Source organism: Vipera berus (assembly GCF_964194415.1).
Source record: "Vipera berus genome assembly, chromosome: 7".
Lineage (NCBI taxonomy): Eukaryota > Metazoa > Chordata > Lepidosauria > Squamata > Viperidae > Vipera > Vipera berus.
In genome coordinates this window covers 54,232,467-54,471,801 of record NC_138209.1, presented here as the reverse complement: position 1 = coordinate 54,471,801, position 239,335 = coordinate 54,232,467, and the positions used below count along the sequence as shown (strand labels likewise).

The window sequence follows — 239,335 nt, the reverse complement described above, 5'->3', positions numbered from 1 at the left end:
ATGGCACGGAGGAAAAAAAAATACCTTTGTATCTAGTAGTTTTGGTGTCCTGAGAGAGAAGTTGAAATAGATTATGTCCAGGATGTGAGGGATCCTTAGATATTTTCTCAGCCCTCTTTCTGGTTCGTGGAGAATCCTCAATGGAAGACAGGCTGTTTGCAATTGCTTTTTCTCCAGTCCTAACTATCTGTTGAAATCTGTATCTGTCCTGTTTGGTTGCTGTGCCAAACCAGACAGTTATTGGGGTACATACATACAGTTATTTGGGTTAATAGGATTCTGGTTTATAGTACTGTTAGCGCAACCCTCATAATCAAGACTGTGAAGCTTGTGTTAAGTCCAAATAAGCATAAGATCACACTAAAGCTATGGTATTTTTATTAGCTGTTTTTATTCTATTGTAATTGACTTGTACATAATTGTTCCTTTAAGGCAGGGCTTTTCAACCTTTTCACCAATTGTACCACTTTTAGGATATGGCAACATCCGAGTACTTAGCAAGGTGTCAAAAACTTGATGACCAAAAAAAAAAGGGAAAAAGTGATGAAGTACAGGTAGTCCTTGACTTACAACAGTTCGCTTAGTGACTGTTTGAAGTTACAATGGCACTGAAAAAAGTGCCCTCCAAGCCACAGACGAGCAAGACACCTGCCTGCCGCCTGCCCAGCAGCACTCTTCCTCCTGTCCAAGGTTTTCCTTGTTGTGAGCATTTCTGTTGAGGATTGACAGCAGGGGTGTGTGGGGGGGGGGTGTTTGGTTTTTATTTTCCCCCTCTGCTGGATGGTTGCAGCAGGTTTTGGTCACTTCACATGACCCTGGGACACTGTGACCATCATAAATATGAATCAGTTGCCAAGCATCTGAATGTAAATCACAAGAGTCTGAAGATGCTGCAACATTCCAGCTGATTGGTGCTTCTTCTGGGCTCAGAAGTGTCAGGATTAGTGCCGAGGTCCAGCTGGAGCCTGGTGCTGATCCTGGCGCTTCCACTGATCCCTGACAGCCCTGCAGCTCCAGCCATCTCTCGCTCAGGCTTGTGCGGTGCTGCCACCGGTTCAGCTCATTCCCCTCCCCCACTACCACTTTTCTAGGATGTCGCATACCACCTGCCAGGTGCCAATGTACCACAGATGGTACCTGTACCACTGGTTGAAAAGCCCTGTTTTGGGGATATTAAAAAAGGCAGAATATTATATTTCCCCAAAGGAATAATGGAGAAAAATCTTAGGCAGAAACCAGCCCCCAGTCTCCTTCCCCCAAACAGGTCAGCCTTTAGAAATTCAGATTTGGGGCCACCAATTCATAAGCAAAATGCCTTCAGCCACACCCTGAGAGAAACAGGACATGACCTTTAGGACATAATAGAATTAGCCTGTTATATATTGGGCTTGCTTGTTAACACCACATGGTAACGGCTGGTAGGTTGCGAGAGCAGGGAGCTAGCTAACGGCTCCCAGCATCTCAGACAACCCATCTCCAGCGCTGCTATTGGTTGCCCCTAGGCAGCAATAGGTTGCTTCAAACCTATTGGCCGCTGCCAAGGGGCCAAGGTATAAATTGCTGCAGCTGCAGCCCTGTTCTCTAGTTCAGATCCTGCAAGAAATAAACCATGTTCTTTGCTGAACTCACTCGCCTCGTCTTCATTCCTGCGCAATGAACTCAGTACACAACATAGCCCACCACCATTAGAATACCAAAGGGCACACTCAAGCTCAGGTCAAAGTACATTGCACAGGAACAACCTCAAATACAAAGCCCAAGAAGGTATAAAAACCCACCCACTCCCAGCTCCGTTTTGTCAGCCACCCCAGAAACATGCTGTGTCACTGAACTTTCTGGCAACTAAATAAACAAGAACCTTCTTCCAAAGCCTCCATTTTATTTATTCCTGGCTTGGACTGGACCTGATTATTTTTCTTTTTACAGTGCCTTTTGCAGGATACAATACTATTGTATACCATGTGTGCATCATACCGTATAACTACATTATATCATATCCCCATCATATTACTAGACCCTGGATGGGACTGCCAAAAGTGATAACATATGGATTTAAATTTCTGATATTTATTGTCAGTTACATGTAATTCTGTTATGATTTTTTTAAGTACTTGATGTTTTATTTTCTTATTTTTTTAAGCTATGGTTGGTTAAAAAAATTATTTATCTATTTATATTTTCTTAAATCACTTGAATAGCATGCTGGACCTAATATGAAATCTTTTTTTTATTATTAAAGAGTTTTACAGATACATTTTAAACATAAAAACCCATTCCCCCTCCCTCTCCCTCCCCCCCGACTTCCCAGAGCAAATACAGGGTATTAACCCTAACAATCTTAAACTATAATATGCAAACTAACTATAATAACACTTTTAGTCCTATCGCACTTTAACTCTCCTTAAAAATAACTAAATAATAACAAATCTTCTAAATCTCATACTCATTCAAATGCTAAATGAAACTTTTTGGTCCCATATTTATTCTGGATATAATCAATCCATCTTCTCCATTCCCAAATATATCTTTGTTGCGAATGGTCTTTCAAATATGCTGAGATTTTCGCCATTTCTGCCAGGTTCGAAACTTTTAAAGTCCATTCTTTTATAGTAGGCAAATCCTCCTTCTTCCAATATTGCGCAACCAAAAGTCTTGCTGCTGTTATTAAATTCAGCATCAATCTAGTTTCTATAGCAGTAGAGTCAATAGTAATACCCAGCAAAAATAATTGTGGAGAAAATTTTATCTTTTTCTTAAATATCTTCTGCATATTCCACCAAATTTTAATCCAAAAAGCTTTTACTTTTTTACAAGTCCACCATATATGATAATACGTTGCTTCATCACAACCACACCTCCAGCATTTAGGCTGATAATTTGAATATATAGATGCCAATTTCTTAGGATCTAAATGCCATCTATAAAACATCTTATAAAAATTCTCTCTTAAATTTTGTGCCTGTGTAAATTTTACATTTCTGACCCATATTGTTTCCCAAGTATCCATCATTATTGGTTCTTGAATATTCTGGGCCCATTTTATCATACAATCTTTAACAAGTTCCGTTTCTGAATCTAATTCTATCAATGCATTATATATCCTTCTTATATGTGCAGGACTTTGATCTCTAATTTGTTTAACCAAATTTTCATCTACTATAGAAATACCAATTTTCTGATCTTGTTTCCATCTAGCTTGTAACTGCCCATACTGAAACCAGGTTTGTACTATCTTTTCTTCTTTTAAAATATTAAATGGCTTTAATTGCCAGACATTTCTTTCCAATCTAAGAATTTCTTTATATGTACTCACATCATGCTTAAATCCCACATTTACATTTTCTATCGCATGTTTAGGTATTGCCCAAATTGGAATTTTAAAGTTCAACTTATAACGATATTTTTTCCACACTCGCAACAGGGCATATCTTAATATATGTGTCTTAAAAACATTATCCACTTTTTTGTCATACAATAAATAAGCATGCCAACAATATTTTATTTTTATTTATTTTATTAAACTTATATAACAAATCATATCCTTCAATATTCAATAATCTCTCTTGTGTTGAATTGAACCAGTTACTAATTGACGCTAATACCACAGCTTAATAGTATAATTTAAGATTGTGCATTTTAAGACCACCTCTTTCATGTGCATCTTGCATTACCTTAAGTTTAACTCTCGGTCTTTTCCCTGCCCAAATAAATTTATTAATACCTCTCTGCCATTCCTCCAAATTTGAATCTTTTTTAAGTATAGGTATCATTTGAAACAAAAATAAAAAATTTGGCAAAACATTCATTTTCACTGCTGCAATTCTTCCCAATAAAGACAATTGTAATTTTTTCCAACTATCTAACTCTTTTTCTATTTTCAACCATAACAGTTCATAATTATTTTTATATAATTTCACATTTGAAGCTGAAAGATATACCCCCAAATATTTAGTCTTTTTAACTATTTCAAATATTGTTAATTTTTCTAGAACAACCTTTTGTTCCATAGTCATATTTTTAGACAATATTTTAGTTTTTTGCATATTTATCTTAAATCCAGAAACTTTTCCATATAACAATATTATCTCCATCAGATCTACAACCGAGTAAGTCGGTTGACTTAATGTAATAACCAAGTCATCTGCAAATGCTCTCAATCTATAATCTTGATCTTTTATTTTAATTCCCTTAATTTTATTTGAGTCACGTATCTTAATCAATAATATTTCCAATGTTAAAACAAACAACAAAGGTGACAACGGACACCCCTGTCTTGTACCCTTTTCAATATTATATGCTTCTGTCAAACTGCCATTGATTATTATTTGAGCTGTTTGCTTCTAATATATCGCCCCCAAACTCCATTTTCTCCAGTACCTTAAATAAAAATTGCCAATCCAATTGATCAAAAGCTTTTTCCACATCCAAAAAAATCAGCGCTGCAGAGACCTGGTTATTTCTTTCCAAAAATTCCAATAAATCTACAATATGTCTCACATTATTCTTCATTTGTCTACCACTTATAAATCCTGTTTGGTCACTATGAATCATTTGCCGCATTACTTTCATTAATCTATTTGCTAAAAGTTTTGCAAATATCTTGTACTCAGTATTTAGGAGCGATATTGGCCTATAATTTTTGGTTTGGGTAAGATCTTGATCTTCCTTCGGAATCAGCTATATAAAAGCTGTTTTCCACGATGGAGGCACTTCTCCTCCAGATTGGATTGTTCTAAATAATTCTTTTAAAGGTTACACAATTTCTAGCTGTAAATCTTTATAATAAATGGCAGTCAAGCCATCTGTTCCTGGTGCTTTCCCCACCTTTAATTGTTTAATTGCTAAAATAATTTCTTCAGCATTTATCAATGGATTCATCCCTTCCCTTTGCTCTTGAATTTTATCCCTAGCATATAACTTAGAATAGAATTCAACAAAAGCCCTTTTAATAGGATTTTGCTGAAACACCTCATTTCCCTTATATTCTATTTTATCTATGTTACGTGACCTTTGTTTTTTCCTTAACAAATAAGCTAGCCACCTACCCAGCTTATTAGCATTACAAAAAGTATTATGTTTAACATACCGTAGGTTGGTTGCCACTTGATCTGCCATCAACATATTAAACTGACCTCTTAACAAAGTAATTGCTTCTTTCATCCTTTTGTCATATGGATTCAAAATTAGAGCCTTCTCTTTCCTCTTAATTTCCTCCTCTAACTCTTTACGCTTATATTCCAATTTATGCCTATGTTTATTATTCAAATATATTAACACTCCTCTCATATAAGCTTTACTTGCATCCCAAACCATTTCAATAGAGGTACCCTTATGCATGTTTATATTAAAAAATTCTTTCATCTGTTTTTTACATTCATCCACATTTTCTTGATATCTAAACAAATTTTCATTCAATCTCCAAGACCTTTTATCTCCACGCTCTTTATCCAATTCCAACCATACTGGACTATGATCTGATAGTATTCTTGGACATATCTTAATCTTCTTAATCCTGGGAAAAAATCATTAGTAGTTAATACAAAATCAATCCTGGAAAAAGATTGATGTCTATCAGAAAAAAAGGTAAAATCTTTTTCCTCTAAATTTCTTTCTCTCCAAACATCTCTCAATTCCAAGTCATCTTTCATCTCAAAAAAAGATTTAGGCAATTTAGCATGATTTGAAAAGGCCTTTTTTGTCTTTCTGTGTGTCCAGGACTCCATTCCAGTCTCCCATCAAAATACACGATTTATAATCCCATTGAATTATCTTACTATGTAAAAGTTTATAAAATTCTCCTTGCTGTTGATTAGGTGCATATAATCCAACTGAAAGTATTTTCTTGCCTTCTATTAAAAGTTCAATTATAACATATCTTCCTTGTTTATCAGTTTCAATTAAGTTAGCTGTTAAATTCTTCTTCACATACATAACTACTTCATTTTTATTATCTGAAGCAGACGCGCTGAACTGTGTACCCAATCTAGAGTTTATCAAATATTTTTGATCTGATGCACAAATATGTGTTTCCTGTAAACAAATAACATCATTTTTAAATTGTTTCAAATACTGAAATACTTTCTTTTTCTTTTGCGGGGAGTTTAATCCATTAACATTCCAGGTTAGAAACTTTGTCGCCATCTTTTGCGACCTGAAGCTTTCGGAGCGCATCTTGCAAAACCACCTGCACCTGCCTCTTCGGTCTCGCTCCTCCCACTGCTTCACTATAGGTAGATTCTTGAGATATGATTGTAGCTTTCTGTTGTTCTTGTTCTTGTCTCATTCGTCTGATTGCAGCCTGTGTCACTCTTTGTTCCTTAACCTCTTCTGACGATGTCTGGGGCTGCTCAACTTCTAAAATTTGCTGGGATTCTTTAACCATCTACGAAACAACTTCTTCATCTCCTTGTGTAGTCTCCATTTGAGTCTGATGCACTCCATCTTCCTTCCTTCTGTTGTGACTCAGGGCCAGCCTGTGGGTCCGGCAGCCGGCTCAGATGTCTCGGATGACTCAGATGAGGGGGAGGAGGAGTGTGTGGAAGACGAACCGGCTGATGATGGCTTGGAGGCTTCGCAGAGCCCCCAGCCGGGGCCCTCTTCTCAGCTGCGTGAGCCCGATAGTGCGGAGGATGATGACCCACAGCTGGCCCTGTTCAAGGACGCCCGACGCAGGAGGCAGTCGAGCAGGACCAAACAGAGAAAGGCTGTGGGACTCCTCGGGAGGAGGCACAGGGAGGCCACGCCCTGAACTCTAAATAAAAGGAGTGTTTGGGGAAGGGCTGGTTGCTGAAAGCAACCCTTCCGTTTGAGGATTCAAGTTCCAGTGTTTTTGTTTCTTGTTCTGTTATTTGAGTAATAAATCTTGGCAGACGCTTTCCAGCCTTAGACGCTCTCCAGTCTCTACTGTTTGAACAGGGGTTTGCCTTATTGCAAGGCCGGTAGCAGGCTGGTTCAGAACACCTTCCTTTAAATTCTGGAGATGGCGGAGGACCTGCCTTCAATACATTAGAATAAAAATCTCGTGCCTTCAAAACTGTATTAAGATGATATATCGTGCCAGCATAATTCACCACCAAGCCTGCTGGTATCTCCCATCTAAACTGAAGCTGCCGTTTCTTTAATTCATCTGCCAAAAAAGCAATTTTTTTTTCTTTTCCTTAAAATTCTTGGTGGAATCTCTTTCAAAATTAAAACTTCTTGCTCAGCCACTTTAAATCTATTATTGTAAAAAGCTTGAATAATCACATTTCTAATCGATCTTTTTGTAAAGTAGACCACCACATCTCTAGGTAATTTTCTTTGTCTGGCAATCCAAGAATTGACACGAAATATTTTGTCTATATCCCCCATAATATCTTCCACTTGACACTCCAAGATTGGTTCGAGAGCTTGTGCCAATAACTCTTTCAAATTTTCCTTTGGGTCCTCTTTCAATCCTCTAATCCTCAAAGCAAACTCCATATCTCTATATTGTATCATAACTACATCATCATCAATCTTTTCTATCTTATTTTCAGCTTCCAACATTTTAGCATCCAATCTCAAATTATTTTGATTCACCTCTTCCACTCGCTCATCCAGACGCTCAATACAAACTGCAAGCCCCTGAAATGCAGTCAAAATGCATTTCAGTATTCTTATTTCAGTATTCTTCTCCTCAATAAGTTCAGCTATTTGCTGAGATTTTATTTTTAAAGCATCTTGTAAATCTTTTAATGTTAATGCAGGTGTGGGTACCACAGGAGGAGGCATCAAAGCCTGTAATGAAGAATGCTGAACTGGTAAAACACCAGCACTTTTAGTAACAGAAGCTTTAGTTGATTTAGAAGCCATTTTAACACCCAGTTAATTTTCGTTACACACTTTCACTTTCCACCCTGCTTGCAACTGTGTTATTTCCCTGTGAAATGTCCAATTCTTTAAAATCACTTATTAGATCAGTTCCAAATATTTATAAGGGGTGATTGTAAAAAAAGGCACAATTTCTTTCTTCTCAATCTTCTCAACCTTTGCCCAGGTTTGCCTGGTGCGCCAGTTGCAACCCTATCTGGACCGGGATGCCTTGCGTACAGTCACTCATGCGTTCGTGACCTCTCGTTTAGACTACTGCAATGCTCTGTACATGGGGCTGCCCTTGAGGACCACTCGGAGGCTTCAACTGGTGCAGAATGCGGCTGCGCGAGTTGTGTTGGGGGTCTCCCGATAATCCCATGTAACACCTCTACTCCGCGAGCTGCATTGGCTTCCAGTTGCCCTCCGGGTGAGATTCAAGGTGCTGGTGATGACCTATAAAGCTCTAAATGGCATGGGTCCGGATTACTTACGGGAGCACCTGCTGCCGGCATCAACTTCCCTTTGTCCAGTGTGCTCCCACAGAGAGGGCCTCCTCAGGGTGCCGTCGGTCAGAGAGTGTCGGCTGGTGGCCCCCAGGGGGAGGGCGTTCTCTGTGGGCACGCCAGACCTTTGGAATCATTTACCGGTTGAGCTCCGGACGGCTCCTGACCTTCGCTCCTTCTGCCGTGACCTGAAAACTCACCTATTTGAACAAGCCAGCCTGGTCTGATGGGTTTGGGGTATTTTAATTGTAATTTTAATTAACTTTTACTGCAATTGGGCTATTCTATTTAATTCTTATCTTAATTTTTGTATATTGTATTTTTATTGCATTTTATTGCCCTGTACACCGCCCTGAGTTTTTCGGGAGAAGGGCGGTATAGAAATTAAATAAATAAATAAATAAATAAATAAATAAATAAATAAATAAATAAATAAATAAATAAATAAATAATATTTCTCCTGTCCTTTTATTCTTCCCGTTGTCGCTAACAATTCACTCCTGCGTCATCTTACTTTTCTTCCAAAGTAAACCGGAGTTAAAGTTCAAATACTTGCTGTTTCAATATTCTCCTGCACAGCTCTGCCTGCATCCAAGTAATCCAAAGTTAAATGTTGATTGCAGGGATGGTTGCAGCATCCTGCTCTGCTTGAAAGCCTTGGAGCAGAGACTTCCGGTAGCACTGCTGTGCCGAATGGCGGCGTTTTGAAGCCGCCTGATCCTGGGAAGCGTCAAAGCGCTCGGAGGCAGCGAAAATCAGCTGTCCCGCGGCGCTGGAGCTTCTCCCTCGGGAGAAGAGGGAGAGGCGAGCCTGCCTGGGTAGAGGTAGAGCTCCCCTGTGATTCTCCCAAGTAGTTTGGGGGATAACAGGGTGAGCCCCCTCGGAGCCCAGGCTTTCTCTGCTCTCAGGACGTTTTTGCTCCAAAAGGAGTGGAACCAGATGCGACAACTGCACCTGCTGCTTAGATGGGACTGTGAGTATTTTGTTCTTTGAGAAGCAGGCAGAGCAAAGCAGGAAGATCTGAATTTTCAAGTTGGATTTTAACTTTAACTCAGTTTCATTATCTTCTCCAAGTTTCAAGTTTGAAATGGAGTAAAAATGGCGCTGGAATGTTTCCTGTGTGAAGTGACTGCGTTGGAAAATTGTTATATTTTGCTACAAAGCAAGAGATACAACAAGGGAATGATTGGCAACTTAAATCATTAGAGGAGTTAAGACAAGAAAACATAAGTTACTCTTGGTTTCAATATACCCAATTGAAAGCTAGGTGGAAGTCAGATCAAAAGGTTGGCATCGCAATTACAGATCAAAATTTAGTAAAACAAATTAGAGATTTAAATTGTGCACATATAAAGAGGATATATAATGCTTTAATTGAATTGGATTCGGAAACGGAACTGGTTAAAGACTGTATGATAAAGTGGGCACAAAATATTCAGGAACCAATTTTGTTGGACACCTGGGAGATAATTTGGGTCAGAAATGTTAAATTTACTCAGGCTCAAAACTTAAGAGAAAATTTTTATAAAATGTTTTATAGATGGCATCTGGATCCCAAGAAGTTGTCCAACATGTATCCTAATTTACAGTCTAAATGTTGGAGATGTAGTTTAGAAGCTACCCATTTTCACATGTGGTGGACTTGTAGAAATATAAAAGCTTTTTGGATCAAAATTTGGTGGAACATTCAAAAGATTTTTAAGAGAAAGATAAAGTTTTCTCCGCAATTGTTTTTATTGGGTATTGTTGTAGATTGTGATGTTAAAGAAACTAATTTGATGTTGAATATGATAACAGCAGCACGGTTACTGGTGGGACAATATTGGAAGAAGGATAGTTTGCCTACTATAGAAGAATGGGTGTTTAAAGTTTCGAATCTTGCAGAAATGTCTAAGATTTCTGCTTATTTGAAAGATCATTCACAGGAAAGATATATTTCAGTTTGGAGGAGATGGATAAATTATATTCAGAACAAATATGGGACTAAAAAGTTCCATTTAGCTTATGAGTAGATTTTAGTGGGATATTGTTATTGGTACTTTGTTTGTAGTTATGTTAAAGGGGAGTTAAAGCACATTATGAATTTGGTTAATTGTATATTATGCATAATTTTTATTTAGAATATGATTATTGTAACTATAATCCTGTATTTAGCTCTGGGAAGTGGGGGGGAAGTGGGCGGGTTTGGGGTGGGGGGGATTTGGGGATATATTGTAAAACTTTGTTTTTGTAAAACTTTTTAATAAAAAAAAGAAAGCCTTGGAGCAGAGGAGTCCCCGAGTCCAGAGCAAATTCAGGCTACGGGGGGGCTTTCACCCTTCAACCCACAGAATTTTAACTCTGGGGGTCTAGGGGAGCTCTACCCCTACCTGAACGCTCACCCTCCCCTCTTCTCCCGAGGAGAGGGTTTCCGAACCGCAAAACAGCTGATCGTCACTGTTTTGGTGGTTCAAACGGAAAGCAACAGGGCTGACGGCCAAAATGGCCGCCATCAACGGAGTCTTGCCACCCGGAAGTCAACCTAATTTGAAATCTTAATTGCTGTGAGAAAGTTAAAGAATAAATGGCAAAGCCTTGTAGTAAAATCTAAAAAGTAGTCAAATTAGAATTGAGAAACTCTTAAGATGCTATTATAGTCATTTTTCAAATAATATTTTGTAGAGATATTGCATGATTAGTATTTCTTTTAAAATAAGTTTGCAGTAGATGGTGATATCAAAGGTTTTGAATGAACTACATGATATTGGCACAATGATTGTATCATAAAGGGAGTAATCATACATCATTTTGTCCTGCTATGCTGATATATAGGGAAAACAGAATTAAAGCAAGTTTAGCCTTCACTTTCAATGGTTTGATAATATGATAAGGCCTTATATGAACAGTGCTGCCATTGCAGAATATCAGAGTTCAGTTTGTACTTCATTCTTAATCCAGCAGAGACTGGGAACATCATGGGAGCAATTCAGTCAGTCCATGGGAGCATAGTGCCATGTGCCATTGACTGCAAGAGCAATATTTATGAACAGCAGAAGGAGCCATGGGTAGCCTCTTATCTTGCCAGTTGACAATTCATGCTGAGATGTAGAATGATTACAAAAACTTCCAACACTGTTTATTTATCAGCTCTCCATGCTGTCTTTATTTTTCATGCATTAGAGAGACATTTTTGTTTTACTTAACCATCTATGAATAGAAAATATGTAACAGTGCCAAGTTCACTGCAGGAAATCTTTTATTTGGCTGCTGCCAAATTTTGGAGTTGCTATGACCAGGGAGGGGTCTGTATTGTTTGTTCCTTTACATGATTGTTCATTTTTCTTGTCCCCATGTTATGATTTTGGAATACCTCCCTTCAACCAGAGAATAATCAATATATTCCCATCCAATTTGTATTTTATATCTATCAAATGTCTAGCTTATGTTAGAATTATCTGGAACTTTGGAGAAAGGAATGTATCTACTGTGGATTGTGCAATCTGCTCTAGACGGGGCAGCCGCAGACTGGATGGTGAACCTGCATGATTTCAACGCCCCAGAGCTCCACAACTTCAACCACTTCATGTCCTCTCTCTTTTTTAAAAAAAAGATTTTTTTTATTTTTATTTTTTCCAACTTTCCCCCATACATATCAACAAATATCCCATAATACATACATACATGTAAATTTTGGTGTTCCTTGTCCATTTCCCCTTTCACTGTATCCACACTCTCCCTTCCCTCTTCTCTACCTTCTTTCTCCCTTCTCTCTCTTTCCTACTTCCCTCTTCTTCCTCTCCTCTCCTCTTTCCTTCACCACTCCCCTCCCATTTCTCCCCACTTCTCCTCCTCTTTCCCTCCAACCTTCCTACTTCCTTCCCCACTCCTCTACTCTCTTCCCTCTTTCCTCTCCTTTCTTCCCTCTCATCCCTTTTCAGATACAATTCAGGGGTAATGTCCGAGCAATTCCTCTCCCTAGATTTTCAATATCTATATTAGATATAATAACATTAATTTTCTATTACATTAATACTTCTATAATTCTGACCTTCCCGTTATATACTTCTTTAAATATTTATACTATCTCCGGTTATCCAATACTGTGTCTCCTGGGTCTCCCTCCTTATCTCCTCCTTTTTCTTCCATCTAAATTACTGTTAGCTATCTTTTAGGCATATTCTCTTTTTCACCCAATCATAAAAATTTCCCCAGATTTCATAATACTCTGACTCTATCTTATCTTTAATTATCATTGTTAATCTATTCATTTCTGTACATTCTAACATTTTCCCAATCACCTCTCCTTCTGGTGGGGGGGCTTTCAGTGCTTTCCAATTTTGTGCACATACAATCCTAGCTGCAGTGGTTATATGAATAATCAAATATGTTTTCTCTTTACTATATTTCTCTGATAAAATACCCAACAGGAATACTTCTGGTTCTATACGTTGTTGTATCATCTTTTCTATCCATGTTCTAATTATATTCCAATAAGTATGTATGTATGTATGTATGTATGTATGTATTTATTTATTTATTTATTTATTTATTTATTTATTTATTTATTTATTTATTTATTTATTTATTTATTTATTAAATATTGGGGCTTATATGCCGCCCTATTTCCCGAAGGACTCAGGGCGGCTAACAACAATAAAACACAATAATAGAAATGTTTAAAAAAAGATTAAACTAAAAAGCCCCAGTGATAAAATATTAAAAACATTTTTTTTTTAAAAAAAAAACCTATCGTCAGTCCAGGTCAGCCTGATGGAAAAGAAATGTTTTGAGGTCGCAACGAAAGGACCGGAGATCCAGGGCCATCTGGAGCTCAAGGGGAAGCTGATTCCACAGGGCAGATGCTCCCACTGAGAAGGCCCTCCCACTGGGGGTCACCAGCTGACATTGTCTAGCTGACGGCACCCTGAGGAGGCCCTCCCTGTGTGAGCGCACCGGGCGATGGGAAGTCATTCCTGGCAGCAGACGGTCCTGCAAATATCATGGGCCTAAGCCATGTAGGGCTTTATAGGTAAGAACCAGCACCTGTTGTGATTCAGGGTCAGCCTGTGGGTTCGGCAGTTGGGTCGGACGACTCAGAGGAGGAGGAGGGGGGTGTTGAAGAGCTTGCTGAGGGGATTGGACAGCTTGATGAGAGCCCTCAGCCAGGCCCCTCTCATCTGGTCACGACGCAGACCCAGCTGTGTGAGCCTGACAGCGTGGATGAAGATGACCCACAGCTGGCCCTGTTCAAGGACGCCCGACGCAGGAGGCAGTCAATCAGGAGTAAACAGAGGAAGGCAATGGGGCTCCTCGGAAGGAGGCAGAGAGAAGCCATGCCCTGAACTGTATTTAAGGGGGAATGCGTGGGAAGGCTGGTTTGCTGAAGGCAACCGCTTGAAAAGCTCCTGTTTCTTGGTTTGTGTCTTGTTCTATTTGTTTTTGTAGCAATAAATTTGGCAGGCGTAATTCCAGCCTCTTGCCTTCTTGTAAAAGGGGTTGTCCCTGCCTTTTCTGCAGGGCCGGTAGCAGGCTGGTACAGAACATTTTGCCTTCAGCCTCCCACCCCTTACTAATATTATGGAGCAGCTACATGCTGAGAATGCCCAGCTCACCCAGCAACTCACTTTGCTGGCAGCTCAGGTGGCTCAACTGCAAGCTCAGGTCCACGCTGCACCCCCACCATCACCCCCACCCAGGAGAAAATGCCAAGTTGCAATGCCGGATAAATTTACTGGCAATCCAGAACTGTTTCCTGCTTTCCTGGGACAATGCCAGCTCTTTATCAGCGTGAGAGCAGCTGATTTCCCCACTGACCGGGATAAGGTGGGGTTTGTGTTAAGCCTTCTTTCGGGTGATGCAGCTCGTTGGGGCACGCCTCTGCTGGCTCAACCTAGTCCATTGTTGGACAACTTTGTGGGGTTTTGTGATCATATGCGTCTGATGTATGAGGACCCTATAAAGACACAGACTGCTACTCATCGCCTGAAAGCTCTGAGGCAGGGTCAACAGGGCTATATCAACGGTTTTCGGCTGCTTAGCCAGGATTCCGCCTGGAATGAGGCTGCGCTTGTGGATGCCTTCCAGGATGGATTGTCGGAGGAGATGTTGGATGAGCTGGCCCGTGTGGATATTCCCTCAGACCTGAATGGGCTGATCCATCTCTGCCTGCGGATCGATGCTCAGTTGCAGCAGAGAAGGAGTCGCCGTGCCACCCCACAGACCCCTGCAGCCCCTGTTGTGTGTGAGCCCCCAGTTCAAAGGGAGGAGCCAATGGAGCTGGGTGCCGCCAGGTCTCGTCTATCGGTGACTGAAATGAACAGATGACGATCGGAGGGGTTGTGTTTTTACTGCGGGGACCCTGGACATTTGGCTGCTTTTTGCCCAAAGAAGCGACAGCGGGCATCAGTGACCGAGTCTGCCCCAAGAAAGTCCCCTACTTTTCTGTCGGGAAATGCCCCGAGCCCGATCTAGACGGTGTGATAGATCGGGAGTCCCACAACAACACTGAGCGACGTCTTTCCGATGCTGCCTGTGGACCTCCACGGCATCTGATATTGGAGGCACGTCTGATCCTTCCTGGCAAGCCAGAGGGGATTCCAGTCCATGCCTTAATTGACTCTGGGGCCACCACAAATTTTATGGACTCAGCATTTGTGGCCAAATGGGCTGTTCCCCAGTGCCCGGTGGATCCGCCCATGTTAGTGGAGACTATTGATGGTTGAGTGCTCCTGTCTGGGCCAATTACGGCCGCCACGCAACCATTATGTATGGCCATCAGTTCCCATGTGGAGGCCATCCAGTTCTATATCACCTCAGATCTGCATTTCCCCGTGGTCTTGGGACTGGCGTGGCTCCGGGCGCATGACCCACAGATCTATTGGTCACAGAACTTGGTCACCTTCCCAAGCTTACAGTGCGTGGACCACTCCCGCCATATCTGTGCCGGCCAGGTGGAGGGTTCCCCAGGGGTTTCCTTGCCTCCCGAACTGTCTGACTTTGCTGATGTGTTCAGTGAGACAGAGGCGGATCAAATACCCCCGCACAGGCCCTATGACTGCCCCATTGATTTAGTCCCTGATGCGCCTCTCCCAGTGGGCCGTTTGTACTCCATGTCGGACCCCGAGTTGGCTGCATTGCGGGACTTTCTGGAGAAGAATTTGGCTTGCGGTTTCATCTGACCCTCGTCCTCGCCAGTGTCTGCACCCGTGCTCTTCGTCAAAAAGAAGTCGGGCGAATTGTGGCTTTGCTGCGATTATAGGAAACTCAATGCCATCACGGTGCGCAATCGTTACCCGCTGCCCCTCATCCCCGAACTCTTGGACCAACTCCGGGAGGCTAAGATCTTCACGAAACTGGACCTGCGTGGAGCTTACAACCTCGTCAGGGTTCGGCCGGGTGATGAGTGGAAGACGGCATTTGGTACTCGCTATGGACATTTTGAGTATACTTTGATGCCGTTTGGCCTGACCAACGCCCCCGCTGTGTTTCAGCATTTCATGAACGACATTTTCCGGGATTTGTTGGATCAGTTTGTCGTGATCTACTTGGATGACATCCTGATCTACTCCTCGTCGCATGAGGTGCACCGTCAGCATCTCCATCAGGTCCTGCAGCGACTTCGAGAACATCGGCTGTTTGCCAAGTTGGAGAAGTGCCAGTTCTACCGGGTGACCATCGATTTCCTGGGTCACCGCATTTCTCCTGAGGGCATCGCCATGGAGCCGAGTAAGGTTGAGTCTTTGCAGAGTTGGCAACCCCCGCGTCGCGTGAAGGATGTTCAGCGACTTCTTGGGTTCGCCAACTATTACCGAACTTTCATCCCTGGGTTTGCTGCCTTGACAGCCCCCCTCACCCGGCTCCTGCAGAAGAAGACTCGGTTCCAGTGGAACGCTCCAGAACAACGGGCTTTCCAGACTTTGAAGGAAGCCTTCATGAAGGAGCCCATCTTGAAGCATCCTGACCCGCAACGGCCATTTGTCGTGGAGGCGGACACCTCCGACATTGCCATTGGGGCGGTGTTACTCCAGGCAACGATGCCCAGCAGTACCCTCTTCCCTTGCGCGTACCATTCACGAAAACTGAACCCTTCGGAGTGCAATTATACAATCTGGGAGAAGGAGCTGCTGGCCATCAAAGTGGCGTTCGAGGCCTGGAGGCATCATCTGGAGGGAGCGCGGCATCAAATCGAGGTCCGGATGGACCATAAGAATTTGGAAAGCCTGCAGACCGCTCAGAATTTGAACCAACGCCAGATCCGGTGGTCTCTCTTCTTTGCGAGGTTCGACTTCCGAGTTCGGTACATACCTAGCGAGCACAATCAAAGAGCGGATGCTCTGTCCAGGAAGCCTGAATATTCCCGAGTGGAAGACAAGCTTCTGCCCAGGACAGTGATCCCCGTCGAGTCTTTTGCTGCGGTGCGGGAGCCGGTTGATATACGGGCTCGGATCCGGGAGGCACAGCAGCAGGAGGTGTGGGTGGCTCAGCGGAAGGAGGAGGTGGGGCCAGATTCTCCTTGGATGGTAACGGATGGACTCTTGTATTATCGTGACCGGCTCTACGTTCTGGGAGGGCCACTCAGGAGACTCATCCTCAGCCAGTGTCACGATAACCCGGCGGCGGGGCATTTTGGCCTGTTCAAGACCCTGAACCTGGTCTCCTGTACCTTCTGGTGGCCCCGAGTCCAACACGACGTCCAGTCCTATGTTACCTCCTGCATCCCATGCAGGCAGGCCAAGTCAGCGACAGGGGCCCCGCCTAGATTAGTGCAGCCTTTGCCAACACCCAAAAGACCCTGGGGGGCTGTGTCCATGGACATTCTGACGGAGTTACCCCCATCCTCTGGTTTTACGACAGTGTATGTGGTGGTGGACATGCTGACCAAGATGGCGCACTTCATCCCCTGTCGCGGCTTACCTTCAGCCCGCGCCACTAGTCGTATGTTCATTCAGCAGGTGTTTCGGCTGCACGGCCTCCCTGATAGAGTCGTCTCTGATAGGGGGGCCCAGTTTACAGCCCGCTTCTGGCAGGAGTTGATGCATGCGTTGGATATCAAGATTTGCCTCTCGTCCGCGCATCATCCTCAAACTGACGGGGGAACCGAGAAGGTCATCGGTATCCTGGAACAATATCTGCGCTGCTATGTTAATCTGCAGCAAAAAAAATGGGGGGACTATCTGGCCATAGCTGAGTTTGCATTTAACAATTCGCAGCACACCTCCACAGAGATGACACTGTTCTTGGCCAATGTGGGATATCACCCCTGGTTTTTCCCCCTTTCTCCCGTGGACTCACTGGAGCCATCAGCAAATGACTTCATGGCAGAGTTACAGGCGATCCATCAATTGGTGCGACATCAGTTAGAGAAGGCCAAGGCCGATTACAAAAGGTTTGCTGATCGGTCAAGACGGGATACGCCTTTACTATCGGTGGGAGATCGGGTCTGGTTGTCCACCAGGAACCTACCGTCAACACGGCCGGTGAGAAAGTTAGATCACCGATATTTAGGACCGTTCCCAGTCGAGGCTGTCATCAATCCGGTCGCCTATCGCTTAACTCTGCCACGTTCCCTGCGCGTGCACCCAGTCTTTCATCGGTCTCTGTTGGTCCCCGAGCAACCGGCCTGTCCACTCCGCCGAGTGGAACCTCCCCCATCAGGACCACGTGATGGAAGCGGCACCCCCAAGTACAAGGTTGCCAGCATCAGTTTAGTTTAGTTTATTAATATTTCTATACCGCCCTTCTCCCGAAGGACTCAGGGCGGTGAACAGGGCAAGAATAAAATGCAGAATTACAAATATTAAAAAAAGATTAAATAGTTGCCCACTAAAAAACAATCGATACAATACAATTAAAAACCCCAATAATACAGCAATAAAAACCCCACCAATCCCCCATCAGGCCAGGCCGGCTTGTTCGAATAAAAATGTTTTTAGATCGCGGCGAAAGGAGCGAAGATCGGGCGCCATCCGGAGCTCTACCGGTAACTGATTCCATAGTTCTGGGGCGCCCACAGAGAAGGATCTCCCCCTGGGGGCCACCAATCGACATTCTCTGATCGGTGGCACCCTGAGGAGTCCCTCTCTGTGGGAACGCACAGGGCGCAGGGAGCTTGATGCCGGCAGCAGGTGTTCCCTGAGGTACTCCGGACCCCTGCCATGTAGGGCTTTAAACACCATTACTAGTACCTTGAATCTCACCCGGAAGATAACTGGTAACCAATGCAGCTCACGGAGCAGAGGTGTGACATGGGAGTATCGGGAGACTCCCAACACAACTCTCGCGGCTACATTCTGTACCAGTTGGAGCCTCCGGGTGGTCCTCAAGGGCAGCCCCATGTAGAGAGCGTTGCAGTAATCCAGACGAGAGGTCACGAGCGCGTGAGTGACCGTGCATAAGTCATCCCGGCATAGATAGGGCCGCAACTGGCGCACCAGGCGAACCTGGGCGAAAGCCCCCCTAGTCACAGCCACTATATGATCTTCCAAGGTAAGCCATGAATCTAGGAGGACTCCCAAGTTGCGAGCCCTATGTACGGGGGGTAATAGTTCACCCCCCCATGGAGAGAGATGGAATATCCAAATTGGCCCGGGATGAAGGTATGCAAAGCCACTCGGTTTTGTCGGGGTTGAGTTGAAGTCTGTTCCTCCCCATCCAGACCCAAACCGCCTCCAGGCAATGGGACATCACGTTGAGGGCATCACTGGGGTGGTTTGGGGTCAAAAGAAAAAGCTGGGTATCATCAGCGTACTGATGATACCCAACTCCAAAGCCACGAATGATCTCACCCAGCGGTTTCATATAGATGTTGAACAGGAGAGGCGAGAGGACCGACCCCTGAGGAACTCCACAAACGAGAGACCTCGCGGTCGACCTCTGCCCTCCTGCCAACACCGACTGCGAATGTCCCTGGAGATAGGAGGAGAACCACTGTAAAACCGTGCCTCCCACTCCCAGTCCCCTGAGACGCCGCAGCAAGATACCATGGTCGATGGTATCGAAAGCCGCTGAGAGGTCTAATAGGACTAGAACAGAGGAATGGCCCTGTCCCGAGCCCTCCAGAGATCATTCACCAGCGCGACCAATGCCGTCTCCGTGCTGTACTCGGGCCTGAAACCCGATTGGTACGGGTCTAGATAATCCGCTTCATCCAGGACCAGAGGGAGCTGATGCGCCACCACACTCTCAACAACCTTCGCAAGAAAGCTAAGGTTGGAGACCGGACGAAAGTTGTTCAACACAGCTGGGTCCAAGGCAGGCTTCTTGAGGAGAGGCCTCACCACCGCCTCTTTCAAGACGGCGGGGAAGTTACCCTCACTCAAAGAAGCCGATATAACTGCCTGGAACCAGCTACGTGTCCTCTCCCGGGCTGCATAAACCAGCCAGGAAGGGCACGGGTCCAATAAACATGTGGTGGAGCTCAGCCTCCCCATGATCCTGTCCACTTCCTCCAGAGTCACAGAATCAAACTCCTCCCAGGTGATATCGACAAGACCGCCCGTGTCCTGATCGTCAGACTCTGCCCAGTCAGAGTCCAGACCGGTCCGAATCCGAGCGATTTTATCCGACAGATGTTGGTTAAACTCCTCGGCACGACCCTGCAAGGGTTCCTCCCTCACCTCTTGATTAAGGAGGGAGCGAGTTACCCTAAACAGGGCGGCCGGGCAGTTATCTGCGCACGCGATAAGGGTAGCAAAGTGATTAGACCTCGCCACCCTTATCGCAGCGAGATAAGACCTGATATAGGCTCTTAGTCGCAATCGGTTGGATTTGGATCGGCTGGATCTCCAACCGCTCTCTAGGCCCCGTCTCTGACGCTTCATCTCCCGGAGCTCCGCGGAAAACCATGGAGCTCGACGGGATCTGCACCGGGTCAGGGGCCGCAAGGGTACAACTCGGTCAAGAACCTCAGTGGCTGCCCTTTCCCAGGCTTCCACTAAGGCATCTGCCGAGCTGTGAGCGAAGGAGGCAGGTGGGGACCCCAGCGCTGCCTGGAACCTCTCGGGATCCATCAAGCGTTTGGGGCGGTACCATCTAATTGGTTCCACACACCCACGGCGGGGGGTGGCAAAACGGAAGACCAACCGCAGGAGATGATGATCGGTCCATGACAGGGGCATAACAATTGGGGAGCCCCCACCAAGATCATCTAACCACCGTCCAGATAAGAAAATCAGGTCAAGGGTGTGGCCTCCCACATGAGTCGGTCCCAAAATTACTTGCGTCAGGTCCATGGCTGTCATGGAAGCCATGAACTCCCGAGCTAACTCAGATGATCCTCCCAGAGATGGTAGATTGAAGTCCCCCAAAACTATAAGTTTCGGGAACTCAATCACTAACCCAGAGAGTTCATCGAGAAGCTCAGGCAGGGCTGCTGCTGCGTGACTAGGCGAAAGGTACACCAGCAGCAAGCCCAGCTGCGCACCAGGGCCGCATATCAAGAAGAGAGACTCACACCCGACTATCTGGGGAACGGTGGCCTCCCGCGGACACAAGGTCTCCCTCATAACAACAGCCACACCCCACACCCCCACCCCCTTTCAGGGACTCCCGTTGGCTGAAAGGTTGTTTCCAGTACCTGATTTAATGGAAAGGTTATGGACCAGAGGACTTCACCTGGGAAGACGCGACCGCCGTTCATGCCCCTGCGTTGGTGACCGCTTTTCATGAACAATTTCCATCCTGACCGCATCCGGATCGGCAGACCCGGGGGAAGGGCCCTGCGGTACGGGATAGTGTTGTGATTCAGGGTCAGCCTGTGGGTTCGGCAGTTGGGTCGGATGACTCAGAGGAGGAGGAGGAGGACGGGGGTGTTGAAGAGCTTGCTGAGGGGATTGGACAGCTTGATGAGAGCCCTCAGCCAGGCCCTTCTCATCTGGTCACGACGCAGACCCAGCTGTGTGAGCCTGACAGCGTGGATGAAGATGACCCACAGCTGGCCCTGTTCAAGGACGCCCGACGCAGGAGGCAGTCAATCAGGAGTAAACAGAGGAAGGCAATGGGGCTCCTCGGAAGGAGGCAGAGAGAAGCCACGCCCTGAACTGTATTTAAGGGGGAATGCATGGGAGGGCTGGTTTGCTGAAGGCAACCGCTTGAAAAGCTCCTGTTTCTTGGTTCGTGTCTTGTTCTATTTGTTTTTGTAGCAATAAATTTGGCAGGCGTAATTCCAGCCTCTTGCCTTCTTGTAAAAGGGGTTGTCCCTGCCTTTTCTGCAGGGCCGGTAGCAGGCTGGTACAGAACAGCACCTTAAATCTCACCCGGAGGGCAACCGGTAACCAATGCAGCTCACACAGGAGGGGTGTAATATGGGAGTATCAGGATACTCCCATCACAACCCGCATGGCCGCATTGTGTACCAGCTGGAGCCTCCGGGTGGTCTTCAAGGGCAGCCCCATGTAGAAAGCATTGTAGCAATCTATACGGGAGGTAACGAGCGCATGAGTGACTGTACATAGAGCATCTCGGTCCAGATAGGGGCACAACTGGCGTACCAGGTGAACCTGGGCAGAAGCCCCCCTGGCCACAACTCCTATATGATCTTCAAAACTGAGTCGTGTATCCAGGAGGACGCCTAAGTTGTGCGCCCTATCATCGGGAGGCAACACCTCTCCTCCCATAACCAAAGATGGAACTTGGACTAAACGAAATGCCGGTACGTAGAGCCACTCAGTCTTGGCTGGGTTGAGCTGGAGCCTGTTCTTCCCCATCCAGATTCGTATCGCTTCCAGGCAGCGGGACATCACGTTGAGGGCATCACTGGGTTGGTTCGGGGTGGAGATGAAAAGCTGGGTATCATCAGCATATTGATGATACCTCACCCCGAAACCACAGATGATCTCACCCAGTGGCTTTATATAGATGTTGAACAGGAGGGGAGAGAGGACCGATCCCTGCGGTACCCCACAACTAAGGGGCCTTGGGGTTGACCTCTGCCCTCCTGCCAACACCATCTGCGAACGGCCCAAGAGGTAGGAGGAGAACCACCATAAAACAGTGCCTCCCACTCCCAACACCCCAAGACGTTGCAGCAAGATACCATGGTCGATGGTATCAAAAGCCGCTGAGAGATCTAATAGGACCAGGACAGAGGAATAACCCCTATCCCAGGCCCGTCAGAGATCATCCACCAGCGCGACCAATGCTTTCTCCGTGCTGTACCTGGGCCTGAAACCAGATTGGTACGGATCCAGATAATCAGTTTCCTCCAGGACCAAAGGGAGCTGCTGTGCCACCACGGTCTCAACAACCTTCGCAATAAAGCGAAGGTTGGAGACAGGACGAAAGCTATTTAAAATAGCTGGATCCAAGGCAGGTTTCTTGAGGAGGGGCCTCACCACCGCCTCCTTCAAGGCATCAGGGAAGGACCCCTCACTCAAGGAAGCATTAATAACTGCCAGGAGCCAGCCTCGTGTAACCTCCTGAGCCGCATAAACCAGCCAGGAGGGACACAGGTCCAACAAACACGTGGCAGCACTTAATCTCCCCATGATCCTGTCCACTTTTAGCTTCTACACACGTCTACCACATATGATAAAAAGAGCCTGGTATTTGATGACATTTCCAACATTTCATAGATCTGCCCTTAAACATTTTAGCTAGTCTTTCTGGAGACATGTGCCATCTATAAAACATTTTGTACATATTTTCTTTATACACTGTTGGCATTGTCAGTTTATAGTTTCTTTCCCATAATTCTTTCCCTTCATGCCAGTGTTGTAAAGTCCCCTCTTTCTGTAATTCTTTCTCAAGTGTCTTATATTCTTCCTCCAGTTTTTCCCTATTTTGTCTTTTCTATTTATTCTTTTTCCCCAAATAAGTCATAGCAAGTCCTTTCATCTACGCTTTTGCCGTGTCTCAGACATTTTGGAGTGAGGTATCTTCTTTTTTGTTTTACTTGAAAAAGAAAGTCATTTCTTTTTCCATATATTGCTGAAAGTCTTTTTTATTCAATACAATTTGGTTTAATGTCCATTTTTTTGTCCTTTGCATATAATTGTGACTGGGTTGTGATCCGCCCATGTGCTTGTTTGTATGGTTATATTTTGTGTATTTATAAATAAGTCTGTTGACATCCATATCATATCTATTCTCGACCAGGACAGGTGTCTGTTAGAGTAGAAAGTATATTGCTTCTTTTCCAGATATTTTTCTCTCCAAACATCTAATATATTTAATTCATCCACCATATTATGAAAAGATTTTGGAAGTGTTCTCCTTGGGGTCTTTTTTTTGTCGTATTATAATCCAGCTCAGCCTTTAAAATAGCATTAATATCTCCAGTCATACATATAATTTCATATTCTAATTCTATTATTTTCTGGTGTAATTTTGAATAGAAATTTTCTTGGTTTTCATTTGGAGCATAAATCGCTACCAATAATGATTTTTTACAATTCATTATTACTTCCACCATTAAAATTTGTCCTTCTTCATCTGAATATATCAATGTAGTTTGTATTGCTTTCTGGATATATAATGCCACACCTCTTTTACTCTGATCCACAAGTGAAGTGTATAATTCTCCCAATTTTGGATATTCTAATAGATTTTTATGTTGTTTCTAATATGAACTTCTTGCAAACAAATTATGTTCATTTTTAATTTCCCCAGTTTATTTAGTGTTCTTTTCCTTTTTATGGCGAAATTGAAATTGCTTTTATCTCTTCTACCATGATTATTTGTTTAAAGTTTTAACTGATCTCATCATTCTCATCTCTCTTTGCTCTTTTGCCTCTTTTGTTCTTGTCCCTTCTCAACACCCTTTCCTCCTGTTCTTTGCTATACTCACTCCGTTGCTTCTCTGTCTCATCTCCCTGATGCCTGATTTCTCTTTCCCCTCTCAGCCTTTCTTCTTCTTGCTGCCCAAAGTAGCGGTCATAGAAAAGTACTGCTTTCTCTAATGTGTCCAAGTCTATGTCTCTGTTCTTGCCAATTTACCATTACTCCTTCTGGTATTAACCATCTAAAATTTATGCCTTTTTTAATTAAGCATTTCATCAAAAATCGATACTCCTTTCTCAAATCTCTCACTCTTCTTGGGATCTGTTTTAATATCACTATCTCTTTTCCTGTGTTTTATTGTAGCATTTCTCAGCTTCTATAATATATCTGCCCTTAATGTTTTTTTAGTAAATCTTATATGAACCTCTCTGGGGAGATTATTTCTCATTGCATATCTAGTATGTATTCTAAATATCTTGTCTATATCATTGATTATCTTTTCCTTGCTTTCCTTCAATGCTTCTGCTAATATTTCCACCATTACATCTGCTATGTTCTCTCCCTTTTCTTTTTCAACATTTTCAAGTCTTAAGTAATAATCAGCTCTATCCATCTCTAAAGAACTAATCATTTTTTCCTGATTCCTGTCTGTTGATGTAAGTCAGTTATCCATCTCCTCTAGTCTCTTATCTGTTGATTCAATTTTTTCTTCCACTTGCTGCAGTCTTTGTTCATTTTTCTCCATCAGTTCTTTGACCTCTTTTAGTTCTTCTTCTAGTTTACCTATCCCTTCCTTGAAGTCTGTGTGTAGTGCCTGTATCATGTTTTTCAATTCCATGTTGGATTTATCTTGCTGTGCTGTAGTGTCCAGTGTTTTCTGTGCCACAGGACTCTGTGATATCAGGGCAGCTGTTGCTAAGTGTGCTGTAGTCTTCTTCATCTTCTCCAGTGATTTTTAATCCAAGTATCAATGAGATATTATAATCCAAATTTAATTTAATTTAATTTAATAACATTTATATACCGCCCTTCTCCCTGAGGACTCAGGGCGGTTCACAGGGCAGAATAAAATACCAAATACAAACATTAAAAAGAGATTAAACAGTAGCCCTAGTTAAAACAATAGGAGTACAATTCTAAAAACCCCAAGATAAAAATAAGAGACTAAAGATAAAACAACCCCACCGATCCCCATCAGGCTAGGCCAGCTTGTACAAACAAAAACGTCTTGAGATCGCGACGAAAGGAGCGAAGATCGGGCGCCATCCGGAGCTCTACCGGTAGCTGATTCCACAGCTCCGGAGCGCCCACAGAGAAGGATCTCCCCCTGGGGGCCACCAATCGACATTCTCTGATCGGTGGCACCCTGAGGAGGCCCTCTCTGTGGGAACGCACAGGGCGCAGGGAGCTTGATGCCGGCAGCAGATGTTCCCTAAGGTACTCCGGCCCCGTGCCATGGAGGGCTTTAAACACCGTTACCAGTACCTTGAATCTCACCCGGAAGACAACTGGCAACCAATGCAGCTCACGGAGCAGAGGTGTAACGTGGGAGTATCGGGAGACTCCCAACACAACTCTCGCGGCTGCATTCTGTACCAGTTGGAGCTTCCGGGTGGTCCTCAAGGGCAGCCCCATGTAGAGAGCGTTGCAGTAGTCCAGACGAGAGGACACGAGCGCATGAGTGACCGTGCACAAATCATCCCGGCTAAGATAGGGCCGCAGCTGGCGCACCAGGCGAACCTGGGCGAAGGCCCCCCTAGTCACAGCTCCTATATGGTCTTCCAAGGTGAGCCGTGAATCTAGGAGGACTCCCAAGTTGCGCACCCTATCTACGGGGGGTAATAGTTCACCCCCCATAGCCAGAGGTGGAATGTCCGAATAGACCCGGGATGAAGGTATGCAAAGCCACTCAGTCTTGTCGGGGTTGAGTTGAAGTCTGTTCCTCCCCATCCAGACCCGAACCGCCTCCAGGCAACGGGACATCACGTTGAGGGCATCACTGGGGTGGTTTGGGGTCGAAAAGAAAAGTTGGGTATCATCAGCGTACTGATGATACCCAACTCCAAAGCCACGAATGATCTCACCCAGCGGTTTCATGTAGATGTTGAACAGGAGAGGCGAGAGGACTGACCCCTGAGGAACTCCACAAATGAGAGACCTCGCGGTCGACCTCTGCCCCCCTGCCAACACCGACTGCGAACGTCCCTGGAGATAGGAGGAGAACCACTGTAAAACTGTGCCTCCCACTCCCAGTCCCCTGAGACGCCGCAGCAAGATACCATGGTCGATGGTATCGAAAGCCGCCGAGAGGTCTAATAGGACTAGAACAGAGGAATGCCCCCTGTCCCGAGCCCTCCAGAGATCATTCACCAGCGCGACCAATGCCGTCTCCGTGCTGTGCCCGGGCCTGAAACCCGATTGGTACGGGTCTAGATAATCCGCTTCATCCAGGCCCAGAGGGAGCTGATGCGCCACCACACTCTCAACAACCTTCGCAAGAAAGCGAAGGTTGGAGACAGGACGAAAGTTGTTCAATACAGCTGGGTCCAAGGCAGGCTTCTTGAGGAGGGGCCTCACCACCGCCTCCTTCAAGACGGCGGGGAAGATACCCTCACTCAGAGAAGCCGATATAACTGCCTGGAACCAGCTGCGTGTCCTCTCCCGGGCTGCATAGACCAGCCAGGAAGGGCACGGGTCCAATAAACATGTGGTGGTGCTCAGCCTCCCCATGATCCTGTCCACTTCCTCCGGAGTCACAGAATCAAACTCCTCCCAGGTGATATCGACAAGACCGCCCGTGTCCTGATCGTCAGACTCTGCCCAGTCAGAGTCCAGACCGGTCCGAATCCGAGCGATTTTGTCCGACAGATGTTGGTTAAACTCCTCGGCACGACCCTGCAAGGGATCCTCCCTCACCTCCTGATTTAGGAGGGAGCGAGTCACCCTAAACAGGGCGGCCGGGCGATTATCTGCGGACGCGATAAGGGTGGCGAAGTGGTTAGACCTCGCCTCCCTTATCGCAGCGAGATAAGACCTAATGTAGGCTCTTAGTCGCAATCGGTCGGATTCGGATCGGCTGGACCTCCAACCGCTCTCTAGGCCCCGTCTCCGACGCTTCATCTCCCGGAGCTCCGCAGAGAACCATGGAGCTCGACGGGATCTGCACCGGGTCAGGGGCCGCAGGGGTACAACTCGGTCAAGAGCCTCAGTGGCCGTCCTTTCCCAGGCTTCCACTAAGGCATCTGCCGAGCTGTGAGCAAGGGAGGCAGGTGGGGACCCCAGCGCCGCCTGGAACCTCTGGGGATCCATTAAGCGTCTGGGGCGGTACCATTTAATTGGTTCCAAACACCCACGGCGGGGGGTGGCAAAACGGAAGACCAGCCGCAGGAGATGATGATCGGTCCATGACAGGGGCATAATAATTGGAGAGCCCCCACCAAGATCATCTAACCACCGTCCAGACAAGAAAACTAAGTCAAGGGTGTGGCCTCCCTCATGAGTCGGTCCCAAAATTACTTGCGTCAGGTCCATGGCCGTCATGGAAGCCATGAACTCCCGAGCCAACTCAGATGATCCTCCCAGCGATGGTAGGTTGAAGTCCCCCAAACTATAAGTTTCGGGAACTCAACCACCAGCCCAGAGAGGACATCGAGCAGCTCAGGCAGGGCTGCTGCTGCGTGACTAGGCGAAAGGTACACCAGCAGCAAGCCCAACTGCGCACCAGGGCCGCATCTCAAAAAGAGAGACTCACACCCGACTATCTGGGGAACGGTGGCCTCCCGTGGACACAAGGTCTCCCTCATAACAACAGCCACTCCCCCACCCCTACCCTGAGCCCGAGGCCGGTGCAGCACCCGGAAACCTGGTGGGCAAAGATCAACCAGAGGAATGCCGCCCTCTGGGCCCAACCAAGTTTCCGTGATGCAAGCCAGGTCCGCCTGCTCACCCTCGACCAAGTCACGGACGAGAGGAGCCTTGTTAGCGACCGACCTGGCATTCAAGTACACCAGCCGGAGCTCAGGAGGCTGCACGTCCTCACTCCCGGGACCTCGGGGCGGAACCAGAGGGTCGGAGTGCCTCACCGCTTGTAAGCAGCGGAGAGGCCTTCCCTGAGACCGATACGGCCCTCTGTTCCTACATCTGCTGCCATTCCCTATCGTCGTGGGGATGGATAGTCCCACGACTGGCCCTGGAGCCCCAGAAGCAGCCGACCCCCGCTCCTCCCCCCCGCGATCCGCCTCAGCACTAGCCTGAACAGAGGTAGTTGGACTGCCCCCCTCGTCCAAACAACCAAGAAAAGAACCCTCCCTCCTCCCTAACCCCCCAAAAAATTTTGACAAAAAGCAAACCAAGGACCTCTTATTAGGTTTACGTCGGAGGCCCATAACCGTGCCCAGCCATCTCTCAGGATCCCAATAAATGGGCCCTTCCTCGAGATTGTACTCGGCTGGAAAGGCGGGCCGCCTCCAGGAAGGGGGAGCACCCCTGAGGGCGAGCAAGTCCGTAGAGGAGTACCTAAGACAAGGCATAAGAGCAGTCCAGATATAGGCAGTCCATGGTCAATTAATTTAAGGAGGGACCAAACAGAGAGCAAATAGGTGTCCCGAGCTTCCACCCAGCCACTGCCACTCAGCTGGGTGCCACCCCAGGACAGGCCAACCACCGTCCTCTCACGACAGTTGGAGAGCCTATTCCTGGGGGAATGGTCCGAAACATCCATCCTGGGTACAGCATGTCCCCTAGAGCTCTCACCTCTAGGGGCAGCAGATGTAAGTTCAAGCCACCCTCTCACTGTGGCTAGTACCCAGGGAACTCTGAATCCTTTGGGGACGATATGTGAATGGCAATAAACAACAGTCCGAAGGCAGGGATGAGATAGTATATTACACCATCAAAGTCTGCACTACTAAATGGCCAAATCCTCCGCTGCTCTGCTCTTCGAGAAGATTGATCATGGCCAGTTCTGCAGTCATTGTGCTCCAAAAAAGGAAAGAAAAAGAAAAAAAGAAAAATGTCCCACATCAAAATTTCAAAGGCAGGAAAAAAGGAGAACAAAGGAAAGAGGGGGAAAAAGGAAAAGGAAAACGCCAAATATACTTATGTCTGGATAAGAAAAAAAAATCCATACAGGTTACATTTCTTTATTTCAGGCTCTTCGTGCCTTAATCAAAAAAAAAAAAGAGGAAATCAAAAATAAAGCCTCCAAAGTAAAAACAATCCACCATTCACCAAACCAAAAAACAGACTCTGTAATAGATGTCTAACCTCTTATCAGTAAGTCCAACAGATGTTGTTCAAGGTCACTTATTCTCCTTTATTTATTTAGTAAGCCTACCAAGTCTACTAACACCCACGTGCCTCTAGGTGGCACTGCAGCTTCTAAAGTACTCCCAGCTGAGATACGAGAAGAAAAAGATGCAAAGCAAGAAAAAAGAGGCAAGTCACGTAAAATACCTCCAGCAGTCATTTACTCTAAAAATCAGTTCCATCAATCCAATTATTTTCAGCAGGCTTTTCAAATTCCACACTGTTTTTACCTTGATTTATTGCCTTCTTTTGCCTTCCACTGTTTTCTGCCACTACAGTTCCGGAAGAGGAGCAGCTTAAAAGCCTGCTCCCCCCCCCCTTTCTCCATGGCTTCAAATTCTTCTTATTTCTCCCCTCTGCAATTTCCAGCATTTAAAAAAGAAAGTTTTTCCCTTCTACGATCTCTTAGTCGTCTCACCCAGGCAATCCTCCAATTTTACTTTCTAATTCTTCCAAGTGGCCGCCTGGCTTGTGACGGCTCGCAATGGCCATCTGACAGCTGTTGGTCCTGGAAGCTTCTGTCGGTTCTCCAGGAGGTTGTGATCCCTCCTGTGCTGCCAAACTGTGCTTCCCTTCTTTACCGTCCCTACAGGACGGCTCTGGTCTATCTGAAACCCAGACAGACCCTCCCAAACAGCTGAAAAGTGACAATCCTTCAGGAGCCCCCAAAGGATGTGTCATCCCACTGCGGCACTGCCCTTGCCCCCCAACACACACTTCATGTCCTCTCTGAGACGCCCAGTAGCCGAATACAGACAAGAATTTCGGGCCATTGCCAACAAGCTGAACTGGCCGGAAGACATCCTCCTTAGCCATTTCAAAGACAGTCTAAATTACAACCTGTATGATGCTTGCCAGTGTAGAGGAGACCCATGCTGACTTGACAAAGGGTATGTCCTAGCAGAGGAAGCAGAGATCGATCTACTGATGAGACACTGCTGAGGAAAACCGTGAGGCCGCTCGCCTCCTGAGCCATTGGGCAAAGCAGCAAAAACATCAGCCATGGCCAAGGAATCAACAGGCTGTTTCAAATGCAGGAGAGAGGGGGCATCGCGTCTTAGAGTGCCGTTAAATGAATGAATGAACCTTTATTGTCAAAGTACAACCATGTATACATTGAGATTGGCTGAGCCTCCCTTTGTGCCCCCACCCCCAACTTACAGTGACACAAACCCTCCATCTTATTACACCCCGTGAGCTAATTGCACAATGCACCGGCCTCGCAAGTCAATTATGCATAAAGTTTATATTATTAAATTTATATTATATTATATTAAATTATTTCCCATTCAAAAGCCTAACAGCCCATGGATAAAAGCTGTTCTTCAGTCTGTTAGTATGGCTGGCTATACTCCTATATCTCCTACCCGATGGTAGGAGAGTAAAGAGATATCGTCCAGGGTGTGAGTCATCCCTGAGAATTTTCCTCACTCTTCCAAGACAGCGAGCCCTGGCGATACCATCCAGTGGTGTCAGGGGACAGCCCACAATGTCTTGTGCTGTGCTCACCACCCTCTGTAATACTTTCCTATCCGCGGCTGTCAGACCAGCATACCAAACCACAATACCATACGAGAGGATGCTCTCTACAGTAGACCGGTAAAAGAGGGTTATAAGCCGTTGTTCTACCCTGTTCTTCCGCAAGACCCTGAGAAAGTGAAGTCTCTGTTGGGCCTTTCTGGCCTCCTGGGTTGTATTAACTTTCCAGGCCAGATCTTCGCAGAGGTAGATGTCTCTCCATGCAACCCAGACCAATCACCGGCCAGAAAATCAGGGAAGTCACCAGCCAAGCCACGAGAACCCACCATGAGGGCAACAGAGGTTGTAGAGTTCCTGTCTGCCACACGTGGGCAGGGAACTCCAGCTTACACCCCAGGGATGGTGGATACCTTGGACGACAACTCAGAAGGTGAACCCCTGGTAAGTGGACCCATCACAACCATCCTCAACACAGTGACTATATTAGCCCCCTCCATGCTCGAAGCTGTCAAAGTAAAAGCCTTAATAGACTCCGGCTGTACCCGCTGCCCTATTAGCCCGACACTAGTGGGAAACCTGGGCATCCTGATGAGGAGGCTGAGACAGCCAATTTCATTCAGCCAGTTAGATGGGTCCATAGCAGGGGGAGTGCCAGCTACCCTAGCCACTTTACCAATCCATCTATCCCTGGGGGACCATGAAGAAGACATAATATTTGTAGTGACCCCAGGCATGGAATGCCCAATGATGCTGGGGTTCGAGTGGCTAAAGAGATGGAACCCCTGAGTAAATTGGAGGATGGCAGAGTTCAATTTCCTGGAGGGGGATCATGTGAACTTAACACCCCAAAGGGCCCCACCAATCCTAGGAGTGGAAAAAGCATCAGTGGGAGAAGAGAAGGGGTTACCAGAAATACTGGAAGAATACTGAGACCTTGCTGAAGTCTTCATCGAAGAATGGGCAGATGAGCTCCCTCCTCACTGACCCACGGACTGTGCTATAGAAATCAAACCCAGGGCAAAACTGCAGACTGTACTTCATGAGCACTAAAGAGACAGAGAAGATGGAAAGATTCATAAATAAAAATCTAGAAAGGGGATTTATCAAACCTGCCAAACCCAAAGTGGCCGCCCCGGTCCACTTTAGGGAGAAGAAGGACAGCACTTTGCGTTTGTGCATGGATTACCATGCCCTGAATGCAATCAGTGAAAGTAACCTGTATCCCCTACTCCTCATGAAGGACATGTTATCCCATCTATTGAAAGGAAGGATTTTTACCAAAGTAGACCTAAGAAAAGGGTACTGCCATGTTAGGATCAAGGAAAGGGACAAATGGAAGACCGTATTTAATTGTCCAATGGGATGCTACCAATTCAAAGTTTTGCCGAGCGCATATAAAGAGAATTTATAATGCTTTAATAGAATTGGACTCGGAAACGGAATTGGTAAAGGATTGTATGGTAAAGTGGGCTCAAAATATTCAAGAACCAATCCCATTGGATGTGTAGGAGGTAATTTGGGTTAGAAATGTAAAATTTACTCAAGCCCAAAATTTAAGAGAAAATTTTTATAAAATGTTTTATAGATGGCATTTGGATCCTAAAAGGTTGTCTTGTATGTATTCTAATTTACAGCCCAAATGTTGGAGATGTGGTAGTTTGGATGCTACTTATTTTCATATTTGGTGGACCTGTAGAAATATAAAAGCTTTTTGGATTAAAATTTGGTGGAACTTTCAAAAGATTTTTAGGAGAAAGATAAAGTTTACTTCACAATTATTTTTATTGGGTGTTATCACAGATTGTGATACTAAAGAAATTAATTTGATGTTGAATTTGATAACAGCTGCGAGGTTATTGGTAGGGCAATATTGGAAGAAGGACTGTCTGCCTACTATAGAGGAGTGGACACTTAAAGTGTCAAATTTAGCAGAAATGGCTAAGATTTCTGCTTACTTGAAGGATTATTCACAAGAAAGATACATTTCGGTCTGGAGAAGATGGATAGATTATATTCAGAAAAAATATGGGACTAAAAAGTTCCATTTAGCTTATGAGTAAATTTTAGATGGTTATAATTTTTTTAAACACAAACCGCTATCTGAACGCACTCTCACACCACCACCCAGCACAGATCAACTCCGTAGCCAAGACACTCATCTCCAGAACAAAACAACTAGCTGACGAACAACACCTAAAAACCGAACTACACACTCACACTAATGTACTAACAGCCAATGGATTCCAAAGAAACATGATTACCAACTTAATCCGAAGAGAGACACCCACAAAAACCCAAGACAGAGAACAAGAAAATGGCTCAGGTCTAAGGCTGGCAGCTGAGACCAGCCCATCCACTCAAAACACACACACACACACACACACACACACACACACATATATATATATATATGTTAAAGTGTATTATGTATTTGGTTATTTATATAGTTGATTAATGTTAGTTAGATTATGATTATTATATATTTGTAACCCTGTAACCACCTTTGGGAAGTGGGGGAGGGGGAGGGGGTTTGGAGGGGGTTGGGGATGGGATAATATTGTAACTTTTATAAAACTTTTCAATTAAAAAAAAAGTTTTGCCATTCGGACTACAAGGGCCCCCCACGGTATTTATGCAATTAATCAATGAAGTGCTAAGGGAGCACTTATTTAAGGGGGCCCTGGTTTATTTAGATGACATCCTTATCTTCACCAAGTCCAAAGAGGAGCATTTCAACCTAGTCAGAGCGGTTTTAAAAAAACTGAGAGCTGCCCATCTATATGCCAAGTTATCAAAATGCGAATTCCACCAGGAAAGAATAGATTACCTGGCTTATCACATATCCCCACAGGGCATTGAAATGGACCCCGAAAAGGTCAGGGCAGTACTAGAATGGGCACCACTCTGCACAAGAAAGCAATTACAAAGTTTCCTAGGTTTTGCAAACTTCTACCACCAATTCATCCCTTTGTTCGCCCAAATAGCCCTGCCCCTCACAAACTTGTTAAAAATGAAGGGGGGGGGGCTCAGTGAAACCCAGCCAGCCACTGAAATGGACAATGCAATGCCAAGCAGCATTTGAGAGGTTAAAGAGACTTTTTTCTGCCGAACCCATACTGAGGCACCCAGACCCAGATATACCCTTCGTAATACAGGCAGAACCAAGCGATGTGGTGGTGGGGACTGTATTATTACAAGAAAATAATGATGGGGCACTGCAACCATGTGCGTATATGTCCAGGAAACTCACTGAGACAGAACAACACTGGACTGTGTGGGAGAAGAAAGTGTACGCTGTGTGGTGGTTGTTAGTTACATGGCGCCATTTCCTTGAAGGGAATAAAAACCCCTTTCAGGTCTGGATGGACCACTAAAAACACCCAGAAAGCTCACTCCTAAGCAAGCCCGCTGGTCCTAGCTCTTTCACCAATTCCATTTCATGCTCAAACACTTGCCAGGGGGAAAGAACTTCCTGGCAGATGCACTGTCTTACATGCCCCGATATAACAGCACACGAGCCACCAATTCTAAACCACTCGTGCCCGAACCACAACTGGCAGCACCAGTAACCACCAGAGTTCGAGCCAAAATAAAGCCGCAGCTAAGTAGCCAAACCGGAATCGAATTCCGGAAAACTTTAGAAACAGATTAATGGTTCCAGAAAAATAGTCACATGTGCATGATCAAGGATGGGCTGCCATGGGTAGGGGAGAGGTTATATATACCAGCCAACCAAAGGGTCAATTTCATGCAGCTGTGCCATGATACAAAATTAGCAGGGCATTTTGGATTTATAAAAACTTTACGTTTAATTAAAAGGCAATTTTGGTGGCCATCCATAAAAAAGGACCTAGAAAGTTACATGGCCAGCTGCCCAACTTGTGCAGCTGCCAAGAGGTTGCAAGGCAAATCGCCCAGACTGCTACAACCAATGGCAAATCCCTCAGCCCCATGGAAGGAAATATCTATGGATTTTATAGTGGAATTACCAGAAAGCAACGGAAACACTGTCATCTGGGTGGTTATGGACCTGTTCCAAAAACAAGTACATTTTATCCCTTGCCAAAAGATCCCCACAGCAAAAACTTTAGCGAAACTATTTGTGCAGCACATCTACAGACAGCATGGGGCACCCCAACGCATCATATCAGGGGAGTGCAATTTACATCAGAATTCTGGAAAGAATTTTTATCCCTCTTAGGGACCACTCAGGGACTGTCATCTAGACATCATCCTCAATGTAACGGTCAGATGGAACATTCAAACTCAGTACTCGAACACTACTTAAGATGCTTTATTACTTTCCAGCAAACGAACTGGACAGACTACTCCCTTTTGCAGAAGTTGCTTACAATAATGCAGTCCACTCTAGCACAGGCTACACTTCTTTCAAGTAGCCACCAGTCTATGCCAGAAGTAACCCTATGCCAGAACCCTATGCCAGAACTAACCCCAAAAAACCCGGCAATCCCATTGCTGAAAGAATTACAATTACAAAACACCTGGCCAGGGTTTGGAAAGCCCTGGATGAAGCTAGACAAGCATACAAAGCACAAGTGGATAAAAGGAGAGTCGAACCTAAACCATTCATTGTGGGAGAAATGGTATTTTTGTCTACAAAATACCTAAAATCCCTCCAGCCCTGTAAAAAACTTGGTCCAAAATACATAGGACCTTTTCCAATTAAAAGAATCATAAACCCAGTAACAGTAGAATTAGAACTACCCAAAACCCTCAAGCAAATACACCCAATTTTTTCGCTGCAGCTTGCTGAAAAGAGAACTAACAGGAATTTCTTATTTAAAGGAACCAATGAAGAAACACAACTGAAAGCATACACGCAATAATATATATAAACCATTATATAATATACTTAATTCAAGTGAAATTATTATTCAAAATCACTACAGTAGATAAATGCTTTTTTGGCAAAAAAAACACCTATGTCTGTACAATAGATATTTTCCCTAGACCCACTTGCTATGTTATAATCTTTTCAATGCTATCTGAGCACCTTTTCATTTATCTCAGTACTTTAGAAATTGTGTAAAATTACTTTAATTTTTTTGTCATATGTTAATTTTTTTCATTATTTTGGCATCTAGGAGATAGGTTTAGCTTGCATGATTTTACAAGTTCCTTTGTGCATGATATTGACAAGTAACAAACTCTTTAAAAAGGCTCTAATCAGAGTTTAGAAACAATCTTTCTTCACTGTACTATGGAGATTCATCATTAATGTTGGAACCTGACTGGATAATTTTTATACTTTGGATTTCTTTTTTGCTTAATGTTTAAGTTTAATCATTTGCCTGAAAAGTTGTATTTACAGCTTCATTTACTTCTCTGGGAAACAAGCCATTGCTACTGCTACTTGAAGGATGTATTTCCCACAAGCTTTTAAATGCTTTCCAATTCCAGAATGGGGTATTATACATCATTAACCTCAGGTGTTCATTCACAAGCTAATCAAATTCATTATCCAACATCACCAAGGGTTCCTTTGATCTATTTCAGAACTCAGGTCGCTATGCTAGAAAAGGAATCTTACAATAACTAACTGGCTCTTATTCCTCAACTAATTTTCAAAGCATTTTTCTCTCTTTGATTTCTCTAGATGCAATGGGGTTATAACCAACACACCAGATGCACTTTTTCATTGAGAAGCTGGCTTGGAAACAGCTGTCCATTACATAGCAGTCTTGATTTTAACCTAACAAAATCACCCTAAAAGATTTCTATCAATATTGTCTAAATCTTGCATGAACAATGTCGAAAGCTTCATGGATTTGTTCCTCAGAAAGGTTTAATTTATTTAAAATATTTTATAAGGAGCGTATGAATTTGCAAGACGCTAGGTATATTGATTTCTGCTGGATCCTGGGTAGAATTTTTCTCTTTTTTTCTTGAAACTGAGGCAATGTAACATTAGGTTTTAGAAACTGAACTTTGATCAAGTCATTAGAATTATTAGAAGCCTAGGCTTCTGGTTTTCTGCAGTAGCGCAGCAGGCGAAGGATCGAGGAGTTCCACAACCGATGGCCGATTTTTTCCTGTTAGGGGACCCTAAATGGGCCTAAAGTCACCCCAGAGAGGCGACAAAGAAGGAGGGGAGCCCTGCTGACTGCAGAGAGACGTAGATTTATCTGGTAGTTCAGGGAAAGCCCTCCAGAAACTAGCAGAAGAAAGGCTAGCTTCACTCCAGAATCTAGCCCAAGCTACAAGCAGCTGAAGCCAAAAAGCACTACTTTAAGTTTGATGTTTGGAACTGGATAAGAATATTGATTCTCTCTCTTCTACTTGATAATTGATTTCTTTAAAAAAAAACCAAGAAGCAAAAATACTCCAAAAGTGAGAAGGAGCGGGACCCTTGCCCCACCCTCCCACAGAAGGAAGTGGCAAATTAAACTTTTATGTGGGACAGAAATATATTGAAATGAAATTAATATAAGACTTAAATCTGGATAAGTTTGAAATTGGTGGAATTTGTTAATATTTTCTTTTCAAAACATTACTGATGAAAACAAAAGAAAGTAATTGCTTGTTTTGAAAACTGAAAAACAAACTGGTGCTGATATCTAGTGGTAGATGAAAATATACAACTGTAGTTGCTCTAATACAGGAATTGGCAGTAAGCCCAGAAAAAGATAACTTGTTTTTGTGACCTTCTAAACAGAGAACAGCTTTAACAAAGAAAAGAAAACATTTTGGGCTACCTACAAGGTGAGAACTATAAACCTTAGGGGAAAAAACTGACCCTCCTGTATTATTAATACTTATTGAACTGTGACTCTAAAGCTGTTTGCAGAGAAAGGAAAGCTTTGATTTTTGGCTATCAAGGAACATCAGAGAGCTGCAGAAAGAACAAGAAAAAAATACTTTAGAGGGATTTCTGGTTTTGCACATTAGTGCAGCAGTCAAAAGATTGCAGGGCTCTGCACTCTACAGCTGATTTCTGCTTGCCAGAGGACCCTAAATGGGCCTGAAGTTGCCCCGAAAAGGAAACATAAAAGGGGGAAAAGTGCCACCGATTGCAGAGAGACAGCAGTTGATCCGATAGGTTTGGGAAAAGCCCTCCAGAAACTGGCAGGAGAAGAGGCTAGCTTAACTTCCAAGTCTAGCTCAAGCTAAAAGCAACTGAAGTCCAAAAGTACTACTTCAAGCTGACTGTAAACAACATGTTTGGAACTGGGTAAGAATTAGTTATTTTCTCTCTTCTACTTGGAAATTGATTTCCTAGGGGGAGGGAAGAAAAACCCCAAGAAGCAAAAAAGTGTTGTGATTCAGCGTCAGCCTATGGTTCCGGCAGCTGGGTCGGATGATTCTGAAGAGGAGGAGGAGGGGTTTGGAGAGCCTTTGGTGTCAGAGGGAGGTTCTGATGCACTGCAGCACTCTCAGCCTGGCCCCTCCCATCATGTTCCTCCTCAGACTCAGCCGTGTGAGCACGAGGGATTGGAAGAAGACGATCCACAGCTGGCTCTGTTCAGGGACGCTAGGAGCAGGAGGCAATCTAGCAGAGCAGAACAGAGGAAGGCAATGAGGCAACTCAGGAGAAGGCAATGAGAAACCACGCCTTGGGACTGCTGATAAAAGGGGAAGGTGTGGGAGGTGCTGGTTGCTGAAGGCAACTGTTTGAAGACCTTCTGCTAGAGTCCTGGTCTGTTATTCTTGTTAACTCTCGTTTGAACTTTTGGTTTAACTCTTGAACTTTTCATTTAACTTTTATTTGAACTCTTTGTAAATAAACTTGGTTGGGTTTTTTTCCAGCCTGTTGACTATAAAAAGGGGTTGTCCCTGTCATTCAAACAGGGCTGGTTGTACAGCTCACCCAGCAACTCACTTTGTTGGCAGCACAGGTGGCTCAATTACAAGCACAGGTCCATGCTGCACCCCCACCATCACCCCCACCCAGGAGAAAATGCCAAGTTCTGATGCCGGATAAATTTAATGAAATTCCAGATATGTTTCCTGCTTTCCAGGGACAATGCCAGCTATTTATCAGCGTGAGAGCAGCTGATTTCCCCACTGACCGGGATAAGGTGGGGTTTGTGTTAAGCCTTCTCTCTGGTGATGCAGCTCATTGGGGCACACCTCTGCTGGCCCAACCTAGTCCATTGTTGGACAACTTTGTGGGGTTTTGTAATCATATGCGTCTGATGTATGAGGACCCCATAAAGACACAGACTGCTACCCAATGCCTGAAAGCTCTGAGGCAAGGTCAACGCCCTACAGGGCTATATCAGTGATTTTCAGCTGTTTAGCCAGGATTCAGCCTGGAATGAGGCTGCGCTCTTGGACGCTTTCTAGGATGGATTGTCAGAGATGTTGGATGAGCTGCCCCATGTTGATATTCCCTCAGACCTTAATGGGCTGATCCATCTTTGTCTGCTGATTGACGTTCAGCTGCAGCAGCGAAGGAGTCACTGTGTCACCCCAGAGACCCCTGCAACCCCTGTTTTGTGTGAGACCCCGGTTCAAAGGGAGGAGCCAATGGAGCTAGGTGCTGCCAGGCCTCGTCTATCAGTGGCAGAAATGAACAGGGGACGTTCGGGGGGGTTGTGTTTTTACTGTGGGGACCCTGGGCATTTGACTGCCTTCTGCCCAAAGAAGCGACAACGGGCATCAGTGACTGAGTCTGCCCCGAGAAAGCCCCCTACTCCTCTGTCGGGAAACACCCCAAGCCCGATCTAAAAGGTGTGTTAGGTCGGGCATCCCACAACACTGAGTGATGTCTTTCTGATGCTACCTGTGGACCTCCATGGCATCTGATATTGGAGGCATGTCTGTTCCTCCCCGGCAAGCCAAGGGGATTCCAGTCCACGCCTTAATTGACTCTGGGGCCACCACAAATTTTATGGACTCAGCATTTGTGGCCAAATGGGTTGTTCCCCAGTGCCTGGTGGAACTGCCCATGTTAGTGGAGACTATCAATGGTCGAGTGCTCCTGTCTGGGCCTATTAAAGCTGCCACGCAACCGTTACGTATGGCCATCAGTTCCCATGAGGAGGCCATAAAGTTCTATATCACCTCAGATCTGCATTTCCCCATGGTCTTGGGACTGGCGTGGCTCCAGGCGCATGACCCACAGATCTATTGGTCACAGAACTTAGTCACCTTCCCAAGCTTGCAGTGCATGGACCACGCCTGCCATATTTGTGCCGGCCAGGTGGAGGGTTCCGCAGGGGTTTCCTTGCCTTCCAAACTGACTGAATTTGCTGATGTGTTCAGTGAGATGGAGGTGTATCAATTACCCCTGCACAGGCCCTATGACTGCCCCATTGATTTAGTCCCTGACACACCTCTCCCAGTGGGGCATTTGTACTCCATGTCGGACCACAAGTTGGCTGCATTGCGGGACTTTCTGGAGAAGAATTTGGCTCGGGGTTTCATCCAGCCCTTGTCTTTGCCAGTGTCTGCACCTGTGCTCTTCGTCAAAAAGAAGTTTGGCAAATTGCAGCTTTGCTGCGATTATAGAAAATTAAACGCAATCATGGTGCGCAATTGTTACCCGCTGCCCCTCATCCCCGAACTCTTGGGCCAACTCTGGGAGGCTAAGATCTTCATGAAACTGGACCTGTGTGGAGCTTACAACCTTGTCAGAGTTCGGTCGGGTGATGAGTGGAAGACGGTGTTTGGTACTTGATACGGACACTTTGAATACAAAGTGATGCCGTTTGGCCTAACCAACACCCCCGCCACGTTCCAGTATTTCATGAACGATATTTTCTGGGATTTGTTAAATCAGTTTGTCATGATCTACTTGGACAACATCCTGATCTGCTCCCCGTCATGAGAGGTGCACCATCAACATCTCCGTCAGGTCCTGCAGCGACTCTGAGAACATCGGCTGTATGCCAAATTGGAGAAGTGCCAGTTCTACCGGGTGACCATCAATTTTCTGGGTCACTGCATTTCTCCTGAGGGCATCGCCATGGAGCCGAGTAAGGTCGAGTCTTTGCAGAGTTGGCAACCCCCACGTCATGTGAAGGACGTTCAGCAACTTCTTGGGTTCGCCAACTATTATCGAGCTTTCATCCCTGGGTTTGCTGCCCTGACAGCCCCCCTCACTCGGTTCCTGCAGAAGAAGACTCAGTTTCAATGGGATGCTCCAGAACAACGGGCTTTCCAGGCTTTGAAGGAAGCCTTCATGAAGGAGCCCATCTTGAAGCATCCTGACCCGCAACAGCCATTTGTCGTGGAGGCGGACACCTCTGACATTGCCATTCGGGTGGTATTACTCCAGGCAATGATGCCCAGCGGTACCCTCTTCCCTTGCGGTACCCTCTTTCCCTCACGGAAACTGAATCCGTCGGAGCACAACTATACCATCTGGGAGAAGGAGCTGCTGGCCATCAAAGTGGCATTCGAGGCCTGGAGGCATCATCTGGAGGGTGTGCAGCATCAAATCGAGGTCCAAACAGACCATAAAAATTTGGAAAGTCTACAGACTGCTCGGAAATTGAACCGTCAGATTTGGTGGTCTCTTTTATTTGCAAGGTTCAATTTCCGAGTCAAGTACATACCCAGAGGTTGCAATCAAAGAGCGGATGCTCTGTCCAGGAAGCCTGAATATTCCCGAATGGAAGATAAGCTTCTGCCCAGGACAGTGCTTCCCAATGAGTCTTTTGCTGCAGTGCGGGAGCCGATAGATATAGGGGCTCGGATCTGGGAGGCACAGCAGCAGGATGTGTGGGTGGCTCAGTGGAAGGAGGAGGTGGGGGCAGATTCTCCTTGGATGGTCACGGATGGACATTTGTATTATGGTGACCGGCTCTACATTCGAGAAGGGCCACTCAGGGGACTCATTCTCAGCCAGTGTCACGATAACCCGGCGGCGGGGCATTTTGGCCTGTTCAAGACCCTGAACATGGTCTTCCGTACCTTCTGGTGGCCCCAAGGCCAACATGACATCCAAGCCTACATCACTTCCTGTATCCAAATGTAGGCAGACCAAGTCAGCGACAGGGGCCCCGCCTGGATTACTGCAGCCCTTGCCGACACGTAAAAGACCCTGGGGGGCTGTGTCCATGGACTTCCTGATGGATGTACCCCTGTCTTCTGGTTTTACGATGGTGTTTGTGGTGGTGGACATGCTGACCAAGATGGCACATTTCATCCCATGTCGTGGTTTACCATCAACCTGCGCCACTAGTCGTATGTTCATTCAGCAGGTGTTTCGGCTCCACGGCCTCCCTGATAGAGTCGTATCTGATAGAGGGGCCCAGTTTACAGCCCGTTTCTGGCAGGAGTTGATGCATGAGTTGGATGTTAAGATTTGCCTCTCGTGTGCACATCATCCTCAAACTGACGGGGGGACAGAGAAGGTCATCAGTATTCTAGAGCAATATCTGCACTGCTATGTTAATCAGCAGCAAAAGAATTGGGTGGACTATCTGGCCATAGCTGAGTTTGCATTCAACAACTCACAGCACACGTCCACACAGATGACACTGTTCTTGGCCAATGTGGTATATCACTGCCGGTTTTTCCCCCTTTCCCCATTAGACTCACCAGAACCAGCAGCGAATGACTACATGGCAGAGTTACAGGCGATCCATCGATTGGTGCGGCGACAGTTAGAGAAGGCCAAGGCCGATTACAAAAGATTTGCTGATTGGTTGAGGTAGGATACACCTCCACTATCGGTGGGAGATCGGGTCTGGCTGTCCATCAGGAACCTACCGTCAACCCAGCCAGCTAAGAAGTTAGACCACCAATATTTAGGACCGTTCTCAATTGAGGCATGTGCCCTGCATGTGCCTCTGGTCTTTCATTGGTCTCTGTTGGTCCCCAAGCAACCGGCGTGTCCACTCTGCCAAGCAGAACCTCCCCCACTGGAACATCGTGACAAAGACAGCGCCCCTGAGTACGAGATTGCCAGCATCAGGTACTCCCGTTGGCTGAAAAGTCATTTCCAGTACCTGGTCGAATGGAAAGGCTACGGACCAGAGGAGTTCACCTGGGAAGATGCAACCACCATTCATGCTCCTGCTTTGGTGTCTGCCTTCCATGAACAATTTCCATCCCAACCGCATCCGGATTGGCAGACCCAGGGGAAGGGCCCTGCGGTGCAGGATAGTGTTGTGATTCAGTGTCAGCCTATGGTTCCGGCAGCTGGGTCGGATGATTCTGAAGAGGAGGAGGGGGGTTGGAGAGCCTTTGGTGTCAGAGGGAGGTTCTGATGCACTGCAGCACTCTCAGCCTAGCCCCTCCCATCATGTTCCTCCTCAGACTCAGCCGTATGAGCACGAGGGATTGGAAGAAGACGATCCACAGCTGGCTCTGTTCAGGGACGCTAGGAGCAGGAGGCAATCTAGCAGAGCAGAACAGAGGAAGGCAATGAGGCAACTCAGGAGAAGGCAATGAGAAGCCACGCCTTGGGACTGCTGATAAAAGGGGAAGGTGTGGGAGGTGCTGGTTGCTGAAGGCAACCGTTTGAAGATCTTCTGCTAGAGTCCTGTTCTGTTATTCTTGTTAATAACGGGGGGGGCGGCTGGGGGCGCCGCCGTCCCTTTCTTACCTCTGATGCCTGGAAGAGAGCGGGACCCGCCAGCGCAGCTGCCCGTCTCGCTCAGGCATGCACCGCGGCTGGCCGGGGCTTCCGCCGGGGGCACATCCGGGCGCGGGGAGCGAGGGAGGGGGCCGGCACGACGCCCCGTGAGCTTGGCAGCCCTTGGCCAGAGCTGCGGCTGAGCCTGGAGCCACACCAGCCCGCACCTGCTGCCCCGGGAGAGCTCGGCTCGCTCCTCTGACCCCCCTCCCGCCACCACTGCCCCCTCAGCCACGTGCGCCGGGCCGCCACCGCGGGGGCCGCTCTAGCGCGGAGAGGGGGAGGCCGGTCCACGTTCGGCCCGCCAGCCCCGGGAGAGCCCCACGCGAGCGCCTTGCCAGCCGCTGAACTCTGGCTTTTGAGCAGGAGCGACCTTGCCCTGCTTGCCCTTGCCCGGCGCCGGGAGCAGCCGCCGCCGACTGCCCCACTTTTTGCAAGCCCCGCTACGCCGCCGCCACCTGCCGCGGGGTGAGGGAGTCGGGGCCGCACCGGCGGGCGCTTCTCTGGCAGTGGGGCATGCTGGTGCCCTGCACTGCGCTCCGTCAGCGGGGGCCGCCCTGGGAAAGGTGGAAGTGCAGCTGTGGTCTGGGATGGCTCCGAGCCCTGTCTGGCCGGCTTTGTGCCTCCGTCCCCCAAGAGTAGCTGGTTGTGAGTTGCTGCTTCCCCGAGTGCGCCTCAGCCCCGGATCCCCCCCGCGGGACTCCAGCCGCGCGAAGGGCGCTTCGGCGCGTCTTCCATCCCTCCCGAGTGCGAGCGCGCCCCCCCCAGATGTTGCGCCCGGTGCGGCCTGCACCCCCCACGATACGCCACTGCCCGGAGGTGAGGGGAGGGAGCGGAGGAGTCGCCGGGATGCAGCCCGGGGCCCACGTGGAAACAACGCTTGACTGACACACACACACACACACACACACACACACGAGGAGGGAAACAAGCTTGACTGAGGAGGGAAACAACGCTTGACTGCCACACACACACACACACACACACACAAGGAGGTAAACAAGCTTGACTGAGGAGGGAAACAAGCCCCTCCCCCCCCCACACACACACACGAGGAGGGAAACAAGCTTGACTGAGGAGGGAAACAAGGCTTGACTGCCCCCCCACACACACACACCCACGAGGAGGGAAACAACGCTTGACTGCCTCCTCCCTAGCAGACCTCCCCATTCCTGTTAGAAATGGAACCCAGTACTTCTAATCCTGCACCAAAACAAAGACGCAGGTCATACGAAGCTGCTTTCAAACTAAAGGTTGTGTCAAGAGCAGAAAAAAGCAATAACAGTATTGCAAGTAGGGAATTTGGTGTTGATGAAAAACAAGTGAGGGAGTGGCGGAAAATGAAAGCTGAGTTGGAAAAGATTCCAAAGGCAAAAAAAGCTCAACGTGGTTTAACAACTCCATATGTGGCTCTAGAGACTGAATTGCATAAATGGGTTATGGAGTGTCGTCAAAATGGTTACTGCGTAACACGCATGGGAATTCACTTACGTGCCCTTCAAATGGCTAAAGATGACAAATTAAAAGTACCAGGCATTGAAAATTTTGTTGCGTCAGCAGGATGGTGTACTGGCTTCATGAATAGGTATGGCCTATGTTTGCGGCAAAGAACAAAGATTTCACAGAAGTTGCCAAAAGACCTTGATGAAAAAGTGATGTCATTCCATTCATTCATCATAAAACAAAGAAAGATCCATAACTATGACCTGGGAGATATTGGGAATATGGATGAAACACCTATGACCTTTGATCTTCCAAGCAACAGAACCGTGGCAAGTTTGGGAGACAAAACTGTTTTACTCAGAACCACAGGTAATGAGAAAAACCATTTTACAGTTGTTCTGTCATGTTTGGCTAATGGAACTAAGCTGTGGCCTGTCATTATTTTTAAAAGAAAGACCTTGCCTAAAAAGGTCAAATTCCCACCACGAATTACAGTGCGCCCACATGTTAAAGGCTGGATGGATGAAGATGGAACAAAAAAGTGGCTGGAAGAAGTTTGGAATGGACGACCAGGAGCAGCCTTAAAGAAAAAACCATCATTGCTAGTTTGGGATATGTTCAGAGCCCACACATCTGATGACATAAAAACATTGGCAAAGTCTTCTCAAGTTACTTTAGCCGTTATTCCAGGTGGGCTTACATCTGTATTACAGCCCTTAGATGTGTGTTTAAATAAACCTTTCAAAGACCGTGTGCGAAAGATGTGGTGCGAATGGATGTCATCTGGTCAAGCCCGACTAACAAAAGGTGGAAATATGATGAAGCCTGACATAGAACTGATAGCAAAGTGGGTTCGTGATGCATGGGAAGAGATTCCAGAGGACATGGTGAAGCACGCCTTCAGGAAATGTGGCATAAGTAATGCTATGGATGGCAGTGAAGACACTGCTTTGTATGAGGACAACAACTGTGATAGTGATGACAGCGAACTCTGTGACAATGTATATGATGATAACCTCACACCAGCTACAGCTGAAGCTCTGTTTGCAGATACAGATGAGGAGGAGGAATCCAGTTTTGAAGGATTTTGATGCTTGTGTTTTAGCTTGGTTGCTTATTGAGTTAAGGTTTTTGTACATTTAAAGTTATTGTTAATACTTTAATGTTATATATTGTTTTTGTTGAATATACTGATAATATATTGTTTTTGTTGAATATACTGATAATATATTGTTTTTGTTGACCCTCTTTTCCACATGCCTCAATTAAAGCAATTTTATTGTTATCTACCTGTATTTTTATTTTTGAAATTTACCGTGAGCTGCTGCATTTCCCAGCCTCGGCTTATACTCGAGTCACCAACTTTTTCCAATTTTGGGGGGTAAAATTAGGGGTCTCGGCTTATATTCGAGTCGGCTTATACTCAAGTATATACGGTAAGTTTTGTAGACAAGAGAATTATTCTTTATTGAAATAGGGAATTGTGGGTTACCCAAAAATTAAGCTTTCTTTTGTATACTATAGGCTATTGTAGAATATTCTATTGCAATTAGATAAAATTTAAAAACAGGATAGTGATATGTATTAGTGAAAATATATTTTGAATTTTATTAATTGACTAGGTTACAACTTCTTGTTGTTAGCTGCAAAGTCATGTCCGATCCATCGCGACCCTATGGACAATGTTCCTCCAGGCCTTCCTGTCCTCTACCATCTTCTGGAGTCCATTTAAGCTCAAGCCTACTGCTTCAGTGACTCCATCCAAGCACCTCATTCTCTGTCATCCCCTTCTTTTCTTGCCCTCAATCTTTCCCACCATTAGGCTCTTCTCCAGTGAGTCCTTCCTTCTCATTAGGTGTCCAAAGTATTTGAGTTTTAGCTTCAGGATCTGGCCTTCTAAAGAGCAGTCAGGGTTGATCTCCTCTAGGACTGACTGGTTTGATCACCTTGCAGTCCAAGGGACTCGCAGGAGTCTTCTCCAGCACCATAGTTCAAAGGCCTCAATTCTTTGGTGCTCGGCCTTTCTTACGGTCCAACTTTCACTGCCATACATTGCAACTGGGAAGACCATAGCCTTGACTATACGCACTTTTGTTGACAGGGTGATGTCTCTGCTTTTTAGTGTGCTGTCTAGATTTGTCATGGCTTTCCTCCCCAGGAGCAAGTGTCTTTTAATTTCTTGGCTACAGTCTCCATCTGCAGTGATCTTGGAGCCCAGGAAAATAAAATCTGTCACTACCTCCATTTCTTCCCCATCTGTTTGCCAGGAATTGAGAGGGCCGGATGCCATGATCTTGGTTTTCTTAATGTTAAGTTTCAACCCAGGTTTTGCACTCTCCTTCTTCACCCGCAACTAGAGGCTCTTTAGTTCTTCTTCACTTTCTGCCATTAGAGTTGTATCGTCTGCATATCTTAGGTTGTTGATATTTCTTCCGGCAATCTTAATTCCAACTTTTGATTCATCTAGCCCTGCCTTTCTCATGATGTGCTCTGCATATAAGTTAAATAGGCAGGGCGACAGTATACAGCCTTGCCGGACTCCTTTCCCAATTTTGAACCAATCAGTGCTTCTGTGTACAGGTCTCACTGTTGCTTCTTGGCCCACATATAGGTTTTGCAAGAGACAAATAGGATGGTCTGGTACGCCCATCTCTTTAAGAACTTGCCACAGTTTGTTATGATCCACACAATCAAAGGCTTTAGCATAGTCAATGAAGCAGAAGTAGATGTTTTTCTGGAACTCTCTAGCTTTCTCCATGATCCAGCGTATGTTGGCAATTTGATCTCTAGTTCCTCTGCCTCTTCGAAATCCTGCCTGTACTTCTGGTAGTTCTCAATCCACATACTGCTGGAGTCTAGCTTGGAGGATTTTAAGCCTAACTTTACTAGCATGAGAAATGAGTGCAATAGTGCGATAGTATGAACATTCTTTGGCACTGCCTTTCTTTGGAATTGGAATGTAAACTGATCTTTTCCAATCCTGTGGCCACTGTTGAGTTTTCCAAATTTGCTGGCAAATTGAGCGTAGCACTTTTACTGCATCATCTTTTAAGATTTTGAATAGCTCAGCTGGAATACTGTCACCTCCACTAGCTTTGTTGTTGCTCAGCTTTCCTAAGGCCCACTTCACTTCACATTCTAGGATGTTTGGCTCGAGGTCAGTGACCACCTCATTGTGATTATCAGGGACGTTAAGCTCATTCTTGTATAGTTCTTCTGTGTAATTTTGCCACCTCTTCTTAATCTCTTCTGCCTCTGTTAGGTCCCTGCCATTTTGGTCCTTTATTATGCCTATTTTTGCATGAAACGTTCCCTTCATCTCTCCAATTTTCTTGAAAAGATCTCTGGTCCTTCCTATTCTATTGTTTTCTTCTATTTCTTTGCACTGTTCATTTAAGAAGGCATTCTTATCTCTTCTAGCTATTCTCTGGAATTCTGCACTCAACTGGGCATATCTTTCTTCTTATCCCTTGCCTTTCGCTTCCCTCCTTTCCTCAGCTATTTGCAAAGCTTCCTCAGACAGCCATTTTGCTTTCTTGCATTTCTTTTTCTTTGGGATGGTTTTGGTTGCTACCTGTTATACAATGTTGCAAACCTCTGTCCATAGTTCTTCAGGCACTCTGTCTATCAAATCTAATTCCTTAAATCTATTTGTCACCTCTACTATATATTCAACAGGGATATGATTTAATTCATACCTGAGTGGCCTAGTGCTTTTCCCTACTTTCTTCAGTTTAAGCCTAAACTTTGCAATGAGAAGCTCATGGTCTGAGCCACAGTCAGCTCCTGGTCTTGTTTTCACTGACTGTATAGAGCTTCTCCATCTTTGGCTGCAGAGCACATAGTCAATCTGATTTCTGTGTTGACCGTCTCGTGATGTCCATGTGTAGAGCTGTCTCTTGGGTTGCTGGAAAAGAGTGTTTGCTATGACCATCGTATTCTCTTGACAAAATTCTATCAGCCTGTGCCCTGCTTCATTTTGTACTCCAAGGCCAAACTTGCCTGTTATTCCACTTATCTTTTGGCTTCCTACTTTAGCATTCCAATCCCCCATGATGATAAGGACATCATTTTTTGGTGTTAGTTCTATAAGGTGCTGTAGGGCTTCATAGAACCGGTCAATTTCATCCTCTTCAGCACTGGTGGTTGGGGCATAAACTTGGACTACTGTAATATTGAATGGTTTGCCTTGGATTCAAACTGAGATCATTCTGTCATTTTGAGGATTGTATCCCAGTATTGCTTTTCCTACTCTTTTATTGACTATGAAGGCTACTCCATTTCTTCTGAGGGATTCTTGCCCGCAGTAGTATACCTGATGGTCATCTGAATTAAATTCACCCATTCCTGCCCATTTTAGTTTGCTGATACCTAAGATGTCTATGTTCAGTCTTGTCATCTCTTGTTTGACCACGTCCAGCTTTCCTTGATTCATGGATCTTACATTCCAGGTTCCTATGGAGAAAAAATCTTTATTTCTTTTTTTTTATTGAAACGTTTTATAAAAGTTACAATATTATCCCATCCCAACCCACTCATAAACCCCACTTCCCAAAGCTGATTACAGGGTTACAAATATGTAATAATCATAATCTAACTAACATTAACCAACTATATAAATAACCAAATACATAATGCACTTTAACCCGCCTATAACATAATTAAAAACAATCTAAAAGTATCCAAATTATACTAATACAATAATAATACCGTATAATTAAAACTAATAATAAAAAAGAAAAAAGAAGAATTTCCAATATAATAAATTATAGCAATCTAAAATTTACTCATAAGCTAAATGGAACATTTTAGTCCCATATTTTTTCTGAATATAATCTATCCATCTTCTCCAAACCGAAATGTATCTTTCTTGTGAATTATCCTTCAAATAAGCAGAAATCTTAGCCATTTCTGCTAAATTTGACACTTTAAGCGTCCATTCCTCTATAGTAGGCAGGCAATCCTTCTTCCAATATTGCCCTACCAATAACCTCGCAGCTGTTATCAAATTCAACATCAAGTTAATTTCTTTAGTATCACAATCTGTAATAACACCCAATAAAAATAATTGTGGGGTAAACTTTATATTTCTCTTAAAAATCTTTTTGATGTTCCACCAAATTTTAATCCAAAAAGCTTTTATATTTCTACAAGTCCACCAAATATGAAAATAAGTAGCGTCCAAACTACCACATCTCCAACATTTGGGCTGTAAATTGGAATACATACAAGACAGCTTTTTAGGATCCAAATGCCATCTATAAAACATTTTATAAAAATTTTCTCTTAAATTTTGGGCTTGAGTAAATTTTACATTTCTAACCCAAATTACCTCCCATACATCCAATGGGATTGATTCTTGAATATTTTGAGCCCACTTTATCATGTAGTCTTTCACTAATTACATTTCTGAATCCAATTCTATTAAAGCATTATAAATTCTCTTTATATGTGCTCAAGTTTAATCTTTAATCTGTTTTACCAAATTTTCATCCATCAGTGTCAAACCAACCTTCTGATCTAACTTCCACCTAGCTTGCATTTGAGTATACTGGAACCAAGACTACAATATTTTCTTGTTTTAACTCAGCTAACGACCTTAATTGCCAATCATTCTCTACCAATTTAAGTAATTGCTTATAAGAAATCATATCCAAGTTCACACCCATAGATACACCCTCTATTGCGTGTCCAGGAATCCCCCAAATTGGTATTTTATAATTCAACTTATAATAATACTTTTTCCAAACACACAATAAAGCACTTCTTAAAATATGAGATTTAAAAGCCTTATCAACTTTTTTATCATAAATCAAATATGCATGCCACCCATATAATAAGTCCCATCCCTCAAGATGAAGTATACTTTTATTTGTTAAATTAAGCCTAACCAGTGTTAAAACCACCGCATCATAATATAATTTCAAATTAGGCACCTTAAGTCCTCCTCTTTCCCGGGCATCTTGTAAAATCTTAAGTTTAACTCTCGGTTTCTTCCCCACCCAAATAAATTTATTAATACCCTTCTGCCAATCATCCAAATTAGCATCCTTTTTCAAAATAGGTATCATTTGAAACAAAAAGAGAAACTTTGTTAAAACATTCATTTTAACAGCTGTAATTTTCCCCAAGAAAGATAATTGTAATTTTTAGCAATTATTTAAATCCTTTTGTACTTTTAACCATAGGTAAAGGTAAAGGTAAAGGTTCCCCCGCACATGCGTGCTAGTCGTTTCCGACTCTAGGGGCCGGTGCTCATCTCCGTTTCAAAGCCGAAGAGCCAGCGCTTGTCCAAGGACATCTCCGTGGTCATGTGGCCGGCATGACTAGACGCCAAAGGCGCACGGAACGCTGTTACCTTCCCACCGTAGTGGTCCCTATTTTTCTACTTGCATTTTTACGTGCTTTCGAACTGCTAGGTTGGCAGAAGCTGGGGCGAGTAACAGGCGCTCACTCTGTTACGCGGCACTCGGGATTCGACCCGCCAAACTGCCGACCTTCCGATCAACAAGCTCAGCGTCCTAACCCACTGAGCCACCGCGTCCCCTATCTTTTAACCATAACATCTCATAATTATTCTTATATAATTTCACATTAGAAGCTGTAATATATACTCCCAAATATTTAACCTTTTTCACTATTTCATAACCTGTCAATTTTACTAACATTTCCTTTTCATTCATGGTCATATTTTTAGATAATATTTTAGTCTTATTATTATTTACCTTAAAACCAGAAACTTTCCCATATTGAATTATAATTTCCATCAAATCTATAACCGATTGAATCGGTTGAGATAATGTAACAACCAAGTCATCCGCAAATGCTCGTAACCTATAATCATTCTGCTTTATTTTTATTCCCTTTATTTTAGTTGATTCCCGAAGTTTAATAAATAAAATCTCCAATGTTAAAACAAACAGTAATGGTGACAGGGGACACCCCTGTATTGTACCTTTTTCAATTTTAAATGCATCTGTTAGTCCCCCATTAATTATAATTTGCGCCAATTGTTGTTGATATATAGCCTTTAGATTGCAAAAATTTATCCCCAAAATTCATCTTATCTACAACTTTCAATAGAAATTGCCAATTCAACTGATCAAAAGCTTTTTCAGCATCCAAAAATATCAATGCCGCAGGGACTTGGTTGTTCTTATCCAAATACTCAAGTTATCTATTTGTCTTACATTATATTTCATATATCTTCCAGTTATAAATCCAGACTGATCAGTATGAACCATTTGTTTCAAGACTTGCATTAATCTATTTGCCAATATTTTTGCAAAAATCTTATAGTCTGTGTTTAAAAGCGATATAGGTCTTTAATTCTTAGGCTGAGTAAGGTCTTGATCCTCCTTTGGGATCAATGATATAAAAGCCCTTCTCCAGGATGGAGGCACTTCCCCTCCAGCCTGGATATTATTAAATAATTCCTTTAAAGGTTCTACCATCTCTGCAAGTAAGGTTTTATAATAAATTGCTATTAATCCATCTGTACCAGGAGCCTTACCCACTTTTAACTGTTTAATTGCTAATATAATTTCCTCAGAAGTAATTAAATGATTCATCCCTTCCCATTGTTCATATGAAAGCATAGGAATATGCGCTTCCTGTAAATATTTATCTATATCTAAAGCTTGTATATTCTCACTAGCATATAACTTTACATAAAAATCCAAAAAACCCTTTTTAATCAAATTTTGTTGGTATGTTTCTTTACCCTTATATTCCATTTTCTCTATAGTACATAACTTCTGTTTTTTCCTTAATTGATAAGCTAGCCACCTACCAGGCTTATTTGCATTACAAAAAGTATTATGTTTCGCATATCGCAAATTAGTTGCAACCTGATCCGCCATTAACATATTAAATTGCTCTTTCAACAAATTTATTGAAATCCTTAGTCTCTTGTCTGATGGATTCAAAATAAAAGCTTTCTCGACTTCCGGTGGCTGCGCGGCGCCGGAGACAGCCTTCCCGGGCTGCCCGCGGCTCAGCTGAGTAATTTTCACCCGAAACAGCGCCGATCAGCTGTTCGGGTGAATTTGAAGCCCCCTCCTCGGGAGAAGAGGAGGGGGTGAGGCCCCAGGTAGGGGTCGAGTTCTCCGGGGCCGCCTGAGCTTGCAGCTTGGGCGGCTGAAGGATTGAACTCCCCCGTAGCCTGGGTCGCTCCCAGCTGGTCAGCGTCTCTGCTCCGGATTTCTTGGAGCAGAGCCAGGCGTTTGCGACCACCCCTGCCTGAAGGAAGGACTATGGAATAAAAGGAGCAGGCAGAGCGGTACAAGAGGAAAAGGTGAAGAGGATTATTATATTTTACTCTCGAGCTTGATGGACTTTTTAAATTTAAAGTGAAAGTGTGTCACAAGTGAAAGTAAAAGATGGCGGCTAAACCTCCCCCAAAAACTCTTCGGAGTGGTGGAACTTCTCCGGTGCAACAATCATCTTTGCAGGCGTTGCATCCTCCTGATGTATTGACACCGAAGCATTTACAAGATGCTCTTGAAAAACATGCCCAGGTAATTTTGGAATCAATGGGTGATAAATTTGCACAGATGGAGGAGAAATTGGAGAAATTGGAGGAGAGAATGGAAGAGAGGATGGAACAGAAGTTCAGTGTGATGAAGGTAGACATTTTGTCTTCAGTGCATAAAGTGGCTGAATGTGTGGAAGATCTGGATGAAAAAGTGGAAGATTTGACTCAAAAGAATGCCATATTAGAAGCAAAAGTATTGGAGAATGAAGATTTAAGAGACAAAATGGACAGAGAATTGAGTCTTGCTCAATATTACCAGATGCAGTTTGCTGTTAGAATCAGAGGCTTAAAAGAGAATATTAAGGAAGATCTAAAGCAGCTGATTTCTGAGGCTCTGGAAGTGGTATTGAATCAGCCAGCATCTGAAATAAAGGGAGGCATGGATAAAGTGTTTCGTGTGAATTCATGGATTGCTAGACAGAGAAAGCTGCCTAGAGATGTGGTGGTTTATTTTGCAAAGAGGGAAATTAGAGATGAAGTTATACAAGCTGCCTATGATTCTAAAGTTGTGATTGCTGATCAAGAAGTTTTGGTTCTAAAAGAAATCCCTCCAAAGATTTTAAGGAGGAGGAAGGATTTTACATTTCTTGTGCAAGAGCTCAAGCAACGAGATATAAGGTTCAGATGGGAGATTCCAGTTGGGTTGATGGTGATGCATGAAGGTAAAAGGTACCGTCTGGTTACTGTGATGCAGGCGCGTGATTTTTACAATAACGTTTTAAAAGCAACCTCATTATCACTTCTGGAAGCTGCAAAGGGATCTGGAGAAGGAGAACATCAAAAGGCTGAAGATGGACAGACAGAGGAGAACGGTGCTGGAGGAGATCAAGCTACAACTTCTTTGGATGATCCTAGAGAGCAGAGGGTGACGCGTGCTGCTTTAAAACGATCAAAAAAGCAAAAGAACAAGATCAGCAGAAGTCTATGGAACTTCCACAACGTACTTACAGCCAAGCAGTGGGAGGAGCACGGCCTAAAGAAGATAGTCCTATCAAAGCAGTGCTCCAAGAGCTTTGGGATGATATGCATGGCAACTAAATTTTTAACTTGGAACGTTAATGGACTAAATTCACCACAGAAGAGGAAGAAAGTTTTTCAATATTTAAAACAATTCAAGATAGATGTTATATGTTTGCAAGAAACGCATATTAGGGTTGTGGATCAAAAGTATTTATCGAACTCAAGGCTGGGTACGCAATTTGTTGCTTCTGCAATGAATAAGAAAAATGGAGTGGTTGTTTATGTTAAAAGTGCTTTAACAGCAGACTTAATTGAAGCAGATAAGCATGGAAGATACGTTATGATAGAGCTGCTGCTAGAAGGTAAAAAGACGCTTTTAGTTGGATTATATGCTCCTAATCAACAACAAGCTGACTTTTTTAGTTTACTTCATACAAAGCTTACCCAGTTGGATTATAAATCTTTTATTTTTATGGGGGATTGGAATGGTGTTTTGGATGTACAGATGGACAAGGCTGGAGCTTTTAAGCGTGTCCCAAGTCATGCTAGACTGCCTAAATCTTTTTTTGAAATGAAGGATGACTTGGAACTGCGAGATATTTGGCGCGAGAGACATTTGCAGGAAAAGGATTATACTTTTTTTTCTGACAGACATCAATCTTTTTCTAGAATTGATTTTATTTTGTTGACTAATGATTTTTTTTAAGGACTAAGAAGGTGAAGATTTGTGCAAGAACTATTTCTGATCACAGCCCAGTTTGGCTAGAGATTGATAAGGAGAATAGAGATAGGCGCTCGTGGTGCGTAAATGAGAATTTGTTTAGAAATCAGAGAAATGTGGAAGAATGCAAACAGCGGATGAAGGATTTTTTTGAAATTAATATGAATAAGGGCACCTCTATGGACATGGTTTGGGATGCTAGTAAGGCCTATATGAGAGGGGTGTTGATATATATGAATAATAAACATAGACGTGCTGTGGAAGCTAGGAGGAAAGAACTGGAGAATGAAATAAAGGAAAAAGAAAAGGCTTTGATTTTGAATTCAGAGGATGTGAAGATTAAGGAGGCTATTAAATTGTTAAGAGGACAATTTGATAAATTAATGGCTGACCAAGTGGCAACCAATTTGCGGTTTGCCAGGCATAATACCTTTTGCAACGCCAACAAACCAGGTAGATGGTTAGCTTATAGATTGAGGAAAAAGCAAAGGGCTTCTAATATAGACAAAATTGAGCATAAAGGAAGGGTTGTGTTTCAACAGGACCTTATTAAGGATGCTTTTGTGGATTTTTATTCTAAATTATATGCTAAGGAGAAGATTAATGAAAAAGACATTGATATATATTTGGAGAATGCTAGCATCCCGGTTCTTACGCAAGTACAAAAAGAGGGGATTAATCAATTAATTACAGAAGAAGAAATTTTTACAGCAATTAAGGAATTGAAGATGGATAAAGCACCAGGTACGGATGGTTTGTCTGCGGCTTATTATAAAAATTTACAATTAGAGATGATGACACCGTTAAAGGAACTGTTCCAGACAATCCAGAGGGGGGGAAAGGTGCCACCGTCTTGGAGAACAGCTTTTATTTCCTTGATTCCGAAGGAAGACCAAGATGCTACTCAAGTTAAAAATTATAGACCGATATCGCTTTTAAATACAGATTACAAGATATTTGCTAAGGTGTTGGCTAATAGACTGATGAGGGTTCTGCAACAGGTGATTCATGGGGACCAAACGGGGTTTATTAGTGGTAGGCAAATGAAAAATAATGTGAGGCATATAGTTGATGTGTTAGAGTTTTTGGAAAGGAACAACCAGATCCCTGCGGCGTTAATCTTTCTAGATGCTGAAAAAGCTTTTGATCAATTGAATTGGCAATTTTTGATGAGAGTTTTAGACAAAATGGATTTTGGGGAAAATTTTTTACAACCGATTAGGGCATTATATCAAAAACAAGCTGCCCGAATTATAGTTAATAATAGTCTGACAGAAGCATGTAATATTGAGAAGGGCACAAGGCAAGGGTGTCCGTTATCGCCCTTGTTATTTGTATTAACATTAGAGATATTATTGGTTAAAATACGGAATTCGGAAAAAATTAAGGGTATACAAATTAGAGATCAGGATTATAGATTGAGAGCATTCGCAGATGATCTGGTTGTTACAATGACCCAGCCAGAGAACTCTGTTGTGGACCTGATGGAGATAATAACACAATACGGGAAGGTTTCTGGATTTAAAGTTAATATACAGAAAACCAAAATTCTGGCTAAAAATATGACAGTTTCGCAAAAGGCTCTCTTAGAAGGATTAACTGGATTTGAGATTGTTAAAAGGGTAAAATATTTGGGGGTGCTTTTGTCACCCTCTAATACAAAGTTATATAAAAATAATTATGAAAAACTGTGGGGGAAAATTCAAAAAGAATTGGAGAGTTGGGAAAAATTGCAATTGTCCTTGTTGGGACGGATCGCAGCAGTGAAAATGAATGTCCTGCCTAAATTTCTATTTTTATTTCAAATGATACCGATTCTTAAGAAAGACTCTAATTTGGAGGAATGGCAGCGAGGTATCAATAAATTTGTTTGGGCAGGGAAAAGGCCACGAGTTAAACTTAAGATTATGCAGGATACTCGTGAGAGAGGTGGTCTTAAAATGCCCAATCTTAAACTATATTCTGAAGCTGCTGCATTAGTAGGAATAAGTGATTGGATTAATTTGACACAAGAGAGATTATTAAATCTTGAGGGCCACGATTTGTTGTTTGGCTGGCATGCATATTTGTTGTATGACAAGAAGGTAGACAATGTGTTTAGAGTGCATATTCTAAGACAGGCATTGTTGAGAGTTTGGAAGAAGTATAGACATAAGCTAGATTGTAAAATACCACTGTGGGCAATTCCAAAACACGCAATAGAAAATATACATGCTGGTTTCAAACATGATGTGACTACGTACAAGGAGATTCTGAGCTTGGAAAGAAATGTCTGGAGTTTGAAATCATATAGCCTCTTGCGAGAAGAGAAGGTTGTTCAAAATTGGTTTCAATATACTCAGCTACGGGCCAGGTGGAAAGAAGACCAGAAAATTGGTTTTACAATGACTGATGAAAATTTGATAAAACAAATTAGAAATCAGGGTCCCGCACATATCAAACGGATATATCTTGCATTGATAGAAATTGACTCAGAAACAGAGCTTGTTAAAGATTGTATGATTAAATGGGCCCAAAATATTCAAGAAGTAGTTACAATGGATACGTGGGAAAGGATTTGGGTGAGGAACGTAAAATTTACACAAGCTCAAAATCTAAGAGAGAATTTTTACAAAATGTTTTATAGATGGCATCTAGATCCTAAAAAGCTTGCAAGTATGTATCCGAATTATCAGCCTAAATGTTGGAGGTGCGGTGACGAAGACGCAACATATTTTCACATATGGTGGACTTGTAAAAAGGTTAAGGCTTTTTGGATAAAAGTCTGGTGGAACATGCAGAAGATTTTTAAACAGAGGATAAAGTTTTGTCCGCAACTTTTTTTGTTGGGAATAATAACAGATGCTACAGTTGTGGACACTAAGTTGATGTTGAATTTAATTACGGCAGCAAGACTCTTAATAGGTCAGTATTGGAAGAAGGAGGAACTGCCGACTATAGGAGAATGGACTTTAAAGGTTTCTGACCTGGCAGAGATGGCAAAGATATCGGCCTATTTGAAAGATCATTCGCAAGAACGTTATATTATGGAGTGGAGAAAATGGATTGAGTATATCCAGAACAAATATGGGACTAAAAAGTTTCATGTAGCATTTGAATAAGTCTTCCCTTCTTTTCTCTTTTTTTTTTCTCTTTTTTATATATTTTATATTAATAGTGTTTGTAGTTATCCTATATGAGCTAGAGAGTGATAGATTTTAGAGTTTACGGTTGTTAGCATATGATTGTTTATGATTTTTGTTTTGTTTTTTATACCTTGTACTTAGCTCTGGGAAGTCGGGGGGGGAGGGGGGGAGGGGTAAGGAGGGAGGGATAGGGGAGGGGTAGGGGGGTTTGTTAAAGATAAAATGTATGATAAAACTTTTCAATAAAAAAATAAAATAAAAGCTTTCTCCTTCAATTTAATCTCTTCTTCCAATTCTTTACGTTTTTGCATCTGCTTACGCCTATGACCATTATTCATATGAATCAAAATCCCCCTCATATAAGCTTTACTAGCATCCCAAACCATTTCAATCGGTGTTCCTTTATGCATGTTCAAAACAAAAAACTCTTTCAAATAATCTTTACATTTCTCTGAAAGTACATCATTTCTAAATAAATTTTCATTTAATCTCCAAGAACTTCTGATCCCATCTTCCCTAAATAGCTCCATCCATACAGGACTATGATCCGACAATGTTCTAGGAAAAATCTTGACATTCTTGACTCTGAAAATAACATCACCAGTAATTAAGAAAAAATCAATTCTGGAAAACGATTGATGCTTGTCTGAGAAAAAAGTAAAATCTCTGTCCACCAAATTTCACTCCCGCCAAATATCTCTTAATTCCAAGTCATCTTTCAAATAAAAAAAACTTTAGGCAATCTAGAATAGTTAGGAGAGTTTTTAGAAGATCCCTTCTTGTCCTTGCTTGAATCCAAAACACCATTCCAATCACCCATCAAAATAACAGATTTATAATCCAATTGAGTTAATTTATCATGTAAAAACTTATAAAACTTTCTTTGCTGTTGATTAGGAGCATATAATCCAATAATAAGAATTTTCTTGCCTTGTAACAATAATTCAATAATAACATATCTTCCCTGTGGATCAGACTCAATTAATGTAGCAGATAAGTCTCTTCTTAGATAAATACCCACCCCACTCTTTTTATCTGGAGCAGATGCTATAAAGTGTAATCCCAACTGGGAATTAAGCAAGTACTTTTGATCTTTTGCACAAATATGAGTTTCTTGTAAACAAATAATATCATTTTTATGTTGCTTCAGGTAGTGAAATACTTTCTTTCTTTTTTGTGGTGAATTTAAGCCATTAACATTCCATGTCAGAAACTTTATCACCAATCTTAGTGACCTGGAGCCTCTGGAACACCGCCTGAAGATCCGCAGTTGGTCTCTTCGGTCGTGCCCTTCCCACCGGCTCCGTAGTAACAGGGCCTTGTATCATAGGCCCAGAATCCATCTTCTGTTTCAATTGCTCCTTTTATTTACGTTTATGCACAGCACGCATCATTCTCTGTTCTTTTGGATCACCCTTTAACAGCAAACTCTGTTCAATAGATTCAGCCAATTGTGCCTCTCCAACAAACTGTGATGTTGCCCCTTCAACTTGTTGTTTATCTTCCAAACTCTCTTCTGTTCTCTTATGTAGTGGAGATGGTGGTGAACCTGCTTTCAGGACATAAGTATAAAAATCTTTTGCCTTTGCAATCGTATTAAGTCTATATCATGTCCCTGCATAGTTTACCACTATTCCAATAGGTATCTCCCATCTGAACGGAATCTGTCGGTTTTTAAGCTCATCAGACAAAAAAACCAAAATCCTTCCTTTTTCTCAACATTTTAGGAGGTATTTCTTTCAAAATTATAATATCTTGACCTGCAATTTGAAATCTCTGTTGATAGAAGGCCTGGATGGTTGCATTTCGAAGTGACCTCTTAGAAAAATAAATCACCACATCTCTAGGTAAATTTTTCTGCCTTGCAATCCAGGAATTGAGCCTGAAAATTTTATCCACTTCCCTCGATAACTCCTTAGGATCCCATCCCAAGATGGGAGCTATAATTTTAATCACCTCCTCTTGTAAATCCTCTCAAGGGTTTTCTTTCAATCCCCTTATTCTCAGAGCAAATTCCATGTCTCTGTATTGTGAAATAATCACCTCATCCTCAGTTTTATCAATTTTATTTTCTACTTTAACAATTCTATTTTCTAGTTTTTCACTATTTTCCACAACCTCATCCACACAATCATCTAAACGTTCGATATGTGCAGCCAGCCCTTGAAGTGCAAGCAAAATGTCTTCTCTCATCTCTCTATTTTTACACTCAAGAAGATCAGCCACCTCTTCCTTTATTTGTTGAGCCGTTTGTTGTGCTTGAAGCTTCAAAGCATCCTGCAGGTCTTTAAGTGTAAATGCTGGTGGTGGAGGAGAGGGTGGAAGGGATCTGGGCTTTGAAGTGGATTGCGTTGCAGGCTGTGTTATGGGAGAGGAAATTAAGCTTTTATAAACAACAGGAATTGCCTGCCATCTTGAAGCCATTTTCCAACTTGCTACAATTCACTTTCTCTTATCACTTTCACTTTCCCTCTGGACTTCAGGATAAAAATTAAAATCCAAAAAAAAGAAAAAGAAAGAAAAAAGAGGAACCTTTTAAAAAAAAATTTAAAGCTCTAAAATCCAATGTGTTGTTTAGACTTTAACAGAATCTTCACACTTTATTCTTTCAAAGAAAAAAAAACATTTCAGCGCCATCTTTTCTCTTTCAAAGTCAAATTTGTGTATGGGGAAGATTAAAGCACCCTGAGTTAAAGTTTTAAATACTTGTAAATTTACTCCTCCTGGTCAGCTCTGTCTGCTTTAAGATCAGTCATAAATCACTATAATCCGCAGATGTGGATGCAGCGTCTGGCTTCGCCCCTGCTTCGGAGCAAAGGTGTCCTGGACTCAGAGAAAGCCTCGGGCTCCGTGGGAGTTCTCACCCTCCAACCCCCAGATATTTCTGGGAGGTCTTGGGGAGCTCTACCACTACCCGAGGAGAGCTCACCTCCCCCTCTTCTCCCGAGGGGGAAGTTTACGAGCCGCAGGACAGCTGATTGTCACCATTCCCGTGGTTCAACGAAGCCTCAGGATGGGCAGCCAAAAAAAAGCTGCCATCAGCGCGGCATAACCCAACAGGATCTTTATTTCACCACCAGACACATCCACAGCTGAGCGTCCTTTCGGCTTTGGCCCAGTCGCTTCATTCTTTCTGGCACTACTAGTACTAGCCCTCTGCTCTTCCCCAGTAGCATATTGGATGCCTTCCGACCTGAGGGGCTCATCTTCCAGCGTCATATCTTTTTTCCTTTTGGTACTGTCCATGGGGTTTTCATCGCAAAGATACTGGAGTGGTTTGCCATTTCCTTCTCCAGTGGATCATGTTTTGTCAGAACTCTCTGCTATGACCTGTCTATCATGGGTGGCCCTGCACGGCATAGCTCATAGCTTTATTGAATTAGGCAAGCCCCTTTGCCACAAGGCAGTAATCCATGAAGGGGAGGTTACAACTAGAAGTGTATTAACTTCACTATTTTGACTACGTGATAACTAAGGGAATCAGAGAGGAAATCCCTGTTGATGTAACCTGAACTATTTACAACTTGTTATTTGTTATTTTGACTACCCAACCACCATATTGCTTCACAAATACATGTATAAGTAAATATTAAAAAATCAATAAAACTTGTATATAAAAAAGGAGGGATGCCTCATCAATCATGGAGATATGGCAGTTGATCCGTTTGATCCAAGGAAAGCCCTCCAAACCAGCAGGGGAAAGACTGGCTGCACTTCTGTGGCCAGCCTCCAGCTAATCACAACTGAAGAAAGAAGCACTAATTAGCAGATTGTAAACAGCGTGTTTGGAACTGAATGAGATTATTGATCCTTTCTTTACTATTTTACAACTGGATATCCTGGAAAAGGGTCCCAAGAAGCTAAAAACTTCCAAGTGTGAGAAGGAAGGGGATTGCAGTCCCACCCATCGAGAGGAACAGAAGCGGCATTTTAATTTTTTGTATGGAGGACAGAAATATTTAACACTCAAGTGGAAGTAATATAAAGCTATAATTTTGACAAATTTGAGAACTGAGAAAATTGTTAAGATTTTCTTTTTGAAAAAATAATGGGGTGAAATATAAGAAATCCACCTTCTATTTTAAGAGTCAGAAAATGGATATTGAATGTCATCTAATGGTGGACTAGAGTTTAACACCACAGCTGCAATGACTGATGCAGACCTGGCAAGAAGCCTAAAAACAGATAACAGCCTACTTTCTTTGTTGTTTGGTGACTTTTAACTCAACAGAAAACAGCTGGCATTAGAGAAAAATATTTTGGCATACTTACTATAGTGCGAGAACCTAATTGTTTTGAAACCTGTTGACCTTCTTGAATTATAAACATATACTGAGCTCTGACTTTTAATCTTAAGAACTGTTTGGAGAGAAAGAAAAATTTGACTTCTGGTTACATTTGTCTGGGGGAGGGTTTTGGATGGCTCTTAGGGTGGTTGAACATTCTGATCACTTAGAACATTCTGGATTGTAAATTTTGGCTGATTGACAATTTTTGGATGCCTGAGCATAAGGACTACTACAAAATATTGCTTTCAGTGGTGGACTTATATCCTGGAACTTATTGGATTATAAAGGCTATATATAAAGACCAGAAGAATCAGATGAGACTTTGTTTTATGGACATTAAGATTGGTGGTATAAGACAAGATTAGTATGCGGGGATCACAACAATTCTAATTGAATAAAATGGATCCTTTATATCTAGCCCAAAATGGTAGGAAAACATACCTAATACTCCCAACTGAAGCCTCCAGCCAGGTTTTCCAAGGATTTGTAGGAGTGACACCTCAAGAAGAAGTAAACATTTTTCAGAAGAAATACATTCTATGTTACAATTAATTCAGGAGACAATTATTTCACATAAAGAAGATGCAAGAAGAAATCATGATGAGATTAAAAACAACTTTGATAATATAAATGAGCAAATCTCTAACTTAAACTCACAACTAGAAAGTTCCCAGAAAAATGACTACAAAGAATGAAAAAAACAAGTCAAAAACAGAAGATGAACCAGAGGAAATTGATCTAAAGATACAAGATATAAAAGAAGGGAAACATAATTTGGCATAGACAAATAAAAATCTGCAAGACTTAGCTATAACAATGGAAATGGAAAAGGCACCTTTTCTTTAAGTTTTCAAAATATACTTGAGGATAAGGAAGATGATTTTAAAAAACAGATTATAAAGCTGTTAGGGGAAATGTAAGAAATTGGGAGACAAAAAATGAAAAGAGAAATTAAGAGAGAAGGAAAATGGGAGTTGTTTAATGAATACAACTGGGCAGAATTCCCCCTCAAAAATACCCCACTTAAATTGTTTTTCCCATTCCAAGTAGTATTCATAAAAACAAAGGAAGAATTTGTTGGCGATTTAATTACTTTGGCCTGGAAAGCTAACTGTAAAAGAAAGCTAGTGTTAGACTCAAAAAACAGAAGATCTGACATACCAGATGGGGTATTATATGAGCCAATATTTGCTTGAATATGGACAAAAGAATAGCTAACACATAGATACAAATAGATTTTTATAATAAGAAAGATATGATTTATAATTAGAATAGCACTCTTTCTTTTGTTATGGGAATAATAAAAATACTAGGATGGCTTGCATAAATGAAACCTTCGGCTACACAAATGTAACTAACTTTGAGAAAATCATAACTGACAAAGATATTTTGAATACTGATGGGAAATAAACTTAAGTAAGAGCTTGAACAGGAGGACATTAATTGCAAATACAAGTTAAATATAAAGTGGTTAGAAAAGAGGTTATAAATTGATACTATTGTTATTTGTATAACACTAGATAAATATGGAGAGGATATGTATATCTAATTTTGTATGTATTAATAGTAGTAAGAATTATATTTGTTTAATGTTGAGAAAATGGAAACATCAGTGGATGAAAAGGGGATAAAAAAAACACTGGATTGTGTAGCATTGAATAGATTTATACCGAAGTTAAGATGCAACATTGAGTAACAAATGTACCCAGACATCATATTTGTTTACTAAGCATTTATGATTTATAATAATAGAAAATCAATAAAACACTTATAAAGGAGAGAGAGAATGACAGAAAGTAGCCATGCCTAATATATATATTTTAGTATATTAGTTACTAGAATTCCATCTATTTATTTTTGTTCAAGCAGAATGAACATCCCTGAGTTGTTTCTATCTATAAATAGGTCTGCACTATTTTACTATATTAATTTCTATGAAGCTTTTCCTAGATCACCTCTTTCTCTCTTTTCTATTCTCTCTGTAGCGTAGTCTCCATCAGTTTTCTACAGCTATACTGAATTATTTTTTTAACTGTTCCCTTCTACTCCTAGAAGTTTTCACTTTTCCACCAGATTTAATTTACTACTCATCTGAAACATTAAAACAGTGATCTATGATGCCAGATCATGTACAGGTAGTCCTCAACTTACAACCACAATCAAGCCCAACATTTCTGTTGTTAAGTGAGACATTTGTTTGGATTCAGCAGGGTAAATACCATTAGCATCAATGCGAAATCCCAGAAATTCAGTTGAAGAAACCCCAAAGTGAAGCATTTACAATTTGGGGTTAGTGTTGCCCCAGGCATTTCCAGGAAATCATGGAATGCACACTTAAAGGCATTCCGGGTGTTTGTCCTTATTTTGATGATGTACTTATTGCTGGAGAATCCACAGAGGTGTTAGCTAGCAGGCTCAGAGCTGTCCTACAGAGGCTGCATGAAGCAGGCCTCAAATTAAAAAAGAGTAAATGTAGTATTGGGGTTTCTTCAACTGAATTTTTGGGATTTCGCATTAATGCTAATGGTATTTACCCTGCTGAATCCAAAGTAAAGGCCATTCAAATGGCACCTAGCCCTAAATCCAAAGGAGAGCTACAAGCATTCTTGGGTCTCCTCAACTTCTACCATGCATTCCTGCCTAACAAGGCCACATTGGCAAAGCCCCTTCACAGGCTATTAGATAAAAAAGCTTCATGGAAATGGACCAGCATTCACAAAAAAAAGTTTCCAAGACCTAAAGGCACTTTTGTCGGTTAAATCTACTCTCACTCACTGTAGGGAGTCTAAACCAGTCTGTTTAGCTTGTGATGCATCTCCTTATGGGGTGGGAGCAGTCTTGAGCTATTTAGAGAAGAATGGAACACAAGTCCCTATTGCATTTTATTCAAGGACACTGTCTTCTGCTGAGCGTAACTACGCTCAAATTGACAAAGAGGCCTTAGCCATTGTAGCAGGAATTAAAAAATTCCATGACTATTTATATGGCAGGGACTTCATGGTCTTCACAGACCACAAACCACTACTGGGACTCTTTACAACAGACAAACACCCCACATACTTTCCCCAAGAATGTTGAGATGGTCTATTTTTCTATCAGCCTACACATTTAAGCTGGTTCACAAACCCGGCAAAGAAATGGGCCATGCTGATGGCCCGAGCAGACTCCCACTGTTATACATGTTATACATGTTATACATGCCAGAAATCAAGGCCTGAAATGCCACATGCTCCAGTTCATAGGTGGGAGGAAACGCACACTCTCTGGTCTAGAATTCACATAGACTTCGCTGGGTCCTTTCAGGGACAGCTCTTTCTCATTGTGGTAGACAGCCACTCTAAATGGCTTGAAGTAATCCCAGTTGCTAACATGACTACTGCTAGGACCATCCAGGTGCTGAGAAAACTCTTTGCCACACATGGGTTGCCAGATGTCTTAGTATCAGACAATGGGGCCCAATTCACTGCTGCTGAATTTCAGGCTTTCCTAAAAGCAAATCTCATCAGACATGCAACATCTGCCGTTTCACCCATCCACTAACGGTCAAGCTGAATGTATGGTAAGGACCACAAAGGAGTCACTAAAACACATAGTAACTGGAGACTGGCATCACAGATTGGCAGATTTTTTTACTTTGCCAGCAATCCACGCCCTGCACTGCTACTGGGAAAAGGCCAGCAGAACTACGTTGGGGGAGACGCCTGATCACAAAACTGGACAGATTTCATCCAGATAGAGTGGCAGCAGAAGCCTCTCAACCAAAACCCCCAAGGGGGCTGCAAGTGGGTGATGGGGTGTGGGCTAGGAACTATGGGCATGGGAATCTGTGGGTTCCTGGAAAAATAACTAAATCATCTGGTCCCCTCTCTTATGAAGTGGGGCTGGAGGGAGGGCCAGTTGTCAGATGCCACATTGATCAACTTAGAAAGCAATTTCCAGAATGGCCACTAAGCGAGGACTGCATCATAAGTCCCTTCCAAGGTCCCCAAACTGGCAACCAAGCCAGCCCTTGCATAGACTCAGAAGACTATCACAGCACAAGCACTGAGGAGTTGGCCGTAGAGGAGGGGGGTCCGGAAGTGCAATGTGGATCCTCTGATGGAGCAAGCCAACCTGATTTCCACAGCCACTGTGCTAACTCTGCTGAAAAAGTTGACTGTGGGGTGGGCCAACCTGGAGAGGCCAGCCAGAGAGCACCAAATTCTTCTGGCTCAAGTGCATCAAAGGACACTGGTCTGCCTGGCCCGGTGGGTAAGCTGGTAAACCAGAAAGTGACTGAACCCCTGAGGCGTTCTACAAGGGCACGCAAGCCTTTTGCTTATTTAGCAGATTACATAGTAAAATAAAGAACTATAATGTTGTATGCACTTGTGTTAAATTGTTGGCTTTAATACTGTACTGAAACAATGATGGAGCTATAATGTTGTTAATTGTCTTATTGTACTGATAATGGGAGCACATTCATACTGGTGTTAAATCTTGTAAGTTGTATTGTTATGCTTATTGTTGCTATGATGTTGTTCGTTCCAAGATGGGAGGGGTGTTATGTATTGGGCTTAAGTGTAACACCACATGGTAAGCTGGAGCTAGCTAACGGCTCCCAGCAACTCAGACACCCCGTCTTCGGTGCTGCTATTGGCTGCCCCTAGGCAGCAATGGGTTGCTTTAAACCAATTGGCTGCTGCCTAGGGGCCAGGCTATAAATTTCTGCAGGCTGCAGCTCAGTTCCTCAGTTCAGATCCTGCAAGCAAATACAGGTGAAACTCGAAAAATTAGAATATCGTACAAAAGTTCATTTATTTCAGTAATGCAACTTAAAAGGGGAAACTAATATATGAGATAGACTCATTACATGCAAAGCAAGATAGTTCAAGCCGTGATTTGTCATAATTGTGATGATTATGGCTTACAGCTCATGAAAACCCCAAATCCACTATCTCAGAAAATTAGAATATTGTGAAAAGGTGCAATATTCTAGGCTCAAAGTGTCCCACTCTAATCAGCTAATTAAGCCATAACACCTTCAAAGGGTTCCTGAGCCTTTCAATGGTCTCTCAGTCTGGTTCAGTAGGAATCACAATCATGGGGAAGACTGCTGACCTGACAGTTGTGCAGAAAACCATCATTGACAACCTCCATAAGGAGGGAAAGCCTCAAAAGGTAATTGCAAAAGAGGTTGGATGTTCCCAAAGTGCTGTATCAAAGCACATTAATAGAAAGTTATGTGGAAGGGAAAAGTGTGGAAGAAAAAAGTGCACAAGCAGCAGGGATGACCGCAGCCTGGAGAGGATTGTCAGGAAAAGGCCATTCAAAAGTGTTGGGGACTTTCACAAGGAGTGGACTGAGGCTGGAGTCAGTGTATCAAGAGCCACCACACAGAGACAGATCCTGGACATGGGCTTCAAATGTCGTATTCCTCTTGTCAAGCCGCTCCTGAACAACAAACAATGTCAGAAGCGTCTTACCTGGGCTAAAGAAAAACAGACTTGGTCTGTTGCTCAGTGGTCCAAAGTCCTCTTTTCTGATGAGAGCAACTTTTGCATCTCATTTGGAAACCAAGGACCCAGAGTCTGGAGGAAGAATGGAGAGGCACACACTGCAAGATGCTTGAAGTCCAGTGTGAAGTTTCCACAGTCCGTGTTGATTTGGGGAGCCATGTCATCTGCTGGTGTTGGTCCACTGTGCTTCATTAAGTCCAGGGTCAACGCAGCCGTCTACCAGGAGATTTTGGAGCACTTTATGCTTCCTTCCACAGACGAGCTTTATGGGGATGCTGACTTCATTTTCCAGCAATGACTGTGGGATTACTGTGCTTGATTGGCCAGCAAACTCGCCTGACCTGAACCCCATATAGAGAATCTATGGGGCATTGCCAAGAGAAAGATGAGAGACATGAGACCGAACAATGCAGAAGAGCTGAAGGCTGCTATTGAAGCATCCTGGTCTTCCATAACACCTCAGCAGTATCACAGGCTGGTAGCTTCCATGCCACACTGCATTGAGGCAGTAATTGCTGCAAAAGGGGCCCAAACCAAGTACTGAGTACATATGCATGCTTATACTTTTCAGAGGTCCGATATTGTTCTATGTACACTCCTTGTTTTATTGATTGCATGTAATATTCTAATTTTCTGAGATTGTGGATTTGGGGTTTTCATGAGCTGTACGCCATAATCATCACAATTATGACAAATCACGGCTTGAACTATCTTGCTTTGCATATAATGAGTCTATCTCATATATTAGTTTTCCCTTTTAAGTTGCATTACTGAAATAAATGAACTTTTGCACGATATTCTAATTTTTCAAGTTTCACCTGTAAACATGACCATTGCTGAACTCACTCACTTCATCTTCATTCCTGAGCAACGAACTCACTACACAACAGACAGCATTGGTTTCCTTCTTAGTATTTCCCATGTTCCTCACTGTTACTGTTTTCTTTAAGGTGATTCATGATAATGAAATAAGGAAATTTAAGAGTGGTTTATAGATCTGTTGCCATTTTCTTAAGGTTTTTGCAACGTTCTGCCTACTCCTAAAATACAGTGGGTCTGGAAGGTATTCATCCCAGAATTTTGAGGAAACATCTAGGTTTGATTGCTGGACTATTAACTGATCTGTTTAACCAATCTCTTCTAAAAGTGAAGTTCCTGAGGACTGACAAAAGCTAATATTATACCCATCCACAACAAGAGAACAAAGGGAAGAAGCTGGAAACTATAAGCCAGTGAGCTTAACATTTGTAGTAATAAAATTAATGGAATCACTGCTGAAAAAAAGGACTAACAAACATTTAAAAGCACACAATTTGATGTCTCAAAGCAGCATGCAGACCAGGTCAAATTGATCTGACTTTTTAATGTCAATTTTTAGAGCTGTGGTGGCATAGTGATTAGAATGCTGTATTGCAGGTTAACTCTACTCACACTGCCAGAAGTATAATTCCTTTGATCCTGACTGGCTCAAGGTTGACTCAGCCTTCCATCCTTCCAAGGTCAGTAAAATGAAGACCCAGATTGTTGGGGGTAATATGCTGACTCTGTAAATTGCTTATAAAGGTAAAGATTCCCCCGCACATGCATGCTAGTCATTTCCAATGCTAGGGGCCGGTGCTCATCTCCGTTTCAAAGCCGAAGAGCCAGCGCTTGTCTGAGGATGTCTCTGTGGTCATGTGGCCGGCATGACTAGACGCCAAAGGCGCATGGAACACTGTTACCTTCCCACCAGAGTGGTCCCTATTTTTCTACTTGCATTTTTACATGCTTTCGAACTGCTAGGTTGGCAGAAGCTGGGATGAGTAACAGGTGCTCACTCTGTTACGTGGCACTCAGGATTTGACCCGCCAAACTGCCGATCTTCTGATCGACAAGCTCAGCATCCTAACCCACTGAGCCACCGCATCCTTTACTGCTTATACAGGGCTGTAAAGCACTGTGAAGTGGTATATATGTCTAAGTGCTATTGCTATTTAACTCTGTCAAAATCTATTGGATGAAGGTGGTGTTTTGGACATAGTTTATCTTGATAGTGCTCCACATAATGAGCTCATAAAGAAGTTTCACAGGCTAGGGCTTAACCATCGGGTGGTTCAGTGGATATGAAGTTGGCTCAGGGATAGATCCCAGTGTGTGATTTTAATAGGGCACTGGGTGAACAGAAACCAATCACAAGCTGTGTACCACAAGGCTGAGTCCTAGGTCCTGTTCTATTCAGTTGCTGATGATATAAAGGTGTGTAACAGGACTGATGTTCTTGTTGGTATTCATAACGGGAAAAACGATTTGGCATTGCTGAAAAATTGGTCAGAAAAGTGGAAAATGTAGTTCAATGTTTCTAAATGTAAGATCATGCACTTGGAGAAAAAGAATCCTCTAGTAGGGTACAGTATTGGGAGTACAGTGTTAGACAGAATAACAAAGAAAAGGATTTAAGTGTGCTTATAGCAAATGATTTCAAAATGAGCAAACTGTTGTGAAGGCAAACAAAATTCTGGGATGCATTACTAGAGGGATCACCAGCAGGACAAAAGAAGTCCCTTTATATATGGCTTTAGTCAAACCCCATTTGGAATATGTGGAATACTCCAATTCTGGAGACCTCATTTAAAACAGATATAAAATTGAGCAAGTTCAGAGATGGGCAAAAAAATGGTGCAAGGTCTGAAGAACAAAACATATCAGGAGAGATTGGAGGAACTGAATAGGTACAGCCTGGATGACAGAAAGAAAAGGGTGGCATGACTGAAACTTTTCAATATATTAAGGATATGAACAAAGTTCTAGAAGGCACTCTTCAATATTAAGCAAAAAACAAGACCACGAGGGCATAACCTCAAACTGACAGGAGGAAGGTTCAAAAGTAATGTGAAAGGTTCAAAAGTAATAAAATACAGGTAGTCAAGTTACAACAGCTCACCTAGTGATGGTTCAAAGTTACGACCCCCCCCTCCAAAAAAAACTAGATCTGGAAGTTACATATGTGGCAGAACCATGGCGGTCATTTGCTCTTTTGACTGACCCCAGAGACACTGCAACATGCCTCCTACTTATTCCCCCCCTCCTACCTTGCTGGGTCTACACAGGCATTGGGTCTGCTTTGCTACTCCACTGCATCCCACATGCTCCTCTCCACCCTGTCACCTATTACTCACTTATCTTTCAAAGATCTCCAGAGCTCCAGAATAGGCTAGGCCACGTGGCAAAAAGTGGTTATTTTTTTCTCAAATACTGGCAAAGCTGTTTTCCTTAGCTCTTGAGTTCTTACACACATTCATTTTTACGCAAAGGATAGAATCATCTATAAGAGCAAGATCTATTGTGTCTCTGCAGGCCTTGTCTGGTCCCAGCCTGGGCATTCTCAGTGCACTGCTGGGAGGCTGGTTCAAATGAACCATTTGGGGGATTGTGGTATGAAGGCGGTGGTGATAGGCAATCAATGTGGATTATTTTTCATGCTGGTTTTGGCTGGAGGAAGGCAGTTGGGCGGCTGGTCAGGGAGGGAGTGGGAGAGCTGAGCTGGAGCAACGGCAACTTTGCTGGGGATGCTCGAACCCCTTGCAGCAAGCCAGGTCAGTACAGCCATTGGGTCTGGGAGTTCCATGCTGCCCCTGCTCACTCACCTCCTATGGTACCTTGATAGCTGGAGCCTGGGATAAGCTCCCTGGCAGCAATGGGTGGGCACCTCCATGGCTACCCGCATCTCTGGGAATCATCTCCCTCAGGGTGATCCTTGCTGCCCTCAGGCACCTCCCTGCACTCCCAATCTCCCCTGGGTGCACCCAATAAGCAAGGGATGCAGAGTGGCTGGTGCCCCATCCATTTCTCCATCTTTCTCTGTGGCAGTGCAATTGGCAAAGTCTGGGCAGGTTTGGCAATCTGGTGGGTAGTGAGGCAGGATCACCCAGCAGAGCATTGAACCTGCCCAGACTTCACCAATTGCACCAATGCAGAAACAGATGGAGAGATGGAGAGCTTGAGGCACTGGCCACCTCAGGAGATTGGGTAGGCAGGGAGGTGCATGTGGGTAGCGAGGGTCACCCCAAGGGAAAGGAGTTGGAGTGCCCACCCATGACCACCAGGGAGTGCACCCCAGGCTCCAGCACCCCAGGCACCACAGGAGGTGAACAAGTGCAGACAGAGGGTGTTTGCGGTGCCAGCCAGGCTGGGATCAGAAGAGGTTTGCAGGCATGTGATAGATCTCATTCTTACAGATGTTTTCGTCCTCTGCGTAAAAACGAGTATGCATAAAAACAAGTGTGTTTAAAACATGAGATCTAAGGAAAACAACTTCACCAATGTCTGAGAGATGAAAGATGGTGATCACTTTTCTGCTACATGACCCAGGCTTTTCTGGAGCTCTGCAATTCTTCGAAAGGTAAGTGAACAACAATAGGGAATTAGTGCAGAGAATAGCCCAAGAAGCTGTAGAGACCCCAAGGGGTTATAAGTGAAGCATGAGAAGTGGGTGGGAGGAGGCCTTGAGTGGCCAACGGTAAGTGGAGTTTTTCCTGCACTAGGACCTCAATAGCCTTTCCCACTTAACGACCAATGCATTCAATTAACAAATGAATTGGGGGAGCAGGGAGGGGGCTTATTAATTTAACGTGATTCACTTAACCTTGTGACTGTAATGGACAGGCTCCATTATGGCCATAACTCCAGGACTACCTGTAGCATTTCTCAGAAAGAGTAATGGAAGTTTGGAACCAACTTCCAGCGGAGGTAGTGAATCAATCATAAGCAACTGAATTTAAACATGCTTGGGATAAATACATGTCTATCAACTGACAAGAATTTAAAAATAAATAAATATATCAATACAATAAATAAAAATTAAAAGTTATTAATTAATTAATTAAAAAGAAAACAAAAGCAAGCAGAAGGAAACTCAAACAGCAGATTCAATGGACTACAGAGTCTGTTAGGTCCTTCCGGAATGCTGCCATAAGAAAGGGAGGGGTAGCACATATGAGTGTGGATTGGGGGCATTCCTGTATTCTAACCTTTGCTGCTGCTTTCACTTCAATGTATTTGCATGGGAATTAAGGAGAGGGAAATACCTTGAGGCCTTCTGGTTTCACAGGTCGCTGGGAAGCTGGCCGGTTATCATCTCTTTGGCCTCATAACATCTTCATGCCTGAGGGACTGAGGCATTGGGGTGGGGCTGAAGAAACGGGATTTTTAGCTTAAAGCTTTGTGTGGGAATTTCAGATTCTGCCTTTTTACTCTGCAATCACTTTCTCTCAGTAAAAGATCTCTTTGAAACAATGTGTTTCCTGAGTGTGCTTTCCTGGGGGAATAGCTGAGGCAGAATCTTTTTCTGCCATCAATTTTCTATATTTCTAGGATCTAGATCATCTGCACATTTCATCACATCTACTGAAAAATAAATTACAGTTGTTTGAATTTTACCTGTGCTAAAGTACAGGAGAATGGAGTTTCTCTAGATCCGGGGATCTGATCAGAGTGAGCTACATATATAAAAAAATGGAACTAAGCCACTTTCTAGAACCCTGGATGTGTACCTCAGTGGAGACTGTGTGTTCTTTATATTCCTCTACTGTTCATCCCCCTAAACTACAATTCCCAAAATACAACACAGTGCATTTAAGTGCTTTGCTAAGAAAATATTTATTAGAAATGAAATTTAACAGATAAAAACATGTAACATTCACTGGACCTCAAATATAAACATTAAAACTTTCCACAGAATTTCTTTAAGAAAGTACTCCAAAATTAGTGTAAAGGTTTTTTGTTCATAAACTCAATTACGTGCAACCCTAAAAACCAACCCAAGTCCACAAACTTTAAAAAGTCACATGACATGAAAACTGCATTTTTAAAAATTGTTGTATCGCGAATAACAAGCCCTTAAAATAAAAGATGATCCATTTTCTTAAAAAGTTATTAGAAATGTATTATACTGTAAGAACACTATCATATTAATTTATATTTCTGATAAACATTATATAATAAAATCTTGAATAGAGGTACCTGTGTCACACAAGTATGCTACCATATAGAGAACATTCTTTGTAGTAGTCTCTCACATATAAATCTACTAATAAATGAAAATAAGATTGGCACATAAGTGTCAAAAGGTGCTGATGAAAGTTGATGCCAGCATTTCCTTATTAAAGTTCATTTCAAATAGTTTGTACATCATATGAATATTCAAGTAAACCAAGCTTTTTATATTCCACAGAATTGTTCAGTGTATCATTTAAGGAATGTTTTCAATATATTAAAATAATAATGAAACCATTTGATATTGGTAGAAACCATTTCAGCTACCAATTATTTTCTTCCCATTTACAATTTTTAAAAAATCATTTGTGTTTTACATGAAAACCATTAGTTAATGATTCAACTAATTTGAATTCTTCACCTTAATACAACAGGCATTTCCTTTAATAAAGTTTCATTCTTGTCGGGAAACAAAGACTTTTAAAACTTGCACTACCTGGTTATTAAAGAAAAGGTATTGAGTTTAAAGTTAGCCACTATTTTGGTAACTGAATTCTTAATCTTGAGCAGTTGCACAATAGGCAGAAATTTACAGGTCAATCTTTCCCAAGGAAAGGGTATCTGTTTCAAGGTAATTGCCTACAGAATTTCTTCCTGTCATATAATTAAAGAAGAGATCTGCCAAAGTAATCCAAATGTTATACAGAAATTAGGTGAGCTAAATGTAACAAGATTGTCACTGTCAAGCAATGGTATGAAGACAATCTAGCGTCCCTTGTGCCAATAATAACAGTAATAATAGCTTGAATATGCAATAATCTCAAAATACTGTAATTGTATTTTCTTGAAGAATCATGTACAGAATAAATTACAGTTCCAAGTCTGCTAAAAGGTCCAATGTAACTATTATAAACTCACTCCCTTCCCAGCAACTAAATACATTTGATTTGACATTTTTTGTTGGATAGAATTCAGTTTGGGAAGGGGTCAAAAGACTTCACAAGAAGTTTTTTTTTATTCTTGCTAATATGCTTCTCTTTCTTAGGACTAACTAGCTTGAAGAGGGAAAGGCAAAGTAATGTCCAGAAATGTTAGCAGATCACTGGAGAGTAAGATATGTCTATTAGTTCACTTCAACATATTCTAGGTTTAAAAAGATTACAATTTCTAAATATTTTACCAGAAAAGAGAGATGTAATACAAGTCTTAAATCATCAGAATACCATCATTCCCCCCACCCCACCCATATTTTAGGTCTTGAATGTGTGAGAAAATATTCCAAGGCCAATGCCCTGGAAGAATGATGTACATTGCCAATGTACATTGTTTAGAAGGAAATAGCTTCTGAGCAGGATATTCAGTAGAGGATAACAAAAAAGTTATATGGCAGCTTTCCTTACTTAGAAAATTTATTTCCAAATTAAGATTGCAAAAATAATAAGAGAGGGGAAACTGAATGTTTGAACATTCTTCAAGGTCTGAAATTAAGTAGAGGATATGCTCCACAAAACTCTTGTGCTTTAAAATATCCATGGCTGGAATTATGCTGAACAGTGAGAATATTCTTTATACAGTAGTATCCAATTACTCACTAGTTTTTGGTCAGTGGCTTTCAAACTAGCAGGTAACTGGTTATTTAACCTCCAGTTCATCATAACAGTACAGTATAATAAACACTATAGTCAGTTATGTGCTGTTTTGTACACCTGTAGGAATGTGATAATGCATGCAAGACACTGACAACTTAAGATATATGAAAATAGCAACAGTTACAAAATTAGCAAAAATGTCACCGTGTTGTTACAGCCTTTACTTTAAAAACACAAGTATATCACTTACCACCACTATTGCTCAAACAAGGTAATTTGTCTCTCAACCATGCAAATCAATTTGAAAAGATAAACAGGCCAACATTTCTTGGCATATTTAGTCAGCGAGAGCAAGCTGAATTTAAATTTTGATCCTATCAATTATTACAATTATTTTCCATTTTTCCAGTTGTTTTGCATTAAATCTATGTTAACACATTTACATTCTGTACATTATGTGCTTAAAACTCTAGCCAAATCTACAAAGGGAAATCTCGACACATATCCAAAAATACTGGACAAACAGATGCTAGTCAAAGCTGATATTCCTCATTTCTGGTATATTTTATGTACAGATGAAGCTCAAAAAATTAGAATATTGTGCAAAATTTCATTTATTTCAGTAATGCAACTTAAAAGGGGAAACTAATATATGAGATAGACTCATTACATGCAAAGCAAAATAGTTCAAGCCGTGATTTGTCATACTTCTGATGATTATGGCATACAGCTCATGAAAACCCCAAATCCACAATCTCAGAAAATTAGAATATTACATGCAATCAATAAAACAAGGAGTGTACATAGAACAATATCGGACCTCTGAAAAGTATAAGCATGCATATGTACTCAGTACTTGGTTTGGGCCCCTTTTGCAGCCTCAAAGTGGCATGGCATGGAAGCTATCAGCCTGTGGCACTGCTGAGGTGTTATAGAAGACCAGGATGCTTCAATAGAAGCCTTCAGCTCTTCTGCATTGTTCGGTCTCATGTCTCTCATCTTTCTCTTGGCAATGCCCCATAGATTCTCTATGGGGTTCAGGCCAGGCGAGTTTGCTGGCCAATCAAGCACAGTAATCCCACGGTCATTGAACCAGGTTTTGGTGCTTTTGACAGTGTGGGCAAATGCCAAGTCCTGCTGGAAAATGAAGTCAGCATCCCCATAAAGCTCGTCTGCGGAAGGAAACATGAAGTGCTCCAAAATCTCCTGGTAGACGGCTGCGTTGACCCTGGACTTAATGAAGCACAGTGGACCAACACCAGCAGATGACATGGCTCCCCAAATCAACACAGACTGTGGAAACTTCACACTGGACTTCAAGCATCTTGCAGTGTGTGCCTCTCCATTCTTCCTCCAGACTCTGGGTCCTTGGTTTCCAAATGAGATGCAAACGTTGCTCTCATCAGAAAAGAGGACTTTGGACCACTGAGCAACAGACCAAGTCTGTTTTTCTTTAGCCCAGGTAAGACGCTTCTGACGTTGTTTGTTGTTCAGGAGCGGCTTGACAAGAGGAATATGACATTTGAAGCCCATGTCCAGGATCCGTCTCTGTGTGGTGGCTCTTGATACACTGACTCCAGCCTCAGTCCACTCCTTGTGAAAGTCCCCAACACTTTTGAATGGCCTTTTCCTGACAATCCTCTCCAGGCTGCGGTCATCCCTGCTGCTTGTGCACCTTTTTCTTCCACACTTTCCCCTTCCACATAACTTTCTATTAATGTGCTTTGATACAGCACTTTGGGAACATCCAACTTCTTTTGCAATTAGCTTTTGAGGCTTTCCCTCCTTATGGAGGTTGTCAATGATGGTTTTCTGCACAACTGTCAGGTCAGCAGTCTTCCCCATGATTGTGATTCCTACTGAACCAGACTGAGAGACCATTTAAAGGCTCAGGAACCTTTTGCAGGTGTTATGGCTTAATTAGCTGATTAGAGTGGGACACTTTGAGCCTAGAATATTGCACCTTTTCACAATATTCTAATTTTCTGAGATTGTGGATTTGGGGTTTTCATGAGCTGTAAGTCATAATCATCACAATTATGACAAATCACGGCTTGAACTATCTTGCTTTGCATGTAATGAGTCTATCTCATATATTAGTTTTCCTTTTTAAGTTGCACGATATTCTAATTTTTTGAGTTTCACCTGTATTCTATTCTCAGTTTGAAAAATGCTAGCAGTGCTGCACAGCTGTTTCATTTCATCAGAAATGTTTCTATCTGTGACATTAAGACTTGTTATTCACAGATAGTTTCTCACCCTAAATAAAAGAAATCCACAATGATTTTACCCCAGTGTGCATGGTTCAATCTGATACTACATCACTATTGTTATAGCCAACATTAACCATTTAAAAAAACGTACTTCACTGTCACAGTTGGAAAAAGGCATCTATCAGACACTATATCTTTTTGTAAGAAAAGAACCCAGCTTCTCCTTATTTTATAAATAACTTGTTAATCATAATCACCAAACTTTAGTTATTAAACAGAATTCAAGTTTAGAAAAGTGAATAAATTAGTTACAGCCTTGTAAACAATGAACTTTTATGGTATGTAAGTATGTATGTATGTATGTACACACACACTTAAATCCTCTGAAGAATAAATCAGACATTACAAGGCACACATTACACCAAGAATTCAAAATGATAAAAAAGCAACTATTTTATTCTTCTTTACTGGCAGAATTATGCTGTAGGATACTGAAAAACAAATATAAATTTGTTTATGCTACAGCCTTCCATGGCTGCAATCTCTCTCTTTGTTCTGTAGTGCTGTGAAAGTTGAAATATTTCAAATTAGATACTCTCCACAAAGCTTCCAGGGAAAAGGCCAGTTTTTCCATTTCGCTGCAATGTGCCTTTGAACCAGCCATCTTCATGTTTTTTATGAACAAAAACAGTATCTCCTTCTTTAAGTTCAAGTTCAGCTTCACTCTGAGGAGGATAGGATACCACAACTCTGTATCTGAAGAATAAGATTTTTAAAAACATTTAGACTTCCACTGTTTAGAAAAAAAGGCAAAAGAATCAGAAAGCTTCTTTGAACTATTTATAATTATAAACAAACTATAAATTCAGAATAATAACAGACAACTTGTGCTTTGCATATCTTTTATTTTGTATATTTTGTTAATTTTATTATTCATTTTTATTTTGTAAATAATTTTTCTCCATATCAGTTTAGATTATTCCAATAGGAATCTGCTGCAAATTCCATCTGGAATTTGGGATAGAAGAAGTAATACTGTGCTGGGACTGATATTTTGCTCTTGAAAGTATGCAGTGTAACCAATCTTTCTTTCTTTAATGAAGGAACTATTCTTCTTTTTATGCCAGCCATTAACACCCCCCCCCACACACACACAATATCCAGTTTCACAGAACAGTGTCAAGCCTCGAAGGATGCCTATGCTGCGTCAGCTATTATTGCTTCTTAGCTTGCCTATGAACTCGGGGGAAAAGGGAGGGAAGAATGGAATTCATACTTCTGATATTGAGAGGCCAGTCCATGAGAACCAAGGACTTTCAAGATTTGTTTACTGAGAACTAAAGACATTCTCTCATAATAATTCTCTGACTTATAATAGGATAATTTGACCTGCACTAATAAGAGGAGGGAGGTTTCTATACTTTTAATATAGCAATTTAGGTGCAAAATAACCAGAGCTTGCTTTCCTTTCATCTGTGCCAAAATGATGTGCTCAATAAAGTTTTGCATTAGAGATTGGATCATCTCAGTTATGCTTACTTTGTTGGGTTTGTCAGTCAGAACCTTGAAAGAATTGGAAGGAACCTTGGAAGTCCTGTAGTCCAAACCTCTGCTCAAGCAGGAAACCTTATACCATCCATTTCAAATGGTTATCCAATCTTTTCTTAAAAACCTCCAATGATGGAGCACTCACAAATTCTGAAAGGCAAGCCATTCCACTACTTAATTGTTCTAACTACCAAGAAACTCCTTATTTCTAGGTTGGTTCTTTCCTTGATTATTTTGACATATTGCTTCTTGTTCTCTCTTCAGGTACTTTGGAGAATAGGTTAACCTCCTCTTGTTTGTAGCAGCCCCTTAGATATTGAAATACTGCTATCATGTCACCACTAGTCCTTGTCATTAAGCATACCCAATTCTTGCAACCATTCTTCATACTGTATGCTTTAGCCTCTAGTCCCCTAATCAACTTTGTTGCTCTTTTCTGCCCTCTTTCCAGAGTCTCAACATATTTTTTATATTTTGGCTACCAAAACTGGATGCAATATTCCAAGTGTGGTCTTACCAAGGCATTATAAAGTGGTACTAACACTTCATGTGATCTTGACTCTATTCCTCTGATAATGCAGCTTAGGATTGTGTTGTCCTTTTTGGCAGCTGCAGTACACTGCTGGCTCAAGATACTTCTCATAGTTACTATTATTGAATCATGTACCACCTATTCTAGACCTTTTTCATTTGGTTTTTCTTGCCTAAATGTGGAACCTTATTTTCTCACCACTGAATTTCATTTTATTAGATAGGGCCTAGCATTCCATTGTCAAGATCCTTCTGTATCTTGACCCTATCTTCTGGAATGTTGACTATTCCTGTCAGCTTGATGTTGTCTGCAATTTTGATGAGTTCTCCTTCTATTCCTTCATCTAAATTGTTTATGAAGATAATGAAGAGTACTGGGCCTACCCTACTGCATACATTCCTCCATGTAGATGCAGTTCCATTAAGGACTAGACTTTGAGTGTGGTTGGTGAGTTTTCATCATTGTTGTACTGGAAACAGTTGCTAAATGAATACTATGTCAGAATCCATTTTTATCTCGTTTCTAACTCCCTCTCTGTGCAAAACCCAAATCTCACCCCCTTACTGGATTCTGCCATTCCCAAGGAGGGAAAGAGAAGACAGGGTTGTTAATTGCCCATCTCTATCCCTTAGATCAGACATGTCAAACACAAGGCCCGGGGGCCGGATGCGGCCTGCGAAGTGGTTTCATGTGGCCCACGAAGCCATCCTGGAAACAGCGAGGGAATGGCCCCCATTGCCTTGGCCCTGGCCCAGAGAACCTCCTTCTGCCAGAGACCCTCAGATCTGTCCCACTCCTGCCCAGGCCCCCATAGGCACCCTTGATCCCAATGATGTAGAGCTGGCCATGCCCATCCAGTAGGCCATACGCACTCTAGCCATGCCCACCCAGTAGGCCACGCCCCCCCTGGCCATACCCACCTGGCCCGAGGGCAACCGCAATGCTGATGTGGCCCTCAATGAAATTGAGTTTGACACCCCTGCCTTAGATGCACTGTTTGTTTATTCAGCCTGCCTTGGAGGCCATCACAAAAGACCAGGAAGAAACCCTCTGAACTACGAAGAACAAAGAAAGAGGGTGGGGGGAATTCTGGTTTGTATCTCCGAATGGAATGTGAAGGGGAGGAAGTAATAATGTTGCAAATGTACTGGTGGTTCTTTTTCCCCACAAGGGGTTTGACACCTGAAACTTGATCGATCCGGGACTGACCAAATGGACTGAAGGGGTTTTTACTCGGCAACACTTTAAAAGTATCGATCTGTGAGACAGTTTTCAGATCCTGTCTATCCTATTCACTGTCATCTATGTTTTAGTAAAAGTTCCTGCTTGGACAAACTTGTCTCCAAGAGTTCTTCTTTCCTAAGATGTGAATTGGTTCTGACAGACTACAGTAATCCTTGAGATACGACCATAATTGAACTTGTCCATTAGGGTTGAAGTTGGGACATTAAATGAATTGCCTCAAGTAACAACCAGTCATCCCTGTTCTCCCCAGCACATTTGTTTTTTATTAAAAAGTTTTACAATACATTTTAAGCATAAACTCCTTCCCTCCCCCTCCCCCCAGCTTCCCCTCCCTCCCCCTCCCCCCAGCTTCCCCTCCCTCCCCCTCGACTTCCCAGAGCTGAATACAGGGTATTGCCTCCAACAAACCCAAGCTAAAATATGCTAACCATCTATAAATACGCTTTAAATCCTATCACACTTTAACTCCACTTAAACATAACTAAATAATAATACATCTTATAATTCTAATACTCATTCATATGCTAAATGAAATTTTTAGTCCCATATTTATTCTGAATATAATCGATCCATCTTCTCCATTCCGAAATATATCTCTGTTACAATTGTTCTTTCAAATATGCTGAAATTTTTGCCATTTCTGCCAAGTTTGAAACTTTTAAAGTCCACTCTTCTATAGTAGGCAGTTCCTCCTTCTTCCAGTATTGCGAAACCAAAAGTCTTGCTGCCGTTATTAAATTCAACATCAATTTGGTTTCTATAACAGTACAATCTGTAATAATACCCAACAGAAATAACTGTGGAGAAAACCTTATCTTTTTCTTAAATATTTTCTGCATATTCCACCAAATTTTAATCCAAAAAGCTTTAACTTTTTTTTACAAGTCCACCATATATGGTAGTACGTTGTATCCTCACAACCACACCTCCAACATTTAGGCTGATAATTTGGATACATACATGCTAATTTTTTAGGATCTAAATGCCATCTATAAAACATTTTATAAAAATTCTCTCTTAAATTTTGTGCCTGAGTAAATTTTACATTTCTGACCCAAATTTTTTCCCAGGTGTCCATTGTTATTGGCTCCTGACTATTCTGGGCCCATTTCATCATACAATCTTTAACAAGTTCCATTTCTGAATCTATTTCTATCAATGCATTATATATCCTTCTTATATGGGCTTGACTTTGATCTCTAATTTGCTTTACCAAATTTTCATCTGTTGTTGAAATGCCAATTTTCTGATCTTCTTTCCATCTAGCTTGTATCTGGCCATAGTGAAACCAAGTTTGTACTATTTTTCCTTCTTTTAAAATATTAAATGGCTTTAATTGCCATACATTCCTTTCCAGTCTAAGAATATCTTTATATGTAATCACATCATGTTTAAATCCCAAACTTATATTTTCTATTGCATGTTTAGGTATTGCCCAAATTGGTATTTTATAATTTAACTTGTATCGATATTTTTTCCAAACTTGCAACAGGGCATACCTTAATATATGTGTCTTAAAAACATTATCCACCTTTTTATCATACAATAAATATGCATGCCAGCCATATAATAAATCACATCCCTCAATATTCAATAATCTTTCTTCTGTTAAGTTAAACCAATTACTAATTGACGATAAAGCCGCAGCCTCATAATATAATTTTAAATTAGGCATTTTAAGACCACCTCTTTCACGTATATCTTGCATTATCTTAAGTTTTACTCTCTGTCTTTTCCCTACCCAAATAAATTTATTAATACCTTTCTGCCATTCCTCCAAATTTGAATCTTTTTTAAGTATAGGTATCATTTGAAACGAGATCAACCCTGACTGCTCTTTAGAAGGCCAGATCCTGAAGCTAAAACTCAAATACTTTGGCCACCTAATGAGAAGGAAGGACTCACTGGAGAAGAGCCTAATGCTGGGAAAGATTGAGGGCAATAGAAGAAGGGGACGACAGAGAATGAGGTGGCTGGATGGAGTCACTGAAGCAGTAGGCGTGAGCCTAGATGGACTCCAGAAGATGATAGAGGACAGGAAGGCCTGGAGGAACATTGTCCATAGGGTCGCGATGGGTCAGACACGACTTCGCAACTAACAACAACAATCATTTGAAACAAAAATAAAAATTTTGGTAAAACATTCGTTTTCACTGCTGCAATTCTTCCCAATAAAGACAATTGTAATCTTCTCCAACTATCTAACTCTTTTTGTATTTTTAACCATAACAATTCATAATTATTTTTATATAATTTCGCATTTGAAGCTGAAAGATATACCCCCAAATATTTAATCTTTTTAACTATTTCAAATCCTGTTAATTTTTCTAGAACTACCTTTTTTCTGTAGTCATATTTTAGACAATATTTTAGTTTTTTGCCTGTTTACCTTAAATCCAGAAACTTGTCCATATTGCAAAATTATTTCCATTAAATCTGTAACCGATTGAATCGGTTGACTTAATGTAATAACCAAGTCATCTGCAAATGCTCTCAATCTATAATCTTGATCTTTAATTTTAACTCCCTTTATTTTATTTGAGTCATGTATCTTAATCAATAATATTTCCAATGTTAAAACAACCATTATTATTTGAGCTGTTTGTTTCTGATATATTGCCCTAATAGGTTGTAAAAACTTATCACCAAACTCCATCTTCTCTAAGACTTTAAATAAAAATTGCCAATTCAATTGATCGAACGCCTTTTCAGCGTCCAAAAAAATCAGCGCTGCAGGGACTTGATTATTTCTTATTCTAATAAGTTTACAATGTCTCACATTATTTTTCATTTGTCTACCACTTATAAATCCTGTTTCATCACTATAAATCATTTGCTGTATAACCTTCATTAATCTATTTACTAAAATCTTTGCAAATTTCTTATAATCAGTATTTAAAAGCGATATAGGTCTGTAATTTTTAGATTGGGTAAGATCTTGATCTTCCTTTGGAATCAATGTTATAAATGCTGTTTTCCACGATGGAGGCACTTCTCCTCCTGATTGAATTGTTCTAAATAATTCTTTTAAAGGTTCCACCAACTCTAATTGTAAGTTTTTATAATAAATGGCTGTCAAGCCATCTGTTCCAGGTGCCTTACCCACTTTTAATTGTTTAATTGCTAAAATAATTTCTTCAGCAGTTATCAGTTGATTCATCCCTTCCCTTTGCTCTTGTGTAAGTATAGGGATATTCACTTCTTGCAAATACCTATCTATATCTAAACCTTGAGTTATCCCTAGCATATAGTTTGGAATAAAATTCAACAAAAGCCTTTTTAATAAGATTTTGCTGAAACACCTCTTTACCCTTATATTCTATCTTATCTATATTACGTGATTTTTGTTTTTCCTTAATAGATAAGCTAACCATCTACCTGGCTTATTAGCATTGTAAAAAGTATTATGTTTGACATATCATAAATTAGTTGCCACTTGATCTGCCATCAACATATCAAACTGCCCTCTTAACAAATTAATTGCTTCTTTCAGCCTCTTATTAGATGAGTTCAAAATAAAAGCCTTCTCTTTCATCTTTATTTCCTCCTCTAATTCTTTACGCTTATATTCCAATCTACGTCTATATTTATTATTCAAATATATTAACACTCCTCCCATATAAGCTTTACTTGCATCCCAAACCATTTCAATGGGTGTACCCTTATGCATATTTATAATAAAAAATTCTTTCATTTGTTTTTTACATTCTTCCACATTTTCTTCATATCTAAATAAATTTTCATTTAACCTCCAAGATCTCCTATCTCCCTTCCCCTTGTCCAATTCCATCCATACTGGGCTGTGATCTGATAAAGTTCTTGGACATATCTTAATCTTCTTAACCCTAGGAAAAAAAATCATTAGTAGTTAATACAAAGGCGATCCTGAAAAAAGATTGATGTCTATCAGAAAAAAAGTAAAATCCCTTTCTTCCACGTTTCGTTCTCTCCAGACATCTCTCAGTTCCAAATCATCTTTCATATCAAAAAAGGATTTAGGCAATCTAGCATGATTTGGAGTACTTTTAAAAGATCCTTTTTTATCTTTCTGTGTGTCCAGCACTCCATTCCAGTCTCCCATTAAAATACATGATTTATAATCCCATTGAATTATTTTATTATGTAGAAGTTTATAAAATTTTCCTTGTTGTTGATTAGGTGCATATAATCCAATTAAAAGTATTTTCTTCCCTTCTATTAAAAGTTCAATTATAATATATCTTCCTTGTTTATCTGCTTCAATTAGGTTAGCTGTTAAAGTCTTCTTCACATAAATAACTACACCATTTTTCTTTTCTGGAGCAGATGCAATAAACTGAATACCCAGTCTGGAATTTATCAAATATTTTTGATCAGATACACGGATATGCATTTCCTGCAAACATATGAGATCATTTTTAAATTGTTTCAAATACTGAAATATTTTCTTTCTCTTTTGGGGTGAATTTAAACCATTAACATTCCATGTTAGAAACTTTATCGCCATCTTTTGCAACTTGAAGCTTTCGGAGCGTATCTTGCAGATCCACAAACATCTGCCTCTTTGGTCTCGCTCCTCCCACTGCTTCACTATTAGATTCTTGAGTTGTAATTGTAGGATAATGTTTCTGTTGCTGTTGTTCCTTTCGTCTGGTTGCAGCCCGTGTCACTCTTTGAGCCTTTGATTCTTCTAATGGGACCAAGGGCTGCACAATTTCCAGAGTTTGCTGTGCTTCTTTTGAAATCAGCGAGGTGGTTTCTTCACCTCGCTGTATACCTTCCAATTGTATCTGTCACACTCCTTCTTCCTTCCCTCTTTTAAATTCTGGGGATGGCGGTGGGTCTGCTTTCAGTATGTTACAATAAAAATCTCGTGCCTTCAGAACTGTATTAAGACGATATCTTGTACCAGCATAATTCACCACTATCTCAGTTGGTATCTCCCATCTAAACTGGATCTGTCATTTTTTTAATTCATCTGTCAGGAAAACGAACTCTTTCCTTTTTCTTAAAATTCTTGGTGGAATTTCTTTCAAAATTAAGACCTCTTGATCAGCCACTTTAAATGTTACTATAAAAGGCTTGAATAATCGCATTTCTGATCATTCTCTTTGTAAAATAGACAACCACATCTCTTGGTAATTTTCTTTCCCTAGCAATCCAGGAGTTAACACGAAATATTTTATCTATTTCCAATATAAAATGAGTGAGATTCAAGGTGCTGGTGATGACCTATAAAGCCCTAAATGGCTTGGGTCCGGGATATCTGAGGGAACACCTCCTGCCCGGCATAAAGTTCCCTTTATCCTGTGCGCTCCCACAGGGAGGGCCTTCTCAGGGTGCTGCCGGCAAAGGATTGCCGGCGGGCAACACCCAGGGGGAGGGCCTTCTCTGTGGGCATGCCTGCCCTTTGGAACCAGTTACCCATAGAGCTCAGGACTGCCCCTGATTTTCGTTCGTTCTGCCGGGACCTGAAGACCTGGCTCTTTGAGCTTTCTGGACAGGACTGAGAATTTTTAATTTTTCATTTATTGTAATTGGGTTTTTAATCAGAGTTATAGGGGTTTTAGATTTTTAATTAAAGATAATTTAATCTATTTTAATTGTTATTAACTTTTTGTATTGTAATGTTGTTTTAATTGCCTTGTGAACCGCCCTGGGTCCTACGGGAGAAGGGCGGTATATAAGTTCAATAAATAAATAAATAAATAAATAAAATCTTCAGCTCGCCAACCCAAAATAGGCGCCACAGCTTTTGCCAATATCTCTCTTTTTTATTGAAAAGTTTTACAGTACATTTTTTTAAAAAGAAAAAACTCCCTCCCTCCACCTCCCCTCCCCCTTACCCTCCCTTACCCTCCCCTCCCCCCCGACTTCCCAGAGCTGAATACAGGGTATAAACTTTACAAACTTAAGCTAAAATATGCTAACGAGCTAAAATAAAACATGAAATTCTATCGCACTTTAACTCCCCTTAAACATAACTATATTACTAACAAATAACATAACTAATAATACATCATATAAAACCAGTACTTATTCAAATGCTAAATGAAACTTTTTAGTCACATATTTGTTCTGAATATATTTGATCCATCTTCTCCATTCCACAATATATCTCTGTTGCGATTGTTCTTTCAAATATGCTGAAATCTTTGCCATTTCCGCCAAGTTAGAAACTTTCAAAGTCCATTCTTCTATAGTAAGCAGTTCCTCCTTCTTCCAATATTGCGCTACTAAAAGTCTTGCTGTCGTAATTAAATTCAACATCAATTTAGTATCTATTACAGTAAAATCTGTAATAATACCCAACAAAAACAACTGTGGAGAGCTTTTGCCAATATCTTTTCCAAATTTTCTTGTGGATTTTCTTTCAAACCTCTTATCCTCAAGGCAAACTCCATGTCTCTATATTGTATCATTACCACCTCCTCATCAATTTTATCCATTTTATTCTCAGCTTCACACATTTTAGCCTCCAATATCAAATTATTTTGCTTAAGTTCTTCCACGCGCTCATCCAGACTCAATACAAACTGTCAGTGCCTGAAATGCCAGCAAAATATCCTCTCATATTTCCTTATTTTTCTCATTAATGAGCTCTGCCATTTACTCAGATATTTGCTCAGATTGAAGTTTTAAAGCATCTTTTAACACTTTTAGTGTTTATGTGGGTGTAGGTGCTGCGGGGGGTGGCATCAATGTCTGAAGTCCAGATTGTTGAACTGGTGATGCCCCTGCACTTTTAGAAATGGTAAATCTAGGTGGTTTGGAAGCCATTTTAACACCCAATTTACTTTCTTTTCTCACTTTCACTTTTCCGCCCAAATTGCAACTTTGTTTTTAACAGAACTTTTTACAGCTTTAAAAATCCACTTTCTGTCTTCCTCCTTGATCTTTTATATTATTTTCCTTATTCTTTTGTTCTTCCCGCTTTCTCCAAAAAAATTATTTCGGCGCCATCTTCCTCCCCTTCTTTTAAATTAAACCAGAGTTAAAGATCATACTACTTCAATACTGTTTCAATATTCTCCTGCTCAGCTCTACCTGCGTCCAAGTAATCCAGAGTACAATATTGAGTGCAGGGATGGTTGCAGCATCCTGCTCTGTTTCAAAACCTTAAAACAGAGGAGTCCCCGAGTCCGGATTTAATTCAGGCTCCGAGGGAGCTCTCACCCTTCGACCCCCAGATTGATAATTCTGGGGGTCTAGGGGAGCTCACCCTCCCCTCTTCTCACGGGGGGAGGATTCCCAAACCGCAAAACAGCTGATTGTCGCTGTTTTCGTGATTCGAACGGAACAACGGGGCTGACGGTCAAAAATGACCGCCATTGACGGAGCCTTGCCACCCGGAAGTCCTCTCCCCAGCACATTTGTTAAATGAATGTAAGCATCATTAAGTAAAGCTCAGGGATGAGGGAGTGTCAACTGTCAAGTTGGCAGATCCAAAAAAAACCCCACAACTCCTGGGACATTATTTTACCAAGAGTATAAACTTTACTTAATAAACCATTTTGGCACAGATGAAGCGAAACCAGCTCTGAGTTTCCCATGTAAAAGCTAGCATAGTTAATCCCACCCATTTCCTATGGGCCACGCACAGTGCATTAGGGCCACCAATCACTTCTGTTCATTTTGTTATGGAAACCAGCAAGCCACGCTAGTCCACCTGTTCGATGTGTCCTTGGGTTAGAGCACTCTCACAGAACAGCAGATGCTCATATACAATTGCTCCCACCCTTGCATTCCATACCCCCTCCTCCCTTTTCTTTGTCAAGCTGCAAGCGAAGTGGAATATAGGTGTCAGAACCTACTTCAACCCACATCTTAAAAAAGCGGAACAGTTTCTTCCAAGCAGGAACTTTTACTAAGAATAAGAGATAGCAGGCATAATAGACAGGATCTGAGGGATTCCCTTACAGACCGATATTTTTAAAGTGTCTGTAAGCAAACCCCACCCCACAGTTCATCTGGGCAGTTCCAAATTGGCCAATTCCCAGGTGTTAAGTCCATCGTGGGAAAGGAAAGATAACATCAATCCGGTTCTGTTTGCAGCACGATCTGTCAACGCATTGGATGTTTTTGCTCTGACAATATAAGATGCAGCCTTTTCATTTAAACTGTTTTGCTTTGAATCAATGAAGCTAGGGGGGGAGAATGCTAATCTGGTTGTTTTAAACAAGATAAGGAATGATGTACTACAGAAAGGAAGTGAAACTTTGCATGTTAAACTAATTGGAGAATGTGATTTATGATGAGCAAATAAGGGAGGGAATTGTGTATGATATCATGTGTTCAGGGAAGGAGAATTCAGATTCTGGCATCCATCCATGAGTGCCGATGCTTCGTTCTCATTATTATAGACCAGGCATGTCAAACTGCCGGCCCCGGGCCAGATGCATTACGAGGAAACCGTGCCCTCCCCATTACCGGCAATGGGGGAAAAGTCATGATACGTCACACGACGTCGCAAGTTTGACATGCCTGTTATAACTTTTTAGAATAAACAATTCTGGAAGTTTCTTTGATCTGTCTTATTAGTCAGAACCATGACATCATGCCAGAATCTATTTTCTTTCAAACAACCTGGGGGTCCTGAGCCCCAGCCGCTGTCTAGCCTTGAGAAGCTGGCAAAGATTCAGGGAAAAATCTTCATCATGGGAAAAGAGAAACTGCTTGGAGACTGTGACCTGGCAGCTACTGACACCTCAGAGGAGGAAGTAATAGACAGCATGCTGTAGGAAGATGAGTTTGTGCAGGTCTCCCAGTTTCAGGGAGATGACAAGCAGTTAGAAGAGCTTATCTGGTCGTCAGGCTGGAACCACTCCAGCGGAGACTCCAGATGCCTCAAGACTGCCCTGCCAAAGACTTCAAAAGCAGAATGTTGTGGCTGATCCTTCTCCATTTTGTAATAATTATAAATAGTCCTTGGTGGAGGCTAAGTTTCAAACAAAAATCAGTAAGAGTCCACCTCCACAAGTCTAAGCCAAATTCATCTCTGGCTGTTTCAGGTTTTTATCTTAATGCCAAGGTCAGTCCAAAATGTAAGCAAGCTTGTTTGTCAATAGTATTCACTAGATATCCCCAGAATTCTTCAAATCCTTTTCAGACATTATCTTTTTATTTATTTCTTTTTTTTTGTCCCCTTTTTTAGACTAATAGGTAGAATAGTCCATTTCTGTAAATATAGGAACTTTGGGCCAAAAGTAGAAAGGCAGTAAGTCCAATAAATCAGTATAATTTAGTAGAAGGCTGTTTCTTTTCTCTCCCAATGTAGACAAAGGCTGCTTTTAAGGAGGGTGGGGAAAAAAATCCCTTCCCTCTCTCCTTGCAGGGGGAAGCAAATTCAAGAAGCTTTTGACAGGGAAAGTAGACAATTAGGAAAACAAGAAGGCAATTCTCACCCAGTTTTCAACTGCTTTCAAGTGCTTTATTGTGCTTTTGGCTTCAGCAGGAAACGGCTAAATGATGGGCCATGAGAGTGGCCGATCCTTTCTTCTTCAGTTCGGAGAGTAGCTCCAAGCCGATGGGAGGGCCGCTGCCCTTCTACCGTCGACTGGAGAGACTTCTCCCCCACTCATCGCCCCTCCAGTGTGACTTTCAACCCCTTTACAGGGGCCCCCCGATGAAGAAATCCAGGCGACACCTCAATCTACAGCAGGGCTTTTCAACCAGTGGTACACGTACCACTGGTGGTACATGATCACCTGGCTGGTGGCACACGGCATCACCTTCCTCCCCCCCACCTCCACCTCCCCCCCCACGCTCTGCTCCTTCCCAGCTCACTTGCTGCCGGAAAGCATGCTGCTTGGCAGCGGCCTGCAGGAACCCTACAGAGGGCCACGCCCTCCCCAGGGACTCATTGTGTAGCAACTGGATTGACTTCTGATTGGCGTTTCTTCGGGAGACACATGGCCGTGAAGGCGCATCAGATTCCCAGGTACTGGTAAGGTGATCGGCCTGCTCCTCCCCCATCACCCACCAGCCCCAGGAGAGCCCCGTGCAAGCGCCTCCCCGGCCACTGAACCCTGCCTTTCGAGCAGGAGCAGCCTTGCCCTGCTTGCCCTTGGCCTCCTCTGCAGGTGCTGCTCCAGCATGGAGAGGGTGAGGCCAGTCCCCGTTCAGCCCGCCAGCCCCTGGAGAGCCCCGCGCGAGCACCTCGCCAGTCGCTGAACCCTGCCTTGCGAGCAAGAGCGGCCTTACCCTGCTTGCCCTTGGCTGCTTCTGTGGGTGCCATTCTAGCACAAAGAGGGCGAGGTCGGTCCCCATTCGGCCCGCCAGCCCTGTGAAAGCCCTGCGCGAGCGCCTCACTGGCCACCAAAACCTGCCTTTCAAGCAGGAGCAGCTGTCAAGCCCCGGGCTCGACAATCTGGGGGGGATCCATGCAGCAACCTGGCTACCTGGCCTGCCAGCTGCTAGTTGCTCCACTGATCAGCTGGGAGGTTGGGACTTTGGATTTGAGCCACCGACAGAGTGCAGTGCAGGGAAGATGCGCCAAAGCTCATCCCGGAGCCTCCCGTTGCTGGAAGCCTGCAGCAGCAGCATAACAGGGCTTGCAAAAAGCAGGGCGGGCGACGGCGGCTGCTCACGGCATCAGCCAAGGGCAAGCAGGGCAAAGCCACTATCAAGTCCCAGGCTTGACAATCAACAGGGTGAGGGGGGGAATCCACGCAGCAACCCAGTTACCTGGCCTGCCAGCCGCTCATTGCTCTGTCGATCAGCTGGAAGGCTGAGACTCCGGATTTGAGTCGCTGACCAGAGGAGAGCACCGCTGACCAGCTGGGAGGCTGGGACTCCAGATCCGATGCCGCCGGCCAGCTGGAAGTCCTGGCGGGCGGCCCCGACGCCGCCGGACAGCCAGGAGTGTCGGCAACCTTCTCTTGTGGCCGCCAGTCAGCTGGGAGCACCGGTGCTTTTGAGCAGGAGCAGCTGTCAAGTCCCGGGCTCCCAGCTGACTGAGAGAGAAGACTGGGGCAGGCACCAGGGCTTGGTCCACTGGAGGAGCCTCGCCATCCCTCTCGAGCCGCGCGGAGGTCCCCAGATGGCAGCATGGGCTTCTCAGGTTGGCAGGTGCCCAGCCAGATGGGCCAGGGCCAGAGCAATGGGGGCCAGTCCCTCGCTGTCTCTGGATGGCCCCGCAGGCCAGATCTGGGCCCATTGCAGGCCGGATCCAGCCTGTGGGCCTTGAGTTTGACATGTCTGGGCTACATCATTCTTTTTTTTTTAAATCCCATTTATATCCCGCCCTTCTCCGAAGACTCAGGGCAGCTTACAATTTAAGCACAAACCAATGTGCTTAGCAATAGCCTTCATTCTATGTATATGCCTGCTTATTAGGGCTTTCGCCCCCCCCCCCCCCGAGTGGCATTATTACAAAGTCATCTTATTGCCCCCAACAATCTGGGTCCTCATTTTACCTACCTCGGAAGGATGGAAGGCTGAGTCAACCTTGAGCCTGGTGGGATGCGAACCTGCACTAATTGCAGGCAGCTGGTGTTACTTAAGGAGGCATTAGCCCACTGCTCCACCAAGGCTTCCACCTCAACAGTTTAGGAATCTACTTTAGAAGTTAACCTGACATGAAAAAGTTATTGGATGTGATCCAAGAATCAAATATGTTTGGCCTTCTGATCACTGTCCAACAATATATCAGAAATAACTCCGTTTTACATAAAATATTAGAAATAAATGAACATTTCAAATGGAAATGAATTCAAGGAGAATACTAATAAAAATTCCTTCCACCATTTAAAAAAATTAGCATTTCTTGATGAAATGTAAGAAAGAACACATTTTTATCCAGGAAAATGACTTACCGTTCATAGATTACAGATCTGGATTCATTTGACACTGGAGCCAATGATGAGCATGGTTGTCTTGGAGGGGGAACTATAGGGATATTAGAATCCAAACAACTTGGTTTGCAGTGAGTACTCTCCTGCACAATTGTAGGTGATTCACTGTCCATGGGGCAAGGGTCTGTTTTTCCCTGACTAGACGTTGATGAAATTTCTGACCCTACAGCACCCTGAAGGGAAAGTTCTGTAGTTTCCAGCTCAACTTCGAGAGTTGGGGATGGTGGTGGTGATGCTCTAAGTTTACGCTTAGTAGATGCTCCTGAAAGTAATTTCAGTAACCCCTTTTTTTCTTTCTAAAAAAGATTTTTTTTCAAAAAGAAAAAGGAAATATGAATGTGGAATTTAACATTTGGCAAACAACTAATCAACATTGTATTTAAAGCCACTGAGGGTATCTTCAATAGTATTGGCAGCATATACATTTAATAAATAAATAAAATACCATAAATTTAAAGTGCCTGGTGTGATTTAAAGTGGTGGTGTGATTCAATGGAACCATTTGTAAATAATTTTTTTTCAAAAAATTAATCTCACTGTACTATAAACTTCATATAATTTACAGACCTACAATCCTTAGGATTATCCTGCAAGGGAAATGAGGTTATAATTTCCACAAAATGTGTTATATTTATTGAATACTTTTATTATTCATTATTTCTAAGGGGATAATTTTTACTTAAATACAGATAGCTTTAGCTTAAGTTGAAACACATACATTAATATTAAAAGTATTACTGTAGAATACTGTAAAATGTAAAAAAAACAAGAAAAAGGTTAAGGAAATGATTAGTCCATTAGTGGAGAAAGTGGCAAGAAGGTAACAAGCAACAGGGAGAAAGCAGAACTACAGGTAATCCCAGAGATATGAGCATTCACTTAATGCTCGTTTGAAGTTACGTGATCAGTGCCCCCTAGTGTTTAGGAGCAAGTCCCCAAATTCCAAATACTGCAGCACCATGGCAGTCATTCGTCCTTATGAAGGACTGCAGAGGCTCTGCAGCATTCACTCTATTCCCCCTGCTCCCCACAACTGCTTCCCCCTCCCTTCATGCTGCATTGCTCATTTACCTTGCAAAATCTGTCTCTTCTCTGTTTCTTTCTCTTTAAGGGAGAGGAGAGTTGGCTTGGAAATGCTTTTGGCGCCAACAATGGAAGCTCCTGGGTGCCGTAATATCACGCGAGTTCAAACACAAATTCTCTGCAAAAGAGATCATGGCTCCTAGAAGTTTCCAGGGGGGGGAGTGTTTGTTCGGTTTGCATGCCTATCAGGCAAAGCATGGAATCAGAGTCGGCCGAGCACAAGAACTAATGCCATCTGTGGCCCGGGTGTGCTGCTCACTAATGTGCGCCGGCCTTAGTTTGAGGCCAGGAATGAAGCCTTCAACTGAGGGGGGAGGCATCGCGGGGTGAGTCCTTTTGCATCTGTGTCCAAGCTTCTGGAGGTGGTGGTGGCAACAGCCCCCTGATTGGCCACAATCTCCCCTCACCAACCAGCCAGCCCGCCCGCCCGCCTGACCTACTCTTTGCCTGACTGGCTGGTGGCACAAATCCTGACAGCTCTTCTCCTTGTCGTCCTCCCCACTCAAGCACCGAGTGTGCTGCTCGCTCGTGTGCACCAGCCTTATTGACAGCAATCCCGCTCTGTACCTCCACATCTTTCCACTCAAATGGAGTGGAGAAAATCAAGCCACTGCCACTCAAACACTTTTATCCAAAGGAGAGCTGAGAGCTGGAAGTTCTGTGTGGAGCGCTTCAGAAATGGAGCGTTCCTTTCCATGCAGTCACACGGTGCTTCAAAATGCAGCAAATCACACTCAGTTTCTGAAGCGTTCCATTGGCAATCACACAGAACTTCCAATCTCTTTCAGCTTTCCTTCAGATAAAAGTGTTTGCATTCCTATAGGGCTGCCTTCAAACTAAGGCGCACGCGAGCAAGCAGTGCATCTGCGGCATGGATGTCATTAGTTCCTGCGCCTGGTTGACTCCAATTCCATGCTTCGCCCCATAGGCATGTAAATGAAGCAAACACTCCCCTACCCCAGAATGGAAGCTTCCAGGGGCCATTATCTCTTTTGCAGAGAATTTGTGTTTGAACTTGCATGACATTACGGCATCCAGGAGCTTCCATTGTCGGCGTGGAAAGATTTCCAAGCCTACTCTCCTCTCCCCCAAAAGGAAAGAAACCATGGCAGAAAGAAGACAGATTTTGCAAGGTAAGTGAGTCTGGCACAGCAGGAAGGGAGAGGAAAGCATGAGGTATCTTAGTAGGTCAGGTGTTCCATCACTAGGCCCCCCCATGGCCTTCTCCACCCTGACATACCTCATGTGTGCTTAACAAGCCATGTGCATCTTAATGAGCAATGAGTGATCTCATTCGAGGTATGAGATTCACTCCCAAGAGTTTTTGAGTTACAAATGGAATGGGCAGGGTCCATTACACACGTAATTTGAGGACTACCTGTAGTTAACTTGTTTTTTGCATCCTTCTTTATACAAAGGGGAAAAACAGTCCAACCTATCAAAAACAGTACCATAAAAAAAATTAGAAGCACAAGTTAAAATAGGCAAGAAAATGGCAAGTGAGCACCTGTCCACCCTAGACAAGTTCAAATCACCAGGACCAGATAGATTACGCCCCAAGGTTCTCAAGGAACTGGCAGATGTGATCTCAGAACCACTGAACTATATCTTTCAAAGATCCTGGAGTACTGGGGAACTACCAGAAGACTGGAAAAGAGCTTATGTAGTTCCCATCTTCAAAAAAGGGGAAAAATGGATCCAGGAAACTACAGACCTATCAGCCTGACCTAAGTACCTGGGAAGATGCTGGAAAAGATAATCAAGCAACAAATCAGTGAACACCTAGGGGCAAACAAAGTCATAACCAAAAGCCAACATCGGTTTATCAAAAACAGATCATGCCAGACAAATCTTATTGCATTATTTGACAAGCTGACAAAATTAGTGGAGCAGAGGAATGCTGTGGATATCATTTACTTGAACTTCAGTAAGGCATTTGATAAACTAGACAATAACCTACTGCTTGATAAGATAGAAAAATGTGGGTCAGACAGCATCACCACCAGATGGATTCGTAGCTGGCTAACCAGCTGTACTTAGTGTGTGGTCCTCAATGGAACTGCATCTACATGGAGGAAAGTGTGTAGTGGGGTGCCCCAGGGGTCTGTTCTGGGCCCAGTGCTCTTCAACATCTTCATCAATGATTTGGATGAGGAAATAGATGGGGAACTCATCAAATCTGCAGATGACACCAAGTTAGCAGGAATAGCCAACATTCCAGAAGATAGGCTTAAGATACAGAAGAATCTTGACAGACTTGAACATTGGGCACTATCTAACAAAATGAAATTCAGTGGTGAAAAAAGTAAGGTTCTACATTTAGGAAAGAAACACCAAATGCACAGGTACAATATAGGTGATACTTTGCTCAGTAGTAGCAACTGTGAGAGGGATCTCAAAGTCCTAGTGGACAATCACTTAAAAATGAGCCAGGAGTGTGCTGCAGCTGCCAAAACAGCCAACACAGTGCTAGGCTGCATTAACAGAGGGATAGAATCAAGATCACTTGAAGTGTTAATACCACTTTATAACACCTTGGTAAGGCCATACTTGGAATATTACATCCAGTTTTGGTCACCACAATGTAAAAAAGATGTTGAGACTCTAGAAAGAGTGCAGAGAAGAGCAACAAAGATGATTAGGGGACTGGAGGCTAAAACATACCGTATTTTCCGGCGTATAAGACGACTTTTTAACCCATGAAAATCACCTCAAAAGTTGGGGGGTCGTCTTATACGCCCAGTCGTCTTATACGCCGGAAAATCAGTGGGTGGCGTCTGGCGGGAGCCGGCAGGGCAGTCCTGCGCACGTGCACACTCCCCGGCTGCTCCTTAGTAGCTGGGGAGTGCGCACGTGTGCAGGACTGCCCTGCCGGCTCCCGCCCGACGCTCTTCCCTCTTGAGGCAGCATCGCTCCCCGGCTCCTAAGGAGTCCTCGGGGATGCTGCCTCAAGAGGGAAGAGCGTCGGACGGGAGCCGGCAGGGAAGTCCTGCACACGCGCGCGCACGCAGGACTTCCCTGCCGCCTCCCGTCCGACGCTCTTCCCTCTTGAGGCAGCTGCTGCCTCAAGAGGGAAGAGCCGGCTCCCGTCCGACGCTCATCCCTCTTGAGGCAGCAGCTGCCTCAAGAGGGAAGAGCGTTGGACGGGAGCCGGCAGGGAAGTCCTGCACACGCGCGCGCACGCAGGACTTCCCTGCCGCATCCCGTCCGACGCTCTTCCCTCTTGCGGCAGCTGCTGCCTCAAGAGGGAAGAACCACCTCCCGTCCGACGCTCTTCCCTCTTGAGGCAGCAGCTGCCTCAAGAGGGAAGAGCGTCGGACGGGAGCCAGCAGGGAAGTCCTGCTCCCGTCCGACGCTGCGCTTCCGCCGGGCGGTGCTGGCCGAGATGAGCCAGCAGGCAGCCGCCGTGAGCGCGACGCTGAGGGGCAGCGGCAGGACGGCCCAGCGCCTGCAGGACGGCCAGCAGCCCCACGCGCAGCAGTAGCCGCCGGCTCAGCAACAGGTCCGAGCGCAGGAGCCGCACCGCCAGGCTGCCCAGGAAAAGCAGCCACACCGAGAGGCTGCACGCCCAGTCCAGCTCCATGAGGGGCAGGGTGGGAAGCCGGCCGGGAAGAGGGACTGGGAGCCCGGGCCGAGCGCACCTCGGCCGACGGTGAGAGGGAAGCGGCACATGAAAAAGAGGCTGCGGGCGGAGCTGCCCCGCCCTGCGCCAAATGGGAGAAGTTCAAGGCCTGGGGGGGGAAGCAGGAGGGGCGCCGGCCGTGGCGGGGTGGCGGCTGCCCTCCGGCGCTGCCTGCCGCCCGGGAAACGCTGCGCCTTGGGGGCCGGCAGAAGCGCGGGAGAAGCGGGAGGGCCGGTGGGGCCAGTCGGGCCTTTGCCTCCTCTGCGACGGACAGGGAGGGCAGGGCATGTAAGTATTTTCCGGCGTATAAGACAAAAAACCTTGAAAAACTTTTTAAAAGTAGGGGGTCGTCTTATATGCCGGGTCGTCTTATACGCCGGAAAATACGGTATAAAGAACGGTTGCTGGAATTGGGTATGTCTAGTTTAATGAAAAGAAGGCTAGGTGTGACATGATAGCAATGTTCCAATATCTCAGGGGCTGCCACAAAGAAGAGGGAGTCAACCTATTTTCCAAAGCACCTGAAGGCAGGACAAGAAGCAACGGATGGAAACTAATCAAGGAGAGAAGCAACCTAGAACTAAGGAGAAACTTCCTGATAGTTAGAACAATTAACCAGTGGAACAACCTGCCTCTAGAAGCGGTGAATGCTCCAACACTGGAAGTTTTTAAGAAGAGACTGGACAGCCATTTGTCTGAAATGGTATAGGGTTTCCTGCCTAAGTGGGGAGTTGGCTAGAAGACCTCCAAGATCCTTCCAACTCTATTATTATAAATGTTAATGGAAAAAATAAAATCCATAATATAGATTAAAAATGAAACAAAAGCCACCAAGGTATGGTAGCTTAAATTAGGGTAATATATAGCAACATCAGAATTGACACTATATATTTACATCACACTTTTAATCAAATTTAAGCAAGAATGGTTCATATATATACAACATATCACATAGCATGGCAAATTCTTGGCTGACAGGACCAAGAATATCCCTTGGCTTCTAAGGGGACCTAAATTTGCTTACACATGGCCCTGTGACCTTTCATTTGGACTACTGCAATTTGCTCTGCATGGGGCTGCCCTTGAAGAAAATTTGGAAGCTTCAACTGGTGCAGAATGTGTCTGCATGGGTAATAAAGAGTGTTGGATATTCGACACATGTAACATCACTGTTTCATGAGCTGCATTGGTTGCCAGTATGTTTCTGGGTGCAATTCAAGTTGTTGGCTCTCACCTTTAAATCCCTATTATCATGGCCCTGTCAGAGCCCAAGTCTAAGAAGGAGGAGGAGGACATGGATCAGGGGTGGTGCAGGGGGCTGGTGTCTCTATGGCTCAGGAGGAATGACCTGAGAATGAGGACCAGGCAGTCCCAGGTCCATTAGGCCTCGGAAAAGTAGGCAGAGAGGAAGAGAGGGCTTGGGCTGATAAAGGAAGGGGAGAGGAGACAGAAAGGGCAGGCAGCAGAAAGCTCTGGAGCTCCGAAGACGAGCAAATGCCTCCCCCACCTGATCCCCAAGTACAAAGAATGGAAAAAAGGCAGAGTCAGCACAGGGTGATCCGACTACTTGGGCACTCCGCCCCTCCTCACAAGTTTTACCTGGAGAGTAACATTTAAGGAGACACCGTGAGGAGGGGCTTTTGCCAGGAACAAGTGTGTCTTCGGATTACACTCTCTCAGCTGTGACTCAGACTGCTTTGCTTCAAAGATTGCTTTTGCCTTGTTTTGAGGACTGTTCTAGGCTTACTGTAGCCCTGAAGATCCTCCCTTCAGACCTGACTTGTCTTGGACCCTGTCTTGTTTTGGCTTTTTGGTTTGAACTGTGACCTTGTTTGTGAACTGTGTTTGTCTTTTGTTTCACTGTGCCCCTTTGAAAAACTCTCTTTGTCTTGGACTTTTTCCTTGTTCTGAGAACTGCCCTTGCTTTCGGTCTGGACTTTTGTTTTGTGAACTTGCTGGGTACTTTATGGCCTGTTGTTTGGGGAACTGAGGGTGAAGCCTGACAGCTCAGTGGAGAGTTATTTGTTTAACCCTTTCCAAGAGCAATAAAGCTTTGGAGGCCTGCCTGGTCTTGCCTGTCTGGGTCATACAGTTGCAAGAAAAAGTATGTGAACCCTTTGGGATTACGTGGAGTTTTGCATGAATTGGCCATAAAATGCACTCTAAACATCATGTAAGTCACAACAATAGAAAAACACAGTCTGCTTAAAATAATACTACACAAACATTAGCTGTTGTCATGTTTTAATTGAACATAAGATGGAAACATTCACAGTGCAGGGTGGAAAAAGTATGTGAACCTTTGGACTTAATAACTGGTTGACCCTCCTTTGGCAGCAATAACCTCAACCAAACGTTTCCTGTAGTTGCAGATCAGACCTGCACAACGATCTGGAGTAATTTTGGACCACTCCTCTGCACAAAACTGATTCAGTGTAGCAATATTCTTGGGATGTCTGGTGTGAATCACTCTCTTAAGGTCATGCCACAGCATTTCAATCGGGTTGAGGTCAGGACTCTGACTGGGCCACTCCAGAAGGCGTATTCTGTTCTGTTGAAGCCATTGTTTTGTTGAATTACTTGTATGCTTTGGGTCATTGTCCTGTTGCATCACCCATCCTCTGCGGAGCTGCAAAATGTCCTGATAAACTCTGGAATTCATTTTCCCATCAATGACAACAATCCGTCCAGGCCCTGAGGCAGCAAAGCAGCCCCAAACCATGATGCTCCCTCCGCCATGTTTTACAGTGGGGATGAGGTTTTGATGTTGTTGTGCTGTGCCTTTTTTTCTCCACACATAGTGTTGTGTGTTTTTCCCAAACAACTCAATTTTGGTTTCATCTGTCCACAGTATATTTTGCCAGTAGTGCTGTGGAACATCCAGGTGCTCTTTTGCAAACTTCAAACGTGCTGCAAATTTTTTTTTGTACAGCAATGGCTTCCTCCGTGGTTTCCTCCCATGTACTCCATTCTTGTTTAGTGTTTTCCTTATTGTAGATGTGTCAACAAAAATGTTAGCATGTGCCAGAGATTTCTGTAGGTCTTTAGCTGACACTCTAGGATTCTTCTTTACCTCATTAAGCATTATGTGCTGTGCTCTTGCAGTCATTTTTACAGGATGACCATGCCTAGGGAGAGTAGCAACAGTGCTAAACTTTCTCCATTTGTAGACAGTCTGTCTTACCGTGGACACATGAACATCAAGGCTTTTGGAGATACTTTTGTAACCCTTTCCAGCTTCATGCAAGTCAACAATTCTTGATCGTAGGTCTTCTGAGAGCTCTTTTCTGCGAGGCATGTTTCACATCAGACAGTGCTTCTTGAGACCAGTAAACCCAAAACAGGTGTGTGTTTTTAAAGGGCAGGACAGCTGTCAGCAACACATCCAATATCATCACACTGATTGGAGTCAAGGTTGGCTCACTCCTGGCTCCAATTAGCTGTTGGAGAAGTCATTAGGCTAGGGGTTCACATACTTTTCCCACCCTGCACTGTGAATGTTTCCATCTTATGTTCAATTAAAACATGACAACAGCTAATGTTTGTGTATTATTATTTTAAGCAGACTGTGTTTTCTATTGTTGTGACTTACATGATGTTTAGAGCGCATTTTATGGCCAATTCATGCAAAACTCCATGTAATCCCAAAGGGTTCACATACTTTTTCTTCCAACTGTAATATCTATATGGCTTGGGGCAGGGTTACCTAAGAGACCGTTTTCTTCTAGTTGTTTCTACCCGTCCAGTTCAGGAAGGTAGGTTGGTCATGCTGTGGATCCTGTCAGTCAAGAATGTTGGTTGGCAGGAGCCGGGAGACATGCATTCTCTGCTATAGCCACTGCCTCTGGAACATTCTCCCTTCAGCTATCAGGATGACCCAACCCTGCTGGCCTTTTGCAAAGCCATGAAGACTTCTCTAAGTGCGTAAAAGGCCCATTTCTCTGGGAATTCCAGGAGAATCAGCATTTCGGAGCCTTCAAACAGACACTTTCTTAATCAATTCCACTGTAAATGGCTTTTTGGATATTAAGTACCTTCAGATGACAAGTTTTATTACATGGGGAAATATTCCTTCAATCCTCAATGAAAGAAGTTATCTGTAAGTTTAAGACTTAAAGAAAAACTTTGCTATTTGGAAATAACAGCATTTAGAACATTAAGCTACTGAGAGGTGTGCTTGACTGGAAATATGATTATGAAATAATTTTTGTAAGTACTTAATATAAATATAAGAATACTTCCTGCGATTTAAAATTCTATTAAAATATACAAAGATGTTGAATTTAAGTGAAAGAAATATTTCCCTCGGAAAATGTTGTAGATGAGGAAAAAAAACATGATAAGAGGAAACCTTGAAAGCTGGCTACTAGACACAACGAGAAAGAACAAAAAATTATAATTAAAGAAGAGCCCCTAATAGAGAATGGAGAAAAGTATTTTAACTCTAGTAGAATTCAAGGATATTTGGCAACAAATGTACTCAGAACTTTCTTTCTAGATTACTATAAAATTGGTTCACAAAAGGAGGATACAACTAGGAATCAGGCTGCTTGGGATATGGATTTAAAATTGACAAGATACAAGAATATTTATAAAGATGTTATACAGGATATCCAACTGAAACTAGTTGAAGTTTTAATGGCTAAAAGGGGCACACAAATAATAAATCAGAAGAATTACTTGGATGGGTGTTTTCTGGACAACTTTCTTATTTTTGATTTACAAACAAGATGTGTTATATCAATGAAGAAATTCCTGAGAAAGGATAAAGGAAGAATGAAAAGAAATCTGACTTTGGGACACTATTTAAAAGAAATAAACATCAAGAAATTTAAAAGTGAAAAGAACTTTTATAAAGTTGGTTTATTCAACCAAGATTAAAATATATATGATTTTTTTTCTAACAGCTTTTATTTGATTTTTCTTGATCAAGACTGTAGGGAAATTATTGCAGGCTGCAGAAGCGCAGCTGAAACAATTGTTTTTCAGTCTCCTGAAACAAGCCATGATAAACCACCTGTTCAGCACAAGGTGAATCAGTTAATTGTTGGCTATTAAGATGCAGCTGACATAACCAAGCCTGGGGACTACCATGGAGGTTCAGAGCCAATGGGAAAGTAGGATTTTTTTTGTTATACACGAGCTCAATCCAATGAGTGTGATTTCCTTGTGAATAAAAGGGAGCTTTGGACATTGCTCTGGGCTCTCATCCCGAGGCAGGAAAGACTCTGTCTTTTTTTCCATGAGAGACCACCACATGTGGTGACCCCGACGTGATTCTTTGAGACCCTCAGACTTATGCCTGGCATAGGCATAGTGCACTTCATCGGATCTTGCAGGACGGGACCGAATATTCAGTAAGTATGGGGAATGATTTTTCAGCGTCACAAACACTCCATGCGAAGGAGTTACGCCAGATCTTAAATAATACGTTTCCTGCTTTTTCTCAAGTAGGTTTAGAAGACATAAAAAACTTACTCAGGGTTATTTCAGCTCAATGTCCCTGGTATCCTGAACAAGGTACTTTAGAAGTTCAGGATTGGAAAAGGATAGGGAAAATTTTACATGAGGAACCAAGAGCCTCAATTAATCATTTACTTCTTTGGGAGAAAATTTTGGAAGCTTTAATAGCACATTCTAATCCTTTGTTCCTTTCACCAGAACTTTCTGCCCCACTACCTCATGTGTTAACTCCAATGCCTCGTTTAGTAACCCCAAAGGCTGCGGAGGAGATTAAGTTAATATCCAAGCCATATACATCATTACCTGAAATTAACAATTTGGAGGGTTCCAAAAAAGTTGATGAAGCAAGTACAAAAAGTTTAAAGTGTCAAGGGGCAGTTGGGGTAGTTAGAGCAGGATTTGATGAAGCCCAAGGGAAAGGGTTATTGTCACCGGAGGAATTAGTAGAAGGTTTGGAGGCTTTTCCTGTAACAGTGGATTTAGATGGTCAAGGAAATAGGCAATATCGTTGGCAGCCATTGCCTTTTTCTATTTTGAGAGAAATTAGGAAAAGTATAACTGAGACAGGATTGCATTCCTCCTTTGTGCAAGGAACCATAGAAGGGATATCTACAGGATATAATATGGTTCCACAAGATTGGAAGGATTTGTGGAGAATGCTTTTAACACCGGCACAGTATGTAGTTTGGGATTCTGAATATCAGCGTAACGCTATTGTAGCTGGAAACAACTCTGGAGGGGCTTACACTCCAGATCAACTTTATGGTTCTGGTCGATTTACCACTGTTTTACAACAAGTAGGAGGAATTCCTGATGCTGCTTATCCTGTAATTGGCCGTTGTGTGATAAGCGTGTATAAAAAAGTACCTCAGTCAGGCAAACCCACTAAGTCTTTTACTAATGTCCGACAGGGGCCAACTGAGCCTTAGGCAGAATTCATTGATAAATTGAAAGAGGCTATTGAGAAACAAATTGATAATGCAGAAGCAGTTCAAGAACTTTTGTTGAAATTGGCTTATGAAGCTGCAAACGCAGACTGTAAAAAAGCTCTAACTAATATAGTGAGTCAACCAACTTATGGAATAGCAGATATGTTAAGAGCATGTTCCTCTGTGGGAACAGGGGTGTGGAATATGAGTGCTTTAGCTAACGCTTTGCAAAAAGGAAAATTTGGTCAACAAATGAGTAATTGTTTCAACTGTGGGAAACCTGGTCATTTTAAGGCACAATGTCGAGCTCCAGGAGGAGGGAATAGTGTTGGAAGCAGACAGGGAAATAATAAATCTGGAGTTCGCCCGAAACAGCCTTGTCCTAGATGCAAGAAGGGATTTCATTGGGCAAAACAATGTAGAAATGTTAAGACTTCGGGAAACTGGGATGCAGGCTAGCAGCTAGCCCAGGAAGTAAAGCTGCTTGTTGCCAAAATGAACAAAGTTATAAGGGCAACACTATTTGTGAAAAATTATCTGTTCAGAACGTTCCCACAGCCACCAAGGGTAGTGCAGATATAATTTGATTAATCAGCAAGATATTAATTTGGATTTTCCTGACGTTGTGACTTGTATGCCAACTCAACTTTGGGGACCATTGCCTAAAGGAACAGTAGGTTTAGTCCTTCCTCGTTCCTCAGCAGCGAAAAAAGGGTTTCACATAATTCCTGGAGTAATTGATTTGGACTATTTAGGACAAATTATGATTCAAATAATGGTGAAAGTTCCTCAATTAGCAAGTAAAGGGGACTCCGTGGCTCAATTAATACTACTTTCTTATGTAACACCTGGGGGAAATTCTGAGCGGATTCGAGGAACTGGAAGGTTTGGCTCTACAGATACTGTGGATCCTCAAATCTTAGCTATTATAAAAAAAATTACAAAAGGAGAAACCTAGGCAAATTTGTTTTATTAATGGGAGGCCTTTTTCTGGAATTTTAGATTCTGGAGCTGATGTGTCAGTCATAGCTTCATCTGACTGGCCCCCGGAGTGGCCAGCCATTTCTGCACCGTCTGTGTGGGGTGTGGGTGGCTCTCAAGCTGTTCGCCAAAGTCAGCGTTGGTTGCAAGTGACAACGGAAAGAGGAAACAGAACAGCCAAATTAAGACCAGTGATTTTGCCAATTCATGTTAATTTGTGGGGAAGAGATTTGTTAGAACAGTTTGATGCAGTTATAAAATTACAAGATTAAAATTAACATCACAAAAACAGCTTTATCACTAGAATGGGACAAAACACAAACAGTATGGGTTGAACAATGGCCTCTTCCAAGGGAAAAATTGGAAGCTCTTCATCACTTAGTAGCAGAGCAATTATCAGCAGGTCATATTGAACCCACAACAAGTCCATTTAACACTCCTATCTTCGTTATAAAAAAGAAATCAGGCAAATGGAGATTGATTCATGATTTAAGAGCGGTGAATGCTTTTATTCAACCAATGGGACCGGTTCAATGTGGAATGCCTAACCCTAATTTGATTCCTTATGACTATCAAATTAGAATAATTGATCTTAAAGACTGCTTCTATACTATTCCTTTGTGTAAAGTAAATAGGAAGTTATTTGCATTTACAGTACCAGTGTTGAATGCAGAGAAACCCACCAGTAGATATCAATGGAAAGTACTACCCCTTAATAGTCCTACCATGTGTCATTTATATGTAAATCAAGCTTTGGAAGGATTTAGAAATGCATTTCCTAAGGCTATTGTTTATCATTACATTTTAGTAGCTTCTCCTATTATAACTACTTCAATGGTTAATAAATTACCGTATATACTTGAGTATAAGCCGACTCGAGTATAAGCCGAGACCCCCAATTTCACCCCCCAAAACTGGAAAAAGTTATTGACTCGAGTATAAGCCGATCCGCCGTTCTGCAAGCCTCCGCCACCGGCGGAGGCTGGATCCGCGCTCTGCAAGCCTCTGCCGCCAGCAGAGGCTCGATCCGCCATTTTGCAAGCCTGAATACACAGGAATACCCTGTGTGGCCGCGGCTCTCGGGGAAGCCCTGGCTGTCCGCTTCCTCGCTCCACGCTGCCATTCGGGGCCCGCGCATTCCCCGGGCAAATCGCGGCGCCCAGCAGGCGAGGAAACACGCCCGCTCCAGTCGCCCCCCCTTCCCTCAGGAGACGCGAAGCAAGTGACCGCCCTGAGCTTACCGAGGACTTGCGCGCGGCCGAGGCTTCGGTGCTTCCAGGATCGCGCGCACCTCTCCCAAGCCACCGCCGTCCGGAGACCTGCCGAAGTTTGGGGAGGTTTGGGGAGGTGCGCGCGCACCTCCCCAAACCTCCCCAAACGTCGGCAGGTCTCCGGACCTCCGCGCCCTGCCTGCCTGCTTCTTTCCGCTGCGGAAACTTCCGCGCCCTGCCTGCCTGCTTCTTTCCGCTGCGGAAACTTCCGCGCCCTGCCTGCCTGCTTCTTTCCGCTGCGGAAACTTCCGCGCCCTGCCTGCCTGCTTCTTTCCGCTGCGGAAAGAAGCAGGCAGGCTGGGCGCGGAGGTCCGGAGACCTGCCGACGTTTGGGGAGGTTTGGGGAGGCGCGCACCTCCCCAAACCTCCCCAAACTTCGGCAGGTCTCCGGACGGCGGTGGCTTGGGAGAGGTGCGCGCGATCCCGGAAGCACCAAAGCCTCGGCCGCGCACAAGTCCTCGGTAAGTTTTTTTGTTGACTGGAGTATAAGCCGAAGTGGAATTTTTCAGCCCAAAAAGTGGGCTGAAAAATTCGGCTTATACTCAAGTATATACGGTAAGTCAATGTTTATTGAGATATGGGTTAGAAGTAGCCCCAGAAAAAATTCAAACTTCTCCACCATTTATAGAATGGATTCATTTGGGCAATTCTCAGCCAAAAACGATCAGTTCAATTAACACTTTATATGCTCAACTTATTGTTAGAGGAAGACATCGCAGTATGCAAATGTTAGGCTTAGATTTGGTGGTAATAGTAGTTCCTCATTCTTTGAAAGACTGGGAAAATAGTCTATCTTTTTCATCTGAATTACAATTAGCACTGGCAGATTTTGTGGGTAAGTATCGATATCGCATTCCAATTGACCCAAGAATATCTTTGTTACAACAAGAGCATTTTTCTTTTCGTTCCTTAATTTCAGTGTGGCCTCTTTCTGATGCTCTTACAGTATTTACTGATGGAGGTAAACAGTGGGTTGCTGTAGCCTGGCAGGAAAAAGGCTAATGGAAAACAAAGATAACCCCTCAACAGAAGTCTGCGCAAAGGGCAGAGTTAGCCGCAGTAATTTTGTCTTTGCAATTATTTAAAGATCAAGCATTTAATTTAATTACTGATAGTTTATATGTTGCTAATGTTATTCAGAATCTTTCTCATGCTTATGTTTCTCCCAGTGTGGAGGACAATTTATTGTCTCTTTTTCTTACACTGCAGCAGTTATTAGCTAGCCGAAGATATTATTTACATGTGTCTCATATTAGAAGTCATCAACCATTTCCTGGATGGCTCTCAGAAGGCAATGTAGTGGCAGATGCGGCTACAGCAGGAGTTACTTTGGTGGCCAAAATTACACCATGGGAGAGTCATTCTTATTTTCATCAAAATGCGAAAGGCTTGTGTAAGCAATTTGGAATCTCTATGTCAGAAGCCACAGCCATCATCAAGCAGTGTACATCCTGTGGTCAAAATGTTTTTGGTCCTTCTATGGGTGTCAATCCCAGAGGATTGAAAGCAAATGAAATTTGGCAAATGGATGTTACTCAATATCCTCCTTTTGCTCCTTGGAAATATTTACATGTTTCTATTGATACGTGTTCTGGGTATATTTTTGTTTCTCCTCAAAGAGGAGAAAAAGTGAAACATGTGATCAATCATTGTATTAGAAGTTTTTCAATAATGGGAAAACCTGTACAAATTAAAGCGGACAATGGACCTGTATATTGCAGTGCGGCTTTTGCAGAATTTTGTGATAAATGGGATATTTTGCATAAATTTGGTATTCCTTACAATTCTCAGGGTCAAGCAATAGTAGAAAGAGCAAATAGGACATTAAAGGAGGCTCTTGACAAACATAAAAACAAAAAAGGAGGAAATGTGACTAATTTACCAGTGTTGCAGGAATGGTTATCTTTAACTTTATTTACTTTAAATCATTTAAATATTTCAAAATTAGATTCAGTTTTGGACTCCACTGCTGTGGACTGACATTTTGGTCAACAGTTAGAGGTGCAAAAGGCTAAAGTTTGCTATAGAACTCCACCTGATCCCATTTGGCATGGTCCTGTGCCTTTGTTAACATGGGGGCGAGGATATGCTGCTGTGCTTGCTCCAACAGGTCCAGTCTGGATTCCAGCCAGGTGTGTAAGACCATATCATGAACCCATGGCATCAAGGGTTATACGATCCTATTCCGGATTTCCGAAAGAATCAAAGGATAACAATCAAAATGCCAAAGGAAATTCCACCTCAGAATGAACAATCTGTATCGCATAAGGAGAAAACTCTTGGAAATGATGTGGAGAAGGAAATTAAAATTGAAATGTTTGTTAATTTTATATGTATAATATTTGGGATTTGTTTGGGTATATTGTGTAATGAAGTCAATGTCTGTTCAGTTCAATTGAAAAAAAAAAAAGAACTGGAGCAAGGAGCCTGAAGAAATAATGTATATGTGTTGCACCTTCAATCTACATAATGAATGAGTTGCCATTTGGTCGTTTAAGAAACAGAAGAAACATGAACTTTGATCAAAGTCCAATTAGCTAAAGGATTGGAATGCAAATGGCAAGAGGACTTATACCACCATCAGAAGTTGCCATGAATTATAGAGATTTGCATATGTTTGAATCATTGGATTGTAGCTATCAAGACTTTAAATTGTTAGAACAAAAAGTTTCAGACATTAGAGATGTTGTATTGTGGAATCACATGGCTTTAGATATTATTTTAGCCGCAAAAAGAGGGGTGTGTGCTTTAATTCATAGTCACTGTTGTGTTTATATTTCTGATTTTCATGTTAATATTGCTCATACAATTGATGTTATGGAAAAGATGGTTAAAGAAAAATTCTTTAGTTTATACTGGCTCTGCAGTGACAAATCCATGGGATTGGTTATGGTCTTGGCTACCTGATTTTGGATGGGTGCGACAAATTGTCCCCATCATAATTGGAGTTATATGTTTGCTGATTGGTTTGTGCTGTTGTATACAATGCTTACCAAACTTATGGTTTATGACCACCCTGGAAAGAGGTGTTATACGCCTACAAACTGTTGAAGTAACTTTAAGATCTGTATAGCAGTTAAACAAAAAAGGAGATGTAGGGAAATTATTGCAGGCTGCAGAAGCGCAGCTGAAACAATTGTTTTTCAGTCTCCTGAAACAAGCCATGATAAACCACCTGTTCAGCACAAGGTGAATCAGCTAATTGTTGGCTATTAAGATGCAGCTGACATAACCAAGCCTGGGGACTACCATGGAGGTTCAGAGCCAATGGGAAAGTAGGATTTTTTTGTTATACACGAGCTCAATCCAATGAGTGTGATTTCCTTGTGAATAAAAGGGAGCTTTGGACATTGCTCTGGGCTCTCATCCCGAGGCAGGAAAGACTCTGTCTTTTTTTCCATGAGAGACCACCACAAAGACTGAATGATGAGGTCTTAAAGGTTTGTTTATAGAAAAGATGTGAATATATACATATTTGTACTTTTAGGAAAAGTGATAAGGTACAGTTTTAAGATTGAAGGAAAGCATTAAATTTGCAAAGGAGTTTCTAAGAAAGATGAAGAGAACATGATAAGAAATTAATTTGTGGTACCTTATTTGATTGGATTAAATTCCAATGTTATTGTTTCTGGTAGCTTTTCATGGAATCTTTTCTGATTGAATGATGAAGCTTTAAAGATTTAAGACATGACAAGTTTATTATTTTTTGTATTTTTAGACAAAATGTTACCGTATAAAGTAAATGACAAGAATATGAACTTGATTCACTTGTTTAAGATTAAAATACATATAGTTATTTTTGATAGCTTTTAGTTGCTTTTTTCTGATTAAGATTGAATGATGAGTTTATTATTTGCTATTATGGGGAGGTTGAGCTCCAACACATGTTTATTGGACCCGTGCCCTTCCTGGCTGGTTTATGCGGCTCGGGAGGGGACATGAGGCTGGTTCCAGGCGGTTATATCTGCCTCTTTGAGTGAGGGCAGTTTCCCCGCCGTCTTGAAGGAGGCGGTGGTGAGACCTCTCCTCAAGAAGCCTGCCTTGGACCCAGCTGTGTTAAATAACTTTCGTCCAGTCTCCAACCTTCGCTTTCTTGCGAAGGTTGTTGAGAGTGTGGTGGCGCATCAGCTCCCTCTGGTCCTGGATGAAGCGGATTATCTAGACCCGTACCAATCGGGTTTCAGGCCCGGGTACAGCACAGAGACGGCATTGGTCGCTCTGGTGAATGATCTCTGGAGGGCCCGGGACAGGGGATATTCCTCTGTCCTAGTCCTATTAGACCTCTCAGCGGCGTTCGATACCATCGACCATAGTATCCTGCTGCGGCGTCTCAGGGGATTGGGAGTGGGAGGCACAGTTTTTCAGTAGTTCTCCTCCTATCTCCTGGGACGTTCGCAGTCGGTGTTGGCAGGGGGGCAGAGGTCGACCTCGAGGCCTCTCGCTTGTGGAGTTCCTCAGGGGTCAGTCCTCTCACCTCTCCTGTTCAACATCTATATGAAACTGCTGGGTGAGATCATCCGTGGTTTTGGAGTTGGGTATCATCAGTACGCTGATGATACCCAGCTTTTTATTTCAACCACAAACCACCCCAGTGATGCCCTCGACGTGATGTCCCATTGCCTGGAAGCGGTTCGGGTCTGGATGGGGAGGAACAGACTTCAACTCAACCCCGACAAGACTGAGTGGCTGTACATACCGGCATCCCGGGATATTCAGAATATTCCATCTCTTTCTATGGGGGGTGAGCTATTACACCCTGTAGATAGGGCTCGCAACTTGGGAGTCCTCCTAGATTCACGGCTTACTTTGGAAGATCACATAGTGGCTGTGACTAGGGGGGCCTTTGCCCAGGTTCGCCTGGTGCGCCAGTTGCGGCCCTATCTAGACCGGGATGCCCTGCGTACGGTCACTCATGCGCTCGTGACCTCTCGTTTAGACTACTGCAACGCTCTCTACATGGGGCTGCCCTTGAGGACCACTCGGAGGCTCCAACTGGTACAGAATGCAGCCGCGAGAGTTGTGTTGGGAGTCTCCCGATACTCCCATGTTACACCTCTGCTCCGTGAGCTGCATTGGCTCCCAGTTGTCTTCCGAGTGTGATTCAAGGTACTGGTAATGGTTTTCAAGGCCCTACATGGCATGGGTCCGGAGTACCTCAGGGATCACCTGTTGCCGGCATCAACTTCCCTCCACCCTGTGCGTTCCCACAGAGAGGGCCTCCTCAGGGTGCCACCGGTCAGAGAATATCGTCTGGTGGCCCCCAGGGGGAGGTCCTTCTCTGTGGGCGCCCCGGATTTATGGAATCGGTTGCCGGTTGAGCTCTGGATGGCGCCCGACCTTCACTCCTTCCGACGTGATCTGAAGACTCACTTGTTTAAACAAGCCGGCCTGGCCTGATGGGGGATGGGTTGGGATTTTATTGTTGTTTTTAATATATCTATTTATTGTTTTAGCTTGGGCATTGTGTTTAATTCTTTTTTAACTTTTGTATCTTTGTATTTTTATATGTTTGCCCTGTTCACCGCCCTGAGTCCTTCGGGAGAAGGGCAGTATACAAATAAAATTATTATTATTATTATTATTATTATTATTATTATTATTATTATTATTATTATTATTATTATTATTATTATTATTATTATTATATACGAGATATATGATGAAGAAATTTTCTTAGATTGAAATGTTAGAGAAAGTAACAAGTTACTAAAATTGTTTGTACATTTCTTGATGAAGAGAGGTCATTTATTTATACATTTTTCCTTTTACATATTTTTCTCTACATTCTTTTCTTTTTTGGGTATTTTTCTTAGTTTGTATTAGTTTTTCTTTCTATTTTTAAACTTCAGTGAAATTATTAAAAACATTATCTTGGACTTTTCTGATTTTCTCAACAGATTTTATATTTGAGTGTCACTTTATTATTGAAAAAGCATTGCTAATGCATTTATCATACATATAGAAGATCTATAATGTTTAAAACACACAACAAAATTAGTGGCATTTATGGAACAAAAATATTTAATATTCACATTTTATTTTTATGGAACAAAAATTTTCCATATTTATGGAACAAAAATGCTATCTGTTAAGACATATATTGCATACAGAAATGGAGAATAATATTAAAGCATGCAATATCTTCTTTGTTTACAACTTGTGGTCAACCACAAAACCCTGCAATATATATTCCAATCATGATCAATCTGCAATACTTTGAAAATAAAATGTGAATATTAAAACAAGCCACTGTGATCTATATGTTTCTCTGATTATTACAAAATTTAACATATTATATTTTATCAAATTTAGAAATCACAACTGATTAGGGAACAGACATCTGATTATTATATAGGTTTAGTAATAATAAATGTTGAATCTGCCACTATGCTATACCAAAAACATGGTTTCAAATGGTAATATTACACCTAATCAAAAATAGTTGAAAATAATAGCAATTACTTTTTCTATCTAAGATTAATAGAGAAGTAATGAACTCTCCTGTGAGAAGATTGAAGGATTCTGCAGAGGACATAAACAGTACCTGCACTGAGCTTGACTCGTAGATGTCCATGGTAAAAATATGGAAGAATTACCATGAGGTAACTTCTCATGGTTTCCCGTTCACACATTAACTAAATTTAGACCTGTTTGAGGTTTCAAGGTCAACACAGAGATCATAAAGAACAAAAATATTATGCCTACCTTTCCATCTCTCTCAGTTTTACTCATAGCAGAAGTACCTCCAGCAGTCAATGTATTCTCTGGGGAAGTTGGAGCTCCTGTATGAACAGTCACAATTTTTCCACTGGAATCTCCATCTACTGGTACAGAAGTGCTAGGAGAGTTTAATGAAGAAGTTGTGCAAGCCAATGGGACATTTGCTTGGTTGATATTTACAGCTGTGATATAAGCAGCAGCATTTGAAAATTGAGGTTGTAGCTGCTGGGAGGTAACAGAATGCTGTGGAATAATTACAGCAGCAGGAATAAGGCATGCTGAATTTTGAGTCTGAATTGGTGTTACAGTGGCTGTCGGTCTTTCTTGGCTATGAATTGCAACTGCAATGACAAGGGGAAATAGTTCAGATAATTAAAAAGAATATATTTTCAGATTGTGACATGTATACCATAGACCACCTAAAAACCTACTACATTATATTAATCATATATTTATATTCCACTCTTCTAAGACAACATACAATATATTTGGAAAAAAACAATGTTACCCTTAAAATATAACCAAGCAAGGTCACCAAGTGAATCTGTACATTATCTCCACAAATACTAGATACAGGTAGTCCTCAACGTACGACACAACTGAGTCCAAAATTCATATTGTTAAGTGAGAAATTTGTTAAGTAGGTTTTGCCCCATTTTGCAACTTTTCTTGCCACATTTGTTAAGTGAATCACTGCAGTTGTTAAATTAGTAATATGGTTGTTACCCGTATTTTCCCGAAAATAAGACTGGGTCTTATATTAATTTTTGCTCCAAAAGACAGATTAGGGCTTACTTACCAGTTAGGTCTTATTTTGGGGGAAATAAGGTACTAAATGCATCTGTCTGGCTGATGATCTGAACTGGGGCTTATTTGGGGGGGGGGTGAGGCTTATATTATGAGTGTCCTTAAAAATCATGTTAGGGCTTATATAATAATAATAATAATAATAATAATAATAATAATAATAATAATAATAATAATAATAATAATAATAATAATAATAATAATAATAATAAGAAGAAGAAGAAGAAGAAGAAGAAGAAGAAGAAGAAGAAGAAGAAGAAGAAGAAGAAGAAGAAGAAGAAGTTGGAAGGGACCTTGGAGGTCATCTAGTCCAACCCCCGGCTAAGGCAGGAAACCCTATACCATTTCAGACAAATGGCTGTCCAGTCTCTTCTTAAAAACTTCCAGTGTTGGAGCATTCACCACTTCTGGAGGCAGGTTGTTCCACTGATTAATTGTTCTAACTGTCAGGAAGTTTCTCCTTAGTTCTAGGTTGCTTCTCTCCTTGACTAGTTTCCATCCATTGCTTCTTGTCCTGCTTTCAGGTGCTTTGGAGAATAGCTTGGCTCCCTCTTCTTTGTGGCAGCCCCTGAGATATTGGAACACTGCTATCATGTCACCCCTTTTTTAGTTGGATCTTATTTGGGGGGAAACACAGTAAGTGAATCTGATTTCCCAATTGACTTTGCTTGTAAGAAATTCACAAAAAAGGATCATATGGCACTGCAACTGCCATAAATGTGAATCATTTGTCAAACATCTGAATGTAAATCACATGACCTTGGAGATGCTACAACGGTCATAAGTGTGAAAAATGGTCATAAGTCACTTTTTTTAGTGTGATTGTAACTTCAAATGGACTACCTATACACTATATTTGCTGCCCCCTTCTACCTATATAAATTTTAAGATTTAATAAGCTGCAAGGCATTCTTCATATGCATATTGCCTATGTCAAGAAACAAACTATTTTACCTGTTCTAACTGCATTGCGAGCTTGATTCATCGTCATTTGGCTGGACATATGCATGATGATCTTGGATTGTGGACTCTTCTGTATGTGTGCAGCAGAGACTACAGCTGTTGGTATTGTATCAGAAGTCACTGTCACACCATTTCCCTGAAGGTTTTGCACTGTTCCTCCAGCAGTGGAAGCACTGACCATGGTCACTACTCGCCCTGTCTGACCAGCAGTAGATACAGGTATTTTTGCTTGGGAGGCACTTGTCATTGGTCTATAAAAATAATGTAAACATTATGCACCTCTTGTTAAATAGATTATTCAGTCCCATTATATATAAATTTTCAAAACATGTAATTTCTGAAATTTGTTAAAGAATAACTTATTGAACATCATACCTTGTAACTGGTGCCACATAATTTCCAGGGAATACACCAATTTTGCTGGTATGCATGGAAGTTCCTTTAAACCAGCCATCCTGACAACGCTCAAACACCAAAAACATTTCACCTTTTCTCAATTCCAGTTCATCTTCTTTTCTAGGAGTGTATGGATAAATAGCAATATACCTGGAAAAGGAATCATTCTTAATGAACTGCAGGATCAGGAACAGAATGTCAAAATACCTGTTTATGTATTTACCATATTTTTCGGACCATAAGACGCACTTTTCCCAAAAAAAAAGTTTGTGTGGGGAAAACGAGGGTGCGTCTTATGGTCTGAAGGTGATCCGTATGGCCAGCCCCAACCTCTGCAAGTGGAAAGCAAGGGAGATTGCCAGGAGCACGAATTGGCACGTGCTGAGAAACGCCGATCTCGCACTCCTGCAATCTCCTTCGCTCGCTTTCAGCTTCCCTTGCTACAAGAGAAAGCAGGCTGAAATGGAGCGAGGGAGATTGCCAGGAACGCGATTTTGCGCTGCTGCAATCTCCCTCGCTCCGTTTCAGCCTGCTTTCTCTTGTAGCAAGGGAAGTTGAAACCGAGCGAGGGAGATTGCAGGAGCGTGAGATCGACCGATTCACGTTCCTGGCAATCTCCCTCGCTCCGTTTCAGCTTGCTTTCTGCAAGATGAAAGCCGGGCCGCAGGGCCGCCTCTGCAGGTACTGCTCTAACGCGGAGAGGGAAGAACAAAGAGGGAGGGAAGGAAAGAAGGAAGGGACAATGGGAGAGGGAGGGAGAGAGAGAGAGAGAGAGAGGGAGAGAGAGAGAGAGAGAGAGAGAAGGAGAAAGAAATAGGGAGGGAGAAAGAGGGAGAGAGAGAGAAGGAGAAAGTAAGGGAGAGAAATAGAGGGAGAGAGAGAAAGAGGGAGAGGGAGAGAAAGAAAGGGAAAGAGAGAGAAGGAGAAAGAAAGAGGGAGGGAAATGGAGAGAGAGAAAGAGGGAGAAATATAGGGAAAGAGAAAAATAGAGAGGGAGAGAAAGAGGGAGAGAGGAAAAAGAAAGGGAGGGAAATGGAGAGAGAGAAAGAGGGAGAAATATAGGGAAAGAGAAAAATAGAGAGGGAGAGAAAGAGGGAGAGAGAGGAAAAAGAAAGGGAGGGAAATGGAGAGAGAGACAGAGGGAGAAATAGAGGGAAAGAGAAAAATAGGGAGAGAAAGAAGGAGAGGGAGAGAAAGGGAGAGAGAGAAAGAGGGAGAGAGAGGAGAGAGAAAGAAAGGGAGGGGGAGAGAGGGAGAGAAAGAGAAGGAGAGAGAGAAATTAAATTAGTAACATGATTGTTAAGTGAATCTTTGCTTGTCAGAAGGTTGCAAAAGGTGATCACATGACCCTGGAACAATGTGACCATCATAAATATGAATCGATTGCCAAGCATCCAAATGTAAATCACATGACTCTGGGGATGCTGCAACAGTCATAAGTGTGAAAAATGGTAATAAGTCACTTTTTTCAGTGCCATCGTAACTTTGAACAGTCACTAAGTGAATCGTAAGTCGAGGACTACCTGTACTTTATCATTTTTTTCCTTTTTTGGGGGGGTCAAGTTTTTGACACCTTGCTGGGTGACTGGTGGTACTCGGACATTGCCTTGTCCTAAAAGTGGTACAATGGATGAAAAGGTTGAAAAGCCCTGTTTTAGTATACCAGTACTATTTGGTTCAGAAAATGTTTTTTCTTGTTTTCCTGCTCTAAAAACTGGGTGTGTCTTATGGTCAGGTGCGTCTTATGGTCCGAAAAATACAGTATTTTAATTTCAAATGTTGCAATTTGCATATTTTATACAACCATTTTTGCTTCAAAATGAAATGTGTTGATTTATTCAGCATGAAAAGTTGCTCTTCTGCATAGTCAGAGATATTTCAATCACATAAATTACTATAATCAACAAGAAATATCTAAAATATTCTTTGATGTTGAACACGATAACAGCAGCACGGTTACTGGTGGGACAATATTGGAAGAAGGATAGTTTGCCCACTATAGAAGAATGGGTGTTTAAAGTTTCGAATCTTGCAGAAATGTCTAAGATTTCTGCTTATTTGAAAGATCATTCACAGGAAAGATATATTTCAGTTTGGAGGAGATGGATAAATTATATTCAGAACAAATATGGGACTAAAAAGTTCCATTTAGCTTATGAGTAGATTTTAGTGGGATATTGTTATTGGTACTTTCTTTGTAGTTATGTTAAAGGGGAGTTAAAGCACATTATGAATTTGGTTAATTGTATATTATGCATAATTTTTATTTAGAATATGATTATTGTAACTATAATCCTGTATTTAGCTCTGGGAAGTGGGGGGGGGAAGTGGGCGGGTTTGGGGTGGGAGGGATTTGGGGATATATTGTAAAATTTTGTTTTTGTAAAACTATTTAATAAAAAAAAGAAATATCTAAAATATTCTGTCCAAAACTGCTTATCACCTCCCAAGGCACTTCCCAAGATTTTATTACGTATTTCAAATGTCCAATAACTAGTGACAGTCAGTAACAACTGTTATACCTTTTTGTAATTGCATATCTCAAAACTTGCCTGAGCAGCTACTTCCTGCTGGTTAACTAAGTTGCAAGCAAAAAGAAGTGCTGTCTTTATTTCAGGACCCATCAAACTACTTTTTTGGGTTTTTTAAAGAGAGGCACTTATGTATGAATGGTCTTAAACAAAACTATTTATTAATGCATGGGCAAGAATGCATGTAGAATAATTTGCAAATTTTGGGTTTGGTAACCAAACCAAAATTTATTACATTAAAAAATCCGCACTTCATTGAAATTTTATATAAGTTTACTAAGAATATGCCGAAATGTTTAGTATCATTTCTAATCCTAACCAGTAAACTGCTGTTGCGTATAATACTATATTTCACAATAGTAGATAGATTTCTTTAACTCTTCTCTTTTTACAGAATACAATTTACAAAACTATGGGAAACTGTTGTTGACTGATTAGATAGGAGCACTTAAGTGACCTTGCCTGAACTTAAAAAGCCAATCTTAAACATTTAAAAAGTTGGAGCTGATTAGTGCTTAGAAAGAGGTCACAACAAAATATGTCTAGGAATTGGGGGAAAATAATGGGAAACCACTCCCATATTTTTATTAAGAAAAGTATACTGAGATATTCATGAAATCACCAATTTAACTTAAAGTGAAGGAAACATAAATGTTATCAGTAATGTCTGAGAATGTAATAAAAATTGCAATATACCAAAAACAAACAAGTGCCTTTTTCCTAATTAAAGGCACCAAATGAGGTCAAACAATTTCAAAATTGTTATAAAAAACTCTTCAACTCATTATTTTGGCATTTTTAATCATCCTTTCCATTAATTGCCAATACGTTTTAGTTTTACTTACACACTTGGTCTTGTCTGTGGTCTCAAATGTAATATTTGCTCGGTCAATGCAGATGTTGACTTCTGAGCTGACCCCAAAGGCAGGCACATAGAATTAGGGGCAATTATTGTAGCAGATAAAACAGGTGGCGGTGGTGGTGGGAGAGGTGGATTAATACTCTAAAAATAAAATATTGTAAAAGTGAAATTACATTTTAGCATCAATATTCAGATACAATATTCACTGCCATGCACAACATGTATACTCCAGAACTCACCTGCACCCAACAATAACCTTATTTTGCCACATCTTGACAGATCATACTTGGACAAAGAGTTACACTGTTTTACTCCAAGAACAACATGTATGTTACTTTGAGACAAATGAACAAATTCAAAAGGCTAGTATGACCCTTAAATATAAAAACTGTCATTGCTCAGATCCAGGACTCAGATTATGAAGATGATTCTGAAGAGGCTGCTCCAGTTGAACCTGTCGAATGCCAGCCTCAGGAGATAACAAGCTAAAAATCACATGAAGCTGATCAGGAAAACAATTCCACAAAAGACCAAAACAATACCTAATTGAGATAGGCTATAACAACATAAACTTGAACTTGTGATTGTGCTGCACTTCCTTCTCTTTCTTATGGTTCTATGAATTAGGGAGATGTTTGCCTTACATAGACATTAATAATAATAATAATAATAATAATAATAATAATAATAATAATAATAACAACAACAACAACAACAACAACAACAACAACAACAATAATAATAATAATAATAATAATAATAATTTGGAAGGGACCTTGGAGGTCATCTAGTCCAACCCCCTGCTAAGGCAGGAAACCCTATACCATTTCAGACAATTGGCTGTCCAGTCTCTTCTTAAAAACTTCCAGTGTTGGAGCATTCACCACTTCTGGAGGCAGGTTGTTCCACTGATTAATTGTTCTGTCAGGAAATTTCTCCTTAGTTCTAGGTTGCTTCTCTCCTTGACTAGTTTCCATCCATTGCTTCTTGTCCTGCTTTCAGGTGCTTTGGAGAATAGCTTGGCTCCCTCTTCTTTGTGGCAGCCCCTGAGATATTGGAACACTGCTATCATGTCATCCCTCACCCTTCTCTTCATTAAACTACACATACCCAATTCCAGCAACCGTTCCCTATATGTTTTAGCCTCCAGTCCCCCAATCATCTTTGTTCCTCTTCTCTGTAGTCTTTCTAGAGTCTCGACATCTTTTTTACATTGTGGTGACCAAAACTGGATGCAGTATTCCAGGTGTGGCCTTACCAGCATTGTAAAGTGGCATTAGTACTTCACGTGATCTTGATTCTATCCCTCTGTTAATGCAGCCTAGCACTGTGTTGGCTTTTTTGGCAGCTGCAGCACACTGCTGGCTCATATTTAAGTGATTGTCCACTAGGACTCCGAGATCCCTCTCACAGTTGCTACTACTGAACAAAGTATCACCTATACTGTACCTGTGCATTTGGTGTTTCTTTCCTAAATGTAGAACCTTACTTTTTTCACCACTGAATTTCATTTTGTTAGATAGAGCCCAGTGTTCGAGTCTGTCCAGATCCTCCTGTATCTTAAGCCTATCTTCTGGAGTATTGGCTATTCCTGCCAGCTTGGTGTCATCTGCAAATTTGATGAGTTCCCCATCTATCCCTTCATCCAAATCGTTGATGAAGATGTTGAAGAGCACTGGGCCCAGAACAGAGCCCTGGGGCACCCCACTACACACTTCCTTCCATGTAGATGCAGTTCCATTGAGGACCACACGCTGAGTACGGCCTGTCAGCCAGCTACGAATCCATCTGGTGGTGATGCTATCTAACCCACATTTTTCTATCTTATCAAGTAGTAGGTTGTTATCTACTTTATCAAATGCCTTACTGAAATCCAAGTAAATTATATCTACAGCATTCCTCTGGTCCACTAGTTTTGTCACTTGGTCAAAGAATGCAATAAGGTTTGTCTGGCACGATCTGTTTTTGACAAACCCATGTTGGCTTTTAGTGATAACTTTGTTCGCATCAAGGTGTTCGCTGATTTGTTGTTTGATTATCTTTTCCAGATTCTTCCCAGGTATTGAGGTCAGGCTGATAGGTCTGTAGTTTCCTGGATCTATTTTTTTTCTCTTTTTTGAAGATGGGAACTACATCAGCTCTCTTCCAGTCCTCTGGTAGTTCCCCAGTGCTCCAGGATCTTTGAAAAATATAGTTCAGTGGTTCTGAGATCACATCTGCCAGTTCCTTGAGAACCTTGGGGTGTAATCCATCTGGTCCTGGTGATTTGAACTCATCTAGACTGGACAGGTGCTCACTTACCATTTTCTTGCCTATCTTAACTTGCGTTTCTATTCTGTTTTTTATGGCACTGGTTTTGGTAGGTTGGACTGTTTTTTCCCTTTGTGTAAAGACAGATGCAAAAAACAAGTTAAATAGTTCTGCTTTCTCCCTGTTGCTTGTCACCTTCTTGCCACTTTCCCCCACTAATGGACCAATCATTTCCTTAACTTTTTTCTTGTTTCTTATATGTTGAAAGAAGCTTTTTTTGTTATTTTTGACTTTGGTCGCAAGCCTTAGTTTGTGAATATTGTCTTGTTTCCCAGGGCTTAAAGAATGCTTCAACCTCCTTTGCCTAGGTAAAGATGCTTGAATATTTATGCCAATGTCATATCTCTTAATTTCTATAAGAAGAGAGTACTTAAAAATCCATGAGGCCAGTCAGAAGCTGAGTGGCATGTGAGAAATACTCCCAGCCAGGTCAATCACACTGCAGTCTCAAGGTAGTATGGTTGGCACTTGAAATCAAATAGAAAAAATATGATAAACATATCATTGCATAATTGAAAGGGAAGAGCTATGATGAAAGGCAGGAACTGAGAAATAGTGTTCAACCAGTGAAAATACAGGAAAAGACCCCATTCAATAGGGCCCTAATGGGGGAGATCTGAATGGGTGAATGTATTGTTATCCCACTGGAATATATAGTGTGAATAGCTGGTCAATAGCTGATCAATTGGGGAAATGGGGTAGAGACACCCAATGCAGTTGGGATGTTGAGGAGCACACATCCACAACTGCAAGCTGAAGAAATTGCAGTGGGAGGCATTGGGCAGACCATTACAGGAAAAAGAGAATTGAAAATCAGTACTATCTTCCTGTTCTGGCCAATCTGGCTATTTCCTGAATTCAGGTGGCTAGATTGCTGAATCCTTTGGCTATAAATATTGTTGCTAATGCTATGTCATATATAATGGTTAGATTTGGTGATAGATGAATGTGCAGGTCTGATCTGCTGCAGAATTTGAGCAGTTCTTTAGCTGACTTAGGAACTCAATACTTAAGAGTGATAGTGACAGAAAACAAAGAGTGAATGTGATTAAACAGATGGTATATCCGCATTTGAGAGTATACGGTAACAATACCAGCAGCAAAACAGAATTTTATTTATTTAAAACATTTGTATGTAGTTGCCCATCTTAAAGCAAATGTTGGGCAGCTTACAATTGAAAAGTAAAAAAATATACTGCAATAAAAAAAACAAAAGAAACAATACAGCCCAAACTAGAAAAAATTGATGCCATTGCTATATTTCCCAGGTGCAATTATATTATCATTATATTCATTATAAGATGAGAATATCATTATATTCTTATCTTTTTCAGATCTCACCCTACCCTGATACTTGGAGGAAGAACGATGTCTAATGTTCTCATGAAGGAGAGGGCTTGTCAGATCTCTGAGGGGAAGATGTTCTACAAAGCAGGACTACAATGGAGAAGTGACACTTCCAACAACCACATGACAGGAATGTTATGGGGAGGGATCTGGAGCATGCCCACACTATCTGCTCTGGTGGGACAGGCAGATGCCCTTGGGGAAAAGTAGTCCTGTAGGTAAAGTAGGGCTTTCGAGATGATAACCAATGACTTGAATTGCACTTGGGAATTAGTGCAGCTCATACAACAAGGTGTGATGTCTCCCTTGGACAACTCCTCTGACTCTTCTTCGGAGGCTGGCTTGAGGGAGGATGAGCTCATTCCTGGCACATCAGGGACTGGGCTAATTAATGACTTAGAATGGCTAGCCAAAAGAGATTTACAGGAAGCTTTGGCTGAAGACAGTTGCAGGGGCAAATAGTCAGTGAAGAGGAGGAGGAGGAGGAGCTGCTTTCTGTGGTAGATCTGAGAGAACGCAGGGCAAAAAAAGAGACAGGAGCAGCGGAGATCTGCCAGATTACTCGAACCCCACCCATCTAGATGGGCTGCACCGGAAAGCTATTTATCACAGCAAGCAGAGAGAGATGGTGCTGGGAATGTGTTTGGTTTATGGCTGTGTATTTCTTGTACTTCCATCTTGACTTTGTGCCTTGGAGACTCTAACCTTTGGATACAAATGGATACTTTCCATTTGTTTTATGGACTATTGGTCATTGCTTGGTGGATTAACCTTGGTCTGGATTTATTTGGGACAGTTCTGAGACTGGGTGAAGGGAATTGCTGGGGAACAGTAAAAAAAACTCTCCAAAACCACAGTTTGTGCATATGTGAGTGAGTGGGTCAGCACAATTTGTCCCCAGTCCCATTTTCCCCAGAAGAAAAGCCTTGTTTTTTGGATGTTATGGAGCAACTACAAGCTGACAACGCCCAGCTCGTCCAGCAAGTAACTCTCCTTTCCAATGAGTTGGCACAACTGCAGCCCCCCGGACCTTAAAGACCCCGCTCTAAGTGCCCAGTTGCTATCCCTGATTAATTTGATGGGAACTCTGCCCAATTCCCAGCTTTTTTGGACAATGTCAGTTGTTCATGAGCCTGAGACCAGATGATTTTCAAACTGACGGGGAGAAAGTGGGTGTTCATCATTAGTCTCTTGACAGGACCAGCAGCCCGGTGGGCGACCCCACTTCTCACGCAGCCCAGTCAGTTGTTGGATGACTGCGCTAGATTTTTGCCTCTAAATGAAGGTCATGTTCAAAGACCCTGTCAAAGTGCAAACAGCTAACCCGCAGCTGTGGGAATTGAAATAGGGGCATCGCCCGGTAGGTGAATACATCTCTGACTTCCAGCTAATCAGTCAAGATTTGAGAAGGAATGAAGAGGCCCTAATGGACCAATTCCAGGAGGGCTTGTCCTCTGAGATTTTGGATGAGTTGGCCTGGACAGACTGCCCTGGTACCCTGCAAGCCTTAATGCACCTGTACTTGTGCATAGATGGTTAATGAGGAGCAATGCATGGTGACATGGGGCAGCTGCCCCAAAACCCAGAGGGTTTCACGAGGACCCTCAACCCACTGAGGAACCCATGCAAGTGGAAGGGGCCCATATGTGCCTCACAGAGGCAGAAAAGAATTGGAGGCACAGAGAAGGCTTGTGCCTGTACTGCAGAGGCCCTGGTCACTTAGCTGCTACATCTCTCACAAAGAAAACTCTGGCGAAGGCAGGAAACTTCCCCCGCCTGACCTAAATGGCTCGCCAGAGCAGGCCAGGTGTTAATGCCAAGGATTATACCGACCCGACACTTGGTAGTGGCCGTGATATTGACTATGACCAGAAGTGAGGAAGTTCTCACACACACCATGGTGGACTCAGGCAACCGCGAACTTCATGGACACCGCTTTTGCCATGAAGTGGAAGCTGCTGCAGCATGAGGTAATCCTACTTATTTTGGTGGAAACCACTGACGGCCAACCACTTTGGTCAGGTCCTGTAGCCACATCTACTGAGCCTCTGCAGATGTGCTTGTGAGAGAAACATCTGTTCATGAAGCACGAGAAATGCCAGTTCCCACAAACCACCATTGTCTTTTTGAGCTACCAGATTTCACCTGAGGGCATCGCCATGGACCCAGAAAAGATCAAGGTCCTGCAGTCTTGGCAGCCTCCACGCTGAGTTTGCGAATTATTATCGGACATTTATTTCCTGGTTCGCTGCGATGACCACTCTTTTGACTCAGTTGCTGTGGTAAGGGGTGTGGTTCACGTGGGGGCTCGTCAAACAGTATGACTTCGAGTTTCTGAAGGTTTTTTCTACAAACCCCATTCTTCACCATCCTGATCCGTTGTGACTGTTCGTGGTGGAGACAGATGCATTGGACATCAGGGTGGAGATGGTGTTGCTACAGGTCCCCTTGAACTCAAAGCAACTCTTCCTTGCACTTACTACTCGTGCAAGCTCAACCCTGAGTGAAACTACATGATCTGAGATATGGAGTTGCTGGCGTTTGAGGTGTGGCGGCACCACTTAGAAGCTGGTTGAGCTTCCTGGCCTTTTGCAGGTGCTCCAGATTCCAATGGTCCATCCATACTTCCATCTGGAGAACCTGCAAAAGGCCAGGAAGCTCAACCAGCGGCAGATCCGATGGTCTCTCCTCTTCACCCACTTTGATTTTCGAGTAACTTATAGTCTAGGAGGCCAGAACCAGAGTGCCTTGTTGCACAAACTGGAGTATGCAAGGGTGAGGATAAGGTGCCGCTCCAGTAAGTGACCCCAGTGGGAAGCTTGGTGGAGATCCAAGAGCCCATCAATCTGAAGAAGCAGATCAGACTGGTGCAGCATCAAAACTCATTTGCCCAGGCCAGAAAAGTAGAGTTAGACTCAGTCAAAGGTCCATCGGGCCCTTGGTTGCACTCGCAGGACTTGTTAAAGTTTCAGGGAAGGATATATGTGCTGGAGGCACCCTTCCGAAGCCTGATCTTGAGCCAGTGTCATGATAACTCTGCAGCAGGGTATTTTGGCATGTTCAAGACTTTGCATCTGATGGCCACAGATTCGCCACGATGTGCAGGCCTATGTCATATCGTGCCTGGAGTGCTGGTAAGCCAAAAATACATCAGGACCCCCACTGCGTCTGTTGCAGCCATTGCCCACACCGGAGAGGCCTTAGAGAAGTGTATCCATGAACTTTATCACAGACCTCCCAAAATCGCAGGGAGCCATGATGGTGTTGGTGGACATGCTCATGCTGTTGGCCCATTTCGTGCCATGTGTGGGGTTGCCTACAATGCAGGAGATGGTGTGGCTGTTTGTGTGTCACATTTTCTGGCTGAGTGCATAGTATCAGACCGAAGCACCCAGTTCATGGCCTGGTTTTGGCAGGTGCACTTGGAACTTCTCCAGGTGCAGGTGTGTCTCTCGTCCTCTCATCATCCACAGACAGACGGAAGCATGGAATGAATGGATGCCATGCTGGAACAGCATTTACATTGCTACATGAATTTTCAACAGGACAACGTGAGGGATCTGCTGGTGCTGGCGGAGTTTGCGTACAACAATGCCCAGCATGCTTCAACATGCTTGTCTCTGTTCTTGGTGACCTATGGGTTTCATCCGCGTTTGTTCCTACTGACCACGGCGGATTCCCATGCCTGCGGCCATGGATTTCCTGCAAGAACTCACCACCATGCACAGAGTTTTGCAGGAATAATTGGAGTAGGCCAAGGAGGACTATAAAAAGTTTGCAGATCGACACCGGTGAGATGTGCTTCCCTTGGTGGTCAGTGACTGTGTCTGGTTCTCCACACGGCACCTACCTATGATAAGACCATCCCGCAAACTTGACTGGGCCTGTTCCCAGTGGAAATGATTATCGATCCAGTGGCGTACTGTCTGACCCTGCCTGCCTGAATCCACATCCACCTGGTATTCCACCCATCCTTGCTTGTGCCTGCTGTGCCAGCCAGCTCTCACCAACCACTGGATTCTCCGTGGGAGCCGGTGTCAATGCAGGGAGAGCCAGAATATGAAGTGGTGTGCATTATGGATTCCCATATTCACTGGGACATCTACAATACTTAGTGGACTGGAAGGGCTATGGCCCTGAGGACATGTGGGAAGATGCTGATGCTATACAATCCCCTCGATTGGTTTATTCATTCCACTGTCGGTATCCACAGAAACCTGGCCTGGAGGGCTCTGGGAAGACAGGACATGCCAGAGGGGGATAGTGTGATGTCTCCTTTGGACAAGTCTTCTGACTCTTCCTCAGAGGCTGGCTCAAGGGAGGATGAGCTCATTCCTGGCATGTCAGGGACTGGATTAATTACTCAGCATGGTGAGCCAAAAGAGATTTACAGGAGGCTTTGGCTGAAAACAGTTTGTGGGGCAAATGGTCAGTGAAGAGGAGGAGGAGGAGCTGCCTTCTGTGGTAGATCCAAGAGCACACAGGGTAAAAAAAAAAAGACAGGAGCAGCGACCTGCCAGATTACTTGGGAGAAAACCCTACCCATCTTGATGGGCTGCATCAGAAATATATTTATACTTTGTACTTCCATCTTGACTTTGGAGACACTGAATATGGGTGTATTTCAGTTTGGCCTGGTGGAGTTAAATCTGGTTGGTGGACTTATTTGTTGGAGCAATTTTCCATTTGTTTTATGGACTACTGGCCATTGCTTGGTGGATTAACCTTGGCCTGGATTTATTTGGGACAGTTCTGAGGCTGGGTGAAGGGAATTGCTGGGGAACAATAATAAACTCTCTAAAACCACACTTTGTGTGTATGTGAGTGAGTGGGTCAGCACACGATATAATATGGCAAACTCAGAATACTGCTCTGTTCTGGACTATCTGTAATGTTTGGATGGTTTTCAAGGTTAGCCCCATGTAAAGTACATTGCTGCTGGATTTTCACTGCCAAATGTTTAACTTTCTTTAAAGTTTACTTGATGCAGAATGCGGATCCTCCCCATTCAGCAAAAGACTGAAAAAAAAGCTCCGGATGAACATTCATGCAATTCTGCTGCTGCTCCTGATTTTCAAAGGTGTGTTTCTGCGGGGTATCTCCCTCCCTTCCTCCCTCCCATGACGGCCCCCCTCCCCAAAGTCATACTTCCAAGCAGATGCCTCATTTCGGTTTCTGAGCAGCAACACCCATAGCTCTCATCTCTCCTGCAAGCTTTTATGATTACAGCCCCTGCACTTTCTGCTGTAAGAAGAACCACCGCCCAGTTCCTCTCTCTTCCCAAAAGCATTTCTTCACTAAACTGCTTTCCAGGTCTGTCACATTTCTCTGCCGCTGCAGGGAAACAAAAGAAATTTGTGGGACTACCGGTAAAAAAAGTTCAAGCAGACCTTCCAAATTCTTGTGAAAAAAAATATCTTGCAAAGTTGGAAGGTCTGACTGAACTTTTTTTTATCATAGTCCCACAAACTTCTTTTGTTTCCCTGCAGCAGTGGAGAAACATGACAGAGCTGGAAAGCAGGTTAGTGAAGAAATGCTTTCGGAAAAGAGAGGAGCTGGGCAGTGGTGCACCAAGCTCTCCAGCTCTGCAGAGAGGTTTTGCATGGAGCCCTTGAGGTTTTGCGTGGAGGAGCAGATCCACTTCCCACAGGGCTGGCCTGGGCTGGACTCAGACATACCGGTACACTCAGCTTCTTAGAAAAATCATACCAGTATCTACATATCCTTAGCTGATCAGGAGGAAAATGTGTCTGCTCTGGATTTTAAGGCAGAAAAGCAAAGTGTCAATGCTGCTAACACCGGATGTTCTTGCTTAACAACATAGGGAGATGTAGCCTTTTTCTTTAACCTATATGTTACTCTTAGAGTTAGAATTAGTGGACGCTGGGGGGGGGAGTAGGGAGAATGTATCTCAAGACTGTTTGTAATAAGAGAAGAATTGGTGGGTTGATGAAAAGAGGGAAAGTTTGCATTTTAAACTAATTGGAGAATGTGATTTATGACATTTAATTAAGGGAGGGAATTATGCTTTGATACGATGTGTTTATGGGAGGAGAATTCAGATCTTGGTTTCCAACATGTACGTGCCGAAGCTATGCTACCCTATTAAAAGATTCTTTAAGGTAAACAATGCCTTGAAGTTCTCTAAAGTACTGCATTTGTCAGGTGCTGAGGCCAACCTTTCGAGAAGCGGATCTGCTCCTACATGCAAAACGTCAAGGGCTTTGCAGAACCATCAGGGAAGGGAAGCTTGGCCTTCCTTGCTCACCTCCAGCTGATGTAGTTTTCCCAGAGCTCAGCATCCTTCCATACAAAGGAGGAACACAGTGCTGGAAGGAAAAGCGGCAGAAAATGGGGCTGCCATTTCTAGAATGGAGAAGGTAAATGCAGAGTGATACAGGGCAGCAAGAAAGTGCTCTTCTGTGCTCTGGATCACTGCGTGGAGCTACCCCCTCCCCGTTCTCTGTTCTCTCTTGTGGCAGTGACAGAGGGCTGGTGGAGGGAGATGGCAGGGGAGGCTTGCACCAGTAGGTCACTGTGCAAACCACAGGAGAGCTGGTGAAGGAGTTTGTGGCTGCCGCCAGGCAGGTAATCTGCAGGTCAAAGTGCGAAGAAAGTCCCTCCAGCGGTGCACAAAGGCAGAGTCTTTCACTATCACTCCACCCTGGCTCCGAAACAGCGAAGGGGGACTGGGTAAGGTGACTGAGCCTACCCTGTCCATCCTCCATAGCATGGCAGTCTGGCTCAGGAGGGGAGTGAAAGGGAAAGTTGCCAAGTGAGGAATGGCCTGGCTAGCGGGGTCCTGAAGCAAGAGGATGTGGGGCACTTTGGGAAGCCCTATCCCCTCACCCACCTCACCTCATTGTGGCGGCAGCAGTGCAATGCACATGTTCCTGCCCCATTCTAGCAGCAACTTGGGACAGAGTGGGTGGATCTTAACTAGGGCTTATTTTGGGGGTAGGTCTTAATTTCAGGGAAACACGGTATGATGGTATCCTTCTGGGCCAACTATGATAATTGGAAGCACCACTTCACAGTAGTTCTGAAACAGGCAATTCTCATCAGTGATTACTGAGGAGGGACACTGAAGAATATTGTACATCTTTATAAAACTACTGGAGGAAGTTATTCAGTTTGAAATGAATATCATTAATGTTCCAGTGATAGTAATATATATTATCACTCAAAGCAGGAAATATTGTGGATGTCCTTATTTGCCATTAGAAACAGATGAATTATTAGATGACATAAAAAAGGTTTAAATGAATTCTAGCCCGATGGACGTGTTGTTCATAGCAGGACAGCCACCTTTACTCCAATTCCAAGGTTAATTCTGGACAGGGTCGCCGTCTCCCTGAAGGAGCAGGTCTATTATTTAGGAGTTATCTTGGATTCCCAGCTCCTGTTCAAGCAGTAGATGATGGTTGATGACAGTGAAGTCAATGTTGTTACCACAGTAACTTGTATCCTTATATGCTACCCAGAGTCACCTTATTAATGAGCGGGGTGGCATATAAAACAAACAAACAGACTATTGTAACACATTCTACATGGAGCTATTTTTGAAGATGGCTTGAAAAGTACAGTTTATATAAAATTCAGCAGGTTATCGCCTAACAGGGATGAAGATATTTAGCAGCATAACACTGATGCTTTATTTGCTTCACTGGCCACCAATAGATTTCCAGGGCTAGTTGGAAATGCTAGCATTAATCTAAAAGGTGAAAAGTATTTTGGCTCTGCTATTATCTTCAACACTGTCTTTTGCAACTGGATTTGACCAAACATGCCCATTCTTTCAGAATGGAATAGCTGAGCATCCTTCACTCATGTTATATTTAAGACTGATAGTACAGCCTTTCTGATATTGTCTATTTTATTATATCATGCTTTATGTATTATTATTTTTTGAGATATTTTTTAAAAATGATTGGGAGGAAATATATTCCTGTTTTATTGTACACAGGATATAGTTAGAGGTAGTCCTCAACTTACGATCACAATTGAGCCCAAAATTTCTGTTGCTAAGCAAATACAGTTAAGTGAATTTTACCACAGTTTATGACCTTTCTTGCCACAGTTGTTAAATGAATCACTGCAGATGTTAAGTTAGTAACAGGGTTGTTAAGTAAATCTGCCTTCCCCTTTGCTTGTCAGAAAGTGGCAAAAGATGACCACATCATCTCATAAATTTGAGTCAGTTGCCAAATGTCTGAATTTTGATCATGTAACCACAGGGATGCTGCAACAGTCACAAGGGTGAAAAGCAGTCATAAACCACTTGTTTCAGTGCCATTGTAACTTTGAATGGTCACTGAATGAACTGTTGTAAGTCAAAGACTATCTGTATTTAAACTGCTAGAATCAATAGATTGCACAGTGTTCCAATTTTTACATTCATACATTCAAATGTAAATCTAAAAATTCCTTCCTGACTTACAGCAGATATGGTGGCTTACTAGTAGCATTCCTTTTCTGGTCTCTTATTGATTCTCCATGGATTTGTATTTAGAGCTGTTTTCTAAGTCAGAAAAAACTTCCCTGGGGAAGGGAAACTTCTGGAAATTAACCCTCATGCTCCCCTGGATGGCTGGACACTCTCATAGAGGAAGAGGAAGAGGAAGAGGAAGAAGGAAGGAAGGAAGGAAGGAAGGAAGGAAGGAAGGAAGGAAAGAAAGAAAGAAAGAAAGAGAAAGAAAGAAAGAAAGAAAGAAAGAAAGAAAGAAAGAAAGAAAGAAAGAAAGAAAGAAAGAAAGAAAGAAAGAAAGAAAGAAAGAAAGAAAGAAAGAAAGAAAGAAAGAAAGAAAGAATTGGGTGAGTCTCTGGCTGGGATGGGGCAACCAAAATGCAAGTTCACCATGGAAGAACTAGCCGTTTAAAAATGGACAATAAAGTCTACCTCTGTGTCTTAGACATTAGCTTTTTGTATTTTACCTTTTGCTTTAAGAGAGGCTGCCTCTGGCTACAGCTCACTTTTTGCTTTTTGTTGAAATGTCATCATTTCTGAAGGTTCGTGACTTTAAGATGGTGAAGAGGGGAGGAGTTGATGTGTCCAAGCCAAAATAAAGAAGCTGGAAAGTACTGTGGAAACTACTTTTGAAACTTCTGGACTTAAATCTTCTAGATTTTATCATCCTTAACTGACTCTGCTGAACTTCTTTGCTTTCAAAACAAAGGCTGTCTAAATGGTGTTTTGATACTGTTGTGAGGAGGAGAAGAAATAGTTTATTATTTTACTTGTTTCTGATTGGATTAGCCGTGTGGGCTGTTAAAGAGGCACAGACTTTTTCTTCTTAATTTATATTGCAATGATGTTGTTTGACCATATGAGGCACCCAAAAGACTGTAGTATTACCAATTCTTATTAACTCCCCAGTTACATAATTTTATATATTAATCTATTGGATTAAAATTTACACTATATTTTACAAATGGCCAATTGGACAGTGGAGAAGAATGGGAGAAGAACATCAGGAGATGCAGAATCTTTAAGATCTTTTTTGGATTAATATATAGCTAAATCACATGAATTAATTCACGCAATGGGAACCAAGCATGAATCAAAACTTGATATACTTTCAAAGAAACTTCATGAAGAGAAACAACACTTGATTAGAGATATTAAACAGTTGAAGGATAGAGTGGATCTTATGGAGCCTAAATTGGATAAGAAAGAGGTCTTGTACCAAGCTGATTTGAATGAGAAGGCACTCATAGAATTACAGCTTAAACAACTCCAATTAAGATTTCGAGCATTCCTGAACAGTCTGGAGAGGATATTAGAGCAAGGATGATTAAAGCTTTAGTCTGGTTAATTAATTGGGAAGAAAACACCCTGGACTTTCAAATAGGCAAAATTTATAGAGTAAATTCCAGATTTGCTACTACAAGAAAATCACGAAGGGACATCTTAGTCCATTTTGTAAGAACTACAAGAGATCGTGTTTTGGATTGCCACTTCAAATCTAAACTGAGAATGGAAAATGTGGATATAATTGTTTTGAAGGAAATTCCTGTCATTTTTGAGAAAATGGAAAGCTTATTCCTTCCTTATTGATATCCTGAAGAAGAGAAAAATTCCCTTCCACTGGGATAAACTTGAAGGAGTTATATTTACTTATCAAGAGCAAAGATTCAGACTGAATTCTATAGAAAAAGCCATGGACTTCTTGATCAAGCATAAACTAATTGTCAGAATCCATTTATATCACATTTCATAATTGTATAGGTAGAACAATGTGCTATTTCTGAGGATTCTGCCATCTCTCCGAGGGGGGGGGAGAGGATGGTTACTAAAGCGATTTTCAAACAACAGGGGATGTCTTAACTGGGGAAGGGAGGGGGACAGACAGGTCTGGATTGTATCTTCATTTACAACTGAAAAGGAAAGCAATAACCATAAAACCAAGGAGAGTTCCCTTTCCCATGGAAGGACCTGACACCTAGCAACTGACGACAGCCTGACCAAATGGATGAGGGGAGGGGCTGAAATGGGAATGGTTTATATAGGATTGAAATGTAACTTTTGTCAGATTCCGTCTTGCATTCCCACAATCGATTCCATCCTAGTAAACATTTTCCTTTTGGACTAAACTGGCATCCAAGAGTTCTTATTTCCTAAGATGTGGATTGAGGTGGGTCCTGACAGTAGACGGAATCTGCTTTAAGAGTCAGCCTGGAAGGGAAAACCTTACCGGGGGACTTTGCAACAAATACAATGTCTGGCGACGAAGCAAGAGAGGAGGGAAGCCCCATGGAGGGGGAGTCTTCCCCCCAAATGGAATCCCAGAGACAATGGGAAGCTGAAGCAGCATATTCCCCCGGGGAAGAAGCGGTGGAGCAGTACGACCGAAAACCCCGGTGGTCGATGGGCGTTGGAAGGAAAAGTGAGTGGGAAAAGGCTTCGGGAGAAACGACCCTGAGGCGTAGTAACCACCAACCGGAATGGAGGCAAGAGATGGAGAGTTCCCTGCACGCCAGCGAGGAGGAGCGGATCCTGGAAAAGGCCATTGATCTGATGAAAGCAACCCTGAGTTCACTGAGGGAGTAGAGAGCTGAAAATCGCAACCGAGGCAGCGCCTGGGGACGCAACTGGAAAGGTAACGGAGGGGATCCAACACCTGAAACCCCGGGGGCATCCAATGGAACAGGAATTGCTGCCTCAGCAGTACCCACCCCCCCAGAACCACAGATGGGGACCAGGATGAGGAGCGATACCGGCCACGGCGCAGACAACGCTCCAGCCAAAGACTCCCGCCCCTGGAAGGCAAATTCAAGGGGGAGCCATCACGACTGGGATTTTTCCTAACCCAAGTCCTCAGCTACATGGAAGAGTACGGACGAGACATCCCCAGTGACAAAACACGCATCCGAATTGTGCAATCTGCCCTGGACGGGACGGCTGCAGACTGGGTGGTGAACTTGCATGACTCCAACGCCCCAGAACTCAACGACTTCAACCGATTCATGTCATCTTTGAGGCGACGGTTCGAGGATCCTTTGGCTGACCGTAAGGCCCGGGAGAGAATCAAAACGGTGAGGCAGGGCAGGCGAGCAGTGGCTGATTATACCCAAGAATTCCGAGCCATTGCCAGCAAGCTGAACTGGCCAGAAGACATCCTCCTTAGCCACTTCAAAGACGGTCTGAACTACGACCTGTATGATGCTTGCCTGCCTCAAGGAGACCCACCCCACCTCGATGACTGGTACATCCTGGCGGAGGAAGTGGAAATAGACCTACTGAAGAGACACCGCAGAGGAAAACCATGGGGCCGCCTGCCACCCGAGCAAACACGCGAGGGGGAAAAACCACCAGCCACAGCCAAAAAATCAACAAGTTGCTTCAACTGCGGGAGAGAGGGCCACCGTGCTGCAGAATGTCGTTCAAAAGCCCCCCCACGAAAACCAGAGGCATCATCCTCCAAGAATCCGGGGAAGCCCCAAGGCAACACAAAAGAATCTTCCATGAAGGGGACAGAGGCTGTAGAGTCCACAATTCCTGCCAGGAACTGGGACTGGACTCCGGCCTGCACCGCAGGGACGGTGGACAACTCGGAAGACAGCTCAGAGGGAGAACCATTGGTAAGTGGACCCCTTCCAGCCATACTTAAGACAGTGACTATATTAGCTTCCCCTATGCCTGAAGCAGCCAAAATAAAAGCTCTGATAGACTCTGGGTGCATCCGCTGCCTTATCAGCCCAACGCTGGTGGAGAGATTGAGCATCCCAGTGAGGAGGCTAAAACAACCAATCTCTTTTAGTCAATTAGATGGGACAATAGCAGGGGGAGGACCAGCCACCCTAGCCACTTTACCAATCCACCTATCACTGGGGCCCCATGAGGAGGACATAACGTTTATAGTGGCCCCAGGCATGGAATGCCCAATGATCCTAGGACTGGAATGGCTGAAGAAATGGAACCCCGGGATAAACTGGAGGACAGCAGAACTCAATTTCCCAAAGGGGGGGCAGAAGAACTTAGACTCCAAAAGCACCCCCCCAACCCAGAGGGAGGAGACAGCAGCAGTGGGGAAAGAGAAGGGATTACCAGAGATACCGGAGGAATACAGGGACCTGGCTGAGGTTTTCAGTGAGGAAAGAGCAGATGAGCTTCCCCCCCACCGCCCCACAGACTGCACCATAGAATTCAAACCTGGGGCAAAACTCCCAAAACCCAGGATGTATGCCATGAGCCCAAGGGAAATGGCAGAAATGGAGAGATTCATAAAGAAAAACTTAGAAAGAGGATTTATTGAGCCTGCCAAACCCAAAGTGGCCGCCCCGGTTCTGTTCAGGGAGAAGAAGGATGGGTCCTTTCGTTTGGTTGTGGACTATAGAAATTTGAACACAATTAGTGAATGTAATCTGTACCCCCTTCCCCTAATGAAGGATATGTTATCCCACCTATCGAAAGGAAAGATTTTTACCAAACTAGACCTGAGGGAAGCATACTACCGTATTAGGATTAAGGAAGGAGACGAATGGAAGACTGCATTCAACTGCCCAATGGGGTGCTATCAATTCAAAGTATTGCCATTCGGACTGCAAGGGGCCCCCGCAGTCTTTATGCAATTAATTAATGACGTGCTGAGAGAGCACCTATATAAGGGGGTCCTGGTTTACCTCGATGACATCCTTATCTTCACAGAAACCAAAGAGGAACATATCAAACTAGTCAGAGCAGTCCTGAAGAAGTTGCGAGCTGCCCACTTATATGCTAAATTATCGAAGTGTGAATTCCATCAGGAAAAAATCGACTACCTGGGATATCGCATATCTCCAGAGGGCATCGAAATGGACCCTGAGAAGGTCAGGGCAGTACTAGAGTGGGCACCCCCCCGCACACGGAAGCAATTGCAAAGTTTCCTGGGGTTTGCAAACTTCTACCGCCAATTCATCCCCGCATTTGGCCAAATAGCCATGCCCCTCACAAATTTATTGAAAACGAAGGGGGGGGTCACCCGTGAAACCCAGCCAGCCTCTGAAATGGTCAATGGAATGTCAAGCAGCATTTGAGAGGCTAAAGAGACTTTTTTCTGCTGAACCTGTCCTAAAACACCCAGATCCCGACAAACCTTTTGTAATACAGGCAGATGCGAGTGATGTAGCGGTAGGAGACGTACTATTACAAGAAAATGATGGGGGGACATTGCAACCATGCGCATACACATCCAGAAAACTCACAGAAACAGAACAACGCTGGCCAATATGGGAAAAAGAGGCATTCTCGTTGAGGTGGGCATTACTAACATGGCGCCAATTTTTAGAAGGAAATAAAATACCTTTCCAGGTCTGGACAGACCACAAAAATTTGGAAGCACTAAAAACGCCCAGGAAGCTCACTCCTAAGCAAGCCCGCTGGTCCCAACATTTTCACCGATTCAATTTCACTCTCAAACACTTACCGGGGGGAAAGAACTTCCTGGCAGATACATTATCCCGCATGCCCCAATATAACAGCACAAGAGTTACTGACTTTAAACCACTTGTACCGGAACAACAACTGGCAGCACCAGTCACCACCAGGGCACAAGAAAAAATGAAGCCGAAGGTAGATAGCCAAACTGGAATAGAATTCAGGAAATCTTTGGAAAGTGATGAATGGTTCCAGAAAAATAAACATGTGTGCACAATTAAAGATGGACTGCCGTGGGTGGGGGAGAAGCTATATATACCTGCCACACAGAGAATCAATTTCATGCAACTGTGCCATGATACAAAATCAGCAGGACACTTTGGCTTTGTAAAAACCTTACACTTAACTAAAAGGCAATTTTGGTGGTCATCTATGAAAAAGGACATAGAAAGCTATGTGGGTAGCTGTCAAATTTGCGCGATGGCCAAAAGACTGCAAGGGAAACCGCCAGGTCTGTTACAACCGGTGGCAAACCCCTCAGCCCCATGGAAAGAAATAGCCATGGATTTTATCGTAGAACTGCCAGAAAGTAATGGAAACACCGTAGTCTGGACTGTCACAGATCTGTTCTCTAAGCAAGTACATTTCATACCTTGCCAAAAAATCCCGACTGCAAAAGCATTAGCAAAACTTTTTGTACAGCATATTTACAGATTGCACGGGGTACCACAACGCATCATATCTGACAGAGGGGTGCAATTTACGTCGGCATTTTGGAAAGAATTTTTATCCCTCTTAGGAACCACCCAAGGACTGTCATCTAGTCACCATCCTCAGACAGACGGAGCTTCTGAAAGACTTAATAATATACTTGAACAATATCTGAGATGCTATATTAATTTTCAGCAGTCCGACTGGACGGACCTACTGCCTTTTGCAGAAGTAGCATATAATAATGCAGTCCACTCAAGCACAGGTTACACTCCTTTTCAAGTAGCTACAGGCCAGAGTTTCAACCCAATACCAGAACTAACCCCAAAAGAACCGATTATCCCTGATCTGAAGGAATGGATTGCTCAATTACAAAATACATGGCCAATCGTTAGGAAAGCGTTGGAAGATGCCAGAAAAGCATACAAGACACAGGCAGACAAAAAAAGAACCGATCCCACACCATTTAGGGTAGGAGAGATGGTATATTTATCCACAAAATACCTGAAATCACTCCAACCCTGTAAAAAACTAGGACCAAAATATATTGGACCCTTTCCAATTTAAAGAATCATAAACCCAGTAACAGTTGAATTAGAACTACCCAAAAATCTTAGACGAATACACCCAACCTTCCACTGCAGTCTATTAAAGAGAGAACAACAATCACCACTACGAGAAAAAATCCCACCACCACCACCCCTCCTCAGAAAATGAGTGGGTTAACAAACTCCATGTTAAAGCACCTAAGTTGCTTAAGAGGTTTCATACAGAATATCCAAACAAACCAGGCTAACATTTATATGTTTTCTTTCCCCACAGATGGACTCATCTTTTTTCTGAAAGGAGAGCCGAATGTCAGAATCCATTTATATCACATTTCATAATTGTATAGGTAGAACAACGTGCTATTTCTGAGGATTCTGCCATCTCTCCGAGGGGGGGGGAGAGGATGGTTACTAAAGCGATTTTCAAACAACAGGGGATGTCTTAACTGGGGAAGGGAGGGGGACAGACAGGTCTGGATTGTATCTTCATTTACAACTGAAAAGGAAAGCAATAACCATAAAACCAAGGAGAGTTCCCTTTCCCATGGAAGGACCTGACACCTAGCAACTGACGACAGCCTGACCAAATGGATGAGGGGAGGGGCTGAAATGGGAATGGTTTATATAGGATTGAAATGTAACTTTTGTCAGATTCCGTCTTGCATTCCCACAATCGATTCCATCCTAGTAAACATTTTCCTTTTGGACTAAACTGGCATCCAAGAGTTCTTATTTCCTAAGATGTGGATTGAGGTGGGTCCTGACACTAATTTTGGACCCAGCTGAAGGAATGGATACAGACAAGCAACTAGAAGTAGATCAACCTCGAAACGTTGATACTGAAGAAGAATTTGTGGCTGACATGTCCATACTGGAACTTACTACTTTATCCAAGGATGGAGATTAAGTTTATAAAATGGAATATTAATGGGACAAATGCCCCATCTAAGCATAAAAAATATTCATTATTTAAGAATGTTGATATAATTTGTCTTCAAGAAACACATATTAAGAAACAAGACAAGAAGTATTTAATAAATAAAAGACTAGGGGAGGAATTTAACCAATTCATGCAGAATTCAAAAAGGGACAAGGCAAGGATGCCCCTTATCTCCCTTGTTGTTTATATTGGTACTGGAAGGCCTTTTATCACTTATGGTGGACATGCGACAAAGCAAAGAAATTTTGGAGTAGGATTCATATCTTAAAACAGAAGGTTCTCAAAGTGAATATAAAGATAAAACCAGAAATATTTCTTTGGGGTTTAATGGAAAAAGACTTGGAAAAAATGTGGAACTTTGATGCTACATATGTTTATGGCAGCAAGATTAATTTGTGCATAAAAATGAAGGACACATTGATTCCCACAACAGATGAATGGCTGCAGAAGTTAATGGAGTTAGCAGAGATGGCTAATTGACTACTTTGCTTAAAGACAAAAATACAACTACTTTTGTTTCTACTTGGAAGCCGTTTCTGGACTTTGTGCTTGGGTTGGAAAAAATGAAATTTTGGTTTTGGGTTTAACAATTAGTTTTATTATTATAGAAATGGCTGGTTTATACTCTTATGTAAAAGTACAGTTGCAAGAAAAGTATGTGAACCCTTTGGGATTACATGGAGGTTTGCATGAATTGGCCATAAAATGCGCTATAAACGTCATGTAAGTCACAACAATAGAAAAACAGTCTGCTTAAAATAATAATACACAAACATTAGCTGTTGTCATGTTTTAATTGAACATAAGATGGAAACATTCACAGTGCAGGGTGGAAAAAGTATGTGAACCCCTAGCCTAATGACTTCTCCAACAGCTAATTGGAGCCAGGAGTGAGCCAACCTTGACTCCAATCAGTGTGATGATATTGGATATGTTGCTGACAGCTGTCCTGCCCTTTAAAAACACACACCTGTTTTGGGTTTACTGGCCTCAAGAAGAATTGTCTGATGTGAACCATGCCTTGCAGAAAAGAGCTCTCAGAAGACCTACGATCAAGAATTGTTGACTTGCATGAAGCTGGAAAGGGTTACAAAAGTATCTCCAAAAGCCTTGATGTTCATGTGTCCACGGTAAGACAGACTGTCTACAAATGGAGAAAGTTTAGCACTGTTGCTACTCTCCCTAGGCATGGTCGTCCTGTAAAAATGACTGCAAGAGCACAGCGCATAATGCTTAATGAGGTAAAGAAGAATCCTAGAGTGTCAGCTAAAGACCTACAGAAATCTCTGGCACATGCTAACATTTTTGTTGACACATCTACAATAAGGAAAACATTAAACAAGAATGGAGTGCATGGGAGGACACCACGGAGGAAGCCATTGCTGTCCAAAAAAAAAAAAATATTGCAGCATGTTTGAAGTTTGCAAAAGAGCACCTGGATGTTCCACAGCACTACTGGCAAAATATACTGTGGACAGATGAAACCAAAATTGAGTTGTTTGGGAAAAACACACAACACTATGTGTGAAGAAAAAAAGGCACAGCACACCAACATCAAAACCTCATCCCCACTGTAAAACATGGCAGAGGGAGCATCATGGTTTGGGGCTGCTTTGCTGCCTCAGGGCCTGGACGGATTGTTGTCATTGATGGGAAAATGAATTCCAGAGTTTATCAGGACATTTTGCAGGAAAACGTACGACCATCTGTCCGCCAACTGAAGCTCCGCAGAGGATGGGTGATGCAACAGACCAATGGCCCAAAGCATACAAGTAAATTCAACAAAACAATGGCTTCAACAGAACAGAATACGCCTTCTGGAGTGGCCCAGTCAGAGTCCTGACCTCAACCCGATTGAAATGCTGTGGCATGACCTTAAGAGAGCGATTCACACCAGACATCTCAAGAATATTGCTACACTGAAACAGTTTTGTGCAGAGGAATGGTCCAAAATTGCTCTAGATCATTGTGCAGGTCTGATCTGCAACTACAGGAAACATTTGGTTGAGGTTATTGCTGCCAAAGGAGGGTCAACCAGTTATTAAGTCCAAAGGTTCACATACTTTTTCCACCCTGCACTGTGAATGTTTCCATCTTATGTTCAATTAAAACATGACAACAGCTAATGTTTGTGTAGTATTATTTTAAGCAGACTGTGTTATTCTATTGTTGTGACTTACATGACGTTTAGAGCGCATTTTATGGCCAATTCATGCAAAACTCCACGTAATCCCAAAGGGTTCACATACTTTTTCTTGCAACTGTAAAAAGTTGAGATTTATGTTATTATGTTATTCTACTATGTTATTATGATTTATGTTATTATGTTATTCTACTACTGCAACACTCTCTACATGGGGCTGCCCTTGAGGACCACTCGGAGGCTTCAGCTGGTGCAGAATGCAGCCGCGTGAGTTGTGATGGGGGTTTCCCGATACTCCCATGTAACACCTCTGCTCCGCGAGCTGTATTGGCTTCCGGTTGCCCTCCGGGTGAGATTCAAGGTGCTGGTGATGACCTATAAAGCCCTAAATGGCTTGGGTCCGGGATATCTGAGGGAACACCTGCTGCCCGCATCAAGCTCCCTTCGTCCTGTGCGCTCCCACAGGGAGGGCCTTCTCAGGGTGCCGCCGGCAAAAGATTGCTGGCGGGTAACACCCAGGGGGAGGGCCTTCTCTGTGGGTGTGCCTGCCCTTTGGAACCATCTGCCTGTAGAGCTCAGAACTGCCCCTGACCTTCGTTCATTCCGCCGGGACCTGAAGACCTGGCTCTTTGAGCTTTCCGGCCAGGACTGAGAATTTTAATTTTAATTTTATTTTAATTGGGTTTTAATTGGAGTTTAACAGGGGTTTTATACTTTATTCAAGGACTAAATTTAATTATTTTAATTGTTCTTAACTTTTGTAATTTGTATTGTTATTTTAAATACCTTGTGAACCGCCCTGAGTCCTACAGGAGAAGGGCCGTATATAAGTCCAATAAACATAAACATAAACATACTACACCAAAGGGAGTCGGAAGTCAACACCTTTTCTTTTATTCCCCTTTTTTCCTCTTTTCCCTTCCCTTTTCCCTCCCCTATCTTTCCTACTATTTTTTTCGTACTTTTGTATCTTACATTATGAATACATAAAGTAAATTTATTTGAAAAGAGTTGGTATAAAAATTCCTTTCATCATTGTATTGTTACGTTTAAATTACAAAGGCTTACTACTGTCTGTAATTAGTTACTATTGTAGTTAGTCCTTGTAATTCAGGATTATTATTAATAATAATTTTTACAAAGTTCTACAATAGAACATGAAATCTTTTTAAAAAGCTAGGTCCTTACTGTGGTCAGTTGTGCTCCACAATTCTTCCATTAAAAAAACCACTCTGAAAGGAGTAATTTTTAGTGTTTCTAAGGGCCGAAATGTGAAGTATTTACTTAAGAAGAAAAAACATCTAACAAGAAAATACATATAGACAGATAAAATAGTAGGCCATCCTACAATGTTCTGAAGAGTAAATGCTTCCTTGAATAGCATCTGATTGAAAGGGAGAATAAATATATATTTTTAATAGAAATTATAAAACAGTTCTCTAATCTGGGACTGTGTTGATAGTGACTTGTATACAATAGGCTTGGGGGCATCTTATCCTCTAATTTGTAACTAAAAACAAAAGCAAAACAGCACAAGGCAGAGCTACAGCAATAGCTAAGAAAGTAATGGAGAAAATTCTGTTGAACAGAGAAAAATATACTTTGAAACTGCTGGCTTGAATCTTGAATCTTTCTATTGACATGATAGCAATGTTCCAATATCTCAGGGGTTGCCATAAAGAAGAGGGACTCAAGCTATTCTCCAAAGCACCTGAAGGCAAGACAAGAAGCAACGGATGGAAACTAACCAAAGATAGAAGCAACCTAAAACTAAGGAGAATTTTCCTGACAGTTAGAACAATTAATCAGTGGAACAACCTGCCTCCAGAAGTTGTGAATGCTCCAACACTGGAAGTTTTTAAGAAAATACTGGACAGCCCTTTTTCTAAAATGGTGTATGGTTTCCTGCCTGAGCAGGGGGTTGGACTAGTTTACTTCCAAGGCCCTTCCATCATCATCATCATCATCATCATCATTATACTTTTATTCATAAAACATGAAACTCAATCAACTGAACACTCAAATTGACTGGCACTAATGGTTGACAAGGGTTGCTGCCAGCATCCTAGGTATCAACCAGGTATCTCCTTAAAATGTAAGATGTTCCGAGTAGTGCAGTTTTTTGTAGCTTTGCTGGAGTTATTGCAGAAAGGTGCAATTTCCTGTTGTATTTTGCAAAGTTTTTGGACATAGTTCCCAGTGCCCCGATGACAATGGGTATCACTGTTACACATTTCATCCATAATCGCACAGTTTCAATGGCCAGGTCACGGTATTTCGTAATTTTTTCCAGTTCTTTTTCTTCGACTTTGGCATCTCCTGGTACAGCGATATCAGTCAACTGTACGCTTCAGTTCTCTATGACTGCGATATCTGGCATGTTGTGTTCCAAATGGTGATTTGTCTGTATTCGGAAGTCCCACAAGATCTTCACCCTCTCATTCTCGACAACGTTTTCCACCTTATGTTCCCACAACCTTTTGGACACAGGCAAGTATTTTTTACACAATGCCCAGTGGATTAGTTTAGCAACTCGGTCACGTCTAGCTTTGTAATCAGTTTGCGCAATTTTGCTGCACTCACATATTAAATGTGAAACAGTTTCAACTTTGTTGTTGCAAAGTCGGCAATTTGGATTGTCAGTAGATTTTTGTATCTTCGCTTCCATGGCATTAGTTTGTAGTGCTTATTCTTGAGCAGCTAATATTAAGTCTTCTGTTTCTTTCTTGATGATTCCCATCTTAAGACATGCCCATTTCAAGTTGTTATCACATTTTCCTTCAATATTTTTTAAAACAAGTTTTATTGGTTTTTTCAGTTAAAATCTACATATTTAGAAAGCATCATGATGACTGGGTAATCAGAGATTCAGTAACAAAGTTTTCAGTACATAATTCAGGTTACATTATCAAAACATCCTTCTCAATTTCCCTTAACATTTCATACAACCAGTTTAAACTAATAAATTTCTAGAAGTAGCATGGTCAGTTGAAAAATTTGTCAATTCAATTGCATTGAGATATATCTATGTCCTGTTATTAAAGTTTACCTAATTTTAATTATATTATTCAAATTTAGCCTTTAACATCCCAAATAATATTCACCACCCAAATTTTCTTTCAATATTTTTCAAATGCTGTCCATGCAAAGCTTTGGTTTTCCATCTATTTAATCTGTCATCCAGCCGTTTTTCCTTATATTCTGCCTTTGTTTCTGTTATTTTTATTATGCTCTCTGTTTTTAAAGCCTGCAACAATTTTTCTGTACTTTGATTTACATAGTTATTCAAACTTCGTTTTTCTTCTTCTACAGTTTGGTGTATTTGCAGTAGCCCTCTGCCCCCTATTCTTTTTGGCAGGTACAACCTGTTGATGTCACTTCGTGGATGTAGAGCGTGGTGCATATTCAAAAGTTTACGTGTTTTCCGGTCTAGGTGTTCCAATTCAGTCCAGTTGATAATTCCAGCTGGGTAGCATATCACTGGGACTTCCCATGTATTAATGGCTTTAATTATATTTCCAGCATTCAGTTTTGATTTTAGTATTTTGCAGACTCTCCTAATGTATTCCTTTTGTGTTAACTCTTTGACTTTTCCATTCAAGATGTTATCTGCTTCCAATATGCCTAAGTATTTGTAACCGTTATCCTTTGCTAGAGCTTTCATAATACTTCCATTTCCCAGTTCTATTCCTTCTATTTTTCCCATTTTTCTTCATTGCATGGATAATATAGCACATTTTCCAAGCCCAAAGTCCATTCTGATGTTGCTGATAAACAGTTGAACTGTGTTGAGTGTGGCTTTTCGCATACAGTTTTAAGTCATCCATGTATATTAGATGATTTATCTTGCCATGCTGGCTTGAGATGTGGCATCCCAGTTGTGTGTTTCGTAATATTATTGTCAATGGAATTAATGCAATGTTGAACAGTAGTGGTGAAAGTGAGTCCTCTTGGAAGATTCCTCATCTGATGTTGATTTCACCAATGTTCTCCCCATTTGCTGTTAGAACTGTTTTCCACTTTTGCATATTTGCTTTCAAAAATGTACAGATGTTTTTGCTGATTCCAAAGTTTTCCAAACATGCATTAATCCAACTGTGGGGTAATGAGTCAAATGCTTTCTTGTAATCAATCCACGCCATATTTAAATTTGTTTTTTGTCATTTTGCATTTTTAAGTACCATTTTGTCAATCTTTTGTACGTCTTGATTTTTTATAATTTCCTTTTTGTTCTGCCAGATACAAATTGTTTTGCATCAGATTGAATACTGAATTTGCCAGTATTCTTGTAAAAAGTTTGAACGTTGTTGGCAGACAAGTAATTGGGCAGTAGTTGCTTGGTTCTGTGCTCTTTTCAGGATCTTTCATTATCAAGTATGTTCGACCAGCTGTTAACCATTCTTCACTTGTGGCATTTTGAAGCATTTCATCAAACTGAGTGGCCATGCGGTGATGGAGGCTGGTGAGGTGTTTCAACCAGTATCCATGCAGCTCGCCCAGGCCAGGTGCACTCCAGTTCTTGACCTTCTTTACTTGTTTTGCAACCATATCAGTGGTTATTACAATATTTTCCATTTTGTTTTGTGTTGTTCGTTTTTGGATATCTTTGATCCAGGATGCAGTTTTATTATGTTCCACTGGGTTTTCCCATAGTTCTTTCTAAAAGTTTAAGGTTTTTTCTTTACATGGTAGAACAGTAGTGTGGACTTTATTTTCATCAAGTGACTGATAGAAGAGGTGCTGGTTTCTTCTGAACTGGACGTTTTCACAATATTGTTTTATTCGTCCATCATATCTCTCAAGTTTCTTTGCTGTTGCTATTACACATTGCTTTAGGTTTTCCATGATTTCCATTATTGTTTTTTCCTCCAAGTATATTTTTGTATAAAATATTTTTCAGCTTTTTGTTCTTGAGTTTTCCTTCTTTCAAGGAGCTGCAGCTGGAGAGACATTGGGGGATCTAGAACCTGTAGCACCAGGGGCATCTGCTGAACCCAGAGCTACCAGCTCAGCAGCACTCACCCCCTGCCGACTCACAGACGGGGATCAGGATGGGGGCAATACCGCCAACAGCGTAGGCACCAATCCAAAGACTCCCGCCTCTGGAAGCGAAATTCAAGGGGGAGCCACCACACTTGGGGTTTTTCCTAACTCAAGTCCTCAGTTATATAGAAGAATACGGACATGACATCCCCAATGACAAAGCCCGCATCTGCATCGTGCAATCCGCCCTGGACGGACCAGCTGCAGACTGGGTGGTGAACCTGCATGACTCCAATGCCCCAGAACTCAATGACTTCAACCGGTTCATGTCATCCTTGAGGAGGCGATTTGAGGACCCTTTGGCTGATTGTAAGGCCTGTGAGAGAATCAAAACAGTGAGGCAGGGCAGACGGCCAGTGGCTGAATATACACAAGAATTCCAGGCCATTGGCAACAAGCTGAACTGGCCATTTCAAAGATGGGCTAAACACAACCTGTATGATGCTTGCCTGCTCAGAGGGCGAAAGCCTGGTAAGTGGATCCATTCCACCCATTCTTAAGACAGTGACTGTCTTAGCTTCCTCCATGCCCAAGCCGTCAAAGTAAAAGCCCTAATAGACTCTGGCTGCACCCGTTGCCTCATTAGCCTGACGCTAGTGGGGAATTTGGGCATTCCGGTGAGGAGACTAAAGCAACCAATCTCCTTTGGCCAGTTAGATGGGTCCATACCTGGGGGGGGGGGTACCAGCTACCTTAGCCACCTTACCAGTTCACCTGTCCCTGAGGATTCATGTAGTGACCCCAGGCATGGAATGCCCAATGATTTTAGGGCTGGAATGGTTAAAGAAATGGAACCCCTGGGTAAATTGGAGGACAGCAGAACTCAACTTCCCAGAGGGAGAGCATACAAACTTAAAACCCCAAAGGACCCCCCCCAAACCCGAGGAGTGGAGACAGCATCAGTGGGGGAAGAGAAGAGGTTACCAGAAATACCGGAAGAATACTTTGCTGAGGTTTTCAGTGAGGAACAAGCAGATGAGCTCCCCCCTGACCGACCCACAGACTGTGCTATAGAATTCAAACCCGAAGCCAAGGCTGTACTCCATGAGCCCTAAAGAGATGGCGGAGATGGAAAGATTCATAAATAAAAACTTAGAAAGGGGATTTATTGAGCCTGCCAAACCCAAAGTGGCCACTCCGGTCATGTTCAGGAAGAAGGATGGCACTATGAGCTTATGTGTGGATTACAGGGCCCTAAACACAATCCCCTACCCTTAATGAAGGATGTGCTATCCCACCTATCGAACGGAAGAATTTTTACCAAACTTTATTCCTTTAGTTTTCACTATTTTTCCTTGTTTGACACATTTGTCCAAGCCAAACTCCATTGCAATATCTTGGCTATATATACGGACAGTGTTCAGCAGCGATTCTATTTCAGATGATGTTTTTCCATACAGCCTCAGATCATCCATGTAAAGGAGGTGGGATAGTCTGGCAGATGTTTTTGATGTTTGATAGCCACGTCCTGAGTTATTCAGTATTGTTGACAGAGGAAACAGTGCAATAACAAATAGTAGTGGTGATAATGAATCTCCTTGAAATATTCCTTTCTTGATATTAACCTCTCCCAGTCTTTCACCATTGACCTGCAACTGTGTCTTCCATTGTGCCATTGATCTGCTTGTTTTTCTTCTATGTTGATTTCGCATCCCAGATATTCAGTTATAACTGCAGCTGTGCTGTACATTAGTTGGTTTGTTTCTTGTAGTGAATTGGTGCTTATACTTGATATTGCAGTATTTGCATCTTTTAATGCTTGTGCTGTTTCTTTGGAACAAGCTTCAATGCAGGCAGCCTTATTCTGGTGTTTTTTGTGCTGTTCTAGATGCTCAGTTATTTTTTGTTTCAATTCTTTTATTTCTTTAGTTAGAGGGCTTTGTTCTTCCTGAGGAAGAGGTGCCTGGTTTCCAAATTAGAACAGTTGTATATCTCTGCTGGATTCCTTCACTGCCAACTCCCCCTGGCTTGCCTCTACATTCTGAATTACTTCTGGCAAGGCTTTGATTTCTTTGCCCTGGGTAAACCTTTGAAGTTCGTCCAATTCTGTTTCTGTGAATTGTGTATATTCGTTTTAGATATTCTCTTCTTATTGGACTTGATCTGTAATAACAGATCATTATTTCTTTGTTTTCAATCACTGTATATTTGTGATAGGTAAACACCTTTTCTTCCAGTAGTTCTGCAGCTGCTGGCCCTGGTTGCTCAGCCAACAGTCCTGTATCCCATTTTTCACCAGATATCCAGGAACTCCAACATCTAGCGTGGATTTTGTTAACCCGGGTGACATCCGAGCCAGTATGGCATTCTGAAATTTACATCTCACCATATTTTTTATGGGAGAGACACTCTTTGTCTGACTCCTCTGATGAGACCTGTCCAGTATAGTTGAACCTCTGGCATAGCTCTCATCTTCCTCAGAGTACACAAGCCCTACAACCACGTCAAGGTAGTGCCTCACTGGGGGTTGTTGTTGGCATAGCATAGCTTTTCACATACTGCACAAAATTCTCACTCAAAGGTCCCAAAGGTGTCTTACCCAAGAAGAAACAAAGCAAAAATCTACATGAATACAAAATATCCATATCCACTATATAGATACCCACCACTGTTGCACATATCTCCCATGATACTAATCTCACTATTTATAGTTTTAGATGAACATCTGGCAAGCTGAAAACTGCATTATACAGCATAATAGGGAGTGGCAGAAATATGAGGCATACTAATTTTTATCTACACATGGGGACTGTCATGATCAAATACTCAGACTCAAATTTTGGAACCCACCATGGAAATTTGGACAGCAATTAGTTAGAGAAGACTTTGATATTGAGACAGCATGGAGCCAGGAATGGGCAGCTTCTAACCAAGATCTGTTTAATTTGGTGTCTGACTGAGTACAATGCCCCTCTGGCTTTGATCTTCCAAGGAAAAACTGGAAAGTGCTCAACTGGATCTGAACCAACCATGCCAGGTACCAATATTGGAAATACAATAGGGCTGGTTGATAATGCTAACTATGACTGTGGGAATGCCCTGCAAATTTTACATCCTATTGTGATGGACTGTCCCCTCGGAAGGTTCCCTGTGTCCCTGCAAGAACTACAAAATCTCAAGGGCACTTCTATCCAATGGCCAAACAATCTAGATATCAGGCCATAGGCTCAGCCACTCTAGTAACTGCTCATGAATAATTTAATTTTATTCATAATTTTGTTCTTAAAATAACTCTCAGTTCTGGTATTTTGCATTTTGATACACATTTTATATACTGCTTTTGTGACTTTCATTCATTAATGCTGCATTCTGTTAGGCCACATGAAATAATAAATAAACAAACAAACATGGAATGCATTTATCTCTAGCTTTAGCTTATTGTGTTATCATAGTCTTCAGTTGTATTTAACATCATTTATATCTTATTTGCAACTTTCACTGAAATATCTCCTGTACTTATGAAAAAGATATAATTAGTAGGGCCACATACTAGTTCAGAAAGTATGCAACTGGACAGTTTAATAACACTCAATTTTATTGTCAGAACTGCCACCTCACGCTTGCGCTTGGCATTTGCTTGATGCCAGTCTGCCATGAACTTTGAGGGTAGGAAGCTGGATGGGAGGGAGGAAGTTCACTACTTGCCGTACCTTCAAGGTCAGATAGCTGGGAACAGCATGCAGCTACATACCAGCTAGCCCACGGTTGAACAGACCATTCCCAAAATAGATCATTGAATATGATTGAGCAACAGGAGACCAGCAGTGGGAAGTGACTGGGGGGGGGCGAGTTAAACTTAGGGATTTTGGTGCGTGAATTTCAGTTCTGGTTTTGCTTTACTGCATTCTGCTTGACCTTTAGTAAACTATACCATTCTCACTAAATGGAGTCAAGGATCATTCTTACTTAAAGGCTTGAGCTGAGGAAGGACTGACATTTATTTTTATTTTAAGTCAATGGCTACCATGGTGAACAAGCCTGATTTTTATCAGCCTAGATTGGCAATAGAAAGTTTTCTGCTCTCCTCCACTGCATGCATATTATGTGATGGTTCTGTCTGCCAGGTCAATAAGAATCAAACTGCCGAACTGCTGGCAGCTAGCAGTCAGCAGAAATAGCCTGCAGTACTGCATTTTTATCACTGTGCCACCATAGCTCATCCATGAGATAGGTTGAAGGCATATGAATTCTCAAATTCCTTGTTTTGGAATGACCAAATATAATTTTGACACTTTATTCCCTCACATTTTGACATGAAAAGTTTGTCCCACTACTCATCATTTGTTTGGTACTCAATGAACAAGCTAGAACTTGTCTGTGTCAGCTACCTTGTGAGTCAATACATTATTCCTTAAGGGAAAAAAACTGTTTAGTACTCATAGTTTTTGGTAGTCATCGTGCCTCCAGGAACCAATTAACTATGAGTACCGCAGTACCACTGTAAGTACAGAAGTTGTACCTTCTAGGGACAGGCAGAAAAGGCTGTAAAGAGCTCCTCCAAAAGTAAAAGCTTTATTTATATTTTAACTTTTTAGCCCTTTTTAACACTGCATTTTAACCTACCTTTCATCCATTTTTAACCTATTTTAACCCATTTTTAACCTATTTTTAAATCTGTTTTAACTCTTGTTTTGACTTTTTAGAATAATCAAAGACTTTTTATCAAGGATATATACTGGAGAGGCTACTATTGTTTTACCTACATTTTTACAACTCTACAAGCCAGGATTACCAAGAATGGGGAAAAGGAGAAAGAGACAGCGTGTTCACTTGGCAGCACAGAGTTTTCCAAGCCACTGAAGCAGCAGAAAATGGAAGATTTCACTGCAAATATACAGTCTGCTCCAGTAAGTAACTCATCTGTATGTGACTCATTGGAATGGGATTTACAAACACCATATAGAACTTTCTGTTTCTGTCACAGAAAATAGCTCCCCTCCTTGAAATTCAGCACCCGCTTTTCCTGCACAGGATAGTAAGGGAGAATGAAACAGATCTCCTATCCAGACAATGTTTGCTCACATGTCAAACCGTAAATTCAATCTATGAACTTTTATCAATTGTCACAAATAAGGTTCACTGCTTGAAAGAGTCTTTTGCAAAGTTTATCATCAGTCAAACAAACATTGCAGAAGGACCCAGGAGGACACATAATGATAGGCATGGGATAGCTAATGCAGAAATGGAAACTAGAATAGGCCCTTCTCTCCCTTCTATAAATGAGAGAGGAAAGAATATCCACAAAGAAAACAACACTCAATCAGATAGTTCTAGAGGTGACCATTATAACCTGTTTACAGACCAACCAGGTTACCTTGCAAATCTATGACAACAGAAGAAATAGAGGATGTTGGAGTGATAGAAAAGGTGTTAGGCAGTCTCTGAGTCACCTGCTCCACTGCGAGTATACTCAGATTGATTTATTACATGAAGAGTGGTAGCCAGCAAGAAGGTAATGTATGAGAATTTTGTTATCCTTCAAGCAGCCCATAATTTCCTCAATGTTTTTTAGAATGAAGCACTTCCTGAGCAGTTTTCAATATTTCCAATACATGTCTTCCGCTCAGGGAACCAGCGCCCACTCCTGGTTCAGTCTCTCCATGAGGGAACTATTGCTTTAAATCCAAGCGGCAACAGACTTCATACTGATAAGTTTGAAGCAGGGGCAGCTGAATCGACATTGAGAAAGCAGAGAAGTGATCCACAAACTGAGTTACCCACAGTCACTGATTCTACTGAGGGTGTGCCAGAAGAAATGTTGATAGGCTTTAACGATGTATTGCCAGAACCTGAACAAGCTAATAATACACAGAGACTGGATGGTTTAAAAGAAGCATTGACAACAACTACTCAATCTAATGCATTAAATAACAATTATTTTAACTATCCTCCAACAAGTGCCCCTATGGAGAACTTGAACTGACTATATGAAGGCCAGTGCAAGAAAAACACTTTAAACATCATGTCATGGAAAGTAGCCGGTGGTATCGATTTAGAGGTCTTAATCACTCTGATCTTCTGAAAGGTAAGGATATTATATTGGTGCAAGAGACTTGGACTGTGGATGATCTCCTGCTTAATGGCTATTATTCATATAAGCTGGAAGCAAGGCCAGGCAGAGGCCCAGGGAGACTGAAAGGAGGGCTGGGTATATTTATTTCTACCAACTTGAGAGCAGACTGCACACTTATTACCCCTTTAAACCATTCAGCTATGGCCCTTCTCCTCAAGTGGAACTCAGTCCTGCTTTTGATAATTAATGTTTATCTCCCTTCTTCACTAAGAAAAGCTGAAACCACTGCTGTATGGCTGCAGTTGGAACACTATGTTAATAAACAACTCATGGAACACCCAAATGCAAGGGTCCTACTAGAGAGAGACTTGAATGCCAGATTGGGACCAGATGATTATACATTATTCATGAAACATCATCAATACCCACCATCGGAGGTCCCTATACAAACCAACAACCCCCTCATACAACTTTCTAAAGACATTAGAGCTAACTATGCTGGCCTCTGTCTTGCCAAGTTGGCAAATAAATTTAACTTCTTCATATCTAACGGCTCATGGCCTGGTGACTATCCTGGTGAGTTTACATTTATGGCAGGGTCCAAAACTAGCACCATTGACTACATCTTAACTCCTATGGACTTAGTACATTATATAGAAAATTTTGAAGTCCTGCCATACCTAGAAAGTGATCATCTACCTCTGTAGATACCCTCCAAGGACCATTTTATCCCTCCAATCTCTACAGCAGGCCTAACAAGATGTTGGATCAAATGGACACAACAACTTGATCAGAAGATAAGGAGAGCCCTAACAAGAGGATAATTTTCAAAAAATCCATGCAGCCTTTATATCAGCCAACCTGACTCAAGACTTATTAGAACTATATAAAAGTTTAGTTTATGAGGATCGCTTCCAGGTGGCTCTCCAGCGTCGCGGACGGTCGGAATCGACTGCCAACCCTTCGTTTCTGTTTAAACCGCTGAGCAGCCAACAATCAGCTGCTTCGTGGTGCGAAAACCCCACTCCTCAGGTGAAGAGGGGAGGGGGAGTTCCCAGGTAGGGGTAGAGCCCCCTTAGAGCCCCAGAGCGTTTGTTCTGGGGCTTGAAGGGTGAGGGCCCCCCCAAAGCCTGGGAGACTCCGGAGCGGAGGACTCTTCTGCTGTTAGCAGAACAAGACGCTGAATCCACTCCTGCCGGATTTGATTGACATCTAGAAACATTGATGCAGCAGAGCAGACAGGAGTTCTATAAACAGCAAGTACAAGGCTTTAACCCTCGAAAAACAATTCTTTTTTCATCCTGCTTACTATTTGGAAAAGAAAGGGAAAATGGCGTCTGAGTGAATAGGGAGGAGAGAGGGGAAGAACTTTTTTTCCTTTTTTATAAGAGGTGAAGGGGTTTTTCTTTTTTCCTCTCTCACCTTTTTTATAGTGAAAGTGTTTGCTGGGAGATTGAGGAGGAATTGGACTTTAAATTTGCTCTGCCTGAATGTACAAGATGTGGTTTTAGTTCTTAAAGGAGAAGAGAAGTGAAAGTGTGAATGGAGAGTTCAGTGCCTTTAAAATGACTTCTAAGCCTCCTAGAATCCCTGTTACTAAAAGTGCAGGGACATCGCCTGTTCAGCAATCTGAACTGCAGTCTTTGACATCATCCCCTGCAGCTTCTCCACCTGTAACGTTAAATGACCTGCAAGATGCCTTAAAAGCGGCTTTAGCCACTCAGTCTGAAAAAATAACTGAAAAAATAACTGAACAGGTGGCTGAGCTTATTGAAGAGAAAAACAAAAAAATGCGGGAGGACATTCTCTTAGCACTTCAGGGGCTGGCAGGATGTATTGAGACTCTGAATGAATGGGTGGAAGAAGTGAAACAAAATAATTTGTTGTTGGAGGCTAAAATGGGTGAAGCTGAATTTAAAATGGACAAAATGGAGGAAGAGGTTCTGATGTTACAGTATAGAGATATGGAGTTTGCCTTAAGGATCAGAGGTTTGAAAGAGAATTCTCAGGAGAACTTACAAGAAATGCTGGTGGATGCTTTGGCACCTATTTTGGGGTTTAAACCCGAAGAATTTTTTGGGGAGATAGATAAAGTTTTCAGAGTTAACTCTTGGATTGCCAGGCAGAGGAAATTGCCAAGAGATGTGGTGGTGTATTTTACGAAGAGGAGGATAAGAAATGAGATTATCCAAATTTTTTATAATAAGAGATTTACAATTGCTGGTCAAGAGGTGTTGATTCTGAAAGAGATTCCCCCAAAAGTTTTGAGAAAAAGGAAAGAATTTGCTTTTTTGGCAGAATAATTGATATCGTCTTAATACAGTTTTGAAGGCATGAGATTTTTATACTAATGTATTGAAAGCAGGTTCACCACCCTCTACAGAAGATAAAGGAGGAAAGGATGAAGGAGTGCAATAGTTACAAGAAAAACAGCAATCTTCAAAAATTGTGCAACCCTTGGCTTTACCAGAAGAAACTTCGCCTCAAAGAATAACACGAGCTGCATCTAGACGTAAGGCACAACAACAACAACAGCAACAGGATCAATGTTTGATGATTACAACTCAAGAATCAAGTGAAGCAGTGGGAGGAGCAAGGCCGAAGAGGCAGATTTCTGAAGATCTTCAGGCGGTGCTCCGAAGGCTTCAAGTCGCAAAGGATGGCGACAAAATTCCTGACCTGGAATGTTAATGGCTTGAATTCACCACGAAAGAGGAAGAAAATATTTCAGTATTTGAAACATTTTAAAAATGATGTTGTATGCTTGCAAGAGACGCATATTCGCATATCTGATTAGAAATATTTGATAAATCTGAGACTGGGTACACAATTTATTGCATCCACTCCAGAGAAGAAAAATGGTGTAGTAATATATGTGAAGAAGGGTTTGATAGCCAAATTAATAGAAGCAGATATACAAGGAAGTTATATTATTATTGAACTTTTGATTCAAGGGAAAAAATACTTTTAATTGGAATATATGCTCCTAACCAACAACAAGAAGAATTTTATAAATTGCTTCATAACAAAATAATTCAATGGGACTACAAGTCTTGTATTTTAATGGGAGACTGGAATGGTGTGATGGACACGCAGAAGGACAAGAAAGGTTTTTTAAAAAATACTCCTAATCATGCTAGATTGCCTAGATCTTTTTTTGATTTGAAAGATGATTTGGAATTGAGAGACATTTGGAGAGAAAGAAACGCGGATGAAAAGGATTTTACTTTTTTTCTGACAGACATCAATCTTTTTCGAGGATTGATTTTATATTGATTACTAATGATTATTTTCTAGGATTAAGAAGATCAAGATATGTCCAAGAACTTTATCGGATCATAGTCCAGTTTGGATGGAATTGGATAAGGATAACGGTGATAGAAGATCATGGAGATTAAATGAAAATTTATTTAGATATGTAGAAAATGTGGAACAATGTAAAAAGCAGATGAAAGAATTTTTTATTATGAATATGCACAAAGGCACCTCTATTGAAATGGTATGGGATGCAAGTAAAGCTTACATGAGAGCTGTCTTGATATATCTGAATAAAAAAAATAGACATAGAATGGAATTTAAGCGTAAAGAAATAGAGCAGGGGTGTCAAACTCAATTTCATTGAGGGCCGCATCAGCATTGTGGTTGCCCTCAGGGGGCCAGGTGGGTATGACCAGGGTGGGCGTGGCCTACTGGGTAGGCATGGCTAGAGTGCGTATGGCCTACTGGGTGGGTGTGGCCAGCTCTACATCGTTCGCATCAAGGTTGCCTATGGGGGCCTGGGCAGCAGTGCGACAGATCTGAGGGTCTCTGGCAGAAGGAGGATTTCTGGGCCAGGGCCAAGGCAGTGGGGGCCGTTCCCTCACTGTTTCCAGGATGGCTTCGCGGGCCACATGAAAACACTTCGTGGGCCGGATCCGGCCCCCGGGCCTTGTGTTTGACATGTCTGAAATAGAGGAAGAAATAAAGAGGAAAGAGAAAGCCTTTACTATGGATCCATCTGATAAGAGGCTAAAAAAATCAATTAATTTGTTAAGAAGTCAGTTTGATATGTTAATGGCGGACCAGGTGGCAACTAATTTAAGATATGCTAAACATCATATTTTTAATAATGCAAATAAACCTGGCAGGTGGTTAGCTTATTTATTAAGGAAAAAACAAAGATCTCATCATATAGATAAGATAGAATATAGGGGTAAAGAAGTATTTCAGCAAAATCTTATTAAAAAGGCCTTTGTTGAATTTTATTCGAAGTTGTATGCAAGGGATAGTCAAGGTGTAGATATAGATAGTTATTTGCAAGGAGTGAAGATCCCGGCGCTCACACAAGAGCAACGGGAAGAGATGAATCAATTGATAACCACTGAAGAAATTATTTTAGCAATTAAACAATTAAAAGTAGGAAAGGCACCTGGGACAGATGGATTGACTGCTACTTATTATAAAAAAATACAATTAGAGATGGTGGAACCTTTAAAAGAATTGTTTAGAATGATTCAATCTGGAGGGGAGGTACCCCCATCATGGAAAACAGCATTTATAACGTTGATTCCAAAGGAAGATCAAGATCCTGCACAAACCAAAAATTATAGACCTATATCGTTGCTAAATACTGATTATAAGATATTTGCAAAAATTTTAGCAGATAGATTGATGAAGGTTATGCAACAAACGATTTATACTGATCAAACAGGATTTATAAGTGGTAGGCAAATGAAAAATAACGTGAGACTCATTGTAAATGTATTAGAATATTTAGAAAGAAATAACCAAGTCCCTGCAGTACTGATTTTTTTGAACGCTGAAAAAGCTTTTGATCAATTGAATTGACAATTTTTATTTAAGGTGTTAGAGAAGATGCAGTTTGGGGATAGGTTTCTACAACCTATTAGGGCTATATATCACAAACAAACAGCTCAAATAATAATTAATGGTAGCTTATCAGAAGCTTGTAAAATTGAAAAGGGTACAAGACAGGAATGTCCATTATCACCATTGTTGTTTGTTTTAACATTGGAAATATTATTGATTAAAATACGTGATTCAAAGAAAATACAGGGAATTAAAATTAAAGATCAAGATTATAGGCTGAGGGCATTTGCAGATGACTTGGTTATTACGTTAAGTCAACCAACTCAATCAGTTTTGGATTTAATGGAAATAATTTTACAATATGGACAAGTTTCTGGATTTAAGGTAAATAGACAAAAAACTAAGATATTGTCTAAAAATATGACTGTAGAACAAAAGGTTGCTTTAGAAAAATTAACGGAATTTGAAATAGTTAAAAAGGTTAAATATTTGGGGGTATATCTTTCAGCTTCAAATACTAAATTATACAAGAATAATTATGATTTTTTATGGTCAAAAATACAAAAAGAGCTTGATAGTTGGAAAAAAATTACAATTGTCTTTATAGGGAAGAATTGCAGCAGTGAAAATGAATGTTTTACCAAAATTTTTATTTTTATTTCAAATGATACCTATACTTAAAAAAGATTCAAATTTAGAGGAATGGCAGAGAGGTATTAATAAATTTATCTGGGCAGGGAAGAGACCGAGAGTTAAATTTAAGATAATACAAGATGTACGTGAAAGAGGTGGTCTCAAAGTGCCCAATCTTAAATTATATTATGAGGCGGCAGCATTATCGTCAATTAGTCATTGGTTTAACACAAAGGAGTCTATTGAATATTGAAGGGTGTGATTTGTTATATGGGTGGCATGCTTATTTATTGTATGATAAAAAAAAGTGGATAAAGTTTTTAAAACACATATATTAAGGTCTGCCTTGTTGAGAGTTTGGAAAAAATATCGATACAAGTTGAATTATAAAATTCCTATTTCGGCAATACCTAAACATGCAATAGAAAATATAAATGTGGGATTTAAACATGATGTGATAACATATAAAGAAATTCTTAGATTGGAAAAGAATGAATGGCAACTGAAGTCTTTTAATATTTTAAAAGAAGAAAAAATAGTACAAACCTGGTTAGAGTATGGGCAGTTACAGGCTAGATGGAAAGATGATCAGAAAATTGGTATTTCAATATCAGATGGGAATTTGGTAAAGCAAATTAGAGATCAAAGTCGAGCGCATATAAGGATATATAATGCATTGATAGAAATTGATTCAGAAGCAGAATTGGTTAAGGATTATATGATAAAATGGGCCCAGAACTTTCAAGAACCAATAATAATGGATACTTGGGAGAAAATATGGGTTAGGAATGTCAAATTCACACAGGCACAAAATTTAAGGGAGAATTTTTACAAAATGTTTTATAGATGGCATTTAGATCCCAAAAAATTAGCATGTATGTATCCAAATTGTCAGCCAAAATGTTGGAGATGTGGTTGTGATGATGCAACGTATTATCATGTATGATGGACTTGTAAACAAGTTAAAGCTTTTTGGATTAAAATTTGGTGGAATATGCAGAAGATTTTTAAGAAAAAGATAAGATTTTTACCACAATTGTTTTTGTTGGGTATTGATTGTACTGCTATAGAAACCAAATTGATGTTGAATTTAATAACAGCTGCAAGACTTTTGGTAGCGCAATACTGGAAGAAGGAGGACCTACCTACTATTGAAGAATGGACTTTGAAAGTTTCGAACTTGGCAGAAATGGCTAAAATCTCGGCATATGTGAAAGATCATTCGCAACAGAGATATATAGTAGAATGGAAAAGATGGATTGATTTTATTCAGAGCAAATATGGGACTACAAAGTATCATTTAGCATTTGAATAGTTATTAGTTATTGTAATTAGAGGCTATATTATTTTTCTTTTCTATGGTTAAGGAGAGTTAAAGTGCGATAGGGTTCAAAGTGTAATTATAGTAATTAGATTATTTTAGAGTAAGATTGTATGATGTAATACCCTGTATTCGGCTCTGGGAAGTTGGGGGGGGTGTTGGGATGGGAGGGATGGGGAGAGGGGTGGGGTGGATGGGGTATATGTTTTAAAAATGTATTTTAAAACTTTTCAATTAAAAAAAGTTTAGTTTATGAGCTACAACCATTATTAGCACATGACCGAAATTTCTCAGTTAAGAGGTCCTGTACTGCCTCCAAACCATGGTTTGATAAGGATTGCATAGAAGCCAAGAAAGCCCTTAACTTGGCATACAAGTACAAAAGCGAGATTGGATATGGAAATAAAACAATTCTTAAACAGTTAAAAAAGGTAAAGGTTCCCCCGCACATGCATGCTAGTCGTTTCCAACTCTAGGGGCCAGTGCTCATCTCTGTTTCAAAGCCGAAGAGCCAGCACTTGTCCAAGGACGTCTGTGGTCATGTGGCCTGCTTGACTAGATGCCAAAGGTGCATGGAATGCTGTTACCTTCCCACCATAGTGGTCCCTATTTTTCTACTTGCATTTTTACGTGCTTTCGAACTGCTAGGTTACTGGGACGAGTAACAGGTGCTCACTCTGTTACGTGGCACTCAGGATTTGACCTGCCAAGCTGCTGATCTTCTGATCGACAAGCTCAGCATCCTAACCCACTGAGCCACCGCATCCCTGCCTTAAACAGTTACTTACACTCAAAAAACAATTCAAGCAACTGATTGCATTCAAGAAGAGACAAGACACAAGTTTTTCTAGACTTCCAGTGGCAACACCGCGCCGATGGTGGCTTTCTTCAGCTGCCTGTTCTGAGGTTTCGTCAGAACCGTGGACACAGTAAAAATCAGCTATCCCGCGGCTTGTAAACCTCCCCCTCGGGAGAAGAAGGGGAGGTGAGCTTTCCTAAGGTAGAGGTAGAGCTCCCCTAGACCCCCAGAAATATCTGGGGGTCGGAGGGTGAGAGCTCCCTTGGAGCCCGAGGCTTTCTCCAAATCCAGGACACCTTTGCTCCGGGTTGATGGGGCGAAGCTAGACGCTGATTATAGCGATCTGTGATTGATTTGAAAGCAGACAGAGCTGATCAGGAGGAGTTAAATTTGCAAGTATTTGGAACTTTAACTCGGGGAGTATTAATTTTCTCCATACCCTAATTTGATTTTGAAAGGGAAAAGATGGCGCTGGAATGTTTTTCTTTTGTTTTTTGAAAGAACAAAGTGTGAAGAAAGAGATATATTTTGTAACAAAGTTTGAGTAACATATTGGATTTTTGTCTATTTGAGAGTTTTTAAAGTTTTTAAAGATTTTTCTGGGACTTTATCTTAAAGTGCAGAGGGAAAGTGAAAGTGATAAGGGAAAGTGAATTTTAACAAGTGAGGAAATGGCTTCAAGATGGCAGGGAATTCCTGTTGTTTCTAAAAGTTCAATTTCCTCTCCTGTAACACAGCCTGCAGTGCAATCCACATCGAAGCCCAAATCTCCTCCACCTTCTCCCCCACCACCTGCATTTACACTTAAGGATTTGCAGGATGCTTTGAAGCTTCAAGCTCAGCAAACAACTCAACAAATAAAGGAGGAGATGGCTGATCTTTTTGAGAGTAAAAATAGAGAGATGAGAGAAGACATATTGCTCTCACTCCAAGGGCTGATCACACACATTGAACGTTTAGATGATTGTGTGGATGAGGTTGTGGAAAACAATGCAAAATTAGAATTGCTACAGTTGAAAATAAAATTGATAGAACGGAAGATGAGGTGACTATCTCACAATACAGAGACATGGAATTTGCCTTGAGAATAAGAGGATTGAAAGAGAACCCACGTGAAGACTTGAAGGAGGAGGTAGCAAAAGATATAGCTCCTGTTTTGGGATGTGATCCTGAGGAATTATCAAGAGAGGTGGATAAAATATTTAGGGTTAGCTCTTGGATTGCAAGGCAGAAAAATTTACCTAGAGATGTGGTGATTTATTTTTCTAAGAGGTCATTCCGAAATGCAATTATCCAGGCCTTTTATCAACAGAGATTTCAAATTGCAGGTCAGGATATTATAATTTTAAAAGAAATACATCCAAAAATTTTGAGAAAGAGAAAAGATTTTGGTTTCCTGTCTGAGGAGCTTAAAAATTGACAGATTCAGTTCAGATGGGAGATACCTATCGGAATGGTGGTGAATTATGTAGGGACACGATATCGACTTAACACGATTTCAAAGGCAAAAGATTTTTATATTCATGTCCTGAAAGCAGGTTCACCACCATCTCCACGACTTAAGAGAAAAGAAGAAAAGTTGGAAGATAAACAGCAAACTGAAGGTGCAATGTCATTCGTTTCTGGAGAGGCATAGCAGGCTGTCTACTGAACAGTTTTTGGTGTTAAAGGATGATCCAAAGGAACAGAGAATGACATGGGCTGCATATAAACGTAAAGAAAAGGAGCAATTGAAACAGAAGATAGATTCTGGTTCTACAATACAAGGTCCTGTTACTATTGAGGCGGTGGGAGGAGTAAGACCGAAGAGACCAACTGAGGATCTTCAGGCATTGTTCTATAGGCTTCAGGTCGCAAAGAATGGCGACAAAGTTCCTGACTTGGAATGTTAATGGCCTGAATTCACCACAAAAAAGAAAGTATTTCATTACCTGAAGCAACATAAAAATGATATTGTTTGCTTACAAGAAATTCATATTTGTGCGAAAGATCAAAGGTATTTGATTAATTCCCAACTGGGATTACATTTTATTGCATCTGCTCCAGATAAAAAGAGTGGTTATCTACTCAAGAAAAGACTTACCAGTTAGATTAATTGAGACTGATATACAAGGAAGATATGTTATTATTGAGCTACTGTTAAAAGGCAAGAAAGTTCTTATTATTGGATTATATGCATCTAATCAACAGCAAAGAAAGTTTTATAAGCTTTTACACGACAAAATAACTCAATTGGATTATAAATCTGTTATTATGATGGGTGATTGGAATGGTGTTTTGGACTCATGTAAGGATAAGAAGGGAACTTTTAAAAATACCCCTAATCATTCCAAATTGCCTAAAGCCATTTTTGATTTGAAAGATGATTTGGAATTAAGAGATATTTGGCGGGTGTGAAATTTGGAGGACAGAGACTTTACTTTCTTTTCAGACAAGCATCAATCGTTTTCCAGAATTGATTTTTTTTAATTACTAATGATCTTTTTTCTAGGGTTAAAAAGGTCAAGATTTTTTCCAGAACACTATCGGATCATAGTCCGGTATGGATGGAATTGTTTAATGAAGATGGGATTAGAAGATCTTGGAGATTGAATGAAAATGTATTTAGATATGATGAGTTTTCGGAGAAATGTAGGGAACATTTGAAAGAATTTTTTGCTTTGAATATGCATAAAGGTACTTCGATTGAAATGGTTTGGGATGCTAGTAAAGCTTATATGAGAGGGGTTTTGATTTATATGCATAATAGACATAGGCGTAAGCAGATGCAAAAACATAAAGAGTTGGAAGAAGAAATTAAGTTGAAAGAGAAAGCCCTTATTTTGAACCCATTAGATAAGAGAGTAAGGGATTCAATAAATTTGCTGAAAGAGCAATTTAATATGTTAATGGCGGATCAGGTTGCAACTAACTTGCGGCATGTGAAACATAATACTTTTTATAATGCAAATAAACCTGGTAGGTGGTTAGCTTATCAATTAAGGAAAAAACAGAAATTATGTACTATAGAGAAAATAGAATATAAGGGTAAAGAGGTTTATCAACAAAATTTGATTAAAAAGGGTTTTTTAGATTTTTATGCAAATTTATATGCTAGTGAGAATATACAAGCTTTAGATATAGATAAGTATTTACAGGAAGCTCATATTCCTACGCTCTCAAATGAGCAACAGGAGGAGATGAATCAATTAATTACTTCAGAGAAAATCATTTCAGCAATTAAACAGTTAAAATTGGGTAAGGCTCCTGGTACAGATGGGTTATCAGCAACTTATTATAAATTATTATTTGCAGAGATGGTAGAACCATTAAAGGAATTATTTAACAATATCCAGGCTGGAGGGGTGGTGCCTCCGTCCTGGAGAAGGGCTTTTATATCGCTGATTCCAAAGGAGGAGCAAGATCCCACCCAACCAAAGAATTATAGACCTATATCGCTTTTAAATATAGATTATAAGATCTTTGCAAAAATATTGGCAAATAGATTAATGCAGGTTTTGAAACAAATGACTCATAGTGATCAGTCTGGATTTATAACTGGAAGACATATGAAATATAATGTAACACAAATTGTAAATTTAATAGAGTATTTGGATAAGAACAACCAAGTCCCTGTGGCACTGATATTTTTAGATGCTGAAAAAGTGTTTGATCAATTGAATTGGCAATTTTTATTGAAAGTTGTTGATAAGATGAATTTTGGGGATAAATTTTTGCAATCTATTAAGGCTATATATCAACAACAATCGGCACAAATTATAATTAATGGGGGATTAACAGATGCATTTAAAATTCAAAAAGGTACAAGACAGGGATGCCCCCTTTCACCATTGTTGTTTGTTTTAACATTGGAGATTTTATTGATTAAAATTCGTGTATCAACTAAAATAAGGGGAATAAAAATAAAGCAGAATGATTATAGTTTAAGAGCATTTGCGGATGACTTGGTTGTTACACTATCTCAACCGACTCAATCGGTTACAGCTTTAATGGAAATTATAACTCAATATGGGAAAGTTTCTGGTTTTAAGATAAATAATTATCTAAAAATATGACTATGAATGAAAAAGAAAAGTTAGTAAAACTAATGGGTTTTGAAATAGTGAAAAAGGTTAAATATTTGGGAGTATATACAGTATTTCAGCTTCAAATGTGAAATTATATAAGAACAACTATGAGATATTATGGCAAAAAGTACAAAAGGAGTTAGATAGTTGGAAAAAATTACAATTATCTCTGTTGGGGAGAATTGCAGCTGTTAAAATGAATGTTCTACCAAAGTTTCTTTTTTTCTTTCAAATGATACCTATATTGAAAAAGGATGCCAATTTGGATGAGTGGCAGAAGGGTATTAATAAATTTATTTGGGCAGGGAAAAGACCGAGAGTTAAATTTAAGATCTTACAAGATGTATGGGAAAGAGGAGGACTTAAAGTGCCTAATTTGAAATTATATTATGATGCGGTTGTTTTATCAGCGGTTAGTGACTGGCTTAATTTAACAAATGAAAGATTACTTTACCTTGAGGGATGGGACTTATTATATGGGTGGCATGCATATTTAGTTTATGAAAAAAAAAGTGGATAAGGCATTTAAATCACACATTTTAAGAAGCGCCTTATTGCACGTATGGATAAAATATTATTATAATTTAAATTATAAAATACCAATTTGGGGGATTCCCGGGCATGCGATAGAGGGTGGGTGTGAGCTTGGATATGATTTCATATAAGGAATTACTTAGATGGATAGGGAATGGTTGGCAATTAAAATCATTAGGTGAGTTAAAAAGAAAATTTCATACAGTCTTGGTTTCAATATACTCAATTGCAAACGAGGTGGAAGATAGATCAGAAAATTGGTATTACATTAACTGATGAAAATTTGGTAAAACAAATTAAAGATCAAAACCGAGCGCATATAAAGAGAATATATAATGCTTTAATAGAATTGGATTCTGAAACAGAATTAGTTAAAGATTGTATGATAAAGTGGGCTCAAAATATTCAAGAACCAATTTCATTGGGAGGTAATTTGGGTTAGAAATGTGAAATTTACCCAGGCTCAAAATTTAAGAGAAAACTTTTATAAAATATTTTATAGATGGCATTTGGGTCCCAAAAAATTGTCCTGCATGTATCCTAATTTACAGCCCAAATGTTGGAGATGTGGTAGTTTGGATGCTACCTATTATCATGTATGGTGGACTTGTAGAAATGTTAAAGCTTTTTGGATTAAAATTTGGTGGAATATTCAAAAGATTTTTAAGAGAAAGATAAAATTTTCTCCACAATTGTTTTTATTGGGTATTGTTATAGATTGTGATACTAAAGAAACAAATTTGATGTTGAATTTGATAACAGCAGCAAGGCTCTTGATAGGTCAATATTGGAAGAAAGATACGGTAGTTTGTCTACTATAGAAGATTGGACACTTAAGGTGTCAAATTTGGCAGAAATGGCTAAGATTTCTGCTTATTTGAAGGATCATTCACAAGAAAGATACATTTCGATCTGGAGAAGATGGATAGATTATATTCAGAACAAATATGGGACTAAAAAGTTTCATCTAGCTTATGAATGAATTATAGAATGATATTAATATTAGTACGTTTTTATGGTATTTTTATTAGTTTTTATTATATTTTATTATTTTTATTATTAGTATTGTTTAATAATATGGATATTATCTTGTTTTTATGTTCTTATTATTATTATGTTTACTTTTATCTTGTTTGTGTTTATGTTAAAGGGGAGTTAAAGTGCGTTAGGAACTTGGTTACATACAGTATATAGTTGGTTAATGTTATTTAGATTTTGATTGTTATTTTTGTAACCCTGTATTCAGTTCTGGGAAGTGGGGGAGGGGGAGGGGGTGGTTTGGGGGTGGGTTTGTATTGTAACTTTTATAAAACTTTTTAATAAAAAAAAGACACAAGGTTTTCCTGGGAACAGCTCATTGTGGCAGCAAAGCAAAAGAACTCCTCCTTATTTTGGTGTCTAATAGCTTGCCACTCTGAAAGAATCTATACCCCATTAGTCTGTCATATATCTCCTATAACCTGGGAACTTCATTTTCGTAGAATGTATGAAAACCCCTCCAGCGAGAGTACAAGGTCTATAATGAAGGATTTACCTGAGTGGCCTCCAGTTTCAGAGTCCGAAATTAAATCCCTCGTTGGCCAACTCAGGATTGGGAAGGCTCCAGGAGCTGACTTCATTTCGGCCAAATTACTAAAGAATAATATGGAGTGATGGATACCCGTCCTGGCAGCGCTATTCACCTATATTGACTCCACTGGCCATGTCCCAGAAGATTGGGGCTTGGCAATTGTGGTCCCAATTTATAAAAAGGGAAAAAGAGACAACCCTGCCAATTACAGACCAATAAGTCTGCTAAATATAATCAGCAAACTCTATGCCAAACACCTTCAAGATAAATTAAAGGAGTGGCTGGATCTTGAGAACCTGATTACCAAAGAACAGGCCAGGTTTAGAGAGAGAAGAGACACCATAGATCAGTGCTTAGTTCTTCCATCATTTGATAGAAAAATATGCAACAGATAGACCTGTATCATTATATGCTGCTTTTATAGATCATAAGGCAGCTTTTGACAGTTACAAGGATTAAGCTATGGGAACAGCTGGAAGCTGCCTCAATTGATCACAGACTCCTCCATTTGTTACGTGCCTTACATACCAAAACATACCTCAAGGTTAGGTGTAATATGCAAGGGTCTCTCTTGAGGTCAGTTGAAACTCAAAAGGGGGTTAAACGGGTGCATTTTGGTTCCCTTGCTCTTCAATTTTTACATAAATGATATGGTAAAATGGTTCAATAATCCAAATTACCACCCCCCAAAAATAGGTGACCAAAGCATTGCTGTGCTGCTCTATGCAAATGACACTGAGATTCTCTCCAGGACTCCAGTTGGCCTTAAAAGAGCCTTGCGAGCCCTTGTCCAGTATTGCAAATATAATAAACTGGACAAATTTTGAGAAAACAAAAACTATGTTTTTTGCAAAAAGGCCAAAATGGTACTCATGGTATTTAAATAGCCACAAAATAGAGCAGGTAACCACCTTTAAGTACCTACGCGTGGTCTTCCATACCACAAAAAGCCCATGGAGAATACGCAGCTGCCTCTGGCCAACGATCAGCAAATGCCATTCTTAATTTTTTTTGCACAAAGGGATGACACTATGTTCCAGCTGCAATTAACCTCTTTCTGCCAAGTTGCTAGTACAGCTTCTCTATGGGACCTTGCTCCGACCCTCAGCTTTGTGTTTTATACCACTGGAAAGAGTTCAATCCAAATTTATCAGAACAATTCTCCAGATGCCACACTGTGTCCCAAACGCACTTCTGTGCCTGGAGACAGGATTGATAAAAGTTGAAGCAAGAATCTGTATAGCTTTCTTAAACATCTGGCTAAGGCTTAATTGCTTTCCGCAAAGCCTTGCTCCATTAATTCTTCAAGATAAATTCTCCTCTTCATGGATCAAGGCAGTCGAGTTCAACTTTGCCAAACTAGGCTTCTTGCCAGCCTCAATTCTCAAACTGGACTACGACCAAGCAAAACAAACCTTGCGTCAAAGGGTAGAGGACATCGAGAGGCAAGCAGACTTAGGTATGGTTCTGCAGTTTCTAGCTCCAGACTCTAATAGATATGTAGTTACACCTGCCAGGTATCTTAGTCAGTTGGAGTCAGTAAACCACCAGAAAGCCTTGTCGCTTACACGGTGCCATGCGTTTCCATTGGCCATCCTGTACGGCAAGTATAAAAAGACACCATTGGCAGAAAGACTCTGCTCCTGTGGCTCAGGAGAGGTGGAGACCATTGGACACATACTCCTTTGATGTTACTTCTATAGAGCTATTCGGAAAAACCATAACCTCCCCATAATTGATAGGTATCCTGGTCGTTCAAGAAAGTATTTATCTCCAGTGGCTGCTTAAGGATGAGCAGGCAGTGATCACGGCACAGGTGGCTAGATTCTGCGCAGCAGCATTGGGGATTCGCCAGAAACATAAACAAACATTTTAGATCTTTTTAATAATCTTTTATAATTAATTTTATTATGTGTTTTAATCCAGCATTAGACTATATTGAAGTTATTTTTATTGTCAGGTTGGTATGATTCAGTTTTTCTAAAAGTAGCTAGTTTTTGTTATACTGTCTGTAAAACTAGGAAGACCTTGGTCACCCATTGATTACATCATTAATTGTAATATATTGCTATGTCCTCTTGTGTTGGTTCTGTTTAGTTTTGTTTTATTTGAATGTTTAATTTATGTGTTGGCCTTTGGCTGTAATAATAATAAATTGGAATTGTACCTTCCAGAATTCAAACAGAAAGTGCCAAGTGAGATAAAATTCCATAAAAGCTATTCTAACATCTGTGAAATGATACTTACACTTACAGCAAAAGCAGCTTGGTAAGTGACTTCAGGTGGAAAGGTAAATGAATGTCCTGTTACTGGACTGCTGGGTGGTGGGGTTACAATTAGTCCTGTGGTACTAAAGTGAACCTATTAACAGCAGATACATTAAACATAATTAATGTCTCATCCAGAAAATCCAATCGTTCCATAAGTGAAAAAGTGAAATACTTTTACAACAAAATATTAGCTTTACATTTAATATAAATTATTTCTAGTCTTAAATTTATATACGTTTCACTTTTAAGTACAAATGTGTAATACAAATGAATGCTATGGTTAATATATTTGAGGTTTCTTTATGAGATTTATTAATATTATTAATAAATAATAACAATGGTCCTTTTATCTTTTTGGTTATTTTTAATGTTTTAATTTTAATGCTTAATTTTTAATACTGTAATTGTTTTATATTGTATTTTATCATATTGTAAGCTGCCCAGAACACTTGATAGTGAGATGGGTGGCATATAAATTAAATGAATAAATGTACTTTTATCATTTTTTTCAAAATGATTTCTTATTTTATGCAACCCTATACAGAATAAATAAACTCTGTGCAATGTTAACTGGAGTTAGCACTTTCAAATAGCATTTTTAGCAAGCTTCAACAAAGTTTGTAAAACTGGGTTGATCATCCCCTTAATGACTGTCATCACTTATGACTATGATGGGCAGGCTTCATTACAGTCATAAGTCAAGGACTATCTGTATCTAAATTCTCCTCTAATTCTCAATTTGTGAAGGGCGAACAATCATTCCAATCTGTTTATATCTGGAAGATTTTAACCACAATTTTTAAAGTAACTAACATTATTTAAATGTTATGTAGTTTAGGAATAAAATTATTTTAAACTTTAGCTAGAAAACATTTAAAAGAAAACATTTAAAAGATAACCTACTTAAAGTGAGGAAAAAAACCTCATGTAAAAAGCAAGAACAGCTGTCTTCAGATAACAATACTTAATAATTCAAGATTATCCTTTAATAAATAAGATCTGATTCCTTTAATACAAATATAAAAATATTTATTTCAATAATTATACCCCATTTATTTTGACAATATTTTAAACTGCAATTTAAAAAGCCATGATACACCTTGATTTCCACTTATAATTACCTGAGAAGGTGCACTGCAAGAAAGACCTGAAAGCTCAGTTATCCGTGCTGCAGCAGTTGGATTACTGGAGCTGATGAGAACAGGAGGGCTTATTTCCATTGAGTGACGATTCTGAGAAGACTGTGAAGCCTTATTGGACATGGTAAGGGAAGTAAAAGAATGGCGTTTTTTGGTGTTCTTCTTCAAATCAGTATACTTTTGAACTGAATTGCAATGGGATATACCAGAGGTGCCTTCTCCAGAATCTACTGTAGATGATTTGTCTAGTTCAATAAGTTGTTTTGCTGTTGAGTTAAACTGCAAGAAAATAACCATAAACATTAACCTTATCATTTGATTAAAAGAAAAATTGTGTTAGTTCCATTGTAATTATATACTGTGCATTAAGTTGTATTTTTGTATCAATCCTGAATGTTTTGAATTCATTACATTTGGCTGCTCTATATATATAAATGTGAGAAGAGAAGAAATAGAATCTTTATTCTCTTCTCCATTCATTGCTTAATAATATTGGGGGAAAAATCTGTGAAGTGAATTACTGCAATCATACCTCTTTGGGATCATAGTTAAAGTAATCTTTATGTTTAATTATATCACAAAGTACAGGCACATATTGCTTGATTTCTTGATAAAATAATAGAAAACAGGATTCAAGCTGGTATGGTGTCTGCTGCCAGCGTCAACTTCCCTCCGCCCTGTGCGTTCCCACAGAGAGGGCCTCCTCAGGGTGCCCCCGGTCAGAGAATGTCGGCTGGTGGCCCCCAGGGGGAGGGCCTTCTCTGTGGGTGCTCCGGCTTTATGGAACCAGCTGCCGGTTGAGCTCCAGATGGCACCGGACCTTCGCTCCTTCCGACGCGGTCTGAAGACCCATTTATTTGAACAAGCTGGCCTGGACTGATGGGGGAAGTTAGGGTTTTTAATTGGGTTTTTATATTGTTACTGTTTTATCTGGGCGATTATTTAATTCTTTTTTTAATTTTTGTATCCTCTATTTATATGTGCCCTGTTCACTGCCCTGAGTCCCTCGGGAGAAGGGCGGTATACAAATTTAATAAATACAAATACAAATACAAATACAAAATACAAATATATACCTCTAATCACTTGGGGTATAGATAGATGCAAAAAAACGTAGAAAATACACAAAAAGACAATTTTATCTGCAATTAAATCTGTTTAAATTATCAGAAATTTACTTATTAAATAGAATTTTAAAGAGATAAATTAACTTCCGGGGAAAAAAATCATACATAAATATATATACAGACCACATAGATAAAGGCAAAGGTTGCGGGTTATCTGTGAACTTCAACCCCTTTAATGCCAGTTATAAACTTAGAGGAAGACTACAGAAAGATATGATATTGAAATCCCTTTAAACAATTGTAAAGTTTTACACTTAGCCTCACAATTGCCCCAGCATTACTCAGGAATTTAAAAGAGCCAAAAGAAACTCCTGAGCCAAGGTTTCATCAAGCAAACAACTTTTATTTTGATCAAAATAGAGTTGGGTGGCCACATCTTTCTTCGTGGCTGGTAGAGAGATGAAGGCAACAACCAGGAAATATGTCTTCCACCTTTTATACCTTTCCAGAACAAAGAGATCTGGTCTTGGTACTAGGAACCAAAAGGTACAGAAAAATAATTCCAAGATGATGACTCATACACAGCTCCACCATAACTCCTTTCCCCCCTCCCTCACCATGCTTTTTTCATGTAAGCAATCACCTGTACCTAAAGCATGAAACATTTGCTTTTATATAACTAATTTCCCAGTATAAAGCACCTACAAAGCTGCTTGCACATAGATATATATATATATATATATATACACATACATACATATATATATACGTATATATATATACATACACATATATATATGTATATATATATATACATACACATACATACTCATACATTACATACATACATATATATATATATATATATATATATATATATATATATATATATATATATATATATATATATATATATATATATATATATATATATATATATATATATATATATATATATATATATATATATATATATAATTACAAAGTATCACTACTAATATCAATATTACTAACATCAACCTTAAGCATAATAAAATCCCTTCACAATTTTTTTCCAAAAGTCAATTTATCACTGTAAAAACCTGAAAACTAGCAGATAAAGAAGCTGGGACAGATTTATGCCAAAACTGCAATATCTTCCTTATCATATAACATACCAAGACTGTTGATTTAAAGCATCAGGCCAGGCAACTGGGATACCTGCACTATTCTCCCTCAAAGAAGTCATGTTAAAAATTAGTATCCTAAATTATTAAGATTAGTTTTTAACTATCAGTATGAAACTATTTGTCTTTCACATCTTTAGCTGATAAAAGTCTTACATTCATTCTCACCCAAACTAGTTTCTTCTTATATGAGTTTACAATCTTTTCTCATTACTTAATATATAACTTGTGAAAATTTCTTAACCAATAAAATGCACTAGCAGCATTTATAAATTAAAATGTAAGACTGTATTCAACATAACATTTTTTCTATTTTTCAAGCTTGTTTTTATTAAACTTGCCTATTAACCATGACTACCTAATTTTTATTAAAATTTATTTCTTTCCAGTACTGTATAATCACATTTAATCACAATCTAAACTGTATTTAGAAATTATTATAATGCAGTGCTCAGTGTAAGATTGGATAATAAACTGCATTAGCCCTTATAATATCTCAAATTTCTTCCTTAAGAGTGCATCTATTATGAACCATTCATTAAAGCAGGAATAATACTGGCCAGGTTACTGTATATATGTATATACGTTGGAACTGAATGTAGGATAATTCTAAGCAGTTTGCTTCCTAGGAAATTTAGCCAACTTCATTAGTATTCAGTATTTATTATGACATGTGATTAAAAGTCTAAAATATTCTGACTACTGAAAATTACTGTGCAAATTTGTCAATATTCAAACATTACTAATAATCAGTTTTACAGTATTGCATTATTTATTTCCTGATAAAGAGGTGAGCACATATCACTGGGATCTGATTTTTTGATAAGCTAAGGGCAATTCAGTAATAATGCCTAGGGTAGTTCAGTGATAGAGCCTGGGCATCTTCAGAGAGATGCTGTTTAAATTTAATACATAAATAATTAAACCATATGAACTTTAGTAGAGGTAGTCAACCTACGATCGTAATGAAGCCTGCTCATACAATTGCAAGTGGTGATAGCCTTTAAGCCAGGGGTTCCCAACCCTCCGGGCATGGCTAGTTAGGTCTTCCACCTCCAGCCATGTGGTGAGTCTACAGTAGTCGGGGGTGGAACAGAAGCTGTCTTGCCCAGTGCAAAGGTCCTCCGGCAGCTTAGCTTCTGTTGTGACTCAGGGCCAGCCTGTGGGTCCGACAGCCGGCTCCGATGTATCGGATGACTCAGATGAGGGGGAGGAGGGAGACGAACCGGCTGATGATGGTTTGGAGGCTTTGCAGAGCCCTCAGCCGGGGACCTCTTCTCAGCTGCGTGAGCCCGATAGTGCGGAGGATGATGACCCACAGCTGGCCCTGTTCAAGGACGCCCGACGCAGGAGGCAGTCGAGCAGGAACAAACAAAGAAAGGCTGTGGGACTCCTCGGGAGGAGGCACAGGGAGACCACGCCCTGAGCTCTCAATAAAAGGAGTGTTTGGGGAGGGGCTGGTTGCTGAAAGCAACCCTTCCGCTTGAGGATTCAAGTTCCTGTGTTTTTGTTTCTTGTTTTGTTAATTGACTAATAAATCTTGGCAGACGCTTTTCAGCCTTGGACGCTCTCCAGTCTCTTCTGTTAGAATAGGGGTTTGCCTTACTACAAGGCCGGAAGAGGGCTGGTTCAGAACAGTTTGCTTTCAGCCTCCCACCCCTTACTACTACGATGGAGCAGCTTCTTGCCGAGAATGCTCAGCTCACCCAGCAACTCACTTTACTGGCAGCTCAGGTGGCTCAACTGCAAGCTCAGGTACATGCTGCACCCCCACCCAGGAGAAAATGTCAGATAGCTATGCCGGATAAATTTGCTGGCAATCCAGAACTGTTTCCTGCCTTCCTGGGACAATGCCAGCTTTTTATCAGCGTGAGAGCAGCTGATTTCCCCACTGACCGAGATAAGGTGGGATTCGTGTTGAGCCTTCTGTCGGGGGATGCAGCTCGTTGGGGCACGCCTCTGCTGGCACAGCCTAGCCCTTTGTTGGATAACTTTGGGGGGTTTTGTGACCATATGCGCCTCATGTACGAGGACCCGATTAAGGCGCAGACTGCCACCCGACGTCTGAAAGCTTTGAGGCAGGGTCAGCGCCCCCTACAGGCCTATATCAGCGATTTCCGGCTGCTTAGCCAGGATTCCGCCTGGAATGAGGCTGCGCTCGTGGATGCCTTCCAGGATGGCTTGTCGGAGGAGATGTTGGATGAGCTGGCCCGCGTGGACATTCCCTCAGACCTGAATGGGCTGATCCATCTTTGTCTGCGGATCGATGCCCGGCTGCAGCAGCGAAAGAGTCGCCGTGCCACCCCACAGACCCCTGCCGCCCCTGTTGTGCGTGAGCCCCCAGTCCAGAGGGAGGAGCCAATGGAGCTGGGTGCCGCCAGGTCCCGTCTCTCGGTGACGGAAATGGACAGACGACGATCGGGGGGGTTGTGTTTTTACTGTGGGGACCCTGGACATTTGGCTGCTTCTTGCCCGAAGAAGCGTCAGCGGGCGTCAGTGACCAAGCCTGCCCCGAGAAAGTCCCCTACTTTGCTGTCGGGAAACGGCCCGAGCCCGATCTAGACGGTGTGATAGATCGGGCGACTCACAACGACCACGCCGAGCGACACCGTTCCGATGGTGCCTGTGAACCTCCACGGCATTTGATTTTGGAGGCACGTCTGATCCTTCCTGGCAAGCCAGAGGGGATTCCGGTCCATGCCTTAATTGACTCTGGGGCTACCACTAACTTTATGGACTCGGCCTTTGTGGCCAAATGGGCTGTTCCCCAGTGTCCGGTGGATCCGCCCATGCTAGTGGAGACTATTGATGGTCGAGTGCTCCTGTCCGGGCCTATTACGGCCGCCACGCAACCAGTGTGTATGGCCATCAGTTCCCATGTGGAGGCCATCCAGTTCTACATCACTTCGGATCTGCACTTCCCCGTGGTCTTGGGACTGGCGTGGCTCCGGGCGCATGATCCACAGATCTATTGGTCTCAGAACTTGGTCACCTTCCCAAGTTTGCAGTGCGTGGACCACACCCGCCATATCTGTGCCGGCCAGGTGGAGGGTTCCTCAGGGGTTTCCTTGCCTCCCGAACTGTCCGACTTTGTTCAGCGAGTCAGAGGCGGACCAATTACCCCCGCACAGGCCCTATGACTGTTCCATTGATCTAGTCCCTGATGCGCCTCTCCCAGTGGGGCGTTTGTACTCCATGTCGGAGCCCGAGTTGGCTGCATTGCGGGACTTCCTGACAAAGAATTTGGCTCGTGGTTTCATCCAGCCCTCGTCCTCGCCAGTGTCTGCGCCCGTGCTCTTCGTCAAAAAGAAGTCGGGCGAGTTACGGCTCTGCTGTGACTACCGGAAACTCAACGCCATCACGGTGCGTAACCGCTACCCTCTGCCCCTCATCCCCGAGCTCTTGGACCGACTCCGGGAGGCTAAGATCTTCACGAAACTGGACCTGCGTGGAGCTTACAACCTCGTCAGGGTTCGGCCGGGTGATGAGTGGAAGACGGCGTTTGGTACTCGCTATGGACATTTCGAGTACACGGTGATGCCGTTTGGCCTGACCAACGCCCCCGCTGTGTTTCAGCATTTAATGAACGACATCTTTCGAGATCTGTTGGACCAGTTTGTCGTGATTTACCTGGACGACATCCTGATTTACTCCCCGTCGCGTGAAGCGCATCATCAGCATCTCCGTCAGGTCCTGCAGCGCCTCCGGAAACATCGGCTGTTTGCCAAGTTGGAGAAGTGCCAGTTCTACCAGGTGACCATCGATTTCTTGGGTCACCGCATTTCTCCTGAGGGCATCGCCATGGAACCGAGTAAAGTTGAGTCGTTGCAGAGTTGGCAACCCCCGCGTCGCGTGAAGGATGTTCAGCGACTTCTTGGATTTGCCAACTACTATCGAACATTCATCCCTGGCTTTGCTGCCTTGACAGCCCCCCTTACCCGGCTCCTGCAGAAGAAGACTCGGTTCCAGTGGAACGCCCCCGAACAACAGGCGTTCCAAGCTTTGAAGGACGCCTTCATGAAGGAGCCCATCTTGAAGCATCCTGACCCGCAACGGCCGTTTGTCGTGGAGGCGGACGCCTCCGACATTGCCATTGGGGCCGTGTTACTCCAGGCAGCGACGCCCAACGGTACCCTTTTCCCTTGCGCGTATCACTCTCGGAAATTGAACCCCTCGGAGCGCAACTATACCATCTGGGAGAAGGAGCTGCTGGCCATCAAGGCGGCGTTCGAGGCTTGGAGGCATCATCTGGAGGGGGCGCGGCATCAAATCGAGGTCCGGACGGACCACAAGAATCTGGAAAGCCTGCAGACCGCTCGGAATTTGAACCAACGCCAGATCCGGTGGTCCCTCTTCTTTGCGAGGTTTGACTTCCGGGTGCGGTACATACCAAGCGGGCACAACCAGAGAGCGGATGCTCTGTCCAGGAAGCCCGAGTACACCCGAGTGGAAGACAAGCTTCCACCCAGGACAGTGATCCCCGTCGAGTCTTTTGCTGCGGTGCGGGAGCCGGTGGATATACGGGCTCGGATCCGGGAGGCGCAGCAGCGGGAGGCGTGGGTGGCTCAGCGGAAGGAAGAGGTGGGGCCAGATTCGCCTTGGTCGGTCACGGATGGACTCCTGTATTATCGTGACCGGCTCTATGTTCTGGGAGGGCCACTCAGGGGACTCGTCCTCAGCCAGTGTCATGATAACCCGGCTGCGGGGCATTTTGGCCTGTTCAAGACTCTGAACCTGGTCTCCCGTACCTTCTGGTGGCCCCGAGTCCGACACGATGTCCAGTCTTATGTCACCTCCTGCGTCCCATGCAGGCAGGCCAAGTCAGCGACAGGGGCCCCGCCTGGTTTACTGCAGCCTTTGCCAACGCCCAAGAGACCCTGGGGGGCTGTGTCCATGGACTTTCTGACGGATCTACCCCCATCCTCCGGCTTCACGACAGTGTTTGTGGTGGTGGACATGTTGACCAAGATGGCGCACTTCATCCCCTGTCGCGGCTTACCGTCAGCTCGCGCCACTAGTCGCATGTTCATCCAACAGGTGTTCCGGCTGCACGGCCTTCCCGATAGGGTCGTCTCCGATAGGGGGGCCCAGTTTACAGCCCGCTTCTGGCAGGAGTTGATGCGGGCGTTGGACATCAAGGTTTGCCTCTCGTCCGCGCATCATCCTCAGACCGACGGGGGTACCGAGAAGGTCATCGGCATCTTAGAGCAGTATCTGCGCTGCTACGTTAACCTGCAGCAGGACAATTGGGTGGACTATTTGGCCATAGCCGAGTTTGCCTTTAACAACTCGCAGCACACCTCCACGCAGATGACACCGTTCTTGGCCAACGTGGGTTATCACCCCAGGTTTTTCCCCCTTTCGCCCGTGGACTCACCGGAGCCGGCAGCGAACGAATTCATGGCGGAGTTACAGGTGATCCATCGGTTGGTGCGACGGCAGCTGGAGAAGGCCAAGGCTGACTACAAGAGGTTCGCCGATCGGTCGAGAAGGGATACGCCTCCATTATCGGTGGGGGATCGGGTCTGGCTGTCCACCAGGAACCTACCATCCACTCGGCCGGCGAGGAAGCTGGACCACTGTTACCTTGGACCGTTCCCAGTCGAGGCCGTCATCAACCCGGTCGCCTATCGTTTAACTCTGCCACGTTCCCTGCGCGTGCACCCCGTCTTCCATCGGTCCTTGTTGGTCCCCGAACAACCGGCTTGTCCACTTCGCCAAGCGGAACCTCCCCCATCAGGACCTCGTGATGGCGACAGCACCCCCGAGTACGAGGTCGCCAGCATCAGGGATTCCCGCTGGCTGAAAGGTCGCTTCCAGTACCTGATCGAGTGGAAAGGGTACGGGCCGGAGGACTTCACATGGGAAGACGCGACCGCCGTTCATGCCCCTGCGTTGGTGACTGCTTTTCACGAACAGTTCCCATCCCGACCGCATCCGGATCGGCAGACCCGGGGGAAGGGCCCTGCGGTGCGGGATAGTGTTGTGACTCAGGGCCAGCCTGTGGGTCCGACAGCCGGCTCCGATGTATCGGATGACTCAGATGAGGGGGAGGAGGGAGACGAACCGGCTGATGATGGTTTGGAGGCTTTGCAGAGCCCTCAGCCGGGGACCTCTTCTCAGCTGCGTGAGCCCGATAGTGCGGAGGATGATGACCCACAGCTGGCCCTGTTCAAGGACGCCCGACGCAGGAGGCAGTCGAGCAGGAACAAACGAAGAAAGGCTGTGGGACTCCTCGGGAGGAGGCACAGGGAGACCACGCCCTGAGCTCTCAATAAAAGGAGTGTTTGGGGAGGGGCTGGTTGCTGAAAGCAACCCTTCCGCTTGAGGATTCAAGTTCCTGTGTTTTTGTTTCTTGTTTTGTTAATTGACTAATAAATCTTGGCAGACGCTTTTCAGCCTTGGACGCTCTCCAGTCTCTTCTGTTAGAATAGGGGTTTGCCTTACTACAAGGCCGGAAGAGGGCTGGTTCAGAACAGCTTCCTCCTCTCTCCCTCTCGGCAGCCCAGCTGGGTTGCGCTCCTTTCATGCAGCTCTCCCAAATTTGCAAGACAAGCACGCACCAGCCCAGCTTGCAACCGGGTTTTCCCCCAAAGCTTTGTTAGAGGGAGACACCTCCCCAAGGTATGTTTGTGTGTGGGGCGGGTGTCTTTTTCTCAAGGTGCAAATAGGGGCAGGGAGAAGCTATCTTTTATCTTAAGCACTGGTCTCCAAGGGAATCCTTATCTGGTTTGCATCTTGTCTAAGAATGCTGGGTTCTAGTGCTGGAGGTTTTTTTTTTTATTTTGATGCTCCAGGATGCCTTGTGTTTTGGAAACATCCTGCCTGCTTTTTGTGGTTTAATTTTGTGAATGGGTGGGTGTGGGTGTGCACACACACATGTTTAAAAAGCTTTCATTGCTTAGAAAACAAGGCTTTGCAAGTTGAGGCAGCTGCATGTTTTGGGTTTCTTTGCAAAGAGGCTTTGTACTAGGCTGAGTTGGTTTGGTCTCGTTTTTTTTTAAGGTTTTTGTTGTGTAGCAGGTTCTTTGGCGCAGGAATGAAGACGAGACAACTGAGTACAGGAAAACTCATGGTTTATTTCTTGCAGAGTCAGAACTGGGGAAATGGCTGCAACTAGCCGCAATATATAGTCTAGCCCCTAGGCGGCAACCAATAGATTTGAAGCAACCATTGCTGCCTAGGGATAGCCAATAGCAGCACAGGAGACTTGTAGTCTGGGTTGCTGGAGAGCCGTTAGCTGCTCCAGCAACCCACGTGGTATTACTAATGAGCCCAGTACATAACACCCCTCCCCTCTTAGATCAGACAATATTAACACAAGTTATTCTTAATGCAATTATCAAGACTCATTATCAAAACAAACTTAAATAATAGTAATAGGAAAAAAACAACCCATATACGTTACAATGTTATTAAACAATGTCTGAATGAATAGGCTTCGTTGACAGCACACAAGACAGTTACATCATAGCACCTGAATGAATATGCCTTCATTGACAGTACGCCAGACAGTTAACATCATATCACTAGTTTCTGTAGTACAGTGGCAAGCTGCAATGCAACAATATTATAGCTCTTTATTTTACAATGTAATCAGCAAGATAAGAAGGAGGCTTGTGTGCCCTTGTGGAATGTCTTGGAGTTCCAATCACTTTGTGGTCTACCAGCTTACCCAGTAGACTGGGTAGACCTGTGCCCCTTGGTGCTCCTGAGTCAAGGGGATTAGATGCTCTCTGGCTAGCCTCTCCAGGTTGGCTCACCCAAGAGTCAGACTGATCAGCAGAGTAGGCACAGCGGTTGCTGAAGTCCAGTTGGCTTGCTCCTTCAGGGGACCCATGTTACATTCCTGGACTCCCACTTCTCCCTCTGGTTCCTCCTCAGTTATGAAGAAAAAGTCCTGAGAGTCCATGTGAGGACTGGCTTGGCCGCAAGTTTGAGGACCTAGGGAGGGACTTATGACGCAGTCCTCACTTACTTTGGTAATTTGACCAGGAACCCACAGATTCCCATGGCCATAGTTCCTGGCCCAAACCCAATTGCCCATTTGCAGCCCCCAGAGGGTTTTGGTCGAGAGGCTTCTGCTGCCACTCTATCTGGATGCAACCTGTCCAGTTTAGTGATCAAACGCCTCCCCCAACGTAGTTCAGCAGGAGTTTTGCCTGTAGCAGTATAGGGCGTAGAATGCTGGCAGAGTAGAAAATCTGCCAATCTGTGATGCCAGTCACCTGTTACAATGCGCTTGAGTGATTCCTTCGTTGTCCTCACCATGCGTTCACCTTGATCATTAGAAGACGGATGAAAAGGTGCAGACGTTGCATGTCTGATGAGATTAGCTCTAAGGAAGGCCTGAAATTCAGCAGCAGTGAATTGGGCCCCATTGTCTGAAACTAAGGCATCTGGCAGCCCATGTGTGGCAAAGAGTTTTCTCAACACCTGGATGGTCCTAGCAGTAGTCATGTTAGGAACTGGAATTACTTCCAGCCATTTGGAGTGGCTATCCACAACTATAAGGAAGAGCTGTCCCTGAAAGGGCCCAGCGAAGTCTATGTGAATCCTAGATCAGAGAGTGTGTGCTTCCTTCCACCTGTGAACTGGAGCCTGTGGCATTTCAGGCCTCAATTGCTGGCATGTATAACAACCATGGACTTGTGCCTCAATGTCCTTATCAAGGCCAGGCCACCAAAGGTAGCTTCTAGCTAAAGCTTTCATCCTGACAATGCCTGGATGGCCTTCATGTAATGACTGTAAAACCCTGTCTCTTAGGGAAGTGGGAATTATGACTCTGTTTCCCCATAATATGCACCCCTTGTGGGCAGATAACTCATGCCTTCTGACAAAATAGTTCTGCTCTTTTTTAATTTGAGGCCTGCTTCGCGAAGCCTCTGCAAAACAGCCCTGAGCCTACTAGCTAGCACTTCTGGGGATTCCCATGCAATAAGAACATCATCAAAATAAGGGCAGATGCCCTGAATACCCTTAAGTGTACGCTCCATGATCCCCTGAAAAATGCCAGGTGCAACACTGACTCCAAACTGTAAGCGTTTAACTTTGAAAGTCCCCCTGTGAATCACGATTGTCTGAGCCACAGCTGTGGCCTCATCAACCGGCAACTGCTGATAGGCCTGTGCTAAATCAAGTTTAGCAAAAATAGTACCCCCTTGCAAGGAGGCTAAAATGTGGTTGACCACTGGGACCGGGTAAGCGTGTTGCTTGAGGGCTTTATTTAGAGTGCATTTATAGTTAGCACAAATGCAAATTTCCCCGTTGGCTTTAAGTGGAGTGACTATAGGAGTTTCCCACTCCCCACCATCAACAGGCTGTAATACCTGTTCTACAAGCTTATCAATTTCGGAATCAATGTTATGTTTTAAGGCAAAGGGGACCCTACGAGGCTTAACCCTGATTGGAACTACATTGGGATCTAACTTAAATGAGATAGGAGGGCCTGTGTATGTTCCTAGGGTTGAATCAAAAACATCTGCATAGTCTTCACATACTGACGCGAGGTCTGCAATTTGTGTCGTTAATACTAGTAATCTGAATACCTGAGGCATCAAACCAATCGAGTCCAATGAGACTTGTTCTCTGGCCCCCTACTACTATGACATCCAGGTGCCCAAAAAAAACCTTAAATTTTACCGTCAAAGTGGCTTCTCCCTTAACTAACTTGAGCATTTTGAAAGTCAGTTAGGATTATGTCTGAGGGCCTTAGTTTGGCCCAGTTGTTACTGCGCCTACACACGAAGTTAAAAGTGTCTTGAGAAATAATGGAGACTGCAGAGCCAGAGTCCAATTCCATCTTACATGGTACTCCTTGAAGCTCTACCAAGAGTCTGAGTTTAGGTTTGAGGGGGCGTCGGGCCCCGGTGCAGCACACGCTTCTGAGGCTTCTGAAAAACCCCACACTAACTGGACTCTGGGCCCCAGTACCTCTCCTAGTCGGTTCTTCCGACTGGTGCTTGGGTGGTCAGTCTCTCTGGCAGGCTCTGCAAACAGCTGCGATGTGGCCTGTCCTTCTGCAAGCTCTGCACGTGGCTGATCGGAATCTGCAATCGGCGTGAAAATGGTTGCCGCTGCACCCTTTACATCTCAGAAACAGAACTGCCTTGTTAGTGTTCTCTCGCTGCTGGCTGTTTCGGTGTTGCGCGTTGGTTTGCTTTTGGAGTCTGTTGATTTCAGGCTCTTCTTCCTCAGAAGATTGTACGGTGCGTTTGGTGTCCTCATGGTGGATCGTTTCTTCCTGCGTTGTCGTTTTGGCAGGCTGTACCATTTGAACTGCGCCCCCGACGGCTTCGTCAGCCATTACTTCATCTTGTGCTTCTGAAAACGTTAAGTTTTGTCCAGCAAAGAGTCTCTGCTGAAGCGTTCGGTCCCATAGGCCGCAGACGAGCCGGTCTCGTAGTCGCTCTTCTAAGTTTGAAAATTTGCAAAGGCGTGCGGCCTGCCTCAGGCCCGCTATGAATTCTGAAGCTGATTCGCCAGGTTGCTGCACTCTCTGGTCAAACTTGAACTGCCAAGCCATTTCAGACATCTTGGGCTGGAAATGTTTGGTTAGCTTCTTTTTGAGGTCTGCGCAGGAGACCGCTTCTATTGGTGTCAGGGCAAATAGGTTCTCAGCCAAATCAAAGGTTGCTGGGCCGCACAGGCAGAGTAGCGTTGCGGCCTTCAATCCTTCTTCTGTGATCTGGTTTGCCCGGAGGTAATTTTCTATCTGTGACAAATAGGTTGGTCACTCCTCTGGGTGCTTCATGTTGAATTCTCGAAGTCTCCCGACCTTCGGCATTCTGTCTTTGCTGGTTCTTGCATTTCTTCCGAATCCTGTTTCCCAGGCTCAGGGAATGAGTCCACTGAGCACGAGGTTGCTAGCGTAGCTTGCTAGCCGACCTTGAGAGAGGGGGGGGAATGCCTTTTCCCTCCAGCGTGCGCTGCCTTTCCCTTGTAGACTTCAGCTCTTTTTAGGGAAGCAGGATCCCACCTTCGTTGACAGTGTTGTGCAGCAGGTTCTTTGGCGCAGGAATGAAGACGAGACAACTGAGTACAGGAAAACTCATGGTTTATTTTGTGCAGAGTCAGAACTGGGGAAATGGCTGCAACTAGCCGCAATATATAGTTTTGCCCCTAGGCGGCAGCCAATAGGTTTGAAGCAACCATTGCCGCGTAGGGATAGCCAATAGCAGCACTGGAGACTTGTAGTCTGGGTTGCTGGAGAGCCATTAGCTGCTCCAGCAACCCACATGGTATTACTAATGAGCCCAGTACATAACAGTTTTCTCAGCACTTCCTCTTGCTACCTCTTCTTCCTCCTCCTCTTCTTTCTCCCTTTCCTCCTCTCCCCCTCCTGGCACCCCAACCAGGCTCATGCTCCTTTCTTCATGCAGCTCTCCAAGTTTGCAAGACAAGGAGGCTCCTACCCAGCTTACAATGGGGGAGGGGAGGGAGAAGCTACGTTTTCCCTTTAACACTGTATCTCCAAGAGAATCACTCTCTCATTTGCACCTTTTTCAAGACTGCTGGGCTTGCGCAGAGCTGAGTTGGTATGCTCTCTCTAATTTTCTCAGCACTTCCTCAACAACATGCTGGATCTTTGGTTTGTTTTGCTGGAAGGCAGAATTAGGATCGTCTCTTCCTTCCCTTCTAAGTCATTCACACCTCTTCCTGCTCTTTGATTGGGGGTTTCTTCTGGAGCAGAAGCAGAGCAATTCTTTCAGTGAAGGTTTCTCTCTGTCTTCTGATTTTCTTCCAGAGCAGAACAATAAAGGCTCTTCCTGTGAAGGCTTTTCCATGCCTTTATTCTAACTTTTCCCTGGAGAAAAAAAAAGCCTCTTCTAGTGAAGCTTTCCCTGTGTGTTTATTCTGATTTTCCTCTGGAGCAAAATCATTTAGTGCCAGGCCTTAAGTCAGAATCCCATACTTATTTTAGTCTCTGTATGGCCTGATCATTATTTCATTTATCACTTCTGTCTGTGACCCTTTTCTGAACTGCACACTTGTCTCAGTCACAGTTTTGGTAAGCCCACACATTAAACCTAGCCAAAATGAGTAAAAAACAAACTTCACTGGAAAGCTTTGAAAAGGGGGAAGACCAAATGATGAGACAGCAGAAGACTCTTAAGACTGCCAATAAAAAGAAATCTACATTTAAAAGAAAATACCAAGTCTTTCTTAAATTACGGGTTCATTGAAACAGGTAATTCACATGCTCCAGACCCACTTTGTATAATATGTGGTGACAGGCTATCCAATGAAGCCATGAAACCTTTATTTATTTATTTATTTAGTAAATTTACAATAAATCTAAGCCCTTGAATCATCGAGAACCCTCCCCTCCCCCTCCTGGTCCATGAAAAAATTGTTTTCCTTGAAACCGGTCCCTGGTGCCAAAAAGTTTGGGGACCTGTTTTAAACAACATCCCGCTCTCCCTGAAGGTTTTTAAAGAATGTGTGGGTCATTAAACAATGCACAGGGTTCTTCAGGGGTGGGAGAGGACCTAGGCAGCCTAGGCTCTTGGGACTCCCTGGGACTCCCAAGGCCTTTATTATTTATTTATTAATTTAATTTGTATACCGCCCTTCTCCCGAAGGACTCAGGGCGGTGAACAGGGCAATACATAATAAAAAACAGGATACAAAAATTAAAAAGTAATTAAACAGCAATGCCCGTAAATAAATTAATACACATTAAAAAGTTAAAACCGACTTATAAAACCCAACCCCATCCCAACAGGCCAGGCTAGCTTGTTCAAAAAGGAAGGTTTTGAGATCGCGCCGGAAGGAGCGAAGGTCGGGGGCCGTCCAGAGCTCAACCGGCAAGCGGTTCCATAGGTCTGGCGCGCCCACAGAGAACGCTCTCCCCCTGGGGGCCACCAATTGACATTCTTTGATCGGAGGCACCCTGAGGAGGCCCTCTCTGTGGGAGCGCACTGGACGGAGGGAAGTTGACGCCGACCGCAGGTGTTGCCGTAGGTAATCCGGACCCATGCCATGTAGGGCTTTGTAAGTCATCACTAACACCTTGAACCTCACCCGGAGGGCAACCGGCAGCCAATGCAGCTCGCGGAGCAAAGGTGTAACATGGGAGTATCGGGAAACCTCCAGCACAACTCGCGCGGCTGCATTCTGCACCAGTTGGAGTCTCCGAGTGGATTTCAAGGGCAGCCCCATGTAGAGAGCATTACAGTAGTTTAGACGAGAAGTCACGAGCGCATGAGTGACTGTACGCAAGGCATCCCGGTCTAGATAGGGTCGCAACTGGCGCACCAGGCGAACCTGGGCAAAGGCCCCCCTAGTCACAGCTCCAATATGCTCTTCTAAAGAGAGCTGTGAATCTAGAAGGACCCCCAAGTTGCGCGCCCTATCTACGGGGGGTAATAGCTCACCCCCCCATGGCCAGAGATGGGATAATCGGAATTTCCTGGGATGCCGGCACGAACAGCCACTCAGTCTTGTCAGGGTTGAGTCGAAGCCTGTTCCTCCCCATCCAGACCTGGACCGCCTCCAGGCAGCGGGACATCACGTCGAGGGCATCTCTGGGGTGGTTTGGGGTCGAAATAAAAAGCTGGGTATCATCAGCATATTGATGATACCCAACTCCAAAACCACGAATGATCTCACCCAGCGGCTTCATGTAGATGTTGAACAGGAGAGGCGAGAGAACCGATCCCTGAGGAACTCCACAAATGAGAGGTCTCAAGGTCGATCTCTGCCCCCCTGCCAACACTGACTGCGAGCATCCCAGAAGGTAGGAGGAGAACCACTGGAGAACTGTGCCTCCCACTCCTAACCCCCTGAGACGTTGCAGCAGGATACCATGGTCGATGGTATCAAAAGCCGCTGAGAGGTCTAAAAGGACTAGGACAGAGGAGCAGCCCCTGTCCCGAGCCCGCCAGAGATCATTCACCAGCGCGACCAATGCCGTCTCCGTGCTGTACCCGGGCCTGAAACCCGATTGGTACGGGTCTAGATAATCAGCTTCATCCAAGAACAAAGGGAGCTGTTGTGCCACCACACTCTCAACAACCTTCGCCAGAAAGCGAAGGTTGGAGACCGGACGAAAGTTGTTTAATATTGCTGGGTCCAAGGCAGGCTTCTTGAGGAGGGGTCTCACCACCGCCTCCTTCAAGGCGGTGGGAAAGCTACCCTCACTCAAAGAGGCAGTAATCACTGCCTGGAGCCAGCCTCGTGTCCCATCCCGGGCCGCATCAGTCAGCCAGGAGGGACACGGGTCCAACAAACACGTGGTGGAGCTCAGCTTCCCCATGATCTTGTCCACTTCTTCAGGAGTCACAGGGTCGAACTCTTCCCAGATTAAATCGACAAGGCTGCCCGTATCCTCATCATCAGACTCTGCCCAGTCAGAGTCCAAACCGGTCCAGATCCGAGCGATTTTGTCCGACAGAAATCGACTAAACTCCTCGGCTCGACCCTTGAAGGGGTCCTCCCTCACCTCCCGATTAAGGAAAGAGCGAGTTACTCTAAACAGGGCGGCCGGGCGATTATCTGCGGACGCGATGAGGGTGGCGAAGTGGTTAGACCTTGCCACCCTCATCGCCGTGAGATAAGTTCTCGTAAACGACCTTAGTCGTAACCGGTCGGATTCGGATCGGCTGGATCTCCAACAGCTCTCTAGGCCCCGTCTCCGACGTTTCATCTCCCGGAGCTCCATGGAGAACCATGGAGCCCATTGGGATCTGCGCCGGGTCAAGGGCCGCATGGGTACAACTTGGTCGAGTGCCTCTGTGGCTGCCCTTTCCCAGGCTTCCACTAGGGCATCGACCGAGCTGTGAGCAGAAGAGGCAGGTGGGGGCCCAAGCGCCGTCTGGAACCGCTCAGGGTCCATCAGGCGCCTAGGACGGAACCATCTTATTGGCTCAGCAACCCCACAACGGGGAGTGGAAAAACGGAAGACCAACCGCAGGAGATGATGATCGGTCCATGACAGGGGTGTAATAGTTGGGGAACCCCCCCCCCGAGATCATCTAACCACCGTCCGGATAGAAAAACCAGATCGAGCGTGTGACCCCCCCATGAGTTGGGCCCTGAATAACCTGCATCAGGTCCATGGCCGTCATGGAAGCCATGAACTCCCGAGCTAACTCAGATGATTCCCCCAGGGATGGTAGGTTGAAGTCACCCAAAACTATAAGTTTGGGGAACTCAACCACCAACCCTGAGAGGATATCGAGAAGCTCAGGCAGGGCTGCTGCTACGCAACTAGGCGAAACGTACACCAGCAGCAAGCCCAACTGAGCTCTAGGGCCACATCTCAGGAGGAGGGACTCACACCCGACTATCTGGACCATGGTGGCCTCCCGCGGACATAAGGTCTTTCTCGCCACTACTGCCACTCCACCGCCCCTACCCTGAGCCCGAGGCTGGTGCAGCACCCGGAAACCTGATGGGCAAAGATCAACCAGGGGGACACCGCCCTCTGGGCCCAACCAGGTCTCCGTAATGCAAGCCAGGTCCGCATGCTCCTCCTCAACCAACTCACAAATAAGAGGAGCCTTATTCGTTACGGACCTGGCATTGAAATACACCAGCCTGAGATCAGGTGGCTGCTCACCCTCACTCCCGGTACCCCGGGCCGGAACCAGGGGGTCAGAGCGCATCACCGCTTGGAGACAGCGGGGACGCGCTCCCAGATGTTGATACGGCCCTCTGTTCATGCACCTGCGGCCATTCCCTACCGTCGTGGGAATAGGCAATCCCACACCCCGCTCTGGGGCCCCGTAGGCACCCAACCCAAGCCCCGTCACGGCGCGATCAATCTCAGGCCTGGTCTGAGTAACGGTTGATGGAACCCCCCCAGTTTCCAACCAAACCTGTGAACCCACCCCCCTCCCTAACCTCACAAAAACCTTTGCTAAAAAGCACACTAGAGGCCTCTTATTAAATTTATGATAGAGGCTCCTGTCCCTGCCCAACCATCTCTCGGGGTCCCAATAATTGGGCCCGTCATCAAGAGGAATGATGGAAACAAAGGCGGGTCGCGCCCAGGAAGGGGGGCACCCCTGAGCGCAAACAAGTCTGTGCTAGAATAGAACAAACGGACCATTTTCCGGGTAGGTCCAGTCAGGCAGTCCCATAGGCAGACCAATCAGGAAGATGTACAAAGGAAGGTCGAAAATGTCCAGTCCACCAGCTCCCTGCCACTGAGCTGGGTACCTTTCAGGTAACTTCCAAAGTAGGTTGGGCACCTCCCTCTCACGGAGGGCTCAAATTCATCTTTCCCACCCCTTGACATACTCTTGCTCTGCTTTCTGCTCCTCGGGATCCCTATAGTGCTTGGGCCTCCTCCCCAACCCGTCACCCATTGTGCAGTTACTTTTTAAGATCACCAGAGCTTTTCTTAGTGCTGTCCAGACTGCTTTAGGGAAGCAAAATAAAGCAATTCATCTCTGGGTCGCATGACAGCCTTCCAGAGGCAGCTGTCATTTCAATGCAACACAAGGAAATGTGGGTATGCTGAAAATGGTGGCCTCTTCCGGGAGGCAGCCACAAAGCTCAGATGCAAGTGGCCTGCCCTCCTTCTCCTTTATAGGCCTTGGTAAGACCACACTTACTAAAACTGCAAGTTTTAATCATCACAATAAAAAAAGATGTTGAGATTCTGGAAAGAATGCCACCTGGTTTTGATCTGCCTCACTCTGTCTGAATGAAATTGAACAGAATTAGGTGTGATACTCTGCCCTGTATCAGTGAGGATGGAAAGATTCTCCTTAACAATTAAACATATTGTGCAAGATTGTCCACGTGTATTTTCTGGTTCCCTAGAAGATCTGCATAAAACAATGCCAAAGGCAATCACCTGGATAGCTGAATTGGATATCCACTTATGATGAGGCCACTGCCTATGCCCATAGAAGCTTTGTACATAATTATATGGATTGCATGTATATGTTTACTTCTCTTCCGTCATGTTCTCATCATATGGTAAATAAATAATAATAAATGATTCAATTTGCTAAAAAAGTGTTGTTTGATTAAAATCTAGAGATTTTCTACTCATCTATGCAGTCCAAGATAAAAGAAATTTAGGATAAAACGTATTTGTGCATGTATTCACATTAATTCAACATTAAAGAAACTTAAGAATCTTTCACCTCAACATATGAAATAGGAAATATTCCAATTCTGTCAGCCAACATTCCTTCAGCCCAATTTTCATCTACTCGACGAATCACAGTAAGAATATCATCCTGGATATAAAAGAAGAAAATGAAAAGGTACGAAAGTTTCCAAGTTCTAATTAAACATTTTATTTTATTTAATTTTCCTGACATTCAGACCATTGAAATTTTTAAAAAGTAAACTTACATATGTTCAGATGAAAATTGTATATTCCTATTATTAAGAATTTGAAAAGCATTCTAGGAGCTAATCAGATGAAATAATTGCTGAGTAACAACTCAACTGCTTTTTTTTTCAGCATTAGAGTACAGTTCTCGACTTCCGGGTGGCTCTTCAGCGACGTGGATGGTCGGGATCGACCGCCAGCCCCCCGATTTTGTTAAAGCTGCACAGCAGCGACAATCAGCTGTTCTGTGGCTTGAAAACCCTTCCCCTCGGGCGAAGAGGGGAAGGGGAGCATTCTGGGTAGGGGTAGAGCTCCCCTAGAGCCCTAGAATATTTATTCTGGGGCTTGAAGGGTGAGAGCTCCCCCGAAGCCCGGAGATACTCCAGATCGGAGGACTTCTCTGCTTTTAAGCAGAGCAAGACGCTGAATCCGCTCCTGCTGGATTTGATTGTTATCTTGAGCAACTGAAGCAGGCAGAGCGGATGCAGGAGCTGTGTAATTAGCAAGTATAAGACTTTAACTCTGGAATCTCAACTTTCTTTCTGTTTTAACGATCGTCTTAAAAGGAAGGGGAAGATGGCACTTGAGTGATTCTTTGTAACAAGAATTGAAAGTGCTTGGCTGGTGAGAGATGAAAGTTAATTGGGTGTTAAAATGGCTTCTAAACCACCCAGAGTTTCTACTTCGAGAAGTGCGGGCGCATCACCAATTCAGCAACAGTCTGTATTACAGACTTTGATGCCATCCCCCGCAGCACCTACACCTGCATTGACATTAAAAGATTTACAAGATGCTTTAAAAAGTCAATCTGAGCAAATATCTAAGCAAATGGCAGAGCTTATTGATGAGAAAAACAAGGAAATATGAGAGGACATTTTATTGGCGTTTCAGGGGCTGGCAGCTTGTATTGAGCGTCTGGATGAACCTGTGGAAGAAGTAAATCAAAATAATTTGAGATTGGAGGCTAAAATGTCTGAAACAGAGAATAAAATGGATAAGATTGACGATGATGTGGTAATGATACAATACAGAGACATGGAGTTTGCCCTGAGGATAAGAGGTTTGAAAGAGGATTCAAAGGAAAATTTGAAGGAGATTTTAGCAGAAGCTCTGGAACCGATTTGGGGTGTCAAGCTGAAGATATTATGGTGGATATAGATAAAATATTTCGTGTCAACTCCTGGATTGCCAGGCAAAGAAAATTACCAAGAGATGTGGTAGTTTATTTCCCAAAGAGATCAATTAGAAATGTGACTGTTAGCGCTTTTTACAATAACAGATTTAAAGTGGCTGGTCAAGAGGTTTTGATTCTGAAAGAAATTCCTCCAAGAATTTTAAGGAAAAGGAAGGGTTTGCTTTTTTGGCAGATGAATTAAAGAGGCAGCTCCAGTTTAGATGGGAGATACCAAATGGATTGGTGGTGACCTATGTAGGTACAAGATATCGTCTTAATACAGTTTTGAAGGCACTAGATTTTTATTGCAATGTACTGAAAGCAGGTTCTTCGCCATCCCCGGAATTTAAAAGAAGGAAGGAAGAAGGAGTGAGACAGGCACAAATGGAAAATATACAGGGAGATGCAGAAATTATTTCATTGATTGCAAAAGAAGCTCAGCAAACTATGGAAATTGCGCAGCCCCAGGGATTGTTAGAAGAATCTAAGACTCAAAGAGTGACACGGGCTGCAGCTAGACGAAAGCAACAAGAACAAGAACAACAGAAATCTATAACTACAACTCAAGAATTTACTTATAGTGAAGCAGTGGGAGGTGCGCGACCAAAGAGGCAGGTGCCTGAGGATCTGCAAGATGCACTCCGAAAGCTTCATGTCGCAAAAGATGGCAACAAAGTCTCTAACTTGGAATGTTAATGGTTTAAATTCACCGCAAAAGAGAAAGAAAATATTTCAGTATTTGAAACAATTTAAAAATGATGTTACATGTTTGCAAGAGACGCATATTCGTGTATCTGATCAAAAATATTTGATAAATTCTAGATTGGGTACTCAGTTTATTGCATCTGCTTCAGAAAAGAATGGAGTAGTTATCTATGTGAAGAAGGATTTATCACATAATTTAATTGAAGCAGATAACCAAGGAAGATATATTATAATTGAACTTTTAATAGAAGGGCAGAAAATACTTTTAATTGGACTATATGCACCTAATCAACAGCAAGGAGAATTTTATAAATTTTTACATAATAAAATAATTCAATGGGATTATAAATTGTGTATTTTGATGGGAGACTGGAATGGAGTGCTGGATACGCAGAAAGATAAAAAAGGACCTTTTAAAAGCACACCAAATCATGCTAGATTGCCTAAATCTTTTTTTGATATGAAAGACGATTTGGAATTGAGAGATGTCTGGAGTGAATGAAACGTGGATGAAAAGGATTTTACTTTTTTTTCTGATAGACATCAATCCTTTTCCAGGATTGATTTTATATTGACTACTAATGATTTTTTTCCCCAGGGTTAAGAAGATTAAGATATGTCCAAGAACTTTATCAGACCATAGCCCAGTATGGATGGAGTTGGACAAGGGAAAGGGAGATAGGAGGTCTTGGAGGTTGAATGAAAATTTGTTTAGATATGAAGAAAATGTGGAAGAATGTAAAAAATATATGAAAGAATTTTTTATAACAAATATGCATAAAGGTACTTCTATTGAAGTGGTTTGGGATGCAAGTAAAGCTTATATGAGAGGAGTGTTAGTACATTTGAATAATAAATATAGGCGTATATTGGAATATAAGCGCAAAGAGCTAGAGGAGAAAATAAAGATGAAAGAGAAGGCTTTTATTTTGAACCCATCTAATAAGAGGGTGAAAGAAGCAATTAATCTGTTAAGAGGGCAGTTTAATATGTTGATGGCAGACCAAGTGGCAACTAATTTACGGTATGCTAAACATAATACATTTTGCAATGCTAATAAGCCAGGTAGGTGGTTAGCTTATCTGTTAAGGAAAAAACAAGTTACGTAATATAGATAAGATAGAATATAAGGGTAAAGAGGTGTTTCAGCAAAATTTTATTAAAAAGGCTTTTGTTGAATTTTATTCTCAATTATATGTTAGGGATGTAACTCAAGGTCTAGATATAGATAGATATTTACAAGGTGTGGATATCCCTGTACTTACACAAGAGCAAAGGGAAGGAATGAATCAATTGATAACTGTTGAAGAAATTATTTTAGCAATTAAACAATTAAAAGTGGGTAAGGCACCTGGAACAGATGGTTTGACATTAATAAATTTGGTATTAATAAATTTGTTTGTGCAGGGAAAAGACCAAGAGTAAAACTTAAGATAATGCAAGATATACGTGAAAGAGGTGGTCTTAAAATGCCCAATTTTAAATTATATTATGAGGCTGCGGTTTTATCATCAATTAGTGATTGGTTTAATTCAACACAAGGAAGATTACTGAATATTGAGGGATGTGATTTATTATATGGTTGGCATGCATATTTGTTGTAAGATAAGAAGGTGGATAATATCTTTAAAACTCATTGTAGGGAAATTATTGCAGGCTGCAGCCATTAGAATAAGCGCAGCTGAAACAATTGTTTTTCAGTCTCCTGAAGATGAGCCATAATGAAACCACCTGTTCAGCACAAGGTCAATCAGTTAATTGTTAGCTATTAAAATGCAGCTGACATAACCAAGCCAGGGGAATATCATGCAGGTTCAGAGCCAATGGGAAGGTAGGATTTTTTGTTGTACACGAGCTCAATCCAATGAGTGAATTTCCTTGTAAATAAAAGGGAGCTTTGGACATTGCTCTGGGCTCTCATCCCGAGGCAGACAAGACTCTGTTTTATTTTCATGAGAGACCACCACACTCGCATATTAAGATATGCTCTGTTGCGAGTTTGGAAAATATACCGATATAAGTTACCGATATAAAATACCAATTTGGGCAATACCTAAACACTCAATAGAAAATATAAGTGTGGGATTTAAACATGATGTGACTACATATAAAGAAATTCTTAGAATGGAAAGGAATGTATGGCAATTAAAGTCGTTTAATATTTTAAAAGAAGAAAAAATAGTTCAGACCTGGTTTCAGTATAGGCAGTTACAAGCTAGATGGAAAGAAGACCAGAAAATTGGCATTTCGACAACTGATGAAAATTTGGTAAAACAAATCAGAGATCAAAGTCAAGCGCATATAAGAAGGATATATAATGCATTGATAGAAATAGATTCAGAAACAAAACTTGTTAAAGATTGTATGATAAAATGGGCCCAGAATTTTCAGGAGCCAATAACAATGGATATTTTGGAAAAAATTTGGGTCAGAAATATAAAATTCACACAGGCACAAAATTTAAGACAGAATTTTTATAAAATGTTTTATAGATGGCATTTAGATCCTAAAAAATTAGCATGTATGTATCCAAATTATCAGCCTAAATGTTGGAGGTGTGGTTGTGATGATGCAACGTATTATCATATATGGTGGACTTGCAAAAAAGTTAAAGCTTTTTGGATTAAAATTTGGTGGAATATGCAGAAAATATTTAAGAAAAAGATAAGGTTTTCTCCACAGTTGGGTATTATTACAGATTGTACTGTTATAGAAACCAAATTGATGTTGAATTTAATAACGGCAGCAAGACTTTTGGTATCTCAATATTGGAAGAAGGAGGATCTGCCTACGATAGAAGAGTGGACTTTAAAAGTTTCAAACCTGGCAGAAATGGCAAAAATCTCAGCATATTTGAAAGAACAATCGCAACAGAGATATATTTTGGAATGGAGAAGATGGATCGATTATATTCAGAATAAATATGGGACTAAAAAGTTTCATTTAGCATATGAATGAGTATTAGTATTATAAGATGTATTATTATTTAGTTATTAGTATTTAGTTATCTAGTTATGTTTAAGGGGAGTTAAAGTGCGATAGAATTTTAAGTGTTTTTTAGTCAGTTAGCTTATTTTAGCTTAAGTTTGTAAAAGTTAATACCCTGTATTCAGCTCCGGGAAGTCGGGGGGGGGGGGTAAGTGGGGGGGAGGGGGAGGGAGGGAGTTTATGTTTTTAAAATGTATTTTAAAACTTTTCAATAAAAAAAGAGTACAGTTCTCAATATATCTCAATTCTATAATATGTTATATATTTTTAGCTGTTATGAGTAGTTACAATACTTAGAAACCAAGCATTCAACGTATATACATGCAATATTCTTAGGGATTAATGAACTAAGAAATGTCCATGATAAAGACACAAAGAAAACTATAAACATAGAACATGGATAAAAATTTTTGGCTTTTAAGACATTGCTAGCTTTCATATCTCAGCATCATTTACCATTGTTTTTAATGAATAGGGCTCCTGAGAGTATTTTGTTTAAATTATATTTGGAAGATCACAAAATAAATTAATCAGAAACCTACCTGGCCCAACACAATATTGATTCTAAAAGACTCATGGTATAACTATGCCTGGACCATGAAAAAATTCTAGGAAGAAAACTAACAGTTTACCTAAACAAAATATACTGTATACAGCAAAGGACATATTGTAAATATTTATTTTCATATTTATATATTTTCACAAAAAATATATCACAAATTCTCATTTATCTTGAATTATCAATATATACAACAGAGTGCTAATCTTGGAAATGGAAGATGAGGTTCAAATACTATTTCTATAAGATAATTTAAATTTATATTTTTAATTTAAAATATGTTAATAATATAACTTTGATTTTCTTTAGAAAAAAAGTTGAAAAATTATAACATTTGACACATGGTAAACTTGTAGGCTAACAAGTATTTCAACACTGCTGAGATTATGAAAACGTAACTATAAATTTTTACCTTTGAAAAGGGTAAACAATCCTTGTCAGCTTCCTTGTCTTTAACTTCAAAGTCATAAAGTGCTTTGCACTGAGGTTGAGGCTGAGGTAATGGTTTAATTATCTGGACAAAATTGGTAGGAAAAAATCCATGGATACCATTGACTTCTCCATGATACCAATTTTCATCAACTTGCCGACGTAATATGATGATGTCACCTTTATTGAATTTAAGATCTCCAGGCTCTTTTCCCTCATAGTTATACAATGCTTTGGCACAAGGTAATTGAGGTACACCCTACAGAAACAAACCAGATAAATTTTAGTTACAAAATGTAAATAACCTACCAACATCAAAATCAATCCATAAGGCTAACCATAGGTGATGTACAGGAAGGTTTAAACTATATTGTAGTAATTATAGTTGTAATTTTCCCAGTGGTGGGATTCAAACATGTGAACAACCAGTTCTCTGTGTGGATGCCGCTTCTGGAAGTCCATTCTGGGCCTGGGCAACAAAAAATTATTTATTTATTTTTATTTTTTATTTTAATTCCATTTATATCCCGCCCTTCTCCGAAGACTCAGGGCGGCTTACAAGCTTAGCAGTAGCCTTCATTCTATGTATATGCCTGCTTATTAGGGCTTTCACACATACCCCCAAGCGGCATTATTACAAAGTCAGCTTATTGCCCCCAACAATCTGGGTCCTCATTTTACCTACCTCGGAAGGATGGAAGGCTGAGTCAACCTTGAGCCTGGTGGGATGCGAACCTGCACTAATTGCAGGCAGCTGGTGTTACTTAAGGAGGCATTAGCCCACTGCTCCACCAAGGCTCTAATTAGCTACTGGTTCTGCTGAAGTGGTGCAAACCAGCTGAATTCCACCACTGATTTTAACTATAAATAGTTGTAATTTACCCACCAACCATTTTTAAAAGAAAAAATATTAATACACAAGCATATTATCTAAACCAATGATTTTTAAACTGGAGGTGATTATGCCCAAAGGGACTAATCTGTGCATATCCTGTGGATATGGAACAATCCTACTGGCAACCCTCAATTTATAACCAAAATTGAAACTGGAATCATGTACATTGTTAACTGATATATCATGTGACTGTTTCAGTCAACAAGCACAATCTCTGAACTCCCACTTGCAGTTAAATGATCTCACAAGTCATTAAGTGAAAACTAAGATAAAGAGTGGAGATTGCCTCAGGAGGGTGGGAAAGTACCTTGGAGGTCTGGTGAAGGCCATCTCTGTTCAGAAGCTGAAAAATTTACGCAGGATTTTCAGCCCCTCAGCAGAAAGACACTCATTTGCAGTCTGTTATGGGCCTCCCAACTATCCTGAGGCACTCTATGTTTCAAGTTTCTGATGTATGGGCTTTTCAAGTGACTCTGAGGCATTGTTTACCTTAAAAGTCCTTTATTTAGCCTAATACACTGGCAAATGCTTGCTTGAAGGAAGCTGGACTCTGAAATCTCCACCCCTTGCACAATATATTAAAACACAATTCTCCACCTTTCTAATTTTGTCATTGATCATATTCTCCAATTAATTTAAAGAATCAGTTTCTCTTCCATTAGAAAACCGCCAAGGTCTTATCTTCTTTGGTTTCAGATGGCCTTGAAGGTACAATCCTCCTCTTCCCCCCTCCCAACCTTAAACTCAATCTCTTAAAGCAATACACAAGTTTAACATATGAAATGGCTACTTCTTCATCTCTTGTCAAGCAATAACATTCGATGTTAGCAGCATTGACATCCGGCCCCACCTTACAAAAAGGACAGATCCTGTAATGCAGGCATGTCCAAAGTGCGGCCCGCGGGCCATTTGCGGCCCGCGGGGCGGTTTCATACGGCCCTCGAACAGCCCTCCCTGCTCTATGTAAATGTGGCCCTCCCATGGCCCTCCTGACGTCACCGCCCAAACCTGGAAGACGAGCGGCGCAGGAGGGGTGGGAGAGGGGAGCGATTTGCCTGCAGTCTTTGTGAAGTAGCAGCTTTAGCCGCAGCTTCGCCGAAAGAAACCGACGGGCCCGCTAAAGCGCTTGGCGACCTTTGAGTGCAGGGAGGTGGGGTGAAGAAACCCGACACCGCCTCTTGTCCGGCTTCTCGGGCTCTCTCTCTCTCGAGGGGGGGGACGATCTCGCTGCGCCTCCCACTCTAAGGACCAGCCGGGCAGAGCCACGCAGGTAAGCCCTCCTCCCTCCCTGGTAAAAAAAAAGAAATGCAGCAAGGAGGTGCCTGGGGCGGACCACCTTTTCCTGGCTGGCCGAACCGCCACGCTCCTCCCCCCGCCCCGGGCTTGGCGCGGTGTCTGCCCCGGTGGCCAGGGAAAAAGGGCCTGCCACACGAGGGAGGGCGGTGAGAGGGCCAGGGAGAAAGGGCCTGCCACACGAGGGAGGGCGGTGAGAGGGCCAGGGAGAAAGGGCCTGTCACATGAGGGAGGGCGGTGAGAGGGCCGCATCCTGACGTCACCGCCCAAACGTGGAGGACGAGTGGCGCAGAGCGGGCACCCCGGGCGAGCTCCACTCGGCAGCAGCGCTGCCCGGCCGGCCGCTCCCTCGGCGCTCTTCCCTCACCGGTCCACGGCCGCCTCGCCCTGAGCGCACGCTCGCTTGCCGCCTCCGCTTCCCGCACCTTTTCCTGGCTGGCCGAACCGCCACGCTCCTCCCCCCGCCCCGGGCTTGGCGCGGCGTCTGTGCCGGTGCAGCGAGGCTGACGATGCGCACCTGGCCTGGCCGAGCGGGAGAAGGGCCTGGCGGGCGGAGTCTCCGAGCTGGCACCAGGCAGACCTCAACGGCCTTCCCGCCCCCGGTGGCCAGGGAAAAAGGGCCTGCCGCGCCCTCGGATTCTCTCTGCGCTGCGAGCACCGCTCGGTTGCCAGGCGGGCTCCGAGTGGCAATTTTCTTGTCCGCTGCACGGAAAGGGCTCGGCTTGAATTCTTCCCGGATGTTTCTGGTTGGTCCCCTCTCAAGTGCTAACCAGGAATGCAGGTGAAGCCCTTGGTATGTGGCAGCCGAGAAAATTGCCTTTCAGAGCCCCTTTGTGCAATGGTTCTTTTGTCAGCCAGAAACAATTGGTTGTGACCATCTACCTGGGCACCCTCTACTCTTCAGCAGCCTCAAGGCCAGGCAAGGGGTGGGCGTGCGGCGCTGGTTCTCTCCTCGGCAGGGGGGAAGGTGAGGCAGCGGCGGGGCAGAATTTGTGAAGTGGTGGAAGTGTGTGAGCTGTTACCAGAGAGTCTGACCTTGTCAAAGCAAATAACACAGTTTCCATCTTCCAAGGTCAAACAGAAAATGGCGACTATAAATAAGAAAAGGAAAGTTGACAGTGAGGGCCGCCGTTTCCAGGAAAGGTGGAAAGTGGAATTTTTTTTCACTGAAATACGGAATCGCTGTGTTTGTCTGATATGTCAAGAGACTGTGGCCGTTTATAAAGAATTCAATATCAAAAGACACTACCAGACAAAACATAGCACATATGACAAACTAACAGGGCGCGACCGCAGTGAAAAGTTGAAGCAACTTGAAGCAGTTTTAATGTCACAACAGCGATTTCTCACAAGAGCCCGTGAGTCAAATGAAAATGCCACAAAGGCAAGCTATGACGTGGCAATGTTAATTGCTAAAAATGGCAAGTCTTTTGCTGAGGGTGATTTTATTAAAGAGTGCGTTATGAAAATGGTTTAAAATATCTGTCCCGAGAAGAAGCAAGAGTTTGCCAACATTTGCCTGGCTCGTAACACTATAACACGGAGAATTGAAGATATTTCATCAGATATTAAGAGACAGTTGACGTCCAAAGGACAGGATTTTGACTTCTTTTCAATAGCCTGTGATGAAAGCACAGACCTATCTGACACAGCTCAGTTGCTGATTTTTTTGAGAGGGGTGGACGATGAAATAAATGTGACTGAAGAGCTACTTGACCTCCAGAGCCTTATGGACCAAACTAGAGGAAAAGATTTATTTGTTGCTGTTAGTTCCGCAATAGATGACATGAAACTGCCCTGGAACAAAATTACTGGATTACTGATGGGGCACCTGCTATGGCTGGTGAACGAAGTGGCTTATCAACCCTAATCTGTAACAAGGTGATTGAAGAAGGAGGCAAAGCTATTAAACTCCATTGTATCATTCATCAACAAGTTCTCTGTGCTAAATATCTCAAATATGATCATGTTATGAAACCGGTTGTAAAGACTATTAATTTTATTCACGCTAAAGCTCTGTACCACCGCCAGTTTAAACAGTTTCTACTGGACATCCAGGCTGAATATGAAGATGTTTTATATCACAACGATGTAAGATGGCTCAGTCAAGGGTCTGCGCTGCAGCGTTTCTACTCTCTCAGAAAGGAAATAAAAGAATTCTTGGAAAACAAAGGGACAACCGATGCGAGAACTATCTGATCCTATTTGGCTGGCTGATTTGGGGTTTCTAGTTGACATAACAAAGCATCTGAATGTACTAAACACGAGTCTTCAGGGAAAAGATGCAGCGGTGAACCAGCTTTATTCACACATCAAGGCCTTTGGAACAAAGCTGCAACTTTTCCAAAGGCATTTGTCACAAACACAGCCCAATACCATACATTTCCCAGCATTGCAGGAAATAATGAACAGTTTTTCACAGGACAATATCAGTGTGCAAATGAGCAGGTATGCAGCAGACATCGCATCTCTGGCTGGAGAGTTTAAACAGCGCTTTCAAGATTTTGCAGCTATTGAAAAGGAGATCAGCCTTTTCTCCTCTCCATTCTCTGTTGACCCCGATGATGCTCCAGATCAGCTGCAGCTTGAGCTCATTGAGCTGCATTGTGACAGTGAGTTACGCAGTCGTCACCAACAGCTCTCTCTTGTGAACTTTTACCGCCAACTGGATAAGGGCAGGTTTCAGGAGATTCGGACATTTGCAAAGAAAATGCTGAGCTTGTTTGGCTCAACATATTTGTGTGAGAAGACATTCTCTGCTATGAACTTTAACAAGAACCATGTGAGGACAAGACTAAGTGACTCTCATCTGCGTGACATTTTGTGCATCAAAACCACTGCCTTTGTACCAGACCGAGCCTATTTGCTGCAGTACAGATCTCAGTTTCACCCTTCACATTAGTGCAGGTAAGTTTTTTTTAAAATTTATTTAAAATACATTGTGAAAACTCAGCTGACAGTTGATGTTAATGTTATAAAATGAAAAGTATGCCATTTGCAATTAACTTGGCATAAAATAATTCATTTGCATTTAATTGCAATTGTTCAAAGAATGTTCAGAAAAATGTTCGGCCCTCCAGCATGTTCACTTCATCCAATCTGGCCCTCTTTGAAAAAAGTTTGGACACCCCTGCTGTAATGTAAACAAAACACAAGTTAGGAACTGATTTTTGGTTTGTTGGGATGTTTCTCATAAAACCTTTTGATAAGTCTATCAGCTTTCATACCAGTAGATTTCACCCAAATGGCTTCAGACAATGGGTATCCCTTCCATTGTACTAGGTACTGCAATTTTCCCTTAAAAATTCTAGAGTCAAGAATACGTTTCACTTCATAATGGGTCTGACCTGCTACCATGAGGGGTCCAGGTGCTTTCTTAGGGGGAGGTCTTAAAGTGGAGGTTCGATAAGGTTTCAGCAAGCTACAATGGAACACCGGGTGAATTTTCCCCAAACGTCTGAGTAGTTTCAATTTTACTGTGACTGGGTTGATGATTTTCACAATGGGGAAAGGCCCCAAGAATTTCAGTCCCAATTTCATATTGGGTAGTTTAAAGCGTAAGTATTTGGTCGACAAATATACCTTGTCCATAACTTGGAATGTTCTTTGGGGAGCTCACTTCTTGTTAGCTTGCTTTTTGTACGTCTCAAAAGTCTTTTTTAAGGCCACCTTTGTATTTTTCCAAACCTCTCACCTAATGATCAAGAGTCGGGGAAGCGGAGGGTAACTGAGGGTATTCTGGTATGGGGTTGAATTCTTTCCCTGTGGCTACACAGAAAGGTGTGTAGCTGGTGCTGCTATGTACTGAATTATTGTAAGCCACCTCTGCGAAAGGGAGGAGGTTGGTCCAGTTTGTTTGTTGGTAAGAGACGTAGCATCTAAGGTATTCTTCCACCATTTTCTTGGCGGATTCTGCGGCTCCATTAGTAGCCGGGTGAAAAGCAGTTGATAGGACTTGAGATGATCCAATAAATTTAAGAAAGTTTCTCCAAAATTTCGCTGTGAACTGCACCCCTGTCTGAAATTATTCACTTAGGTGCGCCATGTAGTCGATAGATATGTTTTAGGAACAAGCAATCAGGTGTTGAGTTAGTCAGCCGTTAGTCAGGCGTTGAGCTGATGGAAGTCCTTTGCAGGTGATAAAGTGAGCCTGTTTTGAAAATAGGTCTATCACAGTCCAAATAACAGTACTTCCTCTACTGTCGGGTAAGTCTACTATAAAGTCCATAGCTATTTCTTCCCATGGTTGAGAAGGTTCAGCCACCGGTTGCAGTAACCCAGGGGTCTTTCCTGGGATTCTTTTCATGGTGGCACATACAGTACAGCTCTTGACATAGTTTTCTACGTCTCGTTTTAGTCCTGGCCACCAAAATTGCTGGCGAGTGAGATGCAGAGTTTTTAGATATCCAAAATGTCCAGCCTGTTTGACATCATGGCTATGTTTGAGGGCATTAAGACGAAGAGCTTCAGGCAAGTATAATTTTCCCCCTTGTAAGCCTCACCATCCCTGCATGTTAGGGATGTCTGATTGTATTTAAACCATTGATCAGTGAGGAATTCTCGCTTTATTTTCTTTACCCCATGTTCATCAGGATTAGGGGTCCTGCGAGGTGTGAGTTGGGCCGCAGTTTGTGGACCGGGGATAATTGCCTCATGAACCTCTTCATGTTTGCTTTTGTACTGTGGCAATCGGGAGAGCACATAAGCTAGGAAGTTTTTCCTTCCTGGTATGTACTTAAGAGTAAAGTTAAAACAGTTGAAGTACTGTGCCCATCATACTTGTTTTGGGGACAATTTGCGGGGAGTTTTCAGTGCCTCTAAATTTTTGTGATCTGTCCATACTTTGAAAAGGCACCTTGCTCCCTTCTAAGTAGTGCCGGCAGTTTAATAGCCCCCACCTAATAGCAAAGGCCTCCTTCTCCCACTGCGTCGCTGGCGTCTGCCTAAATTACAAAGGGGTCCCCTGGGCAGGGGTGCTTTAGAACCAATTCAGCTGCAAATAGTCTTTTTAAATTCTCAAAAGCTTTCTGACAACTCATAGTCCATGCTAGTGGTTGGCCAGGTTGCAGTTTTACCCCTCCCTTGCCCATTTTGAGTAGTTCTGTAAGAGGTAGAGCAATCTCAGCAAAAGAGGGAATAAATTGGCGGTAGAAGTTGGCAAACACTAGGAAGTTCTGGAGCTGTTTGCGGGTCTTTGGGGGCTGCCATTCAATTATAGCTTTCAATTTGGCTGGGTCCATTTTGATACCCTCATTGGAAATTCTATAGCCAAAATAATCTAATCGAGTTTGGTGAAATTCACATTTCGACAAATTGACATAAAGTTTGGCATTCAATAGTTTCTTTAACACTTCTCTGACCACTTTTATGTGGTTAGTCATATTCGTGCTGCATATCAGGATGTCATCAAGGTATACTGCATAAATACGGCTGGGGCCCCCTGCTGTCCAAATGGCATGACTTTGAATTGGTAGCTCCCCAAGGGGCAGTTGAAGGCTGTCTTCCACTCATCCCCCTCCTTTATTCTTACTCGGTAATATGCTTCTCTCAGGTCTAACTTGGTGGAGACGCTCCCCTTTACCAGGTTGGGTTAGCAAGTCTTTCAGGATGGGGAGAGGGTATTTATTTCCCACACTCACAGCATTCAGGCCTTTATAGTCCACGCAGACACATAGAGGCCCATCTTTTTTTACTTTGAACAACACAGGGGCTCCCACAGTAGACTTGGCCCGTTCGATGAATCCCCTCACTAGGTTTGTATCCACATATCGCTGCATATCCTCCATTTCAAGGGGCGACATAGCGTACATTGTTGGTCGGGGGGAGTTTGGCCCCTGGTAACAGTTCAATGGAACAATCATTGGGACGGTGAGGAGGCAAGGTATCGCATTCTTTCTCACTAAATGCCTCCGCTAGGTCCTGGTACTCGCTGGGGATGAGCGGGTCGCCAGGTGGCCATAAGGCAGCCATGTGCGCTTGCTCATTGGGTGGGCTAAAATCCCCTGTAACATCTGTTGAATCAATGTGGAGATTGGGCCCTTGGGTAATCTCACAGTTCTCATTCCTTTTTCCCACCAGATCAATGGCTTCCATTTGTCTAGCCAGGCTAGTCCTAGGATCGCAGTCTCAGACACCTTTGGCGCTACCAGAAAGTGAATAAACTCCCAATGCTCGCCTATTTACAGGCGTAAGGGTTCCGTTAATTGCATGACTAAAGTCCCTCCCATTAGGGAGCCATCGGCTTGCTTGAACCTCACAGGTTTGGAGAGTGGCTTGGCCCATATGCCCAGTCTCAAGACACATGGCAGGCTAATGATGCATCGGGAGCAGCCGGTATCGAGTAGCACTTTCAGGTCTACTTGTGCCCCTGACTTAGGGATTATGGGTTTAGCAGGCAATAAAAAGGGTAGGATGTGTCGACTCACTTGGGTCTAATTTTGTTTTATCCTTAGAATTTACAGGCTGGTGTCCGTAGTCAGGGTGATCCGAAAGGGCTCCTGGAACAAAGAGCTCCTGGCTACCACTGGTGAGGTCCACTACTGGAGGGACTTTAGGGTCCAAGATGGAACCCTTACCCTTTGGTTGGAGGATGAGCTGGTGCCCAGTCTCTGAAACGGGAGCAAAAACCATTGCAGGTCCCTGGAATGTAGTCTGGCCCATGGGACTATTCCCATGCAGGAAACCAACTTCCCTAACAGTTGGGAAAGAACAGCCAGGGTGACTACATGCTCCCTCTGGACCTGAAGGACCAGGGCTCTGATGCTGTCCTGACATTCCTGAGATAAATAGGCCCTGCACAGTTAGGTGTCTATGACCGCACCCAAATGAAGAAGGTGGGTTGAGGGAACTGTCTGGCTCTTTTGCAAGTTCACCAAGAACCCATGGTCCTGGAGACTCTTGATAGACAAAGCCAGGTCCGATTAAGCCACCTGGACCGATAGGGACTAGATGAGAATGTCGTCCAGCTAGCACTGGATGCATATGGGGTCGGACCTCAAATGCACGGTCAGCACCGCCAATATCTTGGTAAACTCTCTTGGGGCTGATGAAAGGCTGAATGGTAAGGCTCTGTACTGGTAATGGTGAGTCTTGTAGCAAAACCTGAGGAACCTCCGGTGGGCGGGAAGGATGGGAATGTGAAGGTATGCTTCCGTGAGGTCGATGGACGTCAGGAAGTCTCCCCTCCTGATGCTGGCCAAGATAGACTGTAGTGTTTGCATCTTAAACTTTTTGTATGCGAGATGAGCGTTCAGCCCCTTTAGATCAAGTATTGCCCTCCATCCTCCAGACATCTTTGGAACAATGAAGAGGATGGAATAGAACCCCCTTCCTAGCTGTCCATCCGGGACTGGTTCTATGGCCCTTATTTCTAAGGGGTGCTGAATAGCCTCTGACATGAGAGCCTTCCTGACCGCATTTTTTGACAGCGGACAAGGAATGAAGCGCTCCGGGGGGACGGACATGAATTCTAGGGACAGGCCGCTCCTGATAGTGTCTCTGGTCCCTGGTCAGTCGAATTGACAGTCAGACCTGGGAGGGAAGGAGCGGGAGGGCTGAGCAAACTCCGATCCTGATCCTGACTGGAAAAATTGTCTGCAGGCATATGGGGTAGGCCGTCTATCTGCCAGTCTAAGATGAGACATCACCTTACGCTTGTCCTTGTTTCCCACCAAATAAGGTGTCAAGGCCTCCCCAAAAAGCTGACCACCATGGTATGGGGCAGCCACCAAGCACCACCTGGATTTAACATCCACTCGCCAGTGTTTGAGCCACAGGAGCCTGCAAGCAGTAACATTGGAGGCTATGGCCCTAGAAGAGAACTTGGCATGTAAAGACGTGTCCATGTACTCCGAAGCAGCCACTAACTTGGCTAAGTCCTGGTGCATTCGGACTTCCTCTGGGGGTACTCTGGCCTGAAGTTGGCGGAACCAGAGAAGGGAGGTTCTGGCAAAGAAAAAGGTGGATGTGGCCGCCCTCACCACCCATGCTGAGGCCTGGTGGGTCCTTCGGAAGGAAAGTTCAGATTTCCTGTCCTCTGCCTTCAAGTCTCAGCCATATCAACAGACACCGTGGAGGAGGAAAAGATTGAAGTCAGAGGTTCATCCACAGAAGGAACCTCTAGCACTTCCGACAAGGCTGGGTCAACATTAAAGAGCTTCTTGTTCATCCCCCCTGGAGAGGGAAAAGTGCCAGGTGTTCCCCATTGCTTCTGCACCATGTTGAGGAAGGAGAGGGGGACAGGGGATGTGACGCTCAGTGACCACATGCTCTGAAAATACCAGCCTTGTGTCTTGGCTGGTGGATGGACCAGGATGGGGAATCTGGTCAGGACCAATCTTAGCAGTAGCGCTGGTCTTATGAAGCAGAGATTTAAAAAGCGCCGGATTGAATAGACCAACAAAGAGAGGAGGGTCTGGAGTAAGATCCTCATCCTCAGATAGAGCGGCATTTCCATCGGGTCGTACTCCTCAGAAAAAGATACTCCACTGTGAGGAGACAAGGCGGGAGAAATAGGGTCAGAATATTCTGGTGCTCCCAACTGGGGAAGATAAGGCGGGGTCATTGAGGCCACCGATTTGGATGCATACCTTTGTTGACGTTGTAAGGCCAATCCCTGGGTGACCACCTGGAAGATCAGAGCCAGAAAATGCTCTGGCGACCACACTCCCTGCACCTCTGAGGGCCGAAGACCAGCTGCTGTGGGTGTAAAGGTGGCCTTGGGCCTGTACTGCATTGCTCTGGGGACTGGAGGCGTCAGTCAGATACCTGGTCCCTGGGTAAAGGTATCTCCTCCTGCTCAGCCCTGGGAAAATAAGGTTGTTCATCATCATCCCCCTCCGGAGACCAGATCCTTTGGGAAGACGAGGGAAGAGAAGCAACCTGTGGCCCAAATACAGATTCCTCTGCCAGAGGAGAAGAGACCTGTTCAGCACCCATCGTGCCCTGTTTTTGGGCCTTGGCAAACTGTCTTTCTAAGTCCTGGTGCCTCCTGCTGGCCTTTCTCTGCCACCTTGGGAGACCTTTTGCCAGAAATGGCCTTGGCTTTGGCCTTGAGCTTCCCAGCAGCCTCCAGGTTGGAGGACTTATGCTTTGATTGTGCAGGAGTGTTGGGGGCACCGTGTGAAGCCTGAGGTGTGGTGTTGTCTGCCATCACAATTGGGAGACATCTCAGTGGAATGCTGAGTACAGAGAAGCAGAGTACTGATCTGAGGCTGTGTGCCACTTCCAGGGATCAATAAGTACTCTATGGCAATGGTGGCTGCAGGACCAACTTAATGGACAACTGGCACACCTGCAAAGCTCCTGATGGCTTTAAGACTAGTTGAAGCACCTTTGGAGCACAGGCCAAGTCTACTGTGGCGGCAAGATCATCTTGGTGATAACGGCCAGCTCACTAGCCCTAGTTGGTGGCAGCAAGGCCAAGAATGGCACAGTCAGCACACTTCGTTGGAATGAACAATGAGAACTGCTAGGTTGAGGCCTAGAACTACAGTTGAAGCCTCCTGTGCTTAACCATTCACTTCTGAAAAGTTGTGGAGTCAAGACAAACAATGAATGGGCCTGATGTTGTTGAGTCAGCATAAAACTGATGACCACAAAAAAATTGAACTGCAAGCAGAAGGAATCTAAACTTAGAGCCCTCTGCAATGATTAAGAAAGAGGAAGCCTAAAAAGGGGCCCTGCACCTGTCCAGAGCCTCAGAGGCCAGCTTCCCTTGGATTGACAAAACAAACTGCAATTCTGTAGTTTGGGGGTGCTTGAAATCCACCCCCTCCCCCTCCTGAGCTGGCAAAGACAAACCAAGCCAAAAGCTTTCCGGGAAAAAAAGAGACGATAGTGACGCCCAAAATGGCGGCCGCTACTAAAAGTGATCACAGGAGGGAATCTGTTCCTTCCCCTCCAGACCAGATAGAAGGCAAGCAAATATTAAGTTCTTCGCGTTCCTCTGCTACTTCAGGCATGCTTAAAAACAGGCAACGGAGAATTTCCAAGTGAAAGCCTCCCCACGGACTTGCAAAATTCAAAACGGAATTCAAAATGGCAGCCGCAATAAGTGTGCCGTGAAAACGAAAGTCGGAGAAGTCAGAAGAGGCTGCAGCTTAGTTAGAGCTTGCAGCTAGAAAAAAGTGAACTTTTTCACGTGCCCCTGAAATTTCAGGCACTCTGAAACAGGCAGCTGAACTGAGAAAAACCTCCCCACAAACCAACAATAAACAGCAAGGCATTCAAAATGGTGGCCGCCAGGAGACTTTTGGAAGGCTACAGCTCAGAGCTTGCAGCTGGAAAGGGGAAGAAGTTAGATCAGACATGTCAAACACAAGGCCCGGGGGCTGGATCCGCCCTGCAAAGTGGTTTCATGTGGCCTGCAAACCCATCCTGGAAACAGTGAGGGAACGGCTCCTGCTGCCTTGGCCCTGGCTCAGGCCGGCCGGGAGCCAATGTACAATTTCGTGGTGGTCATCTATGCTGAAACGCATTCAATCTTAGCTCCACAAGGCCATCTGAAAACAGCAAGGGACCGGTCCATGCCATGTCGGCACTGCCCCCTGGGCGCACGCTGTGGAGGTATAACCCTTTGTGAGGAATGAAGAAATGCACCATCGCCTGGAAGTGGGCAGCACATGGCCCTGCCTACTTCAGGCAGGCTAGGGGCTGGGCAGCATTGTGCTTCTCTTCAGATTCGTGCCACCTGGCTCAGTCTCTCGGCACTGTGAGGAGAGTGCCCCACTGCCTGCCAAAACCAGACAGGCTGGGGGCTGGGCAGCATTGCGCAGGTAACATCGACACTCATGCTGCTCATGGCATCCCGTCCCCCAGAGCCCACCAAGCCGGATATGTGAAGTAGGCAAGGGCCATGTGCTGGTGCATTTCTTCATTCCTCATGAAGGATAACACTTCCCCAGCTGTGTTTCTTGCCTGTTTTTCTCCCTCATCTCAAATATTTTTCCACCACTCTTAGGAAGGAAGGAAGGAAGGAAGGAAGGAAGGAAGGAAGGAAGGAAGGAAGGAAGGAAGGAAGGAGAGGGAGGGTCTGAGGGAAGTCCTGCCTTAGTCCTTCTCTGCTGCCCTTTCACCATCCCCTTGCCCCCTCCTCCTGGCCCATCCTGGGGGGGTCTCCCATCCTATTGCTAAGGAAGCTTTGGATACAAAGCCAGGTCTCCTCACATGGAGAGGGAGTGGGCCTCCCTCTTGACTTTGCCCTCATACCCCTCATGAGCAATCTGGCTAAGGGGAGCAAGCACAGCAGCAGCAGTGCAGCTGGGCGCCCCCTTGGGGAAGTGGGGCTGGGCTTAGTGCCGCGGGTGCTTGAGAGCTAGGCTGGGCATTTGACCACCGCGCCATCGTCCAGCTCCCCCCCGCATGGCCTAAGAGGAACAGTGAGGCTCCTCCAATGGACCATGTCTTGGCACTTGCCCCAGTCCCATCTCCTTCTGACAGAGACCCTCAGATCTGTCCCACTCCTGCCCAGGCCCCCATAGGTACCCTTGACGTGAAAGAAGTAGAGCTGGCCATGCTCACCCAGTAGGCCACATGAATGAATGAACCTTTATTGTCAAAGTACAACCATGTATACATTGAGATTGGCTGAGCCTCCCTTTGTGCCCCCACCCCCCCAGCTTACAGTGACACAAACCCTCCATCTTATTACACCATGTGAACTAATTGCACAACACACCGGCCTCGCAAGTCAATTATGCATAAAATTTATAAAAATTATTTCCTGTTCAAAAGCCTAACAGCCCATGGATAAAAGCTGTTTTTCAGCCTGTTGGTGCAGCTGGCTATACCTCTATATCTCCTACCTGATAGTAGGAGAGTGAAGAGATACCGTCCAGGGTGTAAGTGATCCCTGAGAATTTTTCTCACTCTTCCAAGGCAGCAAGCCCTGGAGATGTCATCCAGTGGTGTCAGGGGACAGCCCACAATGTCTTGTGCTGTGCTCACCACCCTCTGTAATGCCTTCCTATCCGCGGCTGTCAGACCAGCATACCAAACCACAATACCATACAAGAGGATGCTCTCTATAGTAGACCGGTAAAAGAGGGTCATAAGCCATTGTTCTACCCTGTTCTTCTGCAAGACCCTGAGAAAGTGAAGCCTCTGTTGGGCCTTTCTGGCCACTTGGGTTGTATTAACTTTCCAGGTCAGATCTTCACAGAGGTAGACTCCCAGAAATTTAAAGGAGGAAACTCTCTCCACACAATCCTCCCTGATGTAAAGTGGGGCAGGTTCCTCCTTTTTTCCTCCGGAAGTCTAGCACCATCTCTTTTGTCTTGCCGATGTTCAGGTGCAAGTTGTTGTTACAACACCATATGGATAGTTTTTGTACCTCCGCCCAGTATGCTGTCTCATCCCCACCTGTAATAAGACCCACCATGGTCGTACCATCTGCGAACTTAATTAATCGCAGTAGATGGGTCGGATGATACACAGTCATATGTGTACAAAGAGTACAGGTAGGGGCTAAGCACGCAGCCCTGTAGCGAGCCAGTGCAAAGCTTCAGGGACGTGGACAAAGCAGACCTGACCCTCACTCTTTGTAACTGGTCCCTAAGAAAGTCTTGAATCTAATCGCAGATAGACTGGGAGAATTTCAAGTCAGTCAGCTTCTCGATGAGAATGCTCAGCAAAATGGTGTTGAAAGCCGAGCTACAATCAGCAAAAAGCATCCTGACATAACTTCCAGGTTTCTCCAGATGACTTGAGTGTAAAGCAGTAGCTATAGCATCGTCTGTTGACCTATTCCCCCTATAGGCAAATTGATGTTTATCAAAATCCAGTGGGAGGCATGTCCTGAGATGTTGGAGAACCAATCTTTCGAAGCATTTCATGACTACAGACGTTAATGCAACAGGGCTGTAGTCATTCAGGCACTCAACTGCAGTTTTCTTGGGGACTAGGACAATGGTAGCTGCTTTCAAGCACGATGGTACACATGCCGTTTGCAAGGAGATGTTAAAAATCCTTGTCAGGACCCCTGCTAATTGGTTGGCACAATTCCTAACCACTATCCCCAGCACCCCATCTGGGCCTGTGGCTTTGCTGGGATTCACAGCCTTCAATACAGTTCTCACTTGGTCTTCAGATAGGGTGAGTTGCTGAAAATCAGAAGGCCAGACAGCAGAGGCTACGGGGTCTGGTCTTTTTACCTCATAGTGAGCGAAGAAGATATTCAGCTCCTCAGCCAACGAGGCATCGGTGTTAACCATGCTCCTCGTAGTGCCCCTGTAGTTGACAATAAAGTTTCATTCATTCATTCATTCATTCATTCATTCGTTCGTTCGTTTGTTCATTCATTCACATACACTCCAACCACGTCCACCCAGTAGGCCACACCCACCCTGGCCACACACCCCCACCCCCCCGAGGGCAACTGCAATGCTGATGCGGCCCTCAATGACATTGAGTTTGACACCCCTCAGTTAGTTACTGTGCTGATCCTAGCGCAGAATGGAAGAGAGGAATCCATGAAGGGGAAAAAACTATACGACCTGCTCAATTACTCTGAAGAGATGACTCAGCAGGATTCTGGGAGCCAAAATTGCCATGTCTGTTCTGGGCACAGACTAAGTCGTGACTGGGAGGTGTCCTGGCTCAGGAAAGGCGTGGCAAGTTTGACTGACTTAGTCTAATTGGGCAGGAAGTCAGAGTTAACCCATTCGTGGATTCTCCATCTATCACGCTGGAGAACAATAGATTGATACTATATAAATTAATCACATAATAGAACTTAAGAGGTTTAAAAACGGGGCAAAATACAATAAGGTGACAAATGGTTATTTACTTCACTTTTAACCACAATCTGGACAAATTAAGATACCAAGAAAAGCCATCACAAATTTTCTCTGGACATGGACAGTTCATGAACAGAAGTTACTGAAAATTACTCTTAAAAAATATTAAATATTATCTACAAATTTTTCCTAAATTTCTAAAGGACAAAAAATATAATTAACAGATATGAAATAAACCTATTTTTATTGAACAATTTATTTCTGATTCTACGCAGGCACTTGTGAAAGCAAAATGCTGTAATCTCATACTCTAATGCATGCTCATTAAATCTCATTGCATTTTTATTAAGTCTTCATTAAACTAAAGAATACCTTTCTCCCTTAATGGACATGGATGTTTAAATGTCTTCAATGACACAGAGAAATCTATGTCAGAATTCAACTTTTAAACTAGATAAAAACTAATTAAAAATCCATATTAATAGTTTGTACACATAGTAAAGAAAGGGGAAACCACCTGTAATAAAAAGTGCATGGGATTCAGGAACCAGTAATCAAAATGAATACCTCTTACATAAGAGGAACATTCCTGAATTAAGTTTAAAAACACCAGTGTAATATTGAATTCAATCCAGCATTATGTTAGTCTACATTTTCTTTAACTTAAATGTCCATACAAAAAAAGACCCAGTCCAAATGATTCATTCCAATAGAAATCAATAGAAATAGTTTTTTTACTTTTCAGAAAATAAATACAGCAGTATGACAAACATTAATTATCAGTTAACAACTAACAATATAATTTAAAAATATATGAAATGTTTTTTCCCTGTTGGTATTCAGAAAACGTGTGGAAAAAATATTTTTTCAAGTATCATTTTGAGACTGAGGTAGATGTGGTTGATTGTACTGAGTCAAATGAATTATGATTGGTATATTTGGTAGATGATAATTAATGCTCGATTATTAGATAGAAATTAAAACCTAAAATAGAATAATATATGGAAGACATCACCTCTAATTAAACTAAAAAGAAAAGATAAGCTGTAAAAAAGGACTAGAAAGAAGCATGAATTAAATTTCTCAGTTTCAAAGAAACTAGTCTGAACCTACCTGATGAAGATTAACCTCTATAAAAGATTCTTATTGGTTATATACTATTTGAAGTTAGACTTTAAAAGGCTATACATTTTTTTTCTGAAAGAAAATTTAATTTTTCCTGAAAGAAGTTTAAGCCGTAGAACTTTGCAGTATAGCAACATGTGATGTGAACATGGTCCAATTTTACACATTTACTATGAACAATAATTTAATATTGGCTAAACATATCCTTTGTTTTCATCACTTAATCACAGTATAATAAAAATGAAGTAGGATTGCACTTCCTTTTCTGCAAAGCATATAGGAATAAATGTTGCTTAGTATTTCAAAATATATTCCAAATAGTGAAATAGTCTGCACTTTTGTTATTTTTCTCTAAAATTTTTGAAAAAGATGGACCCTTTAATTATTTGGACAGAATGCTAATACTCTTTAACTATAACATTTGGTTATTTTTTTAGAACTATGTAGCATTTGTATAAGCAAGATACAGGTAAACAGATGTTTCCCGGTCTTTTTCTCCAGCATGCTGGCTGAAGAATTCTGGAAGTTGAAGACCACACATATTAAAGTTTCCAAAGCTGAGAAATACTGGTTAAGTCAACTACTTTTGATTCTTAGAACTGCTTTTTTAAAGCTTATTTTCAATTTTTTTTAGAAAAAAGAAAAATAACCTCTGTCCTTTGTACTTGTATCGGCAATGTTAAATACTTGCTTCAAGAACCTAAATAACCTTAGTCTCAAGAACCTAAATAAATGCCTTTGACATGATCTATCATGGAGGACAACTGTTTCTGAAAGGCTCATAACTTAGATACAAGGCAGGTAAAAAGTAAAAAATACATCTCAATATAATATTCAAAACAGCATTTCTGAATAAGATATTTATCAGGTATGGCCTGGCACTGGAAGTACATTGTTTAGAGTTTAGGAAATTACAATGAAATAAAGGTAGACAAATCTACAGATTACATGTCAGGTGTCTATCTATATTACCTGAAATTACAATTCCTATAACCCATATCCAGCTTGTGCTAGTGGGAACTTAAGGGAGTTGTAATCCAACATTTTACATTGCTCATCTCTACACTACAATATAAAAAAGACCTTACAGCTTTTGAATCTTGGAAAATAAGTCCTTTTCTTAGCAACCAGTTGCATCTCTGTGGGGAGCCAATCTCTGCAGGATACAACAGTCTATGTTCTAAGTAGGGTAAAGTCAAGGAACTAAACAAAAAATATTTTAAATTCTTGAGTGCTTTTAAGTTTTTGTTCACTCCTTATATTATTTGAACTATTTCTCAGTCTAACTACAATGTATTCTTCAAAACTGATGAAGCACTTAATCAATGCACTGCAAATTCAAATTATACCCAGAGGCTGTGCACATGCAAATATTACTGGATGAAAGGCAAACCTTTTTAAGGAATCTAATCTGACCTGCCACTAAGCAAAAATAAAATTACATAAATCATCTTATGAAATTATATTTTCAATTAATTTCTGGATAAGGTTGAAATAAATAACTACTCCAATACATTCAAGGATATGAATTGCCATGACATTAAGTCAAGCCTCGGTAATATGAGTATTGACTATTTATACTGAATCGAACTGAAAACATTTAAGTCCTTAGATGGAACTATACAACTTTAATGGAGTGGTTCGGATATATGTTTTTTCTAAATTAAAATAATTAGATATACATGAAAACTACCTAGCATTCTTTGTTATCCAGAACAAGAAAGAGACAGATATTTTGTTGTTCTTGCATTCTAAGTATTTTTGTTCCATTTAAAGACTTAGTTGGCTGACCGGATTCCTCATCTATTCTAGACAAACACTTGAAATGTCTTTAGCCACCAGAAACTGAAAGGCAGGAATCTGACAAATATAATTTTTGGCTTAGACAATTAAAGAAAGTTACAGAAAGTTACACATCACTAGTAGCAAGCCACGAGGATGAGCAGCCACCTGAGCTGAGGCTTGTGTATTTTAACGCCAGGTTCGTAGTTAATAAGGCCCCTCTCATCCGTGATTTGGTTGAGGAGGAGCGTGCGGACCTGGCTTGCATTACGGAGACCTGGTTGGGCCCAGAGGGAGGTGTCCCTCTGGTTGACATTTGCCCACCGGGTTTCCGGGTGCTTCACCGGCCTCGGGCTCAGGGTAGGGGCGGGGGTGTGGTGGTAGTTGTGAGGGAGACCTTATGTCCGCGGGAGGCCACCGTTGTCCAAATAGCCGGGTGTAAGTCTCTCCTCATGAGATGTGGCCCTAGGGCTCAGTTGGGCTTCCTGCTGGTGTACCTTTCGCCTAGTCCACGGGTCGGCAACCCACGGCTCCGGAGCTACATGTGGCTCTTTGAGCCGTCTCCTGCGGCTCCCAGCCGCCCGGTGCGTGCGCACCTCTTCGAATGGGCAGTGGTGCGCGCGCACCTCTCGAAATGGAGAGTGGCACCGCCCGTTCCGAGAGGTGCGCACGCACCTTTCCGAAGGGCGGAGGTGCGCGCGCAACTCTCCAAGCCTGTTCTGTACCAGCCTGCTACCGGCCCTGCAGAAAAGGCAACCCCTTTACAAACGGCAAGAGGCTGGAATTACGTCTGCCAAATTTATTACTACAAAAACAAACAAGACACGAACCAAGATACAGGAGCTTTGAAAAACTATCTGAGCGGTTGCTTTCAGCAAACCAGCCCTCCCCACACATTCCCTTTATAAAGAGTTCAGGGCGTGGCTTCTCTCTGCCTCCTTCCGAGAAGCCCCATTGCCTTCCTCTGTTTACTCCTACTTGACTGCCTCCTGCGTCGGGCGTCCTTGAACAGGGCCAGCTGTGGGTCATCTTCATCCACACTGTCAGGCTCACACAGCTGGGTCTCCATGGTGACCAAGTGGGAGGGGCCTGCCTGAGGGCTATCATCAGCAAGATCTTCAACCCCCTCAGCAAGGTCTTCAACACCCCCCTCCTCCTCTGAGTCGTCCGACCCAACTGCCGAACCCACAGGCTGACCCTGAATCACAACACTATCCCGCACCGCAGGGCCCTTCCCCCGGGTCTACCGATCCGGATGTGGTCGGGATGGAAATTGTTCATGAAAAGCGGTCACCAATGCAGGGGCATGAACAGCGGTCGCGTCTTCCCAGGTGAAGTCCTCTGGTCCGTAACCTTTCCATTCAATCAGGTACTGGAAACGACCTTTCAGCCAACGGGAATCCCTGATGCTGGCAACCTCGTACTCGGGGGTGCTGCCTCCATCATGAGGTCCTGATGGGGGAGGTTCCGCTCGGCGGAGTGGACAGGCCGGTTGCTCGGGGACCAACAGAGACCGATGAAAGACTGGGTGCACGCGCAGGGAACGTGGCAGAGTTAAGCGATAGGCGACCGGATTGATGACAGCCTCGACTGGGAACAGTCCTAAATATCGGTGATCTAACTTTCTCACCGGCCGTGTTGACGGTAGGTTCCTGGTGGACAACCAGACCCGATCTCCCACCGATAGTGGAGGCGTATCCCATCTTGACCGATCAGCAAACCTTTTGTAATCGGCCTTGGCCTTCTCTAACTGACGTCGCACCAATCGATGGATCGCCTGTAACTCTGCCATGAAGTTGTTCGCTGCCGGCTCCGGTGAGTCCATGGGACAAAGGGGGAAAAACCGGGGGTGATATCCCACATTGGCCAAGAACGGTGTCATCTGTGTGGAGGTGTGCTGCGAATTGTTAAATGCAAACTCAGCTATGGCCAGATAGTCCAGCCAATTGTTTTGCTGCAGATTGACGTAGCAGCGCAGATATTGTTCCAGGATACCAATGACCTTCTCGGTTCCCCCGTCAGTTTGAGGATGATGCGCGGACGAGAGGCAAATCTTGATATCCAACGCATGCATCAACTCCTGCCAGAAGCGGGCTGTAAAGTGGGGCCCCCTATCAGAGACGACTCTATCAGGGAGGCCGTGCAGCCGAAACACCTGCTGAATGAACATACGACTAGTGGCGCGGGCTGACGGTAAGCCGCGACAGGGGATGAAGTGCGCCATCTTGGTCAGCATGTCCACCACCACATACACTGTCGTAAAACCAGAGGATGGGGGTAAATCCGTCAGAAAGTCCATGGACACAGCACCCCAGGGTCTTTTGGGTGTTGGCAAAGGCTGCAGTAATCCAGGCGGGGCCCCTGTCGCTGACTTGGCCTGCCTGCATGGGATGCAGGAGGTAACATAGGACTGGACGTCGTGTCGGACTCGGGGCCACCAGAAGGTACGGGAGACCAGGTTCAGGGTCTTGAACAGGCCAAAATGCCCCGCCGCAGGGTTATCGTGACACTGGCTGAGGATGAGTCCCCTGAGGGGCCCTCCCGGAACATAGAGCCGGTCACGATAATACAAGAGTCCATCCGTGACCGTCCAAGGAGAATCTGGCCCCACCTCCTCCTTCCGCTGAGCCACCCACATCTCCTGCTGTGCCTCCCGGATCCGAGCCCGTATATCAACCGGCTCCCGCACCGCAGCAAAAGACTCGACAGGGATCACTGTACTGGGCAGAAGCTTGTCTTCCACTCAGGAATATTCGGGCTTCCTGGACAGAGCATCCACTCTTTGATTGTGCCCGCTAGGTATGTACCGAACCCGGAAGTCAAACCTCGCAAAGAAGAGACCACGGGATCTGGCGTTGGTTCAAATTCCGAGCAGTCTGCAGGCTTTCCAAATTCTTATGGTCCGTCCGGACCTCGATTTGATGCCGCGCTCCCTCCAGATGATGCCTCCAGGCCTCGAACGCTGCTTTGATGGCCAGCAGCTCCTTCTCCCAGATTGTATAATTGCGCTCCGAAGGGTTCAGTTTTTGTGAATGGTACGCGCAAGGGAAGAGGGTACCGCTGGGCGTCGTTGCCTAGAGTAACACCGCCCCAATGGCAATGTCAGAGGCATCCGCCTCCACAACAAACGGCCGTTGTGGATCAGGATGCTTCAAGATGGGCTCCTTCATGAAGGCTTCCTTCAAAGTCTGGAAAGCCTGTTGTTCTGGAGCGTTCCACTGGAACCGAGTCTTCTTCTGCAGGAGCCGCGTGAGGGGGGCTGTCAAGGCAGCAAACCCAGGGATGAAAGTTCGGTAATAGTTGGCAAACCCAAGAAGTCGCTGAACATCCTTCACGCGACGCGGGGGTTGCCAACTCTGCAAAGACTCAACCTTACTCGGCTCCATGGCGATGACCTCAGGAGAAATGCGGTGACCCAGTAAATCGATGGTCACCCGGTAGAACTGGCACTTCTCCAATTTGGCAAACAGCCGATGTTCTCGGAGTCGCTGCAGGATCTGATGGAAATGCTGATGGTGTACCTCACGCGACGGGGAGTAGATCAGGATGTCATCCAAGTAGATCACGACAAACTGATCCAACAAATCCCGGAAAATGTCATTCATGAAATGCTGAAACACAGCGGGGGCATTGGTCAGGCCAAACGGCATCACCGTGTACTCAAAATGTCCATAGCGAGTACCAAACGCCGTCTTCCACTCATCACCCGGCCGAACCCTGACGAGGTTGTAAGCTCCACGCAGGTCCAGTTTCATGAAGATCTTAGCCTCCCGGAGTCGGTCCAAGAGTTCGGGGATGAGGGGCAGCGGGTAACGGTTGCGCACCGTGATGGCGTTGAGTTTCCTATAATCGCAGCAAAGCCGCAATTCGCCCGACTTCTTTTTGACGAAGAGCACGGGTGCAGACACTGGCGAGGACGAGGGCCGGATGAAACCGCGAGCCAAATTCTTCTCCAGAAAGTCCCGCAATGCAGCCAACTCGGGGTCCGACATGGAGTACAAACGCCCCACTGGGAGAGGCGCATCAGGGACTAAATCAATGGGGCAGTCATAGGGCCTGTGCGGGGGTAATTGATCCGCCTCTGTCTCGCTGAACACATCAGCAAAGTCGGTCAGTTCGGGAGGCAAGGAAACCCCTGGGAAACCCTCCACCTGGCCGGCATAGATATGGCGGGAGTGGTCCACGCACTGCAAGCTTGGGAAGGTGACCAAGTTCTGTGACCAATAGATCTGTGGGTCATGCGCCCGGAGCCACCCCAGTCCCAAGACCACGAGGAAGTGCAGATCTGAGGTGATATAGAACTGGATGGCCTCCACATGGGAACTGATGGCCATACATAATGGTTGCGTGGCGGCCGTAATAGGCCCAGACAGGAGCACTCGACCATCGATAGTCTCCACTAACATGGGTGGATCCACCGGGCACTGGGGAACAGCCCATTTGGCCACAAATGCTGAGTCCATAAAATTTGTGGTGGCCCCAGAGTCAATTAAGGCATGGACTGGAATCCCCTCTGGCTTGCCAGGAAGGATCAGACGTGCCTCCAAAATCAAATGCCGTGGAGGTCCACAGGCAGCATCGGAAAGACGTCGCTCAGTGTTGTTGTGGGACGCCCGATCTATCACACCGTCTAGATCGGGCTCGGGGCGTTTCCCGACAGAAAAGTAGGGGACTTTCTCGGGGCAGGCTCGGTCACTGATGCCCGCTGTTGCTTCTTTGGGCAAAAAGCAGCCAAATGCCCAGGGTCCCCACAGTAAAAACACACAACCCCCCCCCGATCGTCGTCTGTTCATTTCAGTCACCGATAGACGAGACCTGGCGGCACCCAGCTCCATTGGCTCCTCCCTTTGAACTGGGGGCTCACGCACAACAGGGGCTGCAGGGGTCTGTGGGGTGGCACGGCGACTCCTTCGCTGCTGCAACCGAGCATCGATCCGCAGGCAGAGATGGATCAGCCCATTCAGGTCTGAGGGAATATCCACGCGGGCCAGCTCATCCAACATCTCCTCCGACAATCCATCCTGGAAGGCATCCACAAGCGCAGCCTCATTCCAGACGGAATCCTGGCTAAGCAGCCGAAAATCGCTGATATAGCCCTGTACGGGGCGTTGACCCTGCCTCAGAGCTTTCAGGCGTCGAGTAGCAGTCTGCGTCTTAATAGGGTCCTCATACATCAGACGCATATGATCACAAAACCCCACAAAGTTGTCCAACAATGGGCTAGGTTGAGCCAGCGGAGGCGTGCCCCAACGAGCTGCATCACCCGAAAGAAGGCTTAACACAAACCCCACCTTATCCCGGTCAGTGGGGAAATCAGCTGCTCTCACGCTGATAAAGAGCTGGCATTGTCCCAGGAAAGCAGGAAACAGTTCTGGAGTGCCTGTAAATTTATCCGGCATTGCAACTTGGCATTTTCTCCTGGGTGGGGGTGATGGTGGGGGTGCAGCATGAACCTGAGCTTGCAGTTGAGCCACCTGAGCTGCCAGCAAAGTGAGTTGCTGGGTGAGCTGGGCATTCTCAGCACGTAGCTGCTCCATAATATTAGTAAGGGGTGGGAGGCTGAAGGCAAACTGTTCTGTACCAGCCTGCTACCGGCCCTGCAGAAAAGGCAACCCCTTTACAAACGGCAAGAGGCTGGAATTACGCCTGCCAAATTTATTACTACAAAAACAAACAAGACACGAACCAAGAAACAGGAGCTTTGAAACACTATCCGAGCGGTTGCCTTCAGCAAACCAGCCCTCCCCACACATTCCCCTTATATAGAGTTCGGGGCGTGGCTTCTCTCTGCCTCCTTCCGAGAAGCCCCATTGCCTTCCTCTGTTTACTCCTAATTGACTGCCTCCTGCGTCGGGCATCCTTGAACAGGGCCAGCTGTGGGTCATCTTCATCCACACTGTCAGGCTCACACAGCTGGGTCTCCGTGGTGACCAAGTGGGAGGGGCCTGGCTGAGGGCTATCATCAGCAAGATCTTCAACCCCCTCAGCAAGGTCTTCAACACCCCCCTCCTCCTCTGAGTCGTCCGACCCAACTGCCGAACCCACAGGCTGACCCTGAATCACAACAAAGCCGCCGCCATCCCATCCGGAGACCTGCCGCATTCGTCAAACATTGACGAACACGGCAGCTGTGCAAACGGGATGGCAGTGGTTTGGAGAGTGCGCGCGCACTCGCCAAACCGCCGCCATCCCGTCCGGAGACCTGCTGCGTTCGTCAAACATACAAACACGGCAGCTGTGCAAACGGGATGGCGGCGGTTTGGAGAGTGCGCGCGCACCTCTCCCAAGCCGCCGCCGTCCAGAGACCTGCTGACGTTTGGGGAGGTTTGGGGAGGTGTGCGCGCACCTACGGTCGTTCGGAGAGGTACGCGCGCACCTCTCGGAATGGGTAGCGGCGCCGCTTCTTGCAAAAGCTGCCGCATCCCGTCTGCAAAGCTGCCGCTTTCGGCAGCTTTGCAGACGGGCCGCGGCAGCTTTCCCAAGAAGCGGGGCCGCTGCCCGTTCGCGCGAAAGTACGGAGACCTGCCAACGTTTGGGGAGGTTTGGGGAGGTGCGCGCACACCTACGGTCGTTCGGAGAGGCACCTCTCGGAATGGGTAGCGACGCCACTTCTTGCGAAAGCTGCTGCGGCCCGTCTGCAAAGCCGCTGAAAGCGGCAGCTTTGCAGACGGGCCGTCGCCGTCGCGCAACCGGGAACCGGTTCCATCACACATTAAAAAAAGACAACCGCGCGTGTCCGCGCATGTGCAAGAAAAACGCACGCATGCGGCTCCCACTTTTATGTGTGATGGAACCGGTTCCCAGTGGCTCTTTTCCTTTTTCAGGTTGCCGACCCCTGGCCTAGTCGCATAGCAGCAGCCCTGCCTGAGCTTCTCGACATCCTCTCGGGGTTGGTGATTGAGTTCCCCAGATTTATAATTTTGGGTGACTTCAATCTGCCATCCCTGGGGGGATCATCTGAGTTAGCTCGGGAGTTCATGGCTTCCATGACGGCCATGGACCTGACGCAAGTAATTCAGGGCCCGACTCATGGGGGGGTCACACGCTCGATTTGATTTTTCTATCTGGCCGGTGGTTAGATGATCTGGGTGGAGGTTCCCCAATTGTTACGCCCCTGTCATGGACCGATCATCATCTCCTGCGGCTGGTCTTCCGTTTTGCCACTCCCCGTCGTAGGGTTGTTGAACCAACTAGATGGTTCCGCCCCAGGCGCTTAATGGACCCTGAGCGATTTCAGGCCGCGCTTGGGTCCCCACCTTCCGCTTTAGTTCACAGCTCGGCCAAGGCCTTCGTGGAAGCCTGGGAAAAGGCAGCCACGGAGGCACTCGACCAAGTTGTACCCATGCGGCCCCTGACCCAGTGCAGATCCCAGTGGGCTCCGTGGTTTTCTGTGGAGCTCCGGGAGATGAAGCGTCGGAGACGGGGCCTACAGAGCTGTTGGAGGTCCAGCCGGTCTGAATCCGACCGATTGCAACTAAGGTCCTTTACGAGGTCTTATCTCGCGGTGATGAGGACAGCAAAGTCTAACTACTTTGCTACCCTCATCGCGTCCACAGATAACAGATAATCGCCCGGCCGCCCTGTTTAGGGTGACTCGCTCCCTCCTGGATCAGGAGGTGAGGGAGGAGCCCTTGCAGGGTCGTGCTGAGCAGTTTAGCCAACATGTCGGACAAAATCGCTTGGATCCGGACCGGTTTGGACTCCGACTGGGCAGTCTGACGGTGAGGGCATGGGTGGTCTTGGCGATGTCATCTGGGAGGAGTTCGATCCTGTGACTCTGGAAGAGGTGGACAGGATTATGGGGAGGCTGAGCTCCACCACGTGTTTATTGGACCCGTGCCCCTCCTGGCTGGTTTATTAGGCTCGGGAGGGGACACGAGGCTGGCTTCAGGCAATAATAACTGCTTCTTTGAGTGAGGGTAGTTTTCCCACCGCCTTGAAGGAGGCGGTGGTGAGACCCCTCCTCAAGAAGCCTGCCCTGGACCCAGCTGTTTAAAACAACTATCGTCTTGCTTCCGGATGGCAAGGCGTCGCCGGAGGCAGCCATTCTTCGGCTGTCAGCCTCGCGGCTCCGTAGAGCCACCGAAAACAGCGCCGATCAGCTGTTTCGGCAGCTCGGAAGCCCCCTCCTCGGGAGAAGAGGAGGGGGTGAGCGCCCAGGTAGGGGTAGAGCTCTCCGGGGCCGCCAGAACTTAGAGTTTTGGCGGCTGAAGGATTGAGCCCCCCCGAAGCCTAGGCATGCTCCGGACTGTGAGGCGTCTCTGCTCCGGTTTTTTTGGAGCAGAACAGGGCGTTCGCAACCATCCCTGCTAGCAAGGAAGAGCTTTGGAGAACGAGGACGCAGGCAGAGCGATGCAGGAGATTTTGGTGAAGATGGTGTTCTGATCTTTAACTCAATGGAATTTGCTGAGCTCGTAAGTGGAAGTGCGTAGCTAACAATAGTGGGTGAAAATGGCGGCTATATCTTCTAAAGTTCCTGCTCTGGTGCAGCAGTCTTCGTTGAAAACTTTATTGTCCCCTGCATCCGTATCTGCATCAGCTTTTACAGTAAAAGATTTGCAGAATCTGCTGCAAGAGACTATGGAAAAGCAAATGCAACAATTTGCTGAGATAATGGATAAAAAGTTGGAGGAGAAGATTACAGAGAAATTAACAGAACTGAGAGCAGACATTATATCTGCAATGCAAGGCATGGCTAAATGCATTGAGAATTTGGACGAAAGAGTGGAAGATCTTACTCAAAATGATATTAGACTGGAAGCAAAAATTACAGAAACTGAAAATGTGGTAGAGAAAATTGATTATGATTTGATTTCGACACAGTATTATCAGATGGAGTTTGCTTTAAGGATTAGAGGCCTAAAAGAAAATCCTAAGGAAAATTTGAAGAAAATGGTTTCTGAGGCTTTGGAAGGGGTGCTGGGGTGACCAGCAGATGAAATAATGGAAGATATAGATAAAATTTTCCGTGTTAATTCGTGGATTGCAAGACAAAGGAAATTACCCAGAGATGTGGTGGTTTATTTTACAAAGAGAATGATTAGAAATGAAGTTATCCAGGCCTCCTACAATATTGATTTTGTAATTGCTGAGCAAAAAGTTCTGATTTTAAAAGAGATCCCTTCAAGAATTTTAAGAAAAAGGAAGGAATTTGCTTTTTTGACACAAGAATTGAGACAACGTGATATCAAGTTTAGATGGCAGATACCAGTGGGTATGGTGGTGACCTATGAAGGTACGAGGCATTGTTTTACCACGGTGATTCAGGCACGTGATTTCTACAGTAATGTTTTAAAAGCAGCCCCCATACCATTTTTGGAATCTACAAAGAAAAAAGGTGAGAGAGAGTCTCAACGTTACAGAGAGAATCTACAAGATGCTGAAGGGCTAATACAGACAGATGTGAAAGCTACAGGAGTGGATCAAATTTCAGTACCACTGGAGAAGGCCAGAAATTGGAAGAGGCGTGCTGCTTCTGGACGAATGAACCAAGCCTGAAGATTTAGTTGCATAACTGCAGGAGATAATAATGTAATAAGGATTATGGGAATTGAAATTGTTAGAAGGACTAAATATTTGGGGATATATTTTTCACCCTTATAAAATAACTATGTAATATTTTATGTTGCTTTAGTTTTAAGATGATTATGAAAATTTAATTGGGAAGATTTGTAGTAGTGCTTACTGATATTCTGTAGGTTATGATTTGTTATTTGGATGGTACTATAGTCACGGTGTGATAAGAAGGTGGATATTGTGTGTTAGGTATATATTTTGTGATATGCTTTGGTGCAACTTTGGGAAAAATTATAGATGAAAGTTAATTTGTAATATTTTTATGGGTAATAATGAAACAGGTAATAGAAAATATAAGAATGATGTGATTATATAAAAAATTTTAAGTTTGGAAAGTAATGTATGGTATTTTAAGTTGTATAATATATTAGGAGAAGGAAAGGTTGTATAAACTTGGATTTAGTATGAACTTAAAGCCTAGTTGGATAGAAGAATAGTTTTAAAAATGATATAAATTGTTTTATCTGTGATTGAAGTTAACTTGTAATATTTTCATGGGTAATAATGAAATAGGTAATAGAAAATATAAGAATGATGCGATTATATAAAAAAAATTTAAGTTTGGAAAGTAATGTATGGTATTTTAAGTTGTATAATATATTACGAGAAGGAAAGGTTGTATAAACTTGGTTTTAGTATGAATTTAAAGCCCAGTTGGAATGAAGAATAGTTTTAGAAAATTGATATAAATTGTTTTATCTGTGATTGTTTTTATTGGGTATTAGATTAAAAAGTATTATTTTGTATTTGAATAACTATTGATATGATATATATATGTTTGGAGTTTATCTATATGAGTTAAAGTGCGATAGTTTAAATAGTTTAGGATTGTTTACGTAAGTTAGATTATGATTGTTTGTATTTTTATACCCTGTATTCAGCTCTGGGAAGTGGGGGGGAGGGGAAAAGGAGGGAGGGGTTGGGGAGGGTTGGGGAGGGGGAAGAGGGTGGGAGGGGAGGGGGTTGGGAGGGGTTTTTTGTGTGTGTGTGTTAAAGATAAAATGTATTGTAAAACTTTTTAATAAAAAAAAAAACTATCGTCCGGTCTCCAACCTTCGCTTTCTTGCGAAGGTTGTTGAGAGTGTGGTGGCGCATCAGCTTCCTTTGTTCCTGGAGGAAGCTGATTATCTAGACCCGTACCAATCGGGCTTCAGGCCCGGGTACAGCACGGAGACGGCATTGGTCACGCTGGTGAATGATCTCTGGCGGGCTCGGGACAGGGGTTGTTCCTCAGTCCTAGTCCTATTAGACCTCTCAGTGGCTTTTGATACCATCGACCATGGTATCTTACTGCGGCGTCTCCGGGGGTTGGGAGTGGGAGGCACCGTCTTACGGTGGTTCTCCTCCTACCTCCTGGGACGTTCGCAGTCGGTGTTGGCAGGAGGGCAGAGGTCGGCCTCAAGGCGTCTCATTTGTGGAGTTCCTCAGGGGTCGATCCTCTCGCCTCTCCTGTTCAACATCTATATGAAGCCGCTGGATGAGATCATTCGTGGTTTTGAAGTTGGGTATCATCAATATGCTGATGATACCCAGCTTTTTATTTCTACCCCAAACCACCCCAGTGATGCCCTCGATGTGATGTCCCGTTGCCTAGAGGCGGTTCGGGTCTGGATGGGGAGGAACAGGCTTCGGCTCAACCCTGACAAGACTGAGTGGCTGTGTGTGCCGGCGTCTCGGGAAATTCAGATTATTCCATTGTTAACCATGGGGGGTGAGATATTACCCCCCGTAGATAGGGCTCGCAACTTGGGTGTCCTCCTAGACTCACAGCTCTCTTTGGAAGATCATATAGGAGCTGTGACTAGGGGGGCCTTGCCCAGGTTCGCCTGGTGCGCCAGTTGCAGCCCTATCTGGACCGAGATGCCTTGCGCACAGTCACTCATGCGCTCGTGACCTCCCGTTTGGACTACTGCAATGCTCTCTACATGGGGCTGCCCTTGAGGACTACTCAGAGGCTTCAGCTGGTGCAGAATGCAGCCACGTGAGTGGTGGTGGGGGTTTCCCGATACTCCCATGTAACACCTCTACTCCGCGAGCTACATTGGCTTCCGGTTGCCCTCCAGGTAAGATTCAAGGTGCTGGTAATGACCTATAAAGCCCTAAATGGCATGGGTCCGAGTTACTTACAGGAGCACCTGCTGCCGGCATCAACTTCCCTTCGTCCAGTGCGCTCCCACAGACAGGGCCTCCTTAGGGTGCCGTCGGTCAAAGAGTGTCGACTGGCGACCCCCAGGGGGAGGGCGTTCTCTGTGGGCACGCCAGACCTTTGGAACCGTTTACCGGTTGAGCTCTGGATGGCTCCCGACCTTCGCTCCTTCCGACGTGACCTAAAAACATACTTATTTGAACAAGCCGGCCTGGTCTGATGGGTTTGGAGTATTTTAAATATTATTGTACTAATTTATTGCATTTGGGCTGCAGTATTTAATTTTTTTTAAACTTTTGTATATTGTATTTTTATTGTATTGCCCTGTACACCGCCCTGAGTCCTTCAGGAGAAGGGCGGTATAGAAATTAAATTAAATAAATAAAATAAATAAATAAATAATATTAAGAATTTAAATACTTGTGTCTAACTTTGGATTGCAAGTACCTAATGGCAGGATCTGCATGATGATATTGTGCACTTGTAATCATTTTGGTATCATCACGTTTGCTGCAGATGACACTACCTATACATATTTTGGATTACAACTTCCAACAGTCGCTATAGCATTGACTGCAAGATCTACAATGAAGATGAAACTACAACATCCTTAGGAAATAGTCATCCAATTTTTTTTTACTCCTTTCAGCAACATAGTCAAGAAAGTCAATTCCATCAACAAATAGCTAATTCCATTATAAATACTTTCTAAAGTTTAACCAAAATGTGTTTCAATTTTTACTTCTAGATTCTGCCTCTGCTTTCAGAAGTAACAAAGAACTAGTGCAGTCAATGCTCCATGTGACCCCATATATTTAAAGTTATTATGTTTAATTTTATTTCCATTAAGCTAAAGTACTGTTGAATTTTACAGATGAGCCATCTGAATGAACATCATCACACCATAATTCTACTTTCCTTGGATTGTCAAACATCCCCAAAGGGTATGATTTCATTTACATTTTTAGCATATTAGTCACTTACCCTAACAGGTGGACTTCGTGCTTGTACTTTCTGTTGCTGGACACTTTGAGAATTATGTAGGTCTTTTTGAATGTAATTAGCAACAGTGCTAGTTTGGGCCCTTAATAAATTTGTGCATGTCATTAAATTAGTCAATTTCTGAGGCCTTTGTTTGATGCCATCTAGTAGTCGAACAAGCAAAATATTACTAGGAAGTTCATCAACATTGCAGTCTACTAACGTCCTACATTCAGGACAACGAAGCTCACTGCGTGAGTTCACAATGCCCAAGAGACATCTTTTACAAAATGTATGTTGACAAGGCAAGACTTTTGCAGAAACATCCAGACGTTCTAAACAGACAGGACACTCCAACAGATCCAGTAAGACTGACTCATCCATTTTATTTAGTTAACTGAGAAATAATTCCTATTTTTTCTGAACGCGCTAAGCAATTCATGTTATATCCATGCCTCTTCACTCTTCTTTCTGAAAATTGTGAAACAAAAAAAAACATTAATACAAAACAAAATGGAGACTGGCATTTCAACAAAGCAAAAATGTTGTTTCTTTTGAGACAGCCTGACAAATCAATAACTTTAAAAACAAAGGTTTTTATAAACAAAAATCCTTTAAAAGTGTTCTTGTCTAAAATCCAGGCTTCATTGCTTTAATATTTACCTGGTGACATGATATATTTTGGGAATACATTTTCATACTAGTTTTTTTTATATCAACGTGGAGGGAAGTGTGTAGTGGGGTGCCCCAGGGCACTGTTCTTGGCCCAGTACTCTTCAATATCTTCATTAGAGATTTGGATGAGGGAACTCATCAAATTTGCAGATGACACCAAGCTGGAAGGAATAGCCCACACTTCAGATGGGCTTAAGATACAGAAGGATCTTGACAGACCTGAACATTGGGCGCTATCTAACAAATGAAATTCAGTGGTGAAAATTCAGTATTGGGCACCACAATGTAAAAAAGATGTTGAGACTCTAGAACAGACATGTCAAACACAAGGCCCGGGGGCCGGATCCGGCCCACAAAGTGGTTTCATGTGGCCCGCAAAACCATCCTGGAAACAGTGAGGGAACGGCCCCCACTACCTTGGCCCTGGCCCAGAGACCCTCCTTCTGCCAGAGACCCTCAGATCTGTCCCACTCCTGCCCAGGTCCCCATAGGCACCCTTGATGCGAACGATGTAGAGCTGGCCATGCCCACCCAGTAGGCCACATCCACCCTAGCCATACCCATCCGGCCCCTTGAGGGCAACCGCAATGCTGATGCGGCCCTCAATGAAATTGAGTTTGACACCCCTGCTCTAGAAAGAGTACAGAGAAAAGCAGCAAAGATGATTAGGGGCTGGAGGCTAAAACATATAACGAATGAATGGTTGCTGGAACTGGGTATATCTAGTTTAATGAAGAGAAGAACTAGAGGTGACATGATAGCAGTGTTCCACTATCTTAGTGGTTGCCACAAAGAAGGAGGAAGTCAAGCTGTTCTCCAAAGCACCTGAAGGCAAGACAAGAAGCAATGGATGGAAACTAATCAAAGAGAGAAGCAACCTGGAACTAAGGAGAAATTTCCTGACAGTTAGAACAATTAATCAGTGGAACAACCTGCCTCCAGAACTGGAACACTGGAGGTTTTTAAGAAGAGACTGGACAACCATTTGTCTGAAATGGTGTAGGGTTTCCTTCCTGAGCAGGGGGTTGGACTAGTAGACCTCCAAGGTCCCTTCCAACTCTATTATTATTGTTGTTGTTGTTGTTTCTCTACAGCTTCTATAACAACAAAATCTTGCACTCTAGCGATGTAAAAGGACAAATCTTATCAGTACCTCCTTAACTAAAATAGCATCAGAAAGGATTGTTATGCCTTTCAACAGAGGAAGTCAATATAATGGCCAAGATCACAGTATCATTAACTTCAAACTCTTAAGTTTACACAGTCCACATTAATTACAGCTGCTACCAATCTTCATCTGTCTTCATGTTTTCAAATATGGAATTTAAGTCCTTTCTATAACAAAAGTAATGTAATAAGCAAATATTTTAAAATCTGTATACAGTACGTGAAAATTCAATGTAAATAGGAAAGCAGCTATGGATTCCCTGGATTCAAACAACGTGTATAGAAACGAAGGGAAACGCATGGGTTTTTTCTTTCTGTTGGGATTTGTAATGATAGAGCTTAAAATTTCTTTTGATGGGCTAAGGGGAATTTTTAAAAGATATAAATTGATTTTATATTTAGGATCTAGATTTCTAAGGGAAATGAAAATTAGCTACTAGAACATAATTTTGAATTATATTACAGAACTTGGAATGATACAACAAAAGATACTTTTCTAATAACTGATGAGTTAACAAGATAAATAAATATAATTGTGAAATAAAATTAAAATGCACTTAAATGAACAATGTATGTATTTCAGATATAATAATTACTATATAATGAAATAGGGGAAATTTGGGTTACCTGAAAATTTAGTCTTCTAGATACTAAAGGCTAATTTGGAGCATGGTAATTGAAATTAGGTAAAATTTAAAAACAGGACTTGGATAAGTATAAGTGAAAATATATTGATAATTGCTTCAACTGATTGTGTCACAACTAGAAATGTATTAATTTGATTATGATATTGTAACTAAGGGAATTGGAGAGGAAACTTTTGTTGATGTAACCTGAGCTATGTACAAAAAGATTCTGTTACTGGACTTTTGACTACCCAATCACCACATTGCTTCATAAATATTTGGATATAAAATTAGAAAATTAATAAAACTTGTGGGGTTTTTTTAAAAAAGGAAAGCAACTATGAAAAAGACAAAGCTGGATCATCAAAATTTGATATTAAAACAAAAAGACATTCTTTTACCAGAAGCAGCATGCTATACAGTAGTTAACAATTATTTCTTAAAATTCAAGTTGAAAAATTAGGGAAGATAATCAAACTTTCACCCAAGAGAAAAAAATAAATGTGCTATTGGAGACATTATATAGTACTCCAATGAGGCATCAATATGGGTTCTGATGAGAATTCCAAGAGCAATAATTAACAGAAATCTAAACACACTCAGCAAATGATTAATTTTTCAGCAGTCTGATAAAAAATAAATTATTCTCAATGGAAAGCTACTTTAAATATATCCATTGTATAGATAAATGTTAAATTATTTTCAGTTATCCATTCTAAAATACATATGTATACATGAGCTAGTAACCGAAGGTTCCTAGCACAGGACAACAGCTAACATTGAGACCAGATGATGATGCCTGAAGATTTGATGAGAAACATCAAATAGATACTTCACTAAGATACTTCATTAAGAGTTCATTCCAAGGCTAAATAATCTAGGGAAAACCCTTCAAACAGCTTCCAATGCATATAGGAAAGATATTAATATTTTATTTTGGGTGAAGACAAAACAACAGCAGAAATAATGGAACCAAATATAACAAGAAAAACAGCCGTGCTTTTGAAAACCTGGACAGTGTAAATTAAAATTATGGCTTCTCGTACGTGCCTAGGATGCGTTATAGTGATGTGCTGCGACAGAGCCAAACCTACCTCCATAACCAAGTAGCGAGACAAGACCCTGCCTTTTCTCGGGAAACACACGCCTTGCCAGGAGACCGCTGGAAGGCTAATGCCGACTCTACCACGGTTTAGTGGCGGTGTCTCGTTACCAAAGGTGGACGACCCAAGGTTGGAGTCGCTAATACCGACTTAGCCGCTGTAGAAAGAACTATCCCAGGGGAGCGTCCCCACGGCCACCGCAGTCTCACTGCGGCCCGGCGCGAAGCACCGCTTCTAGGTGCTAAGAGTCGTGAGAGACTACTCGCGATCAACATCCCTCCACTTCCCTTTCCCTAAACTCACCATCTCCGCGGCCCTTGGAACGAGACGAAGAGTGCCCCCTTTCCTCTCAGCCTTCGCGTTTTCGCGCCTCTTTGTTCCCGGGAGGAGCCGCCGTCGCACTCGCTCTCTCCAACCCAGTATAGAAAAGGTTTCTCTACGCTTCTGTTCTTTCCGCCCCTCCCTATTTCCTTCCTTCCTTCCTTTCCTCCCTAAAAGGGAACTGAGGCGAGAGACCGCCCCGCCTCAAGGAAGGAGCCTAGCTCCGAGATGGAGGGCTCGACCGCGAGCAGGGCTTTCGGCGCCCAAGCCGTCCTGCCCGCCTAACTACTACGATACTTCCTGGAACTCCCGCTTCCTTCAACGGGAGGAGCACGGAGCGCCTCTCACACACGATCCTCAAGAGGGAGTCGTCTGGAGGAGAGGAGGGAGCCAGGGTTCTTCCAAAGAGGTGCTGCTCCCTTTGGTAGACCAGCCGGGTCTCCCTTTCCCTAGAAAATCCTGGCTCCCGCCCCTTCAGCCGCCCCAGGCTAGGGCCTGGATCCGGCCCATCTACTCGCCCACTCGTGTCTCTCAGGACCTCGGCTTTCTCTTCCTCCCCGGTATAGGGTCTCTTTAGATGAAAATACTTCTGAACCTTTAATCACTGTTTTCTTGGAAAGTTTTCCCCACCATTTCCCTATGAGTGCCTATCTTATCCCACTGGCTCAGCGTGGATCAGGCAAGCTGACAGAGCTTGGGGAAACTTCAAGTGCAGAGCATGTTCGGAAGATGAGGTGAAAAACTGAGGGATACACCGGTGCCAAGAAAGCTTCATGTTATCACAAATACTGTAAAAAATAAAAAAGAAGTGCCCCTTAGTTAAAAAAACAGGAGAGATTCAAATTTAATACTTTAAAAAAAAGATTGATCTGCTTTGTGTAAGGGACCAAAAGGTATGAAAGAGACATGAATGGCCATGTTAATACAGTATGTTAAAATATTGTTCAGTAGAATGCAAGAGAGACAGCAATCCAAATTCTGGGGTGCTGTTATGTATGACACAATGCTGTGGGGTTATTAGGGAATTTTCTAACGACTATTTTGAGAAGATAAGAAGTCTGCATACAGAATGGGAGGAAAGACCTCATATGTGAAACTAATTAGATAATGTGATTTATTTTTTTTATTTTTTTATTTTATTATATTTATATACCGCCCTTTCCCGAAGGACTCAGTGATTATGATGTGTAGATAAGGGCAGGGATTGTGTGTGTGTTACGATGGGTTTGGGGGGAGAGGATTTCAGACTCTGGCATCCCTCCATGAGTGCAGATGTTTCATTTCATTACAAAGACTTTTAGATAAATAATATGCCTGCAACTTGTTTGAATTGTCTCATTCATCGGAACCATGACATCATGCCAGAATCTGCTTTCTTTCAAAGGGGTGGGTCCTGAACCTCCGCCGCTGTCTCCGGTAAGAGAGATAACATGTCAAAGATTCAGGGAAGAATCCTCAAGATGGAAAAGGAAGGCCTGATTGCTGGAGAAACTTCTGAAGAGGAAATAAATAGTTTTCTGTGGGAAGATGAATTTGGGCCAATCTCCAAACCTCAGCAGATAACTGAGCTTATCTCATCGTCAAGCTGGAACCACTCCAGTAGAGAATACGGAGGCCAGACTGTGCGGCAAGAGGCCCCAGAAGCAAAATGGGGAGGAGATGTCAAATCATCAGCCATTGAGAATCTGGGTGAGTGGAAAATCCTCTCTGCAGATCAGACTGCCTGCCAGACCCAGGACTCCCCTGCCAAGCCCTCCAGACCCATACAGACAGAGGACCCCAGCCTGGGGCCTCTGCAGCAATGGGAAGTTGGGAAGCCCCCACAAGTGAAAGACCAACAACCTCTGAGCTTGCCCCAGCTAATAGAAGCCTTCCAAGAGCTGGGGGTGGTGCAGAAGCCTAGATGTCAGGAGCTGGTGGGAGGACAACAGCAAAGGTGGCAGCAGCAGGACCCAAACGTGCAATCCCTGAAAGTACAGCAGGACCAGTGGAACAAGCAGCAGTGGGGGCCCTGACAGCCATTAAATCAGCAACCAGAGTGGGGCCAGCAGCAGCTGGAGACACAACAACAGTGGGGACCCCAGCAACCAATAATGAGCCCACGCTTCAGAGCAATCTTTGATGGGGACCCAAAGAAACTGATTTTCTTCCTCAACCATGTACGCTCTCATTTGAATAGCTGGGCCCATCTCTACCCGGACCCAGGTGCTATGGTCAGTGTGATTGCATCCAGCCTAGAAGGAGAAGCATCTGAATGGTTGAACAATTTATATAATGAGCAGGCCCCTGAATTGGAGTACACCCACTTTTTCCTCCTGGGGTTAAGGGAAAGATTTGAGGACCCATCCGTCGCCCTCAGAGTGGAAAAGCAAATCCATATGATAAAGCAAGCTGGCCAGCCTGCCCTGAAGTACGTGCGGAAGTTTCGAAAGCTGGCCGGTCGGACAGAGAGATGGCCTGAGCAATCCATAATTTATCTTTTTACAAAAGGGTTAGATGACTACCTTTCTCTAGCATGTACCTACCGAGCTGTGCCTGACCAACTGCATGAAATGTACCAGGCAGTGGTGAAATTAGATGTTCAGCTTGCCTGCTATAAGAAGCCTCTCCTACCTGACCCCGAGCCAAGGTCAGAACAACCTGAATGGCACTCACCCCCACAAAGATCTCCAACTACTGTGATGGCTGAAAGACCCAAGCCACCTGTAGACCTGGCAATTAAGTGTTTCCTATGCAGACAGCAGGGACATCGAGCAATGAAATGCCCAGTCCCCTTCCCCCAACAGCAGAACAGACCAGGACCCCTCTGTTGTTCAAAGAGAAAAAAAGATGGTTCTCTACATGTCTGTGTGGACTAAAAAGGCCTAAACGCTATGAGTGTGGAAAATAACTACCCTCTCCCCCTCCTGAAAGACTTACTAACCCACTTGGTGAATTGGAGCGTCTTCACCAAGTTAGACCTGAGAGAAGCATATTACTGGGTAAGAATAAAGGAGGGGGATGAGTGGAAAATGGCCTTCAACTGCCCCTTGGGAAGCTACCAATTCAAAGTCATGCTATTTGGACTGCAGGGGCCCCCAGCCATATTTCTGCAGTTGATTAATGAGGTCCTACATGAACACCTATATGAAGGGGTCCTAGTATACCTTGATGACATCCTGATATACAGTACGAATATGACTGATCACGTAAGACTGGTCAGAGAAGTGTTAAAGAAACTATTGAATGCCAAACTTGATGTCAAATTGCCGAAATGTGAATTTCACCAAACCCGATTAGATTATCTTGGCTATAGAATTTCCGACGACAGCATCAAAATGGACCCAGCCAAAGTGAAAACTATAATTGAATGGCAACCCCCAAAGACCCGCAAACAGTCCCAAAGCTTCCTAGGGTTTGGCAATTTCTAGCATCAATTCATTCCCTCTTTTGCCAAGATTGCTCTACCCCGTACAGAACTACTCAAAACGACCTGGCCAACCACTAGCATGGACTATGAGTTGTCAGAAAGCTTTTGAGAATTTAAAAAGACTATTTGTGGCTGAACCGGTCCTAAAGCACCCCTGCCCCGGGGAGCCCTTTGTAATTCAAGCAGATGCCAGCGACGTGGCAGTCAGAGCTGTGTTACTACAAAAGAATAAAACTGGAGTCCTACAACCTTGTGCCTACATCTCTAAGAAATTCACAGAAGGCGAGAGGAGATGGACAGTCAGGGAGAAGGAGGCCTTCACAATTAGGTGGGGGCTATTAACCTGGCGACACTATTTAGAAGGGAGCAAGGTGCCTTTTGAAGTATGGACAGATCACAACAATTTAGAGGCACTAAAAACTCCCTGCAAATTGTTTCCAAAGCAAGTGCGATGGACACAGTACTTTAACCATTTTAACTTTACTTTAAAGTACATACCGGGAAGGAAAAACTTCCTAGCTGATGCGCTATCCTGTCTGCCACAGTACAAAACTGAACATGAAGAGGTCTATGAGGCAATTATCCCCAGTTCACAACCTGCATCACAACTCACACCTTGCAGAATCCCTAATCGTGATGACCTGGGAGTGAAGAAGATAAAACGAGAGCTCCTTACTGATCAATGGTTCAAAGATAATCAAACCTCCCTAACATGCAGGGATGGTTTGGCATACATGGGGGGGAAATTGTATCTACCTGAAACCCTCCGTCTCAATGCTCTCAGACACAGCCATTGTTCTGTATCAGCCTACTACTGGCCCTGCAGAAAAGGCAGGGACAACCCCTTTACAAACGGCAAGAGGCTGGAACTAAGCCTGCCAAATTTATTAACATAAAACAGAGCAAAACAAGACACGAACCATGAAACAGTAGCTATTCAAACGGTTGCCTTCAGCAAACCAGCCCTCCCACACATTCCCCTTTTAAACAGTTCAGGGCGTGGCTTCTCTCTGCCTCCTTCCGAGGTGCCCCATTGCCTTCCACTGTTTACTCCTGATTGACTGCCTCCTGCGTCGGGCGTCCTTGAACAGGGCCAGCTGTGGGTCATCTTCATCCACGCTGTCAGGCTCACACAGCTGGGTCTGCGTCGTAACCAGATGGGAGGGGCCTGGCTGAGGGCTCTGCGGAACCTCAAGGTCATCATCAGCAAGCTCTCCAACACCCTCAGCTGTGGGAATGGCCAGAATTTGGTCTCTCAAGAATTTGGTTTCTCACCCTTCAGCCTTTCCGTTCCCCCCTAGCGGGCCCCTCTGTTAGCTTCAGTGAGAGCACACTCTCCTGGCTGGTAAGGGGGGCTGGCATGTGGGAGGTTTGGGAAACGCTATGATAAAGCCTTCACATACATCTTATGGTACCTTGTTTTTGTGTGATCTCATAGGCACCTGAGTAATCCAATTCTTTCTATGTATCCTGTTTTGTATGAGACTGATGTAGTTTTTTGTAATATTGGAGGTGAATAAAAGTTCAGCGGGCAGTGCTCTCCAGAGTTCTTTTTGGAGATGAGGCTGCCCTGCTGGTTCAGGACAACTGTATCGACCCGGGTCTGAATTCCTTTCCCTTCGTCTGATTTCCTTTTCCCTTCATCTGGTGCCCCATGTGAGGCTGTGAGGCCAACTGTAACTTCTAGCTTATCTTCGCTCGGCAGGAGCTAAACGAAAGCGTTCAACTTTTCATTCCGTTTAAGGAATCAATGAGGTAAGTATGGGGACTTCTCTTTCAACAGGACAGAAAAAACAGGTATCTGATCTTTGGAATTTGTTGACAAGGGCTACGCAAACAGTTAAAGTTTATAAAGAGGATGTAGAAGATCTGGTTAAGATTATTGGTAAATTATGCCCTTGGTATCCTGCAGATGGATCTCTTAATCCCAAAGATTGGCAAGAAATTGGGAAAAATTTGCATCGGGCTGCAACCACTCCAGTATCAGTACTGCACACTTGGCAACTCTGTGGTAAAGCTATTATTGAGTTGTCCAATCCTCTCTTGTACCCTCCAAAATTAATAATTCCTGAGGCACCAATCCTGTATCCCCCAGACCCTCAGCCACCACTGTCTTATAATAATTCTTCACGGCAGTGGAGCTCTGAGAGTCAGCAAGATTTGGATTCTCAACAACCTCAAACACAGACTGCTTTTCAGCAAATGGTGCAGTCTGCATTAGTCTCTGAAAATTCAGAGGACGTCCAGGAGGCATTGCCATTAATGGCTGTCTGCCCCGTGGTCCAAAACACTCAAAATCAGCAAGTCCATGAGTCTGTTCCATCTGCAGTTCACAAAGAGCTGAAAGGAAGTGTTACAGAAAATGGGTTGCAAAGCAGTTTCACCCGAGGGTTTTTCCCTGAAAAGGTTCAAAATGAAGCTGCTGCTGATGTTCTGATGGAACAATTGGCATTTGAAAATACTAATCAGAACTGCAAAACAGCCCTGAAAGCAATTGATTCTAAACCTGAGACTACCATTGCTCCAATGATTAATTTGTGTCAGAACATTGAAACTGAATCTCCTAAGACAGAACTTTTAGCTACAGCTCTTGTAGCTGTAGTTCATCCAGCCAAAGACAAAAAATGCTTTGCTTACCATTTTATGGATGATAACTTTCTAGCTGGAAAGCCTTTACCTGTTAACTGCTTACTAACCTTACAGGAAATCTTGGCTAAATCGGGACTTGTTATTGCCCCTGAGAAGGTTCAAAATAAACCTCCTTTTCTATATTTAGGTGATCGGATGCTTCAATCTTCTTTTTCTCCTTTTGTTCCAACTCTGTGCATTCCATCTCATTTCACTTTGGTACAATTGCAAAACTTTTTAGGAGATCTGAATTGGGCTAGACCATTTTTAGGGTTAACTACTGCTTTGTTGCATCCACTTTTTATTGCTTTGCAAGGTCATTTAACCCCTGACGCACAGATTCCAGTCTCCACAGCGATGCAACATTGCCTTCATCAAATCAATTCTGCCTTTCGCAAAGTTATGGTTAACAGAGCTTCTCTTTTAGGATTGTTACAGCCAACTGCTATCTTATTTTTTCCTGAAATGCTTAAATCTATCTGCATTGTAGAATGGTTGTATTTGCTACACACATCAGCTAAAAATGTATTTTCCATTAAGGTGTTATATTCTGGCTTTCATCCTTTAGTCTTTCACTTGCCTTGCACCAAGGATCAGCATAATTTCTTTATGCAAATGTCTAATGCTTATGCAATTGCTTTTGTAGATTATGTGGGAGCTGTATTGTTTAACCCCCCCAAGGACCAACATTTGATTTTGTTACAGGAATTACCTTTTGTTTTTCAATCTGCACAGATTTCTACCCCTCTTCCTACTGCTATTACATTATTTACAGATGGATCTCGTACCTGTGGGATGCTTGTTTGGCAAATTAATAGAAAATGGCAAACTAAGTTCACAGCTTCTCAAACCTCAGCCCAGCGTGCTGAACTTTCTGCAGTGATTTTAGCCTTTAAATTACATGATTTGATTCCTTTTAATCTTATTGTGGACAATTTTTTTAATCATATTGCTTTTGCTTACCTGTCTCCACTTTTGAATCGTAATTTGCTTTTTCTATTCCTTACTTTTCAAACTTTCCTGCGTGACCGAACTATTCCATTTTTTGTTGCTCACATTCGCTCCCATACAGGTTTTTCTGATACTATTTCTGATGGCAACCACAGAGCAGACGCTGCTTTACATTCTTTTAAGGTGGCTACACTTTTTACTGACCCTTTAACTCAGGGGTGTCAAACTCAATTTCATTGAGGGCCGCATCAGCATTGCGGTTGCCCTCATGGGGCCGGGTGGGTATGGCCAGGATGGGCGTGGCCTACTGGGTGGGCGTGGCTAGAGTACGTATGGCCTACTGGGTGGGCGTGGCCAGCTCTACATCGTTCGCATCAAGGGTGCCTATGGGGGCCTGGGCAGGAGTGGGACAGATCCGGGGGTCTCTGGCAAGAGGAGGGTCTCTGGGCCAGGGCCAAGGCAGTGGGGGCCGTTCCCTCACTGTTTCCAGGATGGCTTCGCGGACCACATGAAACCACTTCGCGGGCCGGATCTGGCCCCCGGGCCTTGTGTTTGACATGTCTGCTTTAACTAGTCATTCCTATTTTCACCAGAATGCTAAATCTCTTCGTGCTACCTTTAACATTCCACTTTCTCAGGCTGGTGATATTATCTCAGCCTGTCCTTCTTGTTTCCCCTCCCTCCTCTTTTCCCTTTGATGCTGTTAATCCAAGAGGAACAGATGTGTGGGTTACCCCCCTTCGCAGCGAAACTGCCTCTCATGTTATTCAGCACCTTCTCGCTGCCATGGCTGTCATGGGACAACCACTTGTCTTAAAGACTGACAACGCTCCTGCGTATACTTCTAATGCTTTTTCTCAATTTTGCAGAACTTGGGATATTTCTCTCTGACATGGCATTCCATACAATAGCTCAGGCCAAGCTATAGTGGAACGTGCACATCGTACATTTAAAGCTTTGTTGTTTAAACATTTAAAAGACAGAGGAATTACTCCCTCAGATCTTAAATCCTTGATTCCAGTATTGTTATTTACTTTGAATCATTTAACTTTATTTTATTTTTTTTATTTTATTTCCATTTATATCCCGCCCTTCTCCGAAGACTCAGGGCGGCTTACAAGCTTAGCAGTAGCCTTCATTCTATGTATATGCCTGCTTATTAGGGCTTTCACACACACCCCAAGCGGCATTATTACAAAGTCAGCTTATTGCCCCCAACAATCTGGGTATCACTAATCAAGCTTATACTCCTGCAGAGAAACATTTTAGGAAGGAGCTTCTCCTTGAGCGACTACAAGTGCTATATAAGGAGCTGCCTAAGCCAACCTGGAAGGGACCAGCTGAATTGATTACTTGGGGAAGGGGTTTTGCATCTGTTCTTACTCCTACAGGACCGGTGTGGGTGCCTGCCAGGTGTGTGAAGCCATTCCAAGCCAAACATGAGCTGGCACCAGAGTCTGAACAGTCCGCTCCCAGAGTTCAATCCAGCCCTGACATTGAACCCGAACCCGATGGGTGAAACACCACGAAGGCGTAAAAGACCTTCGCGGCCAGCAGGAACTCAGCCACCAGTGACATGGGGAATGTTATAAACATTCAGTGCAGATACCCTTTGTGACCTTACTACTGCACAGCTAGATCCGACTCCAGAACTATTCCTGTTGGCATTTATCGCTCAACTTAACACCAATTCAGCACTTGGACTGTTGCTGTGTTTTTTGATTTTTATTTTTTCAGCTGTAGGAATTCATGAAGATTTAGCAAATAGAGGACAATTCAATTTGTGGCTACAACTGGCCAATATTTCTGGTCAGAGTAATTTTTGCTTAAAAATGTCTGCCTCTGCTTATGAAGTCACTAGCTCTTGCATTGTTCCTGTCTGTGCTCCAGCTACTACTATTCAAAATTATACTCTTTTTGCCAATTTTAATATATCTACTACCTATGATACAATGTATTCTTGAGGCTCTCCAATTTATAGACTTAGGAAAAATGCTTTTTCTATGGCTACCAGATTTTGCTTCGCTTAAACATTTATTTGTTTATGGTATTTTAACTATAGTTATATTGATTAGTTTGTGTTGCTGTATCCAATGTATTCCCTCTTTGCTGGCATTGTGCCATTCGCTTTTTGTTAAACGATCTCACACCTCTACATTCAATGCCAAAGATTTACACGTTATGCAAGCTTATCTCAAGCATTCTGCTTCTGTCATTACACAAAAAAGGGGGACATGTGGGAACGGCTAGAATTTGGTCTCTCAAGAATTTGGTTTCTCACCCTTCAGCCTTTCCGTTCCCCCCTAGCGGGCCCGTCTATTAACTTCAGTGAGAGCACACTCTCCTGGCTGGTAAGGGGGGCTGGCATGTGGGAGGTTTGGGAAACGCTATGATAAAGCCTTCACATACATCTTATGGTATCTTGTTTTTGTGTGATCTCATAGGCACCTGAGTAATCCAATTATTTCTATGTATCCTGTTTTGTATGAGACTGATGTAGTTTTTTGTAATATTGGAGGTGAATAAAAGTTCAGCGGGCAGTGCTCTCCAGAGTTCTTTTTGGAGACGAGGCTGCCCTGCTGGTTCAGGACAACTCTATCGATCCGGGTCTGAATATCTTTCCCTTCGTCTGATTTCCTTTTCCCTTCACTCAGCAAGCTCTCCAACACCCCCCTCCTCCTCCTCTGAATCGTCTGACCCAACTGCCAAACCCACAGGCTGACCCTGAATCACAACACTATCCCGCACCGCAGGGCCCTTCCCCCGGGTCTGCCGATCCGGATGCGGTCGGGATGGAAATTGTTCATGAAAAGCGGACACCAAAGCAGGGGCAAGAACGGCGGTCGCGTCTTCCCAGGTGAACTCCTCTGGTCCGTAGCCTTTCCATTCAATCAGATACTGGAAACGACCTTTCAGCCAACGGGAGTCCCTGATGCTGGCGACCTCGTACTTGGGGGTGCTGTCTCCATCACGAGGTCCTGAT

The 239,335-nt window shown here is 43.2% G+C and overlaps 1 protein-coding gene across 1 annotated transcript; it reads right to left on the bottom strand.

Annotated features, from left to right (window-relative positions):
• Positions 1 to 78,140: 78,140 nt before the first annotated feature.
• Positions 78,141 to 229,615, bottom strand: SH3RF1 (SH3 domain containing ring finger 1). Its single transcript, XM_081332628.1, has 12 exons — positions 229,347 to 229,615; positions 225,476 to 225,943; positions 193,922 to 194,197; positions 187,890 to 187,985; positions 168,534 to 168,830; positions 167,396 to 167,503; positions 118,483 to 118,640; positions 115,086 to 115,256; positions 114,702 to 114,961; positions 112,926 to 113,281; positions 92,833 to 93,167; positions 78,141 to 78,468 (listed from the first exon to the last, which is right to left on the bottom strand). The coding sequence occupies exons 2-12, from the start codon at positions 225,854 to 225,856 to the stop codon at positions 78,300 to 78,302; spliced, it is 2,607 nt and encodes an 868-aa protein (XP_081188754.1). The 5' UTR covers positions 225,857 to 225,943; positions 229,347 to 229,615; the 3' UTR covers positions 78,141 to 78,299.
• Between the last annotated feature and the right edge of the window lie 9,720 nt (positions 229,616 to 239,335).

Coding starts and splice junctions, on each gene's coding strand:
- SH3RF1 (XM_081332628.1), bottom strand. CDS start 225,856: ATGGATGAGTCAGTCTTACTGGATCTGTTGGAGTGTCCTGTCTGTTTA. Junction 194,198..225,475: donor CACGAAGTCCACCTGTTAGG/GTAAGTGACTAA, acceptor TTGTTTCTGTAG/GGTGTACCTCAATTACCTTG. Junction 78,469..92,832: donor AGATCTGTAATCTATGAACG/GTAAGTCATTTT, acceptor CTTATTCTTCAG/ATACAGAGTTGTGGTATCCT.